General features: G+C 53.9%; 19 protein-coding genes, 5 non-coding genes and 1 pseudogene across 48 annotated transcripts; 14 read left to right on the top strand and 11 right to left on the bottom strand.

Annotated features, from left to right (window-relative positions):
• Positions 1-11,370: 11,370 nt before the first annotated feature.
• On the top strand, positions 11,371-17,412 carry RAB9B (RAB9B, member RAS oncogene family). Of its 7 annotated transcripts, none has more exons than XM_074915302.1 (3): positions 11,371-11,433; positions 13,096-13,165; positions 14,007-17,412. In XM_074915302.1, the coding sequence occupies exon 3, from the start codon at positions 14,042-14,044 to the stop codon at positions 14,645-14,647; it is 606 nt and encodes a 201-aa protein (XP_074771403.1). In that variant the 5' UTR covers positions 11,371-11,433; positions 13,096-13,165; positions 14,007-14,041; the 3' UTR covers positions 14,648-17,412. The 7 variants fall into 7 exon arrangements, 6 of the variants coding, with proteins under 6 accessions (XP_074771403.1, XP_074771407.1, XP_074771405.1 ...); XM_074915304.1 differs by lacking the exon at positions 11,371-11,433 and adding an exon at positions 11,503-12,241; XM_074915303.1 differs by lacking the exon at positions 11,371-11,433 and adding an exon at positions 11,503-12,241 and having other exon boundaries at positions 13,096-13,457.
• A 4,492-nt stretch (positions 17,413-21,904) lies between these two features.
• PLP1 (proteolipid protein 1) lies at positions 21,905-29,250 on the bottom strand. Of its 2 annotated transcripts, none has more exons than XM_074915220.1 (7): positions 29,129-29,250; positions 26,583-26,769; positions 25,837-26,098; positions 24,858-25,026; positions 24,566-24,639; positions 24,385-24,450; positions 21,905-23,926 (listed from the first exon to the last, which is right to left on the bottom strand). In XM_074915220.1, exons 1-7 carry the CDS (start codon positions 29,130-29,132, stop codon positions 23,855-23,857), a joined length of 834 nt encoding a protein of 277 aa, XP_074771321.1. In that variant the 5' UTR covers positions 29,133-29,250; the 3' UTR covers positions 21,905-23,854. The 2 variants fall into 2 exon arrangements, with proteins under 2 accessions (XP_074771321.1, XP_074771322.1); XM_074915221.1 differs by having other exon boundaries at positions 25,942-26,098.
• Positions 29,251-42,501: 13,251 nt separating this feature from the next.
• On the top strand, positions 42,502-54,146 carry LOC141964710 (glycine receptor subunit alpha-4-like). 3 transcript variants are annotated; one of them, XM_074915396.1, is made up of 10 exons: positions 42,502-42,752; positions 45,439-45,572; positions 45,960-46,027; positions 46,831-47,024; positions 47,159-47,241; positions 47,404-47,544; positions 47,627-47,841; positions 48,124-48,273; positions 49,164-49,268; positions 51,927-54,146. In XM_074915396.1, the coding sequence occupies exons 1-10, from the start codon at positions 42,670-42,672 to the stop codon at positions 52,212-52,214; spliced, it is 1,461 nt and encodes a 486-aa protein (XP_074771497.1). In that variant the 5' UTR covers positions 42,502-42,669; the 3' UTR covers positions 52,215-54,146. The 3 variants fall into 3 exon arrangements, with proteins under 3 accessions (XP_074771497.1, XP_074771496.1, XP_074771498.1); XM_074915395.1 differs by having other exon boundaries at positions 42,507-42,752; positions 46,801-47,024; XM_074915397.1 differs by lacking the exon at positions 49,164-49,268 and having other exon boundaries at positions 42,510-42,752; positions 46,801-47,024.
• Positions 54,147-58,726: 4,580 nt separating this feature from the next.
• GLA (galactosidase alpha) lies at positions 58,727-64,679 on the top strand. Its single transcript, XM_074914906.1, has 7 exons — positions 58,727-58,903; positions 59,204-59,378; positions 59,609-59,786; positions 61,242-61,333; positions 62,267-62,428; positions 63,028-63,225; positions 63,446-64,679. Exons 1-7 carry the CDS (start codon positions 58,737-58,739, stop codon positions 63,707-63,709), a joined length of 1,236 nt encoding a protein of 411 aa, XP_074771007.1. The 5' UTR covers positions 58,727-58,736; the 3' UTR covers positions 63,710-64,679.
• Positions 64,680-65,990: 1,311 nt separating this feature from the next.
• Positions 65,991-68,710, bottom strand: RPL36A (ribosomal protein L36a). Its single transcript, XM_074915059.1, has 5 exons — positions 68,585-68,710; positions 68,220-68,325; positions 67,915-67,982; positions 66,143-66,265; positions 65,991-66,058 (listed from the first exon to the last, which is right to left on the bottom strand). The coding sequence occupies exons 1-5, from the start codon at positions 68,585-68,587 to the stop codon at positions 66,038-66,040; spliced, it is 321 nt and encodes a 106-aa protein (XP_074771160.1). The 5' UTR covers positions 68,588-68,710; the 3' UTR covers positions 65,991-66,037.
• Positions 68,711-68,880: 170 nt separating this feature from the next.
• Positions 68,881-81,471, top strand: BTK (Bruton tyrosine kinase). 3 transcript variants are annotated; one of them, XM_074914867.1, is made up of 20 exons: positions 68,881-69,263; positions 70,498-70,565; positions 72,845-73,027; positions 73,202-73,300; positions 73,553-73,621; positions 74,185-74,266; positions 75,820-75,948; positions 76,055-76,122; positions 76,656-76,837; positions 77,153-77,215; positions 77,453-77,507; positions 77,835-77,917; positions 78,028-78,155; positions 78,305-78,379; positions 78,735-78,906; positions 79,178-79,394; positions 80,049-80,113; positions 80,586-80,704; positions 80,832-80,989; positions 81,108-81,471. In XM_074914867.1, the coding sequence occupies exons 3-20, from the start codon at positions 72,887-72,889 to the stop codon at positions 81,177-81,179; spliced, it is 1,977 nt and encodes a 658-aa protein (XP_074770968.1). In that variant the 5' UTR covers positions 68,881-69,263; positions 70,498-70,565; positions 72,845-72,886; the 3' UTR covers positions 81,180-81,471. The 3 variants fall into 3 exon arrangements, with proteins under 3 accessions (XP_074770968.1, XP_074770969.1, XP_074770970.1); XM_074914868.1 differs by having other exon boundaries at positions 72,703-73,027; XM_074914869.1 differs by lacking the exons at positions 78,028-78,155; positions 78,735-78,906.
• A 133-nt stretch (positions 81,472-81,604) lies between these two features.
• Positions 81,605-84,302, top strand: TIMM8A (translocase of inner mitochondrial membrane 8A). The gene is made up of 2 exons (XM_074915392.1): positions 81,605-81,802; positions 82,209-84,302. Exons 1-2 carry the CDS (start codon positions 81,680-81,682, stop codon positions 82,368-82,370), a joined length of 285 nt encoding a protein of 94 aa, XP_074771493.1. The 5' UTR covers positions 81,605-81,679; the 3' UTR covers positions 82,371-84,302.
• Positions 84,303-84,440: 138 nt separating this feature from the next.
• On the bottom strand, positions 84,441-88,266 carry LOC141964708 (magnesium transporter NIPA2-like). Its single transcript, XM_074915391.1, has 5 exons — positions 88,133-88,266; positions 87,618-87,674; positions 86,839-86,929; positions 86,543-86,703; positions 84,441-85,240 (listed from the first exon to the last, which is right to left on the bottom strand). Exons 1-5 carry the CDS (start codon positions 88,254-88,256, stop codon positions 84,606-84,608), a joined length of 1,068 nt encoding a protein of 355 aa, XP_074771492.1. The 5' UTR covers positions 88,257-88,266; the 3' UTR covers positions 84,441-84,605.
• Positions 88,267-88,384: 118 nt separating this feature from the next.
• On the top strand, positions 88,385-94,850 carry TAF7L (TATA-box binding protein associated factor 7 like). The gene is made up of 11 exons (XM_074915390.1): positions 88,385-88,639; positions 89,924-90,002; positions 90,150-90,283; positions 90,681-90,807; positions 90,996-91,054; positions 92,067-92,139; positions 92,781-92,897; positions 93,098-93,286; positions 93,388-93,500; positions 93,792-93,851; positions 94,419-94,850. The coding sequence occupies exons 1-11, from the start codon at positions 88,574-88,576 to the stop codon at positions 94,461-94,463; spliced, it is 1,062 nt and encodes a 353-aa protein (XP_074771491.1). The 5' UTR covers positions 88,385-88,573; the 3' UTR covers positions 94,464-94,850.
• Positions 94,851-95,081: 231 nt separating this feature from the next.
• Positions 95,082-99,312, top strand: LOC141964703 (aryl-hydrocarbon-interacting protein-like 1). Its single transcript, XM_074915382.1, has 8 exons — positions 95,082-95,448; positions 96,181-96,360; positions 96,567-96,755; positions 96,832-97,008; positions 97,122-97,263; positions 97,736-98,312; positions 98,370-98,397; positions 98,527-99,312. Exons 1-8 carry the CDS (start codon positions 95,353-95,355, stop codon positions 98,806-98,808), a joined length of 1,671 nt encoding a protein of 556 aa, XP_074771483.1. The 5' UTR covers positions 95,082-95,352; the 3' UTR covers positions 98,809-99,312.
• A 692-nt stretch (positions 99,313-100,004) lies between these two features.
• Positions 100,005-130,161, bottom strand: DRP2 (dystrophin related protein 2). 2 transcript variants are annotated; one of them, XM_074915388.1, is made up of 24 exons: positions 129,848-130,161; positions 121,569-121,722; positions 116,947-117,080; positions 115,960-116,116; positions 114,699-114,819; positions 113,916-114,196; positions 113,297-113,431; positions 112,712-112,790; positions 111,468-111,528; positions 110,991-111,052; positions 110,648-110,722; positions 108,459-108,660; positions 108,177-108,262; positions 107,308-107,465; positions 107,009-107,175; positions 106,579-106,690; positions 106,072-106,208; positions 105,713-105,778; positions 104,878-104,943; positions 104,460-104,603; positions 103,579-103,816; positions 103,317-103,437; positions 103,085-103,171; positions 100,005-103,038 (listed from the first exon to the last, which is right to left on the bottom strand). In XM_074915388.1, exons 2-24 carry the CDS (start codon positions 121,674-121,676, stop codon positions 102,929-102,931), a joined length of 2,907 nt encoding a protein of 968 aa, XP_074771489.1. In that variant the 5' UTR covers positions 121,677-121,722; positions 129,848-130,161; the 3' UTR covers positions 100,005-102,928. The 2 variants fall into 2 exon arrangements, with proteins under 2 accessions (XP_074771489.1, XP_074771490.1); XM_074915389.1 differs by having other exon boundaries at positions 102,922-103,171; positions 113,297-113,443; positions 113,928-114,196; positions 129,848-130,159.
• Positions 130,162-140,456: 10,295 nt separating this feature from the next.
• On the bottom strand, positions 140,457-160,317 carry CENPI (centromere protein I). Its single transcript, XM_074915126.1, has 21 exons — positions 160,093-160,317; positions 157,173-157,481; positions 156,751-156,888; positions 155,644-155,762; positions 154,384-154,491; positions 153,164-153,212; positions 152,798-152,844; positions 152,017-152,106; positions 149,771-149,899; positions 149,356-149,520; positions 148,990-149,110; positions 148,696-148,784; positions 148,244-148,361; positions 148,086-148,150; positions 147,505-147,602; positions 146,960-147,095; positions 145,106-145,230; positions 144,006-144,054; positions 143,622-143,855; positions 142,344-142,385; positions 140,457-141,541 (listed from the first exon to the last, which is right to left on the bottom strand). The coding sequence occupies exons 2-21, from the start codon at positions 157,351-157,353 to the stop codon at positions 141,410-141,412; spliced, it is 2,235 nt and encodes a 744-aa protein (XP_074771227.1). The 5' UTR covers positions 157,354-157,481; positions 160,093-160,317; the 3' UTR covers positions 140,457-141,409.
• Positions 160,318-161,804: 1,487 nt separating this feature from the next.
• Positions 161,805-165,365, bottom strand: TMEM35A (transmembrane protein 35A). The gene is made up of 2 exons (XM_074915431.1): positions 165,086-165,365; positions 161,805-162,319 (listed from the first exon to the last, which is right to left on the bottom strand). Exons 1-2 carry the CDS (start codon positions 165,203-165,205, stop codon positions 161,933-161,935), a joined length of 507 nt encoding a protein of 168 aa, XP_074771532.1. The 5' UTR covers positions 165,206-165,365; the 3' UTR covers positions 161,805-161,932.
• A 1,817-nt stretch (positions 165,366-167,182) lies between these two features.
• Positions 167,183-174,864, bottom strand: TRMT2B (tRNA methyltransferase 2B). Of its 2 annotated transcripts, none has more exons than XM_074914777.1 (12): positions 174,313-174,864; positions 172,982-173,036; positions 172,379-172,498; positions 172,002-172,105; positions 171,345-171,411; positions 170,744-170,890; positions 170,509-170,603; positions 169,763-169,977; positions 169,533-169,634; positions 169,232-169,351; positions 168,217-168,316; positions 167,183-167,444 (listed from the first exon to the last, which is right to left on the bottom strand). In XM_074914777.1, the coding sequence occupies exons 1-12, from the start codon at positions 174,492-174,494 to the stop codon at positions 167,318-167,320; spliced, it is 1,434 nt and encodes a 477-aa protein (XP_074770878.1). In that variant the 5' UTR covers positions 174,495-174,864; the 3' UTR covers positions 167,183-167,317. The 2 variants fall into 2 exon arrangements, with proteins under 2 accessions (XP_074770878.1, XP_074770877.1); XM_074914776.1 differs by having other exon boundaries at positions 171,345-171,415; positions 172,006-172,105; positions 174,313-174,863.
• A 3,407-nt stretch (positions 174,865-178,271) lies between these two features.
• Positions 178,272-179,352, bottom strand: LOC141964426 (40-kDa huntingtin-associated protein-like). 2 transcript variants are annotated; one of them, XM_074914779.1, is made up of 2 exons: positions 178,501-179,352; positions 178,272-178,452 (listed from the first exon to the last, which is right to left on the bottom strand). In XM_074914779.1, the coding sequence occupies exons 1-2, from the start codon at positions 179,340-179,342 to the stop codon at positions 178,272-178,274; spliced, it is 1,023 nt and encodes a 340-aa protein (XP_074770880.1). In that variant the 5' UTR covers positions 179,343-179,352. The 2 variants fall into 2 exon arrangements, with proteins under 2 accessions (XP_074770880.1, XP_074770879.1); XM_074914778.1 differs by having other exon boundaries at positions 178,272-179,352.
• A 2,057-nt stretch (positions 179,353-181,409) lies between these two features.
• Positions 181,410-182,420, bottom strand: LOC141964755 (putative G-protein coupled receptor 34; annotated as a pseudogene).
• Positions 182,421-194,144: 11,724 nt separating this feature from the next.
• LOC141964812 (40-kDa huntingtin-associated protein-like) lies at positions 194,145-195,225 on the top strand. Of its 2 annotated transcripts, XM_074915608.1 has the most exons (2): positions 194,145-194,996; positions 195,045-195,225. In XM_074915608.1, exons 1-2 carry the CDS (start codon positions 194,155-194,157, stop codon positions 195,223-195,225), a joined length of 1,023 nt encoding a protein of 340 aa, XP_074771709.1. In that variant the 5' UTR covers positions 194,145-194,154. The 2 variants fall into 2 exon arrangements, with proteins under 2 accessions (XP_074771709.1, XP_074771708.1); XM_074915607.1 differs by having other exon boundaries at positions 194,145-195,225.
• Positions 195,226-197,109: 1,884 nt separating this feature from the next.
• DKC1 (dyskerin pseudouridine synthase 1) lies at positions 197,110-211,947 on the top strand. 3 transcript variants are annotated; one of them, XM_074915600.1, is made up of 15 exons: positions 197,110-197,208; positions 200,667-200,728; positions 201,016-201,102; positions 201,706-201,797; positions 202,303-202,487; positions 202,970-203,034; positions 203,603-203,729; positions 204,111-204,241; positions 205,231-205,374; positions 205,821-205,941; positions 207,329-207,447; positions 208,544-208,647; positions 209,106-209,172; positions 209,913-210,071; positions 210,557-211,947. In XM_074915600.1, exons 1-15 carry the CDS (start codon positions 197,130-197,132, stop codon positions 210,623-210,625), a joined length of 1,611 nt encoding a protein of 536 aa, XP_074771701.1. In that variant the 5' UTR covers positions 197,110-197,129; the 3' UTR covers positions 210,626-211,947. The 3 variants fall into 3 exon arrangements, with proteins under 3 accessions (XP_074771701.1, XP_074771702.1, XP_074771703.1); XM_074915601.1 differs by lacking the exon at positions 197,110-197,208 and adding an exon at positions 200,379-200,443; XM_074915602.1 differs by lacking the exon at positions 197,110-197,208 and adding an exon at positions 200,379-200,443 and having other exon boundaries at positions 209,913-210,083; positions 210,566-211,947.
• On the top strand, positions 203,134-203,379 carry LOC141964831 (small nucleolar RNA SNORD17). Its single transcript, XR_012634392.1, has one exon. It is a non-coding gene; the product is annotated as a small nucleolar RNA SNORD17 (small nucleolar RNA).
• On the top strand, positions 203,936-204,011 carry LOC141964830 (small nucleolar RNA SNORD83). Its single transcript, XR_012634391.1, has one exon. It is a non-coding gene; the product is annotated as a small nucleolar RNA SNORD83 (small nucleolar RNA).
• On the top strand, positions 204,413-204,547 carry LOC141964837 (small nucleolar RNA SNORA36 family). Its single transcript, XR_012634398.1, has one exon. It is a non-coding gene; the product is annotated as a small nucleolar RNA SNORA36 family (small nucleolar RNA).
• Positions 206,196-206,441, top strand: LOC141964832 (small nucleolar RNA SNORD17). Its single transcript, XR_012634393.1, has one exon. It is a non-coding gene; the product is annotated as a small nucleolar RNA SNORD17 (small nucleolar RNA).
• LOC141964834 (small nucleolar RNA SNORD83) lies at positions 207,726-207,801 on the top strand. The gene has a single exon (XR_012634395.1). It is a non-coding gene; the product is annotated as a small nucleolar RNA SNORD83 (small nucleolar RNA).
• Positions 211,948-212,357: 410 nt separating the features above from the next.
• On the bottom strand, positions 212,358-232,356 carry MPP1 (MAGUK p55 scaffold protein 1). 3 transcript variants are annotated; one of them, XM_074915603.1, is made up of 12 exons: positions 232,107-232,356; positions 225,480-225,623; positions 225,052-225,130; positions 223,951-224,036; positions 222,757-222,825; positions 218,499-218,695; positions 218,122-218,228; positions 217,168-217,248; positions 216,506-216,586; positions 215,955-216,157; positions 215,298-215,372; positions 212,358-213,672 (listed from the first exon to the last, which is right to left on the bottom strand). In XM_074915603.1, the coding sequence occupies exons 1-12, from the start codon at positions 232,200-232,202 to the stop codon at positions 213,496-213,498; spliced, it is 1,395 nt and encodes a 464-aa protein (XP_074771704.1). In that variant the 5' UTR covers positions 232,203-232,356; the 3' UTR covers positions 212,358-213,495. The 3 variants fall into 3 exon arrangements, with proteins under 3 accessions (XP_074771704.1, XP_074771707.1, XP_074771705.1); XM_074915606.1 differs by having other exon boundaries at positions 218,499-218,635; XM_074915604.1 differs by having other exon boundaries at positions 225,531-225,623.
• A 7,596-nt stretch (positions 232,357-239,952) lies between these two features.
• Positions 239,953-266,854, bottom strand: F8 (coagulation factor VIII). Of its 6 annotated transcripts, XM_074914938.1 has the most exons (28): positions 266,393-266,854; positions 262,591-262,715; positions 262,168-262,290; positions 261,448-261,660; positions 260,342-260,413; positions 259,895-260,002; positions 257,746-257,967; positions 257,234-257,468; positions 256,008-256,182; positions 254,929-255,022; positions 253,179-253,390; positions 252,720-252,870; positions 252,363-252,572; positions 249,812-251,023; positions 249,402-249,781; positions 248,254-249,101; positions 247,803-247,968; positions 246,781-246,987; positions 245,969-246,197; positions 245,689-245,871; positions 245,367-245,483; positions 244,079-244,150; positions 243,670-243,755; positions 243,035-243,190; positions 242,076-242,220; positions 241,057-241,205; positions 240,562-240,738; positions 239,953-240,330 (listed from the first exon to the last, which is right to left on the bottom strand). In XM_074914938.1, the coding sequence occupies exons 1-28, from the start codon at positions 266,539-266,541 to the stop codon at positions 240,175-240,177; spliced, it is 6,372 nt and encodes a 2,123-aa protein (XP_074771039.1). In that variant the 5' UTR covers positions 266,542-266,854; the 3' UTR covers positions 239,953-240,174. The 6 variants fall into 6 exon arrangements, with proteins under 6 accessions (XP_074771039.1, XP_074771037.1, XP_074771035.1 ...); XM_074914936.1 differs by having other exon boundaries at positions 248,254-251,023; positions 253,179-253,385; positions 254,924-255,022; XM_074914934.1 differs by having other exon boundaries at positions 248,254-251,023.
• Between the last annotated feature and the right edge of the window lie 3,453 nt (positions 266,855-270,307).

The following is a 270,307-nucleotide window of genomic DNA, read 5'->3' as shown; positions in this document are numbered from 1 at the left end:
TCCCCCTCCTCCCTGGGCACCCACCCCGCCGGGCTGCAGCACCCTCCATGCATCCCACAGCACCACGCTGGTTGCCAGCGCAGATCACCCCGTCCAAGGGAGGCTTTTGTGTGCCAGCAGCCAGGGCTTTCCCTTGGCCACTCTCCATCTGGCAGCCCCGGAGTGCAGCAGAAAGTGGTGAGAGCCAGGAGGTGGCAGTGACCAGGGTGTGGGGCAGCTCCTGGGTTTGGCCGGCAGGAAATCAGCAGCCCCAGCCCACACCGGAGCTGGTCCAAGCAAACACCCTCTTGGAAGGTGTGGGTTTATCAGCAGAGCAAACAGGATAAGGCAAAGCCAGGCTGAAACCCCACAGTGGCAGTGGTGGAGACGTGAGGGCGCAGCGAGCTGCCAGGGCAAACCTCTGCTGGGAGCTGTTGGGGAGGATACGTGTGTGCATGTCTGGCTATGAAAGGAGAAAGCAGAAGAGACTGAGCAGGAATGGGGAAATCAAAGTGTTGTGTGAGCTGGTGACCATGGTCCTTTGGGAATGGAGCTGCTGGGAGGCCACCACGGGGTGGGAGAGTGCGTGTGATGTGGCACTGTAGGTCAGACCATCCCCTGGGGACACTCAGTGACACAGGGGGGGGATTAACAGGCAAGCTGTCCCCATCCTGTGGCGGGGAGCAGTGCCATGCCGGGGAGCCCCCATGGCCATGGGGCAGGAGAGCCACTGTCCCTGAGCAGCAGGTGTGGAGGCACCAGCACAGCGAGCCGGGCGCCTCCGGACACCCACACGGGGAAACTTGCCTGCATGCTGCACAGGAGCCAGCAGAGCCAGGCGGCCACACTCAGCACATCCCAACACCTTCCCCAGCAGCAGAGAAGTTATTGCTGCGTTCAAAATAATGCCCGGGAGGTCAGGTTTACCAGGATGAGCTTACTCATCCCCTGCCAGCACGCGCTCAGCCTGTGCACTGATGAACCAGGAGTGCTTGGAGCTTCCTGCCCTCTCCTCCAGAGCCCAGGCAGTGACCGGGCTCCTGCCAGCACCCAGGTCTAAATAAAGCCGGAGAGTTACGCACCCCACCCCACGCCCTGCTCCCCACATTCGCTCAGGTTGTTGCCAGTGCAGGGTGCCGATGGGAGCAGCTTTGCCACGTGCCTTTGCCGAGCAGCATGCCCGTTGCTGGTGCCTGGGGGTGCCGAGCCCTTCTGTGGCTCACAGCTCACTCCAAGAGTGGCCAGAATTCATTGCTCGTTTCTGCCCCCCCCCCCCCCAGTTGCATTCTGCAGATTCCCGCAGGCCTGTGGGGCCCCTCTGGGAGCTGCAGGAGCACATGCTTCTGTGGAGATGCAGCTCTGGTGTCGTGTGGCAGCATCCACACTTGTGCCCGAGTCGGGGCAGCTGATGGCGGAGAGAAGTGCTTTATTTTAGGAAGCAGCTGGCTTACACAGGAGACATTGTTTATCAGCTTTATTCTCCCTGGTGCTTTATTACAAAGGATTATGGCATGAAAAGCCATTTTGTTCCCCTGCTCCCAAAGCATAGCCCCCACTCTGTGATTTATTCCCCTCCACAGGCAGCAGCTGGGGTACGACACCCTGAGGAGCTGGGGGGAGACAAGGTGGGGGCTCAAACCCACGGCAGTGATGGCAGCAGGGGTGTATCCAGTGCCCAGGCTGCAGCACAGCCAGCTGGGGTTTGCCAGGGGTGCCTGAGGCTTCTATCAACTGTGCAAGCACCTGCATGATGTGAGGAAGCCTCAAGGGGCGGAAAAACAAAATCAAAGCCTTTCCGTGAATATTGCTGTCCCCAGGCCCGGGTGTCACCACACAATGTGGTATCATAGCTCCAAACCTGCCTGGACGAGCCTGTGGGGAATGTCCCGCTGACCATGGGGGACTGGGGCTGGGTGCAGGGTACGAGCTGGGATCAGCATGGGAAGACGGCTCTTTGCTGCTTCCCCCAAAATCCCCTGCGGGCAGGGCAGAGGCACCTCCAAAGCAGTGGCAGGACCTTCTGCCCAGGCATTTTCCTTGCCAAGAGGCAGCCGGCATGCCACGTGCCCCTCTGTCCCTGCCACCACCAAGCCTGCTCTGCCACCATGCGTCTTTGCTGTGAGTCCCCGAGCAGAGCCCACGGCAGCCAGGGCCTAGCTCCCCCCTGCAAGGCCGCAAGCCAGAGCCCACCATCCGCCTCCGCAGCTTTCCAGGAACCAGCACAGGAGCGATGGGCAGGGGATAAGCCTGTTGCAACAGATGCCTCGTGCTGCCTCCCACAGCCCTGGCCTGCCTGTGCACCTCCATCAGGGGAAAATTTTGGCGGATGCTTCTTCCTGTGGTGCCACCTGCTCCACCACCCTGTCACCCAGCAGGTCCCTGATAGCCAGCCAAGAGGCTCTGGGGAAGAGCTGGGGATGGGCAAAGAGGCAAGAGAAAGGCTGCGACAGTGGCACACAGCTCGGCTGCTGCCAGCCCCGGGGCTGCGGTGGAGCTGGGACAAGCCTCCACTTGCAGTGCGATATCTGGCAGAGGCGGCTCAGCAGCCCAGGCACGTTCCTCTCCTTGTTCCTCTCCCACGCCGCTCCCAGATCAGGAGGGAGGGACCTCACCGGGCTGCAGCTTTCGCAGGGTAGGCTCCAGCAGCACCTCTGGCATCCCTCAGGGAGAAGGCAGGGAGAAGGCAGCACCCACCCCTGCTGCTACGATCCCAGTTCCCCTGCAGTGTTGGCAGCCACTCCATCTCCAGCCAGCCACCAGCTGTGTGGACTTGCCACCGTGGATGATGCTGTTTGGGGACACTGCTGCACCCTTGGGCTACTGCTGCCTGTGCGGTGGCTGGTAAGTGTCAAGTTTGCAAGCCCTCAGCCCAGCTCACAAAACCTCGCAGGGCAGCTTGAGCTGTGTGGGGTAGAGGGGGATGTGAGGGGGGGACTTCCCCAGTTTAGCTCTGTCTATGTTCGTTCTGGTGGGGGGAAACGGATGCCAGGGTGCCTGGCAGATACTGCTCAGAGCCGTGGGCTCAGGGGCAATGGGGGTGGCCAAGGCTAAGGGTAGCAGGGCTTCTCGGGGGGAACGTGTGCTGGGGGCTGTTTCAGAGCAGATGCTGTGAGCTGCAGAGCTGGGCACCAGGGCTGGAACAAAGGAAGAGGCCCGAGCCCCAGCTGCAGCACGGGACGTGTGATGAGTTCATCGGGGCGCAAGCTGGCAGTGCTTTGCGTGGCCGCAGGCTGGCAGCAGTGACAAGGCTGTATCAGGGCTCCTTACCTTGGCACGGCCTTCCCGCTGTTTGCCCTGTAACACCTAGAGCCAGGAGGCAGGTGAGTGTGTCACAGCCTCTCCGGGTAGAGATGCCGCTGAGCCCAGGGGAGCAGGAGCCTGGTGTTCCAGGAGCCTGGTGCCCTGCAGAGTCCCTGTCCCACTGCCCTGGCACTCCCTGCCCTTCCCATGGCTCCTGGACAACATCCCCATCTCCAGACAAATCCTGGTGGCGGTGCCCAGGGCATGCAAGCAAGGGCCTGTCCTGCCTGCAGTGCTGGGGTGATGCCTGCTCTTGGCAGCCTCTTCACCAGCACAAGGTCATTCCCAGATAAGCCCATTCCTTCTTCACCGGGTTTCGAGGCACTGTGGGAAGCCCCAGTGCTCCCAGCAGCTCCACCCAGCTCCCTCCCATTCCTCCCTTGCCAGGGGCTCAGCAGGGAGCCCTGCTTCTGCAACTTGCCTCCTGTATAATTCTCCCCTTGTCCCTGCCAGAACTCCTCAGGAGAGGGTCCAGGTCTCCCCTCCCTGCTGCGTGGCCAAGCAAACCGTGCCAGGTTGTGCCAGGTTATGCCAGAGCTGTGAGGAAGTGGCTGTGATGCTGTTTGCAACCCATCAGGTTAGTTCACTCAGAGGTCTCCTTTCACTTATAAAATGTATTTTTCCCCAATATGCTGTATTGTGTCTGGCTGAGATGGAGCTAATTTTCCCCACAGAACCCTCACAACGCTGTGCTTTGTGTTGTCACTAAAAGGTGCTGATAACACACTGAGCAGTGCCCCCAGCACCAACATCCCCCCTCACCAGTAGGCTGGGGGTGGGCAAGATCTTGGGAGGGGACTCAGCCAGGACAGCCAGCCCAACCTGACCTAAGGGATATTCCAGACCATATGACATCTGCTCAGTGATAAATCTAAGAGAAAGGAGCGGGGGAGGCGTTCGTTATTACGACATTTGTGTTCCAGAGCAACGACTGCACCTACGGAAGCCCTCCTTCCCGGGAAGTGGCTGGACATCACCTGCTGATGGGAAGTAGAGGATAAATCTTCTGTTTTCCTTTGCTTCCACAAGTAGCCTTTATCTTGACCCATGAGTTCATTTCCATCTTATTTTCTTTCCCCCGTCCTGCCAAGGAGGACAGTGATAGAGTGGCTTGGTGGGCACCTGCCCAAGGACAACCCAGCACAGTGCTTTTTAGCACCCAACATGGGGCATGAGACAACAGCAGTTTTGTGTTAAGTGTGCTATAGCTGTAGTAGTTATTTAGTAAAAAGCTTCTGTGCAGGTCACAGAGTTTGTTGGCTGCAACGCTTATCTCTTTATTTTGCTGAGCTTGGGAACATGTTATTACAAACAATGGCTGTGTGCTTTGCCCTGACATTGATGGCCTTGTTGTGCTGGGGGAGCAATCTTGTGGACAGAACAAGGGAATACATCTCCCTCTCCCTACCCTGGACTGATGTGGGTGGTTTTATCACGCAGGCTCCTAAGGTCCCTGTTCAGCCTTAGGTGAGCTGTTTAATGCTACTAATTAACCCTGTTGGCATATTACAGGGTCTGTGGAATCTGTTGTCATCCTGGTGTAATAGAAGACAACTTTTGGGTGAGGCGATACCAAAATGTGCCCTGAGGTGGCCAGTCCCTGGGCAGCAGGGTGTGTGGAAGCATTTGGGCAGGTGCCTAGGGAGGTTATCACCTCCCAGAGCCCGGGACTTTACACCTGAACAGGCAAGTAACCCTGGCAAACTGATACAGCTGCGGATTGTTGTTAAGGCAGGGACCCAAGAGGCCTCTGACTCTTGACTGATACTGGGGTGCAAACTACACCTGAGCTTGTGGTTCAGATAGAGACCAAACAACAACTACAGTTATTGTCCCAGTACTGAAAAAGACAGCAGACAAGGAGGTCAACAGGTCCGTATCATCAATTAGTAAGGGAGGAGGAAGAAGAGGAAGGGTTTGATCAAGAAGCTGGTCCCTCAGCAAAGAAATTGGAGGAATGAGTGAGGGAATTCAGACAAAAAGTGGGAACTATCCAGTCTCTGACCTCATCAGAACTTTGAGACATGTGGAAAGATTACAGGTGAATGGATTGCTGCCTGGCTGCTCCAGCACTGGGGTAACGGGGCTGACAGTCAGCAACTGGAAGGGAGGGAAGCCCAGTAGCTGCTATCCCTTGATAGGAACTGAGGAATTGGGAGGGAAATTGAAAAAGAGGTAGCAAGTTGCAGTTTCTGGAGATGGCTCCTCTCAAGTATGAGGCCAAGATATCCATTCAAGGAAGATCTTGTGAACTGCTCAGGAGAGTGGACTACTGCAGATGAAGGCATCCAGTCCCTGAGAGAATTAGCAGTGCTGGAAGTCATCTATAGTGATCTAGACAATGACGAGGTCTCCAAAGATCCAGGGGATGTCATGTGCATGTGGAGGAAGGTGATTCAAAGTGCCCCAGCATGCTATTCTAACAGCTTGGCAGTGATGTATTTCCCAGATACAGATACATCAACTGTGGAGAGAGCGTCTTCTTGGCTCCAAAACTTTGAAGAAAATCTCTGTCCCTCCTCATCCCTGCGGGTCAGTGCCTTGGCTGTCAGACATACCCCAAGAAGTCAGTCCCTTCCTGCCCTGGTCAGAGGGAAAGAGGCCATGTGGCACACTCTAGTTCTTGCTGCATGACCAGGGGGAGGACAACAGGCAGTGGGATGGTGAACCCATCTTTAAGCTGGAAGCCCATGTACGCGAACTGAGAGGGAAGACAGTTGTTAAGAAAGGGCCACCCAAGAAGGCTGTCAGCTCTGTTTGTGTAGAGACGCAAGAAGGCAATCAGCAGTCTCCCAGACATAGAAGGACTGAGATGACCTTCCTTCATCCTGGTTAGGGGACTTCTGGTCTGGCACTGAAAGGGTCAGACAGTGAATACTCTGGCCAGGAATAGGAATAGAGGGTTTCTGCCTTTGGCCAGGAGGAGAAAAGGGACGATCGGATATACTGGACTGTGTGGATTCAGTGGCCTGGCGCATCAGTCCTGTGGCAGTATAAGGCTTTGGTAGACACTGGTGCACAGTGTACACTGGTGCCATCAGGGTATGGGGGCACTGAACCCGCCTGGATCTTTGGAGTGACAGGGGGACACCAAGAATTGTCTGTATTAGTTTAACAGGGGACAAGTGGCAAAAGTACACCATTGTGACTGGCCCAGAGGCCCCTTGTATCCTTGGCATAGGCTACCTCAGGAGAGGGTAATTCAAGGATACCACAGAGAAGATCAGACAGCTATCTACCCTGCCTGACCGGTCAGAAGATCCCTTCAGTGGGGGATTGCTGTGAGTTGAAGAACAGGCGGCGTCAGTTCTACCAGGACAGTACACCGGCAGCAGTATCACACAAACCGAGACTCCCTGGCCCCCATCCAGGAGATGGTGCATCAATTGGAAAGCCAAGGAGTGATCAGCAAGACTCACTCACCTTTTAATAGTCCCATATGACCAGTGCAAAATCTGATGGAGGGTGGAGGTTAATAGCAGACTACCGTGGCCTGAATGAAGTTACACCAGCAATGAGTGCTGCTGTACCAGATATGTTAGAGCTCCAGTATGAGCTGGAGTCGAAGACAGCCAAGTGGTATGCTACAGCTGGCATTGCCAATGCATTTTTTTGCAATTCCTTTGGCAGCAGAATGATGGCCACAGTTTGCGTTCACCTGGAAATAACTTCCCCAGGGATGGAAGCACAGTCCTGTCATGGACTAATCCAAACTGCACTGGAAAAGGGTGATGCCCCTCAACATCTACAACACATCAATGACATCCTCATGTGGGGCAACAAGGCAGAAGTGTTTGAGAAGGAAAAGAGAGTAATTCAGTTTAACGTCTTTGCTAGTGACATGGAGAGAGTGCACCAACGACACAGAGCTGTGTGGTGCGGTGACACGCTGGAGGGAAGGGATGTGCCATCCAGGGGGACCTGGACAGGCCGGAGAGGTGGGATGTGCAAACCTCACGGAGTTCAACAAGGCCAAGGGCAAGGTCCTGCCCATGGGTCTGGCCAATCCCAAGCACAGATACAGGCTGGGCAAGGAGTGGATTGAGAGCAGCCCCAGGGAGAGGGACTTGGGGGTATTAGTGGATGGAAAACTGACTGTGAGCCAGCAATGTGCACTCACAGCCCAGAAAGCCAACAGTGTCCTGGGCTGCATCAGGAGAAGTGTGGCCAACAGGCGCAGGGCTTTGCTCTGCTCTCGTGAGCCCCCCCTGCAGTGCTGTGTCCAGCTCTGGGGGCACCAACAGCAGAAGAACACGGACCTGCTTGAGCGGGGCCAGAGGAGGCCACAAAGATGCTGGGGGGGCTGGAGCACCCCCCTGTGAGGACAGGCTGAGAGAGTTGGGGGGTTCAGCTGGAGAAAAGAAGGCTCCGGGGAGAGCTTAGAGCGGCCTCACAGGACTGAAAGGGGCTGCGGGAAAGGGGGGAGGGAGTGTAGGGATAGGACAAGGGTTAATGGTTTTAAACTGGAAAAGGGGAGATTTAGATTAGATTTAAGGACGAAATTCTTCCCTGTGAGGGGGGTGAGGCCCTGGCACAGGTTTCCCAGAGCAGCTGTGGCTGCCCCCTCCCTGGAAGGGTTCAAGGCCAGGTTGGACGGGGCTTTGGGCAACCTGGGCTAGTGGAGGGTGTCCCTGCCCGTGGCAGGGGGTTGGAACCAGATGATCTTTAAAGTCCCTTCCAACCCAAACCATTCTGTGATTCTATGATCTTGAAAGCTAGAGTCACCATAAACAGAAGCCAGGTCAAGAGAACTGCACAGGAGATTCAGTTCTTGGAAATAAAATGGCAGGATGGACACTGTCATGTCACTATGGATGTGATCAGCAAGATAGCAACTATTTCTCCACCAGCTAACAAGAAGGAAACACTCGCTTTCCTAGGCCTTGTGAGAGCATGCATATTCCAGGTTATAGTCAGCTTGTGAGACCTCCTATTGAGTAACCCAAAAGAACTATTTAGAGTGGGGCCTTGAGCAACAACAAGCCTTTGAGCACATCAAACAGGAGATAGCTCGGGTGATAGCTCTTGGGCCTGTCCAGAGAGGACCAGTCGTGCAAAATGTACTCTACCCTGCAGCTGGGGAGCATGGTCTTACCTGGACCCTCTGGCAGAAAATACTAGGAGAAATCCAAGGTCAACCATTAGGGTTTTGGAGCTGTGGATATTGAGGATCAGAAGCCCACTACACCCCAACTGAAAAAGGGATGCTAGCAGCATATGAGGGGGTTTGAGCTGCTTCAGAAGTTGTTGGTACAGAAGCACAGCTCCTCTTGGCACCGCAATTGCCCATGCTACACTGGGTGTTCAAAGGAAACATCCCCTCTACGCATCACAAAACCAGTACTACGTGGAGTAAGTGGGTAGTGTTTATCATGCCATGAGCTTGACTGGGGAAACCCAATCACCCAGAAATCCTGGAAGACACCATGGACTGGCCAGAAGGCAGAAATTTTGGAGCATCGCCTGAGGAGGTGGCTCATGCACAAGAGGAACCGCCATATAATTTGTCAGAAGGTGAAAGGCATTGTGCTTTGTTTACTGATGGGTCCTGTCGTGTTGTAGGAAACCACCAGAAGTGGAAAGCTGCTGTGCGGAGTCCCACACAACAAGTTGTTGAAGCCACTGAAGGAGAGGGTGAGTCAGTTTGCAGAAGCGAACATCATGCAACTAGCCCTACGGATTGCTGAATGAGAAAAACGGACAGTGCTTTATCTCTATACTGACATAGCCCACTGATGGGAAGTAGAGAATAAATCTTTAGTTTTCCCTTGTTTCCATTTGCAGCCTTTGTTTCTGCTTTATTAAACTGCCTTTATCTTGATCCATGAGTTCCTTTTCATCTTATTTTCGCTGCCTCATCCTGCTGAGGAGGGGAGTGATAGAGCAGCTTGGTGGGCATGTGGTGTCCAGCCAAGGTCAGTCCACTCTAGATGACAAACAGGTTGTCACCCAGCTCAGTGAGCACAGACCCCAGGAGCCAAAGTTGCCCAGATGGGCGGGTGACTCTAACCTCTCCCAGTGCCTGTGGCTCAGCCTGGGAGCACATGGGGGCCCCTTGAGCACAGTCAGCTGGGGCCACTGGCCCTCTGTCTTCCTTGGACGTGCTGTAGGGACATGCTGTCTGCCCTAAGCCCTGCAGGCAGCATCCGCTGAGGCGTTGGTGCTTGTCAGCCCTGCCCCGGGTGGTCCAGGGTGTCAGGGCACAGCAGAGCACCGTGCCCCTCTTGCCTGTCCTGGCAGCTCTACCTCGCTCAGGAGGTGTCTTGCCCCTCCTGGCCTTGGTATTCCAACAAGCTAAATTAGATCGCCAATAAATAAATAATGACAAATAATGGGATTGAATGGCTGCTGAAGCAGGGGGAGGTGTGCCGTGCTCAGAGGCTCGCCCCAGGGGCGAGTGGCCCTGGCAGGGCTGGTCCGGCGCGAGCCCCAGGCAGTGGTGCGGGCCGGGGCTGCCGTCTGTACCAGCAGCACCCTGCGCTTCTGGGCCTGGACCTGGCGCGCACGTTGGTGCCCCAGATACACACCCAAGGAGGACGTCCATATTGCCTGGGCATCCCTGGCCCCAGACTACCAACACCACCCTCAAGCCCTCACCCTGCCGCCCACTCCTCACCCCACTATGCGTCTCTTGTTCCCCGTCTCCTCTGACAGATCACCAAGGCCGGTATTACTATAATCCCTGGCTTACTTTAAATCCTCCTCCCAGCTCATGTTTTTCCAGGGGGGAGGAGAGAATCAATGCACTTTTGCGGCACTTGCTCGGCCCTGGGGCGGGTGCTGAGTTCAGATGGCCAAGAAGCCCTGGCCATCCACGCAAGGGGCTCTTTCCCCCCCAGGGGTGTCTTGCAGCCCACAGCGAGTGGTGTCCCCAAGTTTCGGAACTGTCTCTGGGTGTGCACCAGGCACTGGTAGGAAGAAGAGCTGATGACTCTGGGCGAGGCAGGTGGCTCCTGCTCCCCAAAACCCTCCCTGCAGCCACCTGGGGGGCTGGTCTCCCCCTCCCTCTCACCTCACTGTTCTCTGCAGGCTGAGGTGACCTTGTCACTAATTTTCCTTTCAACCCCCTGAAATGTTTCTACCTGCTGCTCTTTCCCAGAGCCCTCCTTAAGGGCATTCTCCCTGCTGGTCCCATGGGTGATGGTGAGGACTGGGGGAGTTGCGCTCCCTTGGGCAGCTGCCAGCCATTTGCCTCCCTCTGCACTAAATGGGGAATCAGGGAGAAGCCGTTTGGGATATTTGTTAATTTATTTCCGTACATTCCCCTTCTGCAGCTGCTGGGTGAGGGAGAGGCCTCTGAGCACTCCCGAGCAGGCACGGGGGAACACGCGGGGCTGGGGGTGGCCACCGCCACCGGGCCGTGGTGACACTGTGTAGGGGACTGTGCTCTGCAGCAGGTGCGGGGGGTTTTGTGGCAAGGAGCTGCTGACAAGAGGGAATGGCCTCAAGCTGCCCAGGGCAGGGTCAGGCTGGCTCTGAGGAAGGATTTCTGTGCAGAAGGGGCTGTTGGGCGTTGGAATGGGCTGCCCAGGGCAGGGGGGGAGTCCCCGGGATCGCTGGAGGGGTTGAAGAGTCGGGTTGACCCAGCGCTGAGGGATCTGGGGGAGTTGGGAACGGTCAGGGTGAGGTTCATGGTTGGGCCGGAGGAGCTTCAAGGGCTTTTCCAACTGAGAGGATCCTGTGAGGGGTGCCACCGCCCCACCACCGCAGTGGGGCACTGCCGGGTGCCGCTTGCCTGAACCGCGGTGGGGGTCCGGCCGAACCTGCCCTCCCGGCGGGGCGCTGGCAGCGGGGCGGCAGGAGCCGGGAACGAAGTGACAGGGGACGGGGTGGGGCGGGGCTGTGAGGGCGGCGAGGGGTCGGGAGAAGCGCCGGGGGGGGAACGGGAGCGAGGGGAGCGGGCGGCGGGGCGGGGCCGGGGCGGGGCAGGGCAGGGGCGGGCAGGGGCGGGGCCTGGCAGGGCAGGGGCGGGGCCTGGCAGGGCAGGGGCGGGGTCTGGCAGGGCAGGGGCGGGCACTGCGGGGACACGCGGGACGGCGGCGCCGAGGCCCCGCCCCCTGGCGCTCGGCGGGAGGGCGCGTGCGCGGCGCATGCGCGGCGTGAGGCGGCACCTGCGCCCGGCGGGGCGGGCGGGCGGCGGCGGCGCGGAGGGAGGTAAGGGCGGGACGGGCGGGCGGGCGCCGCGCCAGCTCCCCTGCGGCCCGGGCACACCGCCGCGGTGCCGGGTCGCTCTCCTGCACCGGAGCCTTCCGGCGGGCCCCGGCACCCCCCTCCTCGGCCTCTCCGGCCCTGTGGGTCTGGCGAGGGCCGGGCAGCCGAGCAAGGGCCCGCCGGAGGGTCTCGCCTCAGGCCGAGCGAGGAGCCGGGGGGGGGGTGGCGAGGCCCATCCTTCAGCTCCTACACCCGCACCCCGCTGTCTTTATATGCAAACAGGTGTTGGCGTCTTGCGTGAGCGGTGTCGGTCGCGCTGCAAGTCGAGGTTGCCCTCCGAAATCTCTAGCGAAGGGCTGATGGGCGGATGCAGGTTGCAGGCGGCGTTGGTAACGTGTGTGTCGTGGGTGGCAGCGTGCCCATCGGTGTCACGGCTGTGTCGTGCCCGCTAGCCTGCCGGGCTCTGGAGTAGCCCCGCGTAGCACATTACACGTTTTTAAAGCGTCTGCTCGTCACTTGCTAACAAACCGTTTCTAAATGGAAACTCTTGTCAGGGCTGATGGTGTGTGTCAGGAAGGGTTTTTGTGACAGGGGGCAGGGACAACCTTAAACCCCACTCAGCAAGGGTTTGGAAAAGGAAGAGCAAGATTTTTGAACAGCTCACCTGATGAGGGGAGAGTTTCCCGAAGCCATCAGCCCCAGGGAGCTATGCTGCAATTCCTGTTTGTCTCTTGTGCTATTTACATTTTGGTCTTTGCTTTAGAACCACTGGGTTGCACAGATGCTTCTCAGATGTCCCGTGGCACATCAGGTTAGTTCAGCTGCGCTTGATTTGGGGTGTGTTTCTCTGCAGGGGAAGTGAAATCTGTGAGCCTTGAGTTAGTCTCTGCACTTTCCACGGAAACTAACTTGAAACAGAAGCAGAAGTTTCTGATTTTAGCTTTGTGGTAAGTGCTGGTTGAAAGAGCTGCAAAAAGAGCAGAAGCAATGTTGAGCAGGGCCCCCCACGATTAATGCAGCAAGTGGGTTTTGACCTGAAAGTCAAAAGTCAGAATAGGAGTGCTGATCTGAGCAGTGTTGAATGCTCCTGTTCTGGTTGGTTGGAGGCTGGTCTGGTGGTGTCATCACTGAGCAGCACTACATGTCCACGCCCTTCCCAGGAACGTTGGTAGCAGGTGTAAGCAAGCTAGATCTCATCTCTTTTCATACCACGCTCTTGCCAACTGGCTCACTCTTCTGGTTAGCAGATTCAGGTATGTGTTCAATCCTCAGATCAGATTCCAGAGTGTGTGGGTAGGCAGGCCAAGCACATCAAAGCTATTGGCATCCACTGGATTGAGGGGAGACATGGGTTATGCAGCTTGTACATTCATGCCAGAACTCCTTCAATTTATAATTTTCTTATTTGAGTTTAGCATCTGTAATGTACTGGCTCTGCCCTGGACAGAAATGGGCTGTGTTCCATTCTACTTAGGGCAAGGAAAACATTCTCTGCAATGCCTTGTTCTTGTCTGTTTTATTCCAGCCATCAGTGCTACACTTCCAGCTTCCTAGAGCTGTGGTGGTGTTCTTCCAACCTGAGTCCCATTATGAAACATTACAAATTGAAAGGCAGTGCACTGAGTGCAGCTCTGGCAACTTCGCTGACTGATGTTTGTTTTGTAGTGACTGTTATGCTGGAGGAAGGTGTTCCCTGGACAGTCCTGGAAACAGAAGTTCTGTATTTCTAGAGCAGGTACAGTACAGACAGCAGCCAAACAAACCTCTTATTCTGTGTCAGGCCTTTACCTTTGCTTGCAGAATGTCCCTGGGAGGGGGAGGACTGTTTGGCACTTGGCCTTTCTCTTGTGACCGCTGACTGTGGTGCTGGGGTTGTTGCAATGGGAACTTACAGCTGTGCCATAGCAAACTGGCCTGCAAAGAGCATTGCCAGAAAAGAGGAGCAGAGGAGCTGGGTCTCTGTGCCTGAGAAACCCCTTCTGAGCTGCAGGGCTCATGCAGAAAACAAGCGCAGCTCCACTTGTAAGGTGAGTCAGCATTCTTGGGGTGATTAAGAACTGGTTTGCCAGATGATTTGTATTGATGTTAGGCCTGTTCATCTTTTATATCCTTCCAGCAGAGCAAGTCAGATAGGAGGAATTATTTAGCTGGTGATTGTACAGTGGAAAGGAAGGCCTGGTGATGGTGCTCCCTGGTGATTTTGCTGTTTCTGTGATAGCCTGAGAACACAGGCCAGAAGAGATGTTTAACTAGTGATGGTGGTGTGTTTGGAAAAACTGACAAGTTTTCAGATACAGAGTTTTCACCAAAAAGTGGTATAATTGACACTAAACTCTCAACAGGTGGTCTCACCTGGCGTTTACAGTGGTGACTTCTGTTTTGGACCTGATGGAGGACTTGTGTGCCTGAAAACTTGCCCAATTTCCAGCTCTAATATCTAGTAAGAGAAGTTACCTCCTATATACAAAATTTTTTTCAGAAATGGGAATGGAAATAGCATGTTCTGATCTTCTGTGTGTAACTTTCTGCAGAATCCACAAGTCAGATAGCCATTTTGTACTTTCTGAACCCTGCAGATTGCCTTGGTACGGCGCCACTCCGTCCTGCTGCAATGAGTGGGAAGTCCTTGCTCTTAAAGGTCATTCTCCTTGGGGATGGTGGAGTTGGGAAAAGCTCCCTCATGAACCGGTATGTCACCAACAAGTTTGACTCGCAGGCTTTCCACACAATTGGTGTGGAGTTCTTAAACCGGGACCTGGAGGTGGATGGACGCTTTGTGACCCTCCAGATTTGGGACACTGCAGGACAGGAGAGATTCAAGAGTCTTCGAACTCCCTTCTACAGGGGAGCAGACTGCTGCCTGCTGACCTTCAGTGTAGATGACCGGCAGAGCTTCGAGAACCTCAGTAACTGGCAGAAGGAGTTTGTCTATTATGCTGACGTGAAGGACCCTGAACACTTCCCATTTGTAGTCCTGGGCAACAAGATAGACAAACTCGAGAGACAAGTGAGCACAGAGGAGGCCCAGGCCTGGTGCATGGAGAACGGTAACTATCCGTACCTGGAGACTAGTGCCAAGGATGACACCAATGTGGCAGTGGCCTTCGAGGAGGCTGTGCGACAGGTGCTGGCGGTGGAGGAGCAGCTAGAGCACTGCATGCTGGGCCACACCATTGACCTGCATTCCAGCTCCAAGTCAGGGTCTTCCTGTTGTTAAGAGTGGCTGCTGCTTCGGGAATGTCGCTCGAGCTGGCGGCTGGATCGGAATAAGCACAGGCAGCTCTGGGGCACTTTGAGGAGAGGGGCCACAAGGACAATAGGTGGTTTTGCTCACTGGGGAGTTGCAGCCTCACCATCTGAATTCTGGCTGGAATTTTTGGGCACAGAGCATGTATCTGCAGGAGGGAGCTGTTAAAGGAGCATGTGAGTGTAGTCCTGCTCCCATCTCTGCCTGTTGTAGCAGGTTTAAAGGACTGGATTAAAGTCCTTTAAATTCACTAAAGACAGTAGTGATCTGATCTGCACCAAGAACTACCTGCAGAGCAAAGCTGAGAGCTCTCCAGACACTCTTTGAAGTATTTTAGTCCTGAACTCAAAAGAAATACTAGACCCACTAAACTCATGACCTTACTGCCAAAGGAAAGTCTGCTCAACTTACTGAACAAAACCTGTTGTAGAGACTCTAGCCCATGCGACTGTGAGAATGCCAAATACTAGAGTGGCTGAGAGCGTGTATCTGTTGTCTGGGTAAGTGCTTTGTGTCCTGAGACTCAATTGTGCTGAGAGTTGTTAGAGCTCTGATCTGAAGCAACACACAAAGGAGAGATGGACCTGTGTCTGAGTGTGGCAGCATCGCTTCTTTGCAGCTGCCTATTTCTGGTCTGTTTTTCCTCACCTCTGTCTTGTGTGAGTGTCACTTTGTGGAGAGACTGTCTGCTTCTTGTTTAATATATGTTTCCTTGTCTCTTGTGGAGGCTCAACACCGGATCTCACTTCTCAAACCTTGAAGCCCCGGATGAAAAATACTGATGTGGACACTTGCTGTGTCATGTCAAAGGGTTTAGAGTTACTCAGGAGTTCAGGAGATCTGGAGCATGAAACTTCATCTGGTTTCTGTCACATGTAATCGCTCTGTCCAGATGATATGCTCTAGCAGCCCAGATGGTGGGTGGGTGGGATGTCTCCTAGGTGTGCAGGTGGCTGGGGGAGTCATGCGTGGTCAGCTGTTAAATCCACTCACTGGGTGTGCAGGGCCAGTGACCACTGTGCCTCGTTAGTTGGCACATCAGCACCTTCGGTTGCTTTAGCAGGGGTGTTCCCATCTGGATGCTGCGACATAGAACCGTTCACTTTATTTCCTGTTGTCAAGTGCAGCGCTGCTGAACACAGTTAACTCATGCCATTGTCCTGTCCCTTGCCCCCTAATGGGGAGTTCGGTACATTTTATCGGTAATTCATACAACCAACTTCACTGGTAGAGGATGTCTGCTCTGTTAACTGGCCTTTGTTAGTGGCTGCTGTGCTCAGTCCACTGGGGAGAGAGCTGCACTGCTTCCACCTCTGTTCAAGGTGCCTGAGGCAAGGAACCTTCTAGAAAAGGATGCCAGGCTTTGCTGATCCCAGCTCCTGCCCCCCACTAGGTGTTAGTCCCGAGCCGTCTGTGTAGCAGAGATGAGTGCTTGCTGACTGCTGTCGTTACCATTATAACCTCATGTCCTGCAACTTCCCATGCAAGCGTTTGTCCAAAAGTATGACTTTGCCCATAAGCACATAGGAGCCTGCCGTGGGGAGAGCTTCCCCGAGTACGTATCCTCTAGCTGCTGGATGTGATTCCCACTGTGACGTAGCTCAAATCGAGCAGCCTGTGTTTCGGAGCAGGGCAATCTCTGCCTTGGTGCTGGCTGGTGGCAGCTAATAATCCCCATCGCTGAGCAGTCTCTGAGCATGCAGGGAGTCTCCTCGGGGGGAACTCGGGGTGATCCTGCCTTTCTCTGCAGGGCAGCCACATGTGGAAGGGACTGAAGCTTTAATGCAAAGTGCTTTCGAAGGATCTGATTTCTAAACAGGGCTGAACACTCATATTCACCAGGATAGATAGGAAGTGCTTGCAGTCTCTGGAAAACCAGGTCCCTCAAGGTGTAGGAGAAGGCTCTGCCTCTGTAGGTGCAACAGATTTTTACAGGATATTAAAGTTATTGTTACTGTTTATTTACCAATGTCTGTTTATTTACCAGTGTCTGTCTTCCCAGGCCTCTAGATTTTTCTTCAGTTTGACGCTGCTTGATATTTCCTTCAAGATCGCAGACTCTGTGATCTCTGGTTCTGATTTACACATTCCTGTGGAGCTGATTTGCGCAGGGGCCCGGGCTTGGACCCGGCTCAGGCCCTTGTGTGCTGCCCGGCCCTGCCAGGGGGGCTGCTGCGGGAGCTCCCTGCAGCTGAAGCTGCTCCTTCCCCGGTGCGGCTTTCAGGGGTCTGTGTGAGGACTGGCACCCCCGGGAGAAGGCAGAGACTGCCCAAGATGTGCTGTGGAAGGCACGGGTACAGCACGCTGTTTGCAGTACCCTGGGTGTGTGTTGATGCTGACAGCTGAAGCTTGAGAGCCTCATTGTGCACAGGCTGTGCAGACAGTGTGTACTGCTGGAGGGTGTTACACAGCATCTTTCATTCCTAACAGACATTGGATCGTTGTTTTTTTTTTAAAAAAGCCACATATTTTATTAGGCCTAGGTGTTTTACAAATCCATTTTAAAAAGTATAGTATATTTAAATTGTTTAACTTATTTAAAATGATACGCACAATTTCCAAAGGAGACAGGATTTTGAACTCTTGTTGCAAAGTTCAGTGCCAACAGCCATCCCCTCCCTGTGTCCACTCATGCTGCTGCGGTTGTTGCTATTGCTACAGAACTGGAATTGTAAAACCGAGATTCTACCTTTATTTAAGCAAATAAAACATGGATGTATTCAAGTGAATTCATTAAGTGGCTGCCTTCTTGGTTTATCAAAGTTCAAGTTGGCTCCTTTTCTCCTGAAGGATGTGGAACAGGGTTGGTTATAGCATCTGGCAGAGAGAAGTCACTAAGGGATCAGAGGGGTTGGTTATTCCTGAATGTACCTTGCGAGACCAGGAGCTGAAGAAATAGAACTTACCAGCTGAATCCAGTGACCAGTTTTGTCTTTCAAGAGTATCAGAAAACACTTCTGTAATAGAAATATTCCACGTTGCTTCCTTCTGTCACCAGATTTTAATGTTCTGCCTAGGCTATCAGCAGCAAGTCAGGTACTTTCCTTTTAATTTCTTCCTGTGATCTTGGAGCCAGTCCCTCGGGCTCCAGGGGGTTGTAACCAGGCATGGTTTCCATAGGATGCTGAAACAGAAATCAGCATATGGGGACTGTTCTCTTCCGCTGCCAGGATGGTTGCTTATTTTGGGATGCTTTCTCTGTGTTTGAAGAGTCTGTGCCTGCTGTTTCTGTTGGCAGAACCTTAGAGTTTATTTTTCTCCCGTGTCTGCTTTCCTATCCATGCTTCCAGAGGCAGCACAGGGTTTCATGTCCTTGGGAATCCTGCTTTTTAAATGTGGGCTCGAGTGTCTGGGGGCCTCCAACACCTTCAGCTGTTTCAAAACAGCGCTGAGAACAGGCAGCCAACATGACCTGGTGGGAGGTGGTCCCAGGCCTGGAGGAGTTGTGTGGTAGGGCTGTCTCATGTCAGTGAGGGTCTGTCTAAAACTGCCAGAACCACTGACTCCCCTGATGGTAGATGTTTGTAAGAAGACACAGGGCAGAGGCAGGAGCGAGGCTGTTCCCTTATTTCCCACTTTGCTGCTGCAGGCAATAGCAGGGGGCTCGGTGTCACGGCCTGGGGAGAGGATGGATCCCCGGAGGGCAAAGGAGCATCTCCAAAGGACAGCAGTGAGCTGCTTCTGTGGGGAACAGATGCTGTAGCATATTATCCTGGTGTGCTTGCAAAGGAGTGGTGGGGAGTCTCCTAGTCACATCAGCCTTCTTGAGGATTTTGCTGCTCTGGGCCAGGTAGTGCAGCTGTAAGGCCGTGCAGCTGCTTGGTGGGATGAGGAGACTGAAATCTTTAGAACTGGTAGCTGAGGAGCCCCAAATGGCTGTAGGTGCCCTGGGGTTGCTCTCTGGGTGATCGAGGCTGCTCACACGCTGTGTGTTTCCTGAGTGCTGCTCCTCTCTGCCTCTGGGGGTCGGCTCCGCACAGCAGTGCAGCTGTGAGGAGGTTTGTGGGAGCACATGTGAGCACCACATGTTCTTGTTTGAGGATGAGCAGAAAGATTGAAAGTCTAAAAATGCCCTTTTGGGAGCCTCTGAACCGCACTCCAGTTCTCAACAGGGAGTTTGTTGCTGCTCTGGTGTCGGGGGCACTGGCACACTCTGCCTGGAGTAGGGAGCACTCCCCGTTCTGCTGAGGTGGGAGGTGATGGCAGCTCTGACGGTGGTTGCACAAAGAAGTGTGAGTCAGAGTCCTGAGACTGGGAGACCAGCGCCTGGGACAATCCGTGAAGTCAGTGAAATAGCAGGCTACCTGCTGAGGTGACTGCTTGGGCAAAAGCAATCGAGGATGGACAGACATGCCCCTTGAGCCCAGTGCTTGTGTGGCTGGTGGAGTGGCTCTTCCCTGGTGGCTTCAGGGGGTCCTTTGGGGGCTGGCGCATGTGGCCAGGTGCAGACGCAGGACTCCTGTCTTCATGAGCAGCCAGGTGCAGCATCTGCTTGTGCTATTGTCAGTGCTTGCCGTGAGAACTTCCCACTCACCGTTGGCTCCTCATCCCTGGGCATCTCCCTAGCAGAGCCAAACTGCCTGTGGAAATGGAGGGAAACCAGCTGGGTGCCTGAGAGGTGACAGGTGAAACCTTCCTCTCGGGCAGATGGGCTGTGGCCCCGCAGGCAGGGCTGCCTGCCAGCTGCCACCCTGCCAGGCCATGGCTTGCCTCTCGAGGCCCTTTCCCTGCCCCGAGGCCAGCCCAGAGGTGCTGGCGAGGTGCAGCCTGCATGTGCCCTGCACGGCTGGAGAGCCCCTGCCCGCTCCGCTGAGTGCCGGCGGAGGGATGGGGGCTGAGCCAGGGCAGCCGCTGGGTTTGCCTCGACCTCAGCTTCCTTCCCTTGAGTCCTCCTGCTCGTCCCGCACAGCCTTTCCCCAGGGCTGAGCCCGAGACTTTGCAAAGAGAGCAAGCGGGGTCTGTGCCTGCCTCTGTGCCTTCAGAGGAATTTGCTGTAGTTCGGGGCTTGCAGGCAGGCTTTGGAGGGCAGCGTCGGGCTCTTTGTAGCTTTTGTTTGTGATTCCCTTGCTGTATTATGCAGGAATGAGCCCAGTGTAAACGAAGGTACTCGAAGTGGACAGTAGTTATTTTTTTCTGATGCGTGGCCGGTGGGTTGGCTCTCAGGGCACCTTCCCTGGGGAAGCACGGGCAGGGCGCCCGCTGTGCCACGGCACCGCCAGCCCAGCCAGCCGCCGCTGCGGCCGGTGGCCGCGGGGAGGAGACGGAGGACCGGGGATGCGGGAGCCCGGGAGCGAGGCGGCGGGGAGGAGCATCATCCTGCTGGGGCTTTGCCCTCGGAGGCCGCCGCAGCGAAGGGCTGGCGAGCGCGGCCGTGCCTACACCGACACCCTTGAGCGCCGCCATCCCCTCCCCAATCCTGGCCCTGTGCAGGGGGGTTTGTGATCGCTGTCCCGAGGGCTGGCGTGCCCGGTGTCCCTCGCTAGCAGGGCACAGGGCCATCTCCCGGGGTGGCAGGGCACGGGGTGAAGGGGTGGGAGTTGCTCCAGGCCCCTTCCTGTGGTCCAGCCTTTGTGGGAGCAAACTGCTGCCACATTTCAGCTGCTATACAGGGGGAGAGTGTTTGGTTGCACTGGCTCCCCTCCTTGGAGCGCTGGTGATGGGCCAGTTTACAGAGGTGTGGTTTGGTACAAGGCAGGGTTTATTCCCTGTCTTTTCTCAGCCAGGTCCCGGAGGGCACTGGGTGCCCAGGGAAGGAGCTGTGAGGGCAGGTCCCCTATCCCCAGGTGGGGTGGCAGCAAGACACAGCCAAGGGCACACCTGACAAGAGGCTACGTGTGTCCTTCAGCCCTTGGACTTGCCCAGAGTCCTGGCCATGCTGGCTGCTTTCACACGCTACCTCACACTGCTGTCCCCAACCCTCACCCTGGCCGGGGGGCACCATTCTCTGCCAGGGGAAAGAGATGGTGTTTTGTTCCCCGGCTCGCTCCTGCCCAGCGGCTGATTGTGCACACACAGGGCTCTTTCAGCATGGGGAGAGGAGGGTGATGGCATCTGGGAACGCAGGGAACAAAGGACCCCATTGATGCTGGCTGCAGCCCCATGGGTTTCTGTGAGCCCAAGGCAAGGCCGGGGTGCGGGCACAGCTGGGCACTGAGCTGGGGCAGCAACAATGCGTGAGCTAAACCTCTCCTGGCTGGGCTGCTTGGGAAGCCTTGGTGACTGCCTGGAGGGGGCTGAAGCCAGGGGAGAGGGGGACAACTTGGATTTGGGCTAGAGTCCCGTTTAGGAAGAGCAGTGAGGGTCCTGCCTTGGGTAGGTAACAGTCTGCTGGCTCTCGGCCCTCCCTGCTGCTTGTGGGCACCTAGCCGTGCCTGAAACCTGCCTCTCGGGCAGATCTGCTGCACATGGAAGCGGTGCCAGGGTTTGAGTGTGGGGCTGGGAGCATCCCTCCATGGCCTTGCTCCCCAGAGGCTCCTGAGCCCAACTCTTGGGGGGAATTTCCAAGAGAAGCAACATCTGAATCGATAATTTTTGAGAGCTGCTGCAGAAACGTGCATATAAGGGCAGCGTTCATCTGATCGGGGGCAGAAAGACACAAGCTGATACACACCAGCACTGTGCAAGCTGTTAACCGCCCTGGGGCAAATGGCACGGAGCCATCCGCCAAGCGCGTGGACAGGGCATGCAGAGCCCTGCGATGGTCAAATCCGCTCTCGTGCCTAAACAGGACCATCCTATTTCGCACAGGGCTCTTTGCAGGTGAGAGAATCAGGCATCCTGCGTGGCTCTGGACGTGCTCGTACCTCAGGCATTGCCTGACGTGAGCAGCGAGCTTTGCTCCAGCCGTGCCAATTAGCCTTATTGTGGTTGCGCTGTAGGTGCTACGTTAAGAGAGACGAGTGTTAAAGGGCACAACACATCACCAAGCACGAGCCAGCAGCTCCTGTGAGACCCCAGCTTTCCAGCTTTCCTCTGGGTGGCTGGAGGAGAAATAGAGGTTTTAAGGGCTCCCCAGCAGGGAACAGAGATTTGGAAGTCAGGGCAGACAAATCCTCATGGCTGGGGTGGGAAGGAGGAGTGGGCAGGATCCTGCAGGGGCTGCTGGCCCGCACACTGGGCTGGATGCTGCCTCTCTGTGACCTCTGCAGCCTCCCTTTCCCTGCCTTTTTTTTTTGGCCAGGTGGGGTGGGAAAACCAGCACAACAAATGGACAGACAGACATATATCTTGTTCAGAATGTTCTTAATTTTATTTTCTTTAATTTTTATAAAATACATCTTGTAAGATAAGTCTCTAAAAACTTGCTCCTTTTTATTGCTTGTTAACAAGTTGAAATTCTAGATCAGAAATGAAGGAAACACTTTCAGTTGATTAACTCTCTTTTTGCGTGTGTGTGTGTGTGCGTGTGTGTGTGTTTGGGGTCTGGGGACAAGGGTGGAAAGGAGGATCTGGTTATTTTTTGTTAAATAGATACCAAAAAGACCCCAGCAAACCCCCAAGAGAGATAGCGTTGATGTGAATTTCAAGATCTTGACTGGTTTCTCCTCACCCTGCTGTCTCTCCTGGCATCTCTCCCCTCCCCAGCCCATGTGCGTTGGTAGCCTGGCCAACCTGTTTCAACACTGCTGGTGGCAAGGATCCTTCAAATTCTCTGCTCAGCAGATCTGCTCCTTTATCCTTGCCCCTGCTGAAACTGGCACTTAAAAAAAATATAATAATAATACAGACAAAAAAAATCCATGCAGGATGGAGCTACAGTCTGCCACTGAAAGTAGTTTCTCCAATAAATAAACACGAAGATTAGCATTAAGGAGAGTCAGGGAAGAGCAAAATAAAATACCAGTTGGAGCGGAGGGCTGGAAACAGCATTTTGGTGGGTCTGGCTGGACCTATGCTACCCAGCCAAAGGGCTTTCCTCCGTGTCCATGGAGAGCGATCATGGGGGAGAGGTCGTCTCCACCAAACCCCTTGCCCCACTGCCCCCTTCCACAGGAAAAGACTGAACCGGCACCAGAAAAGATCTTGTTTGGTTTGCAGAGACGGGCCGTGTTTGTGCCCCATGATGCCCAAACTTCCGCCTTTCCTCCCCTCCTCAAATCCTTTGTGGGTTTTGGCTGGAAGCAAGATGCTGCCAGTCCCTCCCGCCCTGGCAGACACAAGACAATTGTCCTGACTCGCAGGAAACACGGGGAGAAAAGTGAGGGGCAGAGGGGGACAGAACAAAGGCAAGTTACGTTTGACACGGGTGAGAAACAGGTGAAGCTCTCCGATGGCGCGGAGGTTAGCAAAGCAGACGTCACCCCGGAGAAGAGCACCATTGTGAAGGGACGGGAGCGTGCGGCGAGCGTGGCGCTGGCGGGGCGGGGGGGTGAGGCCGTGCAGTCCGGGGGGGCATCCCCTGCCTATGGAAGGACAGCTCTGGCTTTACGCTCCCAGGGCGCGGCGCAGAGATGTCCCAAACCAAACCTATCTGCTGCCTCTCTGCTGCCTGAAGGGTAAAGCCAAGAGTTCCCCTTGTCTGCAGAGACACCAAACTCCTTTAGGCTTTAATAGGGGCAGCTGGGTTAGGGCTTTATCAGCATTGGGGTCAGCACTCTCTTCTCCGCAACGGGAAGATCCTTGTCCTGAACTCCCTTTGCCTTGGCTGCAGAAGGCAATTCGGGGTAAATTAATCTTTCTTTGCTAAGGGAAAAAACAATCCTTCTCTTATTCTCCATCCATGGGTGGTGGCAGCAGACAGCTCCAGGAGAGTCTCTAGCAATGGTACCAGGACGGGGCCAACTTCCTTTTCTCTCTAGGTAGCCTCTTGCTACTCATGGAACAACCTACACAGATTTCCTTCTCCCAGGAGTGTGAAGGCCTTTGCTCATCCCTAAGCAACATCAGGACACTGGAGTAAGTCCCTCCTCTTCTCTGGCTGGTTTTGATGGGCTTGGCCCTAGAGCGAACCGGTTATGGATGAGCAGAGAGAGAAAAGTGCATGAAGAGGTGTCCATTGGTGGGAAGCTCTCCTTCCTGGTCACGCTCAGCATGATGGATGCGAGGGAGGAAGAGGAGGGGAGTCAGCAGCAAAGGCAGAGTTAACGCAGGAGACCTGGTGTCAGGTGGCTGCAGTGTTAAAGCCTCAGGGTTAGAGAAAAGAAGGACTTTTGGTCTGTCTGGGCTCCACCGGGTGGGCTAGAACTTGGTGCCTCGACCCATCAGCTTGAGGACAGCAAAGTTGTAGGTGGCGGCGATGATGAAGGTGAGCTGTGGGTTGGAAGAGAGTGAGCGAGGGGGCAGGAGGAGAGATGAAGCTCCCGCGGGCAAGGAGGGCATGCAGGGTGGGACTCCTCACTGGGGGGGCATCCCCCAGCCCAGCACCCCAACAGGGCAGTTACCCCGCGGAACCCTGTGGCCCTGCTGCGCCGGCGGGACACCGCGGTGTCTCGTGGCTGATGTGAACCAGAGGAGAGGCAGGGAAGGGCAGGGGACTTGGTGCATGGGCAGCAGGGCCTCTCCCCAGTAATCTCCTAAAGCCTCTCCAGACCCCCTCCAGCAGACACCTCTACCTTCTTAGGGCCTGAATTCACTGTCTGCACTTATGTGTCAGAAAATGACACAAACACAGGCTCTGTTACGTCCATGCCCACCACCTCCATTGCCCTCTGCCCCCAAATCCTTGCCGGGTGGAGGAGAATGACTGGGCAAGGGGAACACTAACTCACCAGTGAGACCAGCGTGGCAGCTGCCCCCACGAAGGCTGCAATGAAGAGGTGGAAAGTCATCTGGAACTGCAAGGGAAGAGTGGTGTGAGCTCCCGGGGTCCTGCACGCTGACTGGGGAGGCCAGCGCCAAGGCCACCCGCTGAGGGGAGCGCACGTGGGGTGAGGGATGGGGGCTGCTCACCTCGCTGGTCTTGCAGATGGAGAGCAGGTTGGAGCCACACACCTTGCCAGGGAAAGCGTTCCAGGGCAGGACGCCTGGTGAGACGTGGGGAGCCGGGTGAGCTGGGCATGGCGGCCCGCCCTCTGCCTGGGTCACCCTCCCACAGCCACGTGTGTCACACACCCCCACAGCGTTTCAGGGCTTCTTCAGCACCTGCCCCTGCTTTATCCGAGACTTTTCCGCCTGGGCCCGCTCCTCCATCCCCCTCCTCCGCCCTGAGCCCTGGTTTCTGGGCGGCGAGCCCAGCACTCACCGTACATCCTGGCATCCGCACACAGGGTACCGATGCTGGCCGTGGTCTTGCTGGGGTTGGCAATGGACTGGCAGGTGGTCCAAGTGTTAAAGTAGATGTAGACTGGCACCGCAGAGCAGGCAAAAACCAGGAGCCAGATGATGGTCAGGACATAGGTAATGCCCACAAACTGCAAGGGGCAGGACAAGCCAGGGCAGAGCCGTGGTTACTGAGCAGCCAGGGACACGGACAGGAGAGCACGAGGGTCCCCAGGCAGGAGAGGGGGTGGGTCAGGCAGGGGACTGAGCTGCTGCCTGCACCCAGCTCTGCACTGCCCACCAAACCCGGCGCATCCCCAAGCAGCCAGTACAGAGCAGCAGCCCGAGCCAGACGGCCCTGCAGCTCACAGCCAGGGCCAGCATCAGCCTCTGGCTCGTGGCCTGCGTGGGGGTGACTGGTGGTGGCAGCAGGATGGCTGCCACGTCCCGTGTAGGGGGGAGAGCCACGGCCACGGCCAAGCACTGTTTGGCCTCTGCAGGAGGGCAGCTGCAAAACCCACCTTGGCGTGCAAACGCAGCTCTCCTGCCCTCCCTCCGCGGTGCCACCCCGAGCGGCCGCCCCGAAGGAACCGCAGCCACCCCCCTCTGCTCCTCCAGGCCATGGGCTCCCCTTGCCAGCACTCTGTCATGGTCCCCAAGCACAGCAGAGAGGACAACCCCCGGGGGCACCGGGTGCCAGGGAGCCGTGGGCTGCTGGGACAGCAGGGGTGCTTATAGCAATCCCCGCTGATGCTTAAACGGGAAGCGGTTTCGTTAAATTGTGCTGCTTTGGTCCCCGGGGGCCACGGCAGGCCTGGGGGAGGGTGGCTGGGCTGCGCTTCCCTTTGGGATACCCCAAACCCCAGACCCGGACGGCCGCAGTCTCCTGCCCTTCGGCCACGCCGAGCGTGGCGAACCCGCTGCGGGCGCGCGAAGAGGTGCCAAACCCCGGTTAAGATCACCTTGTCAGGATGTCCTAGCCACTTTCCCAAACACTGACACACCCGCTGCAACGAGTGAGCTCGCTGGGGGCCTCGCGCTCCCCTCCCTTTCGGGCCCCCGGTTACCGTTGCGCTGAGGCCCTTGCCGCAGATGGTGGTCTTGTAGTCCCCGAAGATTTGCCGGACGGCGCCGGTGGTGTAGAAGCCTTCGGCCAGCAGCAGGGCTCCGTAGAGGAAGAAGAAGGAGGCAGTGCCGTAGATGACATACTGAAAAGCATGGATGCTGTGGGGGAGAGGAGCGGGCAAGGATGCTCAGGTACCAGGGCAGTACTGGGATGCTCAGCCCTGCATGTGGCATGGCCAGGGCAGCCTGGCCACCATGACTTACCCTCCCCACGCCACCCAGGGGCACTGAAACAGAGGGTGAAGCCACGAGAGGAGCGAGTCAGGGCAAAGCTGTAGTGAGCAAGGCTGTGGGCCATTCCTGGCTCCCCCGTGCCCCCCATACCTACCCAGTGCAGAGGTCCTGCTCTAGACAGGGCACCTAGTGAGGGTCAGATAAAAACAGGCATGAAATGGAAACAAGTGGCCACTGGACCCTGCCATGCAGCCACGGCACCGGCACACGGCAAACACAGCCTGGGGTCTCCATGGTGTCTGGGTGACAGCATCGCCCCAGCCAGCAGGGCACCTCCTCCCAGCGCAGAGCAAGACGGAGACGCGAAGGGCTCCTGTGTGAGGGCCATGAGCTGCAGCAGGGTACTTACACGTCCATGAGATACTCGTAGTCCTGGTAGTTTTTGGAGAAGTAGGTCTCAATGAGCTGCTCGGTACCTGTGAGGGCTTCATGCCCACAGCCACAAAACAGCGCTACCCCGAAGAAGCACAAGCCAGTGGCAACCAGCGAAGCAAAGGGTGCCCCGATGAGACATCTGGCACAGCACTCGAGCAAACCTAGGGAAGAGAGAGGTGGGGTGGGACGGGACCGCCAAGTTGCAGAGTCTCAGAGCCTGCAGCAGGCAAGTGCAGGGGGAGGAGGGTGCCTGGCGGGAAGCAGGTTGAAGGAAAACCCAGTAATGATTCATTGCGGTGCTGGAGAGCCAAACCCAGCAGTTTCCCTGAGAGCTCTCTAAGCAGCCCCTCAGGATCGCACCCACGCCCACCCAGGGACAGGAGGTAACGGCAGTGTGGGGCACCGGGGCTGCGAGGCAGCCCCCGGCTGTGAGGTGGATGGGCAGCCGAGGCGAGCCAGCCGTGCTGACCCGTGCAAAATCGGATGGAAACACAAAGTGATGTAGCATAACGCCAGCGGGACCTGGCAAACAAGCCGCTAACGGGCTCCCTGCGGCCAGCACAGCCCAGCTGCGAGCCACGGCGATGCCAGCTGCCCTGTGCTTTTTTGCCATCAGAGACAGAGGAGAACCCAGCATCTCCACAGAGACAAACCCCAGCGGGGACCCAGCAGCGTGGCCTTGGGGCAGTGCAGGAGGAGCCCACACACACACACACACACACACACACACACCCACCCCCGAGCACCTCGGGCTTCCCCAGTAGCACCCTGGGGTGCACCCGTCCCCTCTCCTGGCACCCCGCGGGCACCTTGGGCTGCAGCAGCCCGGGTATGCAGGCAGATGTGCTGATGGAGAGGAGCCGTGTTTTTTCCCCAAACGGCAGCACTTGTGTAACAGATTTAATCCTCCAGGACAGATGCTTGGCGGAGAGCACATGTACCTGGGGCGGGGAGGCTGCTGCTTGGATTGCCTAAATGCTGGATTTTTTTCAGCAGCGGGGCCATGGGCACCTGCTCCTTCTGCATGTCAGGGCTGTAATGTGCAGGATCCTCAGCCCAGGTTCGCCATGGGCTGGGTTTGGAGGTGCTCAGCCAGCCACTCTCCTGCCTGGTTTGGGGGCAGGCAGCCAGGTGAGTTTGCACACACTGGCATCTGGCTCCGGAGCATCAGTCTGGCTCCAGCTGAGCTGTGATAACCTGCTGCTGGCTGCGCAACACCTCTGCACAGGGAGGCTGCTCCCCTTCCCTGAGATGTGGGTTCCAGCATCCCACTGTCCCGGGCACAGCGGCTGCCTGAGCACATCCCGTCTGCGCATTTTGTGCCTTGAATGCCAAAAAGCCACCCGTGGGAAGCATTCCCACAGCCAGCCTCCCCCCATGGATCCCGCACTGCTTATCTCCTCCCTCAAAGCACGGAAAGCAGTGGGGCCCTGGGCAGCAGTGCCCTCCCCTCCCCACTGGGAGCAAGGGCGCGCAGTGGCACCGAGGACAATGGGGGATTGTCCTGGCACTGCCACCCGGGCGCTGCCCTGTGCCGAGAGCAAACAGGGAACAAAGGCAGCGCTATGGGGGAGCGCAGGGACACCCCCCCCGGTTTGCCTTGGATGTGGCGGTCCAGTGGGGATCCCGCTCCTCCCAGCCAGCACTGCTCCCCAAACCTCGCTGGGCCCCACGGGGACAACTCTGTGCACCCAGCAGCGTTCTGGGCCAAACACACCTTTTTTTTATTTTTACTTTTGGCCACCTGGGAAGTGGTGTGGCAGGTGCCCGTGGCTGGGGCATGGGGAATGGCTCCATTCCTGGGGGGCTGTGGGTCCTGGGATGCGGCAGGACTGGCAGGCTCCCTGACACAGCTCCGGCCCCTGAGGTTTGGGAAGCCACACTGGGAAACCAAGGAAGGGGAAGGGAGGAGAGAAAGAGCCCTTGTGCCACACAATCCCGGGCCTTGTACCCGGGCTCAGCTGCTGCTGGGTCAAAACAATATGCTGCAGGCAGGAGGAGGAGGAGGAGGAGGAGGAGGAGGAGGCAGGGTGCCAGCAGTCCATGGCACCCCTGGGAACAAAGCACCCCTGCTGCCCTGGGTAAGTATTAGCTCTGGTGTATCGACAGGGAAACTGAGGCACAAGGAGCGCCTCTGTTTTTCCAAGGCTGCCGGCATACAAGTGGCACAAGCTGTGACAGGTCTCAGCGTCCTGCCTGGACCTCCTGGCTCCTGCTAGCCCCAGGCAGGAGCTCTCATCTCCCCAGACAGTGCAGCGAGGGCTCTGGTGGGACTGGCTGTGGGGAAGGCATCTGCCCCACACACAGCACATGAGCACATGGGGACAGAAAACCACTCTGGGGGCAATAAAACCCCCTGTCCTCGCTGTACCAAGGCATCCTCCCCCAGCAGATGGCCATTGCCAGCATGGCAGAGGCCACCAGGACCTGACTGGTTTTAGGGGCTCTGCCCTGGGACAGGGTCCCCAGAGCCACCAGCGACAGCTTTCCAAGTGTCCACCACCCTCACCCCATACTCACCCATGGCGCTGGACTTGGTCAACTCCCCCGACCGCCTGCTCGGCTGCGTTGGTGCTGTCTGCAGAAGCCCACGCCAAGCGGTCTCTCACCCTGTATTTCCCCCTCTGGGTGCCTGTCCTGCTCTCCAGCAAAGAAAAGGGCTCTCTGAGTGACAGCCACCCCCCTTAAAGGGACAGGACCCCGCCCTCCCCCCTGGCCCCCCCCAGCCGCACCCCTTGGCTGCCAGCTCCTGGGTGCCTGGTGGCTGAGTGGGCAGAGCAGCCCCACAGCCCCGCCTCAGGGCTTGTGGGGGAAAAGGCTTTTGCAAAAGAAAGAGCAGGTTGGGGGGCAGGGGTGTTCATGGGGTGTCCCCTTGTTGGTGACTCTGGGGAGCCCCTCCAGGCTGTGACAGTGTGGGAGCCCATGGGACAGCAGGTACCTCCCTGACCCCCAGCACCCACCAGCGGGGAATGGGGGTTCCCTGTTCCAGGGGACCTGCTTTTAGCCTTGGGGGGGTCCAAATTGGGAGTTTTCCCCTTTTTGCTGGGAATCCTGCAGCCGCTTTTCCTGGCCTCTTGGCCCCCCATGGGGGCACGGCGCTCAAGTGGGTACAGCCCTGTGTCCCCAAGTGACAGATGTGGCTGCAGGGCTGCAGAAGATGGATCCAGCTCCCTGGGGGCTCCCAGGGGTACCCCAGATCCCTCGGGTGTCCCACCTCCCATGGGTGCCCCCAGCTCCCCTGGGTGCTGCGGCTGCAGAGCCAGCACAGGGCCAGGGAAGCCTGCAGAGGGCAACCAGCCCCTTCCCGGCGGGCACGGCGTGGACAAAGCCCTGCTGTGTCCCTCAATGCCCCGCTTTGTGCCAGGCAGCAGTGTGGCAGGGCCTGGCTGTCCCTGGGGCTGGGGACGCCGGTGGGCTGGGGGGGTCTCTGGGCTGCAGCAGGCCAGGAGCAGGGTGGGCCACCCCTGCCCTTTCCCTGCCCACCCAAACAGCCACCCCTTGGCTTGCCCGCAGATGTGCTGGGGAGAAACAAACACCTCTTGGGCAGCTGTGCAAATGCTGCCAGAGCTTCATAGTGGACACTTGCACCCCACATGGGTGGGACCCAGCTCTTGGCTCCCAGCACCACTGCCTGGCTCGGTTTCCCACTGCAAGGCAGGGTGGCAGGGGGCTGCCCAGTGTCCCCAGCTGACTGTAGGATGGGAAGGTGGGAAGGGACAGGGAAGGACAACAGAACGGGGAGAGCCTCCCTCTCACTGTGGGCAGCGTCCTTGGGCACCTCCCTTAACCCTCCAGGTGGCACCCAGGTGGTCTGGCAGTGATGTCAACTGGCCACAGCCACCTTGTAATGGCCACGGGAAGGTGACAGCCTTGCAACATCCCTTTGGTAGTAACCCATGATCCTGAGGGCCACTGAAAACCAGCAGGGCCCAGCCTGCACCCCAGGGCAGTGCAGGGAGAGCCCTGGCCACCAGGAGGAAAAAATATGACATCAAAAACCTCCACAAATATAACATACAAAATAGAAAAAAAAAAAAAAAAAGACATTGGGGAAAAAAATAGAAGCCCTTTTTCCATATAAATTCCAGTCTTGCCAATTCTGCAATTTACCCCACAGGGGAGAAAGTGGGAAACTAAGAGTGACTGTGATTTCTGCTTAAAATTCTTTGTGATCGGGCAGTGTTTGCCAGCAAGCGGTTCCCTCCTGGGATGGAAACCCCTCGGCACTGCCGCTGGCATCACTTGCTGGCAGTAGGGACCAGCTGATCTCCCATCAGCACTCCTGCCAGTGCTCCAGACCGGCACTGCAAAACAGGGAGATGGGAAAAGAGGGAAATCCTCTCCCTGGATTTCTAAGGCTTGAGGGAGAAGAAAGTGGGCAGGAAAGTAGCTGGGGTTGCCTTTCCTCGGCCAGCACTGTGGGTACCCTGCACCGAGCAGCTGCACCTCAAACACTGCCCTGTCTGCCCACGCTGGGGCGGGCAGAGCCCCAGGGGGTACATGTGGCCGCGGGGATGCTCAAAAGACCTTCCTGCATCCCTCTCCCTTTGCATTTCAGTTGAAGAGGCTGTGAGAGCCTCTCCTGCAAATCCTCAGTGCATAACTGCACGCTTGGATCAATCCTGCAGCTCAGCCCCTTCCCGGATGAGGCCCTGAGGGCAGCGTGTGGCTGCAGGGAGCCTGCCAGCCCACATAAAAATTTACTTTTTGGCTTGTCCCTGCCAGAGAAAATGCTGCTATTACTCAGGCAGGAAAGGGAGATGCATCCCTGTTTGCCAGCCAGGAGAGGGCCATGACAGGCTGGTAAAAATAAACATGCTTATAAATCAATCCGCATCACCTTGCAATTTGTTCTGACCCTTGGGCAGTGGCCAATTATCTCCAAAACCACTCCCCACCGGGCAATTAAGGGCTTAGCTACCTGCGCTCATTAATAAAGTCCGGGACTGCCACGCTGACCCTGTGAGGGACGCCAAGGACTAGACACAGAGAAGGCTTTCCTGCCCAGCCACCCGCCATCTGCGCTAAGACACTGGAACGGGCTGCACCAAAATGAAGTATTTGGAGGAAATCACACAGATACAGCTCTAAATACACATCCCACATGGCAAAGCCTCTCTGGGATGTTTGTGTGTTTTTCTCTTCCATCCTCAGTGGTTCACAGCTGTGGTTCAGACTCGGGCTTGCCCTGGGCCCTCGGGAAGGCAAGTTTGGGGCTGGGGGACAAACAGGTGACACCAATGGCAAGGGGAGAGCCACAGAGACACCGCTGATCTGCACCACTCCACCGCAGTAGCACAAAGAAGAGAGATGGGAAAGCAAGCAGGAACATATGGGGTAGGGGACCAAAGCATCTTCCCTGTCCCTGTCCCCATAAGCAGCCACTTCACCCATAATCACTGCAGACAGCCTGTCACACCTGCTCCCATCATGCTGATGGCACGGGACAGCCTCCTGCTTGCCCTGGCCCCCACGGGGCACGCTGGGCACATGGGCAGTCCTCCCCGGGGTGAGCCAGCCCGCAGCAGGGAGGCCAGTCGCAGCAGGGACCAGCTGGGAGAAGAAGGTTTGCTTGCTCCCGGCTGCTGCAGCCCCACAGTTTCAGGGAGGATTTTTCTCCCCCTTAATTGATTTCTTTGCTTACATCCCCACAGGCTCGTTTTCTGTGTTGCCCTGGGCATGAGGTCGGGTTTTCAAAGATGTACAGTGGCCAAAATCACACGCTTCAGTGGGTGCCGACCCTACAAAACACAGAAAGCCCCTCTGCTCTGCACCCCCAAAAGGCAGGCTCAGCCCCAGTATCCCCAAGAGGAGCCAGCAGCAGCGTGTGCAGCACCTTTATCCATTATACATGGGGCGGTGGGAGAGATCCCAGTGCATCTTGTCACAGCTGAGAGCCTTCCTTGCTGCTATTTTTAGGCAGCTACTTCCCTGGCCAGGCTGAATTTCTCATAATCTGCTGACGATTTTAACTGTCCCTCTTCACCCACCTTGCTGCCTTGGTTCACCCATCTGTGGGGTAAAACCACCCCGGCCTGGGAGCCCGAGACACGTCCTGCGATGTAGTGCCCCAGGGCAGCTCGTGGCCAAGGCGAGCCAGGTGTGGCTTCCTGCAGCAGCCAGGGATGCCCAGGAATTTTCCTGCACTGCAAAATCTCCTGCTCTCCCTTGCAGTCCCATCCACGCAGAGAGGAGATGTGGGGACTGCGGGAAGGTCACAGTGGCACTGGCAGCATCTGCCCAGCTGCCTCCTCCCGGTGGTGCCAAGGACGCCAGCCGGAGCCAGCCCCGCTCACCACTGTCCAGGCCTGGCTGCACTCATTCTCCTGTTTGTATTCCTGGGTTGCTGCAAGGCCACAAAATGTGCTAATAAAAATTAAATTTAAAAAAAAAAAAAAAAAGAAGCTGGCTGAGGCTGTCAGAGGACAGGGAGGGCACGCTGAAGGACAGACAGACAGGCTGGTGTTGGAGGATAACAGAGGAAGGGCAGGGGCTGCGTGGGAGAGGAGCCAGCTAAAATCCTCACCAGGCTCAATGGTTATTAGCCTTGGGCGTGAGAGTCGGCAGCAGTGGGACCCCTCACCTGAGCCCCCCAGGAACGCTCCAAGGCTCTCAGGACCCCACAGCAAAGAGGGCTGCAGGCAGCTCGACAAAGCCCTGCCAGATAGCCGAGGGGCAGAGCCTCCCCCCTGGCACCAGCACCCATCTGCCTGCACCCGCTGCCGACTTCATCCGGGAGCCTGGCGGCAGCCACAGAGGTGCTGGGTGCCTGAGCTGGCACTGGGGCTGCCTTCACCTGCCCACCTAGTCTCCCTTTAGAGATGAGCAAATGCCCACACCTCCTTTTTGGCGTGCCTGGCTGATGTTTTCCCCTGCAGGAGCTCAATTCTTTAAAAATACCAAGTTTTAAAATTTGGAAGGTCTTCTCATCCAGCCTGTGCACCGTGTCTGGGCCCACTGGTGTAGGGGGAGCGGTGAGCCTGGGGGGCAGAGAGGGCCACCGGCCCCCCAGCCATACCTGGGGCAGGGTGTCTGGCATCCTGGGGGTGATGCCTGCAGGAGCCCCGCTGCCGCCCCGCTCTCCCCACATCTTTTGCAGGCTGGGAAGCCGGGGGTGGTGGGGCCACACGGCGCAGGTGTGCGGTCACGGCTGCCCACACCTTGGCGGGCGGAATCAGGGGCGCAGGCAGCTGCTGGCAGCACAACCCAGGGCCCAGCTGATGTGTGAGGCAGCCCAGGCACCGCAGAGCTTGCTGGCTGCTTGCTGCTCCTTTTACCCACCAAACAGCTCTGCTATTCACTGCAGAAACTGGGGATAATATGCTGGTCCAAACCGCCTTTTTGTCCTAGTTTCTAATTTTCAAAAAAAATTCTCAACAAGCTCCTCGCTCAGTGCAGCGAGTCCCCTGGGTTAATTACAGGTTTGGGGATGAAGGCAATTTTTTTTTCCCCTGGCTGATTTTCCAGCAGATTTGCCTTTCATGTCCACTGCCTTTCTCCTTGATTTTCTTCCTAAAGGAGGGTAAACAGACGCCTCGCGCTGATGTTCTCTGGGCTGTTCATTACTCTCTTGCTCTGCTGTTCATGGGGTCATATTCTTGAACTGTTCTCATTTACCTTTCAGAAAATCCTGGAAGGGAAAGACAAATGTTGTTCTGCTTCTTTGGAGCTGATGGTGTCTGAGAAGAGCAAATACAGCCCAGAATCCCTCTGCTTCTATTTGCTCCTGCAAAGCCAAGGCAGGCTCTGTAAAGGGAGGGTGCAGGCAGCGCTGGAGCCAGGCTCAGCTCTGGGGCACCCCCATTTATGTCTTGCTGCCCATGGGACCCATTTTTGAAAGTGTCAGGTGAATTCATGTGCCTCCAATCAGCCAAGGAGGTGTTAACTTGTCCCACGCTTTCCCTGAGCCCAGAGGAGGGAGAGTGATGCTGAGGGAGCTCCTGGGTTAGCCAGGACAGTCCTTGAGCAGCGGAGGTTCTGCTGGGGGTGTTTTGTCTTGGATTTCTACCCAGAGAGGGAGCTTTCCCCTCTATTTCCCTCCAGAGCCCAGGAAGATGCTTCTCCTCCTGCCTGTCCCCCTGCCAGCCCCAGCCCCGGCTCACCCACACATGCCAGGGGTGACGCCCCTCCCGGGGGGGCACTGAGAGCTCATGGCTGGGCCGGGTGGCAAAAGGGCAGCAGTGAGAGCCGCTGGGGTGGCACTGCTGTCACAGCACCTTGTGCCCGAGCCACAGAGAGCACGCTGCAGCTTCACGCCCAATGGTAGGACCAAGAGGTGGGTGTGGGAGACGCAGACGTCTCCTACCCGGCACCCACTGCCTCTCCCGACACGGGCAGCTCTCGGAGAGCCAGCTGGACAGCTGGGGCCACACAACCCTTCTGCGTCCCCGCTGCAGCAGAGCCGGGCGGAAACAACCCACAGATGCCACGCAGGGACATCTCTCAGGGTGGCACCGGGGACAGGTGGACTCGCCGGCTGCTCCGCCTGTTACACTTACTCGGGCGATACCACGGAGCCCCTCCGTGCCGGCGGCCGCACCGGCGGACCAGCCCCGCTCCCTGGGGGTGGCGGGGTGATGACACGGCAGCGATGAGACGCCTTTTCCAGGATGCCACCTGCAGTGGGGACCCCAGGACAGGCACCCCAGAGCCCCTAACAGCATGGGAGGCAGAGGACAGAGTGGGGGAGCAAAGCCGGTGTCACACCAGGGTCCTCATCCTCCACAGCCAGGGTGGCACCCAGCCTACTGTCCCCCCCAGCCTCAGTGGCACCGTGACACCCACCAGCTCTGTGGGACGCAGGTGCCATCACAGCAGCCTCACGCCCTGACTCCCGCAGCCAAGATTCCCCCGGGAAGCAGCCGCTGCCTGAGCTGCTGCTGTTCGTGCAGCAGTGGGAGGATTTGCCATCTAAGTAAACAAATCCTTCATCTCCACCACGGCGGCCCTGCCAGGGGGAAGCTCCTGGGGGCACAGGGCAGGGGGTGAGTTTCGTATTCCTTCTCCCCTCCTTGCTTGACACCTGGTGTCACAGGTGTGTAATGCTTCATTTTTCAAACTTGTTCCTCCCAGGGAGTCTCCAGTGGAAAAAAAAAAATCCCATCCAGTTAGGCTGAGGCGGGCAGGCGGTGGTTAACACCACGCAACGCTACCGCGTGTTTTGCTCCGGGTGATCTCCTTCCACTTTCATGCTTGGAGACCACCGGGCCGAGGGCAGGAGAGCTGTGGTGGAAGGAACAGCAAACAGAGCTCATCAAACCCCGCAAGCGCTCCTGCTGCAGTGAGGGATGAGCATCACCATGGCAACCGTGGCCAAGGATGCACAGAGCCTGGTACCCCAAAGTGGGGAGGAGACTGGGGGACCATGCTGACCCTGTCCCACATCCCCACCTGCCTCTGCTGGTACAACACCCCTTAGCCCGGCACTGGCCGAGGCATTGATTTTGCACAGTAGTTTCTCTTCTCCCCAGGCTCAGGCAGGGTCAAGGGCTGCAGTAGGCGGGGGTGGGAGGCAGAGGTTAGGAGCTGGAGAGTCTTTCAACGTCAAAATCCAGTAGATTTTCCCCACAGTAATTGGAAATTCTGGTGGTAACCAGAGCAAGGATGAGGCCAGTGCTGTCACCCCCAGCACTGCTCTACAGCCCCCTTGGCAGACTCCAACCCCTTCCAGCCGCTGTCCTCATCAAGCAGGGCCACTTCTGGGAGCAGAGGTAGGAGTATCCTCAGCCAAGAGAGAGCTCTGCTCCAGTCCAAGCTTCTTCCCTTTAATTCCCCTCCCACACCCCCAGCCTCAGGAGGGAACCAGCCTGCACCGCAAGGTGATTTGGGGACAAGGTAGGCAGCAAAGGGGTGACACATGGAAAAAGAGAAGGGACACAAGGACAGGCAATGGCCAGGCCACTCTGGGGGAGCAAGATGCCCGCTGAGGTGTTTGGCATCTATTCCAGGCTTTGCTGCTAGCCCCAAAAGTCTCACTTGACACTTACCTAAATTAAACCTCCTTATTCAGCGTGTCCAGATTGCCAAGGTCATGAGATCAGCCGGTACAGTTGCCCAGTCTTCCCTTTGTCTGCAGTTCCCTCCACGCTTGCTTTATCTGCAGATACAACCCATGTAGTTTAGTCAAAGCAGAGCGCCATCGGTGCCAGGAGGCACAAGGTCAAGTTGGGACTATCTAGGCTATATCTTCAGGCCAGGGTAGGAGTCCCCTGCTCGTACGTGATGGGGGGGACATACACAAAATATTTCCTTGAGAATCTGACAGAAATACCAGAAATATGTTAGACACATGAGGATAAACACCTGTTAGATGAGGGCTGGTTTTGAGGAACAAGCGTTGGACTCTGATAGATTTCAGGACAGCAACATCTGAAATAGTCCTGAGCTGCACGGAGGATGCCCAAGGGCTCCAGGGTGCTGGGCAGGGCTCAGGCAGCCTTTGTGCAGGTGACAAAGCTGCAGAACCACCCGCAGCCCTCCCTGGGCTGCCCGGCCGGCTCCCCTCCGGCACAGCACGCAGCCCCAGCCACGCACTGCCCGCCCCTCCTCCGGCACAGCAACCCCCAGGATGGCACGGCATACCCCAAGGCTGCACAAGGGCACAGGGGACCGAATCCCTATGGATCACCCTGAAAAGTCCTGTCACAGATGCAGACATGGGCCCAGGGCCAGATCCTGCATTTCTCATTGCCCTGGCTCGGGGCAGCAGAGCAGTGCGGGGCTGAGCTGCTCCCCAGGATGAGGAGGGTGGTGAAGGTGGATGGGGCTGGCCCAGGCAGGTCCTGATGTGCTGGGACTGCCTCCGAGCCTGGGAGAGGCCTGCCAGCCCTGTCACCTCCAGCCACCCACTCAGGTGTCCCAAACTCAGCTCCCCATCAGCTCGGACTCTCAAGGTCAGGTGAGTTCCCTCAGCTCAGCACCCCCCAGCTGTACGGAGGGGCTGGGAGCGCATTTCCTCAGCACATGCAGCAGCCCCACAGCCGCAGCGATGGGCTGAGCTCCTCAGGCCTCGCTGCCCCTCGTTAGGGAAATGCTGCAGCATTCCACCCCCAGGCTGGTCCCCAAACAGGCCAGATGCACCCCGAGGAGCACCTAGATGAGCCGGTATGACCCTCAGCATCAGCAGAGGACCCAGTGCTGGGCTGAAACACAGCTCAGAGAGCTCGCTGAGGATGCTCTCTCCCCACATGGTATTTTGGGGACTGCTGGCTGGGCGGCTGCATCTGGCACAGCCCTGGAGACAGGTGCCAGGTTACCTCGGAGTGGGAGGAGAGAAGAGGTGACATCTGCACCTGGTGGCTTGGGGAGCAGGAGGGCCAGCTCCACGGCTGCTGCAAGGCCACCCCAGCCCCACCGGCCGGCTGCCCTTGGCCAGTCCCACAGCACGGAGCAGCCCTCCGCAGCCGCTGCACACAGCACCCGCCCCGCATCAACAGCAGGGGTATTTTTAGCCTGGAAAAGCGCCACAAAATCATAGAGTGACATTAGCTGGAGTTGGGACCAACGTCTCAGTTCACCTTGCAGTCTCCTCCAGGTTGCCCCACCCAGCTTGGCGAGGCATTGGGTCCTGTTGGCACTGTCTCAAGCACCAAGCACCCACTGGGCTGCCCAGTACCGCTGCCATCCTGTCCCCTCTTCCCATGCCACAGTGCCACTGTCCCCTAGGAGCAGCTCCAAATCCCCCCCACATCCCATGACCTTTCTGGGCTCCTGGAGGGGATGTCCTGCCCTGCCCCGCTGGTGGCTATACCCAAACCCAGTGCCTGCTTGCCCAGCTGAGACACGGTGGGGGTTTGGGCTTTCTGCTCATGCGCTGGTGCCAGCAGGGCTCCAGTCTCCCCACCAAAGCACCACCACAGTTATTCATCCTTTAGCCATGCATTTGTTGCCTGGAGATGATTTTTGCTCCTGCTGAAAAAGGAAAGCACCCGCAGCCCATGAGACAGCTTCTCCAGGAAAAGACAGGGACCAGCATGACACTGGGGAACCAGACAAATGTGCCATTAAACGAGAACGAAGCGCCCAAGCTGGGTGCACACTGGGCAGCCAGGGAGAGCTGCGGGCTGGCAGCAATGCACAGCCACCCTCAAGAGTGTGTTTTTCCCAGCATTAATTTCACACATGATTAGACGCCTCAAAATGTTTGCTTTGGGGGAGCCTGCCACGGTGCCCACCCCAGGGCGGAGGGGCTGTCCTCTCCCCGAATGCAGGCTCATGGGGATTTCCTATTTGTTTTGCTGCTTTCCTTAGAAACAGCAGTGAGACTGTGTCTGGTTTCCCTCGCTTTCACTGGTCAGAGGATTAAAAAATGGAAAGGGGAGCTGGCATAGCCCTAAACTGAAGGCACAGAGGCCTTGAATCTTTCACAAGGAGCACTTCTCTCCCCAGCACTCATTAACCATTTAAGCAATTAGTACAAAAGCACACAGCAGCACTTGCACACTGGCTGGCTGGCAGAGTCCTCTGCGCTCAGTGTCTCTGCTTCACGCCTTGGTTTCTGCAAAGGAATCCCAGTCCTAAGGCAAGAGAGAGGAAGATGTGCAGAGCTGGATGGTTTGGTTGGGAAGCTTGGGAGAGGGGAAGTAAGGCAGGAGGGAATTAGGAGATGGGGGAGGAGATGCCTGCAGTGTGGTGCTCTCTAATTAAAATAAGCAGAGTCTCCTAGAGCATCTGCCTCTGCCCCTGATTAATGGCAGAGTCATTACCCTGACTTTGCTGGGAGGTTGGCCCTGGTGGGAGGTTGGGGCTGCAAGATGTAGAATACACGATGCCCCCCAAGATGGAAGCTGCCTCCAAGTTGCTATCAACCCCCTCGCAGAGCCCCCACCCTCCAAGCCTGCTGGAGGGGAGCTGGAGCAAGTTGCTTAAAGCCCACCACAAACCTGAGCCCGCCTGAAGCTTCTGCCCCTCCTGGTGCTGAAGGTTCTCCTGGCTCTGGGACAAAGGCAAAGCTCTGAGCTGACTCCAAAGGACAGACCCAGGGGCAGAGCAGGCAGCAGCATCCCAGCCCCCGGCCCCCCAGGGGTGGGGGAGCCCAGTGGGGCTCTGTGGCCCTACACAAAGCAAAATGCACTCCTCAGCCCACTGCCCTCCCTCCCACTGCCCACTCAACACGAGCAGCACAAAACTGATCTTACAGGCAACTGTTCATCCTGAAATTGAGCTTAAGCACCTCTCAACCTTTTCTCTGGGAAAAAAAAAACAACAACAAAACCCAAAAAAAACCCCAAAACCCACCAACCAAAACAACATTTTCAATGGGTTGAATCACTCAGCCCTTTGTGTTGTCTGCGAATGCAGTACAGTGTTTATCAGGCGGGATTAAATATATAGATGTGGCAATGCGGGGGCTGAGCAGCAGAGAGAGGTCGGGATCCAGTCGGTGTGGGTTGGCACAGCCCTCCTCCAGGCTCTGGATCCAGGCAGATTTGCAGTGGGTAAGAGTCCGGCCCCAGGGGAACAGTTTGACGCAGCCTCAGAGATAGAGGAGGGAAAGGGAAGGGGAAAAAAGATCTCAGGCTTTCCTCCCTGTCTGAGCAACCCCGGCCTCTGCTGCCTGCGCCTGGCACGGTGAGGGGGACGGCGTCGGGGCAGGGCCAGAGGGATCCCCTGAGAGGGCAGTGCCAGTGCCAGCCCTGGGGACTGCACCAGGACTGCCAGGGCATAGCACGGGCTGTGCCCCCCACCGTGCTGCCTCGGGAGAGTGGGCGCAGGACAGCCTGCAGGCCATGCCTGCCTCTGGGAGCCCACCGCCAGCAGCTGCCTGCTGCCTGGCATCTTCACTGTTTGCAGAAAAACCACCTCGTGCTCTGATCTGAGGCACATGGGGGAGAAGCCTGTTCTTGTTGCTCCCAGAAATGCCCCGGCCGGGGTGCAGCACAGTGACTGGGGTCCCCCAGGCATGGCCGGGCTCTGCTTTTGCAACCTCTGCTCCATCCCTCCACCCAGCCAGCAGCAAACCAGTGCTGCCTTTGCCTTCCCGATGGGATGCTCACTGCCTTCATTTTCTCAGAGTTTATTTTCAGCACAGCTTTGCTCCTCAGAGCCGGCTGCCTGTGGAGCTGCAAGGTGGGTGGGAGGGCCATGGCTGCACCGACCCCCACAGCCCTGCTCACTGGGGAGCTGTGTTGCCACTTTGGCTTCGCTGGCCTCTCTAAGGGCTTCCTTAGCTGGGCCCTGGTGCTCTGCTGGCCACAGCACATGTGGCTGAGGCTTGCAGCTGGTTATTTTCAGAGCCTGTGCTCATGGCTGTCTGCAGAACCGGCTCCAGAGCCACTCCAACCCTCCCCAGGCCCCTCAGCGGGTGCAGGCACGCAGGCAGGCACAGTGCGCGGGTGCCTCAGTTTCCCTGAAGGGTGGAGAGGATGTGACTGGCTCCCCTCCTCCCAACAGTGTCAGGTCCACTTATCTTGGACAGGCTCTGGAAGAGGAGCTGTCACACAGTGTGCGTTTGCTCTGAGCCCCAGGGCTCCAAGATCCTGCTTTGCGCCTCCCAGCACCGTGGCCCCATAAACATTAATGGCAATGGTAATCGGAGGAGACTTCTCCCAGCTCCTGGTGCTGGGAGAGCCGATGAGTGGGGACGAGGACTCCCACACACTGCCTACAGCCCCTGTCCTCTCCCCTGCGCTGGACAAGATGCCCCAGGCTTGGCTTCACAGAGCCAGCTCTCACTCACGCTGCCTCTCTACAGCAGGGAGCTCTCACAATCCTGCACGGGCTTTCTGCCCAGGAGAAGCCAGCTCAGACCCGAGCCCCTCGCTTGCCCTGTGGAGAGAAGGGCCATGGGGAGTACCGTGCTCTCCTCCTCCTCCTCCTCCTCCGCTGAGATTCTCCTCTGCAGACCCCTGCAGCAAAGCAGCTCCTAGCCATTACCGAATAGTAATTAATTCAGATAAATGAGATGAGCTAGCCACAGTAGGGTGAGCGGAAACCTGAACGACATATCCTCTGGGAATCATTTATTCTGTGCTTTTCCCTTTTTTTTTTTTTTTTAATACTATTCGCTTTCTCATAAATTAGTCACAGATTGCCTAGGACCAAAGGCGACTCTGTGGCTCGGCCAGGTGGCCCCAGGGAAGAGGGCAGAGGCAGCTGAGCAGCCCAAGCCCCAGCCCTGCCTGTGCCGCCCTAGTTAACAAGCAGCTCTGCTCCCTCTGACTCGGTTTCCCTTTGCCTGGCAGCCTCTGCAGCTCCCCGCATCGTGCAGACGTGACCGTCCACCTTGCCTTCTCCAAGGAGCTCACCTGCCCCTGCCGAGGGACGGGGCTGCCCATGTGCTGAGCCTCGGGGAAGGACAAGCCCGGGGGGCCCAGCAGGAGGGCTGACCCCCCCGGGGTCTGTGCCCCGGGCAACCCGCGGGCCGGGCCTAAACTGTAGCTCCGGGGCAGGCACCGCCAGGCCAGGCAGAAGGAGAAGGGAGCCCGGCGACTCCCAGCCGCCCCCTCCCGCTCAGCCGGGCGGCACCTCCAGGGCGACCCCCAGCCCCGCACACCCCCTGACCCCCGCCCAGCCTCAGCCCTGCCGCATCCCCCAGCCCTGGCGCATCCCTCGATCCCGGCGCATCCCCCAGCCCCGACGCATCCCTAGATCCCAGCGCATCTCCCAGCGCATCCCCCAGCCCCGGCGGGGTCCCGGCCCCTCGCAGACCCCGATCCAGCCACCTCCCTCCCCCAGCACGGGGCCAAGGCCCTGCCGCCCCGCGCCGAGGAGCCCCCGCGGGGGACGTGGGCTCCAGGACGGCCCCGACGGGGCGGCAGAGGTCCCCGGGGCGGCGGTGAGGAGGCGGGCACGGCTGCGGGGAGCCCCCCGCCGCCGTGCCCGCCTCCTCCCCGCCGCGGCGGGCGAGGCTCCGCCCGGCTCCCGGGGCCCGCAGCCGGCCGGCGCCCACCCCGCGGCGGGCTCCCGCTCGCCCGGACTATGAGGAGCGGGACCGGGCGGGGGGCGGCGGCAGCGGCGGCGGCAGCGGCCCCGGTGCGGCGGGAGCGGGAGCGGGGGCGCCGCCGCCGCCGGCCGGGTCATGCCCGTGCGCCCGGGGCGGCGGGGCTGCGGGCTGCGGCGGGATGGGCGCGCTCCGGGCTGGCGCCCTCGCCTTCCTCCTCCTCCTCCTCCTCGGCTGCCTCCTGCCCCGGCGCGGCCCGCTCAGGTGAGCGCACGGCGCGGGTGCTCGGCGCTGCGCGTCCGGCGGGGCGGCCCCGCTCGCGGGCCGGGGGTCTGCGGGGGCCGCTGCTCTCCGCGCCGCTCCCCGGCACCCCCGCGGCCGGGACCCCAGCCCCTGAGAGCCACCTTTCCCCGCCGGGACCGGGGCATCCCCGCGGCTCGGAGACGGATCTCTCCTGCGGGACCCTGGCCCCCCACCCCCCCGCCATCCCCCTCAGAACCCGGAGGAGCCTCGGGACCCGCCCGACACCCCCACCCCCCCCTCGATCCAGACCTTTCTCCAGGGGCTGCTCCCCCCCAGCCCCAAGCCGGACCTCCCCACAGGCTGCCGGAGCTGCCCCAAACCTGGCCTCTCCCCCCTCATTTCCCCGAACCCCGACCCAGCAGCCCGGGGACCCAGCCGACCTCCCCGTCCCGCCCAGCCGCACACAGCTGGGCTCTGCCTCTCCTCAGCGGTCCCCGGCCCGGTGCTGGGTCCCAGTGGTCCCCCTGGCCCCAGACCAGCGGGGGACACTTGCCACAGCAGGAGTAGGGGCCAGCTGAGCCAGGTGATGGCCCCGGCAGCTCTTTCTCCGCGGCCACAAATCCCCTGCGATGCCCAGACCCAATCCTGGCTCAGGGTGTTTGGGGGGGCTCACGACAGCCCCTGACTCAGCCAGTCGCCCAGGCCAGTGGGTGCCCCAGGTGCCATGGGTGCAGGAACAACTCTTGGCCCACTCAGGTATAAAATCCAAAGACCCCGGGTCCCTTTTTCCCTCTCTGGCCACCTCGGGTGCTACGTGGGACAAGGCGGGGTGCAGGGGAGGCTGCAGAGCCCCCGGGCTGAGCCTGCTCCCTGCCCCCACCCCGCCTCCCACCACCGGGAGCAGCGCAGGGGGGAACGGCAGCATCTGTGGCGGGGAGGGGGAAAATCAAAATGTCATCGCTTCACATGCAGAAACTGCTTGTCTCAGGGTGGCATTTTTAGGCGGACGCGAGCGCTTTCCAGCCCCGCCATCGCGTCACTCCAGGGAGGTGCTCAGCCCCACAGTGCCTGGGCCAGGTTAGTGGCAGTCCCCCGGGGCAGCCAGTGCCTGAACTGGGGGGACTGCAGCCAAACCTTGAGAGGAGCCAGGCCACAGGGGCTGTGCCAGGGGCTGTGTGCCAGCGTGGTGCCAGTGCTGCTGCTGGAGGTGGCTGTACTCGGGTCGTGTCTGCACCCGCTGCAGTCCCCAAGGTCCAAGCATCCCTGGGGCTGCAGATTTGCAGCCGCTCGGCCAGTTAGCTGAGCCTCTTCAAGGAGGTACTTGCTGCCTGCCAAGGGAGCCTTCCTCTCACATGCTCCAGGGGAGAACCCTCCTCCTCCTCTCCAGCGAGGAGGACATGGGTCACAGCTATGTGGCAGACAGAGGCCTGACTTAACTCCGTGCTACCCTGGCCCCTTGCAGCCCTCCTCCCAAAGGCTCACCGTTCCCATGCAGCTCCTGGAGGGGCAATTTCTCCCAGCCTTTCACTCTTGGTCAGGTCCAGTCTCAGATACTCTCTGATGCTCATCACCCATTAAGGGAAAACCTGCCTGTCTGGATCATTTGGGTTGGCCATTGTGGCCATTTCCAGCTGGCAAGGATGCACGTGAGCCCCTCCGGGATGATTCCCACTCCCCTGAGAGGAGGTAGGAACAAAGTGTGTTGGTAGGAGCAAAGAGGTAGGAACAAAGACCCCAGGGGGCCCCAGCTCCCAGCATCATTCTCTGATTGTGATAAAGAGGTTGTAGCTCCGAGCAGGAGTGGACATGGACCTGAGGGAGTTATGAGGCAGCATGCAGCAGCGCCAGCAGCGCGCTCAAAGCTCCCTTTGTGTCCAGAGGTCTGCGGCTAATTCCTCTCCATCACAGCCACATGCCTGGCAATGTGGTGAGCAACTGTCTCACATTGTTCGTTGAAATGATCATTATAGACTGACGGAAGGACAGAAACTGGCAGGCTAAGATGTGTTCACAAAAATATCCCCTCCAAGGTCAGATTAAATAAGTCTCCATCATTGTTGGGAGCACTGCGTGGGAGAACTCATGTCAGCTCCATGCCACAACCAGTGCAGGGGTGGGCTTTGCTTCTCCTCTCCTGCCACATCGTCTGGGCCTCTGGCAAGGTGTCACAACCCCAGCTGTGCTCCTGGGCACCTCCTCACTCCCTCCAGGCCAGCTCATGGCTCGGGTGTTGTGTTCCCCAGGCTCCCCGAGCCAGGCAGTGCACCAACATTTGCTCAGCGGCTCAAGCTGGGTCAGACCGTTGAACCCAGGCAGGACCCTCCCTTCCCACTTTCCCCCTCCAGCACCGGCACAGAGCCTGGCTGCCATGCACAAGACCATAGAGCTCTGCGCCCCGTCCCCACCACAGCCCCGGAGCCAGGAGGCACCCAGGCCCAAATGCCATGCCAGGGGACACGGCGGGCAGGGGCTTTGCTGGCAGGAACACAGGCGAAACACGGGCACGCAGCATTCAAGCTGTGGCAAGTGAGGAGGGGAGCTGCCGGGATCAGAGCAGGAGGACGGAGGGGTCTCGGGGTCAATGCTCTGACTTGGTGCTGGAGCGGAGGTGGCGCAGGCACAACTGCTTCCCCACAGGGTGCCAAAATGCGCCTACACACCTCTGGTGCTGCTGTCAGGCAGCTAACGTGCCTCCTCTGCCCCTCAGGCTGGTCTCAGGGCGGGAGGAGATTAAAGCTGCTTCCCGAAGCTCGCCCCAGCCCATGTCACCCTCTGATTTCCTGGACAAGCTTATGGGACGAACGTCGGGGTATGATGCCCGGATTCGACCCAACTTCAAAGGTAATAGGGGGACGTGAGGCTCCCAAACCTGGCAGCACCCCACACTTATTGCTGCCCCAAACCGGGGAATGAGCAGGTATGGGTCTGGGGGCAGGACTGTGACCCAAGTCCCTCCATCCCAACACCCTCCCCAGCGTCCCAGCAGCTCCTGTGATCACAACCACCCTGCGGGGCACCTGCTGTGCCTGGCAGCACGGGCAGCTGCCATGTGTGCAGGGTGTGCTGGGGCTCCCCCGACCCGCTGTGGGGGTGACCCCAGCAGGAAGGGGGGTGTTGGTGTGCATCCGTCCGCACAGCACGGGCAGGAGGCGGTGGCCCCACGTGTGCCTGTGTGGTGCACGTGTCTCCCTGGCCAGCGGCGAGAGGAGGCTTCACGCTGTTTTCCAGGTCCGCCTGTCAACGTGACGTGCAACATCTTCATCAACAGCTTCGGCTCTGTCACTGAGACCACCATGGTGAGGGTTTTGCCAGCGTGATAGGCTCCTCTCCCACTGCCTTGGGGCTGGCGGGGGCTCTGCCAGCGAGCGTACGGAGTGCCTGAGCCATGCTGACAGGGGTCCTGTGAGTCCTTCTCCAGGGCTGGGCCTGGCATGCAGAGGAGACATGCGGAGCCATAGCAAATGGCTGCGGCTTTTCTGGGATCAGTTAATGGGAGCTTGGCTGTGTGGGACACATTCCTCACACCTGAGCTGAGAGGAACACCCTGAAGGGTCGGAGCGAGGCAGCCAGCAGTAGCTCCCTGATGTTCGCAGGCTCGGCCAGTGCCATACAACACAAGCATGCTGTGTCCCGGCCGTCCTCAGCCTCCTCAGGTGCACGAGGAACTCCTCTGAGGAAGTCCCAGGGCTAAAAATTCCCTGTCTGTGTTGCTGCAAAACCTTAATACCATCAACCATCACATCAACCTCCCATAGGGCCACAGGGCCCTTCGAGGAATGCTACAGGCAGCAGCTCCTGGTCCTCCTCCTCCTCCTCCTCCTCCTCTCAGCTGCTGTGGCTTTGGCTTTTTAATTTCCCCTGGCTGCCAAGGGTGTGGGAAGGCTCCTGAGCTGCCCCTGCTCTGTGCATGGTTAGTGTCAGGCAGGCAGCACCTGCAGGGCTGAGTCTCAACTGAGAGACCCCCTTCCACCTTGTCCTCTGTCTCTTCTTCCTCCTCCATCTTCTCCTCCTCCTCCTCTCCCCGGGCACTGTGGGGTGCTCCTGGCCGACGCTGTGCCCTCTACCCCAGGACTACCGGGTGAATGTCTTCCTCCGGCAGCAGTGGAACGACCCCCGCCTGGCTTACCGTGAGTACCCCGACGACTCCCTTGACCTTGATCCCTCCATGCTTGACTCCATCTGGAAGCCAGACTTGTTCTTTGCCAACGAGAAAGGGGCCAATTTCCATGAGGTCACCACTGACAACAAGCTGCTGCGCATCTTCAAGAACGGCAACGTGCTATACAGCATTAGGTAGGACCCTTCTCCTCTGGTGCAGTGCCCAAGGGGGAGGTGAAGCTTTCCTCTCACCTTCTGTGGGACAGCTTTCTGCCCCCACTAACGGCCCCAGCCCTTAGCAACCCCCTCATTTCCCTTGCCTCCTCCAGGCTGACTCTGATCCTGTCCTGCCCCATGGACCTCAAGAACTTCCCCATGGACATCCAGACATGCACCATGCAGCTGGAGAGCTGTGAGTACCTAGGGGGGTTCAAGCTGTGCTTCGTCCTCCCCATCCCATCCCATCCCATCCCATCCCATCCCAATGATCCCATCACAAAGGCTGGCATTTCCCTGCTTCTGGGGGCAGTGAGCATGTCCCACCCCACCCCATGGCTCCCTCCATCCCCTCCAGTTGGCTACACCATGAACGACCTCATCTTCAAGTGGCTGGAGGAACAGGAGGCCGTGCAGGTGGCAGAGGGCTTGACGCTCCCACAGTTCATCCTCAAGGATGAAAAGGACCTGGGCTATTGCACCAAGTACTACAACACAGGTGAGTACCCCAGGGACCTGCTGCCACTCCCCTGCCACGGCCTGGGGGTCCCTTTTGCCCACAGGGCCATCTATCCCCACAGGCAAGTTCACCTGCATCGAGGTGAAGTTCCACCTGGAGAGGCAGATGGGTTACTACCTGATCCAGATGTACATCCCCAGCCTGCTCATTGTCATCCTCTCCTGGGTCTCCTTCTGGATCAATATGGACGCGGCGCCAGCCCGAGTGGGTCTGGGCATCACCACGGTGCTCACCATGACCACACAGAGCGCCGGGTCCCGTGCCTCCCTGCCCAAGGTCAGTGCGAGCTCCCTGCCAGGACCCCACACTGCAGCCTGCCCAGGGCACCCCGGGTTCCCACTGCTGCCCCCGGTGCCCCAGGGACAGGGGCTGGCTCCGGAGCTTTGCCAACTGGGGCACCGTGTGTGCCAAGGGGGAGCATGGCCCTGCTCGCTGGGTCAGCTCGGGCCCCTGTGTCTCAGCTGAGAGGGCTCCTGTGCCCCTCAGGTGACACTGGCAGTGGGGGGGATGAGCAAAGTGGGGGGCAACAGGTCCCTGAGCCCCCTCTTGGCCTCACAGGTGTCCTACGTGAAGGCCATTGACATCTGGATGGCGGTGTGCCTGCTCTTTGTCTTTGCCGCCCTGTTGGAGTATGCAACCGTCAACTTCATCTCCCGCCAGCACAAGGAGTTCATGCGCCTGCGCCGGCGCCAGCGACGGCAGAGGATGGTGAGTCCCTCCTGCCACCGCTGTCATGACATCTGCCTGTCCTTAGCCACCAAGGGGACACCCCGAGGTTGCAGGGCCAATTCCTCAGCAGCTGCTGGGGCAGGGCTTGGCACTGGGCTGTGTCCCACTGCCCCGGGCTTGTGGCCAGCCCCTCCGGCACATCAGGGACCCACGGGCATCTCAGTCCTTCTGCCTGCCTGAGCAGCACAGTGCACAGCACCCATGGGTGCCCCAGGCCCTGCCAGCACAAACATCCAGAATGCTGTTGTCCTCCTGCTGGGATATCCTTGGGCTCTGCTTCCTCTAAAAAAGCAGAAAAATGAACAGCAAGGGTGGGGGAAACAGCTTTTCCCCTTACCTGCATCCCCAAACCCGGGCTCCTTGCTGTGCCACAGTGGTGACAGGGGCTCACTGCTGCATCAGGGTGGGGGAGCACCAAAGGGACCTGGTGACACCCAGGGACAGGGACTGGGCTGCAGATGGGAGTGCAGCAGGGCCTGGAGAGGCAGGGTCCCACGCTTGTAGGACAGCTCTCCCCTCCATCAGCCCCTCAGCGCAGGCATCAGGCTTGCGAGATGCTTGGGGGAGGCACATGGCTGCCCGACTCTCACTTTCTTGACGTAAGTGCACCACGAGGCACCAGACCTCTGTGGAAAGCATGAGTACACACACACAGCACGCAGGCTCCCCGTGTGCAGCCAGATCTCTTTGGCATGTGCTGAAGACAGACCCCAGTTCCCAGGCACTGCTGGGGGGCTTACCCCCCCACCACGTGGATCCCCCATCCCCTGCCATCCCCATCCCGGTGCCCAGATCCCTGGGGTCGGGGCAGAGCCATCGGTCACCCACTGTCCTGTTTCTGTTTGGTGCGCACTGTCGGATGCCAAAAGGGCCTGAGCAGCGGGACGGCCAGCCTGGAGTCCCTGCGGCAGCTGAGCGGCCAGCACAGCGGCGAGCACACCTACGCAACGCTCTCGCAGCTCTCCAGCTCCCGGGTAAAGCACATCCCTCCAGCAGTCCCCTGTGCAGTGCAGTGTGACCCCGGCCAGCCTCACCCTCCCCCCCTCAAAACAAGCCCCCCAGGAGCTGGCCCCGAGGGCCACCAAGGCTCTGTGGAAGAGGCAGGGCAGTGATTTGCACAGAGCATGTGCCTGTAGGATGGAGCTGCCACTCTCTGGGCTGAAAAGAGATTTGAGAGGGATGGCAATGGAGCAGACACCCCTGCACCGTGCCTCGGTTTCCCCTTCTGTAAAGCAGGACCAGCACAGCCCCCTTTGCTGGGGGTGAGTGTTGCTGGGGCGGACAGAGGCCCCTCCTGGGGCCCATCCCTCTGTCAGGCCGAGGGCTCTGCCGGCCTGGCTTTCCTGGCACAGGCAGGTTTGAGGCACCAGTGGCTGCATGCAGGAATGCCAGCGCAGGGCACACGGGCGCTTTGCAGCTCGAGGCATAGGGAGGAACGGCGGGGCAGGGCAGGCTCCCAGGTTGGCAGGGTGATGCTGGGGAATGACTGCAGCTCCAGAGGAGAGATCAAGCCTGGTATATCCTTGTCTCCCTGCCTGGCCAGGCTGCCCTGCGCCTCCCCTCACCATCATCAGCCCTTGGATCCTGGGAGGGGCTTCCCAGCTGCCCCCAGCACAGTCCCTTGCTCCCTGCCTTTCGCAGCCCCTGAGCACTGACTCCTTGGAGATGAACACCCACCCAAACCGGACAGGGAGCCCTGCCTGCTCTGCCAAACCCAGGGACCATCTACCAGCTTAAAACAGGCCAAAGTGCAGCTGCCCTGAGGTGGAGGCTGCAGAGCCACACCAGGGTGCCACTGGCAAAGGACTGGGTGCAGGCAGGAGCATCCCGGTTGCTCCTTGGTCAGAGACCGGAGCAGAGCCCCTCTGCCCACAGCTCCCGTGCCAGACCTGCCTCATGCAGCACGGCGCAGGTGCCGCAGCCCGACAGCGTATCCCTCCCACAGACCCCACAAAGCTGAACCCAGGGAGCTCCCTGCACCCAACCTTGGCCCCCAGTAAGTGCCCCAGGGTTGCCCCAGCCCAGAGGGACCCAGCTGGGAGGACCTGCACTGCCATTTCCTCCCCCGAACACCCTGGCTGGGCCTGCTGGCTCCCTGGGGTGAGGGTGTTGCTGCTGCCCCCACACACACACACCCCCAGGGCACCCCAGCTCCCCAACACTGCATCCCCGGGGATGGCTACAAGCGCTCAGCCTGGGACAGGGGAATAAAGCAACACTGCAAATGAGAACTAATCTCAGCAATTTGAGCTGCTGCTCTCCCACTGAGAAATCTTGCTTAGCCGGCAGATTGCTGAGTTAAATAAAGATGCCAGGGCGCAAGCTCTCCGCATGAGAGCCCCCTTGCCGCCTGAGCACCTGTGCAGGCTGACCTCAGCGAGGAGCCTGCTCTCCGTGGTTTGGAGGGCAGGGCCAGTTAGAGCTGGCATTTGGGATCCGGCAGCAGGGCTGCATGTGGGCACGGCGCGAGGTGAGGGGCTGGCCAGCAGCACGCCCTGGGAGCAGAGACTCACTGCAGCCAGATATGGCACCGGTGAGGCAGAGGGGGTATGAGCCACAGAAACCAAATGAGTGGCCCAGGGGCTCAGCAAGAAGGCAGATGTGCAGCCCGGGCGTGCAAGCTGGTCCCTCACCAGATCTTTGCACCCACAACCCCCCCAAGGGTAAAAGAGCAGGATGAGGCAAGTCACTAATGATGTGCAGCTGTCGGTGGGGAGGAGCAGGGGCACCGCTGGCTGGCACCTGAGGTGATCAGGGCTGTGCTGTGAACAGTGGCAGTGAGCTGCAACCCGCGGGTGAGGGCAGGCGTGTGGTTCTCATGGCAGTTTTGCAGGTTTGCTCATGGGCACGCAGCCCCATGGGCACACTGCCCTCCCTGCAGCCCCCTGCCAGCAAGGGCAGAGAGACCAGCAAGGAATCCAGCTCTCTTCACCTCCCTCCTCTGCTGCGCCAGGCAGCTCCTGCCAAGCAGCTGTGGGGAGAAACAGGACTCTGAGCCCTTGGAGGGACTGGGAAGCCCTGGAAGCCCTGATGGTATCTGGGTTCCTGCATCCCTGCCCAGCTCTGCCCCAGCAAGCTGCCTACCTCCTCCTGTTCCCTGTCACAGACATGCTTGCACCCTGCATCAAACATGGCTGCGGAGCAGTGCCTGTGCCCCTAAGCTCTCTGCACCCCTTTGTGCTCTGCACCCCAGTGCACCTTGCACCCCTGTGCCCTGCACCACCATGTGCAAATCTCCCCCTGCTCCAATTCACACCCGTCCCCCCAGCTGCCACAGAGCCGGGCTGCCCAAGCCCTGGAGCCAGAGCTGGGAGGAGGCTGGGGGGGAATTAGTGTTGAACTGCCAGCGTCGGGGTTGCCCTTGGATGCACCCTTAAAACACGTGCTGGATGACAAGGCAGTTGGTCAGTGCACACCGCTGCCTGCCCCCATCCGCAGCCTGCCAGCCCCATGCTTTTGCCTGCATGCTCCAGGCTTTCTCAAAAAGCACCTCACCTTGTGCTGGACACTTACGGGGCTGTATTGCCCAGTGTGGGGGGGGGGTGTATAGGACACGCAGCCACAAAAGCCTGCTCGCCCGGCAATATCAGCACTCGTGGGATGCCTTGGCTGACAGCCTTTCCCTTTGCCAGGAGGAAGAGCTTGTCCGTGAAAGCCGCTGCTACTTGCGAGGCTACGGGCTGGGCCACTGCCTGCAGCCGAAGGACGGGGCTGGGGAGGGCCCCGGCATCTACAGCCCCCCTCCGGCCGGCATGCTGCTGCAGGAAGGGGAGAGCCTCCGCAGGTGCTACAGCGACCGCGCCAAACGCATCGACACCATCTCCCGAGCCGTCTTCCCCTTCACCTTCCTGATCTTCAATATCTTGTACTGGGTCATCTACAAAGTGCTGCGCTCGGAGGACATCCACTCGGTGCCCTGAGGCCTGGAAAAGCATGACTGCCTCTTGGTCTGACCCTCCCAGGGCGCCCAGCGCCACGAGCTCAGCCAGAACCATGTTTTATTTCCCTCTGTCCTCTAGCAGTGGCACAGCTGGGCTGGGCCTCAGAGCCTGGACACGTGGCAGCCCCCATGTCCCTTTGGATGCAAGGGCACCAAGGTGGGGGATCAGCAACCTCAGATCCCCGTGGTCAGATGGAGAGAGGGGCCCCTCCTGCCTCCCGCATGGTGTCACCCCTGGGTACCAGGGATGCTGTGCTGCTGGGGGAGCCCCAAGTACCCAGGGATGCTGCACTGCCAGGGCACAGGGGAGCTCCTGGTACCCAGATATGCTGCACAGCCGGTGGCCAGGGAATACCACCTTCCAGCCAAACACCCGCCGCCTCTCTGCGCCTTCCATGTCAGGCTGCTGCTTCTCTGGGCTGCATCACTGAGCTGTGGGCTACGAGCACACAGGCAAGAGGCCGCTGTCCTCTCTCCTCCTCTGGCCTGGAGCTTGGCTGCAGGAAAGAGCAGGCAGCAGCCCTGCCTGCACCCAGCCTGTGTGGGGTGCTGCTATGGCCCCATAGCCCCCAGCCCAGCAACAGACAGGGTCCTGCAGCCCCCAGCCAGCTCCAACACACAGCAGAGCGGCGGGTCAGGGGCGCTTCCCTCCCTGCAAGAGCCCAGAGCTGCCCGTCATGCATGCAGCTGCAGGCAGGACTGTGGCAGGGACGCTGGGCAGGAGGCTCCCTTTCCTCCAAGGAAACGCCAGCTCTGGGGCAGGCAGCAGGCAAGGCCGGTCCCACTGACAGTGAAGGGGCACAGACAGTGGCAGGCAGGAGCCACTTGGCATCGGGGAGCTGGCACTGCACTACCTGCAGGTAGGGGCCATCTTCTGAGGGAGATTTTTCGGGATGAAAGTAGTGGGAGCAGCTTGGCCGATCCCTTTGGAGGAGCAGAGTGGTGGCATCCCCACTCTGCTGCATTCCCATGGCCCCACAGTGCCAGCAGAGAGCGGGAGGTGAAAACTGCCCCGTTCCCCAGCTTGCCCCCCACTCTGTCACCCACACGTGGTGCTCCTCCATGGGAAAGGAGAGCGTCTGAAACCTCAACAGGACAAGCTCAGCAAGGCTTCCAGCCCCCCAGACCTGGATATCCTCCACGCTTAGCAGGAAATAAAAGCAGTAAGTGATATTCGTGTAGGTGCTACAGAGAGAAATGTGTTGATGCTCCCCTTTCCCCCTGCTCACAGCCAGCCCAGGGGAGCTCAGCCTGGTGTGGTCTGTCCCCCCACAGCCCCAGGAACAGGAAAGGGTCCAGGCTCTTCCAGGCAGGGCAGGATGGAAACAGGATTTTCCCCTTTCCTCAGAGGCTGTGGTGCCACCATGGCATGGCAAGGGCCCCGGTGACCCACTGGTGATGGCAAAAGGGACCCTGCAGGGCAGGAGGCTAGCGCTGCCTGCTGAAGCCAGACCCAGGCAGAACCCCCCACCACAGCCCCTGGCTCAGCTCCTCAGGCAGGCATGACCCTCTCCCTTGCACGACTCACCAGGAACAAAGCCCTGCACCCCACGTCCCCTGCCCAGCCCCCCAAACCCCACGGAGCACTCAGCTGCAAGCACCCATTTCACAGATCAGGCAAGTGAAGGAGAACCAGCCCAGGCCACACCCAGGACCCACCGCTGTGCATGCCTGCCCCACTGGAGGGGTCCCTGTGGGGCTCCAACGTCTGTCCAGGCCAGGCTTTCAAGACTTGTTTTTGGGGAGGCCCCCGTTGGAGGCAGAGGAAGGGGTGCACCTCATCTCGCCCGGCACCTGGCCCCCCAAGGCAGCGCTGAATGGGGAGGTGCCAGCACCTGCAGGCACCTGCTGGGCGGCCAAGCCACCCTCTAGCAGCGGTGGGTTTTTAAACAGCAGCAATCTTCCTACGCAAATAAAGCCTTTCTGGGATTTTTAGGGGTGTGCTGGGAGTTTGTCTCTGCTAAGGACACTGCGGCCAGCTCCAGCTCCTGGCGGGGGCCCCCGTGTGTGGGAGGGACATGAGGACAACGGCACAACAGCCCTGTAGGGACAAGAGCCCTGATCTGCAATTACGCCCTGGCATCGTTACCTCCATGGGTGATTTTTCTGACATAATTGGTGGTGACTATCGGGTTTTATCTTCCATGTGGGAGATGCCAGCAGGGCTGGGCGGGACCCCTCCTGCCGTGAGCTCCCAGTCCCAAACCCCATCACTCTTCTCCCCCTGCCAGCTCTGTGGGGTACTCCCTGTGGTCACCCCAGCTCCCTTCCATCCCCTCCAGGCTTGGCCAGGGGACAGGACACAAGATGGGGCAAATGTGGGGCCAGGGGGGGGATTCGGCTCAGCGGTGGAGCTCAGACACCCCAACATAGACGAGTGTTCTGACAGGCGAGCCTCCCTGCGCGGCCCCTTCGCATTGGCTTGCTGGGCGGGCGCCAGCCTCACAGAGCTGCCAGCTGTCCTGGGGGGCTTACGCCAGCCCTGCAGTGCCATCCGGGGCCGGCGCTTTTGTCCCCAGCTGGCGCAGGGGCAGGCAGAGCCCGCAGCTGAGTGCCGAGCACCCAAGCAAACATCAATCTCCCTCTGTCCTCCTGGCCAAGTTTCACAGACCGGCTCTGTTGGTACCTCGCAGCCCCATCGCCCGCCCGCCCGCCCCATCGGGGTCTTCTGCGGTGGGAAGGAGAGAAAGCGAGGTGCACCCATGCCGGTTTGGTGCTGGAGTTGTTCTTTAGATGGGACAAACCAAACACCCCGGGGAGGTCTTGCTCCTACCCCCACCCCAAACCGAGGGGAGAGCCGGGAGCCATTTCACGCCAGCGTGGTACGCCCGGCTTCTCCACTCCCTGCTCTCCTTTCCTTCCCTTGCCAAACATCAGGTCTGGGCACCCGGCATCCATTCAGAGATAAACACTGCAGTCAGCTCTGAGCCACCCAGCTCCAGGAACTTGTGTATCCCCCCAAAATTAAAGTGGTAAAAACCCAACACATCCTCCCTAAGCTAAAGCCCCTGGATCCCATGCGCTGGTTGTGGCGAGACGGGGGAGCCTCACTGCTGGCACTGTGCTAGCAAAGGCACGAGGAGAGCACTGCCCCACGGCCCTGCAAGCCGTTGTGGTTCAGCTGAACCCAGGAGCAGTTTTGCGGTCAGGAGCAGCACTCAGCCCCTGCCCCTGGTCCTCTCAGCAGCCCAGTTTGGACTGGGAGCTGCTGGGACACCCACACAGCTGCAGCGCTGTCACTGCCCTCCAGGACACCTTCAGTGGGTCCCTCACATCCTGGGGACAGCAGCAGTGCCCAAGATGGGGGTGCTGAGCCCTGTGCCCTCCTACCTGTTGCAGCATGGTCAGGGGCGAGCCCAGCTGCTTCCATCCCCCAGCAAAGCCCACAGCCTTCCGATGGAGTCAATTTTCCATTTCCTGCCCAAGGTGGTGCATTGGGGGACACATCCCAGCCACCACAGGAAGCAGCTCTGGGCACAGGACCAATAGCCATGGACAAGTTAATTGCTGGTTTAAATGGAAGTTAATGGAGTTACACCAGGCTAATGGGACAGTAAAGTGAGCCTCATCAGCACAGCCAGCTTCCCGACAGCCTGCCAACAGCATACCCAGGGCTGGGTAGCCATGGGCACACAGAGGTTTGGGGCAGCACAGCCTCGCCAGCCCCAACAGCTCCCTGGGGTGCCTGTGTGGGGCCAAGGAAACGCATCCTTGGCCAGGCACTGCGGTGGCACGCTAGCCGGGCCCCCGCTCCACCAACCAGGCGGCCTGATCCTGCTGGAGACAAGCTCTGCCACTGTGTGTGGCGGTACTGGGTCACCAAACCTTCCCTTCCTCCTCCACCAGGGCCTCCTGCCCACACCCACAGCCTGGAGCTGCCCTGGGACAACTGCCAGAGGTTTAGCAAAACACCCGCCTGAGTGGGAGCAATGCTGCAGGACAGCCTGTCCCACGCTGTTCGGGGCACCGGGTTTGGAGCCAGGGGAGTTCAACGCAGCAAGAACAGCAACAGGTCTGTCAGGGCTCTGAGCACTCAGTGCCCTTCGCGTATTGCCTGGGCACAGATTATTTTTTTTTTTAAAGAAAATGTCAAGTTCCAAAGTCAGCCAGCCAGCCCTCAGCAGGCCAGGGCTGCTCCTTACAGATGGGGAAATTGAGGCACGAGGCAAGTGCCAGGGTCTGGACTGGCAGTGTGCCCTGCTGGGATCCGGCCATGCCACGGTGCACGGGGCCCTTGGAGAACTGCAGATGCACTGCAGCCAGCCCCACGGGGGCAGGATCCTTCCACCACAGGGAAGGTCCAGGTGCGGGGTGCTCAGGCAGCGTGGAAGTGTCAGCACCCCAGCCCTCAACTCAGCTCTGCCAGCACTTTCCCCAGAGGAGCCCCAGGAGCCAAGGGGCACTTTGGCCCCCAGCACACCAGTGACATCTACGCTGCAGCACCACACCATAGCCCATCACCTCTGCCTACTCAGAGGGGCTCCACCAGTGCCCTGCCAAACCCCACACCCTCAGTCACCTGCCCTGGAATCGCTTTGGGACCAGTCTGCACACTCAGGGGACACCAGCCAGCACATGCAGGCCACAGGGTACCCCACCGGCTCCCCAGCCCGAAGGGTGTGGGTGTGCTAAGTACTCGCAGGGGCAGGCAGGGCACCTGGGAAGGGGCAGTGAGGGAGGGCTGGAGCCTGGACACAAGCAGTGATCAGCCCTGCAGCGCTCCCAAGCCCTAGAAATAGACACACACACACACCCCGGCTCCGGGCTGTAGTTTTGCACAAGAAAAAAGAAAGCAATGAGGTTTTCCAGCCCCCGAAGTGGCTTGTTTTGTCCGACTTTGAGAAGCCTCTGCGCTTCAGCCCCTCAAGGGGCAGGGGGAGGACCCCTGCACTGAAACAAGGAGCAATTATCAAACCACGCGCTCTGAAGAGCTTTTGTTCCCTGGCAGCGCCAGAGCAGGGATCGGAGGACACCTAGCGAGATGCCTCGCTGGCCCGCGCACCAGCGGCACCCAGAGCCCTCCCCCGTGGCAGCAGTCCCACCCTGCTCCTCTCCTCCTGCTGTGGCAGGGCCCATGATGAAAGCTCCAGCTGGGCTGCAGGGGTTGGTCCAGCCCTGGGGGGCATACACGGGGAGGAAGAATAGGCTCCTCGTTTTCCATTTCCCACTGCTCTCCCTGCGCCGTGACAGGCCACACACGCTGCCAGCGCCGATACCTCCAGGAGGGTGAGGCCCAGCAGTGCTCTCGTTGTGTGACTACTGCAAAAACAAGGATTAAATCTAGGGTTCATCTCAGAGACACCGACTGGGATGCAGGTGCCCCTTACAGCTCTCTGGGTCATGCTGACACCAGCATTGCCCACTCCCAGAGGTTTTTGTCTCAACACTCAGCCAAGCTGGTTTTACTGGTGCAAAGAGGGCTATGCCCAGTAACTATGACTTATTCTTGTGGCTGAACTTGTTTTGAAAAGAGAATCACTGAGTGCAAAGATCTGGATGGGCACAGGCACCCCAGGCAGAGACACGCTGGATCCAGCCCCCCAGGGATCCCCACAAGCAGGCAGAGCAGCTGCGAACAGCCTGCCCGCGCTCCAGGCTCTGTACCAGCCTCTTGCCAGCGCTGGGTGGGGCTCTGGGCTTCACTCTGATCCTTGGATCCCTGCAAGAGGGGAGCCAGGCTCTGCAGAGACCCCATTTCCCTTCCTCACCTCCCAACCTACAGTACCATAAAACACCCTGAGCTCACCACAGAGACCCTGCCAGCTCCTCAGCACAGCTGAGGCACCCAGGAGCCCTGTGCTCTGAACACCCCACACGCTGGCAGGACAGGCAGGCTGCAAGGTGCTGCCTGAAGAAACGCTGTAACGCCAAACCCCCGCCCTGCCACTGAGGTTGGACAAGCTGCCACAGCCAAGAAGCAGCAGTGCTCATGGTAAAAGGCAAAGCAAGGAAGATGAACCCAGCGGTGTGTCTCAGAGGGGCCAAAGAACCCAGGTGGGTTAAGAGAGTAGTGGGGAGAGAGGAGGGAAGGGAACGGGGGAGGGCGGGGCTCTGGGGAGCTCACTCGGGAGCTGCTCACAGGTTGTGAGCTGGGCTGAAGCCCAGAGCCAGAACCAAGCCCCAGGCCCGTGGGGAGCCCCTTTCCTCAGGGCCCCGTGCTCACACGGCCCGCGCTGGCCCCACGGAGCACGCACAAACCCGCAGCCCCAAGCCCGCCCGGGCGGAGGCTGCCCCCGGCCGAGGCCCCCCAGCCCCTCACGGCGGCTCCGGTGCAGCCGCCGAGGAAAGGCCCCGGTCAGACCGGCCCCAGCGAGCCCCGGGCGCCGCCTCCGCCGCCACGGGCCCTGCCGCCCCGCTCACGTGACCGCTCGCTCACGTGACCGCCCGGCGAGTGGGCGGGCCGCGGCGCGCCCCGCTCCTCGGGATTGGCAGAGATGTGGCGGGCGCGGCGCGGCGATTGGCCGGCCGGACAGTCCGTTGCCGCGGCGGCGCGGCGGGGAGCATGGCGGCGGCGCGGCGGGTGCTGCGCTGGGCCCTGGCGGCGGCGGCGCTGGCGGCGGCGGCAGCACTGGACAACGGGCTGGCGCGGACGCCGCCGATGGGCTGGCTGCATTGGGAGCGCTTCCTCTGCGCCACCGACTGCGCCACCGACCCGCGCCGCTGCGTCAGGTACTGCCGGTGGCGGGCGGGGGTGCCCCGGGGCCCGGGCCCGCCTTCGGGGATGGGCTGGGGGACACCGGCCCCAGGGGAGCCCCAGGCACCGGCCCTGGGGGTGTCCGGGTTGGGGACAGACGGCCCGGCGCGGTGTTTTGCGGCCCTGGCACCCGGTGCGCCTTCCCCATGGCAGGGCGGAGCGCCAGGATCGCCCCCGTACCGGGGCCGGGCGGCACGGTTGTCATGTTGTTGCTAGAAATCGGGTTGCCACGTTCTCCGCTTTCTTTCCTGGTGGTGCTGCCTCCCCGTGCTCAGCGAGCAGCTCTTCGTGGAGATGGCCGACGTGATGGCTGCCGAGGGCTGGAGGGATGCGGGCTACGAGTTTGTCTGCATTGACGACTGCTGGATGGCCCCGACGCGTGATGAACACGGCAGGCTCCAGGCTGACCCAAAACGGTTCCCCAGCGGGATCCGCAAGCTGGCCGACTATGTGAGTGCCACCTGCCGCAGCGCGGGCAGTGACAGCGGCCAGCAACCCGACCTGCAGCCGTGCTGGGAGCAGGGGAGGTGAGGGAAGGCCGGGTGGGGAATGGCCGCGCAGCTGCTGAGCTAAGGCCCTGCCTGCCAGCGTGGGGTTTTGCTTCCCTCCACGCCCCAGCTCCACTGTCTCCTGCCTCGCAGCTGCCCCATCCCCTGTTCTCTTTCTGCCTGCAAGCACAGGTCCACTCCAGGGGGCTGAAGCTGGGAATCTACAGCGATGTTGGGAACAAGACGTGCGCTGGCTTCCCTGGCAGTTACAACCACTATGACCTGGATGCGCAAACATTTGCCTCATGGGGTGTGGACCTGCTGAAGTTTGATGGCTGCAACTCTGACACGCTGGAGCTGCTGGCAGAAGGTAGGCGTGGGCTGGAAGCCCATGGAGTGGGACTGTTCTGCCGGCAGCAGCAATTCTAGGCCCAGGGTGGGCTCCGGGGAGTTGCTTTTCCCTGAGCGCATTCATTTAAGGGATTTGCTTACAAAAGCAGGTATGAGACTCTGTTCCCAAGGTAGTGAGTGTTGCTGGCTCAAGTGTTTTTTACCTGTTCAGCTTCCTGGAGCTTTCAGTGGTGTGCACAGCTTGAAAAAGCAGCTTTCTCACACCAGAGACCACATCATGCTGAGCATGGAAACACTGACTGTGTACTCCGGGGGCTCTCTGTGCAGACTGCTGCCTCAGCTCTTAATGCAGCAGAGGCTTTGCCCTTCTGCAGTGCCTTTATTGGAGAACTCAAAGTGTTTCACACACTTAACCCATAATCCCTTTGGGAGGCCATATCAATGTGGATCAGCTTGAAGCTAGAACAGCTTGTGTCAGCTGTAAAAGGGGCAGTTATCAAGGCTTTTAAGAAAAAAAAAATGAAGGGAATTCTGGCATAACAATCCTACTGGGGTTTTAAAGCATGCCAGTGTAAATCCCAGTTCAGAAGTTATTTGCATGCAGGCTGGCAAGTCAGCAGCTCACCGTGCCAAGGGAGCTTGGCTACAGACTCTGCAAGCACAAGCAAATCCCAGTGTCGCAGGAGCAGATCTGTGGACAGAACGATGCAGCTCAGAAGGTGGTTTTCTCTTGACTGGGCTTCCACTGCTTGCTGGCACAGTCAGCACCACAGTGTTTGGCAGCAGGAATCCTGTACATGCTCCTGGTTCTGCCTGGCAGGGAGAACCTGCCCAAGGGACAATCCTCTTGAAGCCAGCTGGTGGGGCATATGCCAGCTGTCACAGCTGAGCTGAAAGCTCTTCTTGGATCATACATGTAACCCAGATACTTGTATTGAAGCAGTTCCAGGCAGGACAGCAAACTTTTAGTTCCCTGTCTGCTGATGAAAAGGGACTTAACATAGCTGTCTGGGGACAATGATGGGAAAAAAGTAGTGCTTTTGCATTCCTGCTCAGTCCATATGGTGCAAATGCCTCCTAAGAACGTACTCCTGTAACATTACTCAGCAAAGCTGTACCCAGCAGCTTGATAGCTACCAACTTGTATTTCCCAGATACCTAGAGGCAAAAATACCATACAGCAAGACTGCAGCCTTGTCCCATGACTGTATGTACAAAGAGATCAGCAGTCTCGGGAGTGATAAGCCTGCCCATGACCTGTAACAAAGCTGTGAAGAAGCTCAACCTGTCTTTGGGAGGCAGGAGATTGGCTGCAGACTAAGCTCCTCTGTCTTCCCTGTGTTGTTTTAGCCATGATAATGTGTTCAGCCTCAATTTTGCAAGAGTGGAACTGAAACCTGAACCTGTGACACTGGATTAGTTCCTCTGTTTGACCAAGGAGCTTGTGTAACCTCTGTCTGCCCTCTTCCCCTAGGTTACAGGCGCATGTCTCTGGCCCTGAACAACACTGGGAGGAGCATTGTGTACTCCTGTGAGTGGCCTTTCTACTTGAGGCCTGTACAGCAGGTAAGGAATGTTTCTTAAGGCTTGTTGTGGGGCTGAAAGTAGAAAGAACAGAAAAGCATTAGGACTGCAAAACAGCCACCCAAGAAACTTTCTGCTCTCTGGTCTGACAGAGAACAAGACTCTAAGGTGAAAGAAAACCACTTTTTCCTCTAGAGCCTTGAAGTATACCTGAGGTGAGTCATTACTCTGCTGAAAAGCATTCAATAGGGTCCTGCAGCACGAAGGCACAGCCCACCTGGAGCATACCAGAGAACACAGCAGCATCCATCTGCTTTCTGTTTCCAGGTAGCCAAGCAACAAACTGTTGGCAATGCAGATACACAGCTAGCAGATAGTTTGGTGTTACTCCTCCAGGACACGGAGTGCTGCAAACTCAGCCTTACAGTCACCTCTAGGGACCAGGAGAGAGATTTTAGGACAGCCTATTTAATAGGAATTCTCCATATTGTTTGCTGACAGATTTCTGTCAGCCAGGCTCCGTAACCAGCATGTTGCTCTGCACCCAAAACTGGCCTCCCCCGTGCCACCATGACAGGATGGTGCCGTTCCCTCCCCCTGGGAGTTAAATGCATTAGTCACTGAAGGGTGTAAACCCAAGAAATGGCAGTAATTAATGGGATGTCACACTTTAATCCCATTGACCCTGTCACACCTTCAGTAAAATAGCACTCAAAGGAATTCTCTAACAGAGCTAGGTGGCCACAGCTCTTCTCCCAGGGGAAGCAATAGTGTTGTCTGGAACGTGGCAGACTGGAGTTACTGGGCACAAGGTGACCTAGGGAATCAACATGCACTAGGTCATGCAGAGTGCTGGTGGTGGGAAGTGTTACCATAGTCCTCCCCCAAACTACGCCTCATCCAGTCTAGCCTTGTGTACAGTCCTCTTCTTGTACAGCCAAGCCCTCTGGCTAATCACATTCATTGTTTTGGCAGCCCAATTACACGGAGATCAAACACTACTGCAATCACTGGAGGAACTTTTTTGATGTCTATGATTCCTGGAGCAGCATCAAGAGTATCTTGGACTGGACAGCACTTCACCAGGACAGCATTGTGAAGATAGCTGGGCCAGGGGGCTGGAATGATCCTGACATGGCAAGTAGAGCAATGCCCACCTCCCTTGCAGCACCAGCAAAAAAATCCTTCTGTCAGCTGTAGGCTCAGAAGGATGGGAAGGGAGGGAAACATTGAGGGGAAGGGCTCTAACAGGGTCCTAGGATCAAGAACTTGATGAGAGGATCCCTGGCTGGAAAAGGAAAGAAACTACAGCTACAGACAGTGCCAGGGAACTCTCTGTAACGCAGCCTGCAAGCAGTGCCAGCTCTGAACACAGGCATGGCAGTGGGAGACAGTCTCGGAACCGCTGATCTCCCACCAGAGGGAAAAAACCCTGGGGGCCAGGCTGGATGCCAGCATTGCAAGGAAGGAATAGCTGTATCCAAAAGCAGATTCTTCAGTGCTGCCTACCCAGTTAAGGATTCTTCTTTAGCTCCACCAGTAGTTCATCCTAAATTGCTACACTAGTCATGCCTTGCCTTTCCCAACCAGCTGGTCCTGCTCCCAGTGCTCAGCCTAACTAGTCCCCGACTAGGGGTCCCACCCTCAGCATCCTGTCATTTACCAGTGCTTGGGTTGGTGGCCCAGTTTCTCCTCAGCAGGGAGCACAACGGGGCATTTTTGTTTTCTTGTCACAGCTGGTGATCGGAAACTTTGGGCTGAGCTGGGACCAGGCAGTGACTCAGATGGCAATGTGGGCTGTGATGGCAGCTCCCCTCTTCATGTCCAACGACCTGCGGCACATTAGTCCTGAGGCCAAGTGGCTGCTCCAGAACAAAGAGGTGATCGCCATCAACCAGGATCCGCTGGGCAAGCAGGGATACCAAATCACCAAGGTACAGCAGGACTGGGCCAGGGTGCAGCGTGGGTCACAGGCAGCCAGTCTCTCACCTAGGGGACACTGGGAACACATGGGCTACAGAGGAGTGTTGAGGGTTTGGGAGCAGAGGCCCAGCAAGCCTGCTTGTTCCTGAAGCCTGATTAAGCAGACAAGCATGAGGACCACCAGCTCTGCCTCCCCTAATGTAAACTCTGGTTTTATTTTCTCCTCGGCAGGACAAGAACTTTGAGCTGTGGGAGCGGCCTCTGTCTGGCCGAGCCTACGCCGTGGCAGTGCTGAACCAGCAGGAGATTGGGGGACCCCAGAACTTCACCTTCCCCCTCACCTTCCTCGGCAACGGGCTGGCCTGCAACCCAGCGTGCACCGTGCAGGAGGTCCTGCCAGCCAGCCGGGACTGGGGGGTTTACAGCTGGGTCTCTTCCCTGAGCGTGGAGGTGAACCCAACTGGCACCGTGCTGCTGAAAGTAGTGGCACTATAGGAGGCACAAAGACAGTCTTTCTGTAAGCCTCAGACTGTCTAAACTTCTTGTCCCAAGAAGCCCGTCTCCTTCCTCCAGGTGGGGTGCCTTCATTCTCTCCTCAGGCTTTCACTACTCAAGTGCTTCTACATGGACTTTGAACCTTCATTGACAAATACCCATCGCTCCATCACCAAGAGGTAACAAAGAAAGGGGTGCTGCTTCTCTTCTGTTGACCCTTTCTCTGGCATCTCACCTAACTTCTCCTCCAAGAGGCCGTAAGGCCCCAGCAGGGCAGCAGCTCCTGTTGGTGCCCAGTGCCACTACCAACCAAAGAAATGCAAAGGACACATGCAGCATCTGACACTTGTGACCGTTTCAGGGACAATAGGGGAAACACACTGCCTTGCTTTTGCTTTGCCCAGCTGGGGCATGCAGTCCAAGAACAAGAAAAGCTGCTCCTACCCCTGCAGAAGAAACACAGCACTCTCCTCAGAGCATGGACATTGTCTACCTTCTGAAAACTCAGGGGCTGGCCTAAAGCACTGCACTTGTTAGCAACCGCTTTCTTGACAGCTGCCTGCTTAGTATATAAATGTGATTATCATGCCTTGGGCCTCAGCTTTTGAGGGTTCCTCCTTACCCCGGGAGTCTTCCCCTCACCCCTGGCTGTCACTTCTCTTTGGATGACAATTCCCTCCACCCTTCGCTGGGGTCCCCCTTGCTCAGGGAGCCACCTTCCAGAAATACCTGTGTGCTTGCTGTACTGCTGGCAGTAGTCTTTCAGCTGAATAACACAGGTCCTTCCAAAACAGGAGATGGATACTTAAACACACAACCATCACGTCCAAGTACATTCTCTTCTGACTACTACACAATCAAGATATCTTGATTTGTTCTTATTTCTGTGATTAAACACTTTGATTAAAATGTCCCTTAAAAAGGCTAAGCTTTTTCTTAGTTTCACTGTACAGCATGGTCTCTGAGATTAAATCAGATTTTAGAAAACAGGCCAGTTTGTTCCAGTCACTAAGTTCTTGCAAAATCTGTCACAATTACTCCAAACAGCGCTAGGTAAAGCTGATAGTGTAGCCATACAGTCCATCTCACAGCAGAGGCTGAGGCCAGTGCTGCTAACAGCTTAAGCAGCAGGAGTTTGAAAATGCTAATCACACCAGCCAGTACAGAATAAACAGAAGCACATGTTCCATTACTGTTCAGTAACTGAGTGCTCTCTGTCCCTGTGAAGAAGGATTTCTCCATCCTCCAGCTCTTGTTTTCACTACAAGTTACTCTTAAGAGAGTGCTCTGCATCACGTTCCCAGCACCCCCTGGCAGTGGTCTCCGGGCTCCCAGGGGCACAGCGCTGCCTCGAGGGGTGATCCTGTCCATGTCAGGTACCACATTAAGTCACACCTGAAACTTAGTGCTGTGCTTCAGCTTTTTTGAGGAAATTCTGAGGGGTGCCAACAGCAGTCAGAGACAGGAGGCAGGCAGCCGAGTCCCAGCACACCGTCGCTGCGTGTAACACCACAGCGCTGCAGGAGCCACAGGCAGGAGGCTGTCCCTCATCTCCGAGCTACCGTGACACACAGCCACAGCACACGGGTCCCCAACGTGCCCCAGCACGGAGCCACTGCCTGACGGTGCAGGGACACTTCATCTGGAAGCCCCCGGTCCCAAACCCACAAGCAGCTCCAGCGCATGCGTTGCCCCTTCGGGCAGCACAACTGCCCCCGTTTGTAACAAGGGGCACAGCCGAGCGCAGGGGCTGCTCTGGGGGGGTTACTCTGGGCGAGGTGCAAGGAATCTTACCTGCCCCTCCTCCCAGATGAGGGCTTGGAGAGGGAAAGAGGCCCATTCAGCCTTTTTTTTCTTTCCTCCAATCACTACTTCATCTACCAACAATTCAAATTTACCATAGCATTCCTGAAATGGAACTGCTATAATGGAGACATAAACGGTTTTAAATGAAACAAACTGCAGAAGTTTAGAGGAGGTCCTTTTGAAGGCCACCTTCTACCACAGCTCATAAACAAGCCTGGAGAAAAGCAGCAGCACAACGCGCAGGCAGAGAGGCCACTGTGCAAAAATCCATCAGAGCCTCACGCTCTACGTATTCTAAACCACCTCTTGGTAACACAGTAAGGAGATCCCAGCCATCAGCAGGGTTTTTTCAAAAGCCTTCAGATTACAAACTGTTCACTCACTAAGCAGCTTTGCAAGCAGCACCTTCCTGTTGGGTTGATGTACTTGCAAGTCCCACCCCACCAACAAGGGAAGATACATAAAACCAAGCAACTGATCATTCCAAATACTTTAATGTGGTCCATAATGACAAGATGGAGCTTAAAACTGGATCACCTGGCCCTGTAAGAAGGAAGAAACAGAGCAAGTTTATCCACCACTGAATGTCACCACGCTTTCTCAGCCACTCACAGTACAGAAACCTACCTTTCTCTTCTTGTCTCCTCCCAGTTCAAAGTGCTTGCACCTCTTAATTGCCAGCATCCTCTTGGACCTGCAGTTGGGCTCCACGCACTCCAGCCTCAGCACAATCTTCTTCGTGGTCTTAGCCTGGGAAGCGAGGAACAGAGCACATAAATGAACAAAGTGTCTGCAAGCAGACAAACTGCTGCTTTCAGAAAAAACTTGCTATCTACACTCCTGAGGATTCAGCAGCTTGTTCTCAAAACTGTAAATAAAAATACTCCCAACACAGGCTCCATTTATTAAAAACAAGAAGGCACCTTAAGCATCTTAGTGAATCTGTACCTTCCCAATAAAGGACAGTGGCAAAAGCATTCAGTGGGTCAGGGATGGTCCCCGGCAGAGATCAGCCATGCTGGAAGAAAGTCTGTGCCAGTGAACACACCAAGGAACAGGCACTTCTGCAGTGGGGGAGAACAAACCGACAGTGCTCAAGAGAAGTTCAGCAGAAAGCTGGGCAGGAGAAACACCTGAAAGCAACATGACTTGTCAAACCTTCCCCAGAAGAGCAGCGACACAACGTGCTTAACGCAGGCCCACAACTACTGAGAAGTTAGATGAAACCCAAGACTACCGAGGGAAGAATCCCAAGCTGCAAGGCCACACAGCTGTACAGAGCTGTAACTACCTGTCATAAGCCTCGGCTAATCACCCATATAATGCTGACTACGAAGAAACAGAAATGGGATGGCAACATACAGGTGCCAAACTGCAAGAGCAGTACAGCTGCTTCAGGCACCCCACTTGCAGAAACATTTTCTGCAAGGTCTCTTCACTTCCTGGCAGAAAGTCAACTTGAAAAACTGCTCTCATTTTTTTTGTTCTTGCTGGAAGGCTTCCTGAATGTCTCCAGCGGAACACCAGGGCTTTCCAGTAAGGACCCAAGTAATTCCATAAGCCAAACTAAACAGTTCACACAAAAACTATAATAAATCGGCCCACTGGGTTTTCCTTCCCTGCTGTAAATACCAGATTTCCCCCTGTCCCAACTATTTGGCAGGAGATAGAGACACAGAAGGAAAACATGTTGCACGACTACTGTCCCTGGTACCTGCACTGAAGAGCAAGGGTGACAGCAGCAGGTTTCTGCAACTCATCTGTAACAGAATGCACTGCTGCCCTTCCACTGCTGCTTTGAGACTGTAAAGGCCTAATGCAGCAGCTCTTGTTTCCTGGCTCAGCAATATGGATTTCCCCAGAGACAGCAGACTGCAAAAAAATGATGTCATGTTCTGCAGTACCCCCCAAGAGTTGCACACATTTCGCTTCTACCATACCTTTGTTGGTGAAGACAGCCTCACTGTGCAGAGCCTCACAAACCCAGCAAAACGTTTCAGTGATAAACTACTGACACTTCAAGAACATAAAGAGAGCAAGCAGCAGGCTCCCCCTCCCTTCGCCATACTCTTCATCTGCAGCAAGCAATGAGGAAAACACTCTTTTCACTAAAAGGATCAACTGTGATCACAGAATCGAGGCTCCCTGCAGAACCTGCTCTGCGAACACATGCTATGTCACTCCTGCAAAAAAAGGAGCACCTACATGAGGTGGGGCAGCAAGGAAGATGAGCACATGTGGATGGGGAGCTTACACTCCCCAGACAGCAGCACCACCACCACAGAGCCGCCATGCCACAGCTTGAGCACAGGACTGCCCCAAGGCTGCAGGAGGCTGAAGTGTCCCTCATCAGCTGGGCGTACGGATTGCCAATCTGCATGTCCAGGAGCAGCACTCACCTTCTTACGGAAGATGGGCTTTGTCTGGCCCCCATAGCCACTCTGCTTCCTATCGTAGCGTCTTTTTCCTACGAGAAGAAACGCCTCTGTTTAGGCAACAACTCCAGACGCGCCCCAAGCACAGCAGGCACTCTTACCAACCCCAGCAGACCTGGGGGGCTGCAGCTGTACAACCCAGCAGAAAACGCCCCCCTTCTCCCACGGCCACGTGCTCGGCCCACAGCCATCACCGTGGGGCGGAGCACGACCGCCCGGGCCCCGCGCAGCTCTCCCCGGGCCGCTGCCCGGCGTGCACCCGGCCTCACCTTGGGCGTACAGGGAGTCCTTGCCCTTCTTGTACTGGGTGACTTTGTGCGGCTGGTGCTTGCCGCATTTCTTGCAGTAGGTCCGCCGAGTTTTCGGGACGTTCACCTGGAGGAGCAGGGAGAAGCCGGTCAGCACACGCAGGGGCGGCGGAGGGAGCCAGAAAAATGCGGCGCTCCGGGGCCGCTCTCGGGCAGGCCCTGCGCCGCCAGCCCCTGCGCCGCCAGCCCGGGCCTCGCCGCGCCGCCCCGGCCTAGCCGCCGGCCAAGCGCCCACCGCAGCACCCGGCGCCGCGGGAGGGCGGAGGGCGACGCCGCCGGGGTGGATGGCGGCAGATGGAGGCAGACCCGCGGCGGCCAGCACTCACCATCTCGTCGGCTGCCGCCCGAAGAGAAGGGACACCGCGGAAGCGGAAGCAGATGGGAGCGACAGACCATGGAGAGGAGGCTGCAGCGCCCCCTGCGGGTGGGAGGAGAGCAGGGCGGCGGCCCCGGGCCGGGGGCAGCGGCGGTACCGGCGGGGGCTGCCCAAGAGCGGGGCGCAGGGCGCGGGGGGCGCAGGTGGCCACGGGTTGACAAGGGGGGAGGGGGTGCGGGGCGCGCAGGGTGTGGGGCGGGGGGAGCAGGGGCGGGCAGCCCGCGGGAACATGGCGCTGCCCCCAGCCGCCCCACAGCCCGCACCCCAGCCCCGGCCCCGCACTCCGGGCCCGCGTCCTGCTCCCACAGCCACGGTACCGCGTCCAGGCCCCCCGTCCCCCTTGTGCGGGGCAGGCCCAGGCTGCAGCCGGAACCCCGACAGCCCCATGGCGGAGGCCTGACTGTCTCCAGAAGGAAACACAGCTGCTGCTTTTGAGTCAGAAACCAAAAAAAGGGGAACCGAAAGGGTGGGGTTGGCCGGCCCCGTCCTTCCTCCCTGTGTGTCCGACCCACCGTGCCTCCCTGCTGCCACAGCCACCCCCGACCCGCCGGGCTGGGCCGCTCTGAGCGGGCGCGGAGCGGCGGGTGCAGCGGGAGCCTGCCCGGCCGGAGCGGCGGCGAGAGGGTTTGGTGAGTGCGCAGGGGCACGGAGGGCCCAGGGGAGCCGTGTCCCAGCACCGTGTGCTGCGGGGAGAGCCGCAGCGGGGAACACGAGGGTGGCGGTGCTCCAGGTGCCAGCACGGCCTGTAAACGTCGCTGCGGGGCAGCCGTGGCAGTGGGAGGCCGGAGCCTCCGTGTGGCACCTGCTTGTGGCCTCACACCTCTGCTCGCCTCCACGGTGGTGCCGGGGCCCGTGGTGCCTGCTGGTGGCGGGAAAGCCATCCCGGGCGCAGGCCACATGCTGCCGGGCTGCGCGTGAGCCGAGCTGGGAAAGTCTCAGCCTTGTCCTGCAGCCTGGCCAGCTCTGAGCAGGTCACATCTGACTGGTGGTGAGACAGCTGCTGTGGGGCCTCAGTGCCGTGGGGGTGCAGCAGAGCAGGGCGGTGGGGTGGTGTGGGGGTGCCAGGGACTCTGGGGCTGCACGGGATCAGGGTGGTATGTGGGTGCCAGGGACCCCAGGGACGACCAGGGTGTCAGGGTGCTGACCGCGCCTTTGACCGTTCCTTGCTTGTGCTTTTTGCAGTGGGCGCTGCTGTGGGGCAGCTCTCTCTTTGTTCCTGAGTCTCTCCCATGTGGGAGATTCTCTTCTCTGTGCCTCCCACCCTTCATTTTTGTCACCCTCCAGGCTGCACCTGAAACACAGGGGCTGGGGAGTTTGTCATCCCCAGACATGGGGAGTTTGTCATCCCCAGACACCCTGTCGTCCTTCCCACTTGCCCTGAGCATGCCACAGCTCCCGCCAGCCCCCGTTAGCCAGCAGCGGCGGGCAGGCTCGGCTCCTTAGCAGGACACCAGGGCCAGGGGCCAGGGAGCCCCAGGACCATGGTGGGGTACAGCATCCGGTGGCAAAGGGCTAGTGGTGTGTGCTGGGCCTGGCGGTGGTGTCAGAGCACGCTTGGCTGAGGTGTGACAGTGGCAGGAAGTCACATTAGCTGAGGGGACACACACAGGACATGCTTCCACCCACTCGCCAGCTCTGCTGTCGCAGCGGGGCAGCGATGGCTGGCTGTGGAGGTGAGTCCCGCGGGGCACCCACCACCCCAAAGGACAGACCGGGATGGATGAAGGATGGTGGCAGTGCCAGGGAGAGGGAGGCTATGCCATGCTGGGGGCTGTGCTGGGGACCGGGTGGCTGTGCCATGCTGGGGCAGAACAGCCCTCTGAGATGCTCATCATCCTTTCCTCTCTGGCGGCACCATCCCAGAGGACACAGTGAAGACGTGTCCCATCTGCCCGGCGCTGGTGGCAGTGACACAGCTGCTGCGATTCAAGGTAAAGCTTCTGGGGACCTGGCACTGCAGTCAGGATGGGCTGGAGCCCAGGCCACTCCGCTCAGCTCCTGTGTCTGGCGGGAGGGGACACACAATGGGAGCCCTCCTGCTCCTGGGACACAGGACCAGCAGCCACATTATATAGCTTGGGAAACTGAGGCATGGGGCTACAGGGGGATTCTGGGGTCACTCTGGGCTCACCCACCACCCCACCAGCAATTTGGGGTCAGTGGCCACTCCAGCCACCTGCCCTGTCCCCAGCAGGGACCCCAGTTGCCTCCTCCCCAGGCCTGGATCAGCCAGCAGAGGCTGCTGTTTTTCCTAAAAGATTCTGATGATTAATTTCTTGCCTTTTTTTTTTTTTTTTTTAAATTTTATTATTAAACCAGCCAAACAAGCTGGAAAGGCCTGAGCCATGAGGGCCACAAGGGGCGGGAAGGGGGGGACCCTGGGAGTGGGAAGCCCTGCTTGTGTCCAGCCTCTCTGGCTCTAGCTGCTGCAGAGTGGCAGAGGCAAGGCTGCCGCAGCAGGATCTGTGCTGGGAGAGTCTGGGCTTTGCAAGCGGGTGGGGGGATGCCCCTGCTCCTGCCCCCGTGCTGGCATGCCCTGCAGAGAGGCACAGCAGGTGGGACCAGCTTCGTTGGTGCCCACCCAGTCCCTCTCACAAGTGAGCCAACCTGTGTCTCCGGCTCTGACCCACCTCTAAGCCTTCTCTGCAGGAGGAGGGCTGTGGGCAGCAGGGGAGGGAAACAGCTTCTCCCAGGTTGGTCTCCAAAGCTGTGTTTGCAGGAGAAAAAAGGGAACAAGGTGGAGGTGAAGGAGGAGCAGGGCATGTAGGTGTGGCTCCAGGGGAGCCCATATTCCCTTAAATCAGACCCCGTATCAACCCATCCCCCCCATATCCTCCCAAATCACCCCAAAATCGCCATATCCCCCCCCAATCACTCCAAAACTTCCCCAAATCACCCCCAAAACCCTCCATATCCCCCCAACCCCCCCATATCACCCCCAAAACCACTATACCCCCAAAACCTCCTCTATATCCCCAAAATCACCTCAAAACCTCCCCATATCATTCAAAAATACCACTTTTATCCCGATATTACCCCAGTCCTCCCATATCACTCCAAATCACCCCCAAATCACTCCAAAACTTCCCCATATCCCCCAAATCACCCCCAAACCCCTCCATATCCCCTCACACCCCGCTGTATCACAAGGCATGGAGGAGTGCTCCAGGGGATCTCAGTTCAGCAGTGGCGCCACACCATCCAGGCTGGGGCAGGTGGTGGTTCCAGCCCTGGGAGGAGGAGAAGCCCATAGCTCCAGCTGCACAGCCCTTGGGGGTGCTGGGACCGTCTGGGTGTCACAGGGCTCGGGGGCAGCATGGAGCGGCAGAGGGAGAGATGGATGGGCTGCTCCAAGAGGCAGACGGGCCAGGGTGGATTGCCGGCCCCCCGAAGGCAGGGCAGCAGTGGGATGTGGGGCTCTCATCTGGGCCCTTTCCTGCCCAGACCGCCCCTGGAGAGGCCCGAGAGGAGAGCTCCACTGAGGAAGGCTGGGCTACCCGCTGGGTCCTGGCTGGAGACAGCCCTTCGAGGGCTGCTCGCAGGGGAGGAAAAGGGGTTGAGCATCATCCCTGCACTCCTGCAGGCTCCACGGACGCAGGGGGATGGAAGGTTTTAGGGCTACGCCGTGCTCTCGGCAGCACGGCTCTGCGGCTATTCGGGGCCAGGACCTACCCACCACTTATTAGGGACTGGCCTCCCGCGGCCATCCCTCGCACACTGCCAAGTCGGCACGTCCCCGGCACAAAGCGCCTGCGGTGCGGCAGGAGGAAACAGCCCACACAGACAGACACACACGATGTTGGAGGGGAGGAGGGAGCCTGCTGGGTGTTGCTGCTTGGGCTCTGTGCTCCTCCCCAGGGCTACAGTGCTCACAGCCTCCCCGGCTCCCTCCCTCTCCAGCCGTCTGCCTGTCCATCTGCACACCCGAGGGGGCCCAGCCAGCACCTGGTGGGAGCCAAATCCACCTGGGTGGTGGCTTGGTCTGCAGCCTGGTGTCAGAGAGGGGACAGGAGAGGGAGAGGTTGCACTGCAAATACCCCACACTGACCTGCTCACACACCTCTGCAGCTGATTTCCCGCCCCCCGCCGTGGGGGTTCCAGCACCCTCTGGCTGCCCCTCGGGCAGGGGGGAGAGTGCACCTGAGCAAGGTCCAGTGGTGGGCAAGTTTTCAGCTGAACAAGTGCTGTGTCGGTGTTGTCCTGCTCACAGCAACCCGCCGAGCACAGCGTGGAGGAGGCCGGAGGGGCTGACATGGCCAGTGTCATCCTGGAGAGCATCTTCTTGAAGCGCTCACAGCAGAAGAAGAAAACATCTCCCCTCAACTTCAAGAAGCGCCTGTTCCTGTTGACGGAGAGCAAGCTGTCCTACTACGAGTATGACTTTGAGCGGGGGGTGAGTTGGCAGCCCCAGGGCCGTAAGGGCTGTGACATGGCTGTGCCCACGGGTCACTAGTTGCCCCTTGCCAGCACCCAGCCCAAGGGGTGGTTGGACGGGGACGGTGGTTGGCTTGAGTCTCCCCAGGTCTCCTCCCTTGGCGATCATTCGAACCGACCCCGTCTCTTGCAGCGCCGGGGCAGTAAGAAGGGCTCAGTGGACATCGAGAAGATCACCTGTGTGGAGACAGTGGTGCCTGAAAACAACCCTCCCCCCGAGCGGCAGGTCCCGGTGAGGAAGGTCCCAGGGTCCCCACTTGTGTCCCCCTGCCCCTCACTGGGGAAGCAGGGGGCTCCCCTGCCCTGCGGTGGTGGGAATGGGGACAGCCCTGCTGCCCTGGGGGGCTCTGCACCCGCAGCCCATACCATACCAGGGCAGGCAGGGCGGGGGGAGCAGGGGGACACCAAAGGCTGTGGGTGCCAGGGGAGATGCCAGCAGCTGAGCAGCAGGATGCCAGCGTCCATCTCTGCCTCTCTCTTCCAGAGGAAAGGAGACGATTACAACAACATGGAGCAGATCTCAATCATCGAACGGTTCCCCTACCCCTTCCAGGTGAGTCCTCACTGCAACCCCTTTGCAGCTCCAGGGTGCTGGGGGGAGGACACCAGAGGGACCTGGGGCCAAACACAGCATCGCTTCCCCAGTGCCAGGTGTCATTCAGCTGTTTGGGGACACCCTGCTGCTGTCTGCGCTGTGTGAGGCTGGCAGGTGAGCCTCTGCCAGCCCCGGGGAATTGGGCAGCTCTATTTAAGGGGGATGCTTAGATGAAAACCTGCTTCTGAGCTCTGTCTCATCCCTTGGCTGATGCTGGAGAGACACTGTCTGCCAGCTGCCCACTCAGACCCCAGCCCAGCTGCCTGCCCCTGCTGGTATCCAGCACGGCCCCCCCGCCCTCCCCCGTGCACTGAAAGTCACAGAAGGAAGTGGAAAGTCTCGGGGGAGGGGGCTTATTTATAACCTCTCCGTCACGGTCCCGCGAGCACCGTGCGGGGCGGGCACACACTGGCAACAGCTTGTGCTCTGTGCTGGCTGCTTGGGGTGGCCACAACCCTCTACTCCCCCCTGTCCTCCCCGGGAGACCCCCAGCTGGGGCGCTGAGGCATGTGGTCCTGCAGGTGGTATACGATGAAGGGCCCCTCTACGTCTTCTCCCCGACGGAGGAGTTGCGCAAACGCTGGATCCATCAGCTGAAGAGCGGTGAGTTTGGGGGCTCTGTGGCTCCCTCGGAAAGCAAACACAAGCAATGAGCTGTGTGTGTGGCACAACCCACAGCACCGAGTTTCTGGGGACTCGCTATCTCGTGGTTATATTATCTCATGTTTATGGAAGAGCGAGCGCTGATCAGAAACTTCTCCCCTGAGGAGCACACTCGTAAGGCCTTGCCCCCACATGCATCCTGAGCTGACACCAGCTGCGCCTGACTGGGGGAGGTCTCTGTCACCCTCTGACTTCTGCAGCACTGCAGCCACCTCAGATGAGGCTTCTTGCACTCTCACAAGCCTGTTCCAAGTTGGCTCAAGCAGGCTCAAAGTTACAGAGGGCAAGAGGAAATAGCACACATGGCATGCAAGGCAAGGGCAGGGCTGCCAGTGCTTTAGGAAAGGTGGATAAAAAGCCTGCTGGAACCTAGGGAGTGTCTCTCCTGACCCACCCCAAGCCTCGCTCAGTGCTGCCGGGCTCAGACTCAGCTGCATGGGAGCTGCCGCCTCGAGCTGGGAGCGTGTTGCAGCAGCACTGCGCAGAGGGGTCCGGTGCCTGCAGTCGGCCAAAATCTGCTGGAGCTGCCTGTATGTGTCTCTTGGTGCATGTGTATCTTTCTGTGGCTTTGTGCGGGTGCGGGTGAGATTAGCTGCTCAAACTGACACAGGGAAGTTTGCCTGAGTGAGGCGGAAGCAGAGCAGGCTGATAACGGGGAAGTCGGTTATTTCACGAGAGCCCTGCTGCTCTGCCCTGACAAGCAGCCAGCCTCCTCCCCACTTCCCTGCTATGGGAGGGGGGTTGCTGCAGCAGCTGAAGCCAGTGTAAAATCCGCAGGGAAAAAGGGGAGAGAAAATGCTGGCCTCTTGCTGCCGGGACGGCCTCATCCTGCTCCACAAGAGAGGGGGCTCTTGCACCCCGCAGAGCTGCTGTGCCCAGCACTCTGCTGCCATGGTGTTCAGGCACATGCAGTTGTCCCTCCAGCCTGAGGAGAAGTATGAGTAAGCTCGTCAGTGCCTGCCCAGCAAGGAAGTGGTCTCCCAGCAAGGGAAGTCTCTGAGCAGGCAGGGGGTTGTGGCAGTGCCCTGCTCTCTCCATTGACATGCCAGGCACAGCACTGGCCTTCCACCCCACTTCTGTGATAAAAAGGGATCAAAAGAACTGCAAACTGTCAGCAGCCCAGGGGATGCTGAATTTTCGGCTGGCGGGAGGGGCAATCACAGCAGGATTTGGCCTTCCAAGCATGCTTGTGTCCCTTTGTGGAGCTTCTGAAGAGCTTTGATCAAATCTGAGGGGACATCCCTAGCCCTCCCTGAGCTAGGGGTTTTGTGGCACAGGGTTTGCGTAGCCGCAGCACCGAAACACGAGCGATGAGCTGAGAGCTGAGGGAAACCTGAGCAGCAGGGCCACATCTGGCCCTGTGTGTCGGTAGCACAGCAGAGGATGAAACGGTTCAATGGGGCTGATCATCTGCATTCAGGGAGCAGAGACCATTCCACAGTGGGCTGGGGCCACACCCCTGGGTCACGCGCATCTCCCCTCCTCTGCCACAGTGATCCGGTACAACAGTGACCTGGTACAGAAGTATCACCCCTGCTTCTGGATTGACGGCCAGTACCTGTGCTGCTCCCAGACAGCCAAGAATGCCATGGGCTGCCAGATCCTGGAGAGCAGGAATGGCAGTAAGACACCGGGCACCCTCTCCTTGCCCTGTCCCCAGCCCCAGGGGACTACTGCGGAATGACACCAGGGATCTCTTTTCACCTTAGTCCCTTTTGTGTTCTGAAGGTTTAAAAGTTGGGCGGTCACATCGCAAGACAAAGAAACCTCTTCCCCCCACTCCTGAAGAGGACCAGGTAGGGGCCAGCATCAGCTTGTGGGTTTGCTCCAAGGTGTTTAAGCAGAGGTCTACCTGGGGAAAGCCAACACAACATGTTCAGTGACTGACAGGGCATTTCTCTGAGATGTACAGCCCAGGGCTCTGCTCTGGAGAGGGCTGTGAAGATGGTGCCCTAAGGGAGCAGGAGCTTGAACCAGAGGATGGAGCCCAAAAGCCTGGAGAAAAGTCAAATGATCTCACCCCTGAGGTTCCCCAGGGGGAGCTGGGAGGATAGAGAAGGTCTGATAGTAGGGTAGAGGAGCCACGGGTTAAGCCAAAAGTTTGAAAGAAACCTTTTGTGAGGACAGATCTCCAAGGAGGAAATGTTGCAATAAAAAGCACTGGGGGGGGTGTGATTGGTCTGTTGGAGATACATGTGGGAGCTGAGATGAACACTGTGCTGACCTGGCCTGAGCCCACTGCCCTGCCAGGCCTGGGGAGGGTCTGGCCTGGGGAACAGCGTGTCTGCCAGCGTCACCGTGTCCCGTGCTCTCCCTCGCTCTGGGGAAGATGGTGATGAAGCCCCTGCCTCCTGAGCCGGCCACCAGCACCACAGGCGACATGAAGAAGGTAGTGGCCCTCTACAACTACCTGCCAATGAACGCGCAGGACCTGCAGCTGCAGAAGGGTGAGGAGTACTTCATCCTGGAGGAAACCCACCTGCCCTGGTGGAAAGCTCGTGACAAGAACGGGTAAGAACTCCCACTGCCTGCGGCACCCACCCCGCCGACGGTGCCCTCTCTGGGTGCCAAGGCACTGGTGGGCAAACACACCAGCGTCTCGGGGGTTCAGACAGGCTGCCTCTCTGTGGGCTACTGCCTGGGGTGGCACATGAGGAGGGTGAGGGAGACTGAAGCAGACTGTGGTATCAGCCTTCCCCAAGCGTGAACCCCGATGGGTTTGCGCCAAGGTTTTTGAGCCCGTTTCTACTCAGCCTCCTGGGGCAGGAACCTGCTTTCCCCTTGGCTTCCTCCATCAGTGTGTGACCATCCCCTTTTCTCCTGCAGGAAGGAAGGATACATCCCCAGCAACTATGTCACTGAAACCAGCAATTCCCTGGAGATCTTTGAGTGAGTACGGGAAGGTGCAGGGATGTGGCATGTTGCACTTAGTTGGAGACTTTTTACATTCAGTTGTTAACCTACGCAGCCTGTGAGCCCAGCCTGGCTGGGTGGCTCTCCCTCCTACACAGCCCCCTGACAGCCATCCCTGCCCTGCACCGCCTGTCCTGGCTGGGCCAGGGTCAGACCAGGCTGGGGGCAGTGGTGGCTGCGGTGATCTCCCTGATAACTGTGTCCCTGTTCCAGGTGGTACTCAAAGAATATAACTCGGAGCCAAGCAGAGCAACTGTTGAAACAGGAGGTAAGTGTTGACTCCCAAGGCTGGGTCCTTTCTATACACCATCCCTCTGTGTGCTGCTGTCACGTTGTGTGCAGCATGGGACCAACCCTGGCTTGTTCTGGGGGGGAAGTGTTGCCCCAGCAGCCCCAGGAACCATCTCTACCCCAGCGTGACCTCCTCCTGACTGGCACTCAGGAGGTGGTCCCCCAGGCAGGGACTGGAAGTAGGATTCCTCTGACTTATTGCACCCTCTCTGGCCATACTGTGACCTTCACTCACTTTAAGTCTTGTCTGTTACAGTCATGCCTCCCCACAACCACACCAGCCCCTCTCCTCTTTCTGTTTTAGGGTAAGGAAGGGGGCTTCATTGTCCGAGACTCTACCAGCAAGACAGGGAAATACACTGTCTCCGTCTATGCCAAGTCCTCTGTGTAAGTGGGTCTTAAGAACAGCTTGTTCCTACCTCAGAGGGCCCCTCCAGGCACCCCTCACCCTCTGCCTGCCCTTCCCATGCTGCTGACCCCACGTAATGTCTCTGCAGAGACCCCCAAGGCATGATCCGCCATTATGTTGTATGCTGCACCCCCCAGAATCAGTATTACCTGGCAGAAAAGCACCTGTTCAACACCATCCCGGAGCTCATCACATACCATCAGCACAACTCTGCTGGTCAGTGTCTGGGGGGCGGAGTGAGGCCAGCAGTGTTTTTACTGATATGACAGTATCCTCACCTTCCTGCACTGAAGGCAGGAAGCTTGTGTTCCTGCTGGAATGTGACCTGTAAGCGTGGCATGGCAATCTACCTTTTTGTGTTTCAGGGCTCATATCCAGACTGAAGTACCCCGTGTCTCAACACCAGAAAAGTGCTCCTTCCACAGCTGGCCTCGGCTACGGTAAGCTGGTCTGGGCTACCTCAGAGTTCCCTGGTTTAAGGGCCTGTCTCTACCAGCAGTAACCTTCCAGGGGTGGGGTCCTCACGGTCCATGGCAGCAGGGCTCGCAGCCTTCCCAGGAATCACTCCCCAGCACTCACTGGCCCTCTGGTGACAGTACTGACCAAGAGACGCCACAAGCTACTTTGCTCCCCACCCTCTGGGGGAACAGCTCTTGGATTCCCTGGATTTTTGGGGATGGTTTTTCAGGCAGCGCATGCTCATGAGCTCTTCTTGGGCTTGCTAGATGAGATGACTGGGAGCAGCCTGCAGGGGGGTCACCTGCACCCACGTTACACTTGCACTCTCTGTCCTAGGGTCGTGGGAGATTGACCCCAAGGATCTGACCTTCCTGAAGGAACTGGGGACAGGGCAATTTGGTGTGGTGAAGTACGGGAAATGGAGAGGCCAGTACAACGTTGCTATCAAGATGATCAGGGAGGGTTCCATGTCAGAGGATGAGTTTATCAACGAAGCCAAAGTCATGATGTAAGTGGTGAGCAGCCTGCAAGTCAGTGCTGGGTGTGCCTTGCCAGAACGGCTGCACTGCTATGGTGTGGAGGGACAGTACCAGGCAGCCTCACACTCTGTAAAATGCATCCAAGAAATTACTGTCTTTGTGTTCATTCCCCAGTGAGCTTTTCCACCGTCAGCTGGGCAAGGAGCACCTTCCCTTCACAAACTCTCTTTCTTCACACATGCTTCTTTTGCTGCTTGGCCTTCTAGATGCTCAGAATTGCCCTTCTTATGCCCAACACAGGAACCTGTCTCATGAGAAGCTGGTGCAGCTCTATGGGGTCTGCACCAAGCAGCGTCCCATCTTCATCATCACTGAGTACATGGCCAACGGCTGCCTCCTGAACTTCCTGCGGGAAACTCGGCGGCGGTTCCAGCCCGCTGAATTGCTGGAAATGTGCAAGGACGTCTGTGAAGCTATGGAGTACCTGGAATCCAAGCAGTTCCTGCACCGAGACCTGGTAGGGCTGTGGCTGAAGGACACATCTCCAGCTCAGCGACAGCCACAGCATGTCCTAGGCAGGGTCCAGCATATTCATCAACATGAGAGGCCGTTCTGCAGCCTTTTCTGGAGAACTTCCCTCTAAGCTTCACGGCCCACCCGAGCATGGGTGGGATGCGCTGAAGTCACTGCTCTGCAGTGAGTTAGCAGAGATTGCAGAAAGGACAGGACTAGGTAGTTTTATGGGGGATGGGAAAGACATTTGTGGCTAGGGCAGAGTTTGCGTTAGGCAGCACAGGCAGAATCGCAGGCTCAGACATGAAAAGGGACCTCCTGACCCCCATGAAAAGCTGAGCCTGCAGTCTGTCAGGCCTTGCGCTGGCATTGCCAGCTTGCAGTCCTGCTAGGTGCCATACCTGATCTCCTTCTGGTGCTGCTTTGTTCAGGCAAAATCCGGCCAGGGAAGTCTCCCCTCCATAGATAAACAGGGTGCCTGGAGGCCTCTCTTGCTAGCTTTGCTGAGGACTTTGTAGCTTGCCCCAGTCCAGGTGAACCTGTAGGAGATGTGAGGGAGTGTTAAGTGGGTGTGGGGGAGGTGAAGTTCCAGGTGGTACAGGGGGATGGGAGAGGCAGGAGCAGGTAGGAGTGACTGCCTCCATCTCTCCATCCACAGGCTGCTCGCAACTGTTTGGTGAATGACCAAGGAATTGTGAAAGTATCAGATTTTGGCCTTTCCAGGTCTGGTAGATATATCTGTGTCACCTTCCTGTCTCAATCCCCCATCTCCTCCAGTCTCTTCTGTGCTTTAGTCTTTCTCCCCACCATCCTCTTGCTCTGTTTTTCCTTTGTCCTCTCCTGTCTTTCTGCTTTATCTATCTGGCTGAACCTTCTGCCCCTCCACTTTCCACCATCCCTTTCTTACTTCTCTTTGTCCCTTTTGCCCCGCTCTTTGCTTCTTTCCCCCACCTCTAGTATCCTGGCTGCAGCTTTCTCTTGCATCCCCTTTTTGCTGTGCTCCTGTGTGTCACCCTATCCCTTTTGACTACCATATACTTGTTTGCAAAGGGACATTTCTGCCTGTTGAAACCCACGTGGAGTGCAACCTCTGGTCAGTCTGAGAGCTGTTGGTTCCTTTTGGGCTTGATGGGTTGCATGGAGGAGTGAAATGTGAAATCTGAGACAGGCACCATGATCCATTTATCCGCTGCAGGTATGTTCTAGATGACGAGTATACAAGCTCCATGGGGTCAAAGTTTCCAGTGCGGTGGTCACCCCCTGAAGTGCTTCTGTACAGCAAGTTCAGCAGCAAGTCTGACGTCTGGGCTTTTGGTAAGAGCGTGGCATTAATGACTTGGATGTTGGGAAGAGGGTGCCGCAACCACTGTGATCTCTGCAAACCACCTTCAGGCACAGATGCTCCCCGGCCACGACCTGTCCTTGCCCTTTCCTCTAACAGGCGTTCTGATGTGGGAAGTTTACTCTCTGGGAAAGATGCCTTACGAGAGGTTCAACAACAGCGAGACAACAGAGCACGTCATCCAAGGCCTGCGGCTCTACCGGCCGCAGCAGGCCTCCGAGCGGGTCTACGCCATCATGTACAGCTGCTGGCACGAGGTAAGCTGCTCTCACCCTCGGTGATGGCTCCCAGCTGCCCTGGGGGGGCGGACACGGCTCTGCGGCCCCCCGGGGGTGGCTGGCAGGCTGCAGCAGGGTGTCCCCTCTCTCACGGCAGAAGGCCGAGGAGCGCCCCACCTTCACGGCGCTGCTGGGCAGCATCCGGGACATGACCGACGAGGAGCCCTGACTGCGGGCCAGGCCGGCCCGGCCTGCTGACCCCCCGCCTGGTGCGGGGGGCTGGGACTGCTGAGCCGCTGCCGCCTCACCGCCCGCCGGGACGGACCCGCGCACCGGACGGTACCTCGGCACCGCTGTCACAGACACGGCACCGGCCACCCTCGGGCGAGCAGGCGCCTGAGGGGCCCCTCACGGCCACCCCCGCGGCTCCCGTCACCGGCAGGGCCCCTGGCGGCCGCGGTCCCGGTGCCGGCCAGCCCCGCCGGGCTCCGCAGGCGGCGGCTGGCCAGGCCCGCGCGCAATAAACGGTTCCCAACACCGACGCTTCCTCGGCGGCTGCCGCCGCGCCGCGGGCCCGCTCCGCCCCGTCCCGCCCCTCCCGGGCGGCCGGCGGGGGGCGCGCGGCGGGCATGCGCGGGGCGCACGGAAGGGGCGGGGCCAGCGCGTGCGCGGCGGCGGCGCGGCGCGACACGTGAAGGTCGCGGCGGTACCGGTAGCGCCGGTAGCGGGATGGACGCGCCGTCCGCCGCCGGGCTGGGCGGTGCCGACCCCCAGCTCCAGCGCTTCATCGAGGTGGAGACGCAGAAGCAGCGCTTCCAGCAGCTGGTGCACCAGATGACCGAGCTCTGCTGGGTACGGGCCGCACGCGGGGCCGCCGGCTCCGGGGACCGAGGCGGCGGGAGGGACGGGGGGTGTTGGGTCGCGGTGGTGGGGCAGGCGGGCTGGGACGCCGCGCTGATCTTTGCCCCCAGGGGGTGGAGGGAGATGGGGACAAAATGGAGGCGCCGTGGAAGCACTGCCAGCCCCGTGAGCCCGAGGAGGGGCTCTCGGTGAAGACGGGCCAGGCCGGGAAGAGCCCCGCGCGGCGGCCGGGGAGCGGGCGGGGGGGTAGATGCGCCCGAAAGGATGAGGTTCCCGGGGGGGGCGGGATGCCGCCGGTGTGCCCGAGGGCTGGAGAAGCGCAGGACCCGCGGTCCCGGTGCGCGGGAGGGTCGGGCTGTGGTTTCCCCGGGCGCAATGGGTCCCCCGCTGTGCGCAGGAGAAGTGCATGGACAAGCCGGGGCCAAAGCTGGACAGCCGGGCCGAGACGTGCTTCGTGAACTGCGTGGAACGCTTCATCGACACCAGCCAGTTCATCCTGAACCGGCTGGAGCAGACGCAGAAGTCCAAGTCGGCCTTCTCCGAGAGCCTCTCCGACTGAGCAGGAGCCGTGCCGTGGGGGACGCCGGCCAGCCCCCCGCGTGGCCGGGCCCTCCACCGCGCCAGCTCCTGGCCACTCTGCCGCCTGAACGAGCCAGGGTCAGCTCTGGGGTTTAGGATTTAATTAAATGCCAGTCTTGGGGAAGTTGCAGCCAGATGAGAGCCCACGACAGAGGCACAGTTGCTCCGCCTCGGGGTGATGGGGCACTCCCACCCCCGTGGGCCAGTAGCCCTCTTTGTGCTGGGACTCCAGGGCTACTGATGCTCCATGGGGAGTACGTGGAACTCTCACGCTCAGCTGAATGGAGGGGTGAGGATGTTTGCATCAGGGGGTGCTCCCAGCGCTGATGGGAATCTTGGCTCTGGGCGAGGCCAGCCTGTGACTGCTGACTTAAAGGGTGCTGCACAAAACCAACCCTCCTGGGTAGATGCTAATAGGCCCTGCAGGCACCGTCACTGTGCAGTGCGGTACGGGTAACCTTTGCCAGAAGAGGTTTTGGGCACAGTGGTCATCTGAGGCCCTGTCACTACTGGAAAATACCTTCAGGCTTCCATAGGTAAATCATTCATGTGGCCAAGTGACAGATTTTCAGATTGCAGCACAACTCTGTCAATACTGACTTGCTCCATTCACTGCTTTCCCCTGGTCAATGTAATAAATATTAACTGGGTCAATTTTTAACATGAGATTCTCCTTTGTTCAGGTAGATGACCACTGAGAATTGAAAATCTGGCCTTCTTGTCACTCCCCCTCCTTCCCAGGAATCCCGTTTATTGCAAAATTAGTAGGGAGAGGGCATAATTGTCTTCTGGCTAGAATGTCTGCTCTGAGTTTGGGTTTGTTGCTCAATTAATTCGGTCCCATGAATCAAACTTGTTTCTGGGAGAGGCTGTGGCTTTTCCTCCTCTTTCCCAAAAGGTTAACAGTTCCTGCTGTCCTGTAAAGGTGTAGTTTATTTAGAGAGACTAAATGCAGGAAATAAGTAACCAGCTACTTCATAACCTCATGCACCTTTACCTGTGGAGATCACTGGAAGGAGGCCTCTGGCTGTGTCTTCTGGGCCTCTGCCCCCAGGACAGAGGAGCCTCTAAGTGGATAAACAGAGGACTGATCCACCCTCTGGAAAGGCAGCCCAGCATTTCAGCAGTGTTTACATACAGCACGGCTCTGGGAAGCCTGGAGCCACCCCCTGACCGTGTCTTGAGACCACTACACAGGAACCTGGTAAAGCAGTTCTGCACGCGCCAGTGTGCCGTGGGCGGCTGCACAGGGCACCCGAGTTCCTAACACAGGTGGCTTGTAGCTAGGCAGCCTTCCTGGGAACAAACGCAGGATCTGCTAAGCAGAGCTATGCAGATACAAAACCCACATAAGTGAGGACACAGCTGTCTAGTTATCTTTCAGAAACTTACCTCAGTAGCTAAGGACTCAGGTCACTCCTGTTCCCAGAGTAAGCAATTCCCTCTCCTGTCCCTATCAAGTTTCTCTCAAGCAGCCTCCTGCCCCTATAATCCTTTACAACTTTCAGTGCTGGCTCAGTTCTTGGTACAAATGTATCACTAGCCACTTGGTAACTGAACAAATGGGGTTTTAATAGAATACGGTAAGCAGGTGCTTCATCAACCTGCACAGCAGATGTTGTGTGAAGGGGTTGCTCCCTCCGTAAGAGCCACAGCAGCATGTGGCAGCACCACTGAAGTTCTCGAGTTTTGGCTGTATTCTGTTCTGGGATATGAATCTGTAAATAAATTCTAGCAGAGTGAGCAAAACAAGTACTTGACAGAGGAATTTTTGAATTAATATTCTGGGTCTGTCATCTTTAAAGCCAGACATCCATCTTCTCTCCATGTAATCTTAGTGCAATGTTAGATTATTTTGTAACTGTTAATCTTCTAAATATACTTTTAAAAAATGCTGTGAGGCCTCCCTAAATGCATGGTCTTCACATTCAGTAAGGGTTAGCACTGTGTTAGTGCTGCAGCCCTCTCCACAGCTGAAGTGAAGAGGCTCTGGATTCCAGGAACCGGGTGGTTCCCGGGGCTCCTGCCCGTAGCCACAGGAGGCTGCTGTCCCTGCCAGCTCCCTGCAGCAGCAGGTCACCCATCGTACCTAGGGCAGGTAACTGCCAACTCCTGCTACTGCAGCAGTGTCTAGCAGCAGCTGAGGCAGCTTGTTCAACCTTGCAGTAGAACTGCCCAACAGTGGGAGCAGAAAGCTAGCAGTTTAGAGGCTTCCTCACACACTTTCACCTTCCTCCTCCTCTTCCTCCTCTGTGCTCTGAGAGCCTTTGTCCTCTGAGGGCAGAAGAGGCTGGTGCTGACATGCCTGATGTCTGTCTGCACTCCTCCACGAGGCATGCAGCTCTGCCCTGCCTTGCTGCAGGAAGAGGGGCAGAAGGTTGGGGCTGAAGGGCATGTCCCTGAAGGCGTGCAGGAGAAAGATGCCAGACACGATGGTGAGGAAGCCACTGATGGTGCCAATGATGTTGTCTAGCACCATGTGTTGCCACTCCTTGAAGAGGATGGCAGAGCACATCATGACTGCTGTGGTGAACAGCACATAGTACACGGGTGTGACCACAGAAGTGTTGAAGATGTCCAAAGCTTTGTTCAGGTAGTTGATCTGGATGCTGATGCAGATCACCAGGCACACCAGGAGCACCCAGCCCAGTGGTTCTTTCAGGACTGGCTTCCCAGAAAACAGTTCTTTCAGGGCAATCCCCAAGCCTTTGACACAGGACACAGAAAGCGAGCCGATGGCAGAGCAGACCAAAACATAAACCAGGACGTTGCTCTGTCCGTAACGGGGTCCAGCCACAAAGATAAGCAGAAGGGAGCTCACCAGGACACACACAGCAAATACAATGAATCCTTAGGGAAAGAAGAATTAAAGAGCTCTATCAGAGAACAGTAGCACCAGTAGCAGATGTAACTGAACAGCAAATAGAGATGGAGGACAGGTGGGTAACTGCCCCATCAGTCTGTCTTTAGTTTCCACCTGTGGGGACCGCAGTGGGGAAGCAGAGCTGGTCTCCAGCCTGAACAAAGTTGCAGAGACAACAGCAGCTCTTTACAGTGCTGATCACAGCACCGCCTCACAAGTCAGCCTGTTGGGGGATAAAGCTGCCCCTCCTGGAAGGGGGTAGGGGCACAGCCAGTCGCTACAGCCCTGGAAGAGGTGGGGGGCTTGCTGACGAGGAAGACGAGGGAGCACACAGCTCTGCAGGAGACCCAGGGCAGGGGCAGAAGACTTGGGAAGCCCTAGCTGAACTCTGCAGGCTGTGGTGGGATAAAGAGGAAAGCGCCACATCGCAGGAGCGCAAGGCCCTGCCAGAGTGCTCCCTCCAGTGAGCAGCAGCATGTACTTGTTAATCTGCTTTACTCTTCTCCCTTTGCCTCCTTCATTTCCTGGGGCTTATTCTGCCATTCGTGCTATTGCCCAAATCATATCCTTGCAGCCTGACTCACCCTCTAACATAAATATCGGGACTGCTTGATCTTGAGCAGTCCTGAATCGCTCGTTCATCTTTGCCTGAAGTTCCTCCTCTATCTTGCTTCAGCCACATCCCTGCTGCCCTCGTGTACAGGAATTCCCTCTCCTATCCCGGCACTGCCACAGGCCAACCCCTTCTGCTGACAGCTGCAGCTAATTCCCATGCTCTTCCCTTCTTGCATCAATACATCATAGACAGTACAAAAAAAAAAAGCACACTTGGTAACTGTTTATGACCCAAGTCTTCACTCTTGCTTTGGCACAGATGCAGCAACTTGGGAGTATCACCCACACTCTCTCTCTGCGAAGTGGGGTGCCTGTCTGCTGCTTCCATCTGGTGTTAAGAGGACCTGACAGTCCTACAAAAGCCATTCTGAATCTGACATGGCCCTCTGTGTTTTAAGCTAGTTAATACAGTGTAAATCCTCTCAGCACATGCATTAAACGCTGTTTGACTGCCACCAATCTTTCACATTTAGAGCGTGGAGACTCCAGCCTTTTTCCACCACAGAAGGCAACCTAGAAGCTATCCTGGACACAGGAATATTTCCTCCAGTGGTGCACAGAACAAGAAACAGCTCAATCACCCTTTAGTTCAGTCCTTCCCAACCTAGCCAAGTTGTATCCTACCTTCCACTGTCTTTTCCAAGCCTGAAGTTGACAGGACCCCTTTTAAGTACCTGGATCTTTCAGCTTCTCTGCCATTGACTCGAGGCTGGAAACGCCTTCTTCCTGCGGAGCATGGATCACCATCACCGTGGATCCCAGGATACACAGGATACAGCCAATCTTCCCATGAACATTCAGCTGCTCATTCAAGAAGGTGGAAGACAGAACTGCACTGATAGTGAAATAAACCCAGAACCAATTAGACCAAGAGATGGAATACCTGAGGGAAGAGACATAGAAAGCAGAGCAGCTGCTTTCACCACTGAGAGGTGGTAGGTGAGGTAAGGGTGTTTCCAAGGCTGCTTACCTAACAAGGACACTTAGAGCACCCAGGGGAGTAACCAGCGTTGCAGGGGCAAAGGCGTAGGCAGCAAAATTTGCGGCTTCTCCAACTCCCACTGCAGGAGAAACACTGTCAGGTAAGCATCAAAGTAGGAGCAATTCAGCATTATACAAGTTTGAGTGCAGTCAGAAGAAAGCCTCAATTTCCACCTGAGCATCCCGTGTTTCTCTGAGGTGTGTGGGGTAACCAGGAAAGAACAAGAAGCCTGATACAGGTTCTCTTGGGAGGAGAAGGCTTGTGGTTACACATGGTGATCCTTAGTCACACGTGGCTATGCAGCTGAGGAGTAACCACAGAAAAATATTTCCATAATGTCCTCAAAGTTGAAAGGAGTTTTGGCACTTTTCATATTTATAAGTCATGTTCTTCCCCTGGAACACCTTTTACAGCTTTTTAAAGGGTAAATCAAGTACAATTGGTTGTTAATCTTGAAAGGTATAAGTTAGAGCCACTAAAAGCGCTGTAGCCCTAAACCCCCTAGTGCTGATGTGCCGTTGTAACTGCATCATTTGGGCAGACCATTTCAGAAGTACTTAACCCAACCCAGTTAGACCAACTCCTATTTAGCAGAGAAACCTGGTAATGCACGAGAGTTTAGAATATTTGTCGTAATTACATCAACGACATTCTCAGACAGATAAAAAGCAAACAACGATCGTAATAATAAAATATGAAAGCAACAGGGAACAATGACAAACAAACTCTTAAGTGTGTCTTGCTGCAGGTTCAGAGCAGGTACTTACTGCACAGCAGCCCTGCCCACCAAAGCCATTCCTGCAGGTACGCGTGACCTCCTTGTCCTAAGCGAGGGAGAAAGAGTGAGAAGAAACCTGAAATGAAGCTTATTAAAAAGGCTCATTATCCTGCCAGAGCTGCCTCGGGGAAGCAAGCGGGGCTGCCTGATCTCCCGGCACAGCCTGATCTCCTCACACACCGGCCTGGCCCAGGCCTGGGCAGGCACCCATTACTTTTACCCTAAAAGCAAAGATTTTATCCCCTGGTTCTCCCGCGTTTGAAACGCTTCAAAAAAGCGTGAGCAGTTCTAGAAACGTGTCTTTGTTGCCTATCCCTGTGCGAAAAGCTTCTTTGAGACCAAAAAGCCCCACCGACAAGGAGGGGGGCGGCCAGGGCCCAGCGCTGCCCGGGCCCGAGGCTGATGAACGCGGCTCCGGGGGCAGCGGCTGCAGCGGTGGCCCAGGGCCGTCTGCCCGCCGGCACCGGGGCGTTCCGCTCTCTCCCGGCCCGGGGGCGGCGGTACCTGCCCTGGCGCGGCCGCGGCGGCACAGCCGGAGCAGCCCCTTCTTCTTGAGGATGAAGCTGCCGCCGATGAAGGCGCTGGAGGCCAGGGCCAGGCCCAGCCCCACGTAGAAGCCGCCCCCCATCGCAGCGCCGCCGCCGCCGGGCGCTTCCTGTGCGCCGCCAACACCCTTCCCCCGGCACCGAGCGGGCCGGAACGGAACGGGCGGGCGGGGGCAGCCACCGCCGCCGCACCGGGCCTGGCTTCCGCCGGCGGCGGCCTGGGGCTCCCGTGAGTGCCGGACAGGCCCTGCCGCGGGTGTCGCCCCCCCGGCGGCGCGGCCCCAAGCCCCCTCCCCGCCCGCCGGCGGCGGCGGCCCGGTGCGGGAGCGCCTGGCCCGGGGTAGGAGCCTTCTCGGCGCTGAGGTAACTGGTTCGTGTTTCCCAAGCTGAAGAAGAAAGGATGAGTAAGAGCAAGGACGATGCTCCGCATGAGCTGGAGAGTCAGTTCGTGCTGCGACTGCCACCGGTAAGAGGCTGCTCAGCCTGGTGCGGCCAGAGGCGCTGCCGGCCCGGTGTAGGCGCAGCAAGGTCCGGTTTGCTCGGCGAGCACCGGGCTCGGGAGAGGGATTAGCAAGGTGGGTGGTGTCAGCGGGGAAGCTGCACACATGGCAAAGGACAGGGAAGCAGGGTGGGTGCTTTTGGCCTTGGGCAGTGAAAAAAAAAAAAAAAATTCAACAGTCAGAATCCAGTATAACTGTCAGGCCCTTTCCGTAGCCCGTTCCCACTCATTTGAACAGATTTTCTGCAGCCTCCTCTTCAGAGGTGCTCCTGCCACCCGGAGCAGGAGGCTCAGAAGACAACTTAGAGGGTTAGAGAGGAAATTTTTGTGAGAGTAGAGCTTTCACAGAATCACAGAATCATCTCGGTTGGAAAAGACCTTGAAACTCCTCCAGTCCAACCGCTAACCCATCACTGACCGTTCCCAACTCCCCCAGATCCCTCAGCGCTGGCTCAGCCCGACTCTTCAACCCCTCCAGGGATCCCGGGGACTCCCCCCTGCCCTGGGCAGCCCATTCCAACGCCCAACAGCCCCTTCTGCACAGAAATCCTTCCTCAGAGCCAGCCTGACCCTGCCCTGGGCAGCTTGAGGCCATTTCCTCTGGGCCTGGCGCTGGCGCCTTGGCTCCAGAGACTCATCCCCCCTCTCTGCCCCCTCCTGTCAGGGAGTTGCAGAGGGCCAGGAGTTCTCCCCTCAGCCTCCTCCAGACTGAACCCCCCCAGTTCCCCCAGCCGCTCCCCAGCAGACCTGTGCTCCAGACCCTGCCCCAGCTCCGTTGCCCTTCTCTGGCCACGCTCGAGTCATTCAGTGGCCTTTTTGGGGTGAGGGGCCCAAAACTGAACACAGGAATCGAGGTGTGGCCTCACCAGTGCCGAGTACAGGGGTGAGATCCCTTCCCTGTCCCTGCTGGCCACGCCAGTGCTGACACAAGCCTTTAGTCAGTGCTGACTCTTCAGTTGCTGTGGCTGTCAGTGCACTTGATGCTATTTGTTAGGTTATCTGGGGCCTCGCACCACTGTCCCAGCCGTGTTGTGTCAGGAGGTGTGAAGGACACTGGCAGCGGCACAGCCACAGGGTTAACGTGCTATTGGGAGGAGGGTGCAGTTTTTATTGGAGCTCTTGCAGTTCTTTTTCTGCACTGGGATGGCAGTTAGCATTAAAGCTGGGTAGGTTGGATAGAAGCCTTGAGGGATTCTCAGAGAACATCTGATAGAAGTCCAGTTCTGATAGAAGTCTGTCCAACCTTCCCAGGAATACGCCTCCACCGTGCGGCGAGCGGTACAGTCTGGAAATGTCAACTTGAAGGACAGGCTCACCATTGAGCTACACGGTGAGTGAGGAATGGGGCATCTTAAAACTCCTCTGACTGTCCACAAGCGAAGCTTGTGTTTTCCCATGAAATTTCTGCTGCCCATAAACGTGTTGCTCAGTTTAGCTGTTTAGTGGCAGCACTAACCTGTCCTGTGGCTTTCCGCAGCGGATGGGCGCCACGGGATTGTCCGCGTAGACCGGGTGCCGCTGGCAGCCAAGCTGGTGGATCTGCCCTGCATCATTGAGAGCTTAAAAACCATTGACAAGAAAACCTTCTATAAGACAGCAGATATTTGTCAGGTATGGGCTGTCCTTCTTGCCTGCCCCAACAACTTAACTCCTTGCTCCTCTCTCCAGGAAAACCCTTCTACGCTTTGGCAGCTGGACACCCAGTATAACATGGCCAATTTCTGTGGTTTTGCAATGTTAGCAGTTTAAAATTCCCCACTCTGCTTGGGGTTTAGAAATCCTGTTTCTGAAGCATGAAGTGTGATTGTACTTGTAACAGCTTAACTGCTGCTGTGTTTAGGTAGGAACTGAGCTAGGTGTGAAACGTGTTTCGTGCGCCCCGTGCCTGTGAATCCCTTTGGCTCACAACACGCAGTGGGCAGTCACCATTCATTTTCCAGTAAAGCTTTCACATCTTTTTGTCCTTGCATTACGATAAGCACCCTTTGTATTTATGTGGGGATTCCAGATGCTTGTTTGCACTGTGGATGGTGACCTCTACCCCCCTTTGGAAGAGCAGACTGCGAGCACTGACCCCAAGGCAAACAAGAAGAAGGACAAGGACAGAGAGAAGAAATTCATCTGGAACCATGGCAGTGAGTAGAGGCTGTGCCAAACCCCTCCATCCCACCACACCAGTGTCCCCACAGCTGTGCAGGGCACTCACCACTGCCGTGTCCTGGCTGTGCTGCTGTTCCGTTTTCAGTGCTCTCTGTTCCTTCTCCCTTTTGGCACGCAGCTCTCCCATTTGCCTGACACATCCAATCTGTTTCCTCTGTCACAGTCACTCTTCCCCTGAAAAATGTACGAAAGAGAAGATTCCGGAAAACAGCTAAGAAGAAGGTGGGTTGCTTCTCACACATGGAGATGCAATAACCAAGGGATGGGAAGTCAGAAACTTCAGAGCTGTAACTGTCTGTTAGTCCAGAAAACATGTAATTCCTTAACATTGCTTCACATGTTTCCTTGGGTGAAGGGAGGGTGGTAGTTTTAAACACCTCTTTGGGTGCTTCCTCTGTGTTTTCCAAGATGCTCCTGAGGGGAAAGTCCTCTGTGCAGAGAACTGCTGGACTCCATTCCTGCGGCTGCCTTGCCATAGTGCATCTCTTCCTGCTCACAGAGAAGAAAGGAAGACTCGCATGGAAATGAGGCTTCACTCATTCCTGCTTTCCCAGCTGAAATCTTCTCTCTGTGCATGGCCCGTTCACTTCCCCAGCAGGGAACACTACAAATAGAATAACTGTCATTTCAGCTGGGGGAGTGACAACAGATGGAGCTCAGAGACTGTCTCTGTGCATATGCACAAGCCAGGCAAGGTGTTGGGGAGATGCAGCACCGTGAGGTTGGGAAGACTTGTTCTTCTCTACTTTGCAGTCTCTGAGAACAGGATGGAGTGCTATTTTACATGACATTTGGGAAACAAATTACTTGAGACATTCTTATACCCCACAGGAGAGATTTGATGTCACTGCATTGAGATTCTTGGCTAATTTAAAAGTGAAAAATGAACCCTTCTTTTGAATGGATGGGAAGGAGTTGAACTGACCATCCATCAGGGAACGGTACCTCACGGACTTTCTGCATACACACAGAAAGTCTTATTTCATAAGTAGTATAAGTAGAAAAGTGAGAGCGTACAGCCCACCACGGAGCTCTGTACAAAAGGGATGGATTGCTTTCTGGAGGTGCATAAATTACTTTTAGGGTAAGCACAAGCAAAGACTGAGGAGAAAGCATAAAAGAGAGGCTTGAAATATGGCTCTGTCCAGAGGTGGAGGGTTGGAGTTGATCAGCACCAGCGGCGTGCATGAGGCGCTTAACAGTGTCTCTGTTCTCTTTCCCCTCTCTGGCCCAGTATATTGAGTCTCCTGATGTGGAAAAAGAGGTGAAGCGTCTCCTGAGCACAGATGCTGAAGCTGTCAGTGTCCGTATCCTTTTAGGAGAAAAAAAGCTCAAGGGGGGGAGAGGACACTATGTGTGACCTGGAGGTTGTGGAAATGAGAGACAATTTCAGCTTGGTGTGGGTGTGAAAGACTGGGAGATAAGCAAACAAGAGGCACTGAAGTTTTGGAGCTGCATCTTTGCCTTGTTCAAAGTTGCACCAGGGCAGGGTCAGGCTGGCTCTGAGGAAGGATTTCTGTGCAGAAGGGGCTGTTGGGCGTTGGAATGGGCTGCCCAGGGCAGGGGGGGAGTCCCCGGCATCCCTGGAGGGGTTGAAGAGTCAGGCTGAGCCAGCGCTGAGGGATCTGGTGGAGTTGGGAACGGTCAGGGTGAGGTTCATGGTTGGGCTGGAGGAGCTTCAAGGGCTTTTCCAACCGAGATGATTCTGTGAAAGCTCATTGTTTCTTGACCTTCCTTGCAGACTGTACTGTTGTGCTGAGCAGGAACTTAAGTAAGAGCAGAGGGGAAGTCAGCAAAAAAGGGGGTTGGGATGGTTTGTCTTGGATGTCCCTGGCTGCAAGGCCAGACTTGGAGGGACAGTAATCTCATGCAGTTTCTAGCATTCTTTTGTCATACTGCATCTTCCGTGTTCCTCTTTTTCCCTTGACTGGTCTGTTCCTGCTGTCAGGCTGGGAAGTCATTGCTGAAGATGAAACAAAAGAAGTTGACAATCATGGTTCGCTCACCAGCTTGGACATCTCCTCCCCAGGGATGTCAGGACATAAGCAAGGCCATGGCTCCTCAGGTGCAGTGGGGAAGGCTGTTGTTTTCTTTCTAGTCACTAAACAATCAGCTGGGCACATACTCTCTGGAGTAAGCCCTAAGCAGAGCAAAGGAGAGAGGGTGTTGAGACAGGCACCCTGCACTTACGTGGTTCCTGGCAAGCAAAGGGTGCCGGGAGGTCACATCAGCTGTGTTTTTCCTCTTCCCTTTTGCACCCTTTAGAACATGATGAACTGCGGGAGATATTTAATGACATCAGCAGCAGCAGTGAAGATGAAGATGAGAGGGATCATCATGATGACGAAGACCTGAACATCATGGACACTGAGGAAGACTTGGAGAGGCAGCTGCAGGACAAGCTGAATGAGTCTGATGGGCAGCAGCAGGAGAACGAGGGGTCCAACCAAATAGGTGAGTGAGTGGCAGAGCGCAGCAGAGTCACCAGGCTGCCAGGCAGCCCGCGCTGCCCACCTCTGCTGCTGCTCTGGGTCTGAGCTCACTCTCTCTTCCAGTCATGGGGATCCAGAAGCAGATTGACAACCTGAAAAGTAAACTCCAGGAGACCCAGGACAGGAGGAAGCGCCAGGAAGATCTCATCATGAAAGTGGAGAACCTAGCTCTCAAGGTGAGACTCTCCTGGGCTCTCTTCAAGTCTGCTTAGTGCTGGCTTGTCATTAGATCCAGCAGAGTGATTCAGCTGCTACCCTGGAAAAGCCAGCGGGGCTTTTGCCTGCTGGGTTAAAAATAATCGTGTGACCATACACACTCCAGCATTTCTTCATAGAGGCAAAACAATCCATGAAACTGCAGGAGATAAGGGGGTTGGTTGGGACTTGCTGCACCATTTGATGTGTGCCAGCACTCGTTCAGTTGAGAACACATTGGTAACTGTGGTCTGGCATGTCTATCTCTGCAGACCCGTCTCCAGGCCGTGCTGGATGAGTTCAAGCAGCAGGAAGAGCGAGAGAAACAGCAGGTGAGGAGAATCCCCCAGTGGAGTGGGAAGAACTGGGGCACGACACGGTTCTAGGCTTGGCCTCTGACAAAGTTTCCTGAATGCTGTGTACCACACCAGCTGCTTTGAACTCTGGTGTTACGGGCAAGGTGAGGTTGTACTTTATCTGTAGTTGCATGGAGCTTCCCAGGACAAAAGCAGGTGTAGGAAACGGGGTTGGTTGCAGCCTTCTGGAGGCGCAGTGAACTAAAACGTGTGAGTCTGCAGTCCAAGGCTGCTGGGTAACACGTGACACAGAAACCCACTGCCACACCTGCATGAGAAAGTAGCTGCAGGATCTTTGCAGATTTCTTGCCTGGGCAGCTCTGCTGAGTTTTAACCAGGCACCAAGGCAGGAGGTTTCCGTTCCCGGGTTAAGCAGCTTCCCCAGTGAGTTTTGCTGCAGAGGTGCCCAGACACGGCTCCAGCAACATACGGGCACAGCGGCTACTAGTGCAGGGGAGGATCTGCAGGAACACAGCGTGCTTGGGGTGGAGCTGCCGTGAGTCCCAGCCAGCCTCACTGCAATGCCTCACTCCCTCTTCCCAGATGACGTCTCTGCAGGAGCAGCTGGAGTCCCTCATGGAAAAGTGAGGAGCGGGCCTGGGTCTCTGTACCTGCAAGCAGAGCTGGAAGTGTTGCTCATCGGCCGTGCTGAAGTCTTTGCTCTACTCGCACACTTCTGCCAGATGAGCTGCTGGGCAGTGCTAGAGGCTCCGTGTCCAGAGCTGCTCTCACATACATTGTGCTGGGTTTGGCTGGGGAAGCTAAAGAATCGGACTACGCCTGCAAGAGCAGCCAAAACACTGGATTTACAGTAAATATTCAGGACTATTCTCCCAGAGGGCTTTAGTTCTCCCTGGGACAGTGCAGTGCAGCTTTCTGCATCTTCTTGGTGGGCTGTGGCCTGGCAGGAGCTTGTTCTTGTGTTTGAGGCATGCTTGTGTCTGCAAACCAGACTCAATAAAGTACTGTTTCCAACCCTGGTGTGTTCCCTTCTGGTCTCTGGAGCACAGACCAGCACTGCTGAAATACTCCTAGCAGGGCTGGGTCACAGGGAGACTGTGTGTGAAGGGGACCCTGTGAGCTGTCACTGTGGGAGGAACAAGCCCCTCCTGATCAGGGAGTTTCTTTAATTCCTTACAGACTAGGCAGGCAAATCCCAGATTAACCTGGTAGGGTGGAAAGAGGATTAGAAAGGCAGTTCCAGAACACAACGGAGGGCACCAGGGGCGTCAGCGAGGGTGTGCCACAGCAGGACGCCCCTCTTGCAGCCTAAAGGGCAGGGGCAGAGGAGAAGGCATCCAGGCTCTGGCCCCAGCACAGAAAGGGAGAGGCCAGCAGCAGCCCCGGGAGATGACGTGTCCAGATAGTCAAGAACGGGAGATACCCTGAGGAAGAGAGAGAGGGAGCTTGGGAAGGGCTGGAGCACACCCTCGTGCGTCAGCCTGTGACCTGCTTCTGGGGGCTGGCAGGAGTGGCCATGGAGGAAACCTACCTGCTGAATGTGGAAGGGGTCAGAAAGAAGATTCTGCACGGAGGCCAAGGGGAGCTGCCGAAGTTGCAGGATGGGAGCAAGGTAAATTGTCTTGGTTGTTCCCCAAAGCCCTAGGAGAGGGGAGTGGGTGCGACACCGCCATCCCTGCCCATTACAGTTAGATTCCCCGCTCACAAGCTGAGCTCCAGATCTGTGATATGGGGAGGGCCCATCTCCAGGACATCCCTTACAAGGCGGGTGCAGGAAGGGCTGTTTCGGGCACATGCAGCCGCATTTTTCTCACAGTGACCACTGATACTGCTCACTGCCTTCACCTTGCATCGGTGCTGTCACTCGCCTCCTCCCTATCTCCTGGGGCCGTTGGAGCTCAGCAGCTATGATGGGTTGCTGGAAATCTGCCTTTCCTGATGGGTGTCAAACAGGAGTGAGGGGTGCGAAGCAGGAGCTCTGGGGGATTTCTGAGATTTCTCAGCCCAGGGGTACGGGCAGATGAGTGTGGGTTCTGCCAGGTCCTGGTGGATGCTGTGGGAGCGGCATGTACTGGGTTATAAAGGGGGATCCAAAGAGAGCAGCAGGATATAGCACCGATGGGTGTTAAGAAACTCCACCATCTGCTTGCTGTCAAAGCAAGTGGGTAGGAGGCACAATCTCCTGCTGTGGATGGAGAGCTGCCAATCAAACCAGCACCTTACTGGGAGCAGGCTTGGCCCCACATCCTGGCCCTGTGGCAGAGGAATTCGGGGCTGGTAAGGGTGTGGAGGGCTCTCACTGTGGTGCCTGCCCTGGCTTGACACTGAGCTTTCTCTGGGGCAGATCACCTTCCACTTCCAGACGCTGAAGGATGACTTTGAGCGGACAGTGATCGATGACAGCCGGGAAGCTGGCTTCCCCATGGAGCTCATCGTGGGCAAGATGTTCAAGCTGGAGATCTGGGAGACGCTGCTCAGCTCCATGAGACCCGGGGAGGTGGCCGAGTTCTGGTGCGACGCCATCGTGAGTGAGGGGCCTGTGGGCACCCACTCCCCCTCCTTTCTGCAGAGCCAGGGCGCAGCACCGTGCACCTGGAGATGCTCCAGCTTTGCCTGGGGCAAGCACAGGGGGCAGAGGTGTCACTCAGCCACAGGACCGGGGGGATGCCCCGAGGAAGGGGGTGCAGGCTGGCCCTATGCAGCTGAGCAGGGTGCTCCCCCTCTTTGCAGCACACGGGCATGTACGCCCTGGTCTCCAGGGGCATGCGGAGGATCGCAGAGGGCCAGGACCCCCTGGAAGGGCAGAATCACCGCTGTGGCATGGGCAACATGTTTGACTACCACAGCACGGGCTATGATGACCTGGACGAGCTGCAGCGGACGCCGCAGCCCCTCATCTTCATCATGGAGTTGTTCCGGGTAAGGGGGATGGTGGGGGTGTCTGCCAGCACAGGGGCTGCTGGGGCAGGCAGCTCAGCTCCTCGTGCCTGTGCAGGTGGAGGAGCCCTCAGCATACAAGCGTGACACCTGGGCAATGAGCAAGGAGGAAAAGCTGGCAGCAGTGCCTGTGCTGCACAGCGAGGGCAACCGCCTCGTCCTCCGCAAGGAGTTTGGACAGGCGGCGGCAAAGTACCAGGAGGCTGTCATCTGCCTGAGGAACCTCCAGGCCAAGGTGAGCAGGACCCAGCCACCTCCTGTCCTCCCTGGCTGCATTTCCTCAGTGAAGCACAACCCTGGGGACCCTGGATGCAGCTGTGAACCACCCGCTGTGGCTCCCTGGGGCAGGAGAAGCCATGGGAAGAGGGCTGGCTGAAGCTGGAGAACCTGGTCACGCCACTGGTGCTCAACTACTGCCAGTGCCAGCTGGAGCTGGGCGAGTACTATGAGGTGCTGGAGCACACGACGGAGCTCCTCCAGAAACACAATGGTACACACCCCCCACCCCCCACACTGTGCCCATAGCCCCAGTGGACACTGTCCTCTGGCTCCCCCATCCATGACAATGCTCATCCCACATCTCTCCACCTGTGATGGTACCTTGGTCATCTGAATCCCCATGTCCACTGCAGAACCTCCGTCCCAATTCCCCCCGCCCCTGCCCTGGTTTCCCCTGCCCCCAATGTCACCTGCAACCCGTGTCCTCTAGGTCATCCCGCCCACGATGTCCCACACCATCCAGCTCCCCCTGCCGACCATGGTTCCCCTTGCCCATGACGATCCCTGCACATCATGTCCCCAGGTGTCTCTGCCCATGACAGTACCCCTACCTACATCTGTCTTCACCCTCTGTTCCCTTGCCTGCGATGGCACCTGTGCTCTGTGTCCCCTGGGTTCCCAGCTCCCGTGGCTGGTGGCCCAGAGTGGCAGGACCCCCACCGGGGTCTCTCCTCTCCCGGCAGACAATGCCAAGGGCTATTTCAAGCGGGCGAAGGCCCACGCTGCTGTCTGGAATGAGCGGGAAGCGCGGGAGGACTTCTTGCGAGCGTCTAACCTCGACCCCGCCATGGCAGCCGCTGTGAAGAAGGAGATGAAGCAGCTGGGGGAGAGGATGAGGAAGAAGCACGTGGAGGATAGGAAGCGCTACCAGGGACTCTTCCAGCCACCCCGGGGGCCACGGGTCAGCATGAGGCAGGAGAGGAGGGAGGTGGGTGACAGGGTGATGATGCAGGAAGAGGCCCCTCAGGGTGAGATTGGTGTCCCAGAGCCCCCTGCACAAGGGGAGCAGGGTGCAGGGACCAAGGAACAACCAGGGGCTGAACAAGCAGAACAAGGGACCTCTGGGTCCGGGTGTGACGGGGCAGCACCAGAAGGAGAAGCAGCCCAGGGGCAGCCTGTGGGGGCAGAGCTGGAAGCAAGAGATGGGCTGGTACTGGCAGAAGCAGCAACCATGGGTACCTGTGGGGTGGAACCAGAGAGCTGGGGGGCAAGGAGGGAGGCGGAGGAGGCAGAAAAGGAGGAAGAGGAGGAGGAGGAGGAGGCAGAGGAGGAGGAGGAAGAGGCGGCAGAGGCGGAGGCGGCAGAGGAGGACGAGGCAGAGGCGGCAGAGGAGGACGAGGCAGAGGCGGCAGAGGAGGACGAGGCGGCAGAGGAGGAGGAGGCGGCAGAGGAGGAGGAGGCGGCAGAGGAGGAGGAGGCGGCAGAGGAGGAGGAAGAGGCAGAGGAGGAGGAGGAGGCAGAGGAGGAGGAGGAGGCAGAGGCGGCAGAGGAGGAGGAGGCGGAGGCGGAGGGTCCAGCAGCAGAGCTGGAAAAGCTGTCTGTAGGGCAAGATGAGGCAGCAGGGCTCAGACAGGGGCTGGAGCAGGGAGCCAGTGGGGCAGAGGGAGCCGACACAGGGAGCATGACTGGGGCTGAGCCAGGCGAAGCCCCAGAGCCAGGGCCACCCAGAGAGGGACCGGGGCTAGCTGAGGGGCTCCCAGAGCTAGAGGATGAAACACCCACCAACACACTGGAAGAGACAAGCTGCAGGGAGTAGCAAGCAAGCAGCCGCTGAGGAAATGCTGGGGTAGGCAACATCCCCCCAGACAGTTTCACCCCTCGGGCAGTGTTCCAGGCTGGGCACTCAGGGGCAGATGAGGAGCTGGGCGGAAGGGCAGAATAGCCCCCTACCCCGTAGTAGCCAGGGAAGGGGGTGATGAGCCCCCAGGGCAGTGCAGAGAGAACAGAGCTCAGGGCCACAACCCTGGGGCACAGCCTGCCCTGAGCAGGGCCCATTACCCCCGGATGAGGGAAAGGCTGCTGGACCACTCGGGAGAAGGCACAGCACAGGCAGCGGGGCTGCTGTATGGTGAGAGGGAGCCCCAGGGCTGGGGCCTGGCCCTGCAGTGACACAGGAACAATGCTGTCCCCACCCTGGGGCCACCAGCCCCCATGTGCAGCAGAGCCTGCTGCCTCCCTGCCCTAACTCATCAGCTCCAGTGCCTTTCAGCTGGACCCTGCTGAGCTTTGCTGGCTGTGAAATAAAAGCTCTTCCCTGACACCATGTGCTGGATTTGTTTATGGACATGACCAGCTTCCCTGATAAAAGCCCACACTTGGGCCTTGCCCTGGAGCCAGTGGTGCAGGGATGGCGTGGGGCATTTTGCTCTACCCTCGAGAGAGAGAATTAAAGAGGTTGTATTCCACCCACGTTTAAGCTCCCAAATCTCTCCTGCAAGAGCTCTTTTCCTGCAGTAGCACCATGTGAGCTTTTGCCCAGCATCACCAGCCCTTCCAGGCAGGGGTGAGAACAGGCCCAGCCCTACAAGTGTCAGTCCTGGGGAGGCTTCACTGTCAGCTGAGGCTGGGCTGCACCCTGTGCCTCAGGGAGGGCCTGAGAGGCCCCAGCCTTGCCCTGGGCTAGTCCTCAGCTGGGCCCCTCACTGTGCCACAGAAGCAGAGGGAACATGGGCAGCACTTGGGACAGAGGCACCTGGACGCCTCTGCGCACTGGAGACCTAATGGGGCTCCAGGGAGAGAGCATGGAGGGATACCCAGCATCCCACTGCTGCCTACATCCTTCCTGGGGCTGAAGGGTTTCCTACAGCAGAAGTCCCCAGGCAAAGAAGAGGGACTGTCCCCACACAGCCCCTGCCCAACCCTCAGGCTGCCATGTGGCCCTGAGCAGACCTTGCTGGAAGAAGACAAAGGAAGATGGTGGTCAGGGGATGCACCTGGCTTGGGGGACCCCAGGGCTCCTCTCACAGCTTCTGCTCTGACGTGAATAGTGTGGACAGCCAGGGTGACACAGGGCACAGGGACATCTGTGTCCCAGCAGCCCTGCAGGAGTGGTGCCAGGATGGCACAACTCAGGAAATGCTCTGACTCAGCCAAGGTGCACAGATAGAAGAAGCCAGAGCACCAATCCAGGTCTCAGTATAAATACAAATTTATTCTCTTTCCAGAGTAGAGATGGCATGAAGCAGCAATGACAGCAGCACCACAGTACATGGTTACCAGAGCGTTAGCCAGCCTGCTCCCCTCCCTGCAGCATCCCAGCTCTCCAACACAGCCTGAGCCCCCAGCCCGGCCCCCACTGCTCCCTGCGCTGGGGCCAGCAGCTCTGCCCTCATCCTGCCTTTTCCTTCCTCCAGCTCCCCTCAGGCTGGGTACTCCTGTCCTCATCCTCAGGCCAAAACTCCCCCCACACTCCCCCCATCCTGCCGCTGGGATAACAGAGGGGGTCCGGCCAGGTCTCGCAGGCTGGCATGTGGTCCCTCACCACACAACACTTACAGCCAGGCTAACACCAGTGCCACCACCACTGCACTCCTGTTGCTTGCCCGGGGGTGGGAGGGGATGGCAAGGACAGCAGCCTGCACTGCTGCTAGTGTGCATCACAGACCCCAGACACCTGGCCGTGACATTTGCCCTGCCTCATCCCCGAGGCTTTGCCCCTCTGCGGCACACGGAAGCCGACTGCACAGACCTGTGCCTCCAGACACCGCCTTGGTCCGAACCTCCCTGAACAGCTCATCCCTGCATCCCGTCCCAGCCAGCGACAGCCCCATCCCTGTCCTCACAGCAAGCCCTGTTTTGGGCAGAATGTCACACTGGCATGCAGCCCTGCGTGCACCCTGCCCGCACCCTGCCCTGTGAGCTCAGGTATCTCACCCCTCCACAACCTGTGGCCCCAGAGCACCAGGATCATCTCAGCCTCTGCTCTGGGGCACCCCACAGCACCTGACTCTACCTCTTTCTCGACATAACACTGCATGAGACAGCCAGCCTGAGGAAGCCTTTGGGGCCAGGAGCCACCACCATCGAGCTATCTGCCAGCTTGTAGAACAGCCTCCTCCACTGCCCGGTGGGACTGGGACTCATTTGCTTCCAGTGAATGTCTCTGGCTCATCAGCCCAGCTCAAACTGGGGGACAGCAGCAGGGCAGCTGCTCCTTGGGGGCAGCGAGGAGGCACCCTGCCTGCCCACACCACTAAGCTCCTGCATCGCAGCCCAACATCCCGTGGGCCCCAGGGATGGAGCTATGGCTGGAGAAACCCCTTCCTGCAGCACCATGGGATGGGCTGCGCAGGAGCCCAGGCTCCCCAGGGATGGAGCTGGGTCTGGGCAGGACAGGCTCTCTGTCTGCACAGGGGCACAGCTGCCCAGGAAAGCAGGCGGGACAGAGCACCTGCTGCCGGTCCGGCCCTTCACTGAGCACCCAGTCCTGCTCCAAGGCAGCACCAGCAACATGGAAGGTGCTGGTCCCCACGGGAGTGGATGTTGGGCTGGACTGAAAGTGAAGGACAGTTATGCTTAAAGTGTTAGAATTTAATGGAGTGAGTCCATGATAGTATTTAGGTACAGAACATGTATATATAATATATATAAATATATGCAAATTAAATTATAAGGCTCTGTTATAAAGACCCTCTCAAGATAAGGCTACTAGCTGGGCTGAAGCTCTAACATGGACTCATCCCTACTCCGTAAATCTCGCAGACTCTCCCCACCACACCGTATGTGCTGGCTGGCTGTAGAGCCCTGGGTGGCAGAGAGAGTACAATCCATAAGGCTGGCAGCTGGATGCTGTTAGAAAGAGTTCTTTTTAAAACTGTATGGCTCCAGGAGAGTTTTGGTGCCCATAAACCTGGAGGCCCCTGGGCACAACTGAAGAGGAGCGGGATGCTCAGCTTTGCATCCCCCAAGGGAGTGCTGGGAGAGACAGGCAGCCTTCACCTTTCACCGCTTGAGTTCATTCTTCTGACCCTTTCCACCCAGGCTTGGACATTGTGGCCAAGTTATCGAGCCAGCCTCCTGGGGAGCCCACAGTCCCACTCCTGCATGACCTATGTTGCCCTGAGATCTTCTGGAGCTGACAAGCATCCTGCACGACCGTCTCAGAGGGAGTCTGTGTGAGGTCTGCCGCAGCACAGGGAGCATGGCAGGGAGAGGAGGGGGAGGAAAGCAGCCAGGTAGCTGGTTAGGAAAAGCCTCTGGCTCACAGGAGTTGTTAGATAAGGGAGGTCATACCTGAAAGAGAAATGGTCAGGAAAATAGGACCCAGAGCCACCTGGTTAGGATGGGGCTGCTGCAGAGCCAGAAGGATCCTGCTCAGGAAAGACAAAGTGGCCAAGGGTCTACATGAGCAGATGGGGAAGCTCTCCCCCACCTCATATTAGTGCTGGCACAGAGCAGTGTCTCCCTGCTGGCACACACATGGGCAGCCTGGGTGAAGGGCAGAGTGCTGCTCCTGGGCTGGAGCACAGAGGGACAGCAGAAAGACCAACCCCAAAACCCACTGGGCAAGTGGACCACTGTCCACACATACAACTCCCAGTCCCCATCCCTGCTGGGAGGAGCCATCCATGAACAGCTAGGAGAGCTTGCACCATTTCTTCCATCGTGCCAGGTAACTGGGGCCTCGACCTCTCCTGGAAAGGGATCTGGGCAGGGATGCAGCGAGGAGGTGGCTCAAGGTGATCACTGCAAACTTGATGCTGGCAGGTCTGTCCATCTTCGCAGGGGAGAGCCCCACAGGGTGCGGGGTCCCAAGCAGGGCAGGAGGCTGCTTTGCAGCTCATCTGAGGAGTTGGTCCATACTCTTGGCAGCTCTGATTGCCTCTCCTTGCAGGTGTGAAACCTCCTCCTCATCCTCTCTGCACCCAGGCCACACATCAGTCCCAGCAGCGCCGCAGCAGCATAGCTCTTGGCTGTGGGTGCTGCGGGGGATCGGCCGTCGCAGGGAAGCTGGGACCAGGGCAGGGGTCTGCGGGGAAAACCTCATCTGAGGGAGCAGTAAGAGGCCAGAGAGGGGGATTTCACTCGAGTACCTCGAGAGTTGGGGAAGGCGCTCCGCAGCTTCTCCATGATGTCTTCCAGGCACACGCTGACCTCCTGGGTTTTGGCTTCCACCTCATCTGCAGTGGGAAAGAGGGCAGGGGGGTGAGCAGCGTCTTTGGGCATCCACCTTGCATCTTTGCAGGATGGCAGGGCACAGGCAGCTTCCTGCAGCATTAAACCAAGGGAGCAGGGCCTAGACCTCAGCCCAACCCCAATCCCCACCTGCAGTTTCGGTGTCAGGTGTGTTGTGCTCTTTCTCCTTTGCCTGGCTGCCTTCAGACTGATGTGGAGATGAAACCAAGGAAGATGCTGCTGAACCGTTGCCATCTGACTCTGTTGGAGGCTGGAGAAAGAAGGGGGGGTTCTCACAACCCTCTGTCCTTTTTCTCCCCGCTTCTGACCGTCCCTTTCTGCCACTGTCCCAGCTCTGTTATAGCAAAGGCCACCCCAAGGATGGGCTTCCCCAGGTCCTTGCTCAGAGTACCTGCAGCAGCAGCTCTCTCAGCCGGTGCAGCTGGGACTCCAGCTGCTTGTTGTGGTCCTCCAGGATCTGCATGCGGGTCTCCAGGCGGCTCTTGTGCTGTCGGAGGATTCGTGCTTCTGCCAGGAGCTCATCATTATGTGGATCTTGCACTGATTCAGGGGAGCCTGTAGCCAAGGTTGGAGACTCCACTGCCTCATCATGCTGCCATTTCAAACGTCTCAGCTCTCCCTGGAGGATCCTGCAAGATAGTCTAGGTCAGCATCGCCACTCTCCTTCCTAGAGACTGCTGAAAACACCCAACAGCTGCACACTTGGGGGTGGCTCATGACTCAGAGACAGAACACCCCTGGAGGCTTTGCCACATGTGAAGCTTGAGAACCAGCACACTCAGACTTTTTCCCTGCACTGCAGGGTCGTTTCCCTGCAGCTCTACCCAACTTGCGAAGTTTACAAAAAGACACACAACTGCTTCCTAAGAGGCTGAGAACAAAGGCAGGGAAAGCATCACCTCCTCATGAGACAACCTGCCCTGCTCAGACCCTCACCTCATGTGGTCCAGAGGGGCTCACAGACAAGAAACACAGCAGTGCCCTGGGTCACTTCAACAATTTTGGGGCTCAGGAGGGGGACAGGTTCTGGTGATGGGAACAGGAACATTTTGGGGAACAGAGTCTTCTCCCTTCCTTGGAGAACACACCATCATTGAGTGCTCCCATGAAGGTTTTAGGGCTCAACCCAGACACCCTGAAAACCAGCCCACTTAGCTCCTCTCATGCCCACCTCCAGCCCCAGCAGCTGGGTCCACTCTGAGCTCTGCCAGGCTTCTCCAGCCCCCTCCCCTTAGGCTACAAACCCCACTTTCAGAGTTGCCCATGCCCTACCTGTTTTCATCCTCTAAGTGGGCCAGGATTCGCTCCAGCTCTCCTTTGTCATCCATGTTGAGGCTTCCTGGAACCTGCTGGCTGCCCCCAGGCTCTCTGTCTGTGATGGGGCTGGAATGGCGCAGCAGGTACTGGTCCTCGTCCCTGTTGTGGCAGGTGGAGGAACATGAGTCTCATGGGATTTGTGTTCCCTTGGGGATGGACATCCTGGAGGGAGGTGCTTTCATATGGGAGCTCATTCTAGCTGCTCCAGGGCTAGAGCTCAGGAGCGGCTCAGCACCCCCGGACAGCTGGGGGTGCCTAAGAGTCTCAGACTCACAGGAGCTGGCAAGGAAAATATTTCTACACCCTGGCTAGGCTGGGATGAAGCTACAGGAGCCCTGACTCAGCGGGAGGAGGGAAAGAAGGCAAAACTCACAGGCTATCATCAGGGGACAGGCTGTCACTGAAGAAGGAACAGTTCTGATTTTCCATCTCTGCAAGCCTGGAGGAAAGAGAAACAGGTTGAGATATGGTCAGAGACACCCCGAATGTCTGCTCAATACACCCCTGCAAGACCCCTCTCTGGCAGGGTCTCCCAGCCGGTCTGCACCTGTCCGCCCCTCTTTACAGGCTCTTTAGAAAATAAAAGTCACTGCTGCTCTGAGTTAGTCTCCAGACAGTCTCTGGAATAAAGGGCTGCTGCCATGCAGCCAGCTCAGCCTCTTCTCACATAAGCAAAGGAGATGGGTGAAAGCATATCAGCTCCAACCTAGGGCCTGAGCTACAGACTCCCTGTGCTTCTTGGGTGCCCACTCTGCCTGGACCCGTGGTGAGGGCAGAGACATTACAAACCACAAGACAGCAGCGATGGGAAGCACACAAGCAGCACTGGTGAATGCACAGGCAGAGCAAGACATGGAGGGATCTGCCTGGTAAGAATCCAACCAAGAAGGTACATGGAAACTGCTTCACCACTAAGACATCTGCTGTCAAATGCAAGGTGTTTGCTGGCAATTTGCACGGCCTGAGCCGTGGCCCAAGCAGGAGCAGAGTGGTGCAGGCAGGTTTGTCTGGCCCTGCAGCCGCCTCTTCCCACCAGCACTTCAGCCTGAGCCTCCACAGCCACCTTCTGCCTGCCGGATAGCATGCTGGGGAGTGTTGAGGGGGTTGAGGGCAGCAGGAGCTCCCCGTGTGTCTGCCCAGAAGCCCCTCCACACCCACTGGGGTCATGCTCCGTGCCCTGGCGTGACAGCAGTGCCCAGCAGTGATACCTGCTGGCGAAGTGCTCGATCCGGGAGTGGGTGTCAGCGTGCGGTAACATCGGGGAGGAGGCTGGTCTGGAAGAGACACACACTGGTCAGCAAGGCTTGGCAGTCCTCGCTCAAAGCTAGGGCTTGGAGAGGCTGCCCTGGTCTCACCTGCACTGAGAAGAGCCAGGGACAGGCTGGATGAAGACTGAAATTTCTGCTCCTCCAAGAACTGGGTGCTGTACCACCCCCAGAGCAAGCACACCCCCCCCCCCCAGCCCTCCCACGGGAGCCCTGTCTTGCAGCTGAGATGCTGTTTCCATCCATGAAGCCCATATATCAGACAGGGTCAAAAGACACAGCCCAGGGCACTGTCAACTCACGTCTCGGAGAAGTCTGCCTCGAGTACAGACTGGACGGGCAGGTAACCTCTCTGTGGATGCTTGCTGAAGTACTGCTTGGACCGAAACTTGTTCTTCAGCGTGGTGGCAAAGTCTCTCATGTTCTCACTGGACGTGGTCTGAAGAGACACAAACATTACCAGGTGCTGCTTAGTGAAAAGTGTGGGTCTGCAGGTCAGCATCTGCAGGAAAGAAGTCCCTTCAGGCTGAGCACTCCACAGAGGAAGAGTCAGACACAACTGAGTAAGCAAAGGAGGGCACACAGCAGCTCTGTCAGCCTATCACGAGGCCTGGTACAAGCCAAGCTGGGCACTGCTGGGTGTCATGCACCCCACAAGCCCCAGAACATCAGGGACACAGGCAGCCTCCAGCATGCAGAGGGGAAAAAATACATACAAGAGATCCACCAGCCTAAACACCTCCAGGCTTCTGCCATCAATGGGGACCTGCTCTGAGCCGAGACCCTCCCAGCCCAGCCCTGCCCCATACCGGGGAGTAGTACTCCATGATGGGGTAGTGCAGCTTGTTGCCCTTGCCAGCTCGGCCAGTGAGGAAGCAAGTTTGGCAGATATCCACATTGAACTGCTTCAGGCTCCGATACCTGGAGAGATCAAGACGCCATAGGGAGGCAGTGAGAGTCAGCAAAACCACACCATTTTGGAGCCCAAGAAAAGCTCAGCAGGGGACACAGGTGGTCTGTGCTGCTTTTGCACCCTACTGAGCCCACAGTGCTGATGGCTGAGGTCCCCAGAAGAGCATCCTGCTCCTTCCCCCTCTGCTGGCACCTGGTCTGACCTGCCCAAAACATGGCTGCTGCAGAGCTCTGGGTTCCCCCCACAGCACAGAACAAACTCAGTTCCCTCCCACAGGACATCGTGCACTTCCCTTGGGGGCCAAGGTCCCATATCACGACACCTACCTGAAGCCCTTGATGGGGCACTGCCGGCAGACGGAGCACTTGATATGGTGCTTCACCTGCTCGGCCATGGTCACCCGGTGCAGCACGGCCAGCCACACCATGGACTGTGGCTCCAGGTTGGCCCACTCCAGGAACTGGGACGCCTCGATGGCAGGCTTCCCGTTGCTCTGGGGAGGGGAGAGGAAGGGACTGCTCAGAGCTGGGACCCAGCTGCGATGGGGTGCAAGCTCCTTGCCACCTCTGGGAGCCTCTCCCCAGCCTGGCAGAGGGGATGGCAGTGGCCACAGCACTCTACTCACAAAACGGAAGCAGCTGCGGATGCTGGGCTCCACATTGCTGCCCCCAAACGCCGCCACCTCCCCCAGCTGGCGTGGGACCTGGATGGCCTCGTGGAGCAGGACACCAAGGTGCCGCTGGTCACACAGTCCCCCAGCGTTTGCCACTTGGCTGAAGAGATCTGCTGGCAGGATGGACACGCAGCCCCGTTAGAGACATGGCTGGTGCCACAGCACACCCGGCAGGACAGGCATGGGGCAGCAGCGTGTGGTCAGAGCAGGGGCCCTGACGCCTGTCTTCAGCAGGGAGCTCAAGCAAGAGGGAAAAGCTGAGCTATGATTAAATAAGCTTTACCAGTATCCTTCCAGCTCCCAGTAACCAAGAGTTTAGAGTCTTCTTGAGACTTCTTGAGGTTACATACATCACTTTAACAGTTCTGTCCTCTATGAATCTGCCCAATCCCTTTACTTAACCCCTTGGTGCTTCCTATGCTAACCCCTCCACTGTATCCCCTGGCAGGGTAGCATGGTTAAAATGCAGTGAGGAGAGGGGCTTCTTTTAATTTGTCTGAAACCTATTTCCCAGCCATGCACCCCCAGTTTTTTCCTTCTGGGAAGCTGATAACTGTTGCCTGTTTGCCTCTTGTTCCTTATAGTGCCATGCAAGCAAGATCAACAGAGCACCAGTCAGTCTGCAAAAATGCCTCCTAATTTAAGTGGCGTAGGCCTGGGGAGGGAGGGAGAGGTGGCGATGCAAGCAGATTAGTCACTGCAGGAAAGCTGTTTCTTTGCTCTTTCTGGGCAAGGAAAGACTAAGCCAGGAAACAAAAGCACTCCCACTTTCCCTGGGTTACTCCACACCTGGCCCTGGGGAGGGAAACGGGGGGACTCACACTGAAACTTCTCCTTGACCTCTGTCCCGCACAGACATGCAATGCCCGTCTTGAAGGAGAGAGCCCTCATCTTCCCACTGCGGCCACTGCAAGGCGAGATATTGCACAGGTTTGCAAATGTTTGGAGTTCTATTTCTGCAAGGGGATCAGCAAGGCAAGCCCGCGCCAGGCAGCCCTCTTGCTAGGGGCCTTTTTGCAGTACTGCCAGCTGGAAGAGCAGCACAGAGGTTTCCTTCCAAGCGCGGCAGCCCCACAGCTCAGGGGATGCTAAGGGACCGGTACCTGTCAAAGACATTCAGCAGCCAGTTGAGGCTCATGTCCACGCAGAGCGGCACATTCACCAGGATGCCCCGCTCCTCCTCCAGCCTCTCATAGAGGGCAGTCAGGCAGTGGATGACCTCTACCACATCCATCGCCCGGTCGCTGGGCTGCAGATCATGCTCATTGAAGATTTCCAAGGCTGTGGCCAAGGTCACCATGTCCACTGCACAGAAAGCACAGGCAGAGGGATCAGAAGCAAAGAGGAAAATGGGAGAGGTGAGAACCAAGAGGAGAGACACAGCCCTGCCCTGACGTGGGGCAGTCTCAGCCCCACAGTGGTGGGGAAGATGCTGACAGGATGAGCACAGCTCCAGAGTTGTTCTCCTACCCGCAAACCCCTCCCAAAATACCCACATCTCCACCTATAGTCAACTTGAGCCACCATTCTGCATGACCTTCCTTCCCTGTTGCTGTGGCCAGCCATGGCCACAAAAATGCTACCCATGAAAGGCACTGTGGGGAGCCACTGGCACCCAGAGCCAGCCTCTGCATGTGTTGGGTCCCCGAGGGGCTGGCGTGGGAGGTGAGGGGACACAGCCATACAAACCCTACAAGCAGCTGCCCAGCGGTGGAGCAGTCCTGTCTCCAGCTCTGACCAGCAGCAGGTGTCGAGGCACAAACTAAAATGGGGCTAGGAGAGCGTGAGCTACCCTGGCTACCCTACTTTCAGATTCCTGTGGCCACAGGTTGTGTGTACTACTGTGTTTAGCAGCCAGCAATCTTTCTTTCCCAAAACTCTTTCCATTTCTGAGATCATTTATGTTCTCGGTGCCTGGAGGATCATGTGCCATTTCCACAATATAACTTCACTCCATGGAAAAAGTCCTCATTTCTCCTGCCAAAGCTGCTGAGAGTTGCAGTGGGGACCACCCCCAGTTCACGGGCCACGGAATATCGCCCCTGTTCATCCTAGTGTCCACACTGCCCGTGACTGCATACGGCTCTGACATGGCACACTGCCTTTTTCCTGCATGGCCACTCACTCCACCAAATATCTCATCGGGGGAAGGTGCCTGGGCACCTCCTTGTCCTTCTTAAGTACATCTTGAAGAAGCAGCATTTATTTATGTTCATCTACATCCTTTCTGGGCTGGGAAGAAGGCAGCAGTGCAAGAGATGGACAACCAAAGACGCACAAGTAGCACACAGAAGGGCTCTGCTTTGCTCTCTGCCCTTTTCCTCACCGTGTTTGGTGTTTCTGCAGCTGTTTCTGCTGCATGGATATCTTTGCAGGGTGGCAAAAGCTAACTGTTCCTTTCCCCATTTGCACTACATCAGCCCTGAATGTCCCTGGGTATGGGACAGCCTGGTCACCACAGTGTCATGAAATTCCTCTGCAGCCAGGAGGCCCTCACCGATTGCTTTCCTCAAGGCCTTTCACAGGACATCAAGGAGCACAGGTCTGCCTGGGACCCCACTGCCACCTGGCTGTATCTCCTCCCTGTTGGGAACAACTAATTCGGAAAGGGGTTTTCCCTCATTCTGCCACTGTTTAATTTTGACAGAGCCTTAGGCGATAGGCCTTGCCAAAAGCTCTCCAGCAGTGGAGGATGCTGCATCTATCAGATTCCCATCCGCCTGCTCATTGATAGCCCCAGAATCTCCTCAGCAGTTTCCAAGGAGCAGTTGCCTTGGGGAGCCACGCATCGTGTTGAGCACCTGTCACATCATATTCACTTAGCTGTTAATCCTTGTTTTAACTGGAGTTTTACCAACAGTACAGGAGTCAGGTTTATTGGCTCCCTTCCTTCACTTTGAGTACTGGAGCCCTCTCTGCTCCTGCCAGTGAGGCTGCTGCTCTCTGCTACATCCACAGCTTCTCCAGGCTCCCTTGGAGCTCCTGGGTGAGCCCCTGCCTGATACCACAGCTTTGTAACTCTGAGCTGGACCACTCTGATTTCAGATCCCTTTAACTAAAGCCTGCCCTTGCAGTGTTTCCACCCTAAGCCTGCCTTTCTTCTGCTGACACAGACACCTTGCCAGTGGATTTGCTCAGATTTCCAGCCACAGGCTCATCTTCCTAGCACTTCTTGTCTCAGCTACCTGTCCCCTGGTGGGCTCCAGCCTTTGATGTGCTGATAAAAGCTTGTGTTAGTTTAATGCCTTTACCGAGGAAAACCCAGCAGGAGGGAAATACTTCCTGCACTCACATCGCAAGGCTTTTTGCACCCGTCGCAGTTTCATAGCTGTCCGATACGCTGAGAACTTGATGTTGTTCAAATCCGCTGCAATAACACAGGAAAAGAAGAATAAAACCGCAGCTCAACATCTTATCTCCAGGGCAGGAAGCAGCAGTTGCAGTTCCCAGACACAAGCTCCACCAGCAGAAGCAGAGTGGAGGAGGACAGGCAGAGCCTGGCAGGGCGTCACACCCCATTGCTTTGGGGAGCTCTGCGACACAGAGAGGAGCAGGTGGGCTGGGGGGATCTCACATAGCACCCCACTCTGCAAAAAGGTGGATGTACTCAAGTGGCTTTGTGGCAGCCTCCTTACCCAGTGTCTGGTACAACTCTGTCATCTTCGGGTGGTCCCAGCATGTTGTCTGGGCCTGGTGGCTAGAAGGAAAAAGGAAGGAAAGAAAGAGTCAGACTGGGAACTAAGCAGCTGCCATGAGAGATTAAAGAAAGTACACGGCCGGCCCTGGGAGAGAGTCCCCCAGTGCCTGCAGACACTGGGGCTGCTCCATCCCAGTGAGCACACTGCTCAGTTGCAGCAGCACGGAGGATGCCCACAGGAAGATGTCCCCTCTTACTGCCAGCCTACCCTCCCCCCAGCCAGTGTCCCCCCTCATCTGGGGCATCTCAGCAGGCAGGGAAAGCCTGGACCTGCCAGGCTGGGGGTGACATGCTTCGCTGGAGGTCAGTGCTCAGACCAGTCTGCTCACTGCTCCCCACTGCTAACTGGTCACCAATTCCTGTTCCCGCTGGACCAGAGAAGACCCTGGGCTGTGTCTGGGATGCACACACTCACTTGATGTAATATGGCACTTTGTTGGGGGAAATGGCTCGTTCCCAGGGGACCTGGACAGATGCTGCAAGGAGAGAGACAGAGATGTCAGATCAACACCAAAGGCTGTTTCTGGTGAGGGCCCAGCAGGGCTGTGCCAGCAGGTGGGTGCCTCTGAAGAGGCTGTGCCTTCCAAATCACCACCCGGGGGTGTCGGAGCAGGCAAGGAGGTCTCTCTGCCCATAAGAGAGACACAAGACTGCTGGTCTTGTCAGAGGCACCTTGTCTCTCTTGAGACAGGGGCTCTGAATCTGACTGAGCTCAGAACTCAGGAAGAGACACTTCCTGATGGTTTTGATGATGCCCAAGGCAACGCTGCTGTCACCAGTGGGCAGGGCTCAGAGCAGCTAGGATTCGGGCACACACAGAGCACTGCCTGTTATGGCGAGGTTTGGGCAGCCACAGCATTTGCTGTTCCCATTACTCATGCTCTGTGCGTCAGCTGCAGTATCTCAGGAAGATGAGGACACATCCCCTATCAGTTACATGCCACCTATGTTTGTTATCTAGAGGACAAAACCCTCTTATGACCCTCAGCTATTTTCCCTTGTCACAGGCAGCTTATCAATTCCAGCAAATGGAAAAGTTGCTCTTCCTTTCAGATAGGAGGACATGGTCGGCAGAGAAACACAGGCCAACAAACCCCACTGACATCTGGAGACCCTGCAGGGCATTTCTCAGGACAGACTCCAGACTCCGGAGCACAACCTGCTGCCCATCCTTTGCAGGTCTGAGAGCCATCAGCTAAACTCTGTACGAGCAGCAACCCTCTTCCTTACCATGTGAATGAAAGCCTCCTTAACGTTCACTTTTTTGGCCTCCCAATGACTAAAACGGGATATGGGTGACACTTTTTCTGACATCTGTTGTCTTGCCCACCCAATCTCTGAGGCTGGCACAGTCCCAGTATCACCTGGGACCTGCTGCTGCAAGTATCACAGCTCTGTGCTCTGAAGGGGAACCACACTCCTTTCCACCATTGGTCCCACAAGTTGAGGTAGCACAACGCTAACACTGGGAGATGCCTCCTGCTCCAGTTCCTGTGCACTAGGCACTGGCCTGGACCTTTTTTTAGCTGCATGCCTGGCTCTGGGGTCTCTGGGTTCAGCAACAGGAGTCTGCACCCCATTCTCCTGCGCCAAGCCCACACTAAGCCACTCTCCAGAAATAGCTTCATGGCAGGAAGCCAGGAGGACCCGCTCACATACAGGAAAGGAAGTGCTGGGAGCCTGGTCCGAAGTCACGGTGGGCATCTTGGAGCTGCTTCAGGCGTTCATTTATGGAAGCCTGGAGAATGGGACAGAAGAATACAGTGGCATCAGGCATTTCAGATCGAAGCCTTGTTCAGGAAGGCTTGTGGATGGACTCAGACATGCCCCAACACACAGGTCCTCTTCCTTCCTCAGTATTTGCATTCCCCAGTCAATTGAGCACTCTACACCTCCTCCCACAGGCTGAAGCAGCACAGGCCACATCTCCAGCTCACCTGTATCTGTATTTTCACAGACATCAACAAAGCCACAGCTGGTACTGAACCTCCCACCAGATCCTGATTCTTCTCAGGCAGCATCCTTTGTTCCTCCTATTACCTTTTCCTGCTCAAGACCTCTACAGATATACCAGCCACTTTCCTCACACTGAACTGATGCTCTCTTCTCCACGAACACCAGCCATACCATCCCTGCTATGCCAAGCCTTACATTATCATCTTTGAGGCTCATCAGTGACAGCCCTTCCCCAGCATCCTCCCACCCGCGGTTTATTTGCAGTGCTTGGTCCTGACTCCTTCCCACCTGCAGCTGCTTCCAGCGCATGTTGATCTGCTCCAGGATACGGGAGTTCTCCATGGACAGGTGGACATCTGAGATGGCAAGCTGGTGCGCAAGATCATTGACTACTTTCACCCCATCCTTCACAGGGGAGAGCTCCTCTTTGAACAGCTGGAGTCCCATGCCCAGGGAACAGGCACAGGGCAAAGGAAGAAGGAAAAGAAGCAGGCAAGTGGTCAGGACTTGGATCTGATTTCTCTGCTACCAGTTAAGGTGGGCTAGTTGCTGGCATGACAATGCTAACTAACCCTCCCACAGGTTATCTTAGCAGGGAAAAAAAAAACAAAACAAAAATGAAAGAGCCAGGCTGGAGATTACTCAGATCTCCTGAGAAGTTGGACGTGGAAAATGGCTCATCTGTGCTGAGCCACACTGTACCTGTGTAAGGTCTGTGCCATGACAAGGTGCTCAGCACAGCCAATTGCTCGGGACACTGCAGGCCAAATCCAACCTCACAAAGCTGTGGGGCTGTCATTGGGAGGACCTGGCCCCCGAGACACCAACTAATAAGACTGCATTGGACTGAGCAGTTAGGAGGAGCAGCATCTCATCACCTCTGGGGCCAAGTCTGGAGCCTTCTCACAGCCAGAAGTACCTTGGTCGATTGGATGTGTTCTGGCAAGGAGTCAATGAAAAGGTCCCCAATGGGTTCCCAGGTTTCCCGCACACTTTCAGCCTGGTCCAGTGTGGTGCTGAGCTCCTCCATGGCCCCTTTAATCTCTAGCAGTTGCTCCAGTGTCCGTTCGATGTGACGGTGCTGGTCCACGCACCTGGCTGTGAGTTTCTCCCACAGCTCGCTGGCCACATTCGCCTGCTTCCAGACAAAGCGGCTGATATTTTGGATCCGGTGTCGGGGAGAGACATCTGTAATGGCAAAGCAGAAGGGAAACAGAAAGCAAAAATGAGAGCCCAGCCCAGAGTGGCCAAGAGATGGAGGGAGGGCAGGGAAAAGGGAGGGAAAAAAAATTAGGGAAAGCCGGAAAGAGGGAGGGAAAACAAGTGATAATAGTATCTATCTCTGCACCAGCTCCTCTAGATATCCAGCCTGCCCATAGACCTCTGCTCTCTGTCCTCGCAGGCAGAAGCCCTGCTGCCCTTTAAAAACCTACCCCAGAGCACATCTGATACTCTCTCGAGAGATGCACCCCGTCACAGGCTGTGCCAGCAGCCTCTGCCTTCACCTGGGACAGAAGAGCTGCTCTGACCTCTGGCCAAGGACTGGAAGCCTGGCACACGACGGCATGAGGCAGAGCACAGACGTGCTGCTTTATGCCACACCAACCACCTCCACTTCATCCTCTCTGGTCTAGCCCAGGAGAAGCTGTGCTGTGCTATGGGACAACTGGGAAAGGGGAGCTCCACAGACCTTTGCTCTCTGAAGTTGGTTCTTCTAATTCCTCAAATGGATGCTGGGAAAGGAAAGCCTGTGCTGACTCCAGCACAGAGTAAATGTATGGCCCCCGAGACTTCACTTCTTCCATGAAAGCCTGGAGAGCAGAGCAGAGAGATGAGACAGCAGGCTGAGCTGAAGAATCATGACACTGCTGTGCCTCTGCTAAGGGCTGCAGTCATTTATTCACTCCGGGGCCCAAACCTCACCGGAGACAGAGAAAAGTTAACAGAGAAATATTTTTGCGGTTCAGGGAAGGAATGACCACCTGCAAGAAGGTGGCTCCTGTAGAGGTCCAGAGTGCAGCTTTGCTGGAGGGGGGAGGCAAAACAATGAGTCCAGAAGGGTGAGTTGGGCCAGGGCTGTGCAAGAGGAGCTGCTTTATTGATGGTGCTTTCACAGGCACTGCTTGGAGACGCTCCTCACTCATGCAGTGAGAGCACAGTCATGCAAACAGTCCTTCCAGCAGCTTCCAACAACAGGTCCAGCTGCTGGAGGAGCAAGGAGGGGAGCAGAAAGATGCCCCAAAGCAGCACATCTGCCAGGGCAGACTTCAGAGGCAGGCTGGTTTAGGATGCCCTCTCCTCCCCTCCAGCTGCATCCTCCCACTGGTGCTGTCTGATGGGTTGTCTATTTGTGTGCCAGGGAAGTGGCTAATTCCAGCCAGGATGAGAGATAACAACAAGCAACAGTTTGGTTTTGTTTTCAAAGTAAAAACAACTAAAGCCCAACATCCACTGCCAGCAAGAAGGAAATGTTCTGCTCAGGGAAGCAGAAAACTCTGGTCTGTGTGGCTTTACCCCAGTTTCAGATACGATGATAATGTGCTACTGCAGGAATCACTCATGTCCTGACCACTGGGTCACCTTTAGACCAACCAACCTCCCCAGGAGGGGATCCCAAAAGCAGAGGCCAGTGAGAGGCAATTCCCTCTGTTGCAGAAGTAGAACATCAGGAGGAAACTGGAAGTGATGGGGCCCACTACCAGCTGCAGCACCTGCAGATGACTTGAGGCTGTAATGCAGATTAGTTACAACCAGGTGGGCTCCACCTCTCACATGGTATTTGGTGGGGCTCTGCCTTTCCACAGGAAACCAAAATGGAGGAGGGCAAGGACTGGTGCGCTCACAGGCTGTGGGCATGAGCAGTGGCATGAGGCAGGGGTCCCAGGCAGGGCTGCCCACCTGCAGCTCATCTCAGCAGTGAACAGCAGCAGGGAAGGCAGGAGGGAACGTACCGCGTGCGTCTCCTTTTCCTGTTGCACCAGGAGGACGTCGCCCTGCAGAGGCAGCTGTGCCGAGAGCTCCTCATCCTTCTGCCCGAGCCAGTCTATGATCTCCTGGAGAGGCACCTGCAGTTTTCCACTGTGGTCAGAAAAGGCCTCCAGCCGAGCCCTGGCAGGAGAGAGGGGACAGCAGGACAGTAGTCAGACAGACAGAACAGGAGCAGGTTGTCTGGGGAGGGGAGGCACAGCGGCATGGCTGGGGTGGTGACCCCCAGACACCTGCAGGACCCCACCAGTGACTGGCAGCACCCCTCAGCACAGGCTGTGCACAACCCTCAGCCAGCACAGGTGCTTCACAGCCAGGTGGGGAGAAGCACAGAGGTCTTGGGGAGAGGAAACTGAGGTTATTCATCACCCTGGAGCCCAGAGCAGAGGACAGTGTCGCTCTGCATTTGCCTGTGGGTCAGGGCTGTGCTCTGGGTAGCGCAGTGGGCTTGGTTCATCATTTACACGACTGGGCAGCTTCCAGAAGCCTTGCATTAAGGCAGGAGACAATTAACACGCCCCAGTTAAGCTCTCCGTCATGCTGGCTGTGGAGATTCATCCTCTGACAATCTGGAAGGCATGTTCCCCCCACACGGTGAAGAGGGCTCCCAGCAAAAAGAAAAGCACGGAGGGGGTGGCGTCAAGGCTGTGGGGCATTAAGAGTCAAGCTGCAGAGACAGCAGCAGCAGAGGATGGAGAAAGCAGCAGAAAACAAGCAGAAGTGAAGGAGGGGAGGAAGAGGAGGAGGGGATGAGTGGAAATGGAGGGAATGCTTTTGTATAGCAAGAAAAGGCTCAGAAGTCTGTGGACAAGAGGAAAACCAAGCCAACCACACAGTGAATTTGTGTGGCTCATCAAGTGAACAAGTTCAAAAACTTTCTGATGAGCACATGCAGCGGGCAAGGCTGGAAGGCCAGGCCAACCTTGGAGCTTGCTCCAGGCAGGGACTCTTACCGAAGGCTGTGGGATTTCTTTTTGATCTCGTTCCAGCAAAGATTCATCTCCAGAGGGGCCTGGAGCCCAGCAGCACTGCTTGGAGCCCGGGGGATTACACAGGAAGGTCCTGCACCATCCTGCGAGGCTTCAACCTAGGCAGAAACAGAACCATGCTGCATCCAGAAGTCACTGCTCGCTGCTTATGGCACCTGCCTGTGGACACCTACCCATCTCCCTGACCCTGCCTGGCTTTTCAACTCGAAAAGGGGCTGCCCTGCTCCCAGAGGGTTCTGTTAGCAGCTCCAGGGAAGCTGATGGCCATGTCTGGAGGAAGGATGCAGTGCCAGCTCCAGCAGCAGTAGAAGCAAAGATTGAAGGAAGGGCTTACTGAACAGCTCCCGTTCTGCAGGATCTCTGCACTACTTCGTTATCAGCAATTAACTTATCTCACTGTTAGGTACTGAATGAGAGCTGGCCCTTGTGTGGCCCCTGCAGGGCTAACGGTGATATTTTTTGCCACACCATACAGGGCTGCTGTGCTTTGAGATGACAAAAGAACCATGAGACCTGTTGTTCCTAGGGACCAAGGGGACCTGACAAGCTCCTTTATGCCATCCCAATACTGGGAGCTGCCACCTGCTCCTCTATAGAAGCATAAGGATATTCCCCGCTTGCACAGCAAATTTGAGATGCTGCTTCTCCTGCACAGGTGCTGCTTCTCCTCCACACCTCTCCAGAACAAGCAGTGGTGGGAAGGATGCTCTAAAAGGCTGCGGAGCACGACATCAAAGCCTAACTCAGGCACACAAAGGAAGCACACTTTGTACCACGTCACTCAGCCTGAAAACTGGGTGCTGATTGCTGGACCACAAATCCTTGGTGGATGGGGGAAGAAATCCTCCCCTAAGCCTTTAGCACCATATCATGCTCCCGCTTGTGATGGCAGCAAAGACATCATCGCACTTGCTGGCGACAGCAGCTCACCAGCATGACGAGAAGCATCTCACGTAGGACTCAGTGAGTGAGAGGGGATTTCCCCTCCAAAAAACAGTTTGTTGTGCAAAACACATGGACACACTGCGTTTCCACCAGTGAGATGTTGATGCGTTTTGTTGGGGAAATGGCAGCACTTCAATCTAATGTTACTTTGATATTAGAGCTCATTTGTGATGATTATCCCCAGGTGATTAATCAACCATAATTAACTGCATTAGCACTTTCTAAACAGCACATACAGCACACCTTTGCCAGAGAAGAGCAGCTGCCTCTGGAGGAAAGCAGCAGCTATTCTGAGGGGAATGTTCTGAGGAGAACTTGTCATTTGTCCTGTCCAAGGAGCCCTGGAGGTGTCCAGGGGACAGATCCAGCCAAGCCAAGGAGAACAACAGACACAAGAAAACCACCAGACAAGGAATTCGGCTGAACAGCTAAAACAACACACTCTCCACACCAGTTTTCAGAGAGAAATCAAATGATTGCTGAGACTGGTGCTAAATTTGCTTTACCTAAAAACATCTAACACCAGGCTGTTCTCTACCTCCCCATCCTGCCACTTCAGGAGCATCAAGAAAACAGAGAAAACCATCACAGAGTTCACAGGAATCTCAGGGCCATGAATAATAAACCACTCAAGCTAAAACTGTAGCTTGCATGTAGAAAAATCTATACTTCACATGTGCACATCCTCATGACACTGCAGTAGGTTATCACTGCAGTGCTGCCAGGGAACACACCGGCCCTCCCCTCTATCCCAAGGGATACCAAGGGATGGGGATTAGCTCTACCTGGGTGCACATGTAACTGCAGAGCATCTCAGCAGACAACAGTCCTCTCAGCCTTGTTTAAGAAGTTAAAAGCCCACCAAGGCTGTGACTCACAGACCATGCCCAGTAGATGAGGCAGTGACAGCGGCTGAGCAAGGGCCAAGTGCTGAACATCTGCTCCCCTAGGGCAACACCCCTGCAGTGAGCAGAGGGAAAGAGCAGCTCTTTTCCTAAGCACCCCCCAAGCATCCCTTCCCCAGAGCCCCAGCAGCAGCAGCCTGGATCTACACTGCCCCCCACCCTTGAACAGCTTTATTTTCAAGCGCAGAACACTCACGCAGACTCTGGCCGGCGCATGTACCTGTGTTTAGCCACAGATCTGTCGCAGGGCCGCTCAGCTCCACTGGAGGAGCAGGCATCGCCTCCCACCCCTCCGGGTGCCACCAGGCAGCACCCGGCAGGGAAGCAGGCAAGTGCTGTGTGCTTTGCAGAGCGGGGCACCCCGAGCACTGACCCCCCAGGAATCTGGAGGGGGGCGGCAGTGCCTCAATCCCAGCTTTGTCCAGTGGCATTCCAGCAGCCTCCAACCTGCCTTAACCCCAGTGGTGCCATCGTGGCTGCCCGCAAAACACAAATTGGGCAGAGATCTGCCTGCTGCAGGGCACCCCAGCATGGGAAAGCCCCTTCAGGAAGCTGGATGTCCGCAGAGGGATTGGTCCAGGCACTGGGGAAGATCCTCTGAGAGGGCATGGCAAAGGTGATGGGGATGAGGTGACCAGCAGAGACCTTTCCTTCAGAGGCTGGAGCACATGCAGGGCAGCCAGGTGTTAGACAGTGAAGAGATTTACCCAGGGAATGGTCCCAGCAAGCTTTGGCCACCTGGAAGGTAAATAGTCAGGTCCTTGAGACCTAACCCCCAAGAAGCCAAAGATGCCCTCCTTGCCTTCCACGTGCCCCAGCCAAGCACTGGGTGCCAGCACAGATGTTCCTGCCCGCCTGGACTGGGTGAAAATAGTTTGTTTTTGCCAGAAGGCTCTGGGCTGGCTCCTGGTGCCCCCCACAGTTCTGCCGCCCAGCATTGTTTCCATGCTCTCCTCCACCTACAGGGAGGGAATGAAAAGCTCCCTGTATCTCTCCTCTTCCCCTCCTTCCCTGCCTGCACATCTGACTGCTGCTGTCTGTCCCTCGGGGACTAGCATGGGCAGCTTCCTCTGCCCACCAGCCCCTAGGCCCAACAGATGCAGAAACAGCTCTCAGACTGGAGGAGGGGGTTCAGCAAGGCCAGACACAACTAAAGATGGGTTGTCTGCAGCCTGCCAGGAGCTTTCAGAACCAGCAAGGACAAGAGAGGAAGTCTTTTTCCTAGGTGGCAACACCTACACCTGTGGGAAGGAGGGCACAACAGACCCTCTGAAGGAGACAGGCTGTCCTTAACACTGCAGGAGCCAGCAGACAGCTGGTGCATGGCACCCAGCACACTGATGGCCACACAGCAGAAAGCCAGGCTCAGGCAGGGACTAGGGAAACCTGTGGTGGATATGACTCGAGCTGAGAGTGTTTGCACCCTCCTCATGTGCCATCTTGCAGCTTGGTGGCGGTGGGTCCCACAGAGCATCCTGCCCCAGCTCCCCTCCCCCAGCAAACCCCACAGGGCTCTGGCACCCTTATAGAGTCTTGAACTGCTCAGGCAGCTCAGGAGGGCATTTGCCTGCTCATCTCCCTTCTCACTTCATTTGCTGGGGTGTTCATTAACCACCCATGCACTGGCCTGGTAGCAGCTACTTAACAGCCACTCCAGGATCAGTAAGTCCTGACTCAGCTACCAAGAGCCTGCCCCAGCTGCAAGCGTCATCCTTGCGTGTTGGAGCCTCTCCAGAGACAGCTCTGCCTTCCTCCTGCAGACCCCAGCTCTCTGGGGCAGGATGAGTCCACACTGATGGCAAGTCACAGCAGGGAGGAACCCCAGGCTCAGCCTTTTCTCTTCATGTCTGAAGCATGGTGGAAAAAAATAGGCAGAGCCAAGGACCTGATTCATCCTGGGAACAGCACTGCCAGTGTCCAATAAAAAACGTAGCACCATCCATCAGTCTCTTGTCAAGTGAGAGGTAACCTGGGGCCAACAGCTACAGGCAGCAAGAGGGAAGCCATGCTCTAGCAGAGCTGAGGCAGCATGTCCCCAGCCTTGCTGTCCTGGGTGACCCAGGACAAGGTGCTAAGCCGGCTTGTGACGACAGCTCCGTGCAGAGCACAGGCAGCTTTGCAAACAGCCCCCAGCACTCCTCCGCTCTGTTCTCCACTCTGCCCTGCCATTTGCCTGGCGATCCCAGAGACCTTCACCTCTCTGCCCAGCTTTGGTGAGGAGCCTGGCCTGCTGGCTTAGAGATCCTCCAGGAAGAAGGTGGGAGACCAACGGTGTGAGCACCCACTCTCTGTTCCTCAAGAGAACTAGACTAGAAAGAGGTCAGTCTCCTCCTCTCCTTACAGCATTTGCCAGGGGCTTATTTCCAAGATCTTCTCTGCAACCAGGAAGGTTAGAAACCTGTATTTTCAGCAAAAGCTGACATTCTTCCACGTTTCCAAGAAAAAAAGTAAACCAAACCAAATACACAAGAGCTGTTAACAGTGGCATCTTGCTCTTTATTTTGAAGGAAGCTTGAAATCCAGCTCTGCAGGTTGTCTCTCTTGCTCTACTTTGAGAAACACTTTGCAGCCAAAACGCTTGAGGAGAGCTAAGAGTCTCATTAAATGCAAACTGATGGGAAGCCTGAGCTAACAGCTTTCCCTGCCACCAAGAACAGAAGTCCCAGTTTGCTCCACAGACCTTTGCAACCGCTGCAAAAAGCTTCCCTGAGAAAGGGTCTTGGACCCAGCTCTTACCTGAGACAGTAAGTGGACAGTGTTGCTGTGCTGCACCTGCTCTGTGATGTGCCACTCAGGACATCGCGGGAGGACATAGGGCCACTCCTGCATCACCAAGGGCTGCATCAGAACCACTGTTCATGGGGATGGAGACAGCTCTGGGCACAAGCACCTGAAAAGCAGAATGAGAGTCTCCGGGTCAACTTGCACCTCCTCATGGGGCTGACCCCCTTCCCAGCTACCTAGTGCGCTGCCTTCACAAAGGCTGAAGGCTAAAGAGATGGTTTTATTTTTAATACAGTTGTACTAATGTTGAAATCTTTTTTCATCTAAACATCCACCTCTTTTTTTGCATCTAGTTATACAGTTTGTTCTAATGATACCCTGTGTTGGTGTGAAAAATGCAACATAATCTGTGGATTATTATAAAGGGTTGGGTTTCTTAACTACATGAGATGCCCAGGGTTTAAGGGAAGAGGTGATCTCGCTGTCATGACCACTTATGTTTAGATATAATAGACATATCCCCATAACAAAAAATATTTTCAAACATATTTTCTTTTATGTTCAGAAGGAAAATTACAGCCTCAGTCTTCCATACATGCATCCTGCACTATCAGCTACCTTTTTATGAGTTTTTACTCATAATGAGTTATAAGATTCCCTTTTTTATTCTGTTTTTAAAACCGCATGACCCATAAGGTCAGTTAGCAGTGGCCCCTTGTTTGTTCTACAGATCTAAAACACAACCTCTGGTCACAGTGCTGCTTTTGTTGTTGTTTGGACTCTGAATAAGCTAAATTAGTGATTTATCCCATTGCCAGCATCATCTTGGCTTTACAAAAAGCCACAAGAAAATAGAGTCCAGAGAAAAAGGTGCAAAGTAATATTTACCCGAATCTGGCAATTTTCTAAAACTGAAGCATAATCACACAACTCTATATTTGGTCCATGGTAGCATCATAAAAAGAGCTGAGCACCAACATGTTCACAGCAGGATGGAGACCTAACGTAAAAAAAAGCTGTGAATGCTACACAGGGCTTTGCCCAGAGCAGACTCAGCACCTCTGAGGTCAGATGAGCAAATCAAGGGTGAATACTGCTTGTGGCAGGTCAAGAGGCAGTGCTGAGAGACCGGGCTGTCTCCTGCCCAACCCACGGCCTAACTTGGTGACAGCTTTCCTGCTTTTAGAAAGGAACTATTCCCTGGCTCCAGCAGCCAGACCTCCTGTCCAAGTGGAGATGGGGCTGCTTCCAAGGTACGGATGGAGCAATGCGGCTGAAGGAGGCTGTTGGCTCCTCCACACCCAGCTCACCTGGGCCACCTGAGAAACCTCCTGCTTGGTACTGGCAGGGCAGGAGCAGGCAGCGCGTCCTGCACAGCCAGCAATCACACTGCAGAGCTGGGCGAGGAGAAAGCCCCCAGGCCCTGGCACACACTGCCCATCTCTCACGCTTTCACATCCCTCACTCCCCTGCCTGAGCTTTCACTGCCTCTCCCCTCTCCATTACACACATTAAGAGAACAGCTTATCCTGTTGTGACTTTTTTAATCCCTTAGCAATTTCTACAGCCATAATTCTCTCCTCCTCCAGCAGAACAGCCTGTGCTGAGCTCTCCAACATGCCAGCAATCCGAGGTCCTGTCCTCTACCCCTCCTGCCCATTTTCACAAATGAACATTGCAGCCCGGCATTGCAGCAGCCTTGCCCCACACCTTTCCCCATGCAGACAGGGTTATCAGGACACATTAATATTTATAAGTAACAGGATCTTCAAGGGGCAAATTCACTTCATGCAACCCCAAGGGTACAGTGGATGATTTCTGTCTTTGACAGCAGGTAACAACTCATCTTATTCCTCCAACACTTGTGCTATGTGGGGTCTCAGCTGTCCCTGATCCTGTAAATGACTTCTAAATGAGGGTCAATCTAGCCGAGGTACAATTCTCAGGGCATGAAAAATTATTTAGCCTCAAAGCCTCTGTCAGAGGAATGCCATTGAGCCCTACTGCATGACTGGGAAATCCATGGCTTTTGCCAATGAGGTTCTGTGACATCTCCTTGCAGCTGCCCTCTCGAGGGCTCAGTTCCTCTGCGGTGCAGTTCCAGGTGACTGCAGTGATGGTGCTGGCCAGGGTTCAGCCAGCCCCTCCAACATCACACACAGGGGCCCTGCATTCCCAGTTCTCCCAGCACAGCCTGGTATCTTGTTCCTCCCTCCAGCTCTGTGGAACAGGAGCAATACTGGGAAGGTCACTAGCTCTGATCTTATTGCATTTTGGTCAAGGATAAGTCTCCATGTGCAGGGCAGGTGTGGTTCTGGAGACAGAGATGGGTAAACCATGTCATATGGGTGTCCATGCATAGGATATGGTTGGTCTCCATGCTCTCTGCCAGAGTTATGGAAATAAGAACAGCCCTTGCCTCACCTCCAGAGTGCTGGGCTCCTGAACTCCTTCAGCGACAACAAGGTCCATCTGGACACAAAGCCATGGCACAAGCGAACTAAAAGGTTTCTGAGGCAGCAGTCAAAGAGCAAGACCAAGCTGGAAAGCGAAGTGCCAGCAAAAGCCACTACCTCAAGCATGTCCTGTGCAATATCTTGCTGACTCAGATCTGAAGGCAGTGGCTCAGCTGCTCTTTGCCACTCTGCAATAGCAAAGACAAAGCCCAGATGTGGAGAACCAAGATAATGTGGAAATAGCTCAGCTGCATGGCAGCCAGCACAAAGGAGCACATTCACTGGGAGAGTGAGGCACGACTGCAAGCAAACTGACAGCTACATATGGTCCCTTGCCAAATTCCCTGCTATTACAGGAACCAGGCAAGCAGAAATGCTCTTGATCTGCTCTGCTCCTCTGCTGTGGCACACAAAATAGCTTCAACTCTTGCACTTTTACTTTAGTGCTTCTGTACAGCACTGTGTCTAGGCACTGCAGCATGTGGAGTAGATGTTCTGTGGATGCTTCCTGGCTAAGTATCTATTGCCTGCTGCCTACACCTGCCGAGAACTGAACGAGTGATCCACTTTGCTTCTTGCATAGCAGCATTCACTCTCTACACTCTGCTCTAGGTTGGTCCTGGAGGCCTGGCATACTACAGTCAACGGACATCATCAATCAAAAAAGATTTAAGTGTTGGCAACTGAAACTGTAATTCCCACAGCCTACTACAAGCCTCTACTTGAAAAACTCTCCTTTGGAGGATGAGGAGGCAATGTGGTCAGGCAGTTCAACCAGATTTAAAGTAAGGTTGATCCCCTGTGCATATTTCTGTGCAAGAAGGAAAATCATCAAGGCCCACATACAGAAGCAGGTGAGAATACCCATAGGAGAACATTGCAAGAAGCAGTCTTACAGTCACCGCAGAGCAGGCACTGGGGCACTGCACTCATGCAGTGGATAGAACAAGGAGTGAAACCCTTCCCACTGGTGTCTCTCACCTGGTCTTTGCTGGAGGTCCCCACTCCAAACCCAAAGGTGGTGAGACCCTTCCTCAGAAGGATCAGGTACAACCTTGTTACACGATAGCGCTTTGCATCCTCCTACATGAAAAGCACCCAAAAATCACCCCTGTTCTAGTACATCTTAGATGTTTCACAGTGTTGTTACATCTTCCAAACACGTTAGCAGCCAAGCCACAACTGTTTAGCCTGGTTGGAGACCATGATAATCCTCTAGTTGAAAAATAAGAAAGCCAAAAATCTTGATGGTCCATTTCAACAGTTGAATGCTTGGGCATTAGGGTATATTCAAAACAAAGCAGCTGCCTTTTTCCTCTTTCTACATGCCCAGTACCTGTTACAAATTCAGCACTGGCAAGCCTGCCTCACTGCACTGTTTTCCAGGCTGTCTGACATAGGCAGCTGGAACAGCCTTTGCTCAACCAGTTCTGTTTCAGCTCCACCACACAACTTTGCTCAGTGATCTCTGCACTCTTCCTACTGACAGACCCATGCAACAGCAGCACTGGCCAGCCAGAGGCAGTGCTCAGGAACACAGGCTATGGCCTGTCTCCTGCAGCATCGCTTTTCCATCCCAGCCAACAGTAAGATGACACCAGTGCACACACTGCACAGTGTATTTCTATAATTTTTCTGCATTCATTTAAAATCCTCCTGATACAAATCCAGATCCAAACTCTCTCAGACATCAAGGGAATTCTCACTGGAGCTGACCTGCATCGCTAAAGGTAACCCTCAGGATTAGGGACCTGCCACTGAAGCTAGAGTCTGATGTCAGCTTTTGAATTTCTGGCTCTTTACCACACATAACAACAGCAAAGACAACACAGGTCAAGAGGTCTCTCAATCACAAGGCTTCTGCTTCAAATTGCTAATCTCCTCCAAAACATTCTTTCCAGGCTAAAACTTTCCACTTCAGATCTTGGCCTATAAGGAAAAAATATGGCAACATTTTGAAGCAAGGCAGCTCAGCCTTTATCCCATGAGGGGAATGGAAACACAAACACGTTCCCTGCTGCTGGAAATGTTAATGACTTTGTTGTTGTTTAACTTACTGTACAAGAGAAGTAATAACATTTTAGCTCAGCATGATCAGTGTCCTTTAAGGGGAAAGGTGGGAGGCTTGTGGATATTTCAAAGTTCAGCTCCCATGTAGATGCTAACAAAGGGAGCATTCCCAAGCTGGCAGACAGCAGGACTCCCTTGACAGTGCAATAACACATCCTCTTCCCACAAAAATTGTTTTCTGCATGTGTAACTAAATAGTTTAAGCCTGAGATCGAGGGCCAGCAGACCTAATTCCCAAGACCCCACTAGGTCATGGTTTGGTGAGAGAGAAGGAAGAGGAGTCTTTACCCCACTGGGACCAAGCATACAAACAACAAAACTCACTCTTAGAGCACGGGCCCTTTGCCTCCATCTCTACCACCTTCCACATGAGCAGGCATTTACAACCCCACCATCCAAGGGCGAAAAAAACCCAGATGCCAAAGCTGCAGCTGGGCTTCACACTGCACTGCCACCTAAGTACCAGGTCCCCTTCATTAATTAGAATGAAGGGTCCTTCAATTAAGGAGCTGTCCTTAAGTAGTAACATACAGCAGGGATTGTATCTGGTAGTGAGCAAACGGCACAGAAGATGCCTTATTCACTGAGGGTGGGAGCACTCTCGCATCTAATGATCTGCACTCTTAAATGGCCACTTCGACTCCAAGCTCACAACCAAAATGTGATTTTAATTCAACGGATAAATAGGTGCCACAGGTCCTAATAAAGAAGCAGCATCTCTTCTGCTGGCTCACTCCCTCTCCATTTTCCCAAGCAAAAGAACACACATGCACACAGAAACTGAAGCTGAAAAATGTCACCAGTTAGTCTTGCACCAGGAAACTGGGATGATGATGTCCCCAGCTAACCAGGTGAGTGTGGCTGCATGTCCACAACATGGCCATGCAGAACTCTGCTTCTCTCTCTGCTTAAAAGAAAAAAAAAAAAAAACAACCACAACAAAAACAACCTTATGGGAATTTATTTAGGAAGATTGAAATCTAAATTTCTTTCACATGCCTTTTCAGACTCCCAGCTGGGATTTAAGCTGCTCTCTCAAAAACTCCCTTTGCCTAGGAATTCCGCCCATCTCTTCTCCTCCTCCTCCTCCTTCGATTAGACAAGTACTACAAATAATTACCTGAGCACCTTGAGGACCCAGCTGTGAACACACGGCCCCACTGTGCTGGACACAGAGAAATTGCTGTCTGACAGACCTGACAGGCAAAAGGAGCAGGGGAAGAAGTAAATATCCTCCAACCTCCCAAATGGAACAGTGGGGGGGCAATAATTTTTCTAGTGACCAAAAGGTCGCACCAACCATAAAACTGAACCCAATTCTTCAGATTCACTTGTACCCTGCAACCAGCCCTGAAACCAGCTTATTTAACCAACTAAAAATCTTGAGTCTTCTCTTTGCCTATCTCCTCTAAGAACTTGAGCTTTCCCTTCCCTGCTGTTAGAGGCAGGAAACAGTCTTGCTGCATTGTGAAAAACACATCACCCGTTGGCACCCATTATTGTAAGGGATCAGCAATAGTGGAAAGAGCACACCCACTACCAGCAACAACCAGGGTAACGCTGTGCTAACTTCTGGCTTCCTTGACACTTTGTTTTTCATTCTCAGTGTCGAACTAAAATCTATTTCTCTGTACTGAATATTCTGCCTTGCCCTCAACAAGCTTGTCATTATAATAAACTCCCAGTCAAAGCAGGGGTTTCTCTGGCCTTCTGAGACCATGTGTTTTATAAGCAGGCTGTGTGCCACATGAAGTCACATTTCCTCTCCTTTCTTGAGATGTATCAGAGCAACCTTATTCTTATGCTAAGAGAAACAGCAAAGGAAAATGGGATGGAGCTATTTTGGCTCAATTCTGAAAAGCTCAGTTTCATCTCAATACACCTATGAAAATGAGGGCTTTTTGAAGTCTGATTTTTTTCTGTTCAGTATGTCTTGTTTCATGAGATTTAGAATTCATCTTTTACGCTTTTAGGTATCCAGCCTAAAGTGGAGGCCTTGAATATATTTCTCAAAATAGTATTATAATCAGAAATTCACCAGATGTCTCCAGAACTCAGGACTTTTTTTGAATGCATTCATTTAATATCCCTTCTCTATCTCACTTTCTTTAGCTTTGAAAAGAGTCACTCCAACATGAGCAACCCCATTCATGGGTACAGTCCTGGCCAGTTTTAGTGAGTAGGATTGACCTGTCTCAGGTTAACCCAGAGAGAGATAGTCCTCATCTTAATTTCTTCAATTAACAAAAAGGACCTGAACACAGCATCACAACACCCACTCCAACGCCTTCCTGGTCCAGAATTCCAGGCACCCACATTCCTGGGCACAGTGCTGCTAAACAAGATAGTTTGAAATTGCACGTCTATAGTCTGGTCCCTTTCCGGAGTGCCATCACACGGTTGTTGTCACCAGAGCCCTGCCTGGCCAATTCCTGCAGCAGCAGAGAAAGCAGCTTTCAGCATGGGGAACTGGCAGGGGAGGATGCGAGATGGCACCAGAGCCACGGCAGGCACACGCGCTACGCACAGCTGCCAGAAAAACAGAAACCCTCCCGACGCGACTGAGCCTTGTAGCTGGGACTTCGCACAGTGTGCTGCTGTACGGGCACTGTGGTCAGGCAAGAAAGGCCCTTAAAGGGACTAACCAAGAGCTCTCACAGCTCCAGAGAGGTTGGTGAGCAGCAGCCGTGTGTGAAGGACCTCGGATTAAGGCACAGGTAAAAGACAGATTGACAAAGATTTTACTATAGATTTTTTTTTTTCCAACAATAACAACCAAAACCCAAACAAACATTGGTTTCTTGCACAGACAGCGCAGGGTTTAAAAGTGTGGCAGTGATTGCTCCACAGCCCTGTCACTGTACACAGGCAATCTGAGCATCGAGCCCCTGTGAATACGGTGCTGGCAGTTCCTCCTGCAGACCCTATGCCTGCAGCGCCGTGCCAGAGGGGAGGCTGAAGGGAATGGGCTGGACTGAGGACTGGTAATAATCTGTTGTGCAAAGTTGCACTAAACCTTGGTGAACCAGTGCCCAGGCTGCCCTAGCTGTTGTGGAGAGCCAGGTAGAGTGCTGAGCCCTGGGGAGCAGAAAAGGTCCTGTGCCTCCTGCGGGCAGTGCTCAGGGCTGCCCGCAGCAAAGGGAAGGCCAGCGGTGGCAATATAAGGCCTTGAGAGAGGAGGAGGAGGAATGAGTGAAAGGGATTGGAGAGAAGCTGGGGGAGGGGAGGGCGGACACAGAAAGGGGCAAGACTGGACTGGGTAAGGCAGTGAATGAAGAGGGCAGAGCTGGGACTAGAGTCTGATCCCAGATTACTATGTGAGAAATACTTGGGTTTCTGCCTTGCCCTGCTGTTTAATCCTCCCAAGAGGATGATAGAAGGCCACCACACACCCTGCTCCGAGCAGTCCTTCAGCTCAGACGAAAACACTGCCAGGGTGAATAAGCCTTCAGCATGCAAAGAATCAAAGCTGGTGAAATCGGGATGCTGGCTACTATTGTTTGCCTTAGGAATCCACATTACTGGCTCCAGCCTCTCCCTTGTGAAAACAGTCTTGACCACCTCTCTTGCTCCCACTGTGTCCCCCCGACATCCTTTTCTTCTCTGCAAGTTTCCTCACCCGCACGTACATGGACAGTGTTACTGTGAAGGGATACACACACCCACCCCAAAGAGAGTATTTCTGAGGTTAACCCATAGTCAATATTTTCCCCTTTTCCAGCCAAGCCAGGATCCGATAGGCAAACGAATTTTGTCATGGCCTACCTTCCAGGTCCACCAGGTCTGAGAGGCGAGGGGCAGCGGTCGCCAGGCTTCGGGAGCAGGGACTGGGGCTGCCTCTGTGAATCAGCAAAGGAGTCCCTGTGACAGGGATGCATGCTGAGGCTGAGCGCTGCTGTCGCACGCTCCCTGCCTCTCCTCCTCCACCACCCAGCGCTGCTGTGTTGCTATGCAATCACATCACCAGGAGTAACAGCATCTCTCCAAGCCTGCAAAGAGATACCCTTGACTCGGCAAACAAGGAGGGACAAGGACGATCCCACAAAGTGCTCAGCCCTTTGGAAATCTCCTTGGCCAGCGATCAGTCCGGAGGAGGGGAGGGAGAAGAATGGAGATGCAAAGACAGACACACACACAGGAGGAGGAGGAGACAAAATACACATGTAGAGGGAGAAAGAAAAGGGAGGGGGGGAAATACAAATGCACAAAAGGTGCTGTGGTCTGACCTCTGGAGACCCGACACAGGCTGCTGGGCTCAGACACGCTTCCCGCTGCTTGCCGACATCTCCCCACTGCCTTTCAGGACTTGCTGCTCTCATTTTAGGTTAGATACGGCCATGCATGTGCTGGAAAATGCCAGACACATTCACCTCCTTTCTTAACCGCAATTTGGGTGTCTGGCACAAGATTTAATAACTTAAAAATAGCCCATTTTAAAATTAAAGTTAAGGAGCAAAAATAGGATAATCACTGAATTTCAGGTATGTTTCCTAATTTTCTTTTCTAATGAGAATAAGTAAAGGAAGAACCAATTCTCCAAGTTGGGAAAAATCCTGATCTAAGTTTTTTTAAAATGTCAGGGTATTTTGTCTCAGCTCACGAGTAACAGAAGGGTTTGAGCTGCTAACTTGGCTGAGGACACAAGCAGACTGGAGTTGGAATTTCAGTCCACACATAACAAACAGTTTGCAGTTCTTCAGATCATTCCACCCAAAGATTTCAAAATGCTCCAGATGTTATTCCCATATTACATGTCTTGGTCAGAAAGAAGATTCATATCTGATCCCAGTCCCATGCTTTAGCCACAGGCTGTCTTGGCCTCTCCCTGGGAAAATTAAAACTTGGGAAACATTATCATCTTGACCTTTGTCAGAACAACCTTTAATGAGCCTTAGCCCTTCTTTTCCCAGAGCTGACAGACTAAAGACGTTAACTTTCTACTCATACAGCCACTGCCATTGCCCATTTTCATACATTTATTTCTCAAAAACGGTAGGACAGCTGAAGCTGCATTTAGAGGTATATTTGGTTCATTCAAACCCAACGAATGGATATGTAATAACAGCTTCACAATTCCACTACATTTCTGAAAATCATTTCTGGCCAAGACACCTCTCTTCCAGCAATGGAAAACACAACTATTAAACTATCAACCGTGTCCTGGGCTGTACCAAGAGCAGTGTGGCCAGCGGGTATAGGGAGGGGATTCTCCCCCTTTGCTCTGCTCTTGTGAGACCCCCCTGCAGTGCTGGGTTCCAGCTCTGGGGGCACCAATATCAGAAGGACACGGATCTGCTTGAGCGGGGCCAGAGGAGGTCATGAAGATGCTGGGGGGGCTGGAGCACCCCCCTGTGAGGACAGGCTGAGAGAGTTGGGGGCTTCAGCTGGAGAAGAGAAGGCTCCAGGGAGAGCTTAGAGCGGCCTCACAGGACTGAAAGGGGCTGCGGGAAAGAGGGGAGGGACTCTTTATCAGGGAGTGTAGGGATAGGATGAGGAGCAATGATTTTAAACTGAAAAAGGGAAGATTTAGATTAGATATAGGGAAGAAACACTTCCCTGTGAGGGTGGTGAGGGTGGCAGAAGTTGCCCAGAGCAGCTGTGGCTGCCCCCTCCCTGGCAGTGTTCAAGGCCAGGTTAGATGGGGATTTGAGCAATCTGGGCTAGTGGAAGGTGTCCCTGCCCGTGGCAGGGGGGTGGGACTGGATGGACTGTAAGGTCCCTTCCAACCCAAACCATTCTCTGATCCTATGAACTACTCACAGTGGCATGGGGCTTCCCATGGGCTGTGCACTGAGGAGCACTGGTCAGGAAATAGTCTCATAGAGCAACAATACCCAACCCACCTCTGTTACCCACTGCTGGGACAGCCATGGAGGGGAGGCCAAGTCTAGCTGCCAGTCAGTTTTGGGACCCTAAGAACAAAACTTTCTAATCCCACACCATTGTCGAAAGGTGGATGTGAATGGACCAAAAGCTTTTCTAGGTCACCAATTTAATCCTGAAGAAAACAGTCAAAATACAGTTGACCTTCAATAAAATATATTTGAAAGCATCCTCAAGAAACAAGTGTGCTCCTTATGGTGGGATCAGCTAGAACATCCAGCAGGTGGGTGGCTGACCTTGAGGAGCCTCTCCACTCATCCTAGGTAGGTGAACCAGGAGTCAGGAGCAGAGCCCATCAGCACATAGCGAGGCAAAATGCACAGACACCTCATGTAACTATGCTGAAAGGAGATTTTCTAAATAGCAACCTCCTTATAGTCGATTCCAAAAGGAGCAACACTGAATACTTTGAGTACCAACCCAAGAATACATAGTCACTCCACACACCTTCTGCTTTTGAAAGCTTCTTCAATAGCTTCTGCTTCCATAACAGCTGTACTGATGCAACAAAACTCATTCTGAAAACTGTATTTAGGCCAGAAAAAAAAAAGAAGATATGGATAGGAAGACAGAAAAGAGCAGAGTTTTTGTTGGGCTATTTTTGTGCATACATACTCACACAAATCCTGAGTTAAGTAAGGAGAGTGATGGGGGAAAAAAAAAACAGTGCTGGAAGGGCTATCCAGGCAACTCCAAAGACACCGTTCTACAGAGAGACATGACCAAATCCAACTGCAGCACGCATCTGTCACCAACAGTATCTATGAGGGATATGACAACATGGATAAACAAAGTAAGTACATACCAAGCCAAGTTACACATGCACATGAGACAGACATCAGCACAGAGACACTGACAGCACGAACCACAAAAACAAGGTCTTTGTAGCACTTGTATCCTAAATTATTGATAGTTTAAGAGATAGCAAAATGCAGCATGTCCTGGTTCAACTAGGATAGGGTCAAGTTTTCCCCAGCAAAGAGAGAGGGGGAAGGGATCTCCAGCCGTGTTATTCATACCATGCTGACGTCAGGTCCAGGGGCGGAGCCTTTTTACTTTCGCTTTTGGTTTTGGGGGTTGCGACACACGCGGCGGGCTTGTTCCCTGACCATTTTGCGGTATTTCTCTGTATATCTTTTGTCTTGTTCACTGTTATTGCTGTTTATTGTTGCTATCATTGTCACTGCTGCTATTCAGATTGTTTTATCACACTGTTGCATTAAATTTCTTCTTATTTTAGCCCGGGGTCTGTGCTTAACTTCCAGCCCGACCGGCTGCGGGTGGGGGAAGGGCAACAGCAACGTGCTCTCCGGTCCCGGCAGGGGTTAAACCTGCACACAGCAAGAAAAAAAACATGTGTCAGTTTAGCTTAAATTTTGAGACAAACCAGAATCTCCGGTGAAAGAGTTGCTTCCATGGCTGGAAGCATCTTCCTAAGTCTAACAATACCTTGTGTTTTAAGGATATAATTAGGACAAACAGGTGACCAATTCAGAACTCAAAGGAAATTAGGGAGACAAACTCAGATTTGTCATAAATGCAGCCTTTCACATAAGCACTATAACTTTTTAAAGTATATTGGAAGGTTTATGAGACAGAATGCTAAATTTGGTGTGCGCTTTGAGTTCTGAAGAGAAGTTAATCCAAAAAAATATCTCCCAAGGAACTACAAGAAGCCAACTTCCAGAAGACACAGTGGCACCTACCGTAGGCCTTTCCCTAACAAAACATTTCAGACACTTTATGTTTTACTAAATGGCAAATATGTACTTTATTAGGAAAATCAAGAATTTTCACCTATCCAACAAGGACATCTCAATTTAGCACAATGCAGTGTACAAACATATAATGGATAAAAATCAAGCCAGGTATTACAAGGCATGAACATAAAATTGAAATCAGATTCTGATTTAGATCAGAATCATTTGCTTTAAAATACCGGAGCTGAAATCAATTTAAATTATTGAAAGATATTCCAGTTTACACTTGTGAAACCAGAATCACCCACACTGGCTAAACATACAAAATGCAGAATACCCTGAATACAAATGCATTTGCTGAAAATCAGTGGTGAAAACTGGAGACATACTAAATTATGGAGACATACTAACAGTATTTTCAGTTTGAAAATTTAGAAAAAGCTGCACCTGGCCTGACCCTAAAGTCTCTATTACTTTCTCCTTATCCAAAGTCAACATTAATTTGGCCAAATCACTCTTAAGCTGGAACATCATCCATAACACTAAGTATCTTGAATTACCAACCAATAAAAACATTAACTAAAACTCTAGCATTTGCATTTTCAATGCAATACTTCAAGTGTCAATACAGTTAAAGGCTATACCTTTTCCTTCCCATTACCTCCCACCCATTAACTTCCTTTTCTAAAACAGTCCTTGTCACGGAGAATTGTTTCCCAAAATGCATACTCTCTCTCCTCTTCAAACACTACAACTTCCCTTCTTTGAAATCTCACATTTCCTGAAAGAGGAGGATCACCTTCCCTCGTGTACAGAAGATGAAGCATTACCATCCTCTGGAAACTTTACAAGATTCTTTCACTTTCTGAGTAAAACTCACATCATTCTCTAAAATATTTTAGTTGGGATAAATTGATGATTTACCCTAGGAACCTAGAATGTAGATTGTGCAAGGAAAATTATCATTTACCAGTGTCGAATAAATTCTCAAAAACTGCTTACATAGAGCACTACCAAGAACACAGCCACAGAATGCAAAGTGAAGGCAGGCTTCGGGGAGCACGAAGCAGCGGCAGCAAGGAAGGCGTACGTTAGAGCATGTTCATACACCTGTATTCAGCTGATCTTTGCCTTGAACAAAGTGCCACAGCATTTGTCAAGCAACCTCTGATGAGTAACCCACACAGCATTTTGAGCAGAGAAGCAGCTGGTGGAGCCTGATGAGCATAATTCCCAGGCTGGAGAGGCAATTGGAGGTTAGGAAGTTCCTACATGCAGAAACAAGTCATTGATAGCCTAACAGCCTCCAAATCCTGAACAGCCAAACCAAAGAACAGAGCTGAACGCTGACTGAGAATATGTATGAAAGTGTATCTTTGCTAAAAGGAGAATACAGGAAGAGAGAAAAAAAGAGCACTTTCCCTAGAGCCATAATACCAACACTGTCCTTGCAGACCCAGGTGCTGAAGAAGGGTTTGGTGAAAGGTTTGTAGACAGGACAAGGTCCCTTATGGCTTGAAGAAATCCTGTTTCTCCCCAGGACCCTACAAATCCCTGTTTTCCTGAGACTCAGGGCTCCCTCACCTGGGTCTCCTCCTAATTGAAGTAACAGATGAGATCAAGTTCTCACACAGCCATCCACATCAAAACGGCAGTAATTCGGTTTTGATGCAGGATCACTAGTCTCAGTGGTTATGCTGTGCCTACCTGCGAAGGGAAAGCCAGAAGGAACAGATCTCGCACAAAAGGACAGACCTGCCCATCAGTTCCAGCACATTGGATAGGCAAGCATGCTTGTGAGTAGAGAACAAAGAGCCTTTTTTTAACAAGGAACAAAACTAGAATTAGGGACCCTAAATTCAGCTTGAGAAGAATCCTATGAATAGTTGCCCAGATATTGTACCATCCTGTTCCTTTTTTTGTTTAAATAACTGATGTCAAATAAATAACTGTACCTCCTTTGTTAGCATCAATAAGCACAAAAATCTTCCAAGCACAAATTCTACCCTGCCGAAAGCGTTTAGAAAGACAGCAGGATACTTACTAAAAGCACAGTACCTGGGGTGAGAGAGAAGAATGGGTAGAGAACTGATACAAGCAGACAGCTGACATGCACTCAGAAACAGAATTAATCCCCCTTTTCATTTGTTCCTGCATAGGGATTGAAACAGTCCCCCTGAATGAGAAATGAGAAGGAATATAGGGGAGAGAATAAATATTTTCAGAGCAGCGAGCACCAAAAGAACGAGTGGTGGGTGTCAAAATAGTGTAAAAAGAATTTGGGGGAGATGGAGAAAGAAGAGAGGAGAAAATGGTAGGAAAGGAAGCAAAAACATGCAGGAGAGAAGGGGAAGGCAGACAGGCGGTTTTCAGGGACTGTTTTGTTCATCAAAAGCTGTCAACACATTTACAACATGCTTTCCATCCCCCTCCTTATTTACTGGGCCGAGCACACAAAGGAGCTGGAAAGCAATCACACAGGAGCTGCTGAAGATTCACTTCGACATAGAACAGAGGTACCCCGAGAGAAAGGAAACTGCTCAGTGATCTGTGTACAATAAACATCATGGCAATGTCACAGGCCTAGAGACTCTAGTGAGAGGGTTGGGAGGAAACCTGCAGAGAGCAACCTCTTCCTGCAGAGATCACGCTCAGACTCACAGGCAGCACAGATACTGGAGAGAAGCGAGCCAAACTGTACGGGGATACAGCTGCATATAAAAATATACATACACACGAGAAGCTTATCACTGAATTTAAAGGAAAAGCCCAAATGATTTAGACGGAGAATAAAATTTTCAGAAGTATCTGTTGCAATTTGCACCTAAACTTAGTACCTGAGGCTCAGGAGCTCAGCCACCTTGCGATGACTTCATATGCCGTCACCGAGCCTGTACTAGAACAGTCCATTGTGTCACATTTCTGGCAGGTACCAAAGCTTGCCTGATGCATGTTCACTCCTAAGCTGCAGAGTGGGATCGCATCTGAGCCTACAGATTTCTAAATGCTGTCAAGGTTAAAATAGCGTTTAGAGCCTGTGAAAGGTACCTGCAGCTTTTTTTGCAGACCAACTGTTTCACTTTCTACGTTTGTGCAAGACTGTAGTGAGCCTGAAAATGGAAATTAGATGTCAAAATAATTAAGGCTTTTTTTTTTAAATCTTACCCTCTATTATGCAGACTTTTTACTCCTACAAGACAGGAAACAGAAGCAGAGAAATGAAGCAGCATCACAAGATACGCACTTTACCAAACATTACTTATGTAGTTCAATACCTCTCTTGCCAACTATAATTACTTGGGAGTTACTCGGGCAGGTCTAACAGCTAGATACAGACCTCAGGAATCCTGTGCCAAAAACCACACCACCATAAAAGACCTTCTTAGTCAAAAGCAAAGTTTGGTGAAATCAAACCATCATCAGCTCAGAATCATTACTTTTATTCTAAAAAGCAGAGCCATAATGAGGGAAAGCCATCAGTACAAAAAAAAAAAATACTTGGAGACTTTGTTCTTTCAAGGTATCTATCCTCCAGAGCAAGCTTGTTACCAGTGCGTGTTGTTCTTCACCTAGACTGGGTGTATCCTCTGACTAAAGAACACACGAAAAGCTCCCTCACACACTCTCAGGAGCCAGAACACTACAAATAAAAGCAGTCCCATGTGTATTAATGACAAGTTATCAGAGTATCTAGGATCACAGCCAGACAAGAGTTTGACTGAGCTGTGATTCTGTACAGATGAACCCTTAGCCAGGTCAGATCCCTCAGTTTCCCTTATTCTTTTCTCCTCTGTGCCAAGATTTGTAATAAACCATTTTGCCACAGCAGCTGGGAGGTGACTGCCCTGCCCCAAAGGGCTTATAACTGAGCTTTTAATTAGAAGACAAGGGGAGCCAAGTGAGGAGGCGCTGGGTAGGCACAAAAAAACCCCCCTTAAACATTACATAAAAAGGGCAAAGTTAATTTTATTTTGGTACCAGTTAGATGTTATTAGAAGAGTTCAGGAGCACACACATTGGCAGTTGTTAAAGCTGCAGTACAAGTCTCAGAGGTTCAATTTTCTGAGTGGTTACAGCTGTACCACCTTCTAAATCCTTGGGTCCTGATTTATTCATGGAATTAGGCATGCAAAATGCAAGCAGAGGGAAGTAGGCCAACGGGAGAATAGAAAGCAGGGACACAGAGGAACCAGTTTCTTCATCCCAGCTGAACACAGGTTGAAATTAACTCTTTCAGAGCAAGCTCTCTCTGAAAGGGCAACACAGTCTGATGCATTAAAATGCACAAATGAGTGTTTCCCCACAAAATAAAATCATGCTTAACAGAAACACAAAGCAAACATGGCTTCAGAAAAATAATTCAGCTTAACTCTAACCCAAAGCATTTGCATTTTCAGATGCATAATGCTCAGACCAATGTGTCCAACAGGGGAGGGGTTAATGGCTTTGGTACTGTGAACTGGGGACCAGATGTTCAGCTGGTGCAACTCACACAGATCCATTAGACGCTAGTGGGGCTACGCCTGCACATCCCAGACAGGATTCTGGCCTGTACTTTGAAATCCTATCTAATACCAACTCAGAGATTTTTCTAAAGGGAAAGGCCTCCATTTTTGGAAACATCTAAACAGGCCACTAGAACAACTGCAGAATTTGGTTGAGCTGAAATGACCGCTGCCCTAGCCTGCTTGTAATATTACAAAAACCTAACATCAAAAGCGTGTAGAAGCCTCCTGAGAAGGGAGGAGACAGGAATTTGAGCAAGTTATCTTCTACTCATGGGAAGACACGATACAAAACAGCACTCCCTGAGATGATCATCTGATACTAGAAATTTGGACCTTGAAACAGCATCCTCTGGAAAGAGAACACACACTTGAGAGCAGACCCAAGTGACATAAAAGTATCTACTGTCTTTCTAGTGAATCATGTGGAATAGAATATAGTCCCCTTGGAGGGAGGTTGCAGACCTAACCTAAACTTAAATATTCCGGGGTGCTGGTTGACAACATGAATGTGAGCCTTAAATGAACTTTTCATCCTGCATTGTTCCTATCAAGTAGAACCACAAAACAGTTGTTTCTGTTGCAATTTCATAGTGTGTATATAAAGGCAGCACCTTACAATGGGCAGAAACAGGCACTAGAGGCAAATCACTGATTTGCCACTTACCAGGAAATGGTCTTTATCTCCATTTTAGTCCTCAGAGCAGATGCTATGGTCAGAGAAGTCTTTGAGCATATGCTTGCAGTAGAAACTGGTCAACAAAATTTACCACAGTGATTAGATGGTAAAGGGCAAGTGGGTAGAGGGAGGGGAGGAAGAGGTACAGCAGCACATTCTTCCTTAAAAGGACCATTCTTCCATTCAAGTGGAATATTAGTAGTCATAAAAAAATGTTTCAATGTGAAAGAATAACTACCAAGGCATACAAAGAGGCTAAAAGTACTCTCAAAGTGCCCAGCAATACTAGGCACATCACTGCTGCACAGGAAGGATTTTAAACAGCCATCTTGACCAAAGCTGACATTAACGGAAAGGTATCTGCCGTTACTTTATTTCTGCACCTCTAAGCATCCAGCCCGTGCACTTGAATGACAAAATGTTACACAATTTGTTTAAAGACTTTTATAACACAGGGCATAATAAAAGACCTGTGATGCTGCAACAAGTCTTTCGTAATGGGATTCTGTGTTTTCTCAATCACCAACCTCAGGGAAAACTGATCTCAGGGATCAATAACTATATGACATTCAATATATCCTAAAGGATTCTGCTGTAAGCCTCTAAATACACTGACATACATCACACACACTTTTAAGAATCTAGGCACCTTTCCCAACTGAAATGAAGCCTCTGGCAGCACCTTGGAGTCTGACGGGAATGCTACAGATTTCTGCTCCTTCCACATAAACTCTAAACAGCTCCCAAGTAACATGAAGTCTGTCTTCCTGGCTAAAACTAAATGTTGCTTTGAGATGTTCTGTATTTGCTTCTTTCCCTACTGAATAAGCCTACCACACACAGATCTATAACTGGGTCCGTGTCTTCACCTCACCTTTTCCTAGGGCTGTCAATCCCTCCAGCTCTACTCCTGTACTGAATCCCAGTGCACCTATACGGAAGCGCAAGTCCGGTCATCGTCTGAAGACAACTGTATGGCACAAGGAAAAAAGCTAAGGATTAAGTTCTCCTTAAGGAATGCAATACACAGGCTTTCCAACATCTTTCCAAAGGTAGCTTCATAGAAAAATTATAAAAACAACTATGGAGGTACAGAGCTCTTCTCAGATCCTCAGCTGCAGCCTTTGACTCAAACAACAAGGCAACAAGATGACCGGGGCTGCCAGCCAGCCAACAAGCTGAGCTGGTTCAAAGCAACAGTACCAGCCTTTAAGGGAGGTAACTGGCTGTATGGCAGGGTCACATCTGGAAACATCCACTTGGAGGAATTTGTAATTTGTGGAGTTTCCCCTGTTGAGAAAATATAATCAGGATTTCTGAAGATCTGTTTCTCTTGACAGAAATTAGCAAGCAGCACTTATACTAGCTGGAATAACACAGCCAGATGAGAAGGGACAATAAGCAGATCCCTCTGGAAATCTCTCTTTCAGTGACAGATTTCCTTATCCTCTGGAGAGAATTTATACACACATATAAATACATATACACATATTAACCAGAACCCCTATTTGAGCCAAGCAGTATGGTACTCAACCTAAAGCTAGTCTGATTTTCAGAGGATGAAGAAACCAAACACATCCTTAGTGGCTCTAGAATCACTCTCGGGACCAATTCCTTTACTGAATCCAAGTATAGATTCACAATGCAAAATTCAGCATACTTGACCCATCTTTCACTTGATGGCAACCTTGTTTTACAGCAGTAAAATAAAGTTCACTCAAACTTTGGAGACACGAGGTCAGCTTCTCCCAACTTCTACTCAGAGTTAAAATGAAATGACAGGAGAAGATACATTTTGTAGCAGAGTTCCTTCAAAATGGCATGTTGGAAACATTGTACAGAATATAAATTATATATATGTACACGTATAATATACAACACATACAGAACTAAAAACAAAAAAAGGAAAGCTACATTTGCACTTATCAACAGAAAATAGTGAGCTGGTGGCAACATTGTTCAAGTGCTCAAATCATCAATAAACCATCAACTGAGCAACATTATAAGCAATGTTAGCAAAAAGCCTCTTTTGGAAGCTTCATAATGAAAATGAAGTTCAGGAAAGTCAGTTTGGTCAGCCTGTTAAAAGCCAGTATATACAAAGTGCCACAGAGAAGTGGGAAACTCGTAGTGCTCCAATCAAGTACACATACAGTATCCCTGAAGAGCTGACTCCATTGTTTCTCATCACCTGCTGTCAAGGAAGGCAAAGCAGGTCAGGGATCAACATTACTTATAAATGAAGCAGCACTGCTCACTGCAGTTTTGAGATGGTAGATGTTTGTTTCTCCATCAAAGCAGATACTCCAACAGAGAAAAATGTGGATGATACGTAACATGTGAGCTCAGCAGCTTCAGACCAGAAAGTTCAGCAGGGTCAAGATGGGGTTCAGTGTTAGTGAACCAAGCCAGCCTAAGCATTCCTTCTATGTCTTCACTCTCCTAAAATAGATGTCAGTACAAAAATGCAAACTGCCTCTGAGGAAGGAAGAATTAGTGACAGTCCCTTATACTGTCTTTCCTCTTCCTGATGATAAAAAGGCTCCAGTGAGTCCCAGGGTCACTCTTGTGTATTCCCTGCTTTACTGTGAGAGGCCTGGGAAACACGATTGATGCTGCTTTCAATGAAGAGCTTCAGGCCCTTTAATCCCTGCGCATAAAGATATTCCAGATACCAGTTCCACTTCTTTCCCTATAAAAACAGAAAGAATAATCAGATGTGCAGGACATAACTTTGTCTCTCTAGGGCCAGTCTGAAAATATCACCTTCCACAGTCAGACAACATCCATCCTAGTCTGTAAATATTCACAGGTACACAGGTCATGTCCTGTTCCCAAATGCCCAAACTTTTCACTTATGTATGACACAGTCTTAGCTTGAACATTACAAATCATGATTTTTTTTTTAATACATAAGATGTTCATAAATCCCAGTTCTAAAAAGGTCAAAGTCTATTGGATCAACAGTGAGGATGTCAAGAATCAAATGAACATGGATATTAAAATGTTCCTTCCATCACTAATGGTGATTGCTCCAGATCAGGTTTGAAGTACACTGTGATACAGGAAAGAAAACAAACTGACACTGTACTTGCTCAGTGGAGGAACCCTGTTCGGAGCTATGACAAAGCTATGTATCCATCTCAGAAATGTAATATTAAGTTCACGGATAACAGCAATTCTGCTTTGAGTACACCAAAAATATAACTTTTTCTGGAGCCTGAAGAGAACAACAGACAACCTCATGTGCTGATACTGCACTGACTCATGGAAGAAATATATAAAAATCTCAGACCTCTACCCACAGATGGCTAGATATATAACTTCTCAAATGTTGATTTCCTCATGTTAAGAGACTGAACCAAAATCTAAAACTGGAATTTTCCCCTTTCAAAATTTCTTATAGACCATTTGTGGACTTGGTGAATGTTATCACCTCATCCTCTTCTACATAACTGCTGAAAATTGTCTGTTTTCACTTCACTAAATCTTACCTTAATTAAACTGAAGTTGAAGGTGGTATCATCTGGCCAAGCCTTAAGAAGAGGAAATAAAAACAGTATCAAGTTAGATAAAAAGTATGTCTCTGAGTGTGCTGCAGAGCAGTGCCCTCTGGTGCTCAGCACTGAAGTGTTTAAGATGGCACTGCAGCTAAATATTTTTTCCTGTCTTAAAACACATCTGTGACAGCTGCTAAGCAAAATCTCTTTTTTGGTTCTGCAGCAAGAAGAATGCAAAAATTCTCCACCAGAAGGTTTTGGTCTGTTTTTCTGGGGGTTGTTTTTTAGTTTGTTTTTTTTTTTTTTTTTAACTTACAAAAGCTACAAAGAAGAATCAGGAAGCCTCAGAAGGGTAAGGATCTAGACAAAAGATATGAAAAACTAATCCTGCTACAACAGGAGAAAGACCAAGGAAAAAGAAGTTGTATATAACAAAAATAATATAGCCTCTCTGGGAAAGACAAAACTTGGTTTTAATCAGCAGTAAGAGACAAACTACCTCGATTCAGGACACAGTATATAAATGAAGACAAATGTGTGAAGTCTTCCTAAGCAGCATTCATTGCTTTCACTTTCACCTCAGGTTTATCTTGCTCCATTCCAGGAGCCACACCTACGCACAGCTTCAGCCTGCCAGCATTCCTCCAACAGCACAGCATCTTTGTGCACCTCTTGGACAGCCTACAAAACCTGATTTCTCAGAGCAGCATGCGTATCTTGGAACAACAACTCTGGCAAGTTGCTCCCTCCATTATTCAGTAGCTGCTTTGAACACGTGATAGCACCTGGAATTCAAGACAACTACTAGCAGAACTCCTATCAGTCAACACAAGACAGCACCGTATATTCTTACTTCTGTACTTGAAGTAGCTACTTGTATTTCTTTTTTAATAAGCCATTCTAAAAAGCTACTGCAAAAGCCAGAAAACACTGCTAAAAAGTTCTACCATGCACACCTGTATACAATTTAACTACATATTTCTGGACTTTCTGGAGTCAAGACTATTGGGAAGCTTTTACTGAATTAGTAAATTATTTCATTATTCAGCTATTTTAGTTCTAGCCTCAAAATGATCGTAAGTACAACTAAAACTGTTACATTCATGCTTTCATACCATGCAAACAAAGCCTATTCAAATTGTACCACTGATCTGACACTAGAGCTCAGCTGACTCTACAAGTCACCCAGTACAGCCGACACGTCTCTAGAGAAACTGTCAAGGCAGAACATCTGCTGCTGCCAAGGGCCCAAATGTTGGCCCACCTCATTACCTGCTGCAAGAAGAGGACAGCATAGCCCATCATGGCTGGATGGTAGACAATGTTAAAGCTGGATTTGAACTCCTGCACTGCGGTTTTCTTCAGCAGTTCCTCATCCATACGAAGACCTTGAGGGTGAGTATCGTTCTGGAATGCAGTGGATGTCCACAGACAACCCACCATAGCTGTTATGTACTGGTTGTACTCTTGGTATGTCTGGCTACTGAACTTGAATTGCAGTATTTTCTGAGGGACATGAAAACAAATCAAATAGCATCCTCAAAGCAGTTGTGTGATCCCTCCAGTCCTTAAAAGCATGACATCTGAACCCCTCCCCTCCATTCAACCCAATTCCTTGCTAAGGTCCATTCTATCACACAGATCTATCCACAATACCTTTTTACTCTGCTCATTTTCTTTTGCAGCCACCAAGTTGGTTCGATACCTGAAAAAAAAAAAATAAAATAAATAAAAAAAATATTAATTTTTACTACCTACCAGAGCTGGAAAAAAAGCTGGAGGAATATATTAAGGAAGTTTATTTTTTCCACAAGAGAGATCCTCAAACTTTACCGGTTACTCAAGAGAGACATGAGAAAGAGTTCAAAGAGACCTTATCACTTGGCATAGACCTACCCTTTCCAGGCAGAGCAGGGAGACACCTGACCATATCAATCTTTTAAATGATTAAGACATGACCAGTTTGCCTGGCAAAGTCACATTCATAAAGGCAATACACAAGAATCGACATACAGCCTTAAAATTGGCAGAAAAATGCAGTGTATTTTTAAGAAAGGAGACTTTCATTCACTAAGCAGAGAAACAGAAACCACTGGAAGTAATGCAACTTGACAGTTGTTCTATATAATAAGCACTAGCATCTCTTATTTCCCAGAGACCGTCCTGTCATGTTAATTACCCTGCAGAGTCCTTAGAGAAAAAGCCACATGGAGAGCCCTGTGCCAGCTGTCAGCAATTGGCTACTCTCCTCAGATGCAACCACTGGAACTAACAAGGCCAAGAACAGCAGCCATGTTCGTGGATCCTGCAGAGAGCTAAACAGTGCTGTCTTTGGACCTGGAGGCAGCACAAGGCATTCCAAATTCCCACAGTCTGGAGGTGGCAAGGAAATGCTCGAATCTAGTGGTCAGAGCACAGGGGTGAGAAGTTGTATAGTTAACTACTAGTGATTCCAGCTGGCTGACTTAAGTTCTCTAAAAACAATATGGGAACTCCTTCCTTCACATATCAAACGTATGGAAATAATCCTAGGAAAGAGCTCCAAAACCTGTTATTTTGCATAACACTGAAAAAAAAAGAGATTAGGAACTACAGCTATAAAATCTTGTTATGAAAGCTGGGCACAGCTGGAACTTTCACCTTTGCCTTGCATGGTAAGAAAAAGTAGACTTCAGATTTTACACCAAAGTAATTTCATTTCCAAAAGACTGAAAGAGAAGACAAGGAGTCCCTACAGCCCACACCATTTGTAGTACCTATACATAATGTAGCAGAGCTGATTCAGGCTGACAGAATCCATGCTGAGAAGCGCTGGGTAGAAGACTCCAGCAGGAGGCATTATCAGCAAAGGCAGACTGTGCCTCAGATACGTGTCACACACCTGCAAGAATGAATCCAGGAAGATTATTACTGCCATTAACAAACCCCAAAGCATCTAAGAGCAAAAAAGAACATGACACCGCATTCCAGCCAGCTCCATCAACTTCACCTAGGAGGAAAGGCCAGGGTGAAGTAATTCTATTTATTTTCTTCTCGGAATGAGACATATTCACCAGTTCACATCTCAGTCTCTGCTTCAGCCATTTATGTGTACCATATGTTTTGACACGGTTACTTAAGAGTCAAATCTATTCAGGTCCTCGTAAAAAAGCAGAAGCCTTTTGTTTCTGATCTTTTAGATCATTCTGACATATGTAGCTGGGATTGAGCTAGACCTGACCTTGCGCCAAACAGACCACACATCTCTTCCAAGTGGGAAATTAAATCTTTCCATTTGGCCTTACTGGAACTGCATGAGCACACAATAAAGCTTTGCTCTAAGAAAAGATGATATGGCCATAAAACATGGGTTTATTATCAGACTCACGTTTAGAATTTAAGGTTGAGTTTCAAGTAAAAGAGACATTTTAAAATTTCTGCAGATTTAGAAAGATCTTCAACTACAATGACAGTCTTAAAGTATGGATAAATAATTGAAATCAATATTGCTGTAACTTAAGACATTACTGTCCTCTGTGGCCTAGCCACAGTAGCTGTTCCCAAAGGCATGACACACACCTTCCTGAAGAGCATTCTCAGAAGAGTAGTGGTCTAGGAATACGCATATCTAGTTACTAGAGTAACTCTGACTACAAACAATTAAGCTGTAACAGCCTGCCATCCTGAAGAGGAATGTTTTACATTTTGTTAAGTTAGGCACAGCAACTGTTTTAGGAATCCTTTCCCTAATCTCATAACAGACCTTTCACTAAAGATTGTTTGCCAGACATTCACCTTTCCTCTTGCCCTCAGTACAGCTATACCATGTAAGGTATATATTTGTACATAACTGAATTACTGATATTTTCAGAAACCTAGACTTTACTTAATATCTCAGCTGCATGATTTTAGAAATCTCTGGAGTTCTGAATACATAATCCTAGTTGTCCGCTAGAGCACCAATAATCATATATTGAAGGGTGCATGATCCTCTGTATATTCCCATAAAATGAGCATTTACTTAAAAACACTCTTATGCAAATGTTGTTGCCAATTAGATTTGTGCATTTTTAATGAACATTTTAATTACAAGTAGATCCCAGAACTACCATTGTTTTTTCAAATCTTCACAATTTTATCCAAACTGTAGAAGCAACAACAGCATGGCTGAAGATCACATGGCAGTAAGCACATCTGCAGAGAGGATGTGAGGAAGCCAGAGAATAGGCTTAGGCCTATGCGATGCTGTTTAGTTTGTCTACAGTATAAACTAGGGAAAAAAATGCATTTTTTTAAGGGAACATTTAAGGATATGTTATTTGAAATTGAACTGAATATTGTTATTTTCTCTAAACTAGCAGTGAAAAAACATGTTATGCCATATTGTTACTTCCCCTTCCACAGTTCACCTCTGACTTAAGAGCAACCACTTTCTAGAAGCATATTTAGATATGCCTATGGATGCAACAGCAGCAGTTATCACCTGTAGGTCTACCAAGTATTTGGAAGATTCTTACATTTAATCACAAAGTGCTGTAAACTATAATGAGGAAATTGTTTTGATGCTCTAGCTTAAAAAATGCAAACAGCCTTAGAGTACTGGGATTTTGAAAGACGAATGGGATACATACAGTCTCATAGAAATCCAGGATGAAGTACAGCAGGAAAGTAGTATTGTTTTCCAAACGTAATGCTACAGTAGAGATCCACCCAACAAATTGGATCAGTTCAGCCACCATATTCACTAGTCCAGAAAGGGTGGTATTCCTGCAGCAATGACATGACATAACATTAGTATATACACCTCCTGGGAAACGGTAAAAAGGAAAAGTGGTGAAACAGAAATCTATCCTTCTGCCCCACCAAGCACTCAGCAGCATGCATTTGTTCTTCCATATACCCAGTAATACGTTACCAACATTATTACAAATGTGACCCAGCTATCAGTGTTACAAGGAGTTTGACTTTGGAATGTTTCGATTTTCAGTGTCAATAGAAACACTTTCAAAGAAACAGAAAGAAAGAATCGATGAGGTAGCTTACAATGTAGCAGAAACATTACAGCATTATTAATCTTCTAGTCAGTCTTTATAGTAGGTAATAGGGCTAGAATATATATCTACACTAGAAAACAATGCACAGACCACTGCATAACATTTATTTCAGACAAACTTACAAAGAACAGACTTGAGAGTCACACGCTGAATCCAGATGAATCACATGCCAATTTAACCAGTTCTGCAACAGCTCTTTCAGGCTCTCAAGAACACTGCACTGCAGGAGGAAAAATGAAACAGATTTATGACAATTTACATAAGTGAATAATACTAAACAAAAAGTGACATGAAAATTGACATATACAAGGAGAGACATCAAGAGTTTCTCAGGACCACAAAGAGCAGTGAGATAATTGCATGTCCCCTTGAACTGAATGTATGCATTACACAGCTTTTCCTGGAAAATGCATGTTTCAAATACTGAGTTAAAACCGCAATTAAAAAAACAGCTATTGTCTTGTGTACTATCAGTTCTTTTTATTTCCAGTGCCCCAGTTTAATTTCAGTCAAAAAAGAAAATATCTTAAAGGCATTCCAGTTCCCAAAGAAGTTATGTTGTAACTATGTATTTTACTCTCATTTGGGGACAGACTTCCCCAAAAGAAATTCTCTATACAATCCCTCAGACTGCTACACTTGACACAAGGGCAGACAGCAATACCAACTAGAAGTAAACAGCCACTATACTCACTTAAATTACCTTAAAGTAAAGAGACGATGTAAAAAAGAGCTGTGCCAGGGGATCGTAGAGATGTGACTTCATTTCTGAAACAAATGAGAAAGCAGTATGATATCTGTGCACAAATTCTATCTCCAAAGATCACTGTGCAGCCTCAACCAAGGATCTGCAACACATACCAGAGAAGCTGCTGAGGGGGATCCAGCTCACAAGTCTGAGGATTTGTGATCGGCAGGAGACGCCATCCCAGAGAGGAAGGCTCTTATACAGAAACTCTTCACAGGAAGAAAATCCTTCCTACAAAGCAGATGATGAACATTCAAAAACTCATCGCATATGCCTGCACCTTGCCATGCTCACTTCATCCTGGAGAAAGGAAGAGGCTTACACCTCCCCTCCTGCCATACAATTCATCAGCACATTCAAATTGTCATTCTCAATCTCATTCTCAAATTATCTTTCCTGCAGAAAACAAGGCCATCTTCAGAATACTGACTTGCTATAGGAATATCTATTTTTATTACTTGAGACACTGTCACTTGTCAGAGATACTACATGAAACAGGTAAGTCTCAAGAGTACTTTACAGGAAGACTTCATGAAACCCGTGATTTCACAAAGCAGGCACTTACCTGCAAGAAACACTGTGCCTTGTAGACAGTTTCTAGGAAGTCCTTGAATTCATCTTCATACTGGTTATCAGCCACACACCAAGGGCATTCTAAACAGGAGAGAATACTGTATTTGAATGTGAGCACAGCAAAAATAAGCACAATCAGAAACAGAATTCAGTTCTCCTCCAGTAGTTCTTTTAACACTACGTGATTATCACTATAAATCTGAATAGACAAGTACCATTATTGAAAGGTGAAAAGCCTCAGACATCCTTTACCCCCCTACCACACAAGAGAATACCAAGTTCCTACCCTCCTGAAGAGTCTGGCCTGTCCAGTAATTGAGCCTCAGGTAAACAGATTCATCTTTGATGCAATTCATGTAGTGAAGCAATAAAGGGTTTGTTAGCACAGAACCCATCTGGGAAGGAAACTGCAAGAGAAATCAATAGAAAAATAGTTATTCAGTATTTACATCAGCAAATTGCCAGAGAATCTCATTCTATCAGAGCTGTTCAATCCTTTTACTGGCAACAAGACCATCTCCAGGACTCATTCATCACCCTCAGGTAGGACTAGATGCTCACACACTATTCACATATAAGCAGGGCATTGAGGAATATCCTTTGATCTCTCAGAAACACTCAGTGAGTTTACCGAGACCTTTTTGAAACTCACCTCTAGACGGTGGATATTTTGTAGGAGCTGAGGAAAGGTCTGCAGCTGCTCCACTGGAAAAGACTTATTTGTACTGTACAAGTCAATAAGGTTCTTTTCCCTGTTCTGTTCTAAAATATTTCTGTTTGTACTGCTTGCAGGTATTAACAACTGCGTATTCCATTTCTGTAGAAAAGAAACACAAACAGCAATGACTGTTTGCAATGCAATGAAGCGCACTTGTGACTAGTGTTCCCATAAAGACCATGTTTTGCAGAAAAGGTATCCATGCTTTCATTATAATGGGAATGCTGCATTTCTGTATAGCTAGTTCACCCGGTGCTGAAATAAAGTCCAAGTCCCATTATTTGCCAATATTCATAACAAAACCAGCTACTTGGCCCCTTCTAGGGTCTATTTCAGGCCCATAACCTACCCTTTTTCGTGACTGAGGTTGAGCTGTGCCTAAAAACAGCGGCTGGGACAGTGGAGAGTTGCTCTGGCTTCTTCGCCTGATTGAATTGATTGCTGCTTTCCATGGGCCCTCGCAATTCTTGAAGTAAGTCTGAAAACATAAACCAGACATCTATGGGAGAAGCCAAACTAAGACAAAGTGACAGAGAGATCAGTTTCTATTCTGATAAGTGTCACCACAATGGTGTATATACACTCAACTCTGCCTGACAGACTAAGAGGCTGGGTTTTCACAGCACAGAACTCTTGTCATTCCTCAGTTTCATTCCTTTTGACAATAATTGAATAGTTATGCTTTTATTTTCTTCCAAAATGATATTCAGTTTTTCAGAAGAGATCTCCGACACTTCTGATTTATAATCCTCATTCAGATCAGTCATCAATTCATACAGTAAATCCTAAGTATACATTTAAAATAAAATATGACCAAGGTATGCTTACGCAAGTTCCAAGGAAAACTTCCCAAATTCAGCATCAGTGATACCCAAACTAATAATTTGATTACTCATTGTTCTAATTAATGTAGATACTACAGCTTAAAAAAAAACATCTGGAAAATGAACCCAACACCTTTTCTGCACAAAACTTATTGTCGCTTGAGTTTCAATCAGTCTTTAAATTCCAGTCAAGTGCTAAGCCATCGCAAAAGCATTCACATTGTTTTGGTTCTAAGTAATCAAGCATTTATTATACAAGTTAACACAGCATGTTCATAAAAACAGTCAACAAACCAAAAAATTTTAATTCTCCAACAGCCGACTATGCAGCACAATGCAAACTATGAATTTATAAAGCTAAGTACATAAAACAGACTGAATAAAAACAAATTTTCTTTTATAAACACAACTTGCCTACATATAAATTCTTTTCTAAAAAACCCAAACCAAAACCAAACGCTAAATCTATCCCACTGAAATACTGAAAGAAAATTTGTTGCAGAATTTAGGTCTCGCCTACTGCTATTTTCAGTTTCTGCTACATATATTCTACTCAGTCAAAGGGCTAAGCATACACATAGGCCCCTCTAAAAGCTGAGTAATATTTTTTGCTGTTATCTTGAAGCTCTAACAAATCAGCTTACCACATTTTTTCCCGCCTTCTACGACACAGACTTTCCAAGTGGGAAGATCCTGACTTCCATTGTTATTTGTGTTTGAGAAAGTCAGCAATTTGGACAATGCCTTGTACAAATCATAGAATGGTTTGGATTGAAAGGATCTTAAGATCATCTAGCTTCAACATCCCTGCTGTGGGCAGGGACACCTTTCACTAGACCTTTTCAACACTTTCAGGGAGGGGAAAGCCACAACTTTTCTGGGCAACCTATTTCAGTGTCTCAACACCCTCACAGTAAAGAATTTCTTATTTATATCTAATTGAAATCTGCCCTCTTGCACTTTAAAACTGTTACCCCTCATCCTGTCCCTACACTCCCTGATCAAGAGTCCCTCCCCCCTTTCCTGTAGCCCCTTTCAGTCCTGTGAGGCCACTCTAAGCTCTCCCCGGAGCCTTCTCTTCTCCAGCTGAACCCCCCAACTCTCTCAGCCTGTCCTCACAGGGGGGTGCTCCAGCCCCCCCAGCATCTTTGTGGCCTCCTCTGGCCCCGCTCAAGCAGGTCCGTGTCCTTCTGATGTTGGAGCCCCCGGAGCTGGACACAGCCCTGCAGGGGGAGTTTCATGAGAGCGGAACAAAGGGGAGAATCCCCTCCCTGTACCTGTTGGCCACACTTCTCCTGATGCAGCCCAGGACACGGTTGGCTTTCTGGGCTGTGAGTGCACATTGCTGGCTCACAGTCAGTTTTCCATCCACTAATACCCCCAAGTCCTTCTCCTTGGGGCTGCTCTCAATCCACTCATTGCCCAGCCTGGATTTCTGCACAGGATTGCCCCGACCCATCTGCAGGACAGTTTAGTACCTGAAGAACTTAACGTTGTGTGAAACAAGTCAAAACCAGCAAGAACACCAAATGGAGGATTAGTCCTCCTCATAAGGATAAAGGTAGATGCCGTTTCATTACAAATTGTCTCATTGTGCTGAAGACAAAACAAAATCGAAGGCAAGGAATCCTCATCTAAACCTGATTTTACTCAGTGAAAAGAGAAAATACAATTAATCTTCATTACCAAATTATGCAATAGATAAATGTAAAGCTCAGTACAAATAATGTCATAAGTACTGGTTCCAAATAGATTAAATCTAATTCCTTACCTTCATTTTCCCAGGAAGGGTTATGGTCACAAGCTCAGGACAGAAGAGTTTGTAAAGTGATAGTAGAGCCTGCAGATGAGACTGCATTCCCTGTCAAATAGCAGAACAAGAGAAAAAACATGTGGGATATGTTTTCAATGTAGAAACTGAATACTGTCTTCTAGAAGAAAAAAAAAACAGCCCAGTGATCACTAAAAGCTTTCTAAAGCTACATATCGGTAACTAACCATAGATGAACAACTGAAAATGAAAGTAAGTACAGAATCTGTGCCAATGAAATACAGGGATTGAAGAAGAAACTTTCTGCAGTCATACCTAATAAAAAGGAATTTAATCAAAACTATAAAAAACAGTCTTCTGCTGTCTAAATGATCCAAAACCATGTTACTACAGCTAGTTCTTTCTTACAAAAAAGGGAGCAAGATCCTCTACAATCTTATATTTCTCAATCATTTTTATACCACTTAAAAAAGGAAGAGGAATAGAAAATTGAAGATGGTAATAGATCAGTGAAGCTGCCCCTTGCTTCAGATATTTTACAACATCTAGCTATAAAACTTACAGTTTTGTGCACGCCATTTCATGTGCTCACAAAACACAAATGAAAATGAGGGATGCATAAGCAAGACAGACAAGCCCTGATGCTACAAAGACTTCAACCTCCAATTCCAAGTCTAACCCTGTCCTGAGACACCAGCCACTCTATCCTGTAAGGACATTAGTTTTACAAATTGCATTATTAACCACAGTTCAAACTCCACAAGATTTGAAATAAACTCACCATTTTTGTTTGGAGGTCAAGCAGTCTCCTAATCCGAAAAGGCCTGACTGGAAATAAAATTATGAACATGATGGATTTAAAAACCACTGTATCAGACATTTAAGCAAAAAATGCAATATCCCTTTTACTATACCAGTGATTCTGCAAAGCAAGCAGAATGAATCAGACTTATTTCTAGGCTAATAGGCAGGTTTCCAATTCAGAAAGTGTTAAACAAATCAGGCTTAACTACTACTCATGCTTAATTGCCTTAAAAGCAATATATTGGCTAGTCATTGTATTAGGTCCATTGGAAGAAAAGACAATGCCAGCAAACACAATAAGAAACAAAATAGTATTCCACATAACACCATTGGATAGACTCACCATTTTCTTTCCTGGTCAGCAGGTAGAGCAGGTGGCAGACATAGGGGCACTGCAAAGAAGAGGCAGCAATGAACTATCCTGCTGGTGCAGACTGTTATCCAGGATAGGCTTCACAAGCTAATGCTGTTCCATTTGGTTGGCTGCCTCAAGTCATCTCTGCGTGCCCACTGGGGCAGAGCATACCCTACTTCCCTTGGAAGGCAGCATGGTTTTTTACATGTCACATATGTCAGTTTTATTTAGAAACATTATCTGCTCTACAAGCATGCCCTATAGTAATCAAGCTACACAGTGAGCTTGGATCTTGATTTTTGGAAAACTAGATATTTTGGGAGTCAGCAATGAAAGTAAAATTACCTTTTCAAACAGAAAGGCACCTTTGAATCAAAATAATTTTTTAGACCTTCTAACTACAGTTGAGGTCATAAGGGTCTTTAATCGGTTTCATACAAACTCTGGTGCACTTACAATTAGCCCATCATGCCTGAAAATGCTATTTTTAAACAATAACTTAAATCCAGTTTTATGAAAACATTACAACTAATGTTAACCTAAAACCATTAAAAACATTGCAAGAAATAGAACTTTGGCAACTTTAAAAGTTTTAACCGCAATGACCGCCAAGATCATCTTAATACAAACTGAATCCAAACACTTCAACATTCCAGCACCTGGATTTTACAGCTGCCATATAGCAGGAATCTCCTGATTGCTTGTTCTCATTTAAGCTACATTTCAAATCAATTAATTAGAAGAGCATTTAGTTTCTCACCTTTAAATAAACGTTGCCCTAAAAGTTGGTTTTTTTTTTTTTCCCAAGGTATGCAAGTCAGTTTCTCCCCAGGAGTGGGAGACTTTACTTGCTGATTGTCTGGCATCAAAGGCAACCCCAGAGACTGCAGTATCATAGTTAATCTTGGGAATTTAGAGAGAATATACTGTCACTCTGAAGCAGAATAGCAATTCTTAGAAAAATGTTTGAACAACCAGACCACAGCACTGAAACTAAAATAATCGTACAGTACTTCCCTGTTTCTGAATCTAAATGCTAATTAGATTCAGCAATCTTAGAACACAAAATGAAAAAAAGAAATTACAGCCATCAGAAAATGTTCTCTAACCAACAGCTATTCCAGACTAATTCTAGCATTCATATGCATACTACTAATGAATATTTAAGTTTATTTTGTCCATTTCATATATTCTTCAGCTCTCCTTACCATCTTCTCATCTTGCAGGAAGGAAAAGAAGAAACCATAGAGGGCATGAATTTGTTCCTTGTGATCGATGAAGTCAAACACTGTGATCAGCCATTTAAAAAAAAGCAGCTGCAAACAGGAAAAAAAGCCACATAACATTAAGTGATGGGCAAAGGCAAGACAGACCAGTCATTCGCCAATTTAAGAGACACAGTCATTAAGGATACATACCACTCTCATGGGCAACCAAGATATCCCTGCACTGTTCATCTGTAGCTAATTCAGCTGTGGAAGAAAGCCTGGCAAAAGCACCATCTGCCATATCAGAATGGTGAAAGCAGCTCAGTTCTGAATATCTGCTACCCCTCAGATATGATCCAAGGGCCCTTCATTACAAGACAGACATTGAAGTGCTGGAGCGTGTCCAGAGAAGAGCAGCAGAGCTGGTGCAGGGTCTGGAGCACAAGTCTTACGAGAAGCAGCTGAGGGAACTGGGGGTGTTTAGCCTGGAGAAAAGGAGGCCCAGGGGAGACCTTGTTGCTCTCTACAGCTACCTGAGAGGAGGTTGTAGCAAGGTGGGGGTCGGTCTCTTCTCCCAAGATAGGGAGAGGAGCAAGATATCCCAAGATAGCGATAGGATGAGAGGAAATGGCCTCAAGTTGCACCAGGGAAGGTTTAGATAGGATATTGGGAAAAATTTCTTCACAGAAAGGGTTGTCAAGCGTTGGAACAGGCTGCCCAGGGAAGTGGTTGAGTCACCATCCCTGGAGGTATTTGAAAGACGTGTAGACGTGGTGCTTAGGGACACGGTTTAGTGGTGAGCTTGGCAGTGTTAAGCTTATGGTTGGACTCGATCTTAAAAGTTCAACTTAAATGATTCTACGATGTAAACCTTTGAGCAGACTACATGAAGAAAAACAAGACTGTTTTGCTACCGCGAAGACATGTTGCCACAGCCAAGATATACAGAACCTAAGGGACACCTTGCAGAAGTTGGTGAAGAATGCCTTGATATAGCTGAAGTATTTCACAGAAATGTTGGTGGAAATATCATTCCTAAGGAATTCAGAGATACAAGACAAGTAGGAACTGTGCAAATTTTCATAAGTATTCCTCAGATCCCACTGCCGTTCCAGCAATGGGGGTGTCTGCCAATCTTTCTAAACGACAGTAACTCATGTAAGCACATTAAAACCTCAGGATATTTGCTTCCTGAAAATAATCTGTCCTCATCATTTCTGTGCAGAAAGCAATAAGTACTGTAAACATTTCTTAAGTTACCTGAATGTTGCTTGAGCATTTGCCAATGCATAGCCAAGACACAGATGAAATGATAGAACTTTCTGGTATTACTGAGGCTGGAACCAGGCTCTTCAGTAAACAAGTATTCACTGTATCAGCTAGAAAACAAAAAATATTAAAAAAGATGGTGCTCATGTACCAGGTTCTTTGATATTGTTTTGCAGCTTAAGTCAAAATCCATCCGGACAAGATTATTGAGCTTCAGTGCTTAAAGTAACAGTGCACAAGAATCTGTTAGTGACTTACCTATACTTCAAAAAAATATGAGAAATATTTTTTTCCAGCTTAAAGAAAGAAAATGGAATATTGAGTATTTTAGTACTGAAATAGCCGTTGAACTCTTGGCAAAACAGCCAGAAGTAACAGAAATTTCTGGTAATATTAACCAATCAGTTCCTTCAGCAAGAGTATATGACTGTCAGCCAAACATCAGCAGATTAGTGTTCTGAAGATAAACTAGCAATTTTAAAGCAAGAAAAACACTAAACTACTTGCATAATGAGGAAAGAATCCTCTGTGTTGCTCTTGGGTTGGGGGGAGGGGCAAGTTTAAGTGGTTTGGGGTATTTTTACTGAATTTTTTATTATTTAGAAGTATAAATGGTGGCCACTATTTCTAAGAAAGCAGTGTGAGGAGCTGCACTGACACCGCTGAATTGATTGTTAGGATGACATTTTAATTTTAGGAAGTTTCACTAATACAACTATGTCAGTTCAACTATTTTGATCTTGGGAAAGAGAAACCTACACAAACAGCAGTTACAACAAGGAAAAGACACAATGGTTGCTAAGGACACACTTTAAGCCTTTCAGAGACCTGCAATTATGGACAAAGGAAATAAGCTTTTAAAAGAAATAGTTGTAACAAGCCATCATATTTTTATGGATATCACTCCCCTGTAGCAAATACTGTGATTATTTTTAACATGAACTCAGAAACTACACTAAAACATGCCAGAAAGACCAATTTTATGCTAAAGTACCTAAGAATACCTAAGTCACCATAAGCACATTATGTCAAGTAGGTTTGATTAGAGGGGAAAAAGACATTCACAGAAGACACACCAGCAGTATAAAAGCACTTTACCAAACTTGCCACTGAGTGCCACGTTTAGCAATACATCAAATCCTTCAGGGGGCAATCCTCTTTGCAGGGCAATGCTTTTCACAGTAGCCAAGTGTTTCTGCAGAATACTGTTCTTTCTCAGTGAAACACAGTCTTGAACTAGTTAGGAAAAAAAAAAAAAAATGACAAACACAAGGATGAAACTTCTGAACTGCAAACAAATAATTTTAAACGTCTCTGAACTGTCTCTACATGTATTCCTTTTTGTAGGGTTCTTTACATAGTAACAGAAAGCGGAAAACCTTTTCAGATGTTAAAGAAATATTACAGAGCTCAGGCATTAAAGAGGGAAAATCAGCAGACAAAATTAGATGTTTTTATTATTACTAAGAATTAAGTTATTTTTTTCAGTCCTAGGTAGTTAACTTTAAAACCGCTCTTACCTTTCTCAAAGTAGCACAAAGCTTGCTCAAGAGAGTCTTGCTGTCTGTCATTTTCCTGACTGTTAGGAGTTTGATGATTCTGGACACTTTTTTCAGGGTCAACTCTTCCTCCTTTCCGCCATGCAGAGAGATCAGTTTGGTGGCCTTGCAGGGGCTGCTTTGGGGTCTTAGAACTCTGCATTTTATCGGACTCCCAGCTGAGACTGGAGAATTTTACTCATTTGTCATGTGGGTTCCAATCCTTCATTACAAAGGGGCAAGATAATAGATCAACCTCCAACGGCTGAAGAACATCAGAGAGCTGATTCCCTGCACGAAAAGAAAAATTTCTTTTCTTAACAAACAGATTTTAGAGGGATCCTGTATAACAGAACAGAGTAACTTCTGAGGAAATGACTTAGAGCCCTCAAAAAGATCAGACAATATACTCAGAAGACGCACAGATAACAGTGAATCAAAACTCCATTCTTTCATTTAAAAAGGGGAAAAAAATCACAACTAAAACACAAACTCCTTTTAATTAAAAAATTATCTGATAAACTTTTCTAGTCTTTTGATCCAAAAATTAACAAACAGAAAGTTAGCAAAACACAATCATCAATTTTCTTCCAAGTTTATTTTGTGTATTATCAGTTTCATTCCTTGTATCATATATGACAGGTAATCAGTCAACAGGTCATCATTTCCTGCAAGGTAATGTACAGATTTTAGAGGACCATAGCGACACTTATTTTCCTATTTTACCAAAATCAGATTCTTCTGCAGCTTTTCTAGACAGTATCTAGCATTGAAAAAAATGTGAAATTTTGTTCAACTTCCAAGTGAAGCACAAGAGCTACCAACACTGCAAAACTGCCTAGCTCTGGGTCAAATACAACCGTGAAGAGTGGCATTTTCTCCTCAATATGCTGGAGGGATCAATCTTTTACCCACAAAATGTGGAATTTTGCTACAGTTTCCTGGATTTGGTAGAGTATGCATTCATGTCCTTGGATTGCTGGAGCCTATCTTTTGCTTCCCAGTTTTCCTAGCACAATAAACCAGAATGATCTTCAATTCATATTCCCTCTTCAGCTCTCACTTCCTTAAGATGTTCCAATCATCCCTATTTTGCTATAGGTTTGTCACTAACATCCCTGTGCAGCATACCGAGAGCAAATCTCTGGCTAGCTATGTGAAGAACTCTGAAACACATACTGATATACGCACGCAGGGCTTTCATGTTTACAAACGAAACCTCCTGACTTCAGGCCAAACACACCCCTCCGTATTAAAAGACAACACCAAGCACAACAGAACTCCCAAAAGATGCTTTGCAAGTGACTAACTGAGATGTTTCAAACCAGTGAAAATTCCCGAGAGCGACTATACCATGGTCAGGTTGACATGAGCTAGAGTGACATGTAAGAACTGCAGAGGGACCCAAACACTCCGGAATCTTGCTTGTTACATCCTGAATCACCTCAGCACACTGTAAGATGTTGAGGAAACAGACCGAGCTAACAGCCCTCGGTTACCGCACTCGGGTACGACAGCTTTCTCAGATCGCTTAGAACCTGCTCTACCTGTTGAGGGGTTTTTTTGTCTTTTGCCTTGCAGGAATTCTACCAGAAAGGCTTGGTGAGGAAGAGAGTGCCGCCAGACCTTAAAGCTGAGCTAAACAGACTGGCTGGGAGGCCACTTGTCGCCACCCGCGAGCCCAGCACTGCACTAGTCACCTCCACGGAGATATTTGGCACAAACACCCCTTTCCCTCCTCGCCAGCCGACGCACGCACACTCTCCCCGCTGCCGCTCTCCCCCGGGCGGCCCCGCACGGAGCCGAGGCCCTCCCGGCCCAGCCCCACCACCGCGCCCTGGCACGCCGACCCCAGGGCCCCAGGAGCGGCAGCAAGAGCTCCCCATCCCGGGGAACGAATGGCCCCCGACCGCGCCCCCGGCTGCCACAGCGACAGCCCCAGTTACCTCCCGCCAGCCCCGGCTCCAACCGTCCCGCAGTTCAAACCTCCGCGCCGCGCCCCGCGCATGCGCGCTGCCCGCCACGCAGGGCCGCGCCGCCGCCGCCTCCCGCGCATGCGCAGCGCGGCTGGTGCGAACGGCGGCGCTTCCGCCCCGGCGCGGGCGGCTCTGAGCATGCGCAGTGCGCTCGGGAGCGGGGGTGCGTGCGTCGGGGGCCGTGCCGCAGGGGGCAGGCCCACAGGCCCAGCCGGGAACGGCTGCGGGGAGGGCGGCACCAAGGGTGGGAAGGGAGGAGGGGCGGCCGCAGGCAGTCAGTGGCCCTTTTCATTGTTCTTGTAACAGGCGGGCGGAGGTTCCCGGGCAGGCCCCGCGGGGCCGTGGGCGGGGCCGGTGAGCCCTCGGGGTAGGCCGCAGCTCCGGCTGGCGCCTCCTCTGGCAAACCCCTGCCCCGAGGGGAAAACGCGGGCGCTGGAAGGGGGCTGCAGTTGGATGAGGCTGACGGGAATGACGTTATGGGCTTGGAGAGAAAAAGAAGAAAGAATAGCGCGGAAGGAGGAGGGGAGTAAATGAGCATCGTCGTCTTACAAAAGGACTAAATCAGTTCTTGGCGCCTTATCTCCTCTAGCAGACGAAGGTGATTGGTAGTCCAAAAATAGTTTGCTAATGCTGGGGGGCAATGATGGAGGTCAGCCCAATATAGATAAACACAGAATTCTTCTTGCTGGACTCCAGAAGAGTCTTGTCTTCCTCTGTAATAAAAATCATGTAGCCCCTAATGTGGGTCAGTAACTCATACTATTGCAAACGTGAAGGGATGGGGACATTTTTCAGAATTCACTTACAGTCTGAAGTTTTTGCAAGGATAAGCTTTGCAATGTGGAATATTTTACATTATTACAGCATCTATACAGGTTTTGGTGAAGAACATGACAAAAGATAAATACATGTTTCCAAAAGCTTACCGAGTTAGATGCACGTGAAGCTCAGCTGGCCAAAAGGCTGCAACAATTCAGTTACGAATACTTTGTGTAGGAATACCCATCATGATGTGGTTTTCAGTTGGTGGCATGTTGGTTTTTGAATTTAAAAGTGATTAATTAAACTCGAGTCAGGGCATGGTAGATGGAAGTAAAGCAAATTCCATATACAATTGGGGTGGCCTTGAGGTAGTCTGTAAAGAGATTGTCTAAAAAAATGGCCTGTTTCCTTTGTTCAGGATGCACAACTGATAAGAGATAATGGAAGTCACTCTGAGGCTCTAAAAGGAGGATTTTTCAGCATGTATATATTTGGGACTACATCTGTTTCAGTATTAAGAAAACCGGATATACTGCATATGAACACCCATCATCAATTTTTATAGAGATAAAATACTGACATTTTCCTGGAGTTTTAATATCTTTTCTTGCTGCCACGTTGTACTAAGCAGAAATTTATCTGAGACTGTTTCATGAAAATGTTCAAACATCTCTTTAAATGCCTGTGGTTATTAATATCCAGTCCAGTAGTGTTTAGATGGCTTCCATCCTATATCATCTTGTCTTTCTCTGAAATTCCCCTGACATGATTCTGCCCATTCTGTGCAGTGTTTGAGCACAGGAGAAACATTTTCAGGTGTCTCTCTCAAAAAATAAATTTGTTTCTGTCAAGACATTTTTCTCCAAATTTCAAAAAGTTTATTTTAATGAATAATTAAGAAAATAAGGAAAAACTGAAAACAGACAAACATCAAAAAACAAACAAACTCAGAGGTAACATGCTTCTTATGACACTCTAACATTTCAGACACAACACACAGGGGTTCAGGCTCTGGAGACAGGACATCCCCCAGCTCAGCAAAGCTGTATGTGGGATGAACAATGAGGTACCTGGAAACGTTCAGACCCTCATCTATCAGCAATAACTGACAATTCTATAAAGTTGTGAAAAAAGGAATTTTTTTTCTTGCAAGTAAATAGGGAGCATGATGCTACTTGCCAACAGCAGACTGATATTTTGGAGTTCTTTGGGCAGTTCTGGGCCCCATCCCCTCACCAGGGATCCTTACTCTCTGCCAAGAGGGGTAAAGAGATGCCATTCCCTCATGTGAAGCCGGCAAAAATTACTGTTATCAGGCTACTGTCCCAGTTTCAGAGCCTCTGCAAAGTGTGGAAATCAAGGAAGATGCAAATAGCGCATCCCATGTTTTCCCTGGATAAGCAGTCCAAAGAAAGGGCTGGGCACAGAGGCAGCAAAAGGAGGCTAAGGGATCCCTCTCAGACACAACAAACAGCACTTTTATGCTCAGTAGGGTCCTTTCCCCCCTTGACAATGGAAAAGGAGACGTAGATTTGTGGATGGGGCTGCACAAGCAAGCACAGGGACACTGGTTATGTTCTACCCAGCCACTGTTGCTACGAGTGCCACACAGCAGAAGTGCATCCAGGCTGGGTTCCAGCTGCCGTGGGGCTCGGCGCTGATGCTCAGGGACTAATCTCCCCACTGCCGAGTTAGCATGACCACCTGCCCAAGTCTTTGCCCATGCTCTCCGGCTGGTTTTGCAGCTCCTGCTGAGGCCAGCACTACTCCAGCCAGGCTGCTAGCTGCCTCCAAGCTGTCCTGGTGAAAGCTAGCTTGTATTTTTCTACATTACAGGGCAGCAGCAAAAGCAAGACTACAGTGTAGACATACCATGTGCCTCTCAGACCTCAAGTGCAACTTTATTTAGACAGACAAAAAATATAAATAGGTAAATAAAAAAGAAATTTTCTGGGTGATTTTGGAGAGCTGCCTTGAGGGTCCGTATTTCTCACATGCACTCAACTAGGATACCTTCATTTTGCCTTTCTCAGGAGATGCTTCATGGATGAGTGGCTGCTCATCCCCGTTCACTGACAGGATCCTCTTTTCTGGCAGTTGCTCCTCAGGCTGGCGGGCAATCAGCAGACGACAGGTAAGCAGGATCCCAAAGACTAGGGCATGGGCGTAACGCTTGAGTGGATCCCCCACTAGCTGGTGGAAAAAGAGCACAGCCAGCACAAGGAGGAGGAGGAGAAAGTTGGCCACATCTTTGGGGCGACCAGGCACCAGTGTCATGACAATGCCACACGCCACTTCTAGGGCACCAATGCTCTTGCGGAGAAGGATGGAGCTGACTCCTATCTTCTTTAGCATGGGGAGGGCCCGCACGTAGCTTTTGTATGCTCGTTTCTGAAATCAAGCAGTAATAGTGTAGAACACCATAATGTGAGAAAGTAAAGGCAAAGGTGACTTCCATTGAAATAGGCTGATGTGCAATATGACCTAAAGATCACTTCAATCATCGCAGACCCCTCTGCCACAATATCCAAATCTGTATCCCTAAAGCTTTTGTTGGGGGGATATTAACACCATCAACCTGCAATTCCCCCTTTATAAGCTGTTGTCTCCTCACTGGAAGACAGTTGTGCAAGCTAGCACCCATCTTTGGAGCTAGGGCCAGGCCAGGTGTACCTTCTGAGACCTGAAGTTACAATTGCTAGAATAAGCAACACAGAACTATGTTGTTAAAAAAAAGTACCTACTGCTAAGAGTAGCTCATCCTTTACAATTAAATAACACACCTAGTCCCTGCAAAGCCAGAGCACAGCAAGTAAAAACCAAAGTCTCTTTCTACCTCAAAGCAACTTAACAATATCCCAGTGTTTATGGGCAGTACGATATGAGCATGAGACTATACATGAAAGCTGAGATTCACCAACCCAAGTCCTGTGCTTACATACCTTTATGATACTTTCTTTCCTCAGATGAAAGCAAGCTGACATTTGATATCCTTTGCTCCCTGGTTTATTCTGGATTTTAGAAGCAGTGTTAAGTTGCAAGACTCAGTCTTCTTATACAGCTGCCTCATTGTTTCAGGGAAGAAACCACCTCTGTCCTTACACATGTTCAGGTTCTTGCATTTGAACATTAGGCTTATCGGTTTTGTGGTTTTTTTTCTTTTTCAATCAAGGAATTCCTTTATTTTTATATTTTAATAAAGCTCCTAGTTATCAGAGGACTGAAATTATTTCCATTTACACTTGAGTATAGTATCCCTGCAGACATTCTTGCCACTGTGTTCTCTGCTTTCTAATCAGGGAGAGGGAAATGGAAGCTGAATTTCGGGTACAGAGTTGTTCAGTTCTCACAGGCACTGATCAGACTGTAGATTTCCTTCCATGTGATTTTGGAAACCTGCACTACAGGCACAGAGAACTTCCCCACTTTTCTGTAAATTTTGCTGCTTCCTTCCAAGAAGAGCTGACACTTCACATCTGGTTAAAAAATATACAGTGCTGTCATTTTTGCTACTAAATAATTGAAGATTTCATGACACATTTAAAGGTATGCATTGTAAAGATGCATTTTAAACCTTCAGTGAATAAAATGCTCTGAGGTTTTTAAACAGTTGTGAAAAATACAGCTTTTTAAAGAAATGTTCTATCAGCATGTCCTAGAGTACTCTGGTATTTTAAGTATTTTAATAGACAAACTAGTGTGTCTGTTTTTTGCAGAATGAAAAACTGTAGGTTTTGTGCTGTAGGTAGATAACAGAGATTCTCCATTTGCTTCGGGCAAGAAGCCATGCTTACTGATTGGCAAGATCTGGTTTTCACTGTCTCCATTACGTGACAGACCACCCTGGTATGCAGCACAGCAAAAGCATGCGAGTGTAATGAGCCCTGAACATGTTATAATCTGGGTTATTAAGAACGATGGAGCTGTATAATATCTGAGTACCTCTGCCGTCTTTTTGTAAAAATGGAGATCATTCCTACCTGTAGGCCTGACTCTTGGTAAAGCAGAAAGGGGACAGAGAAGTGAAATATTTTACAAAGCAAGGATTTTGCAATGCTTCTAGAGTCTCAGTGCTTTTTTTCTGTCCCTTATGTATCAGAAGCTTAAGAGCTTTGTTTTCTGGGCATTTTATCACAGTCTCTTGCTCCTGAGTTACTTCTTGCTGATTCTTCTCTGCGAGATCCCCATCCTGGGCTGCAGACGAGGCACTGCGATTCAGATGTTATTTGAGAGCTAAGAAAAAGCAGCTGGGCAGGTGGAGCAAAGGAAGAGAATAGAATGTGCTGGAAACTTCCAGCACTATTTTTTAGAGGCACAAAAATTATACCAAGGCTTTTCAGACACTGAAATAAATATAAGGGGGGGGGAAGCAGGTGGCAGGAGAATAAACAAACATAGACAGGGAAGCAAAACCTAGCAGCCAGTCCCTTGTCTGCCTGCAGCTCGCAGGCAGCAAAGCTCTGCAGCAGGGTTGGCCCTGGGCAGAGAGGAGTACAAACTGGCTCACCAGCTGAGAAATGCACACAGTGACTTCTTCCCGACACCCCTTTCCCATTAGGCAAGAGGAGGAGAGGTTCATTTCCCAGGATGAAGAGAATAATAAGGTGACAGTACAGTATCTTCTTCAGCCAGCTACGAATATCAAAGCATTTCACAGTCCTTAATTAATCCCTGCACAAGTCCGGTGAGGTGGGGACAGTCAGTGTCATTATCTTTGCTTTAAAGCACAGAATTTTGAGGATGATCATTTGGCTGCCAAAGCAGGCATCTGCTCTTCCTACCCCCAGCCCAGCTGTACCTACCTGATATAGGTTCTTTTCAGAGACCCTTGCGTCCCCATCCTTTGCAGGCACTGGGGTGCTGTGCTCCCCTATCCTCCTCGCCTCGCCTCCCCGTCCTTACCCACAAGAGGTTTCTCCATGGCCAGGCTCAGAGCGAGCCCAGGCGAGGGCTGCCAGGATATCCACGGCACTGCGTATTGTTTGTTTCTCTCCGTGTCCATCAAATAAGGAGACAGAGAAGCTTCTTCCCTTCTCCCCTCTCCCCGCCATCGCTCCAGAGCTGTCACCTCTCTGTACCCCGCTGCGAACGCTTATTCTGCCGCAAGGTTGAGGGGAGGGAGCCCTAACGCATCTCCCTGCGTGCTGCCGTACTCACCATCTCGTTGTAGGCATCTCTGCTGAGCCGAGGGGTCAGCTTGATGGTCCCCATAAAGACGAAGAAGAGCCCCAGGGCCACCGAGAGGGCGACGATGGTGATAGTCCTGGGCGATGCCATGGAGCCGCCGGGAAGGGTCCTAGCGAGGCCTCCTCCCTGCGGCTGCCAGCCCGGGCGGGAGGTAGCCAGTCACCATTGAAGGAGCTGAGGACTGAAGCTGCCGAGGCAGCGAGGACGACAGCGGGAGGGGTTCAGCCTCCTCCGCTCAGCAGCTCCGGGTCCTAATGCCCCCAGGCGGGCAGCCAGCGTTCCCCCACACCCCCCCCCCCCCAACCTCCCAGGCGTCCGCTGGGGCCCTGCACGGTCCATAAATTACCCGCAGAGAGCCCAAACCGAGGCAGTTGCAGGGATGCGGGCTGGCAGCCAAACCCAGCTGCTCCTCAGTGGGAAAGCGAGGACATGTCGGCAGGGAACCCGCTCTGGAGGGACCTTCCCTCCCGGTCAGAGGGCTTTTGTACATAGGCAGCTTTCAGTTTGAGATGCTTAGACACTAAAACACAGCAAACAACATATTGCTTAATGTATTTGGCCCAGAAAAGCAAAAAAGACATCTTGCCCCTGTGGCTCTCCCAGAACCTGCTGCCTAAAAGGGATGGTGAGGCCACTGGGCCACCCTCCCCCACTGCAGACAAAACCTGTCCTGGATGTTCAGCACTCCAGAGACTAGTGGAAAGGTTTCTTAGTCCTCTATTACTTTCTGATTTAAAGTCATTATCTCTCCCCCTCTAATTTGCAACAAATTTCCTTTTGGCAAAAGCATATCCAGGCTAGGCAGAAATCCATTATTATTGCAATATCAATGTATATTGCAGTGAGAAGCCAAGATAAAATTATACAAAAAACTGCTGGAAAGCTGCATCCTTCACTATAAACTGAAAACAAGAGGCTGTAACAGTGTGAAAAAATCTTACACTTGTGGGATAGTACAAGAGTGACACTTCCTATGCCTGTTGGGAATCTCCCCATTACCTCCCTTTCTGGTGTAGTAAGTCTCGAGTCCTAAACTCATGTATTTTAACTCCCCATGGCTTGAGAACTGGTGGTTGTTGTTATTCCAAGCTCAGAGTTCCTTAGGACTAGAGTTAAAGTTTTGAAAAGCACAGACAGCTCTCCCTGTTTCCTTGCGAGTTTGCCCATTTTGACTCACCCAAATCAGACAGAGAACTCCTCTTTCGGAGGACAGAGTCAAGTTTAACAGCCTGAGTGTAGAAATGTGTTCTGCGGCTGGTTTGGCCTAGATGACCAGGATAAACCAAAAGGTAACTTCAATACAACATAAAAGTAAAAATTAAAAAAATAAAAAGAGCCCTCGTAACAATGTGGAGTTCACAAAACACAAGGGAACTCTGCTCACTCAGACCTACCTCCAGGTTGTGGCAGCTCCATCTTTTGAAGAGCTGGAGAGAACTTCATATAAGTTTGAGGTTCACAGCTCGTCACGTGGTGAGCGTGGCCGGATAGATACAAAACACACCAAATTTTTGAATGGGCTATTGCTGAGCAATGTGATGAGGAAATAACTTGTCGCTGCTGACACTTTCACAGGGCACTTCATGTTTAGGTATTAAGGATTAGCAGAGAAGGAGGCGGCAGTTGTGAGAGACAATGAAATCTGTTCTATTTTCATTTCGTTTTATAGAAAAATCTTTCTCATTGTCTCCAACTTATCTATGTGACTGACAGCAATTCAATATTGGGTTTGGAAGTTTATACAGGAAATATTTTCCTGACCCCAAAAGTATGAGTTCTAGTTCCTACAGTTTCTTCATAGCAAGTGCAATATCAACTTGAAAAACACCTGCAGTATCCTTGAAGCAAGCAGAGAACTAATGGCATGGTATTAGAAAATACAGTGGATTTCTGTACTTCATATTCACATGTTGATGGTGAAAACCCACAGTACCAGGGGGAGGATATTTTCCAGGCTGCCCAGCCAGAAGCCCACGAAGAGGTGTGCAGGAGAGTGATGAAATGCTATAGAGAACATTTTCACCCCAGAAATCTGAGTGTTTCCTTAGAGAACAGCACAACCCAAAGTAAGAGCAAAGTAGAATTCTTTATTTTTATACAACTTTCAAGAAAATAAGTTAAAATCCTAACTACATCAACTCATCTTCAGGACAGTAGAAAGTTACTCCCTAAGCCCTCAGAGCTGGCATGCCTGCCCCCTTGTCAGCGGGTGAACAGAAGCACCAGCTCACAATGAACAGTATGAGGAAACATGTCAAAAGGTACAGCCAACGTGGGGACAAATGGCTCTCCTGACAGCTTCTTCCCTGGGTCAGGTGGGCAGCACAGCCTGTGGAAAGCAAAGAGAGCATCCTTTAGACCAGTAGTGGAGGCTTTCCCACCACTGTTGGCGGCACAATTAGCACAGAGGAAGTATCATGTGTTTGGCTAACATCCCTCAGAGCCTGCAGCTGACACTGGCTGAGGTCTGGAACCGCAATACCGAGTCCCAGACAAGCTCGGAAAACCTCATGGACAAGCTGGAGTCAGAGACAGGTTTAAAGGTCCCTTTCTCACAAGCCATCCCAGCTGAAAGACACTTAATATCCTTAAGAAATAATCCTCAATTTTGCACTACCTTCTTTGGTTACCTGCAGACAGGTTTATCACCTGCAAACGGGCCTGCCCCAGATAAAGATTTAGCTATAGGATTAACCCTAAGTAGGTGACTAATCCCTGTGGCTTCACTTCATTGGCCAGGGGCAGCCTTCCTGGAGTGGACACGGTGTAGTCCATATCCCACATCCAGATGTGCTGTTCTGCTGGGGAAGGATGCACAATGCCATTATAACATGTTTGCATTGTTTTCTATTCCTTATGCTGCAACATAAACGCCCAGAAATACCCACTACCTTAAACCAGTGAATGCAGGTTAAACCCAAAGTAACGCAGAAGCAGAAACCACTTCTGACCATGCACTGGATCACACCTGCAGAACTCACCCCGAGGAATTCAATGGCAGCAAAAAGCTGTGTAAGCCAAGGTCAGATATTTATGTCCCTGTCTGGACAAAATAGATCTGTCACTAAGGTCAGTGGAAAGGAAGAGAGGAGAGTGCTCACTCAAGAAAGTTCCTCATGGCTTCACCCTCTGGCTTGCAGGAGATGTAGAGCAGCCTTCGGATGGACTTGCAGTTCCGGATAGCTCGCACAACCCTGTAATCTGCAAAAACAGACACCCTGCTTTCCCAGCAACCCTCCACCACGGTGAGCTCTCCAGGAGGAATGACCCCACAGCAAACATCACAGGACTGCACTGAACCATCAAAAATACAGGGAAAGAAGAATATCCACATTTTGCCATGTCCTGTCTCAGATGCGAGCTCTTAGCAGGCCAGGGAGAGAAACGTTGTTACTTACTTAAGCAAAGGCACGTGAAACCTTCTACAGGCATTTGTGAGACTGCATTTGGGCACCAGGACCAGTTTGGGACTTCCCAGTACACACTGGAGAGTCCAGCAGAGCCAACTAAGATGGTTACAGGGCTGGGGCACAGCAAGCATGAGGAGAATGTGAGGGCTGGGGTCATTCAGCCTGGGGAAGAGAAGGTGATCCAGGATCCCTCTGCTATCTTCAGGGGGCTCGTGGGGGATTATGGAGAACGTGGAGCCAAAATCTTCTCAGAGGAGCATGAGAGGAGGATGGGAGGCAACAGATGCACTACAGCAAGGGGAAATTCTAATTCATTAGATGAGGGAAAACATTTTCAGGAGAGGGTATCCACCCTTGGACATAATCAAACCTCAACTGGGCTTTATAGCCCTGAGCAACCTTATACAACTCTAAAGATGGCCTTGCTTTAGCTGGGAGATTTCACCACAGATCTCCAGAGGCTCCTTCTCTCCTACATAATTCTGTGAGCACATGAAAGATGGAAAAAAGACTAGAGCTGTCTGCTTTGAAGAGAAAACATGATAAAGGCACTGAAAACAGCAGACTCTATGGGATTTTAGCTGCTGTCAGCAACAAGGTTAGAAACTGGACACTGAGCAGAGGGTTTGGACCCAGTGTAACACATCTCACAGAACTTGTTCAAAATTCTGTTTTCAACATGAAAATAAATAGCATATCCTCTCACGGAGCCCAGCCCGCGATGGGTTCACCACAACAACGAGGGGTCGGGCATCCTCCCACGACGACAGGAGCTGTGGTAGCACGACCTCTGCCTTTCCACTGTGAAACTCACAGTTTGAAATTCCTGTGAAGCAAAAAGCAACCACATGAACTAAGCAGAGTCAGCCTCACCAGATGTTAGGTATAACATGAAGTACCACCCTTTGCTGTGCAGAGATAACTTGTTAGGATCCCTCCGCTCACTTCTGCTTCCAATTTTGCAGCAGTTAGTTTGAAACTTTCTGCCACAGCAAGTTTAAACTCACCATTGAATGCTGCATTCCAGTTGGCATCCTCTATTGCCTTCTCCACCACCTCAATACCAATAATCTTGGAGACTTGGTGAGCCAGAGATAGACCAATTGTGCCTGGAAATGAAGGAAACAAAAATACCCCATACATCCATGCTGAAGAAACAAGCCTTTAGATAGTGGAGATCATTTTTGGCACACAAAGCACCGGTCCTGGGAGACAGGCTTGCATGGCCACTGCTCACCCGTTCCACAGCAGATGTCGAGGAGGATGGTGTCCCCACCAGCCTGGCTCAGCTCCCTGACTGCCTGGTACAGAACTTCTGCTCCACCTGTGTTTACTTGGAAAAAGGCATCTGGAGAGATGCGGAACTTCAGGCCGAGCAGTTCTTCAAAGATGTGTGGTTCCCCATGAAGGAGCTGGAACGGGGACTGCTCGTGGGAGCAGCGTGTCATGGTGCTGGCAGAGTGCACAAAGAGCAGCTGTTAGATAGAAGGTAGCAGAGAGGCAGCTGGTTTTCATTTGCATTCCCGAGGTGCCCATATGCAGGAGAGGATGGTTCTCACACAACCAACTCTTATTTCATGTGAGCCTTTCCACAGGATCAAAGCATTTTGATACTTTATAAGGGATCTCTAACTTGCACAGCCTAGAATTCATTGAATGGATCAAAATGACTTTGCAGAGGGCAGCAGTCCTAGGCTCTGCTCCCCAGTTTTACTGCTAATGTGATTTACTGTCTTAGGAAAGTCACTGTAGGTTTTAGTCTTGAGTTTCCCAGGCTCATAACTCCCATGAGGTAGAGCCATACTCTATTCAAGTATTTCAGGTCTGGAAAAAACATACTAAAACCACATCTGCAAGAGACATCCCAACACCTGTCATTCTCTTCAAGCACTCCCTGAACTGGTAGAATTTGCATTTGATCAGAGAGCGGGGAGAAAAAGGAGATGGCTTTGTTTGCACTCTTTCCCCTCTGTCAAGACATACCTCTCTTGGAAATAAAGTGAAGTCAAGGCACAGACTGCTCCAGGTCCACATGTGAAGAACTCCTTAAGCAATGCTTTCTGAGTAGCCAGTGCCTCCTGTCAGGAACAAGAAAGGAAAACCTGGCTGTTTGGGTAATCTGATTAGACACCTCTCCCCAGCAATACACTCAGCAAGCTCAGGTCAGCCAGATACCTGATAAGCCTCTTGCCAGAGGCCCTGTCCTCCATGTACTTACTTGGCCCAGCTCTTGGGGGTGGAAGGTGACGATAGCCATGGTGTGGCCGCAGCTGGTGGTGCGCACCACAAGCTCCCGCCAGTGTCCGCCTTCATGGAAGAGGATGCAGGGGTCCAGCGGGGAGTGACGGATGAACTCCTCATAGCACTGAGTGGAGGGGAAATGGCACTTGTCAGACAGCCAAGACAACTGCCCTGGTCTTAGCGTAACTCTGTGCACCCCAAATGGGCGGCCCTTCCACCAGTATCAGCTGGTTTCTCTGTCTGAGTTCAGCGCACTCAGTGAAAGCTCTTTCCAAGTCCTTGGAATACAAGACATTTTAATAACTCCAATCTGTGATTCTAAGGGTTTTAACAGATTGCCAGGAATTCGTTGTCACTTGATCAACTTCATTCTTTGGGACAGTTTAGGGGCTGCAACATTAACATGCAAGTTTTAAAATAAAATACTTATCCATCAGCCAGAGTCAGGCCTGAAACTTTACAGAATGTGCAAGTGAGCTTGAAAGCACAGCGTAAATAAAATTACAGTGTCCTCCCAAACAAGAGCTATGACTGTCCCTCTGTTCCAGTCTCAGGACAGACATGACTGAGTTATTTACCTGGGCTACTTGTTTGTGTTTTGGGGGTATGTTCTCCATGTGGTCAGCTTTCACACAGACAATATTTCTTGCTGCAGAGACAGACAGGTATTTCATTGTTTTGTTCCAGGGCATGTAAACCACTGTAGCATCTGACAGGATAAACCTTTCCCCTGAATTCTTCCTCTGTGCAAAAAAGAGAAGAAACCCTGGTGTCTAAGAGCCCACTAAATCCTGGGATGTTCTGCGTGCCTGCGGTCTGCAAGACCCGCCAGAACTCCCTTTGACAGTGATTACTGTCACCAACTTCCATGGAGAGGCTGGAGCTCCAGCACTGCTCCACTGCCTATGGACGTGCACATCTCCCCACGCTCACCCTCGCAGCACAGGCTCTTGGAGCACACCAAAACCACAGGAACAGCATAAAAGACTAACAAAGGTAAATCCTGGAGCGGCTGCTTCCACAGCTGTTGTCCTTACTGCTGTATTTTGCAAATTAGAAGCTGGTGTTTCTCAAGAAATTAATGAACTGAGATTTTAAAGTTGCTGCCCCAGATTTGCTGGTGTTTCTGCTGGCATCCCCCAGAATTCAGGCTTCTAACTCAGGTGGAGACTGTTAGAGCAGAGCCTTACCCCAGCCCACACCAGCAGTTTTCTACCCAGCTCCTTGTCCTGCACTGACCTCTGCCGGTTCCCACATACAACCCCACAGTTTTGGGGTTTCCATCTGGTCCTTGGTTCACAGAGAAAGTAGATTTGTTTCGGTATCCACTAACGACAGGCTAAGGGAGCAAATAAAGAAAAGGAGAACCTTGCATTAGAAGGAAAAATAGAGGAAAGCCAAAGCCCAGCATGGTTGTTCTGTTGGCAACACGGGAAGGTACATGAATGTGCAAAATGCAGAAATGGAGCTTGTGTGCGAGACCCCCCGAGCTAGTGAGTACTGCCACAGGCACATTCTCTGCCAGCAAGTAATGGCCACCATGAGACTCTTTGGGAGTCACATAAGAGACTGTTAGTGGCTCAGAGGAGACGGTGTTCCCATGGGTACTCACCGAAGGGACTACAGGCCGGAGAGGACAGCAGAGGCCACCAAGTTTCTGCGCATCTATGCCCAGCTCCTCAAGATGAGATGCCAGTGTCTGCAAAATCTTCTTCTGGTTTTGATACTTCACCTGAAAAGAAGCCCTAAGCCAGAAACACTCTCACGGGACCACGTGACAGTCATCACCCACCTCTCGGAAGGCCAACAAGAGGGAATACTGCAAGTGGGATACAGCCCCAGAGGAACCCTGCCCTTCTCATCACCGCAGCTGCTTGGAGCAACAGGGATAGAGAGGAATCCTGTGTCCATCGTCCCCAAGTGCTGGCCTGGAGCACTTGGTCCAACCTGAAGCCCCAGTGAACCAGCTGTCCCCCACTGAACAGGATCGCTGTGCAAGGCCATCCTCCGTGCTGTTGGAGAGCAACCACACCACCCACAGGGAATCTCTCCCAGTTCTGTCCTCCACAAAACTGAAGAATGAAAGCGGCAGTAAATGGGATCTGAAGAGTTTAGAGCATTAAGCAACTGAGATGCTAGGGGCTGTTGCTCAAGGGGGATAGGAGGGACAGCTGGGGCAACAGGACAGAGAAAAGTCCATGTAATTGCATCTTACCTGCAGCTGCTCTGGATAGGGAAGTCTCCACAGTGGAGTCACCACATTAGCTAACCTGGAAAGCACAACATCACGGTAATGCCCAGAGCTACTCACCCCCCGATACTTACAGTGTAACATCCTCACTGGCTGCTTCATGGGCAGGACCTGGTACGGGCTCTGCACCAGAGCTGGCTGTGAACATCCAAACTCCCTTTTCATGGCACCTTCCTGGTGCAGAATACTTGTGGCTGGAAGAGGGACCCAGGAACCACAACGACCAGCTCTCCAGAGGACAGGCTGAGCCTCTGGCAGAAGACTGAACAGCAATGCCTGGGTGTCTTGGGCAACCCAGGTATCTCTCTGAACCTCCTTTAGAGGACAGGGCCAGGAACACTGTTTCCCCTGCATAGGGACCCAGAGAGGCCCTGCCAAGCCCTGGGTGAGACCTGACTCCAAACCGATAAAGCCAGGGGAATGAGTATTAAGATGTTACTGGGGTTAAAGGGGGGAAAAAACCCCCACAGTACAGGTAGAGAAGAAAAAAAAAAGATCGTGTTGTAGCTTTAGATGGACTCTAATTGCTTTCTCCCACGGAATCAGAGGCTTTGGCCATCCCTTGCAGCTCTGAGGACAGCCCAAGACCCTGAAGTTTTCCCCTGAAAGAGCAAGATGCTTTTCTCATGGCTCGATGCATCCATCCTGTGTCATCTACTTGCTCACCCTTCCAGCCAGTACTACATCTTTTTTTGCTAATGCTGTACCAAATTAAATCCACCACAGTGAAATGCAGTTTGTGTGTAGCAGGCAGGGAATTACAGGCTGCCCACTCTCACCAACCCGGTCACTCATGCAGTGGCAGTTTAGAGATAAACCTTGGAACTTGCCACTACTTGTATCTGAGACAGGGCAAGCAAGAACAAAACACATAAAAGCTGATTTTAAAAAGAAAAGACAGAGTAAGGTGTGAGGTGGATATGATCCAAACTATTATATCCATCAACTACCGACTCACTGAACCCATGAAGAACCTCACCCCACAGCTGGATAAGCTGCTGTTATCACTTACTGGGATTTCTGGAGCTGCTTCCAAAGCACTCAGTGCCAACTACTTTCAGGCACAGAACTGCAAATGAAAAGGACTACTGCTTTTTGCTTGCCAGTATGGCAACCACTCTGCTCCTGATACTTTTCATTAGCATTCTCCATTACTCCTATCCCCAGGTGAAGCTCAAGGGAAGCCAGCTGGCCCCTGGCTCCTCTGTTCCTACAGGGGAGAGCTGGGTGAAGGTGAAACCCCTAACCCACTGCTCTAACCGCTTCAGGTGCTTGGTGCTTTGGAAAGGACATACCTCTCCTCCCACGAGGAACCTGGCAGGCTGCAGCCCTCCCTGGCCTTTTTCTTCTCCTTCCACTTTGCTGCTGTCTTCTTCTCTGTTGGCAGGCTAAAGTCCCGACTGGGCAGGCTGCTCAGGAGTGTGCTTGAAGGGCGAAGGTGCCAGTGCGGTAGCCTCAACGCGCAGGACAGAGCCATGGTGGGGCGGAGGGGCTGCGCCCCTGCAAGCAGCACAGCAAACCCACCACCAGCCTCCCAGAAAGCAGTACGTCAGCCACACAGCTGGAGACAGGCTCAGAAAAACACTCTGCTCACGGCCAGCTCTGCTCCGGAAAGTAAGCCACTTGGTTTAAAGTGGGCACGTCGTCACATTGCTCAGACCTGCAGGATGGTGCTTTGCAGCATAGCGATGGCCCTGCCCTGGGCCTGACGGGAAGCGTGGAGGGAACAGGCAGCTGAAAGCGGAGTTTCCTTCCTCTGACGCAGGTGAGCGGGCTCCGGCAGCCAGCGGGCTGCAGCTCAGTCAGCAGCGCCCGCTGCCCGCCCTGGGCCCTGCCAGCGCTGCACAGCTCGGCCCTCACCGGGTGTGATGAAAAGCTCCTTCCGCTCACAGCCGGGCGCTTCCTGGGCGTTTGGCGCCCACGTGGGGGGATGCAGTGAGCTGGTTCCACTGCCCTGCGCAGTGTTTACAGCTGAGAAACCTCCTTAAGCCGGGGAGCTCCCCACCGTGCTGCGAGGTGGCCAAATCCTCTGCTAGGGAGGCAGGGCCAGCTCCCGCCACCCCACAGGCGCCTCTGCTCAGTGGTGAGTCTCAGGGCGCTCCTGGGGCCCGTGACTTGCCTCCTGGCACAGCACCCCAGCAGGCTCCAGCCCGACAGCCTGCGTGTCAGTGGCCATGGGGGGGTGGTAATGCCCGACACTCTCCTCTCAACCGCCCCCGAGGCAGCGGCCGTGCCTAGCACACACCAGCCTCATGCTCAGTGTGGAGCCCCGGCACAGCCCAGCCCCCTGTGCATGCAGCACCACAGCAGTCGGGCAGAGAATGCAGGGGCCTAGCGGGGAGCGATGGACAACCCCCTCATAGGACTGAGCGGAGGGGAAACAGCACTTGTCAGACAGCAAAGACAACTGCCCTGGTCTTAACATTGTGCACCCCAAATGGGCGGCCCTTCCACCAGTATCAGCTGGTTTCTCTGTCTGAGTTCAGCGCACTCAGTGAAAGCTCTTTCCAAGTCCTTGGAATACAAGACATTTTAATAACTCCAATCTGTGATTCTAAGGGTTTTAACAGATTGCCAGGAATTCGTTGTCACTTGATCAACTTCATTCTTTGGGGCAGTTTAGGGGCCGCAACACTAACATGCAAGTTTTAAAAAAATACTTATCCATCAGCCAGAGTCAGGCCTGAAACTTTACAGAATGTGCAAGTGAGCTTGAAAGCACAGCGTAAATAAAATTACAGTGTCCTCCCAAACAAGAGCTATGACTGTCCCTCTGTTCCAGTCTCAGGACAGACATGACTGAGTTATTTACCTGGGCTACTTGTTTGTGTTTGGGGGTATGTTCTCCATGTGGTCAGCTTTCACACAGACAGTATTTCTTGCTGCAGAGACAGACAGGCATTTCATTGTTTTGTTCCAGGGCATGTGAACCACTGTAGCATCTGACAGGATAAACTGTGGAGGGGCCTTTCCCCCAAATTCTCCCACTGTGCAAAAAAACAGAAAAAACCCCTGGTGTCTAAGAGCCCCACTAAATCCTGGTAAGTTGAAACCACTGGGCCTGTGCCCCATTTTCTTGTACGTGTTTTTGTACCCCCACTACAAACCCGGTCACTTGTGCATCTCCATGGAAGAGGCTGGTCCTAGCGGGAACAAAGGCCCCGCACAGAGCCAAGTACCTGCCAAACGCTATTCCTGCTGCTGACAACCCCAGAGGCCGGCGAGGGGTTGTTTCTAATATCCCACAGCACTACTCCTAAAAACTCAGGCCATTTCAAACCTACCTGAGTTTGAGCAACTGTGGTTTCGAGAGTTGTATTCATTTTTCCACCTGCCCTGACAACTGTGGATCATGTGCAACATCTCGTTGTCGCTGTATTCCCAGAGGTTTGTAGATGCTGTTTGTTATTCCCACTGAAAAATGAGAACCCCTGTCAGATTCGATGGCTCCGGGAACTCCCCATCCGGGAACGATTTCCCACAAAAGTGCTCTGGCCACTCCCGCAGCAGCAGCTTTCCTGGCGGGAAAAGCTCCTGCCCATCCTGAGCCTTGGTCCGTGATTCCCGGCAGGTGCTGAACTCCGCTCGCAGGAGGCAGGTCAGCGTCATCCCTTGGCAGTCTGCGGAACACGGTCGTCCTCCAGCCTCCCCTTGGGTTTGGCGTCAGAAAACTTCCACCGTGTGGGACAAGAACTCACAATCCTTTTTACTGCCGTATGTATTCTGGGGGCTGCCCACGTTCTCTCCATCTGCTTAACAACTGCTGTCATCCCTCCGTGTGTTCCATCATGAAACCACCCAGCCAAAGCCATTAAATTTTTTCCCAGTGAAATGGGTTTTTCCCTCGGGAGCCCAAATTCCAGTTCCCTGTTTCACAGCCCCGCAACTTTCCCGGCCAGCCCGTTCTTCCTCAATGACCACTGCAGGTACGTGGGCTGGGTTACGCCCAGGGCCCATCTCTTACAGATGTGAGCACAGACTGCGTCACTCTGACGGGCCGGGGGAACTCAGGAGCCCATCGCTGGCTGCTGCAGGGCTGGGGCATCCACCCTGCCCATCCCGCTGCCATGGCAGCCAGCGCCTGGCTCACCCCGCCATTCTCCAAAGCCCCCAACCCTGCGCCAACTTACCCCATCTCCTCCTCCCAAGCTCTGACTGCACTGATGGGGCTTCTAACCCCCCATTCCAGATTCTCTCTAATTCTCCGACTGTTCTAATCCCCATCAGGAACACCCTGAGGCCAGGCACGCCAAGTTCCTCCTGGCTGCAGGGTAAATTCCACATTCTTTTTAATTCTCTCCTCCGGACAGAACAACCGTCTCGATAACAGGGCAGCATTGCCCCAGATGAATTATATTCCAAACAAATATTAGAAAATAACGATGCACAGCGACCCACGTCTTCCCTTCACGTGGGCATTTCATTTCCCACACACCCAAATCCCCGGGGCTCCAGGGGTGATGGCTGCACCCGTGTGACACAGGAGAGCGGGCGAGGAACATTTCACAGACGCCCCCACATTGCCAGGGGACTAGGGAGAACATGCGAAGCCACAGGGCGCAGCCCAACAGAAGCCGTGGTGACAGCAGAGGTGACCGCGGGGAGGGCAGTGGAATCAACTGAGGGAGGATTCAGGGCGGTGCAGAGACCAACTCGGCGGGCCGTGCTACAGAAAGCGCCGCCAGGCCCCCAAGCGGCCACGGCCGCGGCTGCAGCCTTTCTGTCCACCACGAGAGCCAAGCGCGCGGCCTCGCGCTGGACGCGGCGCCTCTCGTTTTCAGGAGGGGAACGCAAAAATACACGTCACTGTAACGCGGTGGGTTTTTTTACAGAGAGCAGCTCCGGCAACCCGCGACTCCCGGGTGCGCGAAGCCTCCGCACAGACGCGCCCCGGGCGAGCCCCTCCCCGCCAGCCTTCCTGCCGGCAAAGCGCAGCCGGTTCCGTAAGGAGCGGCCGGTTCTGCCCCGAGTCGGCCCCTCTGCTGCGGGACTGCGCTTTCTCGAGCGCGACGGCTTCCAATCCGCACAGCCGGTAGCTCGCTGCGGCACAGGAGAAAGGAGCAGGTGAACACACACGTTTGCCCGTCGGTTATTACTCGCTTCCGCTACAGAACTCGCACGGACAATAAAGGAGGAAAGGAAGGGAGGCCGCGCTGGCAGGCGGCAGGAGGCTGGCAGGCGGCTCCGGGCCCAGGCGGCTCCGGGCCCGGGCGCCCCGCGGCAGCTCGGCAAGGCCCGTCCGTGCCGCCGGCGCTCAGAGGCCCTGCCCGGCGGGGCTGAGCATCTCCTGCAGCACCAGGTGCAGCAGGTGGTTCTGCTCGGCGCTCAGCAGCGGCCAGAGCTCGGCCTGCAGCGCCTTCAGCGCCTCCGCGTCCTTCTCCTGGCACGCCAGCACGGCGGACTGCAGCAGCAGGAAGAGCTCGGCCGGCAGGTAGCTCGCCGCCGGCGGCAGCCCGCCGCCCGTCCCGGCGCCGCCCCCGGGCCCCGGCCCCGCGCCGCCCTCCGCCGCCTCCCAGCAGTACTGCTCCAGCGTCCGGGCGTGCTCGGGCAGCAGCTTGGCGGGCGGCGGCTGCAGCAGCAGCAGCAGCAGCACCCGCGACACCTCGCAGCGCGCCAGCACGTCCAGGAAGGCGCCGCCGGCCGCGGCCCCGCCGCCGCCCAGCCCGGCCCCGGCCAGCGCCTGCGCCCGCGTCAGCGCCGCCAGCGCGCCGGCGTAGTCGCGGCCCAGCAGCAGGCAGGAGGCGCGCTCGGCCAGGCAGCGCAGCGCCTCCAGGGGCAGCCGCGCCGCCGCCAGCAGCTCGGCCGCCCGCTGCAGGGCCGCGGCGGCGCGGGCGGGCCGGCCCGTGTCGCGCAGCGCCGCCGCCAGCTCCAGGCACAGCCCGGCCGCCAGCGCCGGCTGCCCCCGCTCCAGGTGCAGGCGGGCGGCGAAGGCGCCGCAGCTCTGCGCCGCCGCCACGTGCTCGCCGAAGCCGCCGCGCAGCCCCAGGCGCTGCCGCAGGTCCCGCTCCTGGCGCAGGAAGAGCCGCGCCGCCTCGGCCAGGGCGGCCGCCTCGGCGGGCCCGTGGAACAGGCTCTGGGCGCAGCGCGCCACGGCCAGCTGGCACCAGGCCGCGTAGGGCAGGCTCTCCTGGGCGCGCAGCTCCCGCGCCAGCGCCGCGAACTGCTCCGCCGCCTCCGCCACGTTCGGCTTCCGCAGGAACCGCCGCCGCAGCTTGGCCGACACCAGCCGGTACCGCGACAGGAAGTCCCCGTCCCCGCCGAGCCCCGGCCCGGAGCCGCCCGCCCCGCCGGGGCCGGAGCCGCCCGCCGCCGCCGCCGACAGCATCGCGCGCGCCCGCCGGAACTGACGCGCGCGCCGCGCCGCCTCGCTGCCGCCGGCCAATGGGCGCCCGAAGCGGGGTCACGCGGGCGGCGGGGCGGGGCCGCGCCCGCCGGGGCGGGGGCGTGGCTACGCGGGGCAGGCCCGGCCCCGCCCCGCCCCGGCAGGCGCCGCGCGGCGCAGCGGGGGCTCTGCGGGGGGCGGGCCGGGGGCGGGCCCGGGGCGGCGGGGTGTGCGCCGGCGCTGCTCGGTACCGGCCGCTGCGGCAGCGCCCATCGCTCCCTGCGGGCCGGGCCGCGCCTCTGCCTGCGTGGCTCCGCGGCTCCCTCCCAGGCCGGCAGGAACCGGGAGCTCGCTTTCAGGCTTCTCCTACCGCCCGCGGCTGTGTCCGCTCTCTGCCACCCCCCCGCCTGCACTTGAGTTCCACTTTCCTCTCGCCCACACCATCCTCCCTTGCGTTTCCCCCAAAGGGAAACCTGCCCTGGCATTCTGTGTCCTGCACGGCCCTCCAGTGCCTGCAGGTCAGGAGGATTTCTGGCCTCCGTGTTACTGTACAGCAAGCAAGATGCCGAGGGACTTGCATTTTGTGAGAGGGGAAACTTGACTTTCCATCATCTGCTGTCTTGATGCTGAGGTTTCCAAACCACATATCATTTCTGCTCTGACTCTTGCTAACACTAATCAGAAAATATGAGCAGGTTTGTGTCCTTTATTTGCATCTTTTGACAGGAAGAGCTTGCCTTTCAGTGTTTCCCCCCCCCCCCCCCCCATTAAAGATAAAAATATCCCTCTCCTGCTTTCAATGTTTTTATAGCAGAGTTGAAAGAGCACAGTGAGTCTTGCCCTCTGATTTTTAAGGTGTTCCTTCAACAGAGCTCCAGTGGGGTTTGGGGATGCTCAGACCTTAACCGGAAAGATCAGAGGATTCTGTCTCTAACAATACATTTTATTCTCCCAAGTATTCAACTGTTTGAGCTAAGCAGTTAGTCGAATAGTTCACAGTCTGAAGGAAGATCCTTCCTCCTCTTCATTGCCCAGGCTGTGTTTGCCTGATGTGTGAGTGGCTCGGCCTGTGTCTCCAAGTCTGCAGTCCTAACATAAGCAAACAGATGGGCGTATGAAATGGAAAAAATACAAACAGGGAAATGCTCTCTTTCGCTGGAAGAGAACAGACACCAAAGAATAAGAAAGGCAGAAAATTAGGCACTTCTGTGGTGCATTCCCTTTAGCTGTTCGACCCCTTGCTGGATGTTTTTGGCTCGGTCCAAGTGCCAGATTAGTTCTGTGCAATGGCCAGGCAAAGCTGCTCATCCTGGGTGAACATGCCAGTGAAATGAGCAAAGAAAAATTACTAATAGAAGCCCAGAGCTGCCTGGATACACAGAAAAGTGAAGCTGACCTGAAGTTACAAAGACTGCAGCAACAAGAAGAGAGTAAAAACTATCATTGTCCTGATTTGGGGTTACAGGTTTGCAGTGTTTCCTGGCATGCTTGTCCTCCGAGCCACAGAGTGCACATTTCTGGGCTCCATCATGGAGAAAAATATTCACCCAGTCCCCAAGTAATCCTCTGACAGGTGTTTCCCACTTCTTTTCCCAATGCTTCTGCACTCATCATCTCCCTTTCCCTTTTCCTGCTTTCCCTAGTATGGAGACAGTGTGGCACTTAGCAACCATTCACAGCAGATTCCTCTTCCCATTTCTCCCATTGCTCCTCTTCTTTCCAATGAAGGAGCCTGTCTCAGTCCTGTGCTCTGTACCTGCCCTTCCCCAGGCTGGGTGGAGAGACAAGGCCAAGCTGTTTTTCCTTTGACACTTCCAGCCTTCATTCTTCCCGGGAAATATTCTTCAGCTGTGTCAGCAGAGCTGGTGCAGAAAAACGTGAGGTCTCAGTTATCCTTTCCTCTCCATTTACCCTGCCAAGGAAGCTCTAGCCCTGGTGATGTCAGTGGAAGAAACATGAAGTGGTTCCAGTTTCTTTCTCCATCTTCCCAGCAAGTCTTGTCTGGTAAATACCAGCAGCCACAGCAAATCCTCGATGAGAACCTTGGGAACCTTGGCCCCACTGGAAAGCCTATATCTTGTCACAGACATGCTGTGGCTCAGGTCCCTGGTTCCTTAGGAGAGCTCACTTCAGCCTGCCCCGGATGATGCAGAGCACAGCCCTGCAGAAGCTGCTGAACAAGAAGAAAATGACTGGGTCAAAGCAGCTATTGGGGGCTGAGATGCAGAGCACAGGTGTGTTAGCGAGGTGGAGACCCTGCTTCCAGGACAGACTAGAAATGTCTCCCACTTGCGCAAGGATGTAAGGAATGCAAACAGCGTGATAGGGATGCAGCATACAAGGAAGACGATCGATGATCTATCTAGAAGACTATGAAAGTCTTTGCGATGGTGCTTGTGCTGATCCTCTTGTTCAGCTGCTGAGCTTTCACTGAGGAGACTGTGGAGCTTGGCAAATAGTTTGCTGTAGGAGTAGAGGAAGAGCAGCAGCAGAAAGCAGCATGAAGAAGGTGACTACTGAGACCATGTTAAAAGCTGCTGCTGTGGTGCTTTTGCTCCTGAAGTGGAAGCATTTATGGTCACAGGGCCCTTTTCTTTGTCTATCAATAAAGTAAGGCAGCATGAACACTGTATGCACCAACCAAATCACCCCAGAGGCCATAGTGCTAAAGGACACAGTGTGAACCCTAAATTTCTGCAGGGGCTGGTTGATCTTCAGGTAGCAGTCGAGTCTGATCAGGCTGAGAAATGTGATGCTGACATTCATCACATTGGGGTGATGGTAAAAGAAGGCCCTGCCAATGTTGCAGAAGACCAGAGGCTCCCTCTTGCTTTGAAAGGCAATGCAGAAGGGCAGGCAGAGGGAGAGCACCAGGTCAGAGTGTGTCAGGGTCCTCATGAACACGGTGATGGAGGTCCTGTGCTGTGTCACAGCATTGCTGAGCAGCCCAGTGATGAAGATAAGGCAGTACATCACAGGGATTGTCACAGAGAGGAGCTCATCTTGGATCTGACAGCAGGAATTGCTGAGTCTGTGCTCTGTGAGCTGACTGGCAGGAAAGGGTGTGCTCAGGAAGTCCATCATTAGGGCTCTGGATCTGGAAAGAAAAATGCAGAAGGTGTTGGAGTGGACATCTGCATGAGCTGGCTCCATACAGGCATTGTCACTTGTAGGTATGGAAGACCCCTGTGGTACCTCTGTGGTTCCCTGGTGCCCCAGGTCACTGCAAACACAACTTTGCAGTCCCCCAGACTGTGAAGGCCACCAGCTTGCACAGCACATGAAAAACAGGACTGCACAGCCCCTGAGAAGCAGCAAGGATTTAATGGAAAACAGGCCTTGGGAGTAAGATAAGAAGCTGTTAAGTTGTGCCAGGGTGTCAGGGAAAAACAAGGGACAGCTGCAACACTGAGCTGTGGGAAAGTCCTGAACTGTGAGGAGTTCCCGCTGCGTGAACAGAGCCTGAGCAAGCAGGGGATTGGTCTGCACAGCGTGAGAGTGGCCTGGTGCTGACAGGAGAAAAGGTTGAGAGCTGCCTAATTGCTGGCTTGCTGATTGTGAAGTAAGAGCTTTGGCAAGAGCATATGTACTATTGTAATAATAAATGGTCTTTCCTTCTGCACTTCATGGAGAGTCCGTGCCTCAGTTGCCAAAGATGTTGCCCTGTGTGAGGCAGCGATAAGCGTGACCAGCTTGGATCCTTCCAGTGCCAAACACCTCAGAACTCAGGAGCTGCTGTGAGGAGCAGGAGCCGGCATCACTCACCGCTGCAGGGTGAGCAAGGTGAGCTGTGGGGAATGATGGATAGTTCAATATCCTCGGAAGAAAAGTCAGTGCTTGCACTGATGGAAGGACTGTTAGCTAAATATAAGGTGCACATTAACTCACATGCCTTGAAGAGAACTCTAAAGTGGGTAGCAGTGGAAGTACCGGGAGTTGACACGGTTACTATATTCACTGTTCCGATATGGGATAAAGCAGAAGTAAGATTGTGGGAGTGTGCAATGCGAGGGAATCAGGTTGCGGCAGAACTCTTACCGACAGGGAGAATTCTTTTTGAGGTAATAAAAAGACAAGATAAGGAACGTGGCCAGGCTGTTAAGACAAAGGGCAAGTACACATGTTCTGAACCCCTGCAGCAAGATTTATATACTGGGTCTTTTGATAATCCTTTAGACCCTGACCCTGTAAATCCTAAAAGGGAATCTGGCCTGTGTCCTCCCTTACTTGGGGATGATCCGTGGGTAAAAGGGAGGCAAGAAGCCTTGGCGCAAGGAGATATGGACATGGCGAGAAAGATTTTTGCTCCTTTAATTTATAAGCCGGGACGTCAGCCACGGTGGGAAGGACTGCATTTTTCTGTTATTAAAGAACTCAGAAAAGCAGCGATTAATTTCGGGATTACATCTCCTTACACTACTAACATGCTAGACTCGGTCATGATGAGCTACACCCTGACTCCTCGAGACTGTAAAGCCTTAATGCAGTTAATATTGACAGAAACCCAATATACTTTGTGGGAGTTAGCGTGGCATAGGCTTGTAGAACAAAAACAACAAGAATACCTAATCTTGCAGCCTGGTGATCCTGTAGCAGTTCTTTCCTTCGATACCTTGGTGGGTAAAGGGGAGTGGTATGATCCTGCCCGACACGCACAGGAGATGCCGCAGCGTGCATTGGATGATATAAGAGATCTGGCATATCGAGCATTTTTACAGGTACCTGAAGCTGGCAAACCTATGAAATCATTTACCGACATTAAGCAAGGCGCAAAGGAGCCATATATGCAGTTTATTGATCGATTGAGAGAAAGTTTGGACAAACAGATCCCTAATGAGGAGGCTCGTGAAATTTTGTTATTGAAATTGGCAGTTTCTAATGCCAACGCTGACTGTCAGAAAGTGTTGTTACCACTGGACAATCCGAATCTTATTCAAATGATAGAAACATGTAATAGAATTGGCACTGTTGATCACAAATATGAGGCAATGGCAGCTGCCTTTGCTACCCTTAACATGGGACAACAGGTCTGGTTTGGGTGTGGACAAACAGGCCATCTCAAAAGACAATGTCCAAATCAGCAAAAGCAGATCGAAGCTCCTAATGTCTGCCCGCAGTGTAAGACATTTGTGAATCAATGTCAGCCCAAATTTGATAAAGAGGGGAGGCCAATTTCGGGGAACCAATCAAGGAGTGTGGGCTGGAATCACACCACGACACAAATCACTCTGGCAAATCCCCAAAGGCGTCGGAATTATGTGCAGCCACCCGAGGCAGTGCCAGCATGGACCTGGCAGCCTCCGAGTCAGTAACATTATTAGATACCACAGTATCCTTGATACCAACAGGAGTATATGGACTGCTGGGAAATGGAAAAAGTGCATTATTCTGGGACGATCATCTACAACCTTATAGGGGTTGTTAATTTTACCAGGGGTCATAGATGCTGATTATGAATGGGGAAATCAGAATCATGACTTGGACCCCTGTACCTCCATGTTCAGTAACAAAAGGGTCAAAAATTGCTCAGCTTGTTTATCTTACTGCGACTCCCCCTAATAGTATGCCAAGAAGCTGGGGTGACCCAGGTTTTGGATCAACAGGTACTTCTCAAATATTTTGGGCTCAGATAGTGACACAAGGTTGACCTCTGGTGAAATGTGCCCTCACTAAAGCAGAAGAATCTGTTGAGCTGACAGGCATTTTAGATACTGGTGCGGATGTGACTGTAGTATCTGTGAGCAGACTGGCTGTTAGCTCCGGTAACTCAAGCTCTTTTCGGGGTTGGTGTCATGCTGTAACGTTTCAAAGCAAAGATTTCATTCATGTAAGGGGCCCAGAAAACTGGGTAGCAAATATTCATCCATTTATATTGGAAACCCCTATTGCATTATGGGATTGTGACTGTATGGCTCGATGGGGAACTCAAATTGGATCAGATTTACCTTAAGGGCCACTGCAGCACAACCCACCCCTAAACCCACCCTGAAACTAATCTGGGAAACAGAATCACCCATGTGGGTGGCTCGGTGGCCCTTGTCACAAGGGCAGAGTCATGCCACCTTAATGACTGAGTTCAGGAACAATTAAGTGCAGGACACATCGTACCTACCACAAGTCCTTGGAACTCCCCTGTGTTTGTTATTTTAAAGAAAAGTGGTAAATGCTGACTTTTACATGATCTCCAACACATTAATGATGCCATGGAGGATATGAGTGCGTTACAGTCAGAAAGGCCCTCCTCAAAAATGATTCCCCAAAACTGGCATGTTTTAATAATTGATCTGAAGGATTGGGTTGTTTTGGTTTGGTTTGGTTTTTTACCATTCCCTTGCATCTGGATGATACACCTAAATTTGCCTTCTCTGTTCCTAGTATTAATGTCAGTGAACCTGCAAGACTGTACCACTGGGTTGTTTTACCACAACATGAAAAATAGTCCCACGATGTGTCAGGGGTTTGTTGCAAAGGCTTTGAGCCCTGTTAGAATGCAGGTGCCTGGGCTGTTATATATCATGACATGGATGACATCCTTATAGCAGCAGAAACACAGGAGATCATGGAAAAGGCTCTTGCTTTAACCAAAGCCTCCGTATCGCAAATGGTGTTGCAAATAGCAACTTGAAAAGGTACAGATATCATCACCAGGCAGTACCTGGGCTGAAGAATTTGTGAACAGACCGTTGTCCCACAACAGGTTAAACTTAAAACTGATGTTAAGACTTTAAATGATTTACAGAAACTGGTGGGAGCCATAAATTGGATACTGCTGTTGTTGTGCCTAACTAATGATGATCTGCATAGCTTCTTTGATATTTTGCGAGGAGATCCCTCACTGGCATCACCCAGAGTACTTACAGAGAAAGCGAAACAAGATCCCCACCGTGTGGCTAACGCCATCTCAGACAGACAAGCATCGCGATGTGTGCCCCGCCATCCATATCAACTGGTATTATTTAACCCTCCAGGGCAGCCCTATGCTCTGCTGTTTCAGTGGGATGAAACACTTAGTAACCCTCTTTTTATTGCTGAATGGATTTTTTTGTCACACCAAATGTACAAGACTGTCACTACTCATCCAGAAATGTTTGCCAAACTGATCATGACAGGTTGGGAGCGCCTACTATTACTTGCTGGTCAGGAACCTGTGTGTATCATTGTTCCAGTTACTACATGTTACAGTGGCTAATACAAATGTCTTTAGAATTCCAGACAGTGATCTGTGACTACCCCGGACAGCTTTTAGTACACAGCCTGTCACATAAATTATTACAGCAAAATTTTTTATTATATGCCATGCCAAAGTGCAGTGATGTACCGTTGCAAGCCTTGACTGTGTTTACTGATGGATCTGGAAAAATGGGAAAGTCAGTCATGGTATGGCAATCCCCACATACTCAGATTTGGCAATCAGACATTACCTGATCCCCGGGATCGCCACAGATCGCTGAGCCAACTGCAGCAGTCCGTGTATTTCAACACTGGGACACCTCAATGAACATTGTGACTGATTCTGTTTATGTTGCCAATCTTGTACAGTGTATAGAGAATTCATGTTTGAAGGACATTAATAATCCACTGTTATATTCATGAATGCACACCCTTTTACAATTATTAACTGATCGCAAGACTTCTTATTTTACTGTACATATTTGAGAGCACACTGCACTGCCTGGACCTTTGGCTGAAGGCAATCGACGAGCAGATGCGTTGACTCTGGCGGCTCAGGTGGTACCTGATGTCTTCGAGCAAGCTCGGCTTTCACATGCATTTTTCCCCCAAAACACCAGGGCAATACAAAACCAGTTTTCTTTATCAAGGTGTCAGGCTAAAGACATCATTGCCACTTGCCCTGAATGCCAGCAGGACTCCCTCTCTTCAACAAGGAAGTGGTGTCAACCCTTGGGGAGTCGCCTCCTCAGAATTATGGCAATCTGATGGCACTCACTTCGCTGCATTTGGAACATTAAAATATGTACCTGTGTCTCTTGATGCCTCTTCTGGAGCAGTGTTTGCATCCTGCCATACAGGTGAAAAAGCATGCAACGTGCAAAGACACTTTTTAGCTGCATTTGCTTCCTTGGGTGTGCCACGACAAATTAAGACAGACAATGAAACTGCTTATGTTTCTATTTCTCTTTTTTCTTTCTTTCAACAGTGGGGAGTCAAGCCTCTGACCGGCATTCCCCACTCACCGGCCGGACAGGCCATTGTGGAGCATACGCCTGGCACCTAAAGCATCTGTTATGGCAACAAAAAGGGGAGATGGAGGGTATCCATCTGCACCTCACGAGAGGCTAAATAAGACATTATATGTCGTCATGAACTTTTTAAACATTCCCTCTGTCTCACAGGTGCCACCAATATTACACCACTTCTCCTCACAGATACCAGATCAACAAGAAGTCCAGGGCAAGGCTCAAATGTTAGCAAAAAACCTGGAAAGAGGTAACTGGGAAAGACCATTTCCTTTAATAACCTGGGGAAGAGGTGATGCTGGTGTCTGCACAGGACATGGTCCCCGGTGGTTACCAGCAGGGTGTGTGCGACCACACCTGAGGCGTGAGAGGCAGCCTTTGGTGGGCACTCAGGAGCCAGCGGTGGGTGCTGTGGGTGCCCCTGTGCCGACAGTTTGGGGTCTTTTCAACTGGTCATTTATTGTGAGTTTGGGACGTGTTGGAGGAAGAGCAAGTATACGTCTTTTGAAGGAATACGTTTCCAAGTTGCAGGTTCAAGATAGCTGGCTTGATGCATTTTTAGGGGGATGGGGAATAAGTGACTGGCTTAAGTCTATCTTAAAATCAACTTTGATAGCTGTAGGAATATTCTTATGTATTATTATGTGTATACCATGTATTTTACAATGTGTGCAATGCTTGATTGATAGAGCAATACTGACTATGTTGTCAGTAGAAAAGAAAGGGGGAGATGTCTGGCCTGTCTTTGGAACATAACAGCGCTAGTGACCCTGTTGAATTACCTGGCAGTAAATCTTGGGAGCGGTAAACAGTGACGAAGAATTCGGAATAAACATTGCTAAAGAAACCGTGCTAACCATAAGTGCAAAACAGGAACTGTATTGCTGAGCAGCAGCTCGCAGGGGATCCCAGTGAGATGGGTGCGACCTGCCTTGTCATCATTGCCAGCACCATCCTCATAGGTGGACTGACTATCCCCTACATTCCAAAACAACCAAAGCAGAATGTACGGGTAATGCTTGCTGCTGCAACAGGACAAAATACACTATCTCTGCCCTTAATCACACTGCAATTGCCAACTCTTTTAAGAGAAAATGCTAACAGTGATTGCAACTCCTTAATGAAATATATGGGCTTACTAGTCACTAGTGAAAGATGTAGTTTAGATGAAATGTAGTTATTAATAAGGATGAAATACTGTAAGAACGTGTGTATTCAACTTTCTCTGTTTAGCAATATTAAGAATTAAGAACTCAAGTGTTTAACCTTATTAGAAACTCCCTTGGTTTTCCCCCCTGAGTGGTGGCCAGGCTTGGGGTGGAACCCAACAGGAGAATGAAATCAGATGTTTCTGTGCAAAGAAAAGTGCCAGTTATTTTGGCCTGCTCATTTAGATACATGAGGCTGGACCTGCCTGCACCAACTTTGGATGCCTCACCTATGGATGGACGCATTGCGTAGGGTTTCCAACTTGCAAGGACAGGTACTCCAAATCCTCGCTGCATCCAGGGTTCCCCAGCAATTGCGGATCTGAATGTTAGTACCCCATTAAGTAAGTGTGCTATTCTGTATCTCCCTTATTTGGTAATACTTAGTCATATGCTTTGATTATTGGCAGTGAAAGCAGCCAGTAATCAAAGCATACGACTAACTGTAACTGCTGTATTATTTTTAGCATTTTGTAGAATTATTTTATGTATACTGTGGTTTTTGAAGTTTGTCTAAACCTTAATTGATAAAGCTCTGAAACCAGTCTTGCAGGTGCAGCTGCAAAACAAAAAGGGGAGATGTGGGAGACATCGGCCTGTCAGCTTCACACAGCCTCTGAGAAGCAACAAGGCTTTGATGAGAAACAGGCCTTGGGAGAAAGATCAGAAACTGCTCAGTTGTGCCAAGGTGGCAGGGAAAACCAACAGACACCTGCGACACTGAGCTGTGGGAAAGTCCTGAACTGTGAGAAGTTCCCGCCGCGTGAACAGCGCCTGAGCGAGCAGGGGATTGGTCTGCACAGCGTGAGAGTGGCCTGGTGCTGACAGGAGAAAAGGTTGAGAGCTGCCTAATTGCTGGTTTGCTAATTATGAAGCAAGAGCTTAACCATAGCATAAGTATGTACTATTGTAATAATAAATGGTCTTTCCTTTTGCACTTCATGGAGAATTTGTGGCTCAGATGCCCCAACTGGGGACTCAGGAGCATAAGTCTGCAAGGCTCACACGCTGGCTTTTTGGCACTGCCTTCTCTTCCATGGGGCTCAGGCCTGCAGGGAAACCTCCACAGAGAATCTGCCCATTCAAAACTGGTGAGAAAACAGGCGACCACACTCCTGCCACAGGCTGGTCCAGACAGCTGGCAGCACTGGCAGCACTCTGCTGTCCCAGATGTGGTAACTGTCTTTTCTCCTGGCTTCTCTTGTGCTGTTCTGTGCTACCCTCTGCTAAGGAAGGATGTGAGACTGGAGTGGAAGAAGCTGGCTGCTGTGTGCTAGGTAAGCACACCCTACTAAATAGAAAAATCTGGGGTTCCTCAGCAGGGGGAAAACCACATTTTTGACTGTATGTTTGCATATACAGCAAACATGAATTCAGACCACATGCAGCATGATACATATTGGTATCCTGGCATTGTTGAGGGACACTGCTGAGGTCTGTCAGAGCTCCTTACTGTCCCGTCTGAGGCTGGGAAATCAAACCCACACTGGCTGTTCCTTCATCACCACTCTGCTGCTCTCTCGTCAGATACCTAGGCTTGCCTCAGGAGCAGGACCCTCTCCATCAGACTCTTCCCTCCCACCCAGCTCTCTCTCATGCCCATCCCTTCTCCGTCAGTGATCCCAGCACTTGCGAGGTGCAGGACAGTGGGACAGGGCTGTAGCTCCCGGCCAGCAGTGATGGTGCAGGTGGGTGCCCTCGTGCTGCTGGTCCCGGGGACTAGGCTGGAGCTCTGATTCCAGGTGCTGCGTGTGTGTGTGTGTGTGTGTGTGTGTGTGTGTGTGCCTGTATGGTTTTGGTCTCAGCCTTCTCTTGACCTTACCCACAGCTGCTTTTCTGTCCATGGTGCAAGGCCACAGGGCTCCTCAGCTAGTGAGGGAAGGCAGGGAGCGAGCCCATGCCCTGAGGCACCACAGCCGTGATGGCCCAGCTCTGCCCAGCCCTGCTAGGGACTGACCCCAGAAACACTTCACATGCCCGTGAGCTCCTGTCTGCCCTCAGCAGGGATGGGAGGCCTGGCTCCTGCCAGCCCAGCCCCTCACCCTTCACTCCTTCTTGCTTTCCATAATGTCAAGTGACCTATAGCTGCCAAACCCTCCAACTTCCTTCCCACCTGCCACTTCTCTCACAGATCTCACAGACTTGTCTGCTCCCTCCATAGGTCCCCAGCATGGACTGCAGGGCAGAGCCAGCCTCAGGCACTTTAGGACAGGGGCAGAAGAGCGAGCTGGATTTGCTGCTTGCGACACACGGTGCTTTAAAAACACCACGGCTTCAATGCCTCAGATTCACAGTTCTGGCTTGCTGCATGGGGGTGATGCCACGGGGCACCTGGTTGCTTTAGGCAGGATCCTTGCAGCATCCATGTGCACCTGCATGTGCACCCACCACAGTGCCTCTTACCTCGGGGGCAGTGCAGGGCCCTGCAGGGCAGGCAGTGACCTGCGTGTGTGCACGGCCTAACTAGGGATACACACATAGAGAGCTGCCTGTGTGTCATGCCACGCTGCGTGCATGTACAGGCAGGTCTGTGTGGGTATCTGCATGTATGTACAACTGCATGCAGCGTGACCTTCCTGTGTGAGAGTTCAGTCCAGCGATACACATGCTTTGTGTGTGCCTGCACGCCTGTGGCTGCTGCAGGGCTGTGCCAGTTTGCCTGAGTGTGCACAGCTGTGCCACAGTCCCCATGCCTGTGTGCGACTCCAGCCATGCCTGAGCTCATGTGTGTGGCAGATGTCCCTGACTGTCTTGGGCTCCTTCTGCTCAGCCTGCGACTCTCCCCACTCAGCACCAGTCCAGCTTTTCCTGCTCAGCCTCAGCCCCAACTTGAGTTAGCTGGCCTCAGTACCCCCCCTCCCCAGCACTCACATCCCAGTGACTCATAGCAAGAAGAAAAGCCACTCCAGAGTCACCTACATCTCTCAGCACCTCTCCTCTCCTCCTTCCCCTTCTCTGACAGTGGTTCCTGCTCTTGCTGGGGCCCCTATAAGCCCTTGGCTGGTTATTACATTTCTCACTGTGACAAACATCCTCTATGGTTTACCTGCTCTTCCCATGTGGGCTTGATGGGGTTTTCTCCTTCTGACCCTGGAGAGAGGGCACATTTTGCAAGGGTTTGTCCTGATGCAGGCTCTTCAATGCACCCACTTCCCTGAGCAAGCACTGCTGGCCATGGCTGCAGCTCATGAAAATGAGCCGATTTGGAGTGAGCAGCAGTCAAGTCCAGGGCGCTGCTCTCTCCAGATTGTCTCATTCACACCAGCATGGGTCAAGCTGTAAGCCAAACCCAATATCCCTCATGAAAGCACCCCATGCCACATCATCCACCTCCCTTGGGGACCACGAGAGATGCCAGGAACTTAGGGGAGAGCTCAGCCACAGGGAGATGGGGCACAATGCTGTGTCACCACTCACAGCTATCCCACGGCATTGGGGCTGCAAGCATGAGTCTACACTGGCAGAAGGAAGAGAGTTCTCCCAGCATTTGCCCATGCCAAGGGCGAAGCAATTCAGCTGGAGGTTCTTGAAGCATCCCCTTTCTTGGAGATGCCTGTCCTAATCAGACACTGGCTTCAGCCCTGCCCAAATGACATTCCCAGCGTTTCCCACAGCAAGCATCTGGCTGGGGCAGCAGGGAGACAGACCAGATCTGCCAGGGCAGCTCCTCTGGCCATGGAAATTGCACAGAGAGGGGGCAGGTAGCTTGTCCCCCACCCTCAACCCAGACACCAAAAGCCATGTCCGTGGAGCAGATCGTACTGCAAACTGTTCCCACATTACTGGATTTAGCTCTCAGACCAGCGTGAGGTGTGCCCACACAGATGCAAATAGCCCTGGCAGGCAGGGGAGGAACGGACACGAGACAGCAGTGGAAAGGAGAAATCCTTTCGTATGCTGCTCCACACCAGCTGCTGCAGCAGGGTCTGGCCAGGGCTGAGAGAACAAGTGGAGCTGTACACAGCCGTCCTGAGCAAAGACAGCGAGTCAGTCCTCTGGCCATGTGTGTCCGCAGGTCAACAGTGTGAAATGTTTGTCAGCAGCACAGAGCTCTCGGCACCAAAATCCCTGCTGGGGAGCTTGGTAGCTCTGGGCAGCTCACGGGGTCTTACGTGGGGAAAGGAGGTGTCTACATCCTACACTCCTGCTTCCCACCCTGCAGCTGCTTTGGGAGAGGCTTTAGGACCAGCTGCGTTCAGACTCCTCAAAGGTAGGTCAAGTCAACATTCACAGGGGCTGGAGAGAAACCGCTCCCTGCACCTTTCTGTGCTCTTACCCCTTGGCAGAGACTCGCACAGGAAGCCCATGGGCAGGTGCTGCGCTGCTTGGGCTTGTGTCAGAGCCAGCTGCGCCGCTGCAGCAGTGCTCCTGCCCAGGCCAGTGCCAGTCTGCTGCTCATCTGCCTGCCCTTGGCAGGAGCTCCCCAGCCCATGGGCTGTATCCCCAGTATCAGCACACTCAGGCTTGACCCTGAAGCCTAACCCAGACCTGGGGATGGGCTGAGTCACCTGCCACCCTCTGTTCCACCACAAGACGCTGTCACATACTGACTTAGCGGCTCTGGGAAACAGGAATGAAATCCAGATCCACTGGATTCTTTACCAGTGGGTGCATGTGAATTTGAAACACCTTGGCTGTGCTCCCCCATGCCCTGGTAGCATCTCTGCTCTGGGTGAGCTCAAGGTGCCACTTCCCTCAGAGCCAGCATAGATGAGTAAGGGAGGAGGGTTTTTTCCAGCTGTGGAAAACTTAAAGCCTGAAGAACGGAGGTTGAGTCTGTCAAACCCCTGATTTCTCCAGCTTGTCCCAGCATCTTGTGCTGCACCAGCTTCACCTCCAGCCCTTACTGAGCAATTAGGGAAAAAAAACCTAAGCAGCCAGCCAGCAGTCATAGGAGTAACTGAAACTGAGCAAGGCCAGGAGATCTGAAAGTGCATTTCTGCAGCATCAGCTGGCGGGTGTCAGCCACTATCAAACGGATCCACACGGATAACCACAGCGTCACACTCACAACCCCGCGTTCCTGTCTAACGTGTTCTTCCGGGAGCGGCACCTGAAAGCGAGCTCCCGGTTCCTGCCGGCCTGGGAGGGAGCCGCGGGGCCACGCAGGCAGAGGCGCGGCCCGGCCCGCAGGGAGCGATGGGCGCTGCCGCAGCGGCCGGTACCGAGCAGCGCCGGCGCACACCCCGCCGCCCCGGGCCCGCCCCCGGCCCGCCCCCCGCAGAGCCCCCGCTGCGCCGCGCGGCGCCTGCCGGGGCGGGGCGGGGCCGGGCCTGCCCCGCGTAGCCACGCCCCCGCCCCGGCGGGCGCGGCCCCGCCCCGCCGCCCGCGTGACCCCGCTTCGGGCGCCCATTGGCCGGCGGCAGCGAGGCGGCGCGGCGCGCGCGTCAGTTCCGGCGGGCGCGCGCGATGCTGTCGGCGGCGGCGGCGGGCGGCTCCGGCCCCGGCGGGGCGGGCGGCTCCGGGCCGGGGCTCGGCGGGGACGGGGACTTCCTGTCGCGGTACCGGCTGGTGTCGGCCAAGCTGCGGCGGCGGTTCCTGCGGAAGCCGAACGTGGCGGAGGCGGCGGAGCAGTTCGCGGCGCTGGCGCGGGAGCTGCGCGCCCAGGAGAGCCTGCCCTACGCGGCCTGGTGCCAGCTGGCCGTGGCGCGCTGCGCCCAGAGCCTGTTCCACGGGCCCGCCGAGGCGGCCGCCCTGGCCGAGGCGGCGCGGCTCTTCCTGCGCCAGGAGCGGGACCTGCGGCAGCGCCTGGGGCTGCGCGGCGGCTTCGGCGAGCACGTGGCGGCGGCGCAGAGCTGCGGCGCCTTCGCCGCCCGCCTGCACCTGGAGCGGGGGCAGCCGGCGCTGGCGGCCGGGCTGTGCCTGGAGCTGGCGGCGGCGCTGCGCGACACGGGCCGGCCCGCCCGCGCCGCCGCGGCCCTGCAGCGGGCGGCCGAGCTGCTGGCGGCGGCGCGGCTGCCCCTGGAGGCGCTGCGCTGCCTGGCCGAGCGCGCCTCCTGCCTGCTGCTGGGCCGCGACTACGCCGGCGCGCTGGCGGCGCTGACGCGGGCGCAGGCGCTGGCCGGGGCCGGGCTGGGCGGCGGCGGGGCCGCGGCCGGCGGCGCCTTCCTGGACGTGCTGGCGCGCTGCGAGGTGTCGCGGGTGCTGCTGCTGCTGCTGCTGCAGCCGCCGCCCGCCAAGCTGCTGCCCGAGCACGCCCGGACGCTGGAGCAGTACTGCTGGGAGGCGGCGGAGGGCGGCGCGGGGCCGGGGCCCGGGGGCGGCGCCGGGACGGGCGGCGGGCTGCCGCCGGCGGCGAGCTACCTGCCGGCCGAGCTCTTCCTGCTGCTGCAGTCCGCCGTGCTGGCGTGCCAGGAGAAGGACGCGGAGGCGCTGAAGGCGCTGCAGGCCGAGCTCTGGCCGCTGCTGAGCGCCGAGCAGAACCACCTGCTGCACCTGGTGCTGCAGGAGATGCTCAGCCCCGCCGGGCAGGGCCTCTGAGCGCCGGCGGCACGGACGGGCCTTGCCGAGCTGCCGCGGGGCGCCCGGGCCCGGAGCCGCCTGGGCCCGGAGCCGCCTGCCAGCCTCCTGCCGCCTGCCAGCGCGGCCTCCCTTCCTTTCCTCCTTTATTGTCCGTGCGAGTTCTGTAGCGGAAGCGAGTAATAACCGACGGGCAAACGTGTGTGTTCACCTGCTCCTTTCTCCTGTGCCGCAGCGAGCTACCGGCTGTGCGGATTGGAAGCCGTCGCGCTCGAGAAAGCGCAGTCCCGCAGCAGAGGGGCCGACTCGGGGCAGAACCGGCCGCTCCTTACGGAACCGGCTGCGCTTTGCCGGCAGGAAGGCTGGCGGGGAGGGGCTCGCCCGGGGCGCGTCTGTGCGGAGGCTTCGCGCACCCGGGAGTCGCGGGTTGCCGGAGCTGCTCTCTGTAAAAAAACCCACCGCGTTACAGTGACGTGTATTTTTGCGTTCCCCTCCTGAAAACGAGAGGCGCCGCGTCCAGCGCGAGGCCGCGCGCTTGGCTCTCGTGGTGGACAGAAAGGCTGCGGCCGCGGCCGTGGCCGCTTGGGGACCAGCGGCGGGGGCCTGGCGGCGCTTTCTGCAGCACGGCCCGCCGAGTTGGTCTCTGCACCGCCCTGAATCCTCCCTCAGTTGATTCCACTGCCCTCCCCGCGGTCACCTCTGCTGTCACCACGGCTTCTGTTGGGCTGCGCCCTGTGGCTTCGCATGTTCTCCCTAGTCCCCTGGCAATGTGGGGGCGTCTGTGAAATGTTCCTCGCCCGCTCTCCTGTGTCACACGGGTGCAGCCATCACCCCTGGAGCCCCGGGGATTTGGGTGTGTGGGAAATGAAATGCCCACGTGAAGGGAAGACGTGGGTCGCTGTGCATCGTTATTTTCTAATATTTGTTTGGAATATAATTCATCTGGGGCAATGCTGCCCTGTTATCGAGACGGTTGTTCTGTCCGGAGGAGAGAATTAAAAAGAATGTGGAATTTACCCTGCAGCCAGGAGGAACTTGGCGTGCCTGGCCTCAGGGTGTTCCTGATGGGGATTAGAACAGTCGGAGAATTAGAGAGAATCTGGAATGGGGGGTTAGAAGCCCCATCAGTGCAGTCAGAGCTTGGGAGGAGGAGATGGGGTAAGTTGGCGCAGGGTTGGGGGCTTTGGAGAATGGCGGGGTGAGCCAGGCGCTGGCTGCCATGGCAGCGGGATGGGCAGGGTGGATGCCCCAGCCCTGCAGCAGCCAGCGATGGGCTCCTGAGTTCCCCCGGCCCGTCAGAGTGACGCAGTCTGTGCTCACATCTGTAAGAGATGGGCCCTGGGCGTAACCCAGCCCACGTACCTGCAGTGGTCATTGAGGAAGAACGGGCTGGCCGGGAAAGTTGCGGGGCTGTGAAACAGGGAACTGGAATTTGGGCTCCCGAGGGAAAAACCCATTTCACTGGGAAAAAATTTAATGGCTTTGGCTGGGTGGTTTCATGATGGAACACACGGAGGGATGACAGCAGTTGTTAAGCAGATGGAGAGAACGTGGGCAGCCCCCAGAATACATACGGCAGTAAAAAGGATTGTGAGTTCTTGTCCCACACGGTGGAAGTTTTCTGACGCCAAACCCAAGGGGAGGCTGGAGGACGACCGTGTTCCGCAGACTGCCAAGGGATGACGCTGACCTGCCTCCTGCGAGCGGAGTTCAGCACCTGCCGGGAATCACGGACCAAGGCTCAGGATGGGCAGGAGCTTTTCCCGCCAGGAAAGCTGCTGCTGCGGGAGTGGCCAGAGCACTTTTGTGGGAAATCGTTCCCGGATGGGGAGTTCCCGGAGCCATCGAATCTGACAGGGGTTCTCATTTTTCAGTGGGAATAACAAACAGCATCTACAAACCTCTGGGAATACAGCGACAACGAGATGTTGCACATGATCCACAGTTGTCAGGGCAGGTGGAAAAATGAATACAACTCTCGAAACCACAGTTGCTCAAACTCAGGTAGGTTTGAAATGGCCTGAGTTTTTAGGAGTAGTGCTGTGGGATATTAGAAACAACCCCTCGCCGGCCTCTGGGGTTGTCAGCAGCAGGAATAGCGTTTGGCAGGTACTTGGCTCTGTGCGGGGCCTTTGTTCCCGCTAGGACCAGCCTCTTCCATGGAGATGCACAAGTGACCGGGTTTGTAGCGGGGGTACAAAAACACGTACAAGAAAATGGGGCACAGGCCCAGTGGTTTCAACTTACTAGGATTTAGTGGGGCTCTTAGACACCAGGGGTTTTTTCTGTTTTTTTGCACAGTGGGAGAATTTGGGGGAAAGGCCCCTCCACAGTGTATCCTGTCAGATGCTACAGTGGTTCACATGCCCTGGAACAAAACAATGAAATGCCTGTCTGTCTCTGCAGCAAGAAATACTGTCTGTGTGAAAGCTGACCACATGGAGAACATACCCCCAAACACAAACAAGTAGCCCAGGTAAATAACTCAGTCATGTCTGTCCTGAGACTGGAACAGAGGGACAGTCATAGCTCTTGTTTGGGAGGACACTGTAATTCTATTTACGCTGTGCTTTCAAGCTCACTTGCACATTCTGTAAAGTTTCAGGCCTGACTCTGGCTGATGGATAAGTATTTTTTTAAAACTTGCATGTTAGTGTTGCGGCCCCTAAACTGCCCCAAAGAATGAAGTTGATCAAGTGACAACGAATTCCTGGCAATCTGTTAAAACCCTTAGAATCACAGATTGGAGTTATTAAATGTCTTGTATTCCAAGGACTTGGAAAGAGCTTTCACTGAGTGCGCTGAACTCAGACAGAGAAACCAGCTGATACTGGTGGAAGGGCCGCCCATTTGGGGTGCACAGTGTTAAGACCAGGGCAGTTGTCTTTGCTGTCTGACAAGTGCTGTTTCCCCTCCGCTCAGTCCTATGAGGGGGTTGTCCATCGCTCCCCCCTGAACCACAGCATCCTCTATCATCCACCTGTTCCAGGAAATTCCTCAATTGCTTATGTCCTGCTGTGCTGTCCCTTCAACAGGTATCAGGGTGTTTGAATGTGGGAGAGAAGCCACAGGTGAAGTCCCCCATGAAGACCAGGGCTTGTAAATGTGAGGCTGTTCCTATCTGTCTATAGAGGGACTCATCTGCTCAGTCTTCCTGGTTGGGTGGCCTGTAGCAGACCCCCACTATAACATCACCAGTCCCTGCCCTCCCTTTAATCCTGACCCATCAGCTCATGCTCATCTCCTCACCTGTGCCCAGGCAGAGCTCCCTGCACTCCAGCTGGGCACTGACATAGGGGGTGACACCCCCTCCTTGTCTCCCCTGCCTGTCCTTCCTAAAGGCCTGTACCCTCCATTCCAACACTCCATGAAGGAGCCATCCCATGACATCCTCATGATGCCGATAAGATTGTAGCCCTGCAGGGGTGCGCTCATCTCTAGCTCCTCTTGTTTATTCCCCATGCTATGTACATTTGCATAGAGGCATTTAAGTTGGGCCTGCAGTGAAGCTGACTTTCTGGCTGGAATTCCTCTGTGCTGCTCTTCTGGTGCTCTCCTGCTGAACCCTCTCCAGCCTCTGGGTATCTATTGCTGGCACTGGCATCACCCTGGCAGGAGTGGGATGGATTGAGGTTCCCCTCACCTGACTAGTTTAAAGCCCTCTTTACCAGCTTGGCAGGCCTGTGCATGAAGATGCTCTTCCCCTTCTGTGACAGGTGCCCCTCAGCCTCCAGTAAACCAGGTTTCTCAAAGCGAGTCCCATGGTCTCAGTAGCCAAACCCTTGGCTGTGGCACCAGTCCTGTAACCAATTGTTGATTTGCCAGATTCAACTGACCCTTTCAAACTCCTTCCCTTTGACCAGGAGCATTGATGAAAAAACTACCTGTGCTCCAGGGTCCCTTACTGCTGTACCCAGGGCTCTGTAATCTTGATACTCCTCAAACTGGCCCTGGCTGTATCACTGGTGCCCACGTGAAACATCTGCAGCAGATAGTACCCGGCTTGGCAGCCTCTCGGTGACATCCCTGATACGAGCCCGTGTAAGCAGCACACCTCTCTAGAGCGTGTCAGGTGGGTGCCTCTGTCGCTCTCAGAAGAGCCGCCCACCACTACCACCCATCACCTTTTCCTGGTTGCGCTGGTTGGTACACGGGGAGCAGAGCGGGCCGCCTTGCTCAGCTCCAGCGTCTCCTGATGTGATGGGTCTTTCCTCTTAGTCTGCAAAGTGGTGAAGCGGTTCTGCAAGGGCACCTCAGGCTTCAGGGGAAGTCCCTTCCTCCTGCAGGGCCTTGCTGTTGCAAGCTTCCATCCTGCTGCATTATTGCCCCCCTCCTTTCTGTGTGTGCCGGTGGGGGAGTTCGGGGCTGTGTGGCCGTGGGTCCGCTGCAGACCGTGCGTGGAACCGGCTCTCTGACTCCTCCTCAGCCCCCCTGATGCTGCTCAGCCTTCTCCCCGCCTCCTGCAGCTCCGCACCCGCCGCAGGAGCTTCTTTCTCCGCTCGGGCACAGCCTTGGCAGGCGGGCCTGCCGCCGGGAGGAGGGGCTGGGCACGTCCTGCTGCGGCGCCGCTCCCGGGCAGTGCCGCCCCCCGCCCCGAGGCTCGGGCAGGATGAGCCCTCGGCCGGTGCCCGGGGCACAGCGCGCTCCGCGGCGTTCGCTCACCCCAGGCCTGTCCCCTCGGCAGTGGGGGGGGGGTGCGTCCCCCTTCGAGGAGGCGCCGCTCCCCGGGGCTGCCGGTGGCGGGGGGGGGTGGGGGGCGGGGCTGCCGGTGGCGGGGGGGGGTGGGGGGCGTGGCCGCCGGTACTCCCGGGAGAGCTGGCGGGTGCTCGCGCTGCCCGCGGGTTCCCCCGCCGCGGGAGAGCCCCGCCCGCACGCGGCGGAGCGGCTCGGCTCAGCGGGCGGCGGCTGATGAGGCGTTCACGTGTCGCTCCGGTGCGGGGGCCGCGGGAAGGGCGGGCGGGTTCACCGGGCTCACGCCGACGGCTGCTGCTGCCCGGCCCCGGCCGGCCGCCGGTCACCCGCAGCCGAGGAGGGACGCGCCGCCTTTAGCCGCAGCTCCCTCCGCGCTTCCCGCCCGGCCCAGAGCGGCGCCGCCGGCACCGTGCCGGCCGGTACGAGACAGGCGGCGGCGGGGCGGGGGCTCGGCCCGCGCTGGCGCGGGGCCTGTCGGGAAGGGGCGGCCCTTCCGGTCCCTGCGCGGCGGCAGGACCACGCGGCGCGGCCATGGCGGACGGGGACGGTGCGCAGCTGCGGGAGCGGGAGGCGGCTTGGGGAGTCCCGGCGGGAGGCGTCCGCCCGGGGCCTGGGGCTGCCCCGGCGCCGCGTGGGGGGAGGCTCGGCGGCGGGCTCGGCCCGGGGGCGTTCGGGGCGGCGGGTTCGTGTCGGGGCCTGCCCTGCCCTGCTCCCGGAGCGGTGGGGTCGGTAGGGGCTCGGCGCGGACCCTCAGCCTGTTCCTCCCGCAGGTTCCAGCGTGAAGAAGCGGCGGAAGAAGGAGAAGCGGGCGCTTCCCGATGAGGACGTAGCGGTGAGTGCGGGGCCGCCGGCGGGGGTGAGGGGGCTGCCCGGGGCCTTCCCCCGCCCGATCCATAGCGGCGCCGTGGGAAGGCCGGTGGGGCCCGTGGGTAGTGCTGGGAGTAGCGGTGCCCAAACGGGCTTTCTTCCCGCCGCCACCGGAGGGAGCGTGGCCGCGTGGCGGGCGGCGGAGCCGCCGCTTCGGGAGCGGTTCGCGGGCCGCGTGGGGGAGGCGCGTGGCTGGAGCGCGGGCCTCCGGGTTTCCCTTCTCTGACCTGAGGTCACTTCATCCGCCCGCAGGACATTCAGCACACGGAGGAGTTTTTCATCAAGCCCGAGTCCCGGATCGCGCAGCTGGACACGTCTCAGTGGCCCCTGCTGCTGAAGGTACAGCGGGGCACAGCCCGCCGCGGGGGGCCGGCCTGCTCCTGCTCCCCCTGTTCTCCCTCGGTGCGGCCCCGTGGGGATGCTCGGCCCGTGGGCCCGCCCAGCCCCTTCCCTGTGTAACCCGACTGCTAAGGAACAGCATGTGGGACGCTCAAAGCAGAGACAAACCCTCTGTATGTAGAAATCCTGTTACAAAGTTTGCTCAGCAGTATTGTTTCCATGCCAGCTTTCTGTTTACTGCTTCCTGTAAAGACCCCACTGCATTTCATGTCAATGTCAGCTATTCTGTCTGACAGTGGGCTGTGGGCTGTGTAGGTTTCTGAGTTGCTTGTGCTGAGTTTCTGTGGCACGCTGGATTTAGCCTGCATTGGAAAGGTTGGGATTCTGCCCCATTCCCATCTCTTTCAGTGCAGGACTTCTCTTTCTCTCTCTTTTTGTAAAACGTTGTGGTTTCATTGTTTGGTCATTTTTGTTTTAGAAAAGGCTCTTTCACTTAAATGTGCAAATCAGATGTGGTGTAACTGGGGAGATGTTGTGGGGCAAAGCGATTCTGAAACCAAGGTGAGCTCAAGAACACTTGTAACTTTTGCTTGGATTTTGTAGAACTTTGACAAGTTAAATGTGATGACAGCACACTACACGCCTCTTTCTTCCGGTGCTAATCCCCTGAAGAGAGAGATTTCTGACTACGTTAGGTGAGTGCAGTAAGGGCCAGAGTGATTTATTTTAATTGCACAGTTAATATCTTCAAAATATTCTTCTGTTCTGGATTCCCCTTGTACCTTTCTACTTGACTTGGTGCCTTGCTACTAACCAGTAAATGTCTAAGTAGGACCCGCTGGTCGCTTCCTGTAAGGTTTTCTGTGTTCTGGGGTTGTAGCTGATCTGTGGACAGACATACGAACACTTGAGGAATTCTCTGGGGTCTTAGGTTTGGCCTGCTAGGCTTTGAGACTGCTTGGAGTTTGTAGCATTTGGTTTGGTTTAAGTGCAGAGTAGTGATGAGACGTCTTTGACTGTGGAATATATCACCTGCTGTGTGCAGCAGCTCAACGTGTGCTCACTGAGAGTAGTTGCGAGGCTCATCGCTTACTTGGCTGTATAGAAACACGTTTCTTTTTAACCATGACACATACTGTCAAAGTTTTCGTGCTTTTGCCCTGATGCTTAGCTCCTACTCGCTGTCATCTTGTGCTGTAGGTCTGGCTTTATTAACCTCGACAAACCTTCCAATCCATCCTCCCACGAGGTGGTTGCGTGGATCCGACGCATCCTTCGAGTAGAGAAGACTGGACACAGTGGCACTCTGGATCCTAAGGTGACTGGGTGCCTCATTGTGTGTATCGAGAGGGCAACACGGCTGGTCAAATCTCAGCAGAGCGCAGGTATGTATATTATCTGGGACCATTTGCAGTCGAAGTGACTGGGGAGGTGTGGAGTTCTTTTGGAGACAAAATGGAGATTTCCAGTCTTTGAAAGGGCTACCTTTGGTCTTCAGTGTCTTGAGCTGAAGGGTTGCTTATCCTTCTCACTCCAGGCTGGTGAGGGTGCATCCATGCTGTCACACGTTTTATTTGATTGCTTCTCTAGAGCTTGTGCTACTTTAAGTCAGTGAAAACACTTCTGGTAGACTGGTTTCATGTCAGTAGTGAAAGTCCTCTACCAGTACTGTGAAATAAAACTTGGTGGAGAAGTAAATGTAACTTGGGTTTGTTTTGTTGAAGGAATAACCAACTCCATACTAAACTGTGTGCACTTCCTAGGAGAGGTGAAAATTTCAGGGTTCTGTGGCTGTGAAGCAGTGTGGACCTTGAGGTCAACATTAAATGCAAGTGGCCACTCCTGACTGCTCTTGTCGTTCTTTCAGGCAAAGAGTATGTGGGAATTGTTCGGCTGCACAGTGCAATTGAAAGTGAGGCTCAGCTTGCCAGGGTAAGTCTCTGCGTGCTCTTAGCCGTTGGCACTTCACAGGCCGAGCGCAGTGTCGGGGGAGATGAGAGGGTAGGAGTGGAGTTCAGGTGCGCTCTGTGTGTGAGGTGATGACAAAGTTTATCCATTCTCTGAGTGCAGTGGTGCTGTCCTCCTGCAGCACCCCGATTCCTGTTCTAGGGTCTTGGTGTTGTGCAGCCTCCAGAGACCCTGCAGTCTCCCAGTGTCCTACTGGGGACTGCTGTGGTGTGTGGCTGGCTGCCTGCAGGGGGAAGTGGTGCCGGCAGGGTTGGAGCCCCTCTCTGGGGGGCTCTGTCCCCACTGAGATGAGGGATGATGTCTGATCATATACAGCCACCTCATGAAAAATCCCAGCTGTGCTCCCTGGCAGATGGAGTAGCATTTTGGCCACGTCAGTGGTTCAGACCAGCTTTATTAAATATGACATCACCAAATGATGATGAACCTTGTGGTGTCTTAACTCATGGAAGTGGTCGTAGTTGCTGGAGATCCCAGGGTGCTCCCACATTAGGGCACAGGTGTGAGCTGTTACTTCTGCTTCTACCCTCAGGCAATAGAAACTCTGACAGGCGCGCTGTTTCAGCGGCCACCGCTCATTGCTGCTGTCAAACGACAACTGCGAGTCAGAACCATCTATGAGAGCAAGCTGGTGGAGTATGATCCCGAGAGACGATTAGGTAAAACTGGGCATTCCTACCTTCTTGTAATTAAGGTGACAGCTGATAAAATTGCCTGCAAAATGGGCTGCTTCCTATTCCTGGCAGATGTCTTAAGACCTAAATCCTCAGCACCATCAAGCAGTAACTGCTTCATACATTACTTTGGTGTGCTGAGAAGCAAATCCAATATATTTTTTTTGTACTGCTGCATCCTTCACTGAAGAGCCAAATGATGTTCATTAGATGACATTAGCACTCAGTGCAAAGATGACCTTCATCTATCACCCCAGGCTGATGGCTCTGCGAAGGGTTGGACACTCAGCTTCTCTCAGAGGGATCTTCTAGGTGTTGATCATTTCTAGATACGTATTTACTCTTCTGTCCTGTCTTGCATTTCAGGTATCTTCTGGGTGAGCTGTGAAGCAGGCACATATATCCGAACACTCTGTGTTCACCTCGGTTTGCTGCTCGGTGTGGGGGGCCAGATGCAAGAGCTCCGCAGAGTGCGCTCAGGCATCCTGGGAGAGAAGGTAGAGTGGTAGCTCTAACTACCCAGCAGATTTGGAATTGTCAGAATTGCAAGAGTTCCTTGGAACTGCATTGGTTTTACAGTGTTAGGAGAAGGTACAGGTGCATGGTGGTTGGGAGGAGTTTTGTGAATAGCCCTGAGAACATGGGAACTCTTGCCACAGATGGGCTGTAACCAAAGCGTTGAGTTCAGTTCAGGGTGTTGCCCCTGTTCTGGTAATTAAGCTTTGGGACAGTGAGTGACTGGGAAGTGCACTGTGGTGACTGAAAGCTTGTTTTATGCCACCTGTGTTTCTCAGCCTACAAATCATGCACGTGCCACGAGTTCAGGCATGTGAGCTGTGTGCTTAGTGATCTGGAACCGCTTGGTGTTAGTGTGCAACACAGGGAATGTGCTTCATCGAAAAGAGCCTGGGAGATGCAGTCTTGTGTGATCTTCAACAGTCTTTTCAGTCTGGTCACAGCTGGATCCTGCTGCTGGTCCACACTCCAGAATTAATTTCTTTCCTTGTAGAGCAGCAGTATCAGAGTGCGAGTGCTTCCCCATCCATCTGTGCTCTTACCACAGCTGAAATTGCTGGCAGTCATTTCTAAATTCCAGGTGTTGGTCCTTACAGCTGCTTCAAGAATTTTTTCTATGTCACAGATCGAAGAACTGGTTAACTTAGACTTCTACTCACTAATCTTTGTCTAGAAGTCCTAGGTATTTGCTCACATTTCAAAGTTGCATGTGGACAGGCCTTACACAGTAGATGAAGTGCTGTGTCATATTGGGAAGGTTGAAGTCTGTGGTAGCACAAGTCAGACTGTCCCCACGCTGTTGATGGGAAGTGTTCTTGCCTCTCAGGCTGCTTTCTTGATGCTTCTGAGATGGACATCTGTTTTTCACTCCCTTTCAGCATACTATTTACTGTTGGACTTCAGTTGTTCTCTTGTGTGTGTTTTGAGTTGGTGGCTGGTAGGAGAGTTTAGAGGGGTTGTGTCTTTGCAGGACAACATGGTGACTATGCACGATGTCCTGGATGCACAGTGGCAATATGACAACAACAAGGATGACAGCTACCTGCGAAGAGTTATCCTGCCCTTGGAGAAACTGCTGACTTCACACAAGCGGCTGGTCATGAAGGACAGCGCGGTGAGTTCCTGAGATAGTGCCAGTTGTCAGCCAGAGACTGCAAAGTGTCCTCCTAACTTGTACAGCTGATATAATAAACGGGAGGGGGTCAGGATCCACATGGTGTCCAGCACTGTCCTGGCTGTGAGCTGTGTAGGACCTAGTATGGGCACTGCCTGATGAGCAGCAAGGTGCAAGAACCAAGAATTGAGCGTCAGAGAAGCTGCTCTTCTCATTCAGGAGGATGGTGATGGTTGTAAGAGCTCTGCCTCACAGATGGTTGCTGTGATATGTGCTTTACTTGCGTTTTCTAAAGCTCCCGAGTTTTATGTAGTAGACAGTAAGAAGTAAATACATCGGGATGGTATTGCTGTGACAGTAATGGCAATGGGAAGCTGGAATACTAGAGGCACTTCTTACCTTGTTTTTATTCTCTAATAGCTATAAGCTGTGCCCTACATTTTCAGGTTAATGCCATTTGCTATGGAGCCAAGATCATGCTGCCTGGTGTTCTGAGGTACGAAGATGGTATTGAGCTTAATCAGGAGATTGTTGTCATCACCACGAAAGGAGAAGCTATCTGCCTAGGTATGAAATTTCTTGTTCCTGTGCCCAGCTAACTGTAGAAATAACAGGCTGTGTTCCAGTGAGTGCACAACAGATGAGCCCCCATGCGCAGAAGGTGTAAATAGCACTTCCTGATGGGACTATGGCTTAGTATGGGCCAAGGCAGCTGGTGTTGGGCAGGATGTTAAGAAACAGCAGTTGCATTAGTCATTGGCAAGGTGAGAAGAATCCCTTGGCCTGGTTTCTGCTGCGTGATGCTCAGGTGTGCTCTGTGTGTGAGGTGATGACAAAGTTTATCCATTCTCTGAGTGCAGTGGTGCTGTCCTCCTGCAGCACCCCGATTCCTGTTCTAGGGTCTTGGTGTTGTGCAGCCTCCAGAGACCCTGCAGTCTCCCAGTGTCCTGCTGGGGACTGCTGTGGTGTGTGGCTGGCTGCCTGCAGGGGGAAGTGGTGCCGGCAGGGTTGGAGCCCCTCTCTGGGGGGCTCTGTCCCCACTGAGATGAGGGATGATGTCTGATCACACACTGCCACCTGGCACATCACACTTCCTGAACAGATCAGTGTAAAGGGACTTGAGCAACTACCAGCTTCTGTCAAGTGACTCAGAAGGGTGCTTTGTTCTAACCAGAGTATTCAGAGAAGCTGTGTAGGTTGCAGGTGCTGACATACTGTGCAGATGGTCTGTCGTGGTGCTCAGTGCTGCGTGACCTCATGCTCTGCCCAGACCCGTGGGACTGAGGGGCCCTGGAGGTGTAACACAGCCAAGCTGTTCCACCCTGTTCATACTGCCTGCACTCTGGTCTTCTGAGGGACTTGGCGAGCAAAACACAATGTATTGGTAGGATTAGACTCTAGTTTGGCTCTGCAAGGTTTTGGGGGCTGACAGAGGAGCATCATTGCTCCTTTTTGTAGTGGTGTTGCTTGAGCTACCTGAAGTGCTCCAGCAGCTGCTCACAGCTCTGCCCCATCCAGTGGTGGTTGCTGCTCTGGGAATGGTTGGTCTTACTGTGTTCACTGATCCAGAACCAGTCTTCTGGTGTAAGCTGTAGAGGCCTGTGCTTATAGTGTGGTTAATCCATGGCTGAACCACTGGCTGCCTTTGAGCAGGGCAGCTCTCTGAAGCGTTAGTCCAGAACTTGCCTCCAGTGAGGTTTTGGGGTGAAGTAGCACTGATGGGGGTATTGCCCCTCCGTGATGGCAGAGGAATGGGTTGACCCAGTGCTGAGGGATCTGGTGGAGTTGGGAATGGCCAGGGTGAGGTTCATGGTTGGACTGGACGATTTTCAAGGGCTTTTCCAACCGAGAGGTTTCTGTGATTCTGTGAGGAAGAAGCTGAACGCAGCAGGTTCCTGCATCGCTGTCACAGTTCTGCTGTTAAAGAGTTAATGAACTCTGCTTGCTTCTGCAGCCATTGCCTTGATGACCACAGCAGTCATTTCTACCTGTGACCATGGCATTGTGGCAAAGATCAAGAGGGTAATCATGGAGAGAGACACGTATCCCCGCAAATGGGGTCTCGGTCCTAAGGTGAGTGGTGTGGGGGTGTGGTCAGTCCCAGGGTAGCAGTGGGAGCCCAGCTGTTGGGATGTGGGACTCTGGGCCCCTCAGGCAGAGCTGCACCCCTGTCTTCTCCAGGGCCTTCTGCTGTGCTCTTGTGGAGTTGTGGTGGTGCTTCCCAGTGCCAGTGGGAGCAAAGCTTTCGGTCCCAGTAAAGCTTGGGTAGCTCTACCAGGGGCCCAGCTCAGGGGGCTGCTCAGGTGTGGGCTCCTTGGGTCTGTACAGCACCAGCCTTTGTCTGGTAAAGAGCCAAATGATGAGAAGTGGATGGCATTAGCACTCTGTGCAAAGATGACCTTCATCTATCACCCCATCCTGATGGCTCTGGAGGGGCTGGGCAAGGAGCTGCTTTCCCTTCTGGTGCAACTGTAACAGTGCCAAAATGCAGACTGTCTTACTAGACACTAAATTGAGCCTGAAGGACAGGAGTAGTGGGAACACCCGTTGCTGGGTTCCTCTCCCATCTCCAGCAGGTGATAGTCATGGAAGTCAGCAGGTCAGCAGTGTTAGCTTAACTGCAGCCAGGGTGGTGTTTCACTGTGGCGAGTGATGCAGCTCAGAGTTTAAACTCTGTGTCAGGTTGCTGTGGCTTATTCCATTCCTGACTCAGGTGACCTGTAGGAAGCTGTGGGGATGCATACACATCTATCTTGCAGCAGATGTGAGGTAATGCAGGCCAGTTCAGGTCTCTTGGGAGTCTAGCAAAGCCTTGCATTTGCAGCTGGAGTGGTTCAGCTGAAATGTGTCGGGTCATTAAGCTGGAGAAACCCAGTCAAAAATCTTGAGCTCCATGGTGTACAGAGTCACCTTATTCTGCTGCTGTTCCTTCCCCCCACAAATTAGCCCTTATTTACTGATGAAGGTGCCTCTTGTCTGAGCTTTGTAGGCTGCTTGTACAGGGGATATTTTGTGTGGTTTGTTGGAAGGTCCTTGGAGAGGTATTAAATCAGTAATGGTTTAGTTGTTGGCTTGTTCCTGGATTACCCTCCTCTTAGAGTGGCTGAAGCTCTGGGGAGGATTTCTCCTCCCTGGAGCTGCAGTCTGACTTGTTGCACGTTGCTCTCAGGCCAGTCAAAAGAAGATGATGATCCAGAAGGGTCTGCTGGACAAGCATGGGAAGCCCAATGAGAGCACACCAGATTCCTGGAAGAAGGAGTATGTGGATTACAGGTGAGTACAGGGTGTGTGGCACCTGCATGGTGGGCATAGGGGAGCCCTGTGCAGCAAGGACTGGGCTGAGTGCTGCCGTTTGTGCTTGGAGCGTGTTAGGCCTGGCCTGAGGCTGTTGGCTGTCTGGACCTGTGGGGTGTGGTGACATTTCTTGCAGTCTGAGGGAATGTGTTGCTTGTGGGCAGTGCTGGAGGGAAGGGACCTGAGCAGACAGTTATCCCTTTCTAGCCTGGTGTGGTTTTAGAGGGAGTCAGTCTGCTAAATTAAACGGGGGAGGCCTTGCTGTTGCCCGGCCCAGCTGGCCCTGGTGCAGGCTGCAGGTCTTCCCCACATGAGCCTCCCCAGCCGGCGCCTGGCGTGGGTTGCGGAGCCCTTGTGAGGAGAACGGGGCTTTGCACTTGCACACAGCAGCGTGAGGCAGCAGCTGTCCTGCTCAGCCTGGGCATCTTCTCTTTCAGGGATGCTTCCAAGAAAGAGGCAGCTGCCATTGCCCGAGCTGTTCCAGAGCTGGAGAGGGCTCCCAAAGTGAGTATCGTTAGTGTTCTCTGGCTGTGAGGTTCTTTGGGCCCTGATGAAGAGCGAGTACATGCCTGTTTCTTTAGGCAGTTGATACAGAGTCCTGTATCCTGTGCTGCTTTTGGCTGGTGGTTTTACGGGGAAGGTGTTTCATATTCTGGGATCCTAGTGCCCTGATGTGTGTTGTAGTTGTGTGGCCCATGAGCTAACTTTAGGGTGACCTGTTCAGGGCCTCACCCCCAGGTATTTGTGTGTGGGATGTTATAACTTTGGGTGCGAGCCCTGTAGCCCAGTATGAGAATGAGGAGCTCTGACTTGTGGACTACAAGCTGCAGCATCCAAGGAAATGTGTTGTATGGAGTCACAACGGAGGTTTGTCTTGCCAGAAAAGCTGTCAGGAGACTACAGACAGTTGCAGAAATGTCCATGCAAGAGATGCATCTAAAGTTCCCTAATTCAGGGCTTGTGCATGCACTTGGAAAGGTGAAGCAGTGTTTCAAACTCTGGAGTATTTGGGGGTGCAGGAAACACTGAGAAATACGTGGTGCAATTCTGGCAGAAGCAAACTTTAGACAGTGTGTGCTGGAAGGGACCACTGGCAGTCTGTAGCTCACCCTCCTGCTCAAAGTATTGTTAACTGCAAAGTTTGATTGAATTCAGGCAGAATAGTTACAGTGGGCTTGCAGACAGTTTTCTCATCACTTGAGCTCCTTTGGAGGATGGTGTCTGACAACATGTTCCCCTAACAGAGGAAGCGAGAGTCGGAGAGTGAAAGTGAGGAGGCTATGACCCCACCGTCCCCTGCCACCCCACCACCAGAGGAACTCACCAAAAAGGAAAAGAAAAAGAAGAAGAAAGAGAAGAAGGCCAAGGAGGCAGCTGAGAGTGGGGGAGAGCAAATAGAACTGGTATGTAACTGGGTGCTGCCACAGTACATCTGAGCATGGGAGAAATTGCTGCCTCTCCTGGATGCCTCCAGGATAAATGTGTTGGCATCCTGCTGTGCATGTCCCCAAAGTGCCAAGCTCCCCCCCATCCCCTGTGGGCAGAGAAAGGTGTCTGTAGGTGCATTTCTAAACTGAACTGGCTGAGGGTGTTGGAAGATCAGGCAGGTGAGGCTTGCGGGACTGGATCCGCAGTGGGACAGGGGTGGGGCGAGCAGGCAGCTGTGCCCTGGGATGGTTGGTGGGTGCAGGTCCCTGCCAGGCCACCGCTGTGCTCCGGGGTGGCAGGATGGTGCTGGCATTCAGTCGCTGTGCTGCAGTGCTTGTGTGGTGGTGAGGGGGGATTGCAGCCCTGGGGAACCTGCGCTGTGGCTGGAGTGGGGCTCTTCCTCCCGAGCAGTGGGGGATTCCTTTTTGTTCCCTTCCTGACCTCTCCGACCTCTTCACAGACCACTGAGACCAGTACCAAGAAGAAGAAGAAGAAGAAACAAAAGGAGGTAGAACAGAGCTCAGAGTAAGCAACTGGATCTGTCCAAAGCAGGTGACCTCGACCTCGTGGTAGGGATGGAGGAGTCTGACGCCGTGAGAAAAAGAGGACTGGCTATGTCACAGAGGAGCCAGCAAGTTCCAAGTTCCTTTTCTACTGTGTATAGGAGTGAGCAGGTGTGTTTGCCCAGGATCCTCCCTGCTCAGGTACCCCTCCTCATCCTGTTTTAAGGGTTGTCAGAGGAGCAGGGTGCCTCACTGCCGCTGCGCTGCATTGCTCTCGAAAGCTGAACACCGTGATGCCAATAGAAGTGGTATCTTCAGGGAAGCTGTAGCTCCTGGCTCTTACTCGGTGTCTCTGTTTTTACTTCGAGAGGGAGGAATAATGTTTTTCCCCCCTCTTGTCTTGCCTCTTTTCTCCTTTTCTTCCAAGGTTGGAGCTGTTACCTGACAGCCACAGAACGTGTTGGTGTCTGGAGGACTGGCTTTGTCATGGCCTATCTGAATGGGTTTGGGTGGGGGCAGTCACATTGGTTATTTGAAGGGCTCTGGTTTGTTTTAGCCTGGCCATGTGCTTGGCTTGACTCTCAGCTAGACAAGATCAGTCCACCCCGATATTTTTCAGTACATTTTTTAACTTTATCATAAAAGGATTAGAACATTAAATTCCTGATGTTTTTGCTTGATAGTGTGGGGACCTGCTTGTTGTCAACTGATCTCCAGCCCCAGTGACCTTATCAGTGTATGCTTCTTGATGGCTCTTTGCTTTTCTTTACCCAGTTACTGGAATGGGACTGTGGTGCTTTCAGTTGCCTTCCCTGGTTTTGATATCTAATATGCTCTGAAGGCTAGAAGTGGGGGTGCTGCTGGGGGGCAGAAGCAAAGTGACCAGCAGGTGGCTGACCAGTATGCTTTTTTCTAAAGGGATCTTGGGACCAAAGTCCTTGTGAAGAAAACCTTGGCCAGAGGCTGCTTTGCAAGGGGCACTGGGTGTGGGGCTTGAGTTGTTTCAGAAAGACTTGTCCCAATTTCCTTATCTGGCGTAGCTTGCTGGGAGTGGGAGGTCTCTCCTCTTTCACAGGGGTGGTGCTGAGCCGGGATTTCAGCCCCTTTTAATGGGGAAGGAAGGATCCAGGCTGCTTTGTTCCGAGCTTCATCCCTACAGAGATTCTGTGATGTTTGTCTTAGCCTTATGCATTGCTTTTGTCTTAACTGTCTGACTTTTGTCCCCTCCAGTGTTAGATACACGCAGGCAGTGGGGCCAGCAGCTGGTGGCCATCAACCTGAGCAGAAAAACGTCCATTTTTATTTACGCTTTTTTTACATAAAAATAAAAGCCCTATTTTTGAATGGGTGATTTTCTTGCTCATCTGGCTCCTCCTATAAGAGGTCAGTGTCTATTCATCGGGAGGGGAGGTAGCTTAATATATGTGCATGCTGCAGCTGGGCAGGTAAACAGCAGCCCCTTCTGTCCACACTCTCCTGGTGCACAGAAGTGGTCATGTTGATGTGGACCATCACTAGAGGGGCCTTTGTTGCTGGCCAAGACTTTGCAGGTGCATAGGGGCCACCCTCCACTTCAGTAAAACCCACTGGGATGTGTGCTGGTGGTCTCTGCTCCTTTGCCTGTGCTGCAGTGAGCGGCTGGAGGGGCTCTTTGGTCCTGGCCTGTCTGACCTTGACTGTGTTGGGGTCAGGGAGGTGGGAACAGACTTCCAGCTGTGAGCCAGTGCTCAGCCCAGGAGGTAAAACACCAGTCACAGCAGTGTTTCAGCACATGTTTATTGCTGCTCTTTATTTCCCTGCAGTGGATCAGAACGAAAGTCCCTATTGCACATGAACAGATTTTATTTTTGGCATCCTTAAAAAAATTGCACAAGACTTCTTTTCCCCCTTCCCCTAGCTGACTGCTGAACACCTAAATGGTGGCTGTGGTTTGCCCAGGAGCCACGGTTATGCTTCCTGGACATGGTCCTGGTGGGACTTGTGCGTCAGTACACTCCTGCAGGAAAAGAAACCCCTTTGTGTGGGTGGCTCTTATGTTTGCATACAGTGTGTGAGAGACACCCTAGACTCTGGAGAACATGCCCGGATGGTCTTTGCAGAGACACTTTCTACTGCATGCAACAGATGCTTGTGGCTGGATCTAATTTACCCATTGATCTGTTCCTCTGGGGTTTGGTCTGTGGGACTTCCTCAGCTGCTGCCCAGTTTCTCTGGCCAGGTGGTAACAATCCAAGCTGCATGGTGAGAATTAACAGTTGCACAGGATGAATCTGACAACTGCAACTGCAGAATGCAGGCTGAGACCTGTCTGGGGATAGAATGCTCCATGCCACCTTTGTCAAATCCACATGTGTTTTTCTGCTCTTTTCCCATTTGTGAGGGGGAACCCTTGGATGTAGAAGCCCTGGTGTGATCTGTGTGAAGCATCCTAAGCTGTGGGCTTCCTTGGAGCCTCAGGCACCAGCCAGGCTTTCAGGGTGGTGGTGGTGCAGTACACACCCCTGTGATGGCAGGGGACATCTGCCTAGAAGCCCCTGCTCTTGGTACTGATGCAGAGACGGGCCAGGTGCTAGAGCAGGACTGCGCCTTCCCTGGCCCAGTGTGGGGGGAGCTGTGTGCTCTCAGCTTATGGGGTGCCCAGGGCTCTGCTGGAGCCACCAATTTAGCACTGCACTGCAATGGTGTGGCAGGCAGCCGTCCCCTGGGCAGCCCCTGTCCTGCGTTCCCCAGGGAGAGGAGATCTGGAGACCCTACGTGTGTGTCGAGCGATTGGAGACCATGTCCGTGGAGTACAGGGAAGGGGGTGCTGCACTGCGTGTGGATCAGGGGAAGCTGAGGAGGCTTCTCCCGGTGGCTGCAGGATGGTTGATGGAAGCGGCTGGGGGTGAATGCCCTCTCAGTAGACCCAGGAGACAGGCACCCACTGTGGGGAGCTGCAGGCCTGCTCAAAGGCTTCCTGCAGCACCTGGAGGCTTTCTTCCACCCCATTGTTGACCAGCGAGAGGTCAAAGTAGTGTGCGTATCTGCTCCGGATGCTCTCTGAATCCTTCTGGAGCTGCTGCAAAGCCTCTGACTGCAAGAAATGAGAGAGTGCTCAGGAGGCTGGGGAGGAGGGGAATTTCACAGCCCACCCCAACAGGCAAACACCCACCACCAAAACAACTGAAGTGGTTGCTAAGTACCAGAGCACAGAGCATCCCTGCAGCTCGTCTGACAAGCTAGGAGCTGTTGTGTGATCTCTGGGAGTGCATGGGAATTTTGCTGGACTTGGATGCAATGCTGAGAGCATCGGGTTACCTGCTAGAGTGAGGCCAGACCTGCTTGGTCTTGTATTTACCTTTAAAATGCTTTGTGGCAGCTTTCTGGAAGGAGAAAGTTTCCTAGCTGTAGACTGCTCATTACTACACTAGGCAGTGTAGCCAGCTCAAGGCCTAAGGCTGGTTTCAAGGTAGGATCCCTGCAGGATAGTCCTTCCCCCGCTGGCTTTTGAGCAGAACAGCCTGGCTGACACAGCTGGACCAGCCTCCCTCTCCTGGTTTTGTCCGGGATAGTTAAAATTCTCAGTAAAAGTAAAGCTGCTGTGGCTACTCTGCACAGCTCCCCAGTTAGCGGGGGCATCCCAGGAGTGTTCCTGTGGCCACCTGTGCCCTCCCCAGCGCAGTCCAGACCAATTCCCACAGTCCAAACAGATCCCCACCATCTCCCTGAGTGGGGCTCCCTGCTGCTGTGCCTGGGGGGGTGGTGGGGGGTGAGCCGGGGGTGCTGTGCTCACTGCAGCTCTTGGGGACAGGGAGGAGAGCAATAAGCAGTTTGCCTGGGCTATTGTGAGCCCTGCTGGGTCGCATTTTGGTTCTGCTGCAGCCCTTCCAGTAAGCGGTTACCTGAGCTGCAGCAGGTAGCTATATATAGTGCCTGCACCACTGCGGCAGGAGCTCATTCCTCCGGGGGCAGCAGTGGGTGACGGGGGGGCAGTGGGGGCAGCAGGCTTCCTAACTGCCCCTTCTGCCCTGACATTTGCCCCACTTCCCCCCCCTCCCTGATGCCCCCAGCCTTCTGCATCTGGCTTTACAATCCTCTGCAGGTTAATGTGTCTCTAAATGTCAGTATGATGCTTGCTCTGAAGGCTGCATAAATGTCCTCCCTGCAAACTCTGTATTTTAAGCTTTATCAACCCCAAATTAATAGGTTGGGAGAGGGGCCTTGGCTGGCCACGAGCCCAGAAGGAGCACAGCTCTGTGGGTTTCCCTGTTCTCCCATGACTCCCCCTCTCCCTGTGGTGCTGTGTGAGTTAACTGCAGCAGCAGTACTGCTTTCATCCTAATTTTGGAGGGATGAGCATCTTAATGAGGCAAAGAATGAAAGGAGCTGCTGTTTGCGTCCGCTGTTTGCATAGCTGATGGCAGGATAAATGTTCCTGCTCTGCAGCTGTGCTGGGCTGTGTGCCCCACTACATGTTAGCAGCCAGTGATGCTGCTGGGGGGTGAGTCTGGGAGAGAATATGCAGCTACAGGAATCACCAATTCCTGTTTCTCATATTTGTACCAAGAAGGTTGCTCTGGTCACCTGGACTATAAAAATCACTGCGGACAGGAAGAGGCTCACGTGGAGCAGCGAGTGAGCCCTGGGCTGCTGCAGCAGGCTTCTCGACCCCCTGCTGCAGGCCAGCGAGCGCAGCCAGAGCAGGACCTGGCCACCCACCTGCTCTGCCTTGTCTGTTGGGGCTATGAAGACTATGAACGGGGAGAGCTCAGCTGTGCGGACAATCTTCAGGGTCTGTGGAGAGAGGGTGTTGTTATCAGTGTGGCCGTTCCTCCCCCATGACGCCATGCTGCCCCCCAGCTAGTGTGATAGTGCCTGTGATGCAGTGGTGGGCTCGAGGGGCCACCCCTGGTCTGGGGCTGTGGGCCCTCTGGGTACTCCTGAGCCTGGGTGTGGCTGGAGCAGGGGTCCCAACATGGACCTGCCCCTGTACCTCACTGGGGGGGACCTAAGGACATCCCCAGCCCTGCTCTGGGCTGGCTACTGGGCACAACTGCCACTTTGTGAAGCAGCACCCACATGCTTGGTGTCAGAGAGGTGAAGGGGTCCCTGTGCAGGGCCCGTGCTGGCTCTACACCCCCCCAGCTGCCTGGCCCTGGCCTTGCTGTCACAGCCAGGTGTGTGCTGTGGCAGGGAATACCCTCACTGCACCCATGTCTTGGGAAGGGAAATGCCACCCCAGCACTCCCTGGCTTTTTCCTTTGGGAAGGGCGGGTGGGCAGTGCACCGAAGAAGGCAGGGACAGTCACAGCCAACACATAGGTAGTTCAGTATGTGGCAGCCCCTCTCCTGCCCACCCCTTCCCCTGCTCCCTACCTGGGGCTCAATGTCCAAAATAGCAACTTTGTCCTGCTGGTGGATCTTGTGCACTGTTTCAAACTTGGTGCCAAACATGTTTCCCTGGTAGCTTCCAAACTCCAGGAACTCATTGGCTGAGATGTCCCGGGTCATCTCTTCGGTGGAGACAAAGTAGTAGTCCTTCCCATCCACCTCATTCTTCTTCTGGGGGCGTGTGGTGTCTGGGAAGGAAGGGAGATGGTGAGTGCTGGCCCCCAGGGCTAGGGAACAGAGTGGAGCAGGCAGCCTCTTCTCTGGGTGACCTGGATGTCTTGCCTTCCCTTTTTGAGCATGGGGCTAGGGCAGGGAAGACCTACGTCAAGACTAGGCTGTACTAATCCCGTTTCAACTCCTTCCTGCTTGGGACAAGTAGGGGACTCAGGCAGCCTGAGGAGAGCTGCTGGGATGCAAAGAGCAGGCAGGAGGCCCTGCAGGAACATCTCTCCACCTGCAATGTGCTGCCAGAAGGTCCTGCCTCGAGGGGAGAAATGTGTCCTGTGCTGTGCCCGCCACCCTGGCTGAGTACTTACATGGGGGTGGGTACATGAACTTCTCCGGGTTGTTGCTGAGCAGAGCATTCTTGATGTGGCTACGGCCCACGCCACTGGCCCCTGCAGAGAAGGAAGGATGGGTGCTGCAGCTGGGCTCAGAGAAGCCTGGTGGGAGATGCTGGGGCCCCTCCGCAGCTCTGCGTCTGAGAAAAGGTGCAGAGCTCCTGGGGCCTCGCCCAGGATCTCCTTTCTGAGGTGGTACATGGTGTCTTCCAGTCCTGGAAGAGGCTCTCCCTGCCCTGGGCATGCTCAGCTCCCGCCCCAGCTGGAGACAGGGCCCATGTGTGCCAAGAGGCCAGCATGGCTGGGCTATGTGAGCTGCCCATGCCCCACAGGGTCCACCAACAAGTGCTCAGCACCCACCCTGGGAGTGCTTGCTTTGGTGCAGCTGCACAGACCACAGCTGGTTTTAATGAAAATTATTCATAGAGTACTTAGGAGCTGGAAACTCCTGAATTAATGGTACCTCAGCATCACAATGTAGGTGCATGCCAGACGATGCACAATGCCGCTCAGAGGAGGGCAGCCTGCTTGGTGACTGCTGCAGGCAGAAGAAATGCTCCCCAGGTTTTGAAGGGCAGCACTTCCCTTCACCACACACAGCCCCTGGGCCCGTGGAGGATGCCTGGGGCAGGACCTACCGATGAGCACCAGAGTCTTCCTCTTGAAGGCAGGCAGCCTCACCACCTCCTCATATGAAACCACATCCAGCTGGTCAAAAACTGGGGTTGAGGAGAAACAAGAGACCAAGTGGTCAGAGCTGGCTTGGCCACAGCAGCAGGACCACGTGCGTATCAGACCGAAGCCAGGTCCTTCAGCAAAATGGAGGTAGTGATCAGGACTGGGCTGGGAGCTTGTCCCTGTTTGGCTGCTTGGGGAAACGGGCAGCAGCCTCAGCAGCACGTGAGGTGTGGAGGGGGTGCTGGGGAGCTGGACCAGCAACCACCGAAGGAGAAGCCAGGGCTGCTCTTGCTCAGTAATTCTGCTCAGGACAGTAGGACCTGGGAGCTGGGGGCGGGGGGAGGTGGCAGGACGCTGCAGAGATCTTGTTGCTGGGGGAGCTTTATTTATCTTGCTGATTTACAGCCTTGTTTGCCGCTGGTTGGAGCTGCAGGCTGGGCTTGGAGCCAGCATGTCCTCAGGCACCTGCCTTTGCTGGCCCAGGACATGGGGTGTTTGCATGCGTGGCTGAGGGGCAGGCTCACAGCTCGGCAGCTGTGGGGAGCAGTTCAGTCTGCTCCCTAATTGCTGAACAGCAGCAAGGCCACCCCCGGGACCTGCAGTTCAGCAGCCTGCAAGGTTTGAGGCCCAGGAGTTCAACCTCCCAAGGAGCTCAGGGCCAGGAGCGCCGGGGACTGTCACCACAGGAGTGCAGGGAGCTCAGCGCCAGCTCCCACGGGAGCCTTGTGCACTATAGAGCTGCACAGGGACACAGCTGTGGCCACTAGGGGTATGAGGACTTTGGAGAAGGGACTCAGAAAAGCTGACAGCTAGGCCATTTGGTCTGACTGTCATGGAGGACAGACTCACCCCTGCCCAGAGGCAGGGTGATGGCCAGGGCTGGGGATGGAGCCTGTTGCCCTGCTCACACTTACTTGAGCTGTGCTTGGCCAGGTATTTATCTTTGCACTTCTTCTTCTTCCCAAAGGGGCTGCAGCTTGGGGATTCGCTCTGGCTGGACTGGGTAACACTCGCCACGCGCCTGCCAAAAGAGGAGGACACCACCATGGTCCAGCTGTCACCCCAAGCCCTGGGGGAACCGCAGGATTGTCCCTCAGACATGCAAGGGCAAGAGGAGCAGGGTGCCTGCTGGGACAGGTAAAGGCTCACCCTGTAGCAGATGAAGGGGACATTTGCCTCCTTTTCCCAGCAGTGATGCTGGTGTTACCCAATACAGTCACACTCCGGGTAGCACATGGTCACTGTTCTCCACTCCCAGATCCAGCCCTTCTGGCCAAATCCAGGGACCTACCACTCCTGCAGTTCCGGAGAAGGGATGAGTCCTGCCGACTCAGTGCAGGAGCCCTCCACCCGGCCTTGCCACCAGTTGCTGTCGTCCTTGTTTATGATTTGAATCACGTCACCAGTCTGAAACTTCAGCCCTGCTTCCTTGCAGGGGATCAGGTTGTCTTTTTTGGGGTCATAGTCAAACTGCGCCCTCATGAACATCTGCAAAAGAGAGAGCGGGCCAGAGTTGGCATGGCCACGCAGGGTGGCTGATCTTGGTTGTGTCCAGCTCCTGGCCCCACACCACATCCCCAGGCAGTGACTGCAGAGCTGGCTCCACAGAATCATCTGGGTTGGAAAAGCCCTTGAAGATCAGCCAGTCCAACCACTAACCTAGCATTGACTGTTCCCAACTCCCCCAGATCCCTCAGCGCTGGGTCAACCTGACTCTTCAACCCCTCCAGGGATCCCGGGGACTCCCCCCCTGCCCTGGGCAGCCCATTCCAACGCCCAACAGCCCCTTCTGCACAGAAATCCTTCCTCAGAGCCAGCCTGACCCTGCCCTGGGCAGCTTGAGGCCATTCCCTCTTGTCCTATCACTTACTACTTGGTTCAAGAGACTCATCCGCCCTCTCTGCACCCTCCTGTCAGGTAGCTGCAGAGGGCCAGGAGGTCTCCTCTCAGCGTCCTCTTCTCCAGACTAAACCCCCCAGTTCCCCCAGCCGCTCCCCAGCAGACCTGTGCTCCAGACCCTGTCCCAGCTCCGTTGCCCTTCTCTGGACACGCTCGAGTCATTCAATGGCCTTTTTGTAGCGAGGGGCCCGCACAAGGTCCCTGCTCCAGGAGGGATCCCAGCCCCTGCTGCTTTCCAGGCCCCCTGAGGCTGGGAGAGGGGTGCGGGGGTGGCGCAAAGGTAGATGCACAAAGCCTTGGAGGGAGCTCTTGAGCATGGAGCTACCAGTGGGAAGGAGGGAGGACATCTTGGCTTTACTGGGAGCCAGTGAAAGAGCTGCTGCCTCTAGGCAGGTCTGCATGCCCCACAGCTGGTGCTCCAGCCCCGACATGCAGGCCTCCTGCAGGCCCCAGGCGCTGCGCAGTGCTGCTGGGCTCAGCCAGCCAGAGGAGTCCCACCAGCAGAGAGGAGCCATTGCAGCAGAGCACCCTGCAGTCCCGTGTCCTGGGGACCTCAGGGAAGGCCATGTCTCAATCCCCTGCTGCATGTTGATCCCTGCCTGGGTCTGTCCTGGCCTCTTCAGCATCAGCTACTCTTGCAATGTTATATTCATCACAGCTGCAACTGAAAGTGAGCTGCTGCTGCTTCCCAGGGCACTGTGCCACCCTCCTGGGGCTGAGGAAGCCCTGGGGACCAGGAAAGCATGAAAAAGTGGGCTTTCCCTTCTGTTCACTCAGATCTTTGGGAGGGGGTATACAGCGCCTGTTCCCATTGAGCAGCCCACCCTGCTGCCCCCACCAGCCTCAAGCCCGCCTGAAGCTAGACAGGCAGCCGGGCACCCCTGGGCTCTCACTGCCTCTGAGTATCTTTGCAAAGGCAGGAGAGAAGTGGCATGTGGCTTTCGCACTCGGACCTTGTTTTCCAGGAAGGCTGTTCAGGAAGAACAGACCGTCAGAGAGCAAAAGGATGGATGAGAGTCCCCTATCACCGGGAGGATGTCAGACCAAGCATCTGCACCCAGCACTTTCTGTACTGCCACCTGCTCTCGGTGCCTGGATGCACAGCTCCTTGTCTGAAACACTGCTGCTGCTGCAGTCTGTCTCTGGCCAGCGTACCTGGCAAGATCAGGACCAGCTCAGGACTAGGGTGGGGGCAAAGCCAAGGCAGGGTATGGAGGATGGGGAGTGAAAGGCTGGGTTTAAGGAACAAAGTAAGGCTGTGGCTAAGCACAGACCTCACAATGCCCTTGTTCCCCTCCTGGGGTTTTTTGTCCTGTGGGCCTGAGGCTGCTGGGAGCTCCCAGTCATGGTGTGAAGTCCTGCAGGGTGTCCCACAAGTCATGGTCTCCCCATTGGGGTGCTCCCCATTGTTTGAGACTTCTGTGAGCACTCAGGAGGGTGCTGGGCCCTTATGCCCAGCAGTCATGCTACAAGCAGAACCTTCCGTAGGGGAAGCAGCAGTATCAGGCCCAGCTTCATGCTTGTGCTAATGCAGGCTTCCCCTGAGCACAACCCTGATATTTATCCTGCAAACGCAGCATGTGGCAAGCGGGCAAAGGGATTCCCGTGGGGTGATGCCTATGTCCTGTCCTCAGATATGATAGGCAGGGCTTAGGAAGTCTTCCTCCCTGGGTAGGGTAGACAATGCTGTCCTTGTTCCACATTAAAACAATTTCCTGCAGTGTCCTCCAGCACAGGGCCAGCAGGACATGAACATGGTTCCCTTTCACTGCCAGAAAAGGAAGCATATGGATCAAGCTGTGACATGAGATCGCTCACACTGGAAGACAAGAGTGAAATCTCCTTTCAGCATGAAGACTAATGCTTGTTTTGAAAGCACTCTCTGGCACCAGGAAGCTGGTCATCAACACAATCACACAAGGGACACACAGCAAGCACTGCCCAAGCATCTGCCTGGAGCCCTCTGCTCCTGCAGCCCTGGTACCCCAAACCAGTCATAACCTGGCCACTTTTGGAAAGACCCTCCCTCACACTGATTAGGAGTTAGCATCGGAGGGCTCCAACCATCACCCACGGGCTGCACAGGGCCAGCTCCAAAAGCAAGCTATTTGCTTGCCTGCTGCCAGCCCCATCTCCAGGTAGAGAAGCCCGGGTACTGAGCAGGCTCCAGCAGGAGAAGCCCTGGTTTTTAAAGTCAAAAGGCTGCGGTTTGTGCCTGGGAACAGCTTGGTGGTGACCTCAAGAGCCCCGAGTGCTCATGCTTCTTGTTAAAATCCTCCCAAACAGACCTGCCCCAAGCACTGAGCTGGCCTCAAGAGTGGCTGGCTGCCAGGCTGCGGGGCAAGCCAGGGCAGGGAGGCATCATGATGCCAGGATCTGCACTGTCCTGCCTGCCAGGACCTGAAATGAAGGTGATCGTGGGGATCCAGGGAGCCAAAACAAAATCAAAAGTCCACTTTTGGCGGTGGACTGCAACAAGCAGAGACGTGAGCAGACAGCACCATAGCCCTGGACACAGCAACAGGGGGGACAGGGAAGGAGTTTGCCCCTGTGTCCCTCCCTGAGCCCACGGCCAGTCTCAGGTGAGCCAGCAACTGTTCTTTTTCTCAGAGGTAACTTTCCCCCTGGCACTGAGCTGGCTGGGTCAGGCCAGGGAGGGCAGATGGGCAGCAGGGAAGGGCAGACATGGGCCAGCGTTTAAGAAACAAACACGTGCAAGGCTGGTTGAGCTGGAATGGGGACAGCACGGGCTGAGCAAGAAATGGAGAGAGTTTTCACTTGCCATCATGTCAAGAGACTTCAGCTTCTCTGGGTAAGGAAGCAGGGTGACAGGGGTTATCACATCCCATCCCCACCCAGCTCCCACCGTCTGCCTCTGAGCTTCTCTGTCACTCCTGCCTGTCCCTGACAGGGGGGCTGTGCTGGGGTTGGCTCCTGCACCCAGACACAGGACAGCATCCCAGCCACTGCACACTGGAGGCTTGGCAGAAGAGCCAGCCCTCCCCGCTACCCTGAGCATTTCGGCCACAGCAGAACCTCAAAGGCAAAGCCAGGCAGGTGCCACCCCCTGCCACAGCACGTCACCCTGGCAGCGACAGCAGGCACACGGAGCCGCCTTCCTCTCTCCCACCACTTCCTTCCTCCCACACGCTGCTCACAAGCGTGCTGGTGGCACCCAGGCCTGCGTCACCCTCCTCGTGGCTGAGGCACCATGCATCAGTGACAGCCCGGTGCTGCACCTGGAGGTGCTGCTGTGGCCCCGCAGTGGGGATGTGGCTCTAACGGCTCTGAAGGTGCCAGGAAGCTCTTCTGGACTTCCTGGTGTGCACACGCCGCTGCTTTCCCATCCCCAGACACTGCATACATGTACCACTGTGGCTCAGGCACCCCAGGCTCACGTTCCTACACACATGTTGACTAAATACACCCACACAGGGCCAAAACCTGCTTGTTTGCAGCAATGTAAGCACAAGACCAGTCCCTTCATCCTCCAGAAGCTCAGGCAAGGTGACCAGGCAGCCATCCCCTTGTCCTTGCCCTGGCTCAGCACAGTTCTCTCCCCAGTGCTGGTTCCCTGTGGCTCACTCTGGCCCCACACAGCCCCACAGCCACGTCCCAGCACAGCCCGCGGGTCTGGAAGCTGCACTTACCTGGAGAGCAGGGAGGCGGCTTTGTTGGTTGGGAATGACTTTTATTGAGACCATCCCCTTGGTTTCTTTCTAGTGAACAAAGGAAGGGGAGAAAGAAGAGTTGGAGGAGGTGGTGCCTGGAGGCAGCCCAACAGCAGCAACCTGTGCAGGGAACTGCTGAGTGCCAGGACCTGCAAAGGCCAGTCATGGGGGACACTACAGCCTGGCCAGAAACAGCTCTGCCATGGCTTGTCCTATCCCCATGGGGGGACACCAACACCCCCGTAAGGGGCTGGCTGTGGGCACACAGAACAAACATGGAGATCTGTACCCTCTCTGGCCTGGCTGCCCCAGTGAGGAGCCTAGGAGGAGGGGCTGGTTCTGCCAGGTCCCACCATCAGCTGGCCTCTCACTCCTGCCCTCCTGGTGACATTAGAGGCACAGCACTCCCTTGCCTGCCACAGGCCAGATGCTTCATAAGACCTACATTGTCCTGTGGGGACAACCACATCTGGAGGCTTGGATGAACCTCCTGGGCCAACTGTGCTTCTTGGGAGGCAAAGACAAGCTCCTCCTTGGTCCTCCTGTCTGGAGAAGGGATGTCCCACCACCAGGCAGGAGAGGACTGTGGCACTGCGGCAGGGCCAGAGCTCCTGGTGGGTGTCCTCAGCACCACTACCACCTCCCTCCGGCCAGTCCCACATGCTGGGCAGAGATCAGGATGGCCTCAGCGTGTGAACATGAGGCAGGTCTGAGACCCTGTCCAAAGCTGTCTAGCAAGGGCCTGGCAGGATCACCATGATGTCAGAAGCAAGAAAATGGCACCAAGGTGACCTGCGGGAGCGGCTCTGGTCTGCAAGAGCAGCCAGCTGCTGGGCTGGAGTTGCATACCGGTCTTGGCAAGCAGAGGTGGCTTCCAAGCCCCACACACATCAGTACATGTCAGGGACCCAGCCAATAGCCTTCGCTGCTGCTCTCGTGAGGCCTGAAGCAAGCAGCAAGCACAGAGCACCGAGGCTGCACACAGAGACCTGGCGCTTGGCCGTGTTACAGCCCTCCAACACAGCGGCCCTGGCTCCTGCCACATCACACCACTGCACAGAGCTCTGTGTTGGCACTGCCATCTCGGAGGGGGTGAATGCTCAGCCAGCGTGCAGATCTGCACGCCAAAGGGGTCCTTCCAGGGAAACAGCCCTGCCAAACACAGATACCTACCAGCATCTTCTGCAGCTGGTCAACCGAGTGGTTGCTCACACTCTGCCCATTGATTTCTATGATTTCATCACCCACGTGAAGGGAGCCTGCCAGCAATGGGAGAAACATGAAAATGCAGGACTGGACAAAAGCCACTCACCAAACCCAAACTACACAGCTCTCCAGCAGCCTCCTGACCCCCTGGGCAAGCTGTGGCCAGACACTGTGGCATTTGCCTGGGCAATGCTTGTGGAGCCACACGTGTCACCAAAGCACATGGGACTAAAGCACAAGGAGAATGATTTCTTCCCCCTCCACCCAATACACACACTTCATCCAGTCTGGAGGTCATCAGGTCGCTTTCCATGCGTTAGACTGGTCAAAACACCTGTTTAAGAGTTATTCAAACCCAACCTCAAGTACCTCACCTGAAGCCAAATGACAGCCTCCTTATAGGGCCCTTAACACAAGCATTCTTGACTTTGTGCGCTTTCAGTTTATAAACCCAGCCAGATTACAGCCTCAGATATACTGCTATAAATTAGGCTCCAGTAGTGTTATATTGGAATGGCTCCTGTGTTATTTTGGCAGGGGTAAGCTCAGACTTCCCACTTGGCTCTAGGGCTGGAAAAGGGACCTCTTCTTCTAAGCACAGAACATCTCATTTCCATGCCCCCTTGGCAAGACCCAAAACCAGAAAACAGCACCTATTTATTTCTTTTGGCATCTTCCTTTGGTCTGCAGAGCCAATCTACAGCAAGCCTGTCCCACCTGCGCCCTTTAGGAATGGGAAGAGCTTCTCCTGTAGTCTCTGGGGTGTGATCCATCTCTCATTACAGTGACCGCATCACAAGACAGAGACAGACTGTCTCTGGTTCCATTTTAAGAGAGCCCTTCCCCCAGCCCTTGCTTTCTCCTAAAGCTGCCAGTGTATTAACACAATGACCGTGCAGAGAGACCAGCAAGTCCTGAGTTCCTGACACATTCCTAGTGGAGGAACAGACACAGATGTCCATGTCACAGGGGAAAGCCAGCAGTGCTGGAGGGCTGCCTTATCTCTGCACAGAAGAAACCAGCTGCAGATGTGCACCCCATACACTGCCTCTATGAAGGCCTCGTTACCTTGTCTGTGAATCATCCCCCCGTGGAAGATCCTGGCCACCATGCAGCTCTGCTTGTCATTGAGCTTCAGCGTGATTCCCTGGAAGACAGGAAAATCCATGACTGCTCACTGGAGGGGAGGGCTTCCGTGCTCCCAGCAGTCCTCTCCAGGCCCATGTCCACAGTGGGCTGCACAGTGGCTGGGGGGAAGCCCCTGGCTTGGCCAGTCCTGCCTGCTGCAGCTCCTCCTGGCACAAGTATCACCACCCTTTGATGGGGTTCGCTACGGGTTCCCAGGCAGGAGGCACGATCCAGCACCTTCTTCCTGTGGCCAACACCTCCAGCAATCAATCTCCTGCTTCCCCCGAGGCCAGCCCGTTAGCACAGCTTTACCTGCCCCTCCGCCCCCCCTGTGTGCCACCAGGCTTTGGGATCTTGGCAGCTCTCACCATGGGCTCCTCTGTGACCTTCTCGAACTGGATGAGACGTATCTTCCGCACCTCCCGGCTGTTGCTGTGGGAGGGGCTGCCCAGAGTCGCTGAGCCGTTGGTATAAATGTCCTCAGTCATGGCATTTGGGGACTGAGTGATGGCCTGTCAGGGCAAAACAAAGACTGGGATTTAGGGGCTCCATCTGAACAGGGCCTGGGAGTGCTGTCTCCCCGCTGTGGACCTGAGCTACTCCACCATGTTAGGGTGCCTGGGGGGCAGGTGGGGCACAGGGGGAGGAGAGGACAGTAAGAGCAAGATAAGATAAGAGCAAAAGAACGTCACCCTTGAAGGTGTGGATGCAGGCTTGATCTGCAGTTTTCCAGCCTGGAAAACGCAGGAGGTAAGAAAACTTTGGAAAACCTGCAAGTAGCAGAAGCCAAAAGAGTCCACAGCTGAACATCTTCTGCAGCAACAGTCCCAAACACTACTTGTGTGTCGCAGTAGCATTTGGCCCACAGCTGGCTTCCATAGCATGAAGACCAGAACAGCTTTGCTGAGTGAACGGTGCCGTTTAAGACTCATCTCTGAGAAGTGAGGCCAGGCTCTGCCCTGGCTCAGTTTGCAAAGTCAACCTTTCCTCATCTATGTCAATGGGCAACCAACACGGTGCAGAGCTACATCCACATCCAGGCACTGAAGGCAACATGCTTCCAAGCCAGCCAGAAATTCCCCATTTGCCTCCCCAGCTCCCAGCTACAAGCCAATTCATGCTGGCTGGCACTGGGAAGCCAAGCAGGGCCTTTCAGCCATGGGGAAACCTCTGTTTGTCTCCAGCAGGCACTGGCACCGGGACAGATGGAAGGTTTGTGGGGTCCGAGGCAGAGACCTCCAAACCCACCCTGCCATGCGCAGGGACACTGCAAACTGACCTGCCACCTCCCAGTCTGAGAAAGCCTGAGGCGGTCCTGTTAGACCTCTCGGGCATGCTGGGCAACCTCTCCGCACAGCTCACAGAAGTGCTGGTTTGGCCCCAAGTGCAGTGGACTTCCTTCGAGCCTCTCCCAAACTGATGCCTGGCCTAGCATAACCCAGGCCAGCTTCGATCTGCAGCCCCTGCCCACCGTGTGGCACACTCAAATCCCCACACCAGACCACAAGGCAAAGCAAACCCTCCTGGCTGCCCCACTCCACACCAGGCTACCAGCTTTGTTGCCCAGCTTGTACCTGCCTTCCCAGCAGCGCTCAGGTTGGGAGGTGCAGCCAGCAAACCCGCAAGGACACCCAGCGAGGTCCTCACCGGCTTTAGTCCCGCATCAGCCACACCACAGCCATGCCCAGCCAGGCAGAGCCAGCAGCTCTCCCCTCCGCACACCCGCTTGCCAACACCTGACGGAGCGCTGGGCCCCAGGGCTCTGTGCTAGCAGCCTGACCCCAGCACCCCGGCTCGCTCTTGCCCACCACAGGCACTGGCCTGGAGCAGAGAAGGGGCTGCAGCCCCACGCTGCCAAGGGGCGAGACCCGGCCAGGCTACGGGGAAAGTTCATGTGGGTACAACTGCAGTGAAGAGCATTTCCCAGGGGGGTGCAGCCATGGCACTACACCACAAAAAAATGAGCTTCGGTAGGGATGTGCTGCCAGGCTGAGACAGTGGCCCAGCCCTGTGTAACGGCCAAAAGCAGGGAGGGAGCCAAAGGCAGGGGCAGCAGAGCCAGGACTAGCTGGGTCAGCATGAAAGGGACTAGCAGAGAGGAACAGCCCAGCATCAAGGCACCAGCACTATCGCAGCCTCAACGAGAGGGTGCTGGCAGGGCTGGGACAGGGTGGGAAGGGTGCAGGGAGCCATGTACCCATGCTGCAGTGACAGGGAAGATGCATGATTTATTTTTAAGCCAGCTACTTCTAAAAGAGCCAACCAACCTCCCCCTCAGAGGAAAAAGGGGACTGCGTGGGCTGCAGCCATCAGCAGCTTAAATATGAAGGAGGAGGCTGAATCCCAGCCCAGAGCAACACCTGTGTCAAGGACTTGTGGGGTGGAAGGAAGAGGGACTCACAGCCCCCAGCCTGACTTGCCAGTCCCAGAGCAGGGCACGCTGTGCTCCTGTGCCATCGGCAGGGACAAACCCAGGAGTGTGGGTGCCTAGAGGCAGTCCTCAGCTCTCTGCCAGCTGTTCCAGCTCTGCTGAGCCAGTAGGCGAGAGCAAGAAGAGGATGAGGAACTTCTTTAGCCCTACCCAAGGCCAAAGTGCCCATGAGGTGGTTTGAGTCAGCACAGATCACACTTATCTTGGTCATGCCTTGGGAAAGCGTTACACTGTGCAATCCCTGGCTTCAAACCTCTAGGCTCAGCAGAGCCTGATGACCCAGGACACAGCACAATCTGCTCCAGAGGCTGGGAGTTCCTGTCCCCGCTGTCCCCACCATCCCTGCCAGCTGAGCCTCCCAGCCTTGACCTTTGCTTTTTGCTGAGAGCTGGAGAAAACGCCCAGCCCTTGATGCTGATGCAGCACCAGTGTCACCTCGGTGACTCCCAGAGAGCAAGCCTTGTCACCAGAGTCTCGCTGCTGTGCCTGGAGACGGCCACCAGTCACTTGATGGCAGCCCTGAACCCAGCAGGGCCTTCTGGCAACTCCCTCTGCCCCAAACAGAGCCACACTGGGATGGTGTGGGCTTTTGCTGACTGCACTGGGCAGGTGGTGGATGGGAACAGGAAAATGCCCAGCTCATGAGGAGGACCAGGATCCATGGGGTGGAAGATTTCAGCCCCCACGTTGGACACCCAGAAGCTGGAGACAGGAGACATGTGTGGCTCTCATGCTCCATGCACACGAGCTGGCTGGCTGGATCACCTACTCTGCACTCTCCTGGCAGCCACCACGCTCTTGGCCAATTTGGCTCGGCATAGCCTGTGATCTCAAGCGCCTTTCCAGTCATGCTGGCAGCAGGCCAGGCCCTGCTACTTATGCACTGCTTTGCAGGAAACGTCTGTGAGTGCTGCCGAGAGCCAGCGCCGTGGCCACTAGGGCACAACTCCACGCTAGGGCCAGCCTTGGGGCAGACACGGGGTGAGGAGGCTGGGGGGCTGAGCTGTGCAAAAGGGCTGCTGGGTGCTGAGCAGGGTCCCAGCAGGGCAGTTCGGCCTTGCCCAGCACCCAGCAGCTCTATGGGTGCCTTGCAGCTGGCTGGCGAGGGGACAAACCCTCGCACAGAAATCCTGCTCCAGGGGGCAACGCACAGAGGAGCCACTGGCTCCACGGGTCACAGAGGTGCACCTCAGCTCCCTGCCCGTGTCTTCCTCAAGACCCCTGATTTCTGCCCCGTATCCCAGGGCAGAGGGAAGGGCACCAGCTCTCCGAGCAGCATTTGCCAACAGGGACTTTGGTAAGTGCGGAGCTATCCTCAGCAAGGGCTGGGCATCCTGTCCCCCGCAGGGTCAGCACTGTCTGCCAGGGCGCTCCTGCTGTCGCACTGGCTCAGGCAGACTGCATGCCACCGGGCAAATCAAACATTAACTGGGTAGCGTGTTTGCAGGAGGCTGAAGCAGCACGTGAGGAAAGCAGCACTGTAGTGCAAGGGGCATGTTTGGTAGTTTGGTTCCTGGGCTCCCCTTGCTGCTCTAACCAAGAGACTTCAATATCAGGTGCCCTTGGAAAAGCAGGGCTGCCTGGCAAGCAAGCAGGAAAAGACCAGATGCTGCTGGCTTTGCCAAGCAGACCCCGGAATACAGCAGGTCAGATGTAGGAGGGAACCCTGGAGCAGGGATCACCCAGGACAAGCTCCACTGCCCACAGTGAGCAACAAAATCCCAGCTCCCTGGAGGAATCATCACCCCTCACGTTATAATCACCGTAGGTGTGTGCAGGGAGGCCGGGGCACTGTTTGGTGCAGAGATGTCCTGGCCCAGCAACCTCTCCTCCTGCCTTATAGTGCTCCAACCTTGCCACCCCACCATCCAGCAGATGTGTGCATTGTGGTCTCAGTACAGCTTAAAAAACACAGCAATGTGTAAAAAGAGCAAACTGCCAAAAAAAAATTGAGCTTGGGAGTTGCTTTTGGGCTGCTCCAGCAGTCTGGGGAGCAAGAGCCATGTATAACATGCATATAAATGCATAACATTTAGAAGTAATTCATCCCTGCCTTCTGCTAGGGATTACAGCCTTCTCAGGCCTGCCAGCACAACCATAGGAGCAACCCCACCAAAACTCCTTCCAACTATACGATCCAGATTAAAAAAAATAAAAACTGTAATTAAACCAAACAGGATTACATTGTTGACACTGGGAAAAGGCCTAGCAATACCAACAGGTCACAGTGGGAAGGGGAACAGAGAAATAGAAGGGATAGGAGTGGTCACAGAGGCCAGAAGATGCCAGTGGCTCTGCGTGCCCTCACACTGACTCCAGATCATGGAGTGCTGCAATGAAAAAGGGACAGATTTTCAAGGAAGCACACTCCGTCATGCTGAGGCACCATCTTGCCATCAGGAAAGGCTGATGCAGCCTTCCAGATGTGCTTGTGAAACTGGTCACCTCAAAAGGAGGGTCAGTAAAACCACAACACTGACAGAAGAAACCTTTCAGAACAAGCCCTGCAAAACAGCTTTTCCCCTGCAGCCGTTACGGACTGGAACGTGGCAAAATGCATTTGAGAGGGAGAAATTGGAAACAGGCCCCCCCCCCCCCCCCATTTTGGTCAAGTCCAGAAGTTTTGCTCAGTTTTCAACCACTAGTTTTGCCCTCAGACATTTCAAGACTTGGTCCCTGGGGACTGTGGCCTCAGTCTGCTCTGGAGCTGGTGCTGGTTGGATGCCGGGAACTGCTGCCCACAGGGAAGCAGTGACCCCTCTGCACCCCCAGGCTCAGCTCTCTCCAGAAGCACCCTCCTTTTCTCCACTGGACTCACAAAGGTCACATTTGCTGCCCATTTTACAGCTGGGGAACTGAGTCACAGCCAATAAAGGGACATGCCCAAGGTCACTCTGCCAACCAGGTGCACAGCTGGGAATAAAGCCCACACCTCTTTAGTAAATCAGTATTTGCCAGCTGGGAGATAAGGAAAAGATACAGAGGCATGTGGTAGGGCTCAAGGGAAGAGGGCAAGCAGTTTCCTGCACTTTGGCTTGTTTTCTAGCAACAACATGGCTTCCACTGGAGAAGGATTTGTGGGCCCTGCCACCACGGGAGGAACACAGGATGGTGGTTCCCAGCGTGTGGCTCCCTCAGAGGAAATGGGGAAGAGAAACCTCCCAGCCACCCTGTTTGATTCCAGCCAAGGCCCAGCCAGCCAGGCCCAGCTCCCCTCTCAGGAGTTGCTGCTGGATGATGTCCCTGCTGTCCCACAGAGGGGCCACAGCCTGTCTCTGCATGCACGTGACATGGGGATGAGCACGAGCGCCTGGCAAGCTCAGGACACGTAACCCCAGCTGAGTGCCAGCCCTACAAAGCTTCTCCTAAAAGGCCCCAGGCAGATCCCGGTTCACCATAATGCCAGGGAGCTGTAGGCCAGCTCCTGCTTTTTCCATGCCCTGCTGCCATTGGCAATTTATCCCTGAAGCCAGTCAAGTCCTCTGCCTGGATCCTGCAGGCAGAGGATGGGAGAGCTCCTCTCTCGGCAGCTGCCTGATCCGGGCACTTTGCTTTAAAAGCTGCTTTTTTTTTTTTTTTTTTTTTTTTTTAAGCACTCTGCCAGGGCTGAGCCAAAAAAAGCTCATGAACAACTGGCAGGGGACAGATCTGAGAAGTCTCTTTTGGATGCTGTAGCGACCAATGGGATAGGCAGCACTTCAGGAAAATTTCCCTCCTGCTCTCAAAGGCTCCCCACAGCCGCAAGGAAGCCTCAGCCCAGGCACGTTACGCCATGGCTCTGTGAGGGACTTCTGCTCAGAGTTGAAAATCTCTGCTGGGAGAGAAGCACCAGCTGCTCAGCCCTGGGCACTGCTGACCTTCTCCCGGTTGCACCCAAGCTACCCCAGGTGACACCGGCTGGGGACGGCGCCCTCCCAGCAGACCCGGGATGGCTGGTGCAGCCTCATCTCCTCGGGTGTGCTGGCCCCTCCGCCCCCATGCCCCGGGGTAGGTGTCAGGAGGGCTGGTTGCATCCCCCTTCCCCGGGGCTGAGCCCCACCGCCACCCCTCCAGCTCCCGCGGGAGGTTGCTCAGCAGCTGAATCAGCTCATGTGACAGGCGGTTCCAGTTCAGACCAGCTACAACTTTGCAGCAAAACAAGCACAAGCTCCTCCGTGGCAGGATGCTGCAGCCTTCCCCCCCTGCACCCCCGTCCTCCTCCTCTGCCCAGCCCCGCCGCGCTGCCGAGCGCTCCCCGCGGCCCCCTGCCGGCAGCCCCGCTCCTGGGGTGCGGGGGACCCGCGGGACCGCACCCGCGGCTCACGCACCTCGATGCCCACCGCCTGCCCGCCGGGGGGGCTCTGCCGAGGGGACCTGCTCCCGCTCGCGGGGGTGAGGGCTGGCGGGGGACCCCCGGAGGGGATCGGGGGGCAACGGACACAAGCCGGGCCTGAGCTGGGCGCAGAGTGCCGGGCCGGCGGCCCGCGGGGGAGCGGAACGGTGCGGGACACCGCAGGCTCGGCGGGAAGGGGGGTGGCACGCGCGCTCTCCGGGGGCTGCCAGGGCCGGGGCCCCCGCCGCTCACCTCGGGCTTGGCCCGGTTCTGCAGGAGATGCTCCAGGTAGAGGTCGGAGAGCGCCGTCCGCATGCTGCCGCCGCTGCGCCCCGACTTGAGGGTCATGGGGCCGCCGCTCCGCCGCCGCCGCCAGCAGCCGCCGCCGGTTCCGCTGGCTCCAGCAGAGCGGCCCGGTCCCGGTCCCGGTCCCGGCCCCGCCGCACGGCCCCGGCTCCAGCAGCGCCCGTGCGCGCCGCCCGGCCCTGTGGCAGCGCGGGGACCCTGCGGGCCAGCGGCGCCGGGCGGAGCCAGCGGGCGGGGGAGGGCCGGGCCCGGCCGGGCGGGCGGGGCAGGGCCGGGGCCGCCGCGCCGGTGCTGAGGCCTCGCTGCGCGCCCCCCCCGGCGGCTGCGGGTCGGTGCGGGGCGGCCGGCGGTGTCGGGATGGGGAAGGGGGCGCGACGTCCCCGCAGAAGCGGCACATCGGCACCGCCGGCCGCCGCGCAGAGCCCCGCCCTCCCCCGGGAGCGGGCCCGCGGGCTCCGCCGGGAACAGGCCCTGGCCCCGCCAGCCCCGGGCCGGCCCAGCGCTAGGCCAGGCAGGTGCTGGCACCCTGCGGGACGGGGCGGGGGCTGCCTGCATCCCCTCCCGCCAGGTCGCACGGTCGCCAAAGCCAGGGCGGGAGGCGCTGGGGGAGGCTCCGTGCCCTCCAGCCCGGGCCGGGCCCGCAGTGACACGGGGGCACCTCCGCTGCGGGCCCGGCTCTCACGAGGCCACGGTCACCCCCGGCCCCGCCGTCGGGCAGGGCGGGGTGTGCTGTTCCCCCAGGTGCCCCCCCAGGGGGAGCAGACCCGGGGATTTCTCGGAGCCGCGGCAGGGACGGCCCCGCTCTGCCGCCCCCCGGCACTCGCCCGGCCGCGGCCGGGATGGCGGAGCGCTGCGCCCAGGCACCCTGCGGTGGGACGGGCCGGTGCTGAGCACAGGCTCACTGATGCCAGAGCCCGGGTGCAGTCTGGGTTTTATTTGGCGATAGAAATTAGTTCTGGTGGAATGTTCTTCAAAATAATCCCTGAAACGGTTTTTCATGCCATCCCTGTCGTCTTGGAAGGTCCGAGGTTTCCCTGCACCAGTTCCCCAGGCTGCCCCAGTCTGAAGTGATACAATGTCAACTTTTCTTGCAAATTATTTACTTATAACAACATATGATGATTTCTGAACCTTGCCTAAGAATCCTCCTCGCCCAGATAGTTTGGGGGTTGGCTGTAAGAAAGTAGCAGGGAGCCCTGGGGCATGAATTCAAAAGACAGCTCACTGATAGCAGCCTCAAAGCCGTCAATGGGCACTTAGGGAAAGTTAAACTTGAACAAAAGGATTCAGATACTATCTAGGGAGGATGATCTCGCCGATTTAGGAAGAAGATACCTGGCCTTTGCTTCACAGCCATGCCCTGGAAAGAGCGGACACCCTGAAGAAGACCACGTACTTCTCGCCTTGACCACCAAAGACCCTCACCCTATTTCTACTATGCATGCTCAGACTATGCAAATGAGTTCCCATAAATAATTATAATAATCATGCCTATCCCCCGAACTAATTGTAATAACCCGGCCTTTCCTAATGAATATGTATGCTTTGGTGTAATAAATATTTCACTACTTGGCCAGAGACGCGGTGCAAGCTTTGTGGAGAAATCCCCTTGCACCCCGGCCGGAATAAACACACCTGCTTTAGAACTCTCTCCGAGTTGTAGAGTTTGTTTCTGCGCGTCAAAAGTTACCCTAAGAAATACAAGGAAAAGAAGGGTGTAAATCTTTAGAGAAAGGAAACAGAAAACCAGGGGAGTAAGAGGAGGAGAAAAAGAAAGAAAATCCATCTTGTTCTGACAGCCAGTTTCCTCTGCCTTGGGGGAATAAAACTGCTCCTGACTGGGCTATCAGAAAGCCCATGGTGCTGTGAGGCACGGGGAGAGGCGGTGTGGGAGCCGCAGGCGCTGACCGGCTCCAGCACCTGCCCTAATACTGCCGGGGGAAAGAGCCCCGGCAGCACAGCCTGGGCAGGGAGCAAGGAGAGCTGCCCCCAACACATCCCACAGGGTAATTCAGAGCATGTCATCATCTTTGTATGCAAACAGAGCCAGAAAGCTTACTTCTTGAGCAGACATTGTGATCTGGAATGTGATCTGAGTTTGTGCTCTGGGGCCCTGTCTGCTTTTTTAAAAACTTTTAACTATGGCCTTAAGTTAAAAGACTAGGGACTACCTTTCGGTCAGCATCCTCCCCTGTAAATCTTTTCCTGCTGCATCTTACGCAGGTGACCAGAGGTGTACCTCCTTGCTGCCACGTCTTGCTTGTGACAGTGGGGATTTCAGTGCTATGACCTAGAGGAGCAAACGTGCCCCAGAGAAAGAGACCACCAGATGGTGGATGAAACACACATGTACGTGAGGCCACAGAGGAGCAGCAGGAGCAGCAGGCTGACAGGGGGAATGTACAGGAGTGCCTGTGGGAAGTTCTCATTGAAGTGAGACCACAGGTCACTCAGTCTGCCACCCAGGACCAGGGGACACTTGTGGAAGACATGTCTCAGTGACTGCAAGGAAGTGATGGAAGAGGAATGTGAGGCAGGGCCCACGCTCCCAGGAGGTCTTTGTGGGACAGGCAGTGGCTAGGGCTGCTCATCTCGGGGGGTTGCTGGTGGCAGACCTGGGGATATTCAATCCTGACTCAGATTTCACATGCCTGACGCTGCCAAAATGAATCCCTCTGATCCGGGAAGCTATTTGAGTCTTAGAGCAAAACTCTTAACTGCACAGATCAGAGAGACACTGGAAACCTTTCTTTTTCTTGGATCTGACTGTATTTTGAGACAGGGTCAGGCCCTTTTCCGTGTGCTGATGTGCAGGATCCAGCCCCTCTCACTCCACACACAGACACACATGCCACTTTCCTTGCTCTGGGGCCATGGTAAGGAACTTCAGCCCAGAACAGACAGTGCCCTCTGTGCAAACTGGTTTTACTTGGTGTGCAGCAAGTGGAGGAGTGAACCTGGATGTGCACCCATGTACACAGAGGATGAGAGGGTCATTTCGGGCAGCACAAAGAGCATTCCCCCATCAGGGCTGCTGGGCACCTTGTCTGCTCCAGGCTGAGGCCAACAGGGTGGACAGGGAGCCCCAAGATCACAAGGGGAAGTGTGCCCACCCCTCTAGCATTGAAAAGCTTCATCTTTCCCAAGAAACTTCCTGGAAAACTCCAGGCCCCTGGGATGAAGTTCCTGCAGTGTTCTCCAGCCCAGGACTTCCCCATAGGGCTAGCTGCCCACCTCTTTCTCCTCCACAGCAGGTATGTCAAGTGGATGGGGATTAAGAAGCAGAAACCTATGGACCTGCCACCCAGAAGTGGCTGGAGTGGGCAGTCAGTGCTGCTTGGGGCAGGCTCATCCCATCAGTCCCTCTTCCGTGGCAGGTGTTTTGCATGTGGGATCACTTGGCTGGAGTCTTCTCCATCATCTACATGTAGCTCCAAATCCAATTCCTGCCCTCACACGGCCCAGCTGGGACGTGGCCTGGGCTTTGTTGAGGGAATTATGCCACCTACCAGAAATTATGTGACCATCAAGAGGGCTTTGCTCTGTTCGAAGGTTCCTGCTTGAAGAAGACAAGTCAACAATCCGCTGAGTAAATAAGTGGTTTATTTATCCGACATGCAGAGCAGCTCAAGCTGGGTGCCTCCAAAGAGGGACCCTGAAAAAAGAATCCCTGGGCAATTATACTCTTACAATTTAAGTTTCCCACCCCTCACGTGGCAGTTCTGACCAGTAGTAATATCAGGGTCTGGGGTCTTCCTGTTCTTCATTGGGTCCCTTCGTTGTCTCTAGGTGGGCTGTTTCTTTTCTTATCTCTAAGGTTGTTGCATCAGCTGATGATGGTAAGCCTTCCTTGCTTCCTTATCTTCCAGCTCAGACCAGCTCTGGGGCCTTCTTTTACTTACCTAGATAAAAGTTCAGTGTATCTGGGTGAAAGTTCACAATTTGCAGCCTAAGGTTTCAGCAAATGTAGCTACGAATGCTAAGCAAGTTCTGTATGAGTAGTATACCAAATCACACAACAGGCTTGCAGTAACTATAGAAGATCAGGGCAGCCAGCACCAGCAGCAGATAAAAAACAGCTATGAGGGCCATGTTTTGCAGCTGGGCATGGTGGGACCTGTAGCCCAGACTTCATCTGCAGGGTTCCCTGGAAAGCCTGTAAAATCAGATCAGGATGAGAAAATAATGGGCTAGGTTGGGGGCCTAGAAATGTCCCGAGGTGCCTAACTTCGTTCAGCACCTACAGACATGCCCACTAGGCTGGAGGATGCTGCTTGGACCGTTATCTCCCCTCGCCCTGCCCTGCTGGCCAAGAAGGATCTGCAGAGCACTTTGGAACATCCTCACCCAGCAGCTAAGGTGGCCCAGGAGGAGAAATACTCCTGGAGAGCAAGCCTCACCTCCCCTGGAGAGAGTGGGTTGGGAGGGGAATATGGACATACAGTGGGATCGTGGGGCATGGCTTTGAAACGTGCTGCCCTGAACACATCTGGGGGCAGGACGCCTTGGATCCAGGCTCCTCTTGCACTCCTGGGCTAGAAACAGGCTGGTAACAACGTGGGGTAGGAGGGAAGAAGTACAAAGAGCCCTGAAATTAATCCTGTAATATGTAATAGGAGAAGGAAATGTGACAAGAGACACCTGACAGAAGGCAAAGGGAAGTCTGTTCATTCTCTCTTGGTTACATATGGGGAAACTGAGGCACAGGAGGTGGTGAGCAGCTTGGCCCCAGCTCCGTGGCTGAGCTGGGAATTAAGTTGTGCTTTCCCAAGTTTGCTTCACTCATTGTTGGCCATGGTCCCTGCTCAGGTGCTCTCTTCAGCATGCTGCTGCCGGATTCTCTTATGTGCTGGCAACTTTTTCTGAGAATGGTGCCCATCTGCCCAGCTGCAATACCTCCATACATCCCTCACATCTGGCTCAGCTGGGGGCTGTGTACCACGGGCTCTCCATCCAGCACGGGAAGAGCTGGATTCAGGAGTACTCCTGGCCCATGGCTTACCTGGCTGGGGCTCAGCATTGAAGAGCCTCGTGCACTCTGGACTGCAAAATGATCTCTGCTTGGGCTATACTAGAAAGGCATGGCAGAGATGTGTTTTGCCTTCCTGGAGACACCAGATGGCTGCATGACCACCAGATCACCTAGCCCAGGCAATTCTAGCAGCTGAGCCATGAAAGCAAATATTTCTGGTGTCCAGAAGGATTTGGCCAGGCAGCCCCCACTGCAGCAGGGCTCTTTGTGGGGTGGTGACCTGGCAGGGCATCCCCTGCTGAGAGGCAGAGGGCTTTGTGCTGCTCCCGCCCTTCCCCTGCACAGAAATCTCTGTGGCTTGGGGGGAGGCTGTGATGCATCTCAGATCTGCATCACACTGGAAGGAAACAGCATCTGGTGTCCCCACAAGATAAATGTCAAGAGATGCTTCCAGTAGCGGATGCCAGAGCTTGGCAGGCTCTGACACATCTGCCCGCCTGTCCACAGTCAGTGCTCTCACTCAGCACAGTCCCTTCACTGCTTCCTGGGTTGCTGGAGAACACCCTGGAGCTGCTCGGGGCTGGGTGGTGAAGGCTGCTCGGTCGCCTGCAGAGACTTCAGCCCTGTTTTCTCTTTGAGAATGATGCAAAGGGGGCTCTGGTGCACACAGCTTTTCTCTGGTCTAATCCTGTGTCACCTGACAAATATGCCACAACATGGCAGCCTGTTTCTGGAGGCAGGGTGGGCCTGAGCATCCACCAGTATAGGCCCTGAGGGGTACTTAATCTTCAGCTGGTCAGGCTCAGCCTGGCCTGCAGTGGTAGCCCTGGGCAGAGGCTGCAGATGTCTGCACTTGTCCAAGGACACCAACACCGGGCCAGTTCCTCAGTGAGTGTGTGCAGGTCTCTGTTCACAGCCCAGCTGCTGTCTGGGGCTGAGTTGGTGTCTCTGCTCTGTTCTCTCTGCCACCAGGCCCTTCACCGTGCCCGGGATGCCCCTCTGCACTGGTGGTCCAGAGACTGCAGCCAGCTGTCCTTGTGCAGCATCTGCCACTGCACAGGAGAGATGTAGTTGCCTTGATGCTGAGGAACGTTGCCTTGAGAAGAGCCCAGGGTGGCTGGTTTTGTCCTCCCGGGCTGAAAGCTACCCTGCCTCAGGAAGGGGTGTTCCCCTTTGAGAGGCTTATGGCTGCAATTCCTCTCTTCAGGCCAGCACTTCCCAGGCAGCCTCTCCTTACATCTGTGCCTGGTTATTGTCAGAATGCAATTAAGCCAAAGGGTGATTGCGTCTCCTGCTTGGGGCTGTAATGTAATCACTGCCAGGGCCACAGCAAAGGCTCCTTGTACAGCAATGTGGAGCCCAGCACTTGCATGAGGCTTTTTCAGTCCTGCTTGATTTGAGACATCAGCTTCTGATCTTCACTGGGTTCTCGGCCAGGTTATGCCACTGGGCTGATCTGCAGTGCAGGTCCCTGCTCCCTCTGGACACAGGCAGTGAAGGGGAGCATCTGTGTGCACAGCATCCAGCCCCGTGCCCCCGAGGGCAGGCAGGAGGTGGGTGGCTCAGAGCACATACCTGGGGTCCCCACCACCACCCTCCCCTGGTGCTGTGGGCAGAGCTCTCCTCAGAGCTGCCCCAGGCCCTATCACAGAAAGAGTGGTCAGAGTGGAACAGGCTGCCCAGGGAGGGGCTGGAGTCCCCATCCCTGGGGGTGTTTAAGGGCCGTTTGGATGAGATGTTGGGGATGTGGGGTAGGGGAGGACTTTGTAGAGTTGGGCTGATGGTTGGACTCGATGATCCCAAGGGGCTTTCCCAACCTGAATGATTCTGTGACTCCTATGTGTGTGTGTGTGAGCAGAGAATATGTGACTGACGGGGCACCATGGGAATTCACAATCCCATCCCGCTGCAATGGCAGCCAGTGCCTGGCTGACCCCCTCCATTCTCCAAACCCCCCTCCTAACCCTGCTTCCCACGCCAGCAGCCAGAGGAGTTCATGGGGCCGCCCGGTTCCTCCGCCACAGAGGGAGGACTTGCAGCGCTGGGCATGGGTTGGCACAGACTCTGATGAGCCAGCAGTGATAACGCTGCCACTGCCATGGAGAAGCGTGCTGCTCGGCAAGCGTGGCCCTGCACCTGCTCTGCAGCCTGCTGGGTGCTCTGGGCCTTCTGTCATTATTCTGGAAGGTCCCCACCCCATGAGAAACATCAGGTAGGAGCCAGTGTCACCCTGCTCGTCACCGTCCCTGGGAGGGGAAACATTTGCCGCTGTGTGGGTTGGGTGCCAGGGAGGGGGAGAGCCACTGGTGGCAGGAAGATGGCTTTGGCCCGTGACACACTTTGCTGGGGATCGTGGCAAGGCGGCAGCTCATCCAGTGGTCCATGTCCCACCAGAGCCCCTGGGAGCCACAGACACCTACAGAACTCCTCCAGTGAGTGAGCAAGCGGGGCTTGCGGAGGCAGCCACAGAAAGCAGGATGATGGCACCCAGCCACAGCAGCAGGAGCGCTATGGGAAGGAGATGAAGGGAAGAGGAGGGTCAAAACCCAGTGCTGAGTCAGGCTGAGCAAGCACTGCCTCCCCGAGCCACTGATCCCCACCGATTGTGAAATGGACACTGGGGCCTGGAGCAGGAACTCCTCCCTCAGCCCTTTGCTGCTTCCTCCTCCCCCAGGACTGTGCCCAGGGCAGTGGGAACTTGTGCAAAATGAAGCTGAGAACCTCTGGAGCTAATTAACTACTAGTGGCTGGTAATGCTGACTGAGGCCCCAGGGACTCCAAGGCTGGAGCAGAGGACAAAGTGCAGAGAGATACTGGAAAATTAGTTTAATTCTTCAGCATTACATCTGACTATAATGGCATCTGGTAGATGAGGGACAGCAAGAGGCTGATAACGAGCCAGCCACCGTGACAGCTCTGCAGGTCTTCTCCTTGGCAGCAGGGGTGGCCAGGGCCCTGGAGGCTCCAGCACTGGTAAGAGTTCAGTGTCTGGCTGGCTGTGGGTCCTCAGGCTGGCACTGCCCGTGCCTAGCCCTGCGGCTGTCAGTACTCCTGCTGAGTGTCGCAGCCGAGGAACTCTATCCTCAGGGCAATGTGGTTGTGCCACTGGCGGGGGTGTATCCTCACATAGCGGGCAAAGAGTGGAGGCTCCAGGGTGTTCATTGCTGTGCTGGTGTGGTCTTGGTTTGCCTTGAAAATCTGGAGAGGAAAGAGAAATCGGGGGTGCACTCTCCCCTGCTGGTATAGTGAGCCCGTGACTTGAGGACAACCCAGACAAGCACCACTTGGGAGCACTTTAGGAAGGAAAAAGCACAGCCCAGCTCACTGCTCTTGCAAAAAATCCTATGAGCATGTTTGGTGCCAAGGCCTGTGCTTGTCGGCCCAGGGGTGGCCATGGGCTGCCTCTGGCTGTGACACAGCTCTGCCTACCTTCTCCTTGCCGTCCTGCAGGACCACGCTCCAGTGCACACCGTTCTGGCTGCTGGAGACAGCAAACTCCTTCACAAACATGTGGGTGAAGACAGCTTTGGCACCTTGAGTAATGATTGCAGTCACCTTCTTGGTTACTTCAAAGTCCACCTGCAACCACTCGCTGCGGCTGTTGCTCTGGGGAAGGACAGACTGCCTTCAACTCTTCAGCAGCAATCAGAAACACACATTCGTTGCAACTGAAGCCAAGCTGGCCCTGCACATAGTCCTGGCCTTCACCTGCCCTACCAGGCAGCTGGCTGGAGCTGCTGGGTGCTAAATCAGCGCAGGAACTCTCCTGCCTGTGTGCAGGCAGCTTGCATGGTGCGTGTGGCTGTACACGCTTCCCACGCAGCCTGGCTAGGAGAGGTTGCAAGCACCCAGCCTGCCTGCTGGGATCCCACCTGCCTGCCCATGCCCCAGCTTCCTGCCTGGGGAGCTCCTTGCGTGGGCTACCTTTGGCCTCCATGCGTTTGTCCTCCCCTGCAGGTTCAGGCGGGCCTGGGAGGGTGACCAGCTGGAGAAGACGCTGGTGCTGTAGGAGGATGCGGAGATGCGCTGGTTAGGGATCCCTCTGTTCTCCATTCCCAGGGGCATGGAGCAGCCTGGAAGAGAGGAATGATGCTTGTCAGAGTGGGGAGCAGACACATCGTGGAGATGCCTTCAGGCTGCTCCTTGCTCCAGACTCCTTCCATGCGCTTTCCCTGATGACAGGTTCTCCTGTGCCTTTGCTGCAGTGTCCTGGTCCTTGCAGGGCCCCTGGGTGTGGCACGGCTGTGGCTGGGGAGTACCAAACTATACCTGCTGTTAGTCCCACCTTTTTTTATCCCTAGAGATTTTATCTAGGCAGAATGTGAAGAATTTGTGCATCTGCCAGGACACAGGTAGAACCTGTCTCCAGAGGAAGGACAAGACTACCTGGCAGGGAGACAGCCTGCACAGGGTGTGATCAGTGTGCATGTGCACAGCTGCTCCAAGCTGCCTGGCAGGCTGGTGGCGTGGAGCAACCGCACAGCCGCTGCTGCTTGTACCTGCCGGGGAGTCCGCCCTGCTGGGGTGTGCAGCTAAAGAGGGGATTCCAGAGCACCACCACCCCGGGTCACACTGTGGGCCAGAGCAGGCTTGCCTTGGAGTGGCAAAACCAGAGGAAAAGCGTCTGTCTCTGCTCGTTCCCTATTCCCCCAGACTGAGGCAGCAGCTCCCCAGCTATCAGCTCAGCTGCTGCTGGAGGTGTCTGGTGGTTCAGAAAAAATCCTGGTGAGAGCTAGTCCCATGCTCTCCCTCTGGTATTGCTCTCTCCAAGACCATAATGAGATTGTCCAGCTTTGTTGCCCCAACATCCCAATGGCATCTCCAGTCACCTCCTTCCCCCTCCACAACTGCCAGGGGAGTCCTAGAAACATGTGGGGATGGCACTCAGCACCCCATGGATCAGGCCCCAGCTTTGGTGCTGGGTACCCGGAGGTGGGACATACTGTTCAGGTCGCAGCCAATGAGTTCCATGCGTAGCGTGGTCCGGATGCTGTAGTGAGTGGGGTTAATGCGGATGTACCGGGCTATGATTGGAGGGTTAAAGCGATTTTCTTTCACTCCAGTTCCATCCACATTTCCAAAGAACAGCTGTGGGGAAAGAGAGAAAAAGGATTGTTGTACCAGTGGAAGAAGAACTAGACAGGACAAGGATTAGTGGGGGAGAACATTTCTGTCTGACACTTCTGTATCTTTTCACCACCCTTACAAGAGAACAGCAGCTCAGAGAACTGATTTGAGATGTGATTCAGACCAAAGAAGTGTGAATGGGCTGTATCAGGGTGAACCACTGAGAAACAGGAGGAGGAGAAACTTAGGGTCCATGCAAATTAACATGTTTTTATGTTTTCACCAAACAGGGGTGTAAAACAAGGGGAAAAAAGTCAGTCTGTGACTTTTGAAACTGGGGAAAGTTTTGGCCACAGCTGGTGTACATGATGGAGCCTGTTCTGGATACTTTTCTCCCACTGCAGTGATCAGCTTATGCTTATTTAGGTTGTGTTTCTTTTCTAATGAGTAGAGATCCCCCAAATCATCTGCATCTGCATAATGTTTTTAGAAAGCCAAATTTGCCTTTGGTGTCAAAAAAGATATTCAGGCAAAATTTTGTGCCTAGCTCTAAGTAACATACAACATAACATTAAGCAGTGGATCTCACAGCCACCTGGGATCATGGAAAGAAATAGCTCAGTCAATTTAAAAGGAGACAGACGGACACAGACAGCAAGTTCCATGCAGATCTGCAGTTCCATCATCCTGGCAGTGAATGCTCACTGTTGCTGCCCATATCAAATATCTCAGGGGCTCAGGAGATCTCTGCTTTGTGTACAGAGCTCCCTAGCCCTCCTCACCCCAAGAGACCCCATTCTGGGAAGATGCTCTGCTCAAGAACCATTTGCCTTACCATCTGGGTGCTGGTGGCATTCCCCTTATATTTCCTCCATCTTTGCCCATCAAGGCTGTAGAAGACAACAAACTGGGAGATGTAAAGGCTAGAGAACTTCTGTCGGGCCCCTTGGGTTTTTATGCCGTGAATAATCATGAGATGCAAAAGGTCCACCTGAGAACAAAAATTCGGGATTAATTTCTGGTGGAAAACCCAAGCCATGTTCAGGCCATGCACTGTAAACCTGTGGAACTCACTTCCTCGTGGTGTAACTGAGTACAGGTTATGAAACTAGTTAAAATAGTCGTTCATAAGGGCATAGGTCAGGCAACAGCTGGGAGGAAGCATGGGAGAGCTGTTTGGAGAGGTGAGCTGTTCTCACTTGGTCTTTGGGGGATTTTTGCACAATCCAGTGCTGCAGCTGGATCATCAGGTGATTCCTCTGCTGCACTGCAGATTGCTCTGGGGGTCAGGCCAGCCTAACTGCCATCAGGATCTGAGAGCTCCCCTCCCAGGGGGGAAGCAGTGGAGAGAGCAGGGTGCAGCTGGGGAGACATCGGCCATCTGTGCGGGTCCTTCTGCACAGTGCATCAGCCATGAGCATGCCCTTGCAATGCCCCCAGCAGCGCCACCGGCCACAGGGCCCCTCTTACCTGGATCCAGGCGTTGCTGCGGTCAGTGCTCCAAGCGTTGATGGAGCCGGTGTTACCCAGCCTGGCCAGGTAAGCAGCCCACTGCCCTGCAAGGAGAGTGCATAGATATGAGGGTGCTGCTGGCCCCTGGCACTGCCCGGCCCAAGGTGATGAGAAGTCCATCCAAAAGATGGGTCCCGAGGGTCACCCGAAGGTGTAGTAGCTGTGTCCAGGGTGGCAGAGCACTGTCACAATGGGCCAGACACGTGGGAGGCACCTCCAGATCTCTGGTGGGATGCTGACATGGACATGGATGGAGGAAGGACTCTGCCAGGTGTAGCAGAGCCTCGGGCAGGCAAACACGTGCGTTGTGTTGGCTGAAGCTGCCCCAACCTCACCTGCCTTCATAGCAGTGATAGCTCCTACTCACCATACTGCCCTGATGCTGTGATCTGAGAGTCTGCAATGTGGCCTGAGGCCAGGCCAAGGGCGTTTCGGCAGTCTGCAGCCAAACAGGGAGAAGAAGGGTGAAATCAGGGAGAGCTGATTAGATAACAAGGCTTTTGAAAGAAAAGCCTAGGGCGGGTAGCAGCCTCCAGGCTTATGGAGGTTGGCTCAAGCCTCCAGGAGCCCCCAGTCTTGTCTATCTCATACCAAGTAGTGGGTTTCAGATGTTTCTACATCCATCACTGAATTTTAGAGATGCTGGAAGTTCTTGCTCCTGACCCTGATGTCAGCAGCAAAGAGTTCCCAGCATCAGCCACAGCAGCCTCTTGCCAAAATGCTGTCCCTGAGTCCCTGACCTCTCATTCCCATGTCCTGATCTCCCAGCAGTGCCGACAAGTGTCTCTTCCTTATACCCACATCTTGCTCCTGGGCATTTTTGTTGCTAGGCAGCATCTTTTAAAAACAAATATCATGTCGCTAAAGGAAAGCCTGCCTGACATCCCTGTCTCTCTGTGTCTCTCTTCTGGTCTGCTGAGCACAGGGCTCTTTATCTCTCATAATAACCATTATTATTAGTGACTTGTCACATTTTGGCATCTCTGCTGCATGACAAACGCTTCTGGGGAAAATGCAAATTTGAAATATTTAGCAGATTTTTAACTTATGGAAACATTTTCTGGCTGACATTTAATACTCCTTTAGGAAGAGGAGAGAGACTGTCACTGTGTGATAAAATACTACTCTCACAAACCACTTCCTCCCATACAAATGTGTTCTGTGGTGGATGGAGTCAGTTTTCCTGTGGCTGTTTCTGTCAGAGCAACCTGTGGTCAGGCAGTGTTGCTCGCTGCCTCCTACCATCACTCCATGTCTCAGTTTACCTCCTGACGTGCTTGGGCACCTGAGCACTGTACCTTCCTGACAGCACAGGCAGGCACCAGTGTGTGCATGCAGTTGCTAGCTAAGTGCATTTTACAGGAAGCCCAGGGACCCTCAGTTTTGGAAAACAAGAGCTCTGGGAGCAAATATTTGCAGGCAAATAAAGCTGGTCTCCCAGCCTTTGCCCCAACCGTGTCCCCGACTCTGTGCTCTCTGCTGGGCTGTGCAGGGTGGCAAAGGCTGAATTCGTGACTTTCTCTCAGAGTGAAAACCCAGAAGACCCCACTTGGGTCACCCCAAGGGAAACGTTGAGAGACCTGGAGGAGTGAGCTCAAAAACACGCTGGCCATGGCCATGGCAGCAAACAAGCCGGGACGCAGAGGATCACTCACTCAGGTTGTACACAAGGAAGAGAGCGCTCATCCCGGCTTGCTGGTGCTCCCCCACTTTGCACTCTACCCGCCAGATCCCAGCATGGGAGGGCCACATCTCCACTGTCCGGAAGACACCTGGCCAGGAATGGAGAGCAGAGCAGAAGGGAGTTACTGGCTGTAACGGGATGCCACAGTGCCAAGTGCCGTGCAGACATAGGGCCACTCTTCGAGATCCAGCCCCCCTCCTTGCTATGCCCCCCCCAGGCTTGGCACTTCCTAATGGGCATGGACACGAAGCCCCGGCAGCTGGGGTATGCCCAGCTCCCATGCTGCATCTCACCGGGATAAAGGTTGTAGACTCCCATGCGATACTCCTGGCTAGTCCTGACACTGAAGAGCTGCCCGTGAAAGTGGACGGAGTGGATATCCTCAGTGCTGCCCATGTTCAGGAGGTGCCATCGGACTCGTTGCTGCTGAGCCATCACCAGTCCGGGCAGTGTGTCACTCACATAGCCGTTGATGGCTAGGAAAGGCAGAGGTCAGAAGTGGCTCAAGGCTTGAGGGTTTTTCCATCCCAATATAGACTGGAGAATGGAAAGGACAAGGGCAAGGGTCCTTACCATGGAAGGAATGGTTTCTCTTAAAGTCAGGGTTGTCCTGCTGGATGCGGCAGGGAGAGCGGCAGTTCCTCTCCATGTTTTCCTGGAAGTACCAGCTTTTGGTCTCGTCAAAGATGGTGAAGAGCAGGGAGAACTCCTGCACAGACAGCTGCCGCCTGAAAATGGAGCTCAGCACCCCACGGTGGCAAATGATCAGTGGTCCAATGAGGCCCGAGTGCAGGTCCTTCTCCTGACAAGGAGCCGGGAGAGAAGGGTTTGCCTTGTGGGGGGAGGCAGCGTGGGTGCTCGCAAGCAGCAGCGAGGAAAGCGGTGGCCCTGCCTGCATCCCTGGCCTGGCTCCCACTCATGCACAGGGCATGGGTGTGTAGCGTGGGAAGGACATGCTGGGTTCACTGGGGGATCCCCACTCTGCCCCTAGCTAAGAAAGACTGTGCAGCAAGTGTTTGCACATGCTTTTGAGAGAAGCAGTGTCTGCCTGTCCAACTGTCCAACAGTCCCTACCCCACTAACATTTGAACCCAGGGGCCAGATTCAGTCAGATTTGGCAGAGGGGTAAGGGACTGCAGAACTTTAATTCCCTACAAGTCTCATAATCTGGAACAACTGGGGAAAGGGGGAAAACCCCAATTAAGAGAAGGGAAGAGAAAGCAACAGAGTGCATTCATCACTGTATTAGACACTTGAGAATCTCCACAGCCACAGGCTGCTCTCAGCACAGCACCGTAGGAGAAGCCTTGACCTCACAGCCAGGACCCAGGCATGCTGCTCATCTCTCCTTCCTGGGGTGCCCCATGGAGCAAGCTCCCACCTACCAGGTCCACACTGGAGAAGTAAGCCCAGGCCTTGCAGTCGAACTCCTGCGTGGTGGGTGCCACCTGGGGCAGGACTTCCCAGGTATACTTCCAGAGCTCGCCGGGCTGCACCACCTCTCCACCCTGTGTTGCACCCTGTGTCTCCTTGTAGGTTTGCAGCGTGGAGTGGAAGGAGAAGGGCCTTGAGGCCAGGTTCTTGAACGTAACCTGCACCAGAGGGAAGGCAAAGCAAAGGGAGTAGAGAGGGGGGTAGGTGAAGTGCTGAGAGTGGCCCGGACCCTGGGGTTGGATCCATCCAGCTGGTGGGAAGGAGGCAGCCATGTCCCTGGTGCACAGCCCTCCAGCTAGAGCCCCATGCAGTGGCCAACCGCTGCTGAACCACAAGCTGTGGCTGGGCAGTGAGGTCCCCAGTGGAAAGTGCATCCTGGTTGTGTCAGCAGGATGAGGCTCTCTCCCTGCTCAATGGTAAGTAAAGTCAGCAACACTGCTGTCTCTGGAGCCCAAAGGTGCTGAATACATCCTGGTGAGGATTTCAGTGAAAAACAGGCAACTTCTCCAGGCATACTAGTCCTGAGCCTGGTGAAGAGCCCTTCACCTCTTCCTTAGGCAGGTGAGGGATGCTCGAGACTGCCCTCACACAGAGCACCCAGAGAAGCTGTACTGAACCCTGCTTAGCTCATTATCCTTTTTACAATCCCTTCACCCAAAAGGCTCCCCACGGATCCCGGGAGCTACTCAGGCTGTGCTGTTATAGGGGTTGGATTTGTCTCAGGTTTGCCTCTGAACACTGAGGTTCCTGATGGCCCATTCCTCCAGTCACTGAGGTCCCTCCAAATGGTGGCTCTGCCTCCCAACTTGTTTCCACCCGTGTGGCACTCAGGGTGCCAACAGTGCAGCTCCTTCCCCCCAGCCCCAAAGGGCATTGCAGAGCCTGCAGGCCCATCTTGGCACTCCCTCTGGCTGAGCATATCCAGCAATGGGGGAATTTCAGGTTTTATAGGAAATGGGAACTTTCAATTCACCATGATGACATCTTCAACTTCTGCCCTGATGTATGGCCCGAGGATGCCCAAATGCTCGTCCAGCTCTCCCCGCAGCAGTGGCTGCGTGAAGGAATCATCCATGTACTCTCGGAAAACCACCTTGCGGTACTGCTGGGAAGGCTTCCTCCTCCTGCTCTGGTCCCTGCTGGGGTGAGGGCAGTTAAGCAAGTCAGGTCATACTGTCCCACAGGGAGGGCAGCCATGGCAGCGCTGCTGCAGAGCAGGAGTGATGCAGAGCCTAGAGCATCCCTGACCCACTTGCAAAGAAGCTGGAGGCAGACGGAGGCATTGGCAGTGTCCTTTCCCTGGGTTGCTCGGATGGGTCATACAGTCATAGACCTGTGACCCTGACTGCCAGGACATGCCAACATCATGCATCAAGCCATGTCACGCAGTGCAAGAAGAACACATGAGGGACAGTCCCACTTACGTGGCTTTTATGAAGTGCTGGGGTCTCTGGTTCCCATATTCCCACATCACTTCCACCGCTGCAATGAAGTATTGCCGTATCTCCCCCTGGAAGGAGCGTGGGTCGTGATTCTCTTCTCCATAGATGTCAAAATCCTCCATGGTCTGTTCTGTGTCGCCATAGTCATCGTAGTCTGGCTTGTCAGCCTTTGGCCTCAAGGGGCTGGAAGGGGTCCCGTTGTCCAGAGCCAGTCCCTCCTTATGTCCTGGGACATGGTTTCTCTTCCAAGCTGTGCTGTTGCCTTCCCCATCCTCCTTGGGCTTTCCTAGGCCCTGGTGCTCTCTCTGCCCATTTTCTCTGTTGACATCTCCCCCTCTGAGCACCTGCCATCCTTCCGGACTGGCTTGCTCATATTTAGCTGTTTTTTTGGTAGTGCTGTGTTTGTGAGCAGGGCTGCTAGGAGACAGGGAATAGTTCTCTTTGGAGGCTGGTTTTATAGGGATTTCTTCTGGGTTTTGCCCAGACATGCTCTCAGGCATGTAGTCCTCTGTGTCATTGGCCCTGAGCTGCTGAGGCTGAGGACTGAACTGACCCAGCTGCTCCACAGAGTTTGTCTCCTCCTCCATCTGGCTTCTCCCTTGAGCTTGCTCACTCCCAAGAGCCTCCCAGGCACCGCCTCTGCCCAGCTGCAGCTTGGCCAAAACGGGACTCTGCAAGGCCCTGGGGTGTTCCACTGTCCCCAGGGAAGCCAGGTCCCAGTTTGAGGACAGGTCTGCAGCCGCAGCAGCAGCCTGCATTTCTGAGCTGCTTGCTGCCACCGCCACCTCGCTCCCCAGTGCTCCCTGCGTGGGGAGGGAGCGTCCGCTGTGCTGGGCACCCTCTCTGCTGCTCTGTACACCCCCATCTGTGCTTGGCTTCCTCTCAGGATGTGTCTCGACAGCACTATCTCCAAGCACAGCCTGTGGAGCATCCCTGCCCGAGTGTAGTCTCCCCTCAACCATGCTTGGCTTTTCTTTTTCTTCCAGGCTTTGCTGGGCCACCATCACCTCAGGCAAAATGTTGCTTGATACCAGTGACCTCTTTTTGAAGTGAGAGCTACAAAAAAGTGAATGAGGTCCACACACCTTTGGGGTTTTCTTGTTCATTGCTGTCTCAGGGGTCTGGCTGGCCAGATCCTGCTCTGCTCTGTTACCCTCAGAGGGGGGGACCCTGCTGCCAGGCCAGCTGGTGTTGGGAAGACCCAGACCATGCATCAAGCCTCTGCTCTCCAGTGACCTGGCTTGTCGAGGCCTCCAGCTGGGGTTACTCATGCTTGGGGCTGGAGCTCTGTGTCTCAGAAACTGCTCAGGGCTGTTTAAGGGAGCGTTTGGGGACTGCCTTGTGTCATTGGCCATGATGTTCGATTCAGGAAAGTCAAGATTGTCCGCCTCTGCCAATTCCTTAGTGGCTGTAACATTCTGAAACACTGCCTCCAAAATTAATTCATCCCTCTCTTCTGTCATTATATAGCTGGAAGGCTCAAGGTCATTGGTGTGTGCAAAAGTGGTTTCTAGAAGGCTTGTGCCTTTGGTAAGTTCACTGGCTTCTTGTTCCATGCCACTTTTTGCAGGCAAAGAGTTACTCTCATCTGTGAGGATTTGTTCTTGTACAGGTTTTCTGGGTTCCAGGTCTGAGAAAGAAATATTTTTCCCTTCAAAAGATTCATAAAAGCCTTGTGAAACCACTTTGTGAGGTCTTCTTTCCAGCCTAGCATCTAGCTCATTTGACAAATAATTGCTTTCTCTGGTGTGACTCTGAACCACAGCATGAGAAGTCCTGTTGTCCTCTGTCTCATCTGAAGATGCAGAAGGATTATCCAGTGTAGAGGAAGAGTTATGATCAATACTTAAATTTGGTGCTGTATTGATTGTCTCCTTTGACTCGTATATATTTAAGGATATTTTATCATCCCCTCTTAGCAACTTGTCCTCAGCACCCTGTGAAGTCATGTCTTGAAGTCTCAGGTCATTCTGGTGAAATGAGCCCCTGTTCTCTTGAAGAGCAGCTTTGCTAGCAGCATAAGCCATCGAGTCCCACAGGCTTGTTGCATGAGTAGTTGTCTTCTGAGGCTCTGCTTTTAGGATCTCTAATGTGCCACCAGACTGGATCACTGTCCTTTTTACTGGCTCCTGCACTTCTGAGATTTTTGTCACCTTCTTTCCTGCCAGAGCATCTTCTGGAGCTGGTGTGGCTTGGTGCAGCCATTGATGACCTTCTTCGGAGCTCACAGTACCATGCACCCTTCCACTGACACTCACCAAGTGTTCTCCAGGTGGGAGAGCTCCAAACCCTTCACTCTGACTGATGATTTTTGACAACTGTTCTTCGTCTTCCAGGAAGGATTCGTAGGACACTGGCTCATAGTTTGTCTCTGGCAGAGAAGACATGGAAATATCATGTGGATGTGGGATTGTTCCTAAAAGTGTTGATGTGTCATTAGAAGGGGGATCAGAAATCCTGCCATTGTTCAGGAAAGCCCCATGGCTGGGTTCCGTCAAGCACAATCTTGGCTTCTCTGTCTTATTTCTGGAAGAGGTGACATTGTTCAGTTGCTCATTCACACATGGCTTAGGCCATCTCTTTCTTTTAGAGAAGCCCCTAGGTTGAAAGTCAAAGGCATCCTCCTCCTCCTCGGAATCCACATAATCGTCCCCATCAGGGTATTCCTCATTCTGGCACTGCAAGACTGTGAACTTGGCATGCATTCCTCGGTCTCTGAAATCAGGATTCAGGCAACCCAGCATCCAGATACCTGTCTCAAGAGAGGACAAGAGGACCATCAGCCCACCACAGTGGGAATTCAGAAGAGCTGCCATCCCCATGCCACTTCCTTGCTAGTGCAACCTGTATTTTCAGGAAGCCTCTGGTTCAGATTTAGAGGCTGTAACATTCTGAATTCATGTATCTTAATCCCTAGAGTATTTTACAGCTGGACTCACAAGATATCAGGGTTGCTGCCAACGTCAGAGCCAGTCCTGACAAGCACCATCAGCAGAGCCTGCCAGAGCTTGGTGAGCTACACACACCCGCAAGGGCCCCAACAATAGCTTAGTGAGAACAGTTAATGCATGAGAACCCACAGAACCTCCAGAATTATTGCCAGCAGCAGAATAATCACCATAGTCCACCCCCAAAGACATGCTGGTGCTGTCAAATACACCTCTCTCCCAGACACAGTTATCACGTCTCTCCCACTCAAGGAGAAGGAAATGAAAAGGCTGCCTCTTGCTCACATCCCCGGCCAACGCATTTGCTCCCCACAGCGAGTGCCTCTTCTCCAGGCACCAAAAGTGGGTGAGAAAGTGTGTAATAACCAGGCTCTGACGCTGGAGAGAGCTATCATGTGTTGCTGGCAGAGCTACTTGCTTGTTTTAGATCAGCAGGCAAAAATCAGAGCTTAAACGGATGCAACGTTTGGCTGGGTTTTAGAAAGCTTCCTGGGGTACGTAGAAACCCTGTCAGCTTGGCTCAGGGGGCAGCGCTCGTCACCACCATATCAGTATTTGCAATCACATGGTAAGTTCTGTGTTTCCTCTGTGAGTGTTGCAATCACATGGTCAATTCTGCGTTTCCTCTGTCAGTGAGGAAATGGTTAATGGTACTGCTTTTGCAAATGCCAAGGAAAAAATGCTGAGTGAGGGGAAATAAAACTGAACTCTGAAGCAAATCCTTCCTAGGACTTCTCCATGGCTGTGATTTATGTCCTTGCAAAGGTGTGGAGATAAATAGGATGCCGTGACCAGCAGCTGAACCCACAGCAGAGTCAGCATTGCCGCTCTTCTTGACCTCTGAGCTTGGACCCAAAGGTGCAGATGGGACCAGGTTACTGCAGCCAGCTTACTGACTTGACAGCCTGTGTGACCTTAACACACTCTATTAATGAAGTAAAATACATTAACTTAATTTATTTGATTTAAGCTTTGGAAGGATTTGATCATTGCCTATTACTTTGCTATTCCAGCAGGTTGTGCATCCCTTTGCTCTCAGGGCTGCCAAAATGCAATTTGGTACCAGAGACCTTGCTGGAGGTGCTCGCTTATCTCTGCTGTGATGCCAAGCCCGTGGTTGGTAGAATACCCCATGCTACTAACCTGTTTTTTCCAAACTCATGAAGACTGTTTCTCCAGAAAAAGGGAAAAGAGTAAGCACATCCTCAAACACCATGTTGTGCTTGAATGTGTTTCCAGAGAAGAAGATGGAGAGGAAATCAGTTTGGGCCCCAACACTCAGGACATACCAGTACACAACTTCATGCAGGCAGAGTTTTGGTTGGAGGTTGTCAAACACAAAGCCGTTAATAGCTGGAATAGAGCAGGGGTGAAACATTTAATCAGGACCTGATTCTGCCATGGCTGACGAGCTGCTGCATATTCTCTGCTTGTTCCCTGGGGCAGGGGTGAGCCTGTGCCTGCCCAGGGTTTGCAGGGAGGCCCTGGCCAAGAACTCACTGTGCATCATGTTGGAGGCATAAAACTGGGGGTCCTGGGTATCCACATGGGCTGCATCAGTGCAGAACCGCCTGATGTTCTCCTCCAGGTACCAGCTGCGGTTCTCATCAAAGATTGAAAACAGCACCAACCTTGTCTTGTCTGACATTATCTGGAAGTCAGAGAGGGAAATGGTTATTCTTGCTCTGATCAGAGTGGCCCTGGGGCCCAGTGTAGCTGCCAGGTTCTTTAGCCTGGGTGCATGGGGAACAGCTTACTGCTATTTCACAGGAATTAAGGTCCAGGTTTGGAGAGAAGGGAGCATACAGAGGAGGATGGGGAGGGCAGGGACATTGGGACTGATGGTAGGGTTGAAGAGAACAGGATAGACAAATTTGGTTTTACCCAAATATTTCACCCACCACAGTTACTCCAGCCTTTCAGCCTGGCAGTTGAGGTGACAAAGGAGGAAAGACCCACCTGATTTCCCCTCTGATCCATGGACTTCTTAAAGCAGATCAGGAGGGGCCCAATCAGGCCTGAGGCCATGTCTCTGACAGGGTCCACGGAGCTGTAGTAGAAACGGGTGAGGCAGCGAGGATCTGCCTTTGTTGGCCCATCCTCAGTGGTGACCCTCCAGCTGTAGGTGAATGACTGGCCAGGGGGGATAGGAATGTCCTTCAGGTCCTTATCTGGCAACACACAGCCCAAGGGCAGATCAGTTATGTCTGGGCTGATGCTGCAAAGGGTGATCCTGCTTTTTAAGAGAGCTCAGAAAGGAGGTTTCCTGACCACACAAGTTGCATAGAAAACTACACAACCCCACAGGTACCCCGGGATGGCACACGGGCTGCTGGCATGTGCTTTCATGAAAAGTTAATCTGGACAAAAAGAGCCCCTGGGATCAGATTAGGGGGGAGAGGCATATGCCTAATTTTGAAAGCCCTTGGAACTGCCAAAAACTGGAAAATTTGCCCAGTCTCAGCTGTGTCTGGGCTCTGGCCTGCCAGAGGGGTTTGCAGATGAAGGTACAGAGTGGGGCAGGGCTGAAATGGGTGAAAAACAAAGCAAGAAAAGATAGATTTTTAAGCAAATATAGCTAGCCCATGAGAAAAGCAAGGAGATCTGGAAGGAACAGAAGAAAACAAATGGAAGGAAAGCATTCAGCCGGATTTTGCACTGATGTAGCCTTAGGAAAAGACCTTTTTCTGCTCCAGGTGCCCAGCTGAGCCACTGTAAGGCCATAGTTTGCAAAGCTTATATGTCAGTCAGGATAAGAATACCTCTTTTTATTTATACACCCCTGAAGACCATTATCCCTGTGGCTCCACGACCACGACTCGCCTGCTTTCACAGATTTGAATCTGGCAAAGCTGGTGATGAGCCATGCCTGGCTGGGGGGTGCTGACAGAGGGGCAGGAACAGTTCTTCCAGCTCCCCTGTGTGGCTTGGGTCCTTTAGTCCTGCCAGCTGATGGGCCACTTTACCCTTTTGACTATCCTGAAGGAAAACCTTGATTTAGTTAGTAACAGGTCACAAAGCTGACCTGGTTTATTGAACCCCTTAGCGGCTGGTGTCTTGGTTCTGCCACCTCTGCTGCAGCAGAGGAGCTTTTCTCCAGCCTCCACACCTGCTCCCATCATTGTGATGCAGCCAAAAGGGCAGAGAGAAGAGGGACAAGGCACGATTTTGCTCTGGGGGGATGTGGGATGGCCTTGCACAAGTTGTGATCCTGGGAGCATGCTGTCAGGGGATGAAAACAGTTCTGGGAAAGGGACCTGGGAACTCAACAACCCCAGAGCAAAAACCATGAAGCTGTGAGAGGGAGACTCTGAGTCATAGCGAACCCTCTCACATTAAAGCAGGGCAGGGGGGAGCCCAGGGAATGAGGATGGTAAGGAAACTGGCAAACACAGGCAGAATCACCAGGGTGGTTCCTGCTTCATCAGAAAGTGGAGGCCTTCAGGATGGACCAAATAACAGGGTCCCAGCTCCCTGGTTTACAATGCCCCTTCTTCCAGTCATCGTCCAAGCCTTTCTTAAAGACAGGGTTACATGACACCCAGGGGGACATGAACCAAGAATCATCATTGTCTCTGGGATTGAAGAGCTCAGGTACTTGGATGGATGGGCTGGACCGCCAGTCTTACCATGGGCTGCAGGAAGTTCTCCTGGCCCAGAAGAATGCCAGTGGCCAAGTGATGTTCCAAATTCTCATGGCCTGCCTTACCTTGAGAAGCCTTCATAGCGTGGTATGGCCTTATGCTGGTGAGGCCATGAGGGTAGATATTGTATGGTCGGCTTGCCAGGTTCCTGAACACGATCTGAAATAAGGACAGCCAACAGGAACATTTAAAACTTTCTGGATGTTGTGAGGTCTCAAGGCTGCCCTCAGTGTCCTTGCAGTGAGGGAAATGGTGGACATCAGCACTCTGGGATCAGCTACCTGCCAGTGTTCTGTGAGGAGGAACCTGGACATGTCTGGGACCACAAAGTAGGAGTAAGAATAGAAGAAACAACTGTTTGTTTCTCTATGAGTCTACACTGTCCATCTTTCCAGGAGGTCTCCATTTTAGGAAGGGCATGAAAATATCAGATCCATTAAAGGGAAAGTTACTGTCTTTAGTCTCACTTTGTGTATGAGACAGAAGAGGTCTGTCAATCCAGGAGGCCTCAGAGGACCAAGACAGTAAGTATGTACAGCAGTCAACAGCTTCAAAGTGCTCCCCACTTCACTGCATGAAGCTTTTAATTTATTTTCTAAATAGCTCTGTCAAGGATTTGCCACAGGCATAGCCTTCATCTCCATGCCCACAGCTGCACAGGGAAGCTCAGGCAGGGAGCAGAAATGTGAAATTCCTGGAAACCATCCCATTCCTCCTAGCAGCAAACAAGTCGTCAGCAGAGGCACATGGGGAGACACAAGAGACAGTTCCCAACATGTATGGCAAGAGCACACAGATGGAGAAGAGTAGAGGATGAGAGGACACTCCTGCCTCACAGGAAGGTGCTGGATGACATGTGTCTTCGATTAATTCACACAGTTCCTAAAATGCCTGCAGTGAAGTCAAATCAGGGGCACTGGGCTTTATCCTGTGCATCTCTGCTGATCTCACCAAGAGTATTTAGCTTTGGCTTTCAGTAACATCTGCCTTTCTGGTGAAACTTGGACATTACTGAACATGATAGAGTACCTCAAGGGCTTATGTCAGACCTTAGCCACAAACCAAGAGCAATTAGGAGGAACAGCATCAATCTTTGAAGTCTCCCTTTCCAGTCCCCCTTTGTGGAAAGCAATCTCTCTCTTACCTTAAACTCATCTCCGACCTCCCCCTTAATGACAGGCCCTAGAATTCCCTTGTCCAGTTGGTCTGACAACTTGCGCTTCTTGAAGGTTGCATCCTCGTACTCCACAAACAGCACTTTCTTATACTTTGAACCAATCCGCTGAGGACCAGCCTCCAGAAACAGGCTCGTGATGTTTCTGCAGGCAAGTCAGAGAAAGAGCAAACAGCCACATGTGGGATGCTGTCAGAACCAGAGCAAGACCTTCCATCATCCAAGGACCCACACAGCTGTTGGGGACTGCCAGTGCACAGGGGAGACACCCATCCCTGCAATCGCAATATGCATCCCAGGGAACCCGATGTTTCAAGTGATTTAGTGCTTCTTTAATGGAGAAAGCTTCAACTAGGTTGCACAGAGGCAGCCTTCACTGACCCTGCCTTGTCTTGGAGTGCCTGAGAGCATGGCAGGTTTTCCTGTGTCTGGGAACACCTCCTATATATGGGCATAAGGCAAGAGAGTAGCTGCCTTTTCTTATTCATGGCAGCTCCTTCCCAGGAGCAAGGCGAGCCCTGAGCTGGCTTACCCTGCAAGGGGCTGCAGGCAGGGATTTCTGCTCTGCAAGCCTTGCTCCAGTGGCTGCTGGCTGGGATCCTCATCTAGGGCAGAACCCAGTGACCCCACTACCAAACCAGCCCCAGCTCACACAGCCTGTGTCAGCAGAGTGACTTCGGGACTGCTGACAAGTGTCATCGCCATGCAGTGCTGACTAAGGTACTTCTGCTGACATATCACACTTGCATCACCTCTTCCTCCAAGAAGTGGGGCAGCAGCGGGGGCTAATTGCCTCTACCATCTAGAGCAGGTCCTTCCAGAGAGGGCAAGGAGACCCACACTCTGGAGCAGTGGGCACATGTCCTTGCTATGCCGGGCCTCCTGGCTGGAGGTTGAGAAGGGTCACCAGGTGTTGCTGCCTGCTTAGAAGAGGCTGAGCCCAGAGACCTGGGTGACAGAGAGACAAATGCCCTGGAGACAAATGCCTCTGTGGTGCATTCGGTAAATTGGAGCAAAGCCAGGTCCTGCCTTCCCATAACTTTCCCAAGACCATGCTTATCCTGCATCCATCCTCTTAGCATTAATAAGGAAGAACAAAACTGTCCAGGTTGGGAAGGAGGAAAATAAATTTATGGGGAAGATCTGGCAGGGCTGCCTTGAGGAGGAGCTTCATGGGCACACATGCTTGCTCTCACCTGTCCAGAGACACAGGCTTCATGGGGGCATAGTCCCAGTCCATTTCCTCAGCTGCGATGTAGTGAGTCCAGGTCACAGGGCTCTCTTTGGCAAAAGAGCGCACTTGGATCACATGATAAGTTTCCTCATCTTCTTCAGGGTAATCCATGTCCTCTGGCTCATCTGACGGCTTCCCCATCTTCACCAAGCGCTCCTCCAGACACTCCTCCACCTTCACAATGGCCTCCATGCCAGCTGGGTCCGGCCAAGCCAAACAGAAAGGGTCACACTGACATGACAGCACAGGCTTGAGCTCTCCCAGGCTCTGGTTGGGAGATGTCCTCTCCACTACTGTCCCCATCAAATGGGCCAAGCGCATGGGTCAACCTATGCCATCCTGGTCACAGACCAGATTGCACATGGGTATAATACTATGGAGCAGGAGGGGCCTTGGAGCTGCAGCCCTGCACAGAAATCTGAGACCAGGCCATCCCCTGAACGTTTCCCCTGAGCTCTTGTAGAATAAGGTTACCTTGTTGATGGGACAGTATTTGGCAGAACATCCGAAACCAGCCAACTGTTCCTGGCATGGTCTGGGCTGTGAGATACGTGGCAGGGGAGATTTCTAGGCTGCTGAGACGGTGGCTTCTCACCAGGAATGTGTGGCCCTCAAAGAAGATGGAGTGAACTTCTGGCCCAGTGCCCAACCCAATCACATGCCAGTGGACCTGCTTCTTGAGGCACAGTGTGAGTCCTGCCAGGAGAGAGGGAAAGAACTGAGGCTTCAGCACTGTGTCCAGCCCTTGTCCCAACTCTTGGTGTTATAGACTCAGACACTGACATGTGCCGAGTAGAGTCCCCTGCCCCACAATTTGGTGGCTTCAAGCTGGAGAAGTCGCATGTGAACGTGGACTGTCTGAGTAAAACAGAGGTGCAGGACACAACATCCCTCTGAGATATGACTAGATTTACAGAGTGGGAGACTATGGCAAGGGCTTTGGGAAGTGTGCTGATGGGAGCTCACAGAGGGATGCAGTGGGAAAAGAGGTAGATATGTTCCTTGACTCTAAAATTAGGGGAACGGGTAACTGGAAAGGAGAATCATTTGTGTAATCACAACACTGGCAACCCTGATGATACTAAAACATTGCCTCTGAGGCAGGGCTCCAGCACATACTCAGCAGCAGTTAAAATACCCAAAGAAGGGCAGAGAGAGGTCACCAGGATTATTTGAAGGCTGGAGAAAATTCCTTCCTCGGAGACACTCAAGAGCTTTGTGTGCTTAGGAAATGGGGGAGGACTTGACTGCATTGTAAAAATATTTTCCTGGGGAGAAATTAGTGTGTGCTGAAGGGCTTTGTAATCTAGCAGGGAAGTGAATAACAAGAACAAGTTCCTGGAAGCTGAAGCCAAACAAAGTCAGATAGGAAGTCAAGCACTTCTTTTTGGCACTGAATGCAAAGGTGACTGGAATGGATCCTGAGGGCCCATGAGGAGACAGGATGGAGGCTCCGTCCTGGGCCCCTCAGCTCTCCATTGCCACCTATTCGGCCAGGTCCTGCAGCCAGACAGGGGTTTGTTGGGCAGAGGTGGGTACCTTCTCAAGGGGAAATCCACTGTGCAGGCACAGCAGCTGACCATGAGGTCTACTCAGCTCTTAAGCTCCATGGATCCACCAGGATGGGGAATTCAGGGGAGTTCTGCTTTTGCCGTTTATTGAAGAAAAAACAGACCCAAGTGGGAGGTTTCATGGTGTGGGTCACCAAGCTTGCTGATGGTAATGACTCTCCTGACAGTGTTTCCCAGTTTGCCTTGGAGATTCTTCACTCTCAGGCAGCTCTGGACCTTTTCCCAGAAGAAGATCAGAAAATGTCAACTTTTTTCTTCACTGAGACCACAAATGGCATTTTCTTTTGCTTTTCTGGGGAAGAGGAAGCTCAGGGGAGACCTTGTTGCTCTCTACAACTACCTGAAAGGAGGTTTAGTGAGGTGGGTGTCGGTCTCTTCTCCTAAGTAGCAAGCGATAGGACAAGAGGAAACAGCCTCAAGTTGTGCCAGGGGAAGTTTAGGTTGGATATTAGGAAAAATTTCTTCACTGCAAGAGTTATCAAACACTGGAACAGGCTACCCAGGGAAGTGGTTGAGTCACCATCCCTGGGGGTATTTGAAAGATGTATACATGTGGCGCTTAGGGACATGGTTTAGTGATGGACTTGGCAGTGTTAGGTTTATGACTGGACCTGATGATCTTAAAGGTCTTTTCCAACCTAAATGATTCTATTCCTGAAATCCTACAGAGGTGTGTTGTCAGACCCAGGCTTGTGACAGCTGAATTTTCCCTTCAATGCTACCTCCAGCCTCATTCACAGGGCTACAAGAGATGAAACTCTTTGCTACCAGCACTATTCCTGGAGATAGCCGAGAAGGTCAGCTGCCCTTGGCAACACAGACAGCTGGAAACAGATCCTGTCCCACTGTAAATGGGCAAGGCAGATCAAAGAGTTGAGATGTGATAGTCCCTCTGGGGTGAATACAGCCTAACAGATCCATCACCTGGAAACTCCTCCTGATGTCTCTTTTCACACCCTTTCACAAGATACCTTGAGTTTACAGACTTGGCTACACCTCTAGGAAGAACCTCCCATGACCTCCATCCCCGTCCCCAGCACGCTAGGACTCACCAGGCAGGGAGCCATTGATGTAGCCGTTGATGGTGTGCAGCTCTGTCCTGTTGTGAGGCAGGGGCTGAGGAACTGCCAGGGAGCTGGGCTCAGAGTACCAGCTTTTCCCTGTGGAGAGAGGAGCACGCAGTCAGTTTTCACTTGAGAGCATTTCAAAGAAAAAAGAAACCTTCCCACTGGGGGGAAACAGTATGAAAGCCAAAATCCAGGGCGGTCAGATGTGTGGTGTCTGTTGGAAATCTACAACAGACCTGGCTATGGCTCTGCATGGATGTGGTGGTGACCATTTCAAGTGACAGGGCATTCCTCCCCCACAGCTTTAGCCTGTGTGATGGGAACAAGGCCAGGGCATGGGATGGGAGAGCTGGACTCACACCATGGCCAAAGCATGCACCCCAGTCCAGGCTGAATTCAGGGGCTGACACTAGTCAACAGGGTAATTATTACCTTCATCAAACACTGCGAAGAGCATCACAAACTCTTGCTGTGCATCGTTGTTCCCATCGCTTGCCAGGGTCCCTGCAAAATACCACAGGATGGATCTCTTTAAAGGTCAGCAAGCACCATGCCTGCACCCCCAGGGAATTCCCTTTGTGCTCTCCAAGAAATGGTAAATCAAGGCCAGGCTGTGGATTGCTTTTGTCACATCTCATGACCTGTTTCCAACCTTGCAGTCCCCAAAAGCCTGTGGTTGAGAGGCAGCTGCCCCCAGAAGGCAGTTTCAATGGGGCAGTTTCCCCCATTGAAAGGTCAGTTTCTGCTGCCTTCCCCTCTCAGGATCCACCTAGTCACCTGGAAGAGCTCATTTTATCTAGTCCCTCATCAGGACCATTGCCTGTGGTTGTCTAGACTTCACTCAGTGGAGAAACCGCTCCCGGTGAGTCACTGGAGACTGCAGACAGTGCCCTGGGAGGGGTTGACTCCTGCCCATTCCTCTCCAGTGACAACAGAAGGGTCTGGACAGCTACTTCCAGGAGATGGCTCAACCAGGTACACTTCTTGGTGCCTTGAACCCACAAATATTAACGAGATTTCATCACCTCCATGTTTACCAAAGAAAGGAGAGCAGGCACAGGTACTGCAGACCAGGCAGTGCCCCAGGTGTCCTGCATCTCTCCTGCCTGATCCTTAACCCTTGCTGATACAAACTCCCCTCTAGTTCTTCCAACAAAACCTGTTTGACAAAGCACCCTGGCTGGCACTGAACAATCACAGCTTGGTGAAATTCTGAAGGAAAGACAAACATCTATGCCTCCATAGCAGCTCACTTTATGGATAGATAAGGTTCAGATACAAGGTAGAAAATTTAATCTGTAGTCTGAAATCTTGAAAAGGAACAAAGCAACTAATTTCTCTCCATCAGGGAAATTCAGATTGTGTTTGGCTCCTGCACTGGGGACTCTGTGAGGAAAAGGTCAAGCCCTAAAAGTGCTGTTGTTGACCACAGCTTACTGACTCCACTGCCATGTTCAACTTCTGGAAGGCATGTTTGATTTTCCTGCTTTTCAGTTCCTGATTGTATGTGACCTGTCCCCACCCTGTGCTGTCCTTACCAGGTCGGCACACGAGCAGGGCTCCGATCAAACCGGAGTTGATATCCTTCACGCTGTCGGTGTTGGAGGAGTAGGAGTGGGTCAGGCATGGTGAGTCACCATCTGTTGGGCCCTGGTTTTGCTGGATTTTCCAGATGTACGTGTGTGTCTTCCCTGGATCCACCCTGTCACCCTCCTTTTCTGGCTGGCTGGTCTCATCCTCATACCCTGCACCTAAAGCCAAAGAAACACCCAGATGTCACTGAACGTTCATCACCAACACACCATGGATGCAGAAATGCCTCTTCCCCCAACCCAGAATACAGCCTTTCTCCACCCCAGACTCTGGGGCTGGCCCGACTCCCACTGGCAATGGCTGGTCTCAGGGCAGTGAGCAGAGCAGTGCCAAAGACTCACTTGTTGGGCTGTGCACCCACCACCTGCCCTGACACTGGAGGGCACAGTCTTCCTGGCCCTAAGCATCCAAACTGAGGTTTAACCTGTGAATTACCTCTATAACTGATGCAGGTTTGCTCTGGGCTGTTTGTTTATCTCAGCTCATTTCTGGGCTGGGCATGGTCTTGTTGTTCTCCCAGGCTAAGCCATCTCTGTGACCATCTGTCCTCACAGGGGGATGTGAATAGCAGGGTCAGGGAGGGAAGTGCTCCCTCCTGGCAGGCAGGCGGCAGAGTGGGAATTACTACACAAAGGCTTGCAGCAGCTGGCTATTGCCCAACTCACCCTCCGATGCCTTCCAGTAGGACACCCCGACGGCATGGAGGTTGTATGGGCGGGAGGCCAGGTTCTTAAACACGATGACCACTGTGTCGTAGACTTCTGCTCGGATGGTGGGGCCCAGGAGACCTGAAGAGGGGAAACCAACAGGGTCAGGCAGCTGGGGTCAGGCAGCTGCCACCCAGCCATGGCCCCAAAGAGTCTGGGCTTTCCACCTGCATAATTAGTGCTTGTCCCTCATGTAGCATGGCAGCATCAACTGCTGAAGCACCAGAAAGGTTCCCCTGCATCCCCAGCAGCTCTGCCATACTGGGCGTCTATCCAGGTGCTTTCCCATTCCTGTGCAAGGAGCTGCCAGCATCCAACCCAGGATGAGTTTGGCCGCTGTCAAGGAGAGCAAGGGCCCACCTTGCTCTGGGTGCTTCTTACCCATCCACGCTGGCTTGGGCTTGGGCTGCGTGAACGAGGCATCATGGTACTCCACAAACACAGCCTTCCTGTACCGGGGGGGGACACCAGGCATGGGAGTCCCTGGGCCCATGTGCCCTGACACGCTGCAGGAGGAAGGAAAAGCCAAGGTTGATGGTGCAGCCCCATCCACAGATGGGCAGCAGCCATCCTCTTCCTCCCCTCCCTGCCAGCTTTCCTGTGCTGTGCTGGTCCCAGAGATCACTTACCGTGTTGTGTCCTTTGGGTTTCTTGACAACCCCCAGGTGTGTTTTATTCAGCCCATGGATGACAATGTAGCAGTGATTAATATCACAGTGTTAGTCACAATGGAAGAAGACACAAGGGCAGGAGGCATAGCGCCATCACACTCAGCTGCAGCTGGGAGCAGGCACAGCAGCAGGCATTGCTGCCAGCCTCCTGCTTCATGCCTTGCATGGCTTTGTTCTTCCCTGCCAACAGAGACCTGGGGCACTTGGAACGCTGCAATAACAGTGGCACGGTAGCCTCTGCCCTGCAGTCACCCCCCACCCCATCCCCAGCACCTTCAGGTGTGGCAGACACATCACATCATGTATAACCTCGAACATCCTCCCCAGCTCCCCTCAGGAAAGAGACTGTTGTGGCAGCAAGCAATGTCCCCACATTTGTTTATTTTCTGACCAAACTGGGATTTACAGCCAGCCCCCAAAAAATTACTCCTTGCAGCAGAAGGATAAAGGAGCCTTGAATGCATTTCACACCCCATTTATTCTGCTGGCCACTTTTTATCTGTAAGTGGCTTAACAAATTAATTTTCCAGAAGGAATCTAGCACATTTATCAGGATAACAAAGCCATTAATTTCTCCAGGGATTTTAGAGACTGGCTTATCAGCCCCAGGACTGAGACCATTTCCAGTAACCAGACAGAGTGCTTCCAGCCTTGTTTTGTTTGGAGCAAAAGCCAGGTGGTATTTTATTCCCTCTGAAGAAACAGGGAAGATTGCTCTCCTGCTCTGACTAAGCCTTTCTTCAAGCAGTGGTTCCCTTTGTGACTCTTTCTCAATAGGAAGGAGACAAGTGACTTAAATTTAGGAAATGGTGATGCACACTTGCCCCCATGCTGCCAACTGGAAGCCACCTGCAGCTGGAGGATGCTGTGGGGAGAGTGGGGTTCACCCTCTCTGGGACCAGGGCGGGACAGGCACCCATGAAAACCACACGTGTCCAGATCCTGCCTTTTCCACCACAGCTATAACCCCATGTTCGGGCTGGCAGGAGGCCCACAGCAGGACACGGCCCCAGTGAGCAGGGCCACTGCATTCAGCTGATTTTGCCCATGAGCTGTTATCATTCCTGTTATCATTCCTGGCTCGATGGCAGTAGGGTCTGGATGAAGCTTTGCTCTGCAGGGTGGCCCCACACTGGGAGGTGGCAGTACTGTGGGATCACTTGGCACTGCACTCTCCACAGTCAGGAAGCTGTGCCTTAATCTCTAACTCGCAGAAAGACCAGCTTTCAAAATAGATCCCTGAGATATGAGGGTCTGGTCCTGATAATTCTGTGGTAAACAAGACAGAAATCCCCTGGAGCCAGGGGGAGTTTGCTGGCATGCGTGGACATGGTGACACCAAGGCTCAGCAATGGGTCCCAGCTGGCACAGCAGAGCCTGTCAGCCTTTGCAGGGGATGAAGAGGCAGAGTTTGGCACAGGGACATCTGATGTGATCTGGCTTGTCCTCTGCACTTGGAGTCCTGTGGGCTTCCTACACCAAGGGTGGCTGAAGCCAAGGCAGAGAGATAAGTTCCTGGCGCCTTCCATCAGCATTGTTAGCTGCACTATCAGTTCATCTCTCAGAGCCGGGAGACAGCCAAGGGAAACACCCTGTGCTGCCGAAGCACTCAAACACAGGCTGCTGCTACGTGGCCCCCAGCTCCGAGCAGGAGATGAGGTGCCTGGGAATGTCGCAGGACGTGCTGGTCCCAGCTCGAACCCTGCTAGTAGCGTTGTGTTTGGGAGGAAGAGAAACACGGGGAAGGCGTCAGCAGCTCTGGCCTGCTGTTCTGTAGCCCATTCATTCGGCAGAGCTTTCCACAAATGTGCCAGAGAAACCACTGAATATATCCAGGGGTTTTGGAGACCCTGACTGGGGGGGTCATGGGGGCTGCCATGAGATGCTGGTACCACGAGGGAGAACGGGTGGAGCAGAAGACACCCCATGCACAGGCACCCCAGCTCCAGCATTGGGTCTGCTCCTGTCAAGCTTTCCTGACTCACTCTTGCATTCTTCCCTGTCTGGTTGTTTTCCTGTGCTGTCCCCGTGTGGGGGGAACCAGGCTAAGGCTGCAGGTCCAGGGAAAAGGCACTGTCATCCGCCTGGGAACAGCCAGCCACTCTGAGCAAGCCCTGGTTCCCCCACGGCTCCCCTGGGAACCTCGCTGCCCAGGTGTGACCTGCCTCTCTGGGGTGGAGCACACCACCTATGAGAAAGCCAAAGTTATCTTTCCCCATTTTAGAGAAGGACAAGTGACCTCAGGCTGCTTGCTGATGCCCCCCCCCCAGCTCATCCCCAGGGCAGAGCCAGGTCCCTGAGTCACGCTGGGGTCAGAAACGGTGCACAAGCCTGTCATTAAAGCCAGTACTGAAATGGAAAGCCACAGGGTTGAATTAACAGCGTGAGTGGCCTCACCTCCACTGTAGCCTAACGGATCTGAGCGCAACATTAGTAAAAGCAGGGCGGGGGGGACATTAATAAAACAGGGGGTGTTGGATGCGAATATCCTACTGAAGTAACCAAAGAAGGGATAAAATAATGTAACTGATTAATACGGTGACTACGGCAGCTAGTCAGGCTGACCTGGCTCATCACCAGAGCCTGGTTTCCAGTGCCTCCACAGCTCCTCACTGCTCAACCCAGTGTGGGTCTGGGATGGGGCTGTGGGCTGACGTTTCCCCAGCACAGAGCCTAGGGACGGGGCTGTGGCAGTGGGGCAGAGGGAAGCAGTATGGTTTGTTCCTCCAGGGCTGTCACTGTCCAGCTCTGCTCCCCACGCTGAGCACAGAACAGCCCGGTCACAGCCACACGTGTCCAAGACAGCCATGGCATCAGACAACAGCATCCTGATGCTGGAGTAATGCAACTGTCATTTTTCCTTCCTACTCTATAAAGTATTTGGGCAAAAGCACCATGCCTTCCTCCCTCTTGTCACTGTGTGCAAACACCATTCTTTGCCCAAACACTAAAAATGATTTTCATTCCCTAAAGGAAAAAATTCAGCCCCAGAAGCATAATGTACACAAAGATATAAATAACTAAAGCCGAGTTTTACCAGATGCAGACACAGTGGAGAGCCTTTGCTACTCTGAGTTATGTTGGAGGGCACAGGTAGCCTCCACCTGCAGCCCCCAGGCAGGGAGGCACAGAACCCCATCTCCCATTGCATCACCCTGGAGCTCCCAGGACGCAGAGCAGAAGAGAAAGCAGAGGCTGGAGAACCAGCCCTTAGCTCCAGGCACAGACTTTACAGGGTCACAGGCAAACTGCATTAAGATAAAGCAGCGCAGAGCAGTAGTGCAGAGCACTGCAGCATGCTGCAGATTTATTCCACTGGTGCATTATCACGGGTTGCACTAAGTGACTCCCCATTGCACAGAAACACCCGTTTGCAGCCGTACCAGCAGCTCAGAGCACCCACCCTGCCAGGTTGTCCCCAGGCACTTGCCTGCCCTGACCCAAGCTCACAGTGCTGGGGCTGGGAGAGGGCCCGTAGCAGGCTACCTGGACTGCAATAGGAAGAGCTTTACCCTGGAGGTGCTTGCAGCACGGAGAGCAGGTCGCTGTGCAGGTAGTCCCAGCCAGTTTCCACTGCACCGATGTAGTATCTTCTGACTTTGAGGATGCCCTCCTCAACCAGGCAGAGGAGCAGAAGGCTGCGCAGGGCTCCCACCAGCATTATGCCTAACAGCTGGGAATCACTCTGGCTTCAGGAGGAGAAGTGAAAAGGAAGGAACAAGAGAGGAAAGAGGAGAGAAAAGCCTTTATCTTCTCATCCAGCTGTTGTAATCTGCAGGAGAGGATTATTTGGATCCAGCACCCACAGGCTCAGTCAGAGCACTGGGAAGTTTCTCAAAGACATGAGGAGAGGAATTGCTCGAGTGGATTAGTCAAAGGAGTGCTCCTTCCTCTGGGGTGGCAGTGACAGAAGGAGAGGAAAAAACAAAAGGAAAGGGAGGGCAAGCACAGCAGTAAGCTCTGCTGCAGGACCCAGCTGGCTCCGTGTCCTGGCCTGTGTCCGGGAGAGAGGTGAGGAAAGGGAGGGTTGCAGAGGAAGGGGAATTTAGGTGTGGTCTCTGCCTGGTCCCACTTTCCCTTTCACTGTAGAGGGGAAGGAGGAGAGCTGGTTGCAGGCCAGTGCCCTGCTGCTGCCCAGGCTACAGGAGCCTGCATTTCCCCCACAGGTCAGTCTGGGCTTGTATCTGGGGCTGGAGTCCTTCAGGGATCTGGCAGCTGCCTTCTGTACCTGCTAGCCCACATAGCTGGATAAAATGGCAATTTAGGGGAAAATTTGCCTTCAGGAAGTAGGTGACTGTAGGAGGCATTGGCCTGTCAGCCCTACACAGCCCCTGAGAAGCAGCAAGGCTTTGATGGAAAACAGGCCTTGGAAGATAGATAAGAAGCTGTTAAGTTGTGCCAGGGTGTCAGGGAAAAACAAGGGACAGCTGCAACACTGAGCTGTGGGAAAGTCCTGAACTGTGAGGAGTTCCCGCCGCGTGAACAGCGCCTGAGCGAGCAGGGGATTGGTCTGCACAGCGTGAGAGTGGCCTGGTGCTGACAGGAGAAAAGGTTGAGAGCTGCCTAATTGCTGGCTTGCTAATTATGAATTAAGAGCTTTGGCAGAGCATAGGTATGTACTATTGTAATAATAAATGGTCTTTCCTTTTGCACTTCAATGGAGAGTCCGTGCCTCAGTTGCCACAGGTGACTTACTGCTACGAAGCAGGAGAGGCTGCCCCATACCCCCCAGAACTAGGAGCCTGCAGAGCACTTTGCATCTGCAGGTGCAGGGCTGGAGGTGAGGAAATAGCCACGGATGCCCATATGCATGTACATATGTGGGGTGTATCCCTGCCCCTCCAGTGCCTGCACACCAAGCAGTGATGATTTCAACACAAAATCTCGCTTCAAGCCACATGGGAGGGAGAGGGTTGGGGTCATCCTTGGGAGTCCCCCTCCTGCCAGCTGCTCCTCACCCTTCTCCTCTTCTCCCAGGCAGAACAGCTCAGAGAAGATGCACTGAAATGCTTTTGTAAATTTCTTTCACTTTATATTCACTAATTTTCAATATACCTTTTTAAAAGCCTAGGAAATCCCACCTCCCACCCCACAAATGCACACACATGTGCTCACGCACACATGCCAGCGTGTGGTTCTCCCTCAGCTCCTGAAGGCAGGAAAATGAGGAGGAACACCCTGCATGGTCCTGGCGTCCACTGGGTGAGCAAGGTGAGGAAATGTCCCATAAATAATGCTGTGGGGCAGCAGGAGTGCAACAGGGGTGGTGACCCATTTGGTGACAGTCCCAGTGTGTGCAGAAACATCCATGTGACAGGTCTTGGTGCCTGGGCAACAGAGGAAGGCGGTTGGGATTGTGGAGGGACGGGTGTTTTGGGGTCCTAGACATGAATCCTTAGCGCAGGGCAGGTGGGACTGGTAGGGGATGGGACAGGAGATAGGAGCTGAGCCTCCCAGGGAGGGGCAATGCCAGTGGATGCATGAACACATTCCCTGATGTCCCACTGCCCCATGTAGCCCAGTACAGCCTGGGAGCCACCTTGAGCTTCCTCACGGGCTCACTGTACAGGAGCACCCCATGCCCATGGGGTCGGCAATGGCTGTCCCCCTCCCTCAGAGAAGGCCAGTTCTTGCCACCTCACTGGGGACACCCCCTCTCTTCCCACTTGTCTCCTTACAGCAGCCTTGAGTCTGAGGGGAAAATCATCCCAGGCAGCTGTTTCTGGCCAGGGCTCCCACAACAGCAACAAGGAGCATCCGGAGGGACTCCCCCTCAGCCTATGTAAAACCCCAACGCACCAAGGGGCTACCCACTCCTTCCTGCGCTTGCCCATGGGCTGGCTGACGCATCAGGAGTGGGGGCAGAAAGCGCTCCCCCTGCACCACCCAACCAGCTCCTGGAGAGGCAAAAAGCCAGCAAGAAACACATTTCCTCCAGCTTGTGCACTAGATTCTGGCTCTGTGCCTGGTCTGAGGCTCTTTTTCTCTGCAAGGAAAATGAGCAACAACCCACCCCACATTTTCCAGCAAGTATTTTGGGGCAAAACAAGCAGTGTGACACATTCAGGGATGCCCCAGGTGCTTTGCACCACCTGTCCTGGTGTGGTGAAATAGAAGGATGTTATTCAGTGCTGGAGGGGAAAGGGCAGTCCAGAGGTCCGGGAAAGACATGGGAGATCCGGGCTGTGCTTCTGGCACTGGTGTCCCCTGCAGTATGGACGTGACTTTATTCCAGTCATCCTGTCTGGGAATCTCCTGACGCTGTGAGACTGTGCTCACCCAGACAGGCTTCTTGCAGAAGCAAGCAGATGGGGAAAATGTCACCAAGCAGAAAACATGACCATGAAGAGGGCAGTTGGGGGGTGGCAGCGTGGGATGGGCCTGTGGGAGTGTTGGGGCTGGATGTCAGGAGGGGTGTTCAGCTCTGGGTGCTGGAGATCTGCACAGTGTGTCATGGGGGATTCTTGCCTCTAACCCTAGCAGGGATGCTCTGGGCACCGTGGGATGACAATATCCAGGGATCACGGAGAGGAGTCAGGCAAAGCTACCCTTGGGGGCTGCAGTGGCAGGAGCCTGGGCACAGTCATCAGTTAATTGCTGTGAAACTGCTGGGTTTAACCATTTTCAGCTACCGTGATGCAGCTCTAGGTTCCTGACCCAGAGACATAAGAGTAAACTGGAGAGATAGGGTCTAACTCGAGGGAGCAGAAAGAAAATTATAGTATCAAGATACTCAAGCTGTGGGAAGGGGAATCCAGTTGTGAAACTGGAGAACGCTTGGAAATAACTTGTGGAGAGGGCCCAGATCCTGGCACTCGCTGCAGGCAGTGGGTAGGTTTGTGCAGGCACATGAACGCAGAGCGAAGCATGCTGAGGCCAGCTGGGCACCCACCGGGAGCCTGCCTTCCCCCCGCACAGCCTGCTGAGCCAGAGGCCACGTGCCTCAGCAAGGGCACACATGGCCCCAGCAAATGGGGTGGCATTAACAGCCCTGGCGCTTCCGAGGGCTCTACAAACCTGTGTGGGTGCCACTTCAGAGTGCCAGCATCACCCATGCATGGCTGGGCTGGGCTGAGCCGGCAGACGGCTGCACCTTTGAGAGCTGCTGAGAGGCGTTGGCACTCCGGTCCTGCCTGGAGTGATGCACAGCATGAGCACATCTGCCCATCCCCAAGCCTCCCCACGAGACAGCACCAGGGAACTATGTTCCTGTGCAAATGAAGCCAAGACAGGGTCCTGCCACTGAGTCCTGGAGAAGCCTGCTTGGCCAGAGCCAAGGACCCATGTGCATGCAGAAAACAATGCTTGTTTCCCCAAACTGTGCAGTTCTCAGCTGAATACGGGGCTAGGGCAGATAAAAATGACTCAGAACAAAGTGAGGCATGTCTAATCTCTCCTGGGACTTTTTTTTGGCGTGTGTGTGTGTA

The sequence above is a fragment of the Athene noctua genome, chromosome 11, assembly GCF_965140245.1.
Source record: "Athene noctua chromosome 11, bAthNoc1.hap1.1, whole genome shotgun sequence".
Classification (NCBI taxonomy): domain Eukaryota; kingdom Metazoa; phylum Chordata; class Aves; order Strigiformes; family Strigidae; genus Athene; species Athene noctua.
Note: the sequence above shows the minus strand (reverse complement) of the source record. Positions and strands in the feature narration are given on the sequence as shown.

Coding starts and splice junctions, on each gene's coding strand:
- RAB9B (XM_074915302.1), top strand. CDS start 14,042: ATGAGTGGGAAGTCCTTGCTCTTAAAGGTCATTCTCCTTGGGGATGGT.
- PLP1 (XM_074915220.1), bottom strand. Junction 24,640..24,857: donor TGCGGATGCCAGGATGTACG/GTGAGTGCTGGG, acceptor ACGTCTCACCAG/GCGTCCTGCCCTGGAACGCT. Junction 24,451..24,565: donor CCATCTGCAAGACCAGCGAG/GTGAGCAGCCCC, acceptor CTTCCCTTGCAG/TTCCAGATGACTTTCCACCT.
- LOC141964710 (XM_074915395.1), top strand. CDS start 42,670: ATGGGCGCGCTCCGGGCTGGCGCCCTCGCCTTCCTCCTCCTCCTCCTC. Junction 47,025..47,158: donor AACGTGCTATACAGCATTAG/GTAGGACCCTTC, acceptor TGCCTCCTCCAG/GCTGACTCTGATCCTGTCCT. Junction 48,274..49,163: donor GCCAGCGACGGCAGAGGATG/GTGAGTCCCTCC, acceptor GGATGCCAAAAG/GGCCTGAGCAGCGGGACGGC.
- GLA (XM_074914906.1), top strand. CDS start 58,737: ATGGCGGCGGCGCGGCGGGTGCTGCGCTGGGCCCTGGCGGCGGCGGCG. Junction 59,379..59,608: donor TCCGCAAGCTGGCCGACTAT/GTGAGTGCCACC, acceptor CTGCAAGCACAG/GTCCACTCCAGGGGGCTGAA. Junction 63,226..63,445: donor AGGGATACCAAATCACCAAG/GTACAGCAGGAC, acceptor TCTCCTCGGCAG/GACAAGAACTTTGAGCTGTG.
- RPL36A (XM_074915059.1), bottom strand. Junction 66,266..67,914: donor AGCCCATCTTCCGTAAGAAG/GTGAGTGCTGCT, acceptor CTCGCTTCCCAG/GCTAAGACCACGAAGAAGAT. Junction 66,059..66,142: donor GAGGAGACAAGAAGAGAAAG/GTAGGTTTCTGT, acceptor TCCTTCTTACAG/GGCCAGGTGATCCAGTTTTA.
- BTK (XM_074914867.1), top strand. CDS start 72,887: ATGGCCAGTGTCATCCTGGAGAGCATCTTCTTGAAGCGCTCACAGCAG. Junction 73,622..74,184: donor GGTTCCCCTACCCCTTCCAG/GTGAGTCCTCAC, acceptor GTGGTCCTGCAG/GTGGTATACGATGAAGGGCC. Junction 78,907..79,177: donor AACGAAGCCAAAGTCATGAT/GTAAGTGGTGAG, acceptor TGCCCAACACAG/GAACCTGTCTCATGAGAAGC.
- TIMM8A (XM_074915392.1), top strand. CDS start 81,680: ATGGACGCGCCGTCCGCCGCCGGGCTGGGCGGTGCCGACCCCCAGCTC. Junction 81,803..82,208: donor AGATGACCGAGCTCTGCTGG/GTACGGGCCGCA, acceptor CGCTGTGCGCAG/GAGAAGTGCATGGACAAGCC.
- LOC141964708 (XM_074915391.1), bottom strand. CDS start 88,256: ATGGGGGGCGGCTTCTACGTGGGGCTGGGCCTGGCCCTGGCCTCCAGC. Junction 87,675..88,132: donor CCGCGGCCGCGCCAGGGCAG/GTACCGCCGCCC, acceptor TCCCTCGCTTAG/GACAAGGAGGTCACGCGTAC. Junction 85,241..86,542: donor AGAGAAGCTGAAAGATCCAG/GTACTTAAAAGG, acceptor TCTTTCCCTAAG/GATTCATTGTATTTGCTGTG.
- TAF7L (XM_074915390.1), top strand. CDS start 88,574: ATGAGTAAGAGCAAGGACGATGCTCCGCATGAGCTGGAGAGTCAGTTC. Junction 90,003..90,149: donor GCTCACCATTGAGCTACACG/GTGAGTGAGGAA, acceptor GGCTTTCCGCAG/CGGATGGGCGCCACGGGATT. Junction 90,284..90,680: donor AGACAGCAGATATTTGTCAG/GTATGGGCTGTC, acceptor TGGGGATTCCAG/ATGCTTGTTTGCACTGTGGA.
- LOC141964703 (XM_074915382.1), top strand. CDS start 95,353: ATGGAGGAAACCTACCTGCTGAATGTGGAAGGGGTCAGAAAGAAGATT. Junction 96,756..96,831: donor TCATCATGGAGTTGTTCCGG/GTAAGGGGGATG, acceptor GTGCCTGTGCAG/GTGGAGGAGCCCTCAGCATA. Junction 97,009..97,121: donor TGAGGAACCTCCAGGCCAAG/GTGAGCAGGACC, acceptor TCCCTGGGGCAG/GAGAAGCCATGGGAAGAGGG.
- DRP2 (XM_074915388.1), bottom strand. CDS start 121,676: ATGCAGCCCTTGGTGATGCAGGAGTGGCCCTATGTCCTCCCGCGATGT. Junction 111,053..111,467: donor AAAGTGCCATATTACATCAA/GTGAGTGTGTGC, acceptor TTTTCCTTCTAG/CCACCAGGCCCAGACAACAT. Junction 108,263..108,458: donor CTGCTGAATGTCTTTGACAG/GTACCGGTCCCT, acceptor CTCGCCTTGCAG/TGGCCGCAGTGGGAAGATGA.
- CENPI (XM_074915126.1), bottom strand. CDS start 157,353: ATGCAGAGTTCTAAGACCCCAAAGCAGCCCCTGCAAGGCCACCAAACT. Junction 148,151..148,243: donor CCCCCTCAGCAGCTTCTCTG/GTATGTGTTGCA, acceptor CATTTGTTTCAG/AAATGAAGTCACATCTCTAC. Junction 145,231..146,959: donor TCCTGGATTTCTATGAGACT/GTATGTATCCCA, acceptor TCATTCTTGCAG/GTGTGTGACACGTATCTGAG.
- TMEM35A (XM_074915431.1), bottom strand. CDS start 165,205: ATGGCATCGCCCAGGACTATCACCATCGTCGCCCTCTCGGTGGCCCTG. Junction 162,320..165,085: donor GAGATGCCTACAACGAGATG/GTGAGTACGGCA, acceptor GCTTGATTTCAG/AAACGAGCATACAAAAGCTA.
- TRMT2B (XM_074914777.1), bottom strand. CDS start 174,494: ATGGCTCTGTCCTGCGCGTTGAGGCTACCGCACTGGCACCTTCGCCCT. Junction 172,499..172,981: donor CCTATCCAGAGCAGCTGCAG/GTAAGATGCAAT, acceptor GCTTCTTTTCAG/GTGAAGTATCAAAACCAGAA. Junction 170,891..171,344: donor AACACAAACAAGTAGCCCAG/GTAAATAACTCA, acceptor CCCTCCACTCAG/TGCTATGAGGAGTTCATCCG.
- LOC141964426 (XM_074914778.1), bottom strand. CDS start 179,342: ATGCTGTCGGCGGCGGCGGCGGGCGGCTCCGGCCCCGGCGGGGCGGGC.
- LOC141964812 (XM_074915607.1), top strand. CDS start 194,155: ATGCTGTCGGCGGCGGCGGCGGGCGGCTCCGGCCCCGGCGGGGCGGGC.
- DKC1 (XM_074915600.1), top strand. CDS start 197,130: ATGTTGCACATGATCCACAGTTGTCAGGGCAGGTGGAAAAATGAATAC. Junction 197,209..200,666: donor CCACAGTTGCTCAAACTCAG/GTAGGTTTGAAA, acceptor TTCCTCCCGCAG/GTTCCAGCGTGAAGAAGCGG. Junction 205,942..207,328: donor AGGAGAAGCTATCTGCCTAG/GTATGAAATTTC, acceptor TTGCTTCTGCAG/CCATTGCCTTGATGACCACA.
- MPP1 (XM_074915603.1), bottom strand. CDS start 232,202: ATGACCCTCAAGTCGGGGCGCAGCGGCGGCAGCATGCGGACGGCGCTC. Junction 222,826..223,950: donor ACCAGCTGCAGAAGATGCTG/GTAGGTATCTGT, acceptor TTTGTTCACTAG/AAAGAAACCAAGGGGATGGT. Junction 218,696..222,756: donor GCCGCCTCCCTGCTCTCCAG/GTAAGTGCAGCT, acceptor TCTCTTTTGCAG/ATGTTCATGAGGGCGCAGTT.
- F8 (XM_074914936.1), bottom strand. CDS start 266,541: ATGCTGGTGGGAGCCCTGCGCAGCCTTCTGCTCCTCTGCCTGGTTGAG. Junction 245,484..245,688: donor AGTCTACAACCTTTATCCCG/GTGAGATGCAGC, acceptor ATTCCTGGCCAG/GTGTCTTCCGGACAGTGGAG. Junction 244,151..245,366: donor CTTCCTTGTGTACAACCTGA/GTGAGTGATCCT, acceptor GTTTGGCTGCAG/ACTGCCGAAACGCCCTTGGC.